Here is a 264,824-nt window from a genome sequence, read left to right on the forward strand (position 1 = left end):
TCAATCTGAATTATTTCATATGCGATATATATAGGCTAAATACCCCAAGTTCCTATTTTTTAACTGCTGACCAAATAGAAAAAAGCCATCCAACAGCACACGCCACCTACATGGTTAATCTTAACCGAATAGCAGGATGAAAGTCATTTTGTATAAAATGTCCCCAACCGAAAATACAAAGTTTGTTCAGCGCCATATCGTGGCCCCAGCTTTAGTTCTCTCGATTTACACCTCGGCGAGTTAACCAATAAACCACTATGGACCCTCTACAATAGGCCTGATACAATACAATACAATAAATCCAATACAGGTGAAATACTTTACTAAATATAGCATTAAAGAGAAACTACAACAGCCGTTGAGCTATAAATCATCTTAAATTTTCAAATTCAACATTTGATTGATAGGAAAAAAGACAAGAAGTTGGCCTTTTGTCCGTAAACTAACGTTAATCTTGATGTCATCACAACTTGAAATAAGATGAGAACGTTACATACATATGTAGTTATATATCACATTACAGTTATTGGTCAAGGTTGTCAGCTTATTGTCATAGCAGATGACGTCTGTGTCAACAGCACCCAAATGTGTTGGAGATATCTCATCTATCAAAATAAAATCCATATGCTGATGTCACACTAGTCAACTGTCATAGAAAATCTAATAAGGGGATGAAGTTCAGTGTAACATGCATAACGCCTCAGCTTCTTTTGTTCTTCACTATTAACTATTATGCTACCCTTAACTTTCTTAAAATAGAAATGAAACCACATTAATATTTTTATTAATTAAACTCCCTACTTCTGTTCTTACAAATGCTATTAAATAGAAGTATAAGAACTACAGTAGTTTATATAATATACGAGCAAATATAATTTGAATCAGATATTATTATCACCCCTCTAGTACAGCGGTATGTCTATGGATTTACAACGCTAAAATTAGGGGTTCGATTCCCCTCCGTGGGCTCAGTAGATAGCGCGTTGTGGCTTTCAAATAAGAAAACACACCCACATTATATCCTTACTTCCTCGGTATTAACATCTATTTTAACCATCGAGTTGTACAATAATTTTATGATTCTGTAATTTAACATTAAAGTTTATTTATATAAGCTCTTGTTTTTTGCATACGACTAATTTATAATGAAAACATATTCTCTTAACAATGTTTTCTAAACAAGGCAAGTAAGTTATTTACTATTATTTACGGTAAATGTAATGTTGATGATGTGGAATTAACACAGTTGGAAATCTTCTTTATCATTTTTATTCCATTTATAATAAAAATGTGTTCCATATCATAATAGAAATTTCGGAGGCTCCTGTGCAAGAGTCTGCTTTATGTTTTACCTCTGTAACAATAAATAGAACAGAATGAGTATACACATAAAAACTGCTACTTTGATTAAAAGAGTTAACAAAACTAATCTAAATATTAAGACGCTGGTAGTCTCTATTCAGTGAAACTATATCTGGCGACTACCTAAAAAAAAAAGCCACTGTTAGAAACGTAAACTCCTACGAATTTCTTAAACGGCAAACATTACAGTGCTAGCATGAGTTATCCTGGCATGGCCAGGTGGTTAGTGTGCTCGACTTGTAATCTGAAGGTCACAGGTTTGAATTCTCGTTATACCAAACATACTCACACTTTCGGCCATGGAGGCATTTTAATGTGACGAGCAATCCAATTATTCGTTGGTAAAAAAGTAGCCCAAGAGTTGGTGGTGGAGTGTTGATGTCTAGCTGCCTTCCCTCTAGTCTCACACTGCTAAATTAGGGATGGTTAGCACAGATAGCTTTTGCGCGAAATTCAAAAAACAAGCTAGCATGAGTCATAATTTTTACTTTGATTTTTGTATTGTTCTTTGAATGTCTTTGAATTAAATATAAATAAAATACAATTTTTGCCGTGAAACAAACAGGAAACTCGTTTATTATGAATCAAATACTTTTGTGAGAAACTATTTTTTCCCATTAGAGTTCTATTGCCAAAGTTTGTTTTTTTCGCAAACGTACACGATTGGTTAGCTACTTTACTTCATCATTGATTTTTAGTGTTATAAGCCATCAAAACTACCGCTGAACATTCACTGGGCAATGCTAGAGGTACAGTATGTATTTGTAGCTTATCTGCATGAAGAACAAGAATGCATTACAAAAATAAATAAATAAAAACTATCAAAATGAATGATTAGGGAGTACATGGAATGTCTTGCATTGCAAACATTTACCTTTTACTTGATATTACTAACACGGAACATTGAATGTGACATTTAGCACATAATATTGGCATTCTCGCTGAAAAAATGATTAGACTGGTAAATACAGATAGAGGTCTGGATAATTAAATACATTTTAATGAAAATGCAGATAACTTTAAAACTAAAAAGATATTTAGATACTGATAAACGAAACGCATGAAATCAGTTCAACAGAACTGTTTATAACCAAGTGGGTGGAGAGACATTACTGGATAAAGAGTTGTTATGTAGACTGACAGATGGAGAATACATGTTATGTAAGAAATACATTATCCGCGAAATTCTTCAGTGAGTTAGATTCCATGTTTTGCTCTAAGTGAGTTTCTTTCACTTTTAACAGGATTTGCTGAATACTTTCAGAAGTATTAAGGAAATTTAAATTAAATTCGACGAACAATTTCTTACATGAAGTATGCGCTCATCACCAGCTTCATTCAAAACCATTAACAAAATGATCATTGTAACATTTTTGTTTACTGCATGATCAATGCACACTGATTCAAGTATTTAATTATAAGGTTGAGTAAGGAACCTGAAGTAAACTTGTTGTTACTTGAAAATAACGTGTATGCTAACAACACACGTTCAAGAAGAGTTTTGAGATAAATACTTTTCAGATGATTGTTGCATTTCAGATGTGTTTTACTTTTAATATCAGTAATATAAAATCATAGAGAATTTGTGGTGTGCTTTTTCGGCAATTTTATTTTAATATATAAGCTTTAGTATATGATCTTATAGTAATTATTTGTTTTGATCTCAACTAACAGTTATGTTTTGCTGTGGATAGTGGTATAATGAAGTTTATTAATTTAAGCACTTTTAAATATGAATCTAAAAAAAGTATATAATTTCGAAAACGAGTTTTGTAAACCGAGGAAGGCTTTTGATTAACTGCCTTTTGGTGTTGTTGAAATATTGAATACAAATAGCTTTTAAGAGCTATTTTATTTTCAAAATTTGAAATAAAATAATGATTATATATATCACGTTAGGCTATCATGTTGTAGAAGTGAGCAGAAACCTGAATGTATTACTCTTTTTACAAGTGAACTTAATCTTACACTTTACAGGTAGTTTTAATTTTATACTTAGTTTTTTTTTAGATAAGCTGAATCAAATAAATAAAATTTTGCGTTAATTTTTTTGGTAAAAAAACAATAAAAATAACTACATATAATTAAAAACTAAATTTAATTCTAAATTTAATCAACAAAAATATTGAAACACACGCTAGAGTCAATCATTGAAAATTTAAACCACCTGTTTCTTATTGTTATTTTTACTTATGAGATTTCATTTACACCAAATAACATGTCGGTTCTCGAACATTTTCAGAATGTGACTGAAATTCATTCGTTCTTATCAAGAAGAAAGGTTGAAACAGTATTATTGCAATACGTTTCTTGATAATCCTTCATCAATGATATGTATAATCAATGTTCCAAGATTATCTTTTTAGGGTGAGTATTACTATTTTCGAGTTAGATGCTTCTTGCAATGTTTCACTTAAATTACGTTATTGTTATTTGTTGTCTAGACAATCACAAAATATCTCATTATCATTCATGTTTTAGATTATTCTTGTAGCCCGAAAAAAATAAGACCCAGCTATCATTTGTGTCCTAGACAAACTTTGAAAAGTAGTACATAACTATCAAACTTATAAGAGTCATATACAGTTTCTTTAAAAAGTTAGACAAAACGCAGCTCGCAGTTTTACAATTGTGATATACAACTTATCTAAACAGAAATTACAAGAGTGTTAGTTAACTTATCAAATAATATTTCCATAGTGTTACATAACTTATAAGATAATCTTTCAAGAGTGATACAAAATTATCTGACGATCTATCAAGAGTGATATAAAACTTATGTAGTGATATTTCAAGAATGATACAAAACATATCTAATAATATTTTAAGAATGATGCAAAACGTATCTAACAATATTTCAAGAGTGATACGTAACTAATCTACAATATTTCAAGAGTGATACGTAACTAATCTACAATATTTCAAGAGTAATATATGGCTTATCTAGCAATTTTCAAGAATGACACACGAATTATCTAACAATATTTAAAGAATAATACGTAACTTATCTAGCAGTAGTTCAAGAGTGATACATAACTTGTCTAATATTGTTTCAAAAGTGGTACACAATTTATTTGAAAATATTTTAAGAGTGATTTATAACTTATCTGAAGGTCTTTCAAGAAGGTTAAAAATTATTTAAGCATCATTTGTTTAACAGTAAAGGTTCGGGGATACAAATGTTTCTTCATTCTTTTAAGTTATTATGTAATAATGTTTTGCAATCTGAGAGTTTGTTAGAACATTCAAATCAAGACAATATAAGGCTATCGTGAGTAGAAAGCTTAGTAGCAGTAACATTGACATTTCTGTAACTATAGTGTGTACAAGTCTGAGTTTCTATCATTTTAAGAATAAGCAATATATTATAACGTTTCAAAATTCGAATTGTTAGTCTCAAGACGCATGAAATAACTTTACAATTTAGGTTTGTTAAAAGTCCTGCAAAAGTGCTATTTGTATACATATGTGTGTGTGTGTTTGTTAAGATTACTTTCGTTTTCATACAGAAATAGGAAAATTTTCAGCTGTGATACACAACTTATCTGAAAACTTTACAAAAGTGTATATTTTCTCATAGCAAAGCCACATCGGGCTATCTGTTGTGTCCAGCAAGTAGGATCGAACCCTTGATTTTAGAATTGTAAATCCATAGAGTTACCGCGGGGAGACATTACAAGAGTGATACTTAAATTATTCAATAATATTTCAAAGAGTGACACAAAACTTATCTGATGATTTTTGAAGCGCGATATGAAACCGTCATTTTTTAAGAGTGATATACAATTATCTGACGACCTTTCAAGAATGATACACAATTATCCGACGACTTTTTAAGAGCGAAACGACCACAACATCTGGATCCAATGTGTGGATGAGGATTATCCTGCCATCGGAGACGCATGTCAGAAATTACCTGTAATTGAACACAAATATAAAAAGCCATATTTTCCCATTACAATACAAACAATAATTTTTGTAGACAGAATATTATACTAATGTTTGTATGTCTGACTCTTTATTCACTCTATTAATGCTTCATTCTAAAAAAAACTGAAATTAAAGCGTATGTGCCTATCATAAACCAACAATGATTGTTGCAAACAAAAGTTTGAAAGTTCCTGGATGAACGAATAATTTATTTTTCGACTATATATATGAATAGGTAATGTTACTGCAATCATTCAGAGGTTTGAACAGCGTCTAAAAATTACCTCAATAAAGGGTACAAGTATGGGCTATAGTTACTTGATATTGAATCTAGGTAACCTGTCACGTTTTGTGTCATAGACATTGGTCTATGACTGCATGTTAGGAAAGTCTTTCATTTGTCATCATGTTTGTAATTCTTATTTTGATATCAGTTATTTAGTATTGTGTGTAAGATGTACTAGGCATCAAAGAGAGGGATTATATGTACTCACTTTAAAGTCTATTTATTTATATTTTGAAAGGGTGATACTATTGGATACATTTAATATCTCCATAACAACAACAAAAAATTTATTATCAAATTCAGACTTAAAGCAGTCTTTAAGTGGCTTATCTTTGAAGCAAAACCTAGAACTGATCTGTTCCTTTCTGTGTCTTATAAATCATTATGCTCTTATAACAGTTTAATTGATCTAGGCTACTGTGTTAATAGGCCTGGCATGGCCAAGCGCGTAAGGCGTGCGACTCCTAATCCGAGGGTCGCGGGTTCGCGCCCGCGTCGCGCCAAACATGCTTGCCCTCCCAGCCGTGGGGGCGTTATAATGTGAGGGTCAATCCCACTATTTGTTGATAAAAGAGTAGCCCAAGAGTTGGCGGTGGGTGGTGATGACTAGCTGCCTTCCCTCTAGTCTTACACTGCTAAATTAGGGACGGCTCGGTGCAGTGGGCTAACAACCTACTCACTTAAATACTTGCTGAAGAATCCGCAAGCGATTACGGCCCTATGTTCCTAGATGGAATCTAATGGTGATAACTAACTGTGTTAATAGACCAATTTGAACTTTATTCGTTATCGTATTAGAGCTTTGAATGCAGATGTTAGTTAGCTAGCAATATTAAACATAACAGCCTATTTAGCATTATACTTTCTTATATATGTCTACAATTCATAGAACCATATTATAGGCCCAGTCTATATTGCTAATATTAGGATAGGCCCATGTAAATTTATAGCCTAGTTTTGCATTATTTACCGAAAATAAATTTTCTTCATAATGTCAGATCTTTACAAACCATTGTTTCTTTCTATTAGTATCTGTAGGAAAAGTGTGGAATGGGAGAGATTTATTGTGTGGTATATCATTAGTGCACACCATAATAGAAATAACACTATGCCAATGTTTTATATTTGCATTAAGAGCCATATTCGAGATTTAAGGTGGCGAACACATGATATCAAACTGCCAAAGATCTTCTGGAATTTGTCCCCTGGTAAAACAGCATTAAGTTTGTGGAGTTATAATGGTAAAATCTGGGGTCGTTTCCATGCAATGGACACAATAAATAGTCAGTTGTGACTTTGCTCTAAAGTAACTAAACAACAAACTTATCGAGTTCTACAAACATACGGCGTATACTACAGACCTTAAATTGAACCCAACCATTTAACTCCCTAAATGTGAAAAATCTTCCATTTACTAAAATATATAACTTATATATTAAATAGGATATAACTTCCATCAAATACAAATCAGAATTCCATATGCTTTAGAGATGTATTAAATGCATATGTTTAAACAAAATAAAAGATTGGTAGATGTATTTTCAAATTAATAGTTTGAGGAAAATTTTAATAACCTCAAAGTTCTTGACATTAAAACATCATAACATTTAGTATAACCAATTATGAATAATATACAATCTTCGCATAAGCCAGAAAGCTAAAGCAAATTGGATAGTATACTTTAGGAGAGGCTAATTGGGGATTTTTATCCCATGCACATATAATTATCTGTCATATGATATTTCAAATTATAAGGGGGCAACATGCTTCACATGATATACTTAACAACTCTAGAAGTACTTAAAGAAAGCCTTCTCAAAGGAGTAACAGATCATTACTGTGTTCTTTCAATATCTAAAAATATCATAATGTCATTAGGCTGATATCGTACCAGTTTTTGAAAATTTTGAATTATTCTACTAGATTATATGAGGCAATGAGCATTCATTGCGTCTTAATCCTTCATTGCTAAGAAAGGGCTAGTTTACTGATGTACAGAAATAATACTTGATCATATTTAAAATAATAACAACCAATACTTTAAAATCATGACTGTGAGATGTTTCAGGGCTGATATAGCAACTGACAGTACTATGATATAACAAATATTGATGTGTTTAAGGGTTGAAACTGCAACAGGTAATATTGTAAGATCATAAATATCTCACATGTGAATTGATTGAAGAAATAACAATCAGTATTCGATATCACGAATATAAACAAATTTCAAGGTTAAAATAGCAACAGACAATATTGTGATAATATGGATACTGGCATATTTAAGGTTGAAATAGCAACACGCAGTACTGAGAGATTACCAATACTGGATATTGAACACGAGTACTGAATATACGAAAAGGTTAAAATAGTAAAAGATGATATTGTGAGTTTACATTTGCAATATTAAACACGATAAGATTGAAATATCAACAGACAGTTGTATAAAGTTACGGGTGCAACAACACAACAAATAAAGACTAAAATGATGGAAGTAATGAAAAGGATATCATAGATAAGGGACAGCTCTGAGAAAAGTTGTCGAATTGATTACAGTTTCGTCAATTATAATCTTCTATAGTTATCTATTTGTATTGGAGTTTTTTATGTCTGCAACTTATGCTTTAAAAAGTTTGTTTTCAGTTTAAACCATCTTGTTAAAAGCATTAAATTACGTAAAGTTAACGTCTAGTCAGATAAGTCTATCATGGAGATAAAAATTAAACAGTCAATCCAGTAATTAGTATAGCTAATTAAATACACTTTTTGTACATGTGCTTTATTATAAAGATTAGAAGGCATAGTTTCACCATCTGAATACTTGATACTAGTTTTTTCGATCTTTAAACACAACAATATTAAAACAGCTTAGAAAGCTTATATTTGCTAATACAACAAGGTCAAATAATGAAATTATGAAAATAAAGAATTCGTATAAAGAATAGACTAGATATATTAAATATCCTAGCAAATACTGTTATTCAAAGTAACATTGAAGAAATAATAGATTATAATTCACTTGTGGAACACTAGCTGTTAATTTCAAATACTGTCATAAGTTTAATATTAGTTGAACAATATACATCATTATGTTAACATAAATCTGCAATTGAAACACCTTGTATTTTTTTGGGAAGTATGTTTTTAATGTTCAACCTTATAGAATATTGGTGGAAATTTTCACTTGTGGCTTGTTAAGAGCAAAGTTGCATAGTAGGTGCAGGAAATGAGTTGTAAAATTGACCACTGAGGCATCTGGAGATGTGGGTAAGAGCACTCTTAGGATTTGTTAAATAAAATGAATAGTTTTATAGATATAATAATATAAATGTTCTGGTTTATTGAAATTCTTCCTCAAATATCTTCACACACTTTTTTTTTTTATAAACCATTTAGACTCCATGGTGTAAAAAATTTCTGAAATTATAGATTCTTGTGAGGGTCTGAGTGAAATTTCACTAAACAATCAAACTCATATAAAATAAATTATTTAAATAATTCGTCATTCCTCAAGCCAAATTAAGTGTATTTTAAACTGTTTCACATCTGGAACTAAATAGGTATTGAAGGTGATGATTTTTCTCAAAAGTCTAAAGACATCTGAAAAGCACAAAATTCTTGTACAAATTAAAATAACTGTTTTGTAATACAAGATGAATATTAGTGCATACCAATGATGTAGTGTAATCAAAGAGGTCAGGTCAAGAACTAATTTTTGATAATAGAAAAATCTAAACAAAAGGAAGTCTGCATTCACATCAGTGTTATCATTCAGAGCATAATTTGATATTTTAATGTAAAAAACAGAGGCATACATAATTTTTATAAACTAATTAAATAAGTTTACAAAGTGTATTTAATTAAATATCAGGAATCTGCAGTCAGTAGCAATAGTACACAAATCATTAACCGAAGGAAGCTTAACTGAAAGTAAGGAAAGCAGAGAATCAGGATTGTAGTGTAAGACATAAAATATGGATTCTTGTCACTTACAAATACGTCTTAAAATGTAGCATGAGATTAAATATAGATAGTTACTTAAGTGAGGCATATGGTTTAAAATATTAAATTTCCAAATGATAGTTGAAAACGTACTCAGAAGATGAAGTTTGTTAGATGTTCATGAATATATCAAGGCTGGACCTTTCAGAGGTTGATGCATGTACATGGCTCACTGTGTAGTGGACTGACTTTACTATATTTTTAATCTAACCTTTTATATGTTTTATTTTGTATGAAATAGATGAACTATTTAGCTACTCACAAATTTTTTTCACGATGATCAAAATACTTTTGTAAAAGTTGTAGAAAAATTTCTTCCAAGATCTGCAGCATTTGTAGGTCATTTGTATTTGTATCACACATATTATATTTATCATAACTAACCAAATGTTTACATTTCAAGATTCAGAAGCGGCACATGGTATGGTACAGTTAAAACCACATGCGTAAGTTATATGAGCCTTCAAAATTTTTATACTAATTACATGTTTCATTATATCGTTATTCCAAATAGTTAATATGTGTTATTTATTTTGCTTTTGTTGTCAACTGATTTCCTAACTCCCGCATCTACCATGGATATAGGGTATTGATCGATTGTACATGTTTCACATAGCTGAATTCAAAAATAAATTAAATACCTTTATTTTCAACGTTTTATTTCTGTGAGCGCAGGTATAGCTGAAATGTACGTTAAATTTTATTTCGATAATGAATTTAGAAAAAGAAAACTCTTGATCTAGAATAGTATGTGTTAGATAGAGTTCAGAATTACAAGTATTTAGAATATCGTTCTCGGTGACACAACTTACAATGCTAACGTACAGGCTCGATTCCCCCTGGGCCCGGCATGGCCAAGCGTGTTAAGGCGTGCGACTCGTAATCTGAGGGTCGCGGGTTCGCATCCCGATCGCGCCAAACATGCTCGCCCTTTCAGCCGTGGGGGCGTTATAATGTGACGGTTAATCCCACTATTCGTTGGTAAAAGAGTAGCTCAAGAGTTGGAGGTGGGTGGTGATGACTAGCTACTTTCCCTCTAGTCTTACACTGCTAAATTAGGGATGGCTAGTGCAGATAATCTCCGTGTAGCTTTATGCGAAAGTTAAAACAAACAAATAAAGAAAATAAAAATGTATTATTAATGTTATTTTACCATTATCTCTTTTCATTTCAATATACGTATATCTATGATTTGGTCACAATTAATGTTAGAATGGAGAAAATAAAATATAAAGATTTAAGACAAAAATAGGTTTTAGAGGTTACGCAAATTAAAACAAGACGAGTATTTCCATTCTCGGTATGAAAATGTTTAGTGTAACTACTTTATTAAAAATTCTAATTTTCTAATTAAATAGAATTGCACATCTTCCTAAGAACATGCAAAATTATGTAAAAATAAATCTAGTAAATTCAGATGTCAATTATATTTAAGTTTAACATTCTAGACTCGTGCAAATGGACAAACTTGAGAGTAAAGAATCAAGATATTTCAGTGTTTCTCAACAGAGTTCTTCAGTTTTTGGATTGTTTAAAATAAGCTTATTTCATCCTATCCAACTGTACAACATACTTCTGGATACAACGGCATTTTCCACGACTGTCATAAAATCACAATATATTAAAACAAAATCCCAAATCAATGAATAATGTGAATTCAAGTTAAAAGACAAACAGTTCTTTCTACATTTTATTGATTTACAATAATATTTTTAAACTTCGTATTTCAAAATCAGTTCATTACCCATAGAACTAAATCAGAATAAATACTCTTATTATTGTAATATTTATATATATATAAAATAAGCATTGCAGTGGAGTTAAGTAATTAATTGCCGTTGTCAGTCCTAGTTGTCAACTTGAAGTCATAACCAATAACGCCTGTGGTCATAGCATACAAATGCATTGGGATATTCCATCTATCAGATAGAATTCAAATGCCGATGTTAACCTAGCCAGCAGTCATGGAAGACCAATTAAGAGTACAGAGCTGAGTGCTTACACTCACAACATTTCAAATTCAACTGCATTTAGCTGTCTGCAGCCGGTTGTGAGAAGGCAAGTTACCCTTAAAATTCTTATACAACGTTAAAGTAGAAATAAAACCCCCTTAAAGTTTGTACAGTGTAAATTTTCTATTTGGAAATTTTCTGTCATCTTAGCTAACTATTTGCTAGCAATTTCAAGCTGATACTTTAATTTATGAAAAGTGTATTTGCAATAGTTCAAGATGTATAATTTGTCTGTCCACTGTAGATTTTCACCAAGTACAGCAAGATATACCACAATATGAAATAGAGAATGTAATTTATTTATTAACTTGTGGTTTATGTGTTTTTAAATATGTGTGAAAGACAACTGATTACTTACATTTAAGAATTAACCTACACACATCTCAAAGTAATAAGGGTTTTCTTCGTTCGATTATAATAGATAATTTCAACAAACGTCAAAATTGCTATAATGGAAAATATAGGTAAGATAATTCTATTAATAAAAAGAAAAAACTACTTTATCTTGCAAAAAAAACTTTTATCTTCATGGATTATATCATAATTTTTCAATAGATTCTTCATCATTCTATAAATAAAAATATATGCATCAGAAATTTATTACAGTTAAATATTTGGAACAATAAACAAGATAAACATACGGTGTAACAGATTTACTGTTATAAATTTATTTTGATACCTGCGTTTGTTTCAGTTTAATGCATGTAACGTATATTGTTAAATGTGTATTTTCCAAGTTACGCCTGTTCTCTAAATTTGTAGAAGATTCTCGAGAATAAGAATCAAGAATATATATTTTACAAAAGCATTATCGTATCTTTGAATAGTGTTGTTAAGTGAAATTTCAAGAATTTTGGCAAAAGACTATAAATCGATTTGGCAAAAGACAGTAATAGAATACTATTAATCAGCTACAGTCAGTATACCACAAGCCTCGGAAGCTATAATTATAATCTGAAAAATAAATAATTTTCCAGGAAAGTTTATAGATATTATAGATTTCTAATATTGAGATACGTTCAACTTCAGAGAATGAACTTCGAACAATAGTATTTTTATGAAGCCATGGCATAATTTGAGCAGAAAAACTCACATGTGAAGGATAGAGCTAGCTAGCATCCCAAACAAGTGAAGTGCATCTGTGTGTCAACATAAAAGTAACTTGCGCCTCGTGGAACTGGACTATCGATAAAATATTCAGTTCCATATCAGATAGAAAACTGAATATTATTTGTGAGTGTGTACAATTTTTGTATAAAAGTAATCATCTGTAATAACTATTTGTAATATGCGTTAGTATAGAATTATTACTTTGGATATTAAAATATATTTGTGTTAAAACAAATATCATATCATTGATACATATTGACATATAATTAATTTCTGAATAAATTTTGTTTGTTTTTGAATTTCGCGCAAAGCTACTCGAGGGGTATCTGTGCTAGCCGTCCCTAATTTAGCAGTGTAAGACTAGAGGGAAAGCAGCTAGTCATCACCACCCACCGCCGACTCTTGGGCTACTCTTTTACCAACGAATAGTGGGATTTACCGTCACATTATAACGCCCCCACGGCTGGGAGGGCGAGCATGTTTGATGCGACCGAACTGGAACCCGCGACCCTCGGATTACGAGTCGAATGCCCTAACACGATTGGCCATGCCGGGCCCAATGGAGAAGGAAGTCCAAAAGGTATGAAAAGTTAAAAAATTTTTCTCGTAAATATTAGTATTACTGTAACTATTAATTATCTTAATGTCTAAACATAAGTAATGTACTTCAGTATTTGATATTCAAGTATTCTCAATCTGTGTGATAAATGTGGGATAACTGCTACTAAAATAATTATCTACTCCTGGATTATTAAGGCAGTATATACCTGTAATAAACAGAAATGTATTAAGGATGTAAGCTTCAGAATATGTAGGATGTTGCATACCTTTTCCAATTAAACAACGGTTCTTTAAGTTACAATTTTGCGTTAAATTACCAAACATATAGTTTTTTAAATCTTTCAATTGATATTCTCATAACGTCAAATATATCGATACTATAGATTTCACAAGTGACATAGACCTGTATTATTAGTGTATGTTTAGTGTATACTAAGGTAAAGATGATAAGGGGTCTGGTGTTTATTAAATGACCATTAACGAGCCACTTTAACATATGTGCTACTTATTAATACTGTAAATTGAACTTGAATTAATTTTCATTTTTTTAGTTCATATTAATTATTCACGTCCCGTCAAATTCTAGGCACATTTTCAAGAACATTGCCATCTTCGTAAAAATGATAAGAAACATAGTTCTATTGTGTTTCTTTATTTTTATAATATGCAAAGTAGCCACATTGGAAATATTACACAACATGTGCCAGAATATGTCTTTATGCTTATTTTAATATATTTTCTTAGAATATGTATTTTTCTGAAAAAAAGCCAAGTTTGTGCTAATTTAATACCAATCAAATCATCAATATATTTATGTATCTATTTTTAGGAATGTAATTGTTTTAATTATTCAAGTTGTGTTACTAATTCATATTTTATTCCTACAAAAATAAATTTATAAATAATTTTCCAAATCTGGCATGTAACCTTTAGACTACTGTCAGACATAGATTCTTAGTTTTCTTTCTTTTCTTGGACATAAAAAACACTGCATCAACAATGTGTTCTGTGTTGTACATATATTTGCCACTAAAAGACTGTTTCTGATCAATAATCAGAAACTATATTAAAAGTGGATAATGTTCTTTCATCTCTGTTGCACAGTGTGTGTTCTTTAATGTAAGAACATAGGTAATTGTAACTTAAGGAAAATTATGTAAAAACCTGTTATGGTTTTAACTTATTTCTGTTACTACGGTGAACTTTACTATATTTTTAAAAATTTTATACCAACCTTGTTTACGAATAAAATATAAAAACTAAAACTGTGTTATACATAAACAAATATACACTGAAGAAGTTAGGTTACATATAGATATTAGTGAGCTTTGTTTGTAAAATTATATTTAAACGATAACTATGTGAGTTCTGGATTAAAAACACAAAGTAGCAATTGATAAAAAAGCGACGCAATTTCCTAATACATCATTAAATTAAGATTGTACAGTTAGCTTTCTGTATTTTGATGTAAGATGTATGACTAAATAAATTTGTTTTATTGACTGTTAAGTTGAGTAAAATACAAAGTTTGTTCTTTATTGTCGGATTTAAAGTACAATGAACATAAGCTTATTTAGGTTGTAAAGTATATTCTATAATTATAGAGAGTAAGCATGGTAGATTTATAAAATGGAAAAGAGAAGATATGTTGATAATTTGCGATTTTACTTTTTACTCACATGCATTTGTTTGAAATGAGAATCATCAGTTTATGAAGTATTTTGAATAAAAAAGTATATGAGAAGTATACACTAACTGAAATGTCTCATCAAATATTGAATTCATATTTAGTATCACTATGTTGACTGACTTTTAAATTCTCAGTACATTTCGAAATAGACTTTGTCATATCAGAACTGACATTTTTCATTTGGAAATATATCATCTGGATATGTAGCAATACTGATTTTTATGTTAGTTTTGAAACATTATAACAGAACTTCTGAGCAAATATTATCTGGACCGTTACCATTCGAATGCATAATGAAATCTCGAAAATTCACATATCTAAGTAGATATTAAATAAAATTAACCTAAGTTAATTGATACAATCTGAACTTTGACCAATTGTTTTAAGCACATGAATTGTACATTATCGTTTATAAACTGATTTTATTCGTGTTATGTAATAAGTTTATCACAGTAAATTAAATTGCTGATTTGTCAACAAATATATACATTTGAAAGTGTTATGACTATTGTTTCATTTCTGCTGTAAACTGCTATCTGTAAAGGTAAATGGTAAACGTGTTATAAAAATAATAGGATAGATGGCTGAAACTTCTACTATTTTAAATAATTTGAACAACTCTTTCAATATAATTTAAACATAGTTCCATGAGTTTTATTTATCGGCTGCTTTGAAGTTAGTTAAGCTGATTGGCTCTAGGCTAAACACATCATGGTGAGTCACAGTGAATTGTGTCCATGGTGTTAATGACTCAGAGATATAAAATAAAATAACATCTATATCCGTGTTTTAAAAAACAAAGTTTTATTAATTTTATTTGTATTATATGTTTTATACTCCAAGTGTATGTTCTATAGAAAATGGTAATGACAGCTAGTTTATATACTTTCTATAATATTGAGGTGAATAGTTAAACAGTAAGTCATTCGTTTATTATATATAGCTGTAGAAATAATTTATTACTGATAAGAAATTTAAATATATGGATAAAGTTTGGTTTAAATATCGCGCAAAGCTACATGACGGTTAGCCGTGAGGACGTTATAAAGTTTCGGTCAATCCCCCTATTCGTTGGTAAAAGTGTAGCGCAAGATATGGCGGTGGGTGGTGTGATAAGGATGCGAACCCCCATCTCGCAGATTAGGAGTCGAGTGCCTTAATCACTTGCTCATACCGGGCCTATATGAATCAACCTCTACATAAAGGGTTAACATACGAATGTCTTATGGTAGATAGACATAACTATTACAAAACTTGCTTGGAGTATAAACGTATGATACAAATAAAATTCATAAGCCTTTCTTGTTTTGAAATACAGGTATCACCAAACATTTCTCCATACATGAAAAACATTTAAAAATATGAAACGTGTTATATGTAAATATATACTTATAAAGTGAAACAGTAACTTTGAATGTTAAATTACTCGGGAAACTAAATAAGCATTCTTTTCAGGATGTTATATGTTAGATATAGAAAAAGTGAGATAGTGATAAGTATTTTACCAGCAAAATACCAATAAACGCAAAGAGATATAGAAGCAAGAAACAGTAATCAGTGCTTTAAATGATAATTGTCTATCTTATTAAATATTTATGAAACACTAGATATGATAAAAACATTTCAGCAGTACGTTAGTTACACTATCTGCCTACAGAATCACATGTAGATTAAAAATAAATTGAGATAATCCGCTTTCCTTCAGAAATATAAAAACACCTGTGGAAAAATAATGCCAATAAGATCTTTGTAAAATGCATGTAAAGGAAACCTACAGTAATTTGTTAAGAACACTTTAATTATGATAAATCTATAATATATTTACATACGATAGAGACATTGTCAGTTTCTGTCCAGCCTTTGGTGACACAATGAAATCAAACTGCTCTTAGTTTAATACAATTTATATTTAATCTATATAAAAATATATTATATTAATTATACCATAACTTTTGTAAGACACACACGATATATGTAGTACGACCATTTGCCTTTGTAAAACATATGAAATTAAATATATAAACAGAAGTTTAGATCTGTATGCAATTCTATTGGACCATCCACCTTTATAAAACATACATAATTCACCTAGAAACACCATCCGTCTATAGAAACCTGAGTAACAATACATGTCTATAGTAACAATATTCACATATAGAATCAACATATTAGCATCCGTCTATAAACCTCGATAACATTCTCCATTTATAGTAAAAGGTCCTCTGTGTAAAACCTTAGTAACACCATCCGCCTATAGAACCTTAGTATCACAATCCTTAATAATACTATTAATCTACAAAACTTGGATATACTTACGGAATCGTTAATAATACCGTCCACCTTTAGAACAGGTGTTTCATCCTCTGTTGATGGGATGCACAATAGGCTTTTGAATTCCTCGTCTGGCTCAGAGAAAAACACTATCATTACTCTCCTTATATGCACGAATAAATGAGAATAAAAGGTAGAGCATGACGCTAAGACACACCCATGCTTCACTTTATTAGTGAAGTCAAAGGCATAAGATTATTTGTTTTTACACACTACAGTTGCTTCCATTTCTTGGTATAATGAGAAAGTGAGGTTCTGTAGTCTGGGGGACATTTTATTCAGAACAACAGTAAAGGCCGAGTCTGTTAACTATATCAAAGGCTTTTATTAGAGCAACAAGGCTTTATATAGAGATATTCATTTTATCTACATTTCTATTGTGGTTGATGAACAGAAAATATCATATCAATGGTGGGGAATTCTGAGTGAAAAAAACACATTGACTTTCAACATTGATTCTTTCACCATAGATTATAGAATAGGTTACAACATTTCTAATTATTTGTTTTCTAAATTGTACAAATTGAGGATCTTTAAAATCTCGAATTACCCTTCTCTTTTCATAATCTAGCAGAATTATTTCATGTAACTGTAAAAGTCACTACTGTTATAAGTCCTCATATGTGTAATTTCTTTCAGATGGTTATGTTTGGTCAGTACTTGATCTTATTGGTGTCAATGTCGTGATCTTCATGTTTTCACAATGTACTTTTATATATTTTTTCCGGCAACGTATATTTTAATTATTCAGATATTTTCATTTCCACATATTTCTAACATTTGCTGGTCATTTTAATTCATATTGCTAATTCCATTTTTTTCTCAGAATACCAAATGTAGTTCTCAAATCTACATCGAATTATTACATTGAAAGCAATGAGTGATATATGCGTAGACAGAGAGAAACAGAGGGAGGTCACATAACAAAATTAAAACATATCTTGTACTGTTTAGTGAGGAATAGTGTATGAAATATCAAAACTTCTCACTTTTTAACATCTACATGTATGTTATGTATGTCAACAGCGAAATACATATTTCTGTTGCCAGACTTGGGTACTGTAATTGTTCATTAGACAGAACTTTCTGTTTGTTAAGCCAGAATTATGTCCAGCGATACATCATTAGACAGAAATACCAATATTCCAAAGAACAAGTTTTTTGAAGCTCCTACAAATATTTATTTGTTCACTTGCCAGAAACATTGAAGAAGCTCACTTGTTATAAAGGCTCGTGCGACACGCGCCTGAAAAACAACTAATTCTCGGGTGGACTTCCCAGGCTGCTGATAAAAAGTTTATGGCTTGAGAGAATCATTAGTGAACGAAAAGAACAAGATATAATTCATAGCTTAAGAAAACCGTGACAATATTTACAAATAAAAACTTTGAAGACCAAAAGTTTAGGTCGTTGTAAAGAAATCTTTCCAAATGATTTTATAAAATATCCATGTGACAGATTATCCTGAACCAACTGAAGTGAACATGATCTATTTAAATAATTTAATAATAATCCAAATAAAACGACCTATTTTGACTTAAGGCATTATTAAGCAAGTTATATCAAAGAACTTCATCCTTTGAGATAATTCACTTTTAGCACAGTTTTTAACATGGTGTCTAATGTAACATGTACACTACAAAAACAATATATCTGCTAAAGGAAACAAATTATATAACAGGAGTGGCCAAACCACGACTCGCGAGCCATATGCAGCTCTTTGACATATAATACGCGGTTTGTGGAAATATGTTCGCTGAGTTCCCTTCTGCATCACAATTAATATAAAAGGTAAATACAAAATTTTCAAGCTTTATAATTATTTACCGGGTATAAACTGAGAGTCCACTGGATTAAAACGAAAGTTAATGTTCATGGTGAGTAAGTATATTTAAGAATTTAAATCCAAATTTTAATTTTAGATTTGAGACAGGTATTAAAGAAATTCCGGATCAGCAAGGAATACAGAGGAATTGTGCTGGAGAATCAGTTATCGTACAAGCCGGTCCTGACAATGTTAGTTTTCAGTGAGCGAGACTTGTAGCAATAACAACGTGTGTGTAATATGTGTTTTTATCTTGCGGGCTCTCAAACATCTGAAGTTTATCGTATGTGGCTCTTACGTAAAGCAAGTTTGGCCACCCCTGCCATATAATATGACCAATTAAATAATTCAGCGTTGAGAAGTATCATATTTTCAGGGCTGTGGAAATCATTTAGGTATTTGTTTAATTTCTTTAAAAATTTGAAAATAATGTCCTTGAACTAGTTAGATAAATGGGAAATAATAATCCACCTGCAACCAATAAGTTTAAGGTGGGTGTCTAGTAAATGTGCACATGATCACAAAATCTATTAGTGCACAATAAGTTCAAATGATAAATAATATGTATAAAATATGTGATAATTTTTTTTAAGATTTCAGAACTAGTATGCTTAATTATAACACACCCAATATATCGTTATTACAATAATATATGGTCCTGTTGCTCAACCAAAAACATTTTAAATCGTATGGTATATCGCGCCCAAAACCACAAAGTATAATCCCTTTTGTGAAAGGCTTAATTCTAAAATAGTTTTTAATGCTTTAAAAAGTATTTCATAATAAAATTTAGGTTTCAAACCAATGTGGCCTAATGAACTTCTAGTTTTTCATTTCTTATTGTTTTTTATCTTATTTTGGCTATTTACCAAAATGGTCTAATTCCAGCCAGACATTACTTAATAAAAGTGCGGCTTTTGTGATATTCAGGCCACAATTGCCTACTTGTACTTTCATGACGTCTCCACAATTACCAGTGGAGACATCATTTTCGAGATTGTCGAGGCTTCCGTTTGACGTTAGACAGTGTCATTGATGATGATGACACTGTGCTGATTCATCATGATTTTTGGTTCATTGCAGATCAAAGGACATTTTACTTTCTTTGCTAGTTAACCTTATTTGCAAGCAAATATTTCAGACTATCTGTTATGTTTACCGCGAAGAATCAAATCCTTATATGTACAAGTGTTCCACTGACATGCAAACAAAGGGACCTTCACGTCATGTTTTTAATTTTTATTTTAAATATATTTTACATTTGTTTGTTTGTTTTGAATTTTGCACAAAGCTGCTTGAGGGCTATCTGCTCTTGCAGTCCCTAATTTAGCAGCGTAAGACTAGAGGGAAGGCAGCTAGTCATCACCACCCACCGCCAACTCTTGGGGTACTCTTTTACCAACAAATAGTGGGATGAACTGTAACGTTATAACGCCCCCCACGGCTGAAAGGGCGAGCATGTTTGGTGCGACCGGGATTCGAACCCGCGACCCTCGGATTACGAATCGAACGCCTTAATACGCTTGGCCATTTTACATTACATTCTTTAATCTGCTTTAAAAGAAATTAGTATTAAATGTTTAGTGGAAATGGTCCTACTGTTTTGTGCCATAATACTTCAACCCACTCCAGAATTAGATAGTCCACAATTACTGAATGATTGTTTGTTTGTTTGTTTTTTGAATTTCGCACAAAGCAATTCGAGGGCTATCTGTGCTAGCCGTCCCTAATTTAGTAGTGTAAGACTAGAGGGAAGGCAGCTAATCATCACCACCCACCGCCAACTCTTGGGCTACTCTTTTACCAACGAATAGTGGGATTGACCGTCACATTATAACGCCTCCAGGGCTGAAAGGGCGAGCATGTTTGGTGCGACGGGGATGCGAACCCGCGACCCTCAGATTACGAGTCGCACGCCTTAACATGCTTGGCCATGTCGGGCCATTACTAAATGAACTCTGACAACATATTTGGTTCAATATTTAAGTAATAAGTAACCTAGTTTACTTTTGCGATAGTTTGTTAAAGTGGAAAATTTCGCAGTGTGCAACAAGTTTCCTACTCTTATTCTGAACTGTTGTGTAAAACGTCTGATAATTTCATTAAAAAATATTAATAATATCTAAAAGACGTCGCTTTGAAGTAAAGTTCTATTCTTTAGAGCGTCTGCTTATTTCATTTTCAACAAGATTATGAGCTAACTTTGGAAGCATATGATTTGGTATCACGAGGTAAAGACTGACATTGGACACTTACTCACCATTTCTATGATTCCTTCAGAATAATATACAATCAGACTGTGAAAAACATTTATTCGTATAATTTTAGACAGATCTGTGAAAGGTTCTAGCAAAAGCAGTACAAAGCTGCGTTTCACTCAATGTAATAAAATATTTACATCCCTGTATATAAAGTCTTTCAGTGAATAGTTTCTTCACTTTAATAATTTTCTCACAAGGATTAAATACAAAGTAAACACAAATGACGAGTGAAATTTAATGTTGAAATGACTCAAGAATGTACTATTAAATTGTATATTGTGTGCTTAGATGTTTTAAAAACAATGTTTATGTCAAATAAGTGATTTAAATTAAATTTAACGTTCCAGAAAAGGGCACATTTTTTATTTCGAAACATATATTATAACTGTAGCTGCAGTGTGCATCATGTTACTGTGTGTGTGAATATATTACATCAGTCATGTGTATCATGTTACTGTGCATCATGTTATTGTGCATATTGTAGCAGTCTTGGGTATCATTTCTTTGCATATGTATTCTTTACATCAAACAAATCTATGTTTTTGTATCTGTGTAACAAAACACGTCGGTAGCAAGCTGTTGTTTTTGTTTTCTGGATGAGTATTACGTTTGACTGCGTGTATGCATCGTCTTGTAAGATTAAGCATAATAATAAATCAGTTGATATAATTATTAAAATCATTAAATGTTTTTATAGAAACTAAGACTTCGTTATGGGCCTGGCATGGCCAAGCGAGTAAGGCGTGCGACTCGTAATTCGCGGGTTCGTGCCCGCGTCGCGATAAACATGGTCGCCCTCCCAGCAGTGGGGCCGTTATAATGTAACGGTCAATCCCACTATTCGTTGGTACAAGAGTAGCCCAAGAGTTGGCGGTGGGTGGTGATGACTAGCTGCCTTCCCTCTAGTCTTACACTACTAAATTAGGGACGGCTCGGTGCAGCGGGTTAACAACCTACTCACTTAAATACCTGTTGAAGAATCCGCAAGCGATTGCGGCCTTATGTTCCTAGATGGAATCTAATGGTGATAACTAACTAACTAAGTTAAGTTAACTAACTAAGGCTTCTGATTCAACGTTGTTTTGTCAAATTTTCTGTATCCAATTTGCTTTTACGCTTGTCCGTGATATAAGTTGAGTGAGTGAATTTATCAGATCAGTTTTAAATTCTTCGTTTAAATTTGTTAACAAAAAATGTTTAAACCAATGTAAGTTTTGAATTATTATAAAAGAGCTATAACAAACTGTAAGACACGATAGGTGGCGCGAGAGGGCCCAGATAACATGTTTAAAGTATAGTCGTTAAGCCTACATTCGCTCGGCTGGACCTTCTGCGGCCAGGACGCCTCAGGAGACTGGAGCTTGCATCCACATCGAAGTTTTCACGCTGTGTATTTGGTTGACACGAAGAGCAAACCGCGATTGGCTTGTGGAATCAAAGTGATTGAACCAGTAGAGTGAGAAGTAAATCAAAGGGCTTCAGCAAGGTTGAAGATCTGCGGAAGAATCGTTATATTTTCGACCGAAGAAATTCTTTAACGTTGAGATGAGACGAAGATTTTCCGTTTCTACTTTTCTTGCGTGTTATATACTTTCAATATTCGGGACAACATTCCAGGAACGTATTCAAGGTATGAAATATATGTTATAGTTTAAAATATATAAGAAATCAATTTTAATACGTGTTTCTTGTAATCAGAGAAGGAAAGTTTTAACTTCTGTCAATATAACAGATAATGATTTAAAGTTGGAGTTTTGCAAACAAGGGAGAAATTAAAGCCTATTTAACTTTAGATCTCAAACAAATGATAAAAATCAATATTTAAGTCTTTCCTTAGGTCAAAATGACCCGTTTTTTTTTTTAATTTATCATCGAACATTTAATAGAATCAGGTTTAAGAAGTAGGAACGGTTTGTTGTTTTTATAGAGAAACTGGTTTTGAATATTAGTTTGAGCAAACTTGCTTAGATGATAAATTACAATTCTTTCAACTAAAACTAGAAAAGTAATTTTGTACTTACTGTTTATGTAACTAAATAGATGAAGATTTATGGTTTACTCGTGTTAAGAAAAAATATTAAACAAATCAATGTTCGAATTTTGTTTACCGAAATCAATGAACTATATTTTACAGAAGTAGTACTACAATATACTTCGTTCAATGTTTCGCGGATGAAAATAATTGAAGAGAAAATTAGTATAACGTTCTTTATTCTGTGGTATCAATTGTCTTCTACCTTGTTATAGAAGGTAATGCGCATTTCTCTAATTACGGCATAATGTTCATATAGTTATCGGCTTGTTCTTGTTTTTGAAGAACTTAATATTCAAATGTTTAATAAGATGCGTTATACCAATCTTTGCTTCAAATATTACTTGTTACCTCAGCCACCGAGGGTAATAGAGGTTATGTTTCCAGTCCTGTATATGTCAGTAGGATTTTTCAGAGATGTCTGAATGGATTTAGACGAAGGCTGGTATACATTCAGATTATAACTCGACTTAGAATGGATTAGTTTTTAGAAGGTCAAAGTCAAAGTCATAAGAAGGTCATAAACATACAAATACTCTTATCTATCAGGCCGGCATGGCCACGTGGTTAAGGCACTCGACTCGTAATCCGAGGGTCGCGGTTTCGAATCTCCGTCGCACTAAACATGCTCGCCCTTACAGTCGTGGGGACATTATAATGTAATGGTAAATCCCACTATTCGTTGGCAAAAGAATAGCCCAAAAGTTGGCGGTGGATGGTGATGACTAGTTGCCTTCCCTCTAGTGTTACACTGCTAAATTATGAACGGCTAGCGCAGATAGCCCTCGTGTAGCTTTGCGCGAAATTCAAAACAAACTAATAATCTACCATTTTTTACCCAACCAGATTTTTAATATCAGAAATCATTTTATTTCTATAGGGAATGTGTTTATCTGGATTATTAAAAATATTTTCACATTTGAATGGTGCCTGCAAGTTACTGAGTTGCAAAATTCACAACAGATAATTCTTGTCGCATGCTTTCAAAGTTTCTCTTTTGAAAACTGTGACCAAAATATCATTATTCCTGATTTCCATACGCAGCAAAACATCGAACTTAATAGAGCAATGATCACTTACACCCAAATGCTTCCTGGTTGCCCCCCAGTGGCTCAGCGGTATGTCTGTGGACTTACAACGCTAAAAACCGGGTTTCGATACCCGTGGTGGGCAGAGCACAGATAGCTCATTGTGTAGCTTTGTGCTTAATTCAAAACAACATCAACAACAGCTTCCTAGTTTCCACCATCTTATCAATTTCTATATTAGAAGTTAAAGATAAATCTAAAATAGTGTCTAGTATATTCCTTAACCGATCGATGAAAAAAATGATTCTGAAGAGTTTCCAAAGATCTTCCTTCCTCATAATTTGCCTCTAACATTTTCCAGTCTAAAATTAAAATTACCTATAAGTATGACTTCATTAACAGCTGAAATCTTAATTTTCGCTTTATAGTTTCGTCTGGTGGTCTGTAACAAATTTCCACTAATATGTCTGCTAATAAAAACATAGATGGATTAAAACTTCTTGCTATTATCTTTGATATCTTCAAGTTTAATAGGATGTAACTCACACTTCACATATAAAGCCACTTCTCTCCCTCTTTTAGTAGTCTATCCCTACCTACTATAACGATGTACTTCAAAGAAATTTCTGTCATCAAAATAATCTACATTTTACCATATTTTTAAGTAATTCCCATTTTTCAGAGCTTTCCTTTTCTAATAGTGCCTAAAATTCTGTATTTTATTTCTCGTACTTCTAGAGTTACAACAGTAGGAATTAAGCCTATCCTTAGAATCACTTCTATACTTCCTATAATAAACTTTTGTCTACATCTTATGTATTTTTGCTCATACTTTAGCTTGATCTTTATCACTGTTTACTCCTAGTTTAAATCCTCCATTGTCCTAGCATAGACAGGTGGTATGAGTTATCGATTCGTAATCTGAGGGTCGCAGGTTCTAATCGCCGTCACACCAAACATGCTCACCTTTTCAGCCGTGGGGGTGTTATAAAGTAACGATCAATCCCACTATTCGTTAGTAAAAAAGTGGCTCATGAGTTGGTGGTGGGTGATGATAACCAGCTGCATTTCTTTAGTCTTAAAGTGCTAAATTAGAGACGGCTAGCGCAGATAGCTCTCGTGTAGCTTTGCGCGAAATTCAAAACAAATCAAAACTTTTTCCTTATCTTGCAAATAATCCAGATCCTACCCTATTTAAATGTAAAACATTCATTCCTAAAAGCTTCATTCTCCCATTGAACTGATCTCACAAATATATGCTGCTTATCCGCGCATCCTGAATCTGGGTAATAAGTACAAGGGTAAAAAGTAACAACGAATAAAAAGACAGTGGAAAAAAAACAAAGATTCAATAGAACAAAGAAAATTGCACGAACAGGTAAAAAGTAAAAAAGTATTTTGGAAAACAGGATCAATAACAGTTAAGTCAATTACTGAAACCATGTATACCACCTGAGTTAATAATTAAACTGTTACCAACATAGTTCTCTAATTAGTTGCTTCCCGCTATGTGTCCTTTGTTAACTTTGGATTAGTATGGAAGACCGCACAACTCATATCTTTATTTCATGGTTGTGATACTGTTTGCCTGTATTGTTTTATTGTAATTATATTTACTGATTTCCCAACTCAGAAGATTGATCTTGAAGGTTTGATGTCTTGTTTGGAGGTGTGCTTGAGGAAACACTTTGGCCAGTCAATTGGGCCACTTAATAACCAGCCATCTTTCAGGATGCGACCATTAGACATTTTTGAAAATGAGCTAGTCATCGAAGACTTTTTTTTTGAGAAGTGCAGTTTTGCTTGGTAAATGCGTCTACTCAAAACTTCTTCATTTGTCATTTCTTCTTTCAATGTTATACCAAAGATTTTACACAAACGCTGCACATTCAAAACACTCAGTTTCTTTTCTTAAGCAGTGTATAGTACCCTAATGTATGGTAGTGAGACTGCTCACTACCATACATTGTGAAACTAAGTACATATGTTTGATAAATAGACATTATAGTTCTTATCATCATTTGAAATTATTCCAGGTTCACTTTAAAAGACGTGGAAATGTTGTAACAGTGTCCTGAATATAAATATTTCATGAGTATTTTCAGGAATATTCTTTTTAACTCAGTGTATATTCAAGGTGGTAGAATTTGTTTACTACCTAGAATACGGAATTGTCTAGAGTGATGTTTGGCTCTTGAAGGGCATAGTGGCATAGTAACACAGTCTTCTTTATATTGATATTAAGAGAAAACATGTTTCAAGCGTGAACAAGACGATAAATAAACCTGAGTAGCTGACTCTTCATAAGCTTGAAGTGCACCATCACCAGCAGCAAAAAGAAAATCCGTGATAGCTATGGTTTTCACTTAGGTTGATATCTTAAGGTGAGACAAACTGAAGAAGTTTACAATTGATCTTGTACTTAAATCGATGCCGTTGTCCGCAAGGGTAAAAGCAAAACTTGAGAGCACACTGAAGTAGTAGCCAAACAATGACGGTGCTAACACAGCAAAACTTGAGAGCACACTGAAGTAGTAGCCAAACAATGACGGTGCTAACACAGCAAAACTTGAGAGCACACTGAAGTAGTAGCCAAACAATGACGGTGCTAACACAGCAAAACTTGAGAGCACACTGAAGTAGTAGCCAAACAATGACGGTGCTAACACAGCAAAACTTGAGAGCACACTGAAGTAGTAGCCAAACAATGACGGTGCTAACACAGCAAAACTTGAGAGCACACTGAAGTAGTAGCCAAACAATGACGGTGCTAACACACATTCCTGCTTAATGCCCCTTTTTACATCAAACTGAATTGTTGCATGCATGTCTTCATGAAAAGATGAAATGAGTATACACAACATGGGAGGACATCCTATTTTCTCGTGTACAGTTCTGATTTAGTGAAACTATCGAATGCCTTCTTATAGTCTTGAAAAGCGATTTATTGTGAAAGACTTTTTTATCTGTTACTTTTGAAGTTTTTAAGGAGCAAATGTCGTATCTGAAGTAATCTTCCACAACTGAAATCGCACTCTGATCAGGATACGCAGTGGTTGCTAGCAAATGTAATATTTTCAGAAGAACTTTAGCAAACGCCGTTCCAACAACGCTAAGTAGGATGATGCCTAATACCACACTTATCTTTGTTTTTGTATATGGTTTCGATGTTTACATCGCAGATATCCTACAGAATGTGTCTCTCTCTCGAGCAGTGAAGTATCCCTATTTTGTTTTAGTAACTGCAGACAGTCTTTCAGGCAATGTTGCAACATATTTATTCAAAGTGTTGTTTGGTGCTTCACCCAAATGCCTCTAATACATTACTATGAAGTTTCTTTAAAAGTAATTTTCGATTTGTCAAGTTTCTAATCTATCATCTCTCAGATCTGCGAAATTGGGTTGAGGCCATTGCATCATTTGAATGACTCCAGCAGTTTCTTAGCTACGTAATTTATGCATAAATTAAATGGGTGTTTGTGGTCATTATCTACTTTGTACTGGAATACTTTACCAATAACATGCAAACTACTGGGTATACCATAACAGGAAAATATATCAGATGGTACCTGTGCTAGTTTATTCTATCTATTTTGCAAATATCTCCTGCCACCTCGGCAGAGACAAACCCAAATCATAACACTTGCTCTCACATGCTTCATGGAAGTATCTTCCATGTTTCTTTCGCTGAACATACAACTTACGCTTTGAATCAAATGTTTGAAACTTGGATTCATCCGTCCATAAAAACCTTTCTCAATCATCAACAATTCATTTTTGTACACTTTAGTTAAGTTACATCTCCATGATTAATTTCCATGATTTATGTTTTCTTTTCTATCGACAAATATTTGGTCTGTGTCACAGTTTGTGCTAGTGTATTTCCGAGTGTATAAAACCCTGCAAATGATTTATTTTTCATGATAATAAGGAATAAGTGATGGTAGCGGTTAAGTCTCAGATGTGTCTATCGCAATTCGTCTCTGTTGCTTAATACGTAGTACTTGTTAGCCACATTTTGTGCAGAAAGTTGAGGAAGATTTTAGCCATTCTTATTTAACCTGCTAATTGTATTTACATAGGCAGTCAGGTCATTATTCATAGTTCAATCCCACTCTTGCATTAAAGAGTCCCATATTATTTGGTTCTCACTAAATGGTATGTCACTAATGATTTGCGACAGATAATCATGAAACGTGTCTTTATCACTTAGGCTGCAGCCTAGGGTTAAAAGGTAAGCACAAATGATGTTCATCATTGCAGCTAATGAGTGCAAGGGAAATGAGATGATGCTGTCCTATATTCCCTTAATGAGATTATTTTTTACTGCAAATCAAACACTGTGTAAGTAAGCCTTGTCTGCACTGTTGAAGATATAGTTTTCTTCATAGATAGATTCAGTATCTGCTAGTCTATTCTGTTATCGATATTATATTTGTGAAACTCGTGACCAATCAGCGCTGTCTTGCCACTTTGTGAAGTGAAAATAATTTTGTGTCATTTCAAATCACATAGTCCTCGCATTCTAGATTCCCAGCCGAAAGATTTTTTTTCTGTTTATTACTTGGTTCTTATTTAAATCTATTTTTCAACCTTTGACTCTGTAAACTTGCCCCCCGCTAGTACAGCGGTATGTCTTCGGATTTACAATGCAAAATCAGGGGTTCGATTCCCCTCGGTGGGCCCAGCAGATAGCCCGACGTGGCTTTGCTATAAGAAAACACACACACTGTAAACTGTTACTTCTCGTCTTGTATCAATGACATAACATGTAAGAAGTGTTCTCTTCATTTTAAAAACACTAATGTTGTAGTAAGCTTGGATGAAGAAGAGAAAACACTAAGTTACTCCTCATTCTGTGATATTCTCGTCGATCTTTTCAACTTGATCCAAAGGAAAGGCTAAACCAATAATTGGGGCTGACTTGGCTGCAGAAACTTGCATCGTAGAAGAGTTCTTTTATCTATTAGAGATCCGCTTTAGAGTGGCTACTGAAGAGCAAAAAGTATTGTCACATTTCAATACCATTAAACACATGCATAGGTGATTGTTTATCGTAGAGCCAAGGCTTGCCCATACATCGATGGGCTACGCACTCTACCCCTCTGTGGCACAATGCTGCTTTGTGATCACTTGCAGTTTAGTCTGGATCCGCAAGGTGCTCAGTTACCATGTTCTGTCACGTGGAAGCACTGCAAGAGTCTTTATGGTGAAGAGGATCTATTCTGACAGTATAGGTTTACGCGCTCGCAAAATACAAATAGGCAATGTAGACAAAGATAATCAAAACTTTGACTGATTACTTTCTTACAGTATCATATGTTATTAGTAATTTCAATTCTTATGTGATATTTACAGACTACTGTTTTCTTTATCAGAAACTAATTTTTCTTGTATGAAATTAATGCCACTCTTGAAGTTTGAAGTCTAGAGTGTTCGAAGTAAATAATTTATTAAAGACTTGTAGTGAAATAACTATTCAAAATATTAAACAATAAATTTCGTCAGCAAATGTAAAATTATGTTAGATTTAAATATGAAAGAAAATTAAATTAAATCTTAGAGGGTTTGTCATGTGTAATCAATAAAAGGCTTCATACATGCTAGGGCAAGTTACTGACAACACAAGCTAAAGCCTCATTTAAAAGAATTTTCCAAAGAGGGAAGAAAGGCAATCCAATACTCAGAGAACAACTTTTATTAAAAATGATAAACACATGATTTCAGTGGAAAACTTTTGTCTGACAACGTGTTTCGTAAATTTTGAAAAACGCATATTTTAGTATATACAAAATTGCATGCTTTCTGTTCAAAGTGCTTATTTTGTCACGCACCTGCTCCTCTGTCAACGCATCTATTATATTAGAAAAGTTGAACGTGTACGACTTAGGAGAGAGAGATGTGATTGTTCATTCGGTTATTTTATATCTTAACTAAGAGTAAAGATAAACGCAGTATCCATATCAAAATAAATTGCTTGTTCCCACATTGTAGCTACAATTCAATTATGTAAGCTCAACTGTTATTTGTTACATAAATGTTGGTATATTGTAATAGCAGAAGATTAAATTTATTGGGATCTGAAACATTTTTAATGTTACGTTTGCTTTCGTGAGTGAAAACTCTCCGATTTCTAGCATGATATGTCCACCAGTGGGCCAGTCGTAAGTTGACAGATTTAGAACGATAAATCCGGTCTTTCAGTTCTCTACAGAGGGCAATGTACATAGCCCGTTATGTGTAGATTTCGATGCAAAAGTGAGTATTTTACTTGGAATGTTGGAAAGAATTATCTAAAATACATTTTCTTTTTACATGGGTTCTGAAGGTATTTTCACTACTGCAAAGAAAACCCTACTCATAAGTCAACATATGTTTATACGCCATAATGTTTTCAGTAAATATTGACAGATTAACTTCGTGGTATTATCAGGAAAAAATTATAAGGTGAAATAAAAGGTGTATTCTGCAAAGAAATGAAATTAAATTGACGTAATTAGAGCAAGTTAAGTAAAAAGACAAATATCAGGAAAAATTATAAGGTGAAATAAAAGGTGTATTCTACAAAGAAATGAAATTAAATTGACGTAATTAGAGCAAGTTAAGTAAAAAGACAAATATCAGGAAAAATTATAAGGTGAAATAAAAGGTGTATTCTACAAAGAAATGAAATTAAATTGACGTAATTAGAGCAAGTTAAGTAAAAAGAAAAATAACCAACACTTGAATTTTAGTAGAAATGTTATTATATAGTGGGTCGGACATGGCTTAGTGATCACCATACATGAACTGTGAATCCGAGGGTTTATGGTTTACTGCCTACTGCATCTTAAAACCTTGTATGTGCTGTATGAGTGACGGTCAAATTCAAATATTTTTAAGACAAGAGCAACTCAGGAGGTAATATCTAATCTATCAGTTCAGAATTACAGAAAGTTATGCACAGGTAGATAGCCTTGTATAAATTTGATCGAAATTTGGAAACACAGAATTAAAATAGAGAAAAATCTGTATACACAACATAACCAAAAGAAGTAGAATAATGAACAAAATACAAAGAGATAAAAACTTCTATAAAGGCAGAAAAATCGGACACGACTGTTAAAGATTTAAGGATCAGAATATAGAGATATCAGAAAACACGTAGTACACAATTTTTCAAAGAAAAGAATTACGAAAAGACAACTGAATATAATATAGTGTTGTAAGAGGAAGCCATCTGAATGAGAAGAAGAAACGTGTGAAAGATTTAGAGGGAAACAGTGTATGAAAAGTTACAAGGTTAAAACTGAACTAGTCATGGTGCTTCCTGCTTTCTCAAGTTTTCGTTATAAAGAATAATCGATCCCCGGACACTATTTCACAATAACGACATTTAAACAGCTTTTGTACTGCTTAAATAGCTTTTAAAATAAAGTTTGGCACAAAATTGTCATGGAAACAAACATAAAAAGATTGAAACCATTCAAAATAAGTAGAGATGTTGTCTCTGTAATAAATTCTCTGTAAAATTATAAAGTTAATTCGAAAATACTATATTTAATGCTGACAGCGAACACAATAAACACCAGAAACTTTTAAAAGCATGATAACTTTGATTGTAATTGACTTTCATATAAAGGTAGCAGGCAAGTATTTTTGTCTCGACCACCATTCTGTTTCGACGCCAGGTTAAGAAAGAAAAAAGGTAAGTAGTTCAGTTAATTTAATGTTTTGTGTTTCTGTATTTTATTTCTAAAGGTTTTACTTACAGCAGAAAGTGTAATTTTTTTACATATTCTCAAAACCAAAAATAATATTTTTCAAAAACTGCTCGCATCATTTATATTACAATCATTTTCATTTATTATAATTATAATTAATAGTTCTGAAATCTTATTAAATACTTAACCAATCTCGAGAAGCCAAAAACTCCTGATGTTATAAAGGTACCAGAAATATATTTATGTTATTTTAGAATGTTATAAAGTCTCATACCAAGGTCACTAATGTTATTACCCATCACTAAGCAATGTGTATTAGTTTAATCGTTTTGTTGTTGGACATTATAATTGCGTGAATAGTTCAACTTGTAGGGAGTCTAGCATTTTAATGATCCATCTTTTCGAATATGAACTTACATTAGAACATGCGTGTAAGACACAAAGTCATTAACTTTAGAAGACAGTAGAATGTATTAACTGTCAAGTGCTATAAATCATTAACTTCACAAGGTAGAATAATGTATTAAATAGTCAGGTACTTTAAACCAATATATACGAATCATATTATCACACAAACAAAACTTACACCAGCTTCCAACAACTAAAATACATTATTATATAAAATATTTAGAGCAGTTAAGACAACTACTCGGAACATACAATATTTTTATACAAACAGATAACTTGTAATGGGAAAAACAATTTATCATTTCATTAACACGAAAATTAAATATGAAGCATCCCATACTACATTAAGAGGTCTCTCGTTAGGTGAAAGAAGAGTTCCCAGATTTACAATCCAGTGTTCCATTTTGAGCGGTAAACCGAATTCAGACAACATTTATGAAACTTTGAGCGAAAACAAAGAGATATTATATAAATTGAACAACAAATTGTCTAATGGAGGACATTTTATCATAAATATAGAAAATGTTAATATGAAACAGACATTATTGTAGTGTAAACTATGAACGAAAATGATCTTTATGAACTTTGTATCAAACAGAAGCACCTATAAATAAAGGTAATTGGCACTCTTCCTTGAGCAAGTGTTCAACAGAAACATGCACAAGTAATCATTACTGTTTTCCATATGAACACCCTTGGTTTTTTTTCAAGTTCTTTTATGTGGTGCATGTGCAAATCATTAGAAGAAAATATGTCGTTAGATGTTAATTACTTTAAAACATTTAGACCAACATTAGTATTTTCACCATTTGTAATTATAATATTACAAACGTACATTCTATCTAAAACATACAGATTTTGACAATTTGTCTAATTCGTTATGAATATAGTACTATATACGCTTATAATATTTGAATATCAATACAATACAGGAACGTATCATATCCACAGTTATTAAAAATTGGATTACCTTTATTGATTTTAAACTGTTAATGATCGAAATGTCTAAACTTAATTTTCATCTGTTGATGATGTGTGTGTTTGTGTGTTTTTCTTTTAGCAAAGCCACAAAGGCTATCTGCTCAGCCCACCGAGGGGAATCGAACCCCTGATTTTAGCGTTGTAAATCCGGAGACATACCGCTGTACTAGCGGGGTGCTGTTGATGATAAACGCACTTCTTTCTCCCGTAATTAATTAATCTGGTGTGGTAGTCTCTTAGTAATTATAAGCCAGTGCTTTTGGGTGGGCAGAAATATATTAAAATTAAATTAAGAAATAAAACTTATAAGTGGTATTTGCTGTTGAAACTCCAAACTACATCGACCCAGCCGCATGGCCCGGTATGGCCAGGTGGGTTAAGGCGTTCGACTTAAAAGTCGAACCAAACATGCTCGCCCTTTCAACCGTGGGGGTGTTATAATGTTCGGTCAATCTTATTATTCGTTGGTGAAAGAGTAACACAAGAGTTAGCAGTGAATGGTGATGACTAGCTGCCTTCCCTCTAGTTTTAGAGTGCTAAATCAGGGACGGCTACCGCAGATAGCCCTTGTGTAGCTTTGCGCGAAATTCAAAACAAAACAAAAAACAAACCCAGCCGCATATTGTCGTGGTCAGGTTTTCTCGGTAGAATCATTTGTGAAAATTGAGAATAACCTTATGTTAATCGTAAAATCTAAATGTTTCACATTATTTATGGTTTAATTGCAATTTTAGGTGAAACGAACGGACAACTAAACAGGTAGTTTTTACTACCTTACTAAACATTTACTAACTTGGTACTACCTTATTTTTAAGTTTCATTGAAATAAAGAAATATATTCTGTAACCAGAGCAAACTTTACTAATTTACAAGTTTCCGGGCAGGTACTGACATTTTTGGTATAAGCCTTGGTAAGGCCCCAATAGCGTCTGCGTAATTTTTTATTTGTTTAAATTTGTTTAGTTTTTAGTGTATATTGATTATTTTATTTTAGAAGTACTGCCATGTTTTATATATGCGTGTAGTCTTTTCATTTATATAAATGTGGTTTTCTATTTTAACAAGAAAAATAGATTCGTTTGAATACGAAAGGGAAATTTCATCCTTGAGCAATGAATTCAAGCAGAGAAAGATAAAAATCATAACAATAAATGAAAATATCTTGATTCACAGACAAACGTGTTTATATATATATAAAACCTAAATAACCTGATTCATAGTATAACCAACACTATTACCAAATACATACAAAAAATTTTAAACACCAAATATCATGAACCTGCCATTTGTTTTCGTCAGGAGGTGATTAGCAAGCCATGTTCCAAGATGCATACTTTGTTAAGGGTATCATATCTAGTGGTTTATGATATATATGAAGATAATAATATAACTTTATGTTACACTTGAGGTTCCAAGACCTGTAGTTATAGTATGGTTACTATGAGGGTATATACAATACTGCTATAGGGTACACTTCACCTTAAAATTTGTTCAAATAAATATTTTTATGCATTATCAAAATTATTACATGCCTTACAACGAAAGCTACCCTTAGATGCCTTCAGTTTTTGAAATTATGACTTAAATTACTTTAAAATCGAAATGTTATCCAATTCTTAAAATTATGTACTAATCTGAAATAGTTTGACTCATTCTTGTAAGAATATATATGAACTTTTTCCGAATGTTCTGGGCTTACAGGGTTGTAGTTTTTGTCATCACTGTGACTTTAATTTAAATTTGTGTTTCTTTACTCAACTTAGAGAAAGTTTTTGGAAACATACGTTAAGAGACACGATTACCATTAAAAATTTTAATTTATAATGAACAAAACTACCAATACATATATTCCCAAATTCTCTATCTTAAAAATTAAATAATCTAAACTAAGTTATATGTTTGCTTTACATAAGTTATTACTGCTAAATTTATAACAAAATAATAAAATAATAAATTTTAAAAGTAGATATACTCTTTGGAAGATTTTAAGATTTATATCGTATATTTTCTTATTCAGCTCTGTTTTCAAGTTTTCTTACTTTGATCTCTTTGTAGTATAGAGGTAGGTATCAGGCTTATAAAGTTAAAACCGGGATTTTTATACTTGTAGTAGGTACAGCACAGACAGTACATTGTGTAGATGTGTGTTTAATTATAAGCAGACAAAATTCAAATTTTAAGAGTTAAATATATGTATATTTTATTTTATTTTAAATATATGTATATTTTATTTTATTTTAAATATATGTATATTTTATTTTATTTTAAATATATGTATATTTTATTTTATTTTAAATATATGTATATTTTATTTTATTTTAAATATATGTATATTTTATTTTGGAGTCTGAAAGAAAACATTAAAAGTTGTTCTTAAATCGTTTTTCTGATGGAGTTCTAGAATAGGTTTATTTTCTTCTACTTTCTCAAGTATTATAAAACGATTTCTAGGTGGAGTTGTGTAGAAGGGTTATTTTATTTTCTGAAAACTTGGTATATATTATAAAACTATTTCTTGACTTAGTAATTTTGTTGGTCGTTACATGTACGTTTAGTAGAAAAATGTTAACATAATCTACTATCACTGGTCATCATACGTAAAGCTAGTAAAAATTTGAAAATGTTTCGGGTAAGAACATCTAAACAAATCATACGTACCTCACAATATAAGCAGTGTATATGAAATCAGTATCTTCTTCACAATGAAATCTCCGTAGAATATATTATTAGTAGGTGGGTTATAATCATAACAATGTCTTATAAAGTGTGACTTTATATCTACATCTCAGAAAGGATGTTATCTGTTTCCTTCTCAAATTTTTTGTTTCTTTATTCTGTACGTGTTCTCTATTTCTTGTATTACACTTTGTTGAAATACGAGTTGGTTACATTTTTCTTTTGTGTTTCATAACAACCATAAGACATCCAAGGTGTATAAAATCGATTTGCCTGAGGCCAACAAACTTCACTTGACAACTCTGATAAAAGACTCAACAGGATCTATGCCTCATTAGTGTTTCACCTGTTTGACCAATCAGAGCTGAACACGCATATAAAAGATAAAAGCTACTGACATAGTATTAGTTTTATACTTACTTTATTGTATTTTCTTGTTTATTTCCGAAAACTGAAACCAATAACAAATTAGCTGTAGGAATAGAACAAGTTTGTATAAAAAAAATACTTCATTGATAAATAATATGATAAGCCTTTTAATAAGATCAATAATATTTTTATCGCATGCTGTTTTGCTCGAAACATATAGGTTATTAATAAGACGTATCTATAGTAACATCACAACTACTTTTTTTTAATATTTTATACACTGTTGTCAAAGAGACCTCTCCCCAAAACTAGAAATTATCAGACCAAACTGGTATAACATGCAAAGTACAACTTAAAAATACTGCATATTGCAGTCGTTTATAAAATAAAATATAAGCTTAAACTAGCGAAGCATTATTACATCAGAGGAAAACTAATCAGAGGCGTAGCCAACGAGAGGCCTAAGTAGGCCTACCCCCGCTCCCTGAAAAAAAAATCAAAGCATACTGATCACATATTATTTAAGTTCTTATGTATAATAAACTCGTTTTGTATCATTTAATACAAAATAAACCTTATATAAATATTATTACATTTCATTTGATCTGTTTTAATGACCTGTTTATTAACAGTTTAGATCAATTTCAGCTTTCAAATGCTCAACACCAACGTTAAATTGTGTTAATTCCTCGTCTTTTATACATACGTAGAATCAGCTACTTTTTATACCACCGATTTTGTTGGAAACTTAAAAAATGCTGGTTCCATAGGAGAAAAAACATGTAGTGTATTATACCAACAACGTAATGAAAGCCTCCTACTACGAGGAACTGTGTTAACAACTCTACTGTCATATCTTCTTAATGTAATGTTTCAAAATATCTTCCCAAAATAGACGGTGTAATTTTACGTAGCTAATTTGCAATATAGCAATCACCAGTGGCTCTCATTAGATGGAAGTAGAAGAGTTACAGCTCTTTTATTCTATACGCTTTGATGATGCTTTACATAATAACAAAACTCGTCTCGGAAGTGAATACCCATCCTTATACTTTTCGGGCGTTCCACAGTCGGTCATTATCAGTATAAAATTTAAATTTCGAGGCACTACTGGATGTACGTTTTCGTGGTACGTTTTATATAAGCGTCACGCGAATCAGTAATTTGTCATCCAAAAAGCCATCCAATATAAATATCACTGGGTAATATACTTTCATATTCTCTTTGTTCTGTACATATCTTATTCACAAAATTGAATCTCATACATATTATTTTACCTATCAGACACACGTTAGAAGTTAGTATTGTAGGCAGGTATTTACTTTATAAGTATTTCTACAGCGCTGTGTCACATTCAACTGAGTCTCCAACATAATATTCTTCAAAAAAAGATGAAATTGGCAAATATAATTAACTATAAATACGCATTCACTTTTCTTAATCAGTTGTTTTAAAACATATCCAGATCTTTAAAACGTAAACACATTCAAACAAAAATAGTGGAAACAGCAATAATCACTTCCACCCACACATGCTAAGTAGAAACACTAAACACCTCAGACATACGTAGTAGAATAAACATAATAAACACAACATTGAAATATACAATGTGAAAATACTAAATAACACTCAAACGTACACTGCGAAAATAGTAAACAAAACACTGACGCTCAGGTATGTAATGAAAACAATTAAAACTGTGTATAACCACAGATACATTGTGATAAAATTAAACAACACACTCATTAAATCCTTTGATCGAACATACTCGCCTTTTCAGTGTGAGGGCGTTATAATGTGATAATCATGCATTCTAAAGACGGCTAGTGTGGGTTTTAAAACTTTTACTAATAAAGTGGAAAACAACGTTTAGACCTTGTTTGGTCATCTTCAGGTTAACAAAGAGAGTTTGCAACTTAATATCTGGGTGTTTTCTATGGTTATATTACGTCTTTTTGAGTTACAGTGTTCAAAAACGTGTAAAGGCTGATTTTTGAAACTAGTTTCCATTTTTCTGTCTGTTTCTCTAATATAGAAGTTTTGGTATTTGTTGCATTATATTCTATAAATAATGTTGGTATTATGTTTGTAAGTATAGTTTTTACCTAGTATGGACTTTAGTTTTTATGTTTTTTTTAATAAATTTGGTGCTTACCAGAATGTTCTGTTTTGTTATAAGTTTTTCCAAATTTTTGTTATTATTTTGGATGATATCGGGAATATATGGTATGCAGTAGTGCAAGGTTTTATAGTTTGTTGTATCTTGGGATTTATTGTTGTTTCTTTGTTGTCGACCGTGTTCTTGATCTAGGTGTGATGTGTGTATATAATTTTTCATCGGTTTTTGGAGGAAATTTGTTGACGAAGTGCTGTTTTATTTTGTTGATTTCATCCTTAAATTTATCAGGTGAATATAGTATTGTGGCTCTGTTTATTTGGTTTCTTAATATATTGAGTTTTTGTTTTGTTTCATGTACTGAGGAATGTATAGTCCAGTGTGGGTAATTTTTCTGTGGATTTCTGTTTTGAATTATGTATCGGCTCTTGTGATCTTATGGTTAAAAATTCTGTTTGGTTAATTTTTTTTTCTTTTTCACAAGTGATCTTAATGTTGGGATATGTGGAGTTAACGTGGCTTAAGAACTAATTTTGTGTTATATGGATGTGAACCTAGTAATTATATCGCCAACATATCTGTACCAGTATAGTGGTTGGTGTAAGGTTGATATGATCGCTTTAGATTCAATCTGTATCATGAAAATGTTGGTTAAAATTGATGACACTGGATTGCCCATACGTTACCATTTATTTGAAGGTAGTTTGGTTCATTTTGGTGGTCGTGAATTCTGTAAAGGTTGTAACTGGTTGCTAGGGATGTGTATAAATGGGTTTGGGTCTTAGATATGAAGTTCTAAAGCTCTCTTGCAGGCTTCAGTTGTTGGGACTTCTGTGAAGAAAGGGATTGCATCAAAACTACTCATTAAGGCTTTATGATTTAGATGATTAAGAATATATTTAAGGTTAAAAGAGTTTTTGTAAAAGACAAACGTAACACTAAATTATTTATAAAATACAATGCAATAACTACCACATGTTCTATGTTAGAGAAACAAGCAGAAAAATGGAAACCAGTTTCAAAGAACAAAAAGCAACAACAACAACAACACATTCACACGTTTTTAAACGCTGCAGATCAAATAAATACAACATTACCATAGAAAACACCCAGATACTAGGAAGGGAAACAAATATAAACAAACGCATTAGACCAACATTAAACCAATATAAAGGAACACCTTTATACCTGTACTAATTAATAACCTAACATCTAACTACAACGCCCCCTAAAATCCCGTACCCGTTTACTCTCTTGTACCTAAGACAATTACAAACTCATTATTTGTTTACCTGAAGATAGCCTAAAAAGGTCGAAACGTTGTTCTCCATTTTCTTTTAATAAAAGTTTTAGCACCCATACCAGCCTTTTGTATAATACATTTTTACTTCAGTCAGTTTCAAATTATTCTCTCCCTTATCATGTCTAAGTGTTTAACGACTGGCTGGTCCTGTTAACTCGCTGCCTTCCCTATAATCGATCACTGCAAAATTAGAGACGGTTAGCGCGGATAGCTCTTCTGTAGCTTTACGCAAATATTTTCTACTTCTTTGCTTGTTTTTAGTGAAGTTTGTTAGTAGAGATAGTAAGGTTGTATATATAAATAAGTTCTAAACAGAATGAGGTTCCCATTGTAATATATATGTTTATCTATTATTGACTGTACTTAGCGTCTTGAAAGAATACCAAACTTCTAACAGAGAGCTAACTTCAAGAGCTGATGATAACATCGTTTATACTAGAATCATGACTTTTTTACTGCTGCTAGTTATTAATACTACTTATAAAAGCGGATACTCTTTTAAAACTGTGTCACTTCAGTAAAATAGGTTGACACTGTTGTTTGGTTTTATGTTATTATGTCATAGAAAAGAAGCAGAAGAAAGAAACATAAGAATAAATAAATTTTTGATATTTACAAACATTCCCAAAACTTGTGACTCAGTAATTACATAGATATTGTTATAAAAAGAAACACTATATAGCATTGTTTAGTTCTGATGACCTATTCAGGAGATATTTAAAATATCATTTCATTAAATAATCCGAGCAGTCCCTACTTAGACAGTGCTTCCTTTTGCCAGATAGTGTACGTATATAAAAATTAGCTGTTGTTACTGTTTTAAATCTATTATCAATTTAATAATTTTAATACAGCACAACACATCACCTAATTCTTAACTCGTATTATTATAAACGTATTTTGTGGGTATATACTGTAATTACTGAAAGTTGTTGAGGGTTATGAAAGTACTGATCAAAAGTTAGAAAACAAAAATAAAAAAATTGAAGTGTTCAACTTGTTCTTTAAAGATTCTCCCTTATTTTACACTAACAGACTTGAAACATATTTGAGTTATATTTTATGAAATTTATACAGCACACTGGATATTAAATAAACTCAGCTGAGTTGATTGGTTACAGGCAGATTAATTTTATCATTTTGTTTAATGGGGAATAAAAAAGATAATATTCTGTAACATCAAGTCCAACCACCAGTATGCACTATATTTCATATCTGGCAATAATTTTTCGTGAATTCTCCGATACGTTTTTACGTTCTACAAAACATTATATAAAGGATACGATTAATCAACAAATCCATGTACAGGAATTTTGATGAAATAAAAGGATGTTTCTTTCAGAACCTGCTTCTCATTATTTGGGTAAACTTAGCAATGCTTTGAATTATGAATGATGTTTTATAAAGCGTATAACGGAAAAAAAAATTATAAACTATGATGTGGATTTCTACTCAAAAACATTTGTTTGTTTATTGTTAAGCACATAAATACATAATGGACTATCTGTTCTGTGCCAAGCTCAAATTTCGGAACAGGGATTTTAGCTTTATAAGTCCTCAAACTTACCTCTGATTCATTGAGGGACAACTTGAAGACGAGAATGTGATAACTGAAATGTCATGTTGTGCCAAAACAAATGAAGACCAGATAAAATTAAAGGCAAGAACAACTGAAAACTACTGCGATAAAAGTACAGAGTTAAAATATATATATTTCATTTATTGAGACCGAAATGATCAGACAGAATACGCAGTCCAAAATTACAATGAAGAGGCATCTAGTTGTAATGTCAAGTTTTTGTACAAAGTAAGTGGATGTGCTAGAAATATTTTATATGTGAGAGCCAATGATGCATTTACTTAATTCAGCAAAGGTACATGTACATGACAGTGTGTGTGTGTGCATTATTATCTGATTCAGAAGCAAGTGAGAAAATTTTGAATCGATGAAAAATTGATAAAGTGAATAGACTAAGATGTTTTAGAATATATCCTGGTCATTCCTCGAAAATTTCATGGTGATCGGAAGTTTTAAAGCTACAAAATGTTTGTCACAGACAAACAGATATACAGACACAAGCTGTTTTGTTATATATACTACATGGGCAATATTTATACACCATACTGTCTGTGTAGAATTCGTGAAGGTTAACAACGATTGCTGTATTGGTATTTTTATAAACATCGAACTATATATGTACAGGTTGTACAGGGATCGTTAACGTGTAGTTTCAACAGTGTGTGTGTGTGTTTCGTATAGCAAAGCCACAAAGGGTTATCTGCTCAGCCCACCGAGGAGAATTGAGCCCCTGATTTTAGCCTTGTAAATCCGGAGACATGCCGCTGTACTAGCGGGGGGCAGTTTCAACAGATGGAATATTAAATTTAAATATATTTACGAAGATTGTTAGTATAAACATTTACAGAGTTATACATGTATTGCAATACAAATACTATAAATACTAAATGACTCTAAAATATTAAACATTTATAAAAATATTCGAACGAGAATTACAATAGTTTCAAACTTTTCTGAGCTTGAATTGAGGAACGTACGAAACAAAAAATAATGAAATCAACAACTGAATAAACCAGGACAGAAGGATTCAAACGAATGTCCTTGTATATATAGGTTAGTCCTCTTGTTAATGGAGAAACCAATGGGACTAAAACATATAGTTACGACAGAAAGTGTTCGTACCCCTACGTCCCGAGTAGTTTTTTGCTCAAAACTTAAGAAGTATCACGATTAGGCTAATAGAGGTATAACATATTATAAATATTGTACTAACACACATCTACATAAATTTTTATGTAAATTAAACGACAAATAAACTGTTTATAAATAAATAACCAAAAATAGGAGGAGCAGAAAGTGTTCGTACAGTTCAGAACGTGTGAAAAAAACTGATATTCCCGTAAAAATTTTGTTTAGTTTGGTGAATAAACTACATTATACCATTCCAGAACTAGACACTGGGTTCATAATTATTGGAATTTAGCCAGCAAAAAATGTACTTCCAGGAATTTAGCGCCGTCTCCGTCATTATCTCCTTGGTCATCATGACGAACAGGAAACAACTGTCCAGTGATTTAAAAAAACCGAATTATTGTAAAATACAAGTCTCGTGTGTCTCTTTCCGGTATTGCTACACAACTTAATGTGCCAAAATCTACTGTTCAAAGCATAATTTCCAAGTTTAAGTTTACAGGATCAACTGCTAACCTACTTCGTTCCGAACGTCCCACCAAAATTCCAGAGAGAACCAAGAGGAAGTTTCTCAGAGAAGTTAGTAGGAACCCTCGTTTAACACGTAACGACATACAGAGACTGGTAAGGGAAACTGGGGTTGAAGTAAGCACCTCTACAGTTACGAACATGTTACGCTCTTCTGGGTTCAAAGCATGCCGTCCTCGTAGAACACCATATTTAAAGTCTGTTCATTTAGAAGCACAGTTGGGGTATGCAAGAAAGCATGTAGATAAACCCTTTACCTATTGGAAAAGTATTCTTTGGCCAAACGAGACTAAAATCGAGCTATTCGGCCACAATGATGTTTGCAAAATTTTCCGTACGAAGGGGGAACGAAATCTTCCAAAGAACACCGTCTCTACAGTTAAACACGGAGGTGGCTCGATCATGCTATGGAGTTTCTTCAGCTCTTCTGGTGTAGGCCAGCCTTCACCGCGTCAACGGAATCATGAAAAAAGAAGAGTACGTTGATATATTAGGCACATATATCAAGAATGATGCTCGGAACTTGCGGTTTGAACGTCATTGGATCTTCCAGCACGACAATGACCCAAGGTACACATCGAAATATGTGCAATCCTGGTTGCAGAGGAACCATATAAGTGTCCTGGAGTGGCCATCGCAGTCACCCGATCTCAACCCAATTGAAAACGTTTGGCATGAGTTCAAGACTAGGGTTCATCAGCGTCATCTGAAAATCTTGCAAGAGTTGGAGTTCTTCTGTAAAGAACAATGGAAGAAAATACCAGTCTGGTACTGTCAAACGATCATGGAGGGCTATGAGGAGAGATTGCGCCAAGTAATTCACCTGAAAGGCTACACAACTGACCATTAAAGTAGACGCACGAACACTTTCTGCCCCTCCTGTGTTTGGTTATTTGTTTATAAACAATTTATTTATCTTTTAATGTACATAAAAAATTATGTAGATGTGTGTTAGTATAGTATTTATAATATACCACACTTTAATTATCCCAATCGTGATACTTTTTAAGTTATGAGGAAAAAACGACTCACGACGCTGGTGTACGAACACTTTCTGTCCCAACTGTACTCGGGAGATCACCCACGCATGTTCAGAGTCGCTGAACTTAATATGACATTGATCTTGAGTTTCGTGCTCCTGTAGACCCAACTCAACTGAAAAGCTAGTATGTGACGAGTACCACTACATATAACACTGTAAAAAAAGAGCATCCTGAACCTAAATGCTGCAACTGTGGCAAAAAACACACAGCAAACTATAAGGGATTCCAAAAGCATAAAACCATTAAATCATAAATATATGAAATAAAAAAACAAACCAGAAAAAAATCGTTACTATGAACATCATAACTTCAAAGAAACAACCACCTGCGCAACAGTTGTCAAAAACACAACATTTCAAAAGAACTAACATACATAGAAAAACCAGAAAAACTGGAATATCCCACAACAACTATAGAAACGCCAAAAATAAACATGCAACCTAATGAACGAAAACTGAAAACACACTAATGGAAGTTCTAACAAATATAATTACAGAATTCATTACAGAATACTCAAAATCTAGTAAAACAAACAACAACATATAAATAATTATAGAAATGGTAATAATAAAGATACAAACACGTCTCCCACTCATCATTTCATGAAGTATACGAGGGCTGTTCAAAAAATACGCGGACTGACGTCATAAAACAAAATGTACTTTATTTAGAAGTTACAGGTCTGGGACCCCTTCAAAGTACTCTCTTCCCAACGCACACACTTATCCCAACGGTGTTTCCACTTGTTGAAACAGTCCTGGTACGCTTCTTTTGTAATGTCCTTCAGCTCCTTCGTCGCATTTGCCTTAATCTCGGGAATCGTCTCAAATCTTCTTCCTTTCAAGGGTCTTTTGAGTTTGGGGAACAAGAAAATATCTCAAGGAGCAAGGTCAGGTGAGTAGGGGGGTGGGGAAGAACAGTGATCGAGTGTTTGGCCAAAAACTCACGAGTTCTGAGGCACAAATTTCGCAGCAACGCGGTGCATCTTCAATTTTTCGGTCAAAATCTCGTAACAAGATCCAACTGATATCCCACACTCTTCAGCAAGCTCCCTGACAGTCAGACGTCGATTTGCCCGCACCAGGGTGTTGATTTTGTCGACGTGTGGGTCGTCAGTTGACGTGGAACGACGCTCATCATCTTCAATGGACTGTCGACCATCCTTAAAACGTTCATGCCACTTGAAACATGCCGTACGCTTCATAGCAACTTCACCGTAAGCCGTGTTAAGCATAGCAAAAGTTTCAGTTGCAGATTTTCCAAGTTTAACACAAAATTTCACAGTGAGTCGTTGCTCCTTCAGGTCATTCATTCTGAAATCCACCAAACGAAACAATCGCACTTCACTTAAAACCGCGTAGCTAATACACAAATGAAGATATCTGCAATCGGGAAATGGCGTCGTAATCAGCTGATCTGTGCAAAGTTAGCGACACCAAGCGGATTTCCCTGGAACCGACTGGAGCCGCGCAATTCAAACAGTCCGCGTATTTTTTGAACAGCCCTCGTAGGCTTATTTACGAAGTAAATTCACACGTCTATATCCATGGTGTAATGGCTTCCAAGAAACACAAGATTAAAGATATAACCAAAAGCATTAAATCAAACATATTTGTAAATAGTGGAACATGTCTATATGTAACACATAGATTTAAAATGAAAAGCTACTTAACTATTAGAAAAGGCTGAACAGATAATAATGACCTTAACAAATGTGTACTTATGTTTCAAAAATTTGAATTGGTTGCAAAGGAAGGATGAAAACTCCCTCCAATGAATGTATTATTATTCTTGATGTACAAACTGAAGATACAGATAATGTTAAAGTAGTAGGAATATACAGGTCACCAAATAAAAAAGTTAAATACCGACCTTTTCAGTTATGTAAATAATCAAAACCCAAATACTAAAATAATCAGAGAACTTAATAGTAAGCATTTTATTTTGAACTGTAAATCAACAAATATAGAATTTTATATAATACCTATAAGGTACAAACACTGTATTACTTCTCGATGCTACTCCGACACATTTCATAGGCATATGGTATCAGTGATATACAGTACTGGATACACGACTGTGTCTGTATGAGTTAAAACTTTTCAAGCAGGTTAAGATATTGACACCTTTCATTTACTTAAATCTCACCCACACACAAGTTAGTCAATAAATAAAAGAAATTCAGCTACAAGAAAGCGACTTGGACTAAATATCAAACAATCCTAGACAATATTCTACAGAAAGAAAAGTAAATAATATCGCGATCTCATCCGAAATAGATGCTTATTGTCCCATAATTACTGATTGCCTAAAACATTTCAGCAAACCATATCATACCTAAATTTAAACAACCAATAACAACACATGGCAACCAGAAGTAATAGAAATGTTAAACGACAGAAGAAAGCTACGAAGACAATTCATACAAAGCAGAGATATAGCATTAAAAACACAAACGCACAAAGTCCGTCAACTAAAACAAGACAGCTGGAACAATTTTGTTTTTCATAACTTAATAATAAAACTGATTAAAAACAATTCCAGAGACACATAAAATATTCAACAACATACGAAACTCAAACAATAATTACCCGCTATAAAACAAACATACAAAATAGCATATGCTACTACTGAAAAGGTAAAGGTATTTAAAGAAGAGGTATATAATCAGATATGACCACTCATTTTTACAATAAAGTTAATGACTTCGTAACACTTAAAAAAACACGTACACACCAAAATTTCCAGTCATCACACAGAATATAATAACGAATATTGATGAAACAGAAACTATCACGCATGAACTAATTAAACCAATCACAGAAAAGGAAGCAAAACTAACAATAAAAGCTACAAAAAGCCAGGAGAAGATGGCGTATAAGCTATCCTCAAGGTCCTCAGGGACTGTATGAACACATGACAGCAATATTTAACACTCACTTATGGATACACCCCGGTTTCTTGGAAGCAAGCAATAATATTCATGTTCCATAAAGAAGAAAAGCCAGCAAATAAACCAAACGACTACCGCCCAATCAGCCTGACCAGCTGTATAGGAAAAATTCTAGAAAGAATAATTAGCCAAAAGCTTTCAAATTACCTAGAAAAAGCTTCAGGCTTACCAGAAGTTCAAAATGGATTTAGAAAAGTTAGACAAACTACACACTACCTAGTGAGATTAACAGAAACAATTATAGAATTTTCCAATAAAATCGAATGCTTTCGACACAGTGTGGTACAATGGATGAAACTACAGGAATAAAACTACCCTCGGCTATCTAACTTCCATGAAAATAGAAGTTGCAAAATAAATGTCAAGGGAACCCTTTCTGAACCATTTACTCCAGAGCCTGGTATCCTCCAAAGAGTGGTAGTTCGTCCTATTCATCATGTATGTGAGCAACATGCTCTCAAAAGACTCAAAATTAGGGTATATGTCATAATTCGCAGACGATGTTGCGGTCTGTAAAAGTGCCCCCACCCCATCCATAGCAGTACAAATCTACAACTGTTATTAAATAATATGGAAGAATACTGCGTAAAAATAAAATGTTCCACAAATCAATTATTGATATTCACAAGACAAACACCCCATACAAAATTAAATTTATACAAGAATGAAACACTTCTTCAGACCACGACTTCGACAAAATTCCAAGATTTAACCTTCGACACGGAGCTAACGTGGATTAAATACACAAATAACATGTTAACAAAAACATGGAAATGCACGAATTATGCAAGAAGTCTAACCGAGAAAAATCAGGGTACCTCACCAGACAATGAGGTATTATATATTTGTATATAATAAAAATATACAAAACAAAACAACTTCTCATAGAATACGCATGTCCAGCGTGGTTAAACATAGCACCCAAACACATAAATAAATTACGGTCAATACAAAACCCAATAATAACTGCAGCATAGAAAGTCCTTCATGGTACCTCGTCAAAATGTATATAAAAATATGCAAATATACGAACCATAACCGGTAGACTTTGGGTAATTCTTTAAATTTCTTTAAAAAAAAGTGGCAACAAAACGATATACTTTGTGAATTTGAACACTACTAGATACCTGATGAGAGTAGGCCTAAGTATCTATCTCTTCTTAATATATATTTCAGAAATATTTATCTAATACACCTGCTCCCAGTGGTACAGTGGAATATCTGCTGATTCACACTGCTAAAAACCAGGTTTTAATACCTGGGGTGGACAAATCACAGATAGCCTACTGTGTAACTTTGTGCTTACTTCCAAACAAAGCTATTACTAGATTATAAAATCCACACAAGTTTTTATACTAACATAATAAAATAAAATAAAAACTGGTTTTATGCGTAAAATGTTCTTGTATTAGTTGAGAATTAGTGAAATGTGTTGTCTGTATATACCCAACTGTTTGTTTAAGTGTAAAACTTTTAGATACTGAACAGTTCGACGTCGTCATCTACAACAGGCAGTTGCCGTCCATTCTACAAATTTCGGTAGCGACGTTATACACAAGGATGTTAATGCGGATACCTACATGAATATTTGCTTTGGATGTTCGGTTTACTCTGACCCTCATGTAGTATTAACATAAACATTCACCAGTAAGTAAACTACAGTACAGACAGAAGGAAGAGGTCCAAGTGAACCTGACTAGGTCAATAACGACAAGAAGCTGGTAGGACCAAACGTGGTATACGTATTAAGGTACTGCAGGCGGGTGCCCTAACGGAGCTTATATTCAGGTAAGGACTCTCCTTGATAGAAGATACAAAAGTAATAGGGGGTAATGGAGTAGCGTGATCGGTGCATTGGAACCTATGTAAATCATGTTAGGTTTTTCGTTCAGAAACAAAGATTGAAAAGTGTTGATATTAAAGCTTAGTGATAAGTTCAATTAGATTCATATACGTATATATATCTAAAACACTAAGTACACACAAACACACCGATGTCGACTTCTCGGGCATTACACAATATATAAATATATTCAAAGAACCACCAGATATGAATTATTGTTTTAGTTGTTTAGTCGCGTTTCGTAGTCTTAAGACTGTTCTTCATTTAACCTAACTAGAAAATAATTCATAAGTTTTATTTGATTTTTAACCACAAAGATATACAATTAGATATCTGTGCTTTTCCCATCTCGTGTATTTTTTTATCTTTATAAGCTCTGAGACATAGCGTTGAATTACGGGGGACGTAATAGGTAATACATAAAAGACACATAATCTTTAATGTAGGATTTCTATAAGTCTGACGTTCTTTACAATTGTAATGAAGAATATGATATTCGACTCCTTATTAAAGTGATTTTATGATATTATGTAGACAATAATTAATACTGTATGACTCCCGATACTGGTAAGCAAGTACAAAAAGTACAAATTAGTATAGATTATGTTAATTCAAAGTTTTAGCTAGGGGATATAACTGTTAAAAATTGAGGGTTGTATACCATTATCAACCTAGGCATTATGTCCACCAAATGTGTCAAAAACGAAGAAATTGTATAAGTAGTTGATTTTACAAAATGATTCCTTAGCAGTTAGTAATTCTAATTTTAATAATATAACAATTCCTTGCACTGGGTTTGAAATATTCATTATTCAACTGTTTCAATATATAAAAAAAAAAAAAAACATGTAGAAGGTCTACTTTACAAATGCATATTTTTCGTCAAATTATATGGCCCAAAAGCTGAAAATCGAAATGAGACGTAAGTGTTGTCAGTTCTTATTATGTATACCTCAGGGTTATAAGTTAATGTTAATATTAAAGGGCGCAAGACTTTAAGTGTCTCCTTTTTTATTTAACATTAAGAAGAAATGTAAGCAATGACAATGCTATTGTAGCTTATAAACACGTTAAAGAATTGAACCGTTTACTTTATTAGAAGCGAAATATTAAAGAAAAAAAGGATGGTATTACCCAATGGGTAACTTAACAACTGCATCATGCAACCATATCTTATTATATTATTCTAACTAACTAAAATAGGAGAAAAAGCATACATTTCATAGAAGAATGAATTATCTAAAATTGTTTAAGTAGGAGAAAAATAACACAAGTTTCATGTTAAATTTTGTTTATTATAATAAAACAAAAATATTTAACTATGCAAAGTTGTATAACGTAAATACACTAGAACTGTAATTCATAATCTAATCCTCTCAGAAAGTCCAACAAATTGCAGTTTTGTATAGGGAAATGTTTTAAATATTGCCTTGTAAAATTAAGAACTTAAAACTTATATACTATTAAAATACGGATTGCTAGCTACTATTTTATGTAAAAAATTTGGTATAACGTAAATAAAAAATATATTAATTAACATTTAAATGTAAGTTACCAAAAAACCCCATGAGAAGTGCAATAAAGGATTCAGAAAGCGTTCAGATTGTTACAGCGATTCAATTGTTACCCAGCAAATATCTAAAAGATAATTAAACGAGTGATCCTAGAGTTTCGAGTGGGTCATTGGGCTTACCAATTTACCACAATAATGAATAATTTGCTATTATTTTTACGTCACAGTATTTCAACAACTGTGAAATACGGAACATTTTATTGAGCCTATTGCATAACTACTTGGTGATTTAGTGTGACGCCTTGCACTATTCTGTTAACATTTGGTATTCATCATCAAGGACCTCAGCTCTGCACTGGGGATTTCTGCACTTCCCCAGTTCAGAGTTATACATAGAGTCTCATGAACCTTCTTTGCACCTCCGCCGTTTGCAACTGTCTTTACTATATGCTTCGAAACTTCATTCCTTGCCAAAGCATCCCACTTGGGGTTGTGCTTTCCTTTCTCGATGGGCCATGATATTTCAGACCAGACGGTTTTCCATTGCTCCTTTTGGCCTTCGTATCCAGGCGCAGTTGGATGAATTGGGTCTGTCCTTGGATAACATTTCTGTATCTACTGGTCAGCCCATCCCACCATGGCTTCTTACTGTCTCCATTTGTGACCTATCTTTAAGTCATCTGAGAAAAGTAGACACTCCTGATTGAAAATACTGTCTGCTATTTGCTGAACATCTTTCGAACTATCATTCCATTCTTATTTATACAGATGATGGTTCGAAATCAGGTGACTGTGTGGGCTCTGCCATGATTTGTTGTAGTTCGGTGGTTGCGTGCAGAATCCCCTCTACAGCTTCTGTGTTCACTGCTGAACTGTATGCCTTTTCTTTTGCCCTGGTTCACATAGAAGCTAAGCAGTACTCAAATTGCAGTATTTATACTGACTCGTTTATAAACTGCTCATGCATGAATTAAACTGTCATATACAGTTACAGAAATAACTACTTACACTTACAGTCATAACATAACACCAAACCCGATATATAACTGTGATATCTACAGCTTGTGATACAGTCTACTCCAATAATAAGGACTTGATATGAAGCAGATAATATGTTAATAAAGTGTCGTTTAAGCTAAATATAAAAAGAAAAACAAAACAATACAGCTTGAATGGTTTACTTTACCATGCATGATCATTGATTGTATTTTAATTACTTTAAAATAAGTTTGATAATTAGAAAAATCATCTGAAAATTATATTTTCATGCATTATAAAAGAAATATCTTTATACGGTATATGCTGCCGGTAAGCTTACAGCCGCGATTTTGTGTAGCATTGTTTTACATACTCTAAAATTTAGTGGAATATATTCATGTGTTGCGAGTTTACTTGATCAATGCAAAGTACTGCTGAATAATTATTTTTTCACGAAAAAACATGCGAATTCTTGGTCGATTTGAACCTTGTAATTATTAAGTAATTTTGTTCTCTCAGAGTTCAAAATTATCCCCTTTTCTTAGCACAGTGTTTCCTGGAAGAACGCGCCAGTGGATTAGTTGTAAGCATGAAAGCTTGCATAAAAAAAACTGGGGTTCGATACCATACGTGGACACTACTAAGATAACATATTGTGCAGCTTTACAATTTAAAATACAAACAAATAAATCCTGGGACAATTTTAATTTGATAACTCCAGATCAATTATGTTAACTAGAGTGATCTATCCATGAGGAAAAGTTTGCCAAATCGAAGGATAAAATGTTTTTGCCTAGCGGATGAACACTTAAAGAATTAAAATTATTAAAATTAAAATTATTTGACTTATTAATTATTAGTTTTAAAAAAGGTAAAACTTCCAAAAATAATATTGTTTTTCGCTAAAGTGTAGAAAACTCCCAGATAATATAATCTATTTTTTCTAAGTAATTTAACTAATCAGAAATACGCTTCCAGCAAAAATTAAATTCAAATTGAAAGTTAAAACCTTTAATTTTTCACGTTCAGTTAGGTTGTCTCTCAAAATCTTCTTTCCATTAGAGACAAAAGTTAGCTAATCTTTGTTTGTTTGTTTTGTTATTCAGCCCAAAGGTACACAATGGGCTATGTGTGCTATGTCCACCAAGGATATGGAAACCAGGTTTTTAGCATTATAAGTTATCAGATTTTCTACTGAGCTACTGGAGAAGGGGACGCTCCATTTCTGCCATTCAAAAATTATCCTCTCTTTTGTTTAAGGATTTGTATCTCGCTGGTTATTGGATTTACTTGTTAAGAAGCGTTCATAATAAATATAGACAAAGTTTAGCCTCAACCCGAGATATTATTAATTTTTCCATTGTAGGTCGGACTTTTGTAGGAGTTTAATTTCACAACCAGATAACAATTTGAGTTGTTCTAAAACTTTAAAATTAACCTTTTTCGCTAGTGGGTGAACAAATAACATATTATTAATCGTCACGATATTAAAAGTTGCCTAAGGAATAATCAAGCGGATCCTTGAAAGGTTTTATGTTGTTAATTCCCAAATATTCTACTTAATAAAAATAAATAATTAATAAAGTAATAATTAAGTCCAAAGACAAAATACTTCCAATTACAATTCCACATTACTAGAACGTCTATAGATTAGGCAATCATACTTCTATAAAGAGTATTACTTTTAATAGAAAAAATCTATGTCTATATATATTGTTAATTTTTATGTAGACTGTGAAGTAAGTTTAAAATATTTATTCAATAAAGGAATTATTGGTAAATTTGATATTCGTAATTAATATTTTTGTAGTTATTGAATTGTTAGAGACAGTACGATTCACTGAAAAGTAACAATTGGCAGAAAGAAAAACACGTTCAAATTTTAAAATTGAATTTTTACTACTAAACAGTCAGCGAGTATTGGTTTTATAATCGTCACATAATTTTACTTGTCACTAGCTAAAAACATATTAATGTTGCTTCTCAGAGTTTTTCTTTGATTATTATTACAACATCATATGAACCTAACACACAATAAACTCAAGATATGTAATATGAGTAAAGAGGGTTATTATTTTGTTTCAAAATGGTCGAAACTGGCGGCACTTAGTGACAGCTAATCAATTATTATATCGAAAGTCAACCAAAAACCAATCTGTGATGACGAGAAAACCCGCATGTAGAGAAAATTATATATTTAGAAATGGGTGGTATGGGTAGAGAAAGCACTAGTTTTTCGCTCCTCTACTCGTGCTTTCTCTACCCATACCAGCCGTTTTTAAACGTGTGACAAAAACCAATGTCTTTTTTTTCTGTTGCTGCTATATTTCATCATTAGATACGTTCTATTTGTAATATTTGGCAGACACATATCGATCGATTTCATGAACACCATCCGTACCATAACTATCTCTCTTTCTGAAACACGTCGAAGTATTAAAGTGATTGAAATGAAAACTATATACATATTACAGTGTCCTTACGTGGAGAGTAGCCGATTTATTAGTCGAAAATTAAAAGCTATTATCAGACAAAAATCAGAAAAAAATATTCTAATTGTGAAGTAGTTTCAATTCAACCATGAGTCCTTTTGTTGTTATTTGCATGTCAACGCAATTTCAAATGCATATTCTTAATTAACAAACTATATGTTAGAACTGCTGGTGAAAAGACCGAAAGTAACTCACAGTTGATTTCAAAAAGGGACTCGGCATGGTCAGGTGGATTAAGGCGTTCGACTTGTAATCTGAGGGTCGCGAGTTCGAATCCACGTTACACCAAACATGCTCGCCCTTTCAACTGTGGGGGCGTTATAATGTGACGGTTAATCCCACTATTCGTTGGTAAAAGAGTAGCTCAAGAGTTGGCGGTGGATGGTAATGACTAGCTGCTTTCCCTCTAGTCTTACACTGCTAAATTAGGAACGTCTAGCACAGATAGCCCTCGTGCAGCTTTGCGCGAAATTTCAAAACAAACAATTGAGAAATTAGAAAAATAGGGAATTGTAAATGAAAAAATTCTAATGATGAGAAGTTTTTAAAACGAAGACAGGTAAAATAAAAAAAAAATGAGAAGAAAAAGTATACAAATTAAAGGAAGTTAAAAAAGAAAAAATATTATTTGTTTGTTAAGCGCACAACTATAGAGTCGGTTATTGGTATTATGCCCATCGCGGTTACTGAGCATCAGTGTTTAGTGTTATAAGTTCTCAACCTTACTGCTTATCTACTGTTAGACAAAATGTATCACGAGCCACGTTAAAATACAGGAAAAAGAAGAAACTAAGGAAAAAGTAAACGTCTAATTAAAATCTGAAACAGATTTAATGTTATACATTTATTTTAGTGCCTATGCCTCTTTCTACATAGTTTTCCTTTTTGCATGTGACGTATATTCTTTGCTGTGTATTGCGCAAATCCGCCTGTTTTCTCAATTTGTAGAACGTTCTTGTGCGTAAGAGTCAATAACGTACAAGGCGCGTATATAATACTAGTGATTAACAATATTGTTGGAAGTGAACTTTGGTAAATGTTTTAGAGTCACGCGTGTTTGATATATAAAAACCGACGCGCCGAGAGACAAGAAATTATTATTGGACAGCTACAGTCAGTCTGCTATGGGCCTAGTAAGCAAGCTATAATTCTGATGAATTAACGCGTATTAAATAGAAAACTACAGAATCTCATTAGAACGTTATAGATTTTGAACATTACAAGCCATTCAACTTCAATGAATTACTTCGGACGTTATTATTTCTATAAAAACATTAAATATCTTCTTTGGTAAGAAGTGAGCTTCTTGCTTGTGTTAGGCTGCCTGTGAGGTGTAAAGAAATTAACACAGAATTAATTTGCTCGTCGTGGTTCTGGATCGTCTATAAAATATTCATTTCTAGACCGGGTATAAGAATCAGTACTGTTTATAAGTTTGTAAAAGTATTGTATGCAAACTAGTATTTGCAATAACTATTAGTATTAACAGTTGTTATAAATTGTACTCTTTTATTGCACATTAAAATATATATTTGCGTTAAAAAAAGAAAATTGTGTGTATCAATCTTGTTGGCAAATATTATAAATTTAATACAAATTAACGATTAATTAGTTTCTAAATTGAAATTCAGATTCATGGTTATTTGAAATAGTAATACGTGACTACATAATATAATAAATCGGAGACTCGTCCGGAATAAAGTATAGTACATAACGATTAAAAAGTTGGAAAGTCAAACAGAGTACTAAAGTATGATAACAAAAAGTGTAAGGAGTTTGAATTATCTTTCTAAAAATTTGTTTGAGTGAAATTACAGCGAGAAGAGAATTACTAAATTATTTTCAATATCCGAAAGTTTTAAGGTATTTATGTGATCATATTGACGAGTTGAGACAATTTTGGAATTTTTAACTTATCTTGGGAGCCCCAACTGCCAGTACTAAAGAGCTGAAGAAGTAATTGATAGTTGTGGAGAAAGAAGGTGTACAATCTGTTGATATATGTTCTTTAACAAATATCTTTTATGTTCTAACTTTTTACATAATATATGCGCGAACTTGTCGATAACGTAAAATATATATTCACCAACTTCTGGTATATCGTAGCGAAGCTGTCTAATTGAACTTTTTCTTAAAATTTGGTATTATAAACTTACTTTGAAGCATAGACACTATCAACAATGCTTATCAAACTTTCATATTTGAAAGGATTTTTTTATTCTATTTGTATTTTGTATTTATAGCAAAACTATTAACGCTATTCGATTGTGTTTTGAACTAGTGACCAGAGGAAGGTAGCACTCCACCACCCACCATCCACCCCAGGGGATTAACTGCCACTCTTGTAGTGCAACCATAATTCAAAGTGTAGAGGAATATTTTGTGATAACACAGGTATTTGAACGAGATTTGACAGCTCCGAAATCCAGAGCTGTATCGGTTTCAAATATGATTTTATAATAGAAAAAAAAATCAATTATTGGTATCTTAAACATTTTCTCATTGGGTGATATATCAGTTTGTGAAGTACGTTTATTAAGCATTTAATTACCACATAAATATTACGTTAAATATTGAGGTAAAAACAAAAAAATAAATTTATGATGTTGAACATGACCTTAATGGTTAATACAATTTATTCACCTAAGAGAAAAGAGCTGTATGGAAAATAGTAATACACAAAATGTTATAGGTTTAAGATTTTTGTTAGAGGTTGTACTTTTGAAAAAATAATCGGGCAAAACTTTTCACGATTAAAAAACGCTTTGATTAATAGGTTAATTTATATCGAATATCATTAAATGTGATTCAACATGCGAAATCAGATAGTTTTTAACATTTAGCCGTAATACTAAAATACTTTGTCTGTTATAACATACAGTGTTCGTATGTCTCTCTCTTCATATAGCTTAGATAAAAATAAAGAAAATCCACAAACTGTTTGAGATAGTTTCTTAAACTTCGGAAATAACCAGAATGCGTTTGAACAATGTAACCATATTCGAAGTCTGTATAGTTATCCATCTGCATGATGATAAACCTATAACTCTTCTTGGGACTCGACCTGTTTGGAACAAAATGATCTATTGAAAAACGTTCGCCAGGTCTGAGCAGTGATGCTCTTCCGTCTGTGAAAGATTGGCGGAAAACCGCAATGCACGAAGTATATGGTTTTTATTCTCGGCTGCTTTATTTCTTGCTTTTCCTTCTCATGGTGTGAGCTCCAGCTACTGGAAGAAACTGTATATTGTAGCAGAACGTAAGATTTTGAAAGCGTTTAAAGAGGAAAGTTGCAGTAAATTGGAAATATGGCTATAAACCAAACGAGCATTTGCAGCTGCGATTCTTATGGAATATACAATATACTAAAACAAAAAACCAAAAGCGAGTAGCTATCTATCTGTAATTGATCTAGTAACCTAGTTACGATTTTCCACTTTCCAGGTTCATAAACAGTGCAATTTAAAAAAAAAAGGTTGTCTTACGGAATATTATTCTTAAATAAGAAGAACCGGTTTTTTTTTAATTACTTTTGTGTGATGTCATTATACGTCGCTTGTAATTCAAAATTACTTAGTTGTATAATTTGGAAGTATGCATTTATTATTTAACTAAATCTCCTGATGAACATGCAACTAATCCTTTGAAGAATTTACTTAAAATACAGAAAATTTTTTTATGACATCAGAGCCTATTCCAAGATTGGTTATTTTGTTCTGTCACATTAAGTATTCAAAACACTTGTATGGCAACTAACATCGCAAAAAACACAAATTTCCTATTTTTTTACATATTTTTAAAAAACTTAATTCCTGTTTAAGTTTAAGAATGATGCTATTTTTTGTGTAGTTTTTTTCATTCTCAGGCCTTTTAGGAATGAGGAAATGTTTCATTTCATTAGGTATTCTTCATGCATATAACATCAGACATGTGTTTTGTCGTTTTGTTTCTTCCAGTCCTTTTCTAAATACGGTCATTTTGTAGGGTGATACTTCCGACATTGATTTGCAGGAGTCAGCTAAACAAAAAATGAAAAATTCATCTTGAGTAGTGTGCCTTTTAATGTGAACAAACATTTAAGGCTTAAATTATTTTAAAACATAGTTAATAGGTGGACTTGATATTCATTGGTCATTGATGAATTAAAACATGAAAAAGTAGCTTGATTGTTACATAACAACTTTTACATTTGGAACTAAATCTTGTTATTTAGGAGAAACAATACAACTTTTGTCACTGAAATGAACAGGATGAGTAATGCTTACTGATATTTCATTGTTCTTCCAACAAGCGTTTGCTAGCTTATGAGCATTGGATGTGTGAATAGAAACAAAAGTAATCAGGAATAAAGCTTAAAATATAAAATACAGTGAAGATTTACTGTTAGAGTACTCAACAAAATATTGAATTTGATTAACATGTAAAGGAATAAAGTATCCAGCCATTTTCAAAGTCAGTAATTGCCTGAACAACAAAAAAAAAGAACAAAATATTCAACTGTGAAATTGAAAACGACTGAATAATTCCTTTCCTTTGTACTTGATTATAAACATTATAAACACTATTACTCACTAATCTTGTTGGCATAGTGTACTTAATGGAACATCACAAACAGTATTCTTTGTTCATGTTCTAAAAAGAGATGTAATTAGCAGAAAAAATTAATATTATACTCGCTGGTCCTGTAGGAATGGTGTAATTAATAGAATGTTAATTCCTCGCTGATCTTGTTGGCATAGCGTTGTTAACGGAATATCATAAACATTCTTCTTATTTGATCTTTTAGAAAATGTAAATTAACATAATGTTGGTAACATTATTCCTTGCTGAACTTGTTGGAATGATGTTGCTAATAGAATATTACAATATTAATTTTTTGGGATGGTATAATTATGTATATGAACCCAACAAGACAATGGAAGAATGATGTTCATAACATTTTGTTAATTACACCATCTGACAAAGCAAAGGAGACTAATATAACCCCAAAGGAATATTATAAAAAAAATTCATTCATTTTGTTTTAATGGTGTATTTAGCAGTATATTACGAACATAATTTTCCGTTCATATTCTTGAAGAGATGTATTTAACGGAATGTCATATACATTGTTCGCCGTTTATTTTGATAGGATGGTGTAATTGATAAAATATTATAAGTATTAATTACTCGTTGATCAAAGGTTTTGCTTAAAGAATAAAACATAAGCTAGTCCTAGCTAAGTTTCTTGGAATGATGTAATTAGCGGAATGTGAAGCACTGGATGTGAGAAAAGAAACAAAAGTAATAGATAGTTAGCATAACGTAATATTATAAACACTAGTTTTCGTTTATCTTGTTGGGATGATGTAATGAACTGGAAATTGTAGACACTATTTCTCGGTGATCTTGTTTGGATGATCTTACTATCGAAACGTTACAAACATTAGTTTCTCCTATTTTTTATTAAAATGGTAAAATTTTATGAACATTATAAACATTCCTCATGGCTGATCTTGTTAGGATAATGTAATTATCAACCTCATTTTTCAGTGATCTCATTAGGATGACATGATCCATGGAATAATAAAAACATTAGGCATTGTTATTCTTGGTTGGATGTAGTAAATAACAGAACTTCATGAACATCATTCTATGTTAGGATTGTGTAATAAACGAAATATCGTAAAATATTTATACTTCATAACGTTTGGATAGTAAAATTAATAAATTGTCAGAAATATTATTTCTCGTTTATTATTTTGAAAATATGTAATGAACGAAATGTTATAAACATTATTTCAAACTGATTTTGTTAGGTTAAGCGAATGTTAAGCATTATTCTTCGGTCATCTTGTTGTGATATGTAACTAAATAATGGTTCTCATTTGTCTTCTTGGAATGATATAATTAAGAGAATATTATGCACTTTCTTTATTGTATTTCTTGTCACTATACTACAGTGTACAGTGTATTATAAACATTATTCCTCCTCTTTTTGGTTTTATTGTGTAATTATTTAAACATTAAAATAATTATTCTGTTATTTCAAATATCATTATTTTTTTATCTTACCGACATAGTTAGGATAGCGCAGTTACTGGAATATCATAAGCATTATTCCTCGTTTATCTTACTTGAATAGCGCTATAAACAGAACATTATAAACATTATTCCTAATTTATAAAGACAGTACTTTCTTCATACTGTTGTACTTGTATCTTAAAAGAATACTGTATATATAATTCCTCGGTTATATTGATGGATTTGTATTAATAATGGAATATTATACAGATTATTACCTTATTTATTTTGTAAGGAAGTATTAAATGATAGAGTATCATGAATATTAGTTATTTGTATATCTCGTTGGTATGGAGTGATAAACACACGATAAGTATTAGTTATTGCTGGTTTTAAGAGATGGTGTGATTACGGAAAATTATAAACTCTGTAACCCTTTGGACTTGTTAGGATTGTGTAAATAGCAAAAACATTTGAGCATGCATCCTTATTTATCTTATTTAAATGGTGTAATTAATGGAATTTTACAAACATTATTCCTTGTTTTTATTTTTGGGGTGGAGTGATTTACAGAATGTTAAAAACTTTATTCCTTGTCTATCTTTTTGTAATACTTTGTTTAAAATGTCTTAATATCATACATTTTTAAAGAAGTTTTAGAATTTATTGCAAAAGTTCCCGTAATTGAATCCCTTGTAACGTTGCTTGTTTATTTTAGAGACACGAGGGTTTTAACAGCATATTATAAACATTAGATCTTGTTTACTTTATTAGGATGGTTTAATTTACGGAATATTCTAAACAGCATTTCTCGACGATTTTGGAGAACTACATTATTACTTTCATGATGGAGTAATTAATCTTATATTAGAGTAATTTGTTCTTGGTGGTTTTGTTGATATGGTGGAATAAATTGAATATTATAAGTATTATTTCATCACCGACATTGTTTGGATGAAGAGAATATTTATAAATATTAGTTCTCGCTGATTCAGAGTAAATTACAGAATATAAACATTTTAGTTCTTCGTTCATGCTGTTCAGATGGAGTTATTAACAAAATATTACAATAATAATTTCTTGCTGATCTTGTTGGAATGGCAGACTTAACAGAATATTATGAACGGTAGTCCTCGATGATCTTATTGAGACGACGTAATTAAATATTACCAATATTAATATTATGAATATTACAAAAAAAATAAACGTAGTTTTTGCAATTCATACATATTTTTTCGGCTAATTTATTTTTAATGACCACTTTACGTCATGGCCACGTAAACCACATGTGAAATGGAAGTGATTAAGGTTAGTTAGAAACGCATTTGTATTGTTTTTTGCTCTTCACAATTGTTTGCTGGATTTCTGCCAAATTACCAAAAATAAATCTTATTATCGGCATAATAAGCACTCTAATAGAATTGAATACAATCAAGGAAACCCTTTCTTATGTTGCTTCTTATGAAAAAAAATCTAGACAATCAATTGGTTTGCAATTTAAGGTTAAACCTTATTTATTAGGTGTAGTTTGTTTGTTTTTTAATTTCGTGCAAAGCTACATGAGGGCTATCTGCGCTAGCCGTCTTTAGTTTAGCAGTGTAAGACTAGAGAGAAGTCGTTAGCACTCACCGCCAACTCTTGGGGCACTTTTTAACCAACAAATAGTGGGATTGACCGTCACATATAATACCTTCATGGCTGAAAGTGCGAGCATATTTGGTGCGACGGGGATTCAAGCCCGTGACCTTCGGATTACGATTCGAGCGCCATAACCACCTGGTTATGCCGGGTCTATTAGGTGTAGTACTGATATAGGTAATTATTATTTGAGAAATTTGAAAGATACCTGATATAGGAAGCTTTTTTTTTTTTTTTACAAATCTAATAATTAAAATTCTTTAATTGCTATTTTGAAAATTATACAGAGCTCTTTGGAAACAAGATGCGTATTAATAATGAGATTTGTGTATTTTATGATGAAAGTGTAACTTAACTAATAATAATAATAAATTGTATGGACAAAAACTAAATAAAATGTATAAAACATTAAATGAATACCTGAAATGTGTGTTCGGTTTTCTATAATATAGAAAATATCAAGAATAATATTTTATTTTTGCTCATGTGTTTTTGTTTATGGCAGATGTACTGAACCTATATGTTGCCATTTCTAATTTCTAACTGCCGGCCAGAGGTAAGACAACCGAACAGCAATATCCCTTTCCAAAAAATTTGCTACTCTTGACTGTCACATTATAACATTTTCAAGAGGAAAGGGCGAATGTTTTCAGTGCAGGGTTTTTATCACTAGATCTGCAAGCTGCGAGTCTAGCAGCCTGTCTACCAGGTCGTGCCAGATCTATATTTTCTATATTATTAGAATAATCATACGCTTGAGAGTATTTTCATTTGTGATTTATTTACACGATCTTTTTTTAAATTTCTTGCTGTGTTTTATCATCAGTGTAAAATGGATAATATTCGTCACAGAGCATTGAATCTTGATGTATATATCAAGGAAACCATGAGAATCACAAATCTTGGTCATTGAAAATAGGCAGCAGAGGACGGGCACTATCTTCTCATTGTGCTGTCAGATGATCCATTTGATATTGTCTAATAGACTACCTAAAGTCATTTGTGATTTGTAAAGAACGTAGTACATTAACAAAGTTAGCAGATGATACCCATCAGCACATAGCTACATTGATTATTGAACATTTTCTTTGAACTATATTTCAAGTCATCCTGATCATGCAGTGTACTGTTGATATGAAGAGGCACTACATAGAGCAGAAAGCATCCTGTGTTGATCATGTCGATTACCACATATTTGCATTTCTCATGGTATCCTTGCTTTATCCACCAAGATTTATTGCTATTTGATGAATACTATTCATTGTGTATTGATGTTTGAACAAAGCAAAAAATGGTTATAATAATTCTATAAATACACTCCTAGTCTGTGGCATTCTCTTGTGCACTTTTTCTTTATTTGAGTTTTGTGACTCATACAACAAACCGTGTATGAAATTCTACTTTTTGACAACCAACATCTATAACATTGCATTATATTTCAAACGATTTAGAAAACCTGAAAATTCTAGTGTTATTCAATTTCCCCATAACTGATTATTTGAACTCACTAGATGAATATGTAAAGAAAAATACCTTGTGTAATTGAGCGTTTGAATTATGGCGCTAAAGTTAAGCGTTCTGTCTCTGCATTTGAAACACTACAGATAACTGAAACAGAAAACAATATTTTTGAGAAAAGTCATTTTAACAAGAACCACTTTTAAGGTGCTTTTCATTTTGTCTTCTAGTTAATCTTCCTTGTTGTATACCACTCTCTAGCACAACGGTATGTCTGCAGACTTACAACGCTAAAATCCGGGTTTCGATACCCGTGATGGGCAGAGTACAGATAGCCCATTGTGTAGCTTTGTGCTTAACTTAAAAAACAAAACAAATAAACCGGGTTTCGATACCCGTGATGGGCTGAACACAGATAGTCTATTGTGTAGCTTTGCATTTAACAAGAAGTTTCTAGCTATTAGTTTGTTATTGGTGTACTGTGTTATATATTTCACTTAAATGTAGAGCTATATATATTCATTAGATTTAACACAAACGATTGATTAGTGAATATCAATAATGGTTTAAAACCGCTAAATTTTTGTCCATTTTCTGTGTATGTTTTACTTATTTGTAAGTGTAACATAAACAGAATGGAACAGAGTCCTGAAAAATACATTGTAACGTGTTTTCAGTGCTATTTTTGAATTTTCACTGCTACTATATATATGTGTATGTATGAATATATATACACATACACACGCACATATACACACACATACAGGTACATAAACACCATTCTACAATACTTATTTGGACACAAATCATTGAAAGGGTCTTGTTTGGACACTGCGGGACTATTTTGATAAGAAGTAGGCTCATCTTATTATTAATAACCCGGATTCTAATACTAACACTTTTATGCAGCTGTTGGTAAATTTGTTTAACACACTGCGACTAAGATGTTAATACAACAATCTATAAATTACATTTCTTCAAAGTTACATTTGTTCTGAATAATTTAACAATGTGGTAATTTGTTTGTTTTGAATTTCGCACAAAGCTACTCGAGAGCTATCTGTGCTAGCCGTCCCTAATTTAGCAGTGTAAGACTAGAGGGAAGGCAGCTAGTCATCACCACCTACCGCCAACTCTTGGGCTACTCTTTTACCAACGAATAGTGGGATTAACCGTCACATTATAACGCCCCCACGGCTGAAAGGGCGAGCATGTTTGACGCGACGGGCATGCGAACCCGCGACCCTCAGATTACGAATCGCACGCCTTAACACGCTTGGCCATGCCGTGCCAGGTAATTTGAATGTTTAAAAAAATGTCATGTTAAGAGTTTATAGCTCTTTATATTAGTTGGTGTATATTTTAATAATTATTTATTTATTTCCACAATTCAGATTCTAGATCACAGTTTTATTAGTGGTAATTTTTAATCTTATTATTTTCTCGAGAGGGATTTGAGACTTCTCACACAGTAATTACTCTACCAATCAAACTACAACAGTGTAGAAGCCAAATGTTGCCTTCTTTTTCTTTCACTGGCAGTTGCAGTCCATTAAAAGTACATAAACCTACTATATCTAATCTGTCTAAAGTTCCACTGGAGCAATATCACATCTTCCCTATCACAAACAATACCTGTGTTTGGGCTTTATCTCAGTGTCACGGAACGGTTACAAGTTAGGCGAGACCAAGGAAATAACAAAATTACCACAACCGTCACAACATTTGTCTTCGTTGACCGAAAGTCATCAGACCTCACTGTGGGCGAGCATTTCGGGACGAACTTGAATGTAAAAATCGGAAACTAGTTGTTTCGTGTTATCTAGGAATCAACTGCAGATGATACAACAAATTATGAGACCTTCCGACATGCTGCGAAGATAATTCTACTCTCGAGCCAGACATTATTGTTGCAAAAACTAAAACTAGGTGAGTATATATGGGCAGTGAGAATACAGAAATCAAAAACGAGACAAACAGCTGTTTAAGATATATGTGCGTACATAACAGTGAGAATGTTATTCAACGTGACAATTAATCCCAATCAAAACCGAGTGGACAAACAGCTGTTTAAGTAACTAAATGACAATGCTTACTGTCATGTTAGATAACTCACACACATACTTTCAGAATACATAATTTTATAGTTACTTACACTAGTTGTTCTCTATAAACTAAAATCACGAACCTTTGACTGCTGAATTAGAATAGAAAGAAATAGAGAAATATAATAAGAAATGAAAATATGTTGATGAGACACGATATATTTTTCACGGTTTTCTTTAAGCTAAAGATTTTAAACATTTATACGCCAGTTTTAGTAGTTTTGAGCAGCAGATTTTGAAATATGTATAAAAATATTATTCACACAACGAATAGAATTTCAGAAACTTATTATCTTTAATTATTAGGTTATCCGATAAGTAATGTTGTTTGTAACACTAAGATATAATAGGTAGAAAAAAGAACTCAGGTAACAACTTTAATGAATTATGTATTTTCCACCATTTTCAACAACCGTCTGCCAACGTCTCAAAAGATTTTCCATACCCCACTTATAAAAAATTTGATAGTTTTGAGACAAAAGAGGCACATAAGCTATTTTTCAACTCATCCATAGAAGTACATTTTGTTTTAATTCAGATGACCTTGCAAGCTTTTGCAAACATGGTAATCTGAAGGAGTAAGATCAAGAGAATGAGAGGATGGGGAAGTTTCTTCCAGCCAAGCTTGTAACTTTTCCTGGGAGTGATCCTGTGAGGACGTGCATTGTCACGGTGGAAAACAACTTCTTTCCCTTTTTATTTTTTGAGTGCAGTGTTCAGTTGATCCAATTGCTGGCAGTATCTCTCAGCAGTGATTGTCTGGTTTGGTCGTAACAACGAAAAGTGTATTTCACCACCTTTATTCCAACAAATATTAAGCAAAACCATTCTGGGGTGCAGGTTCTCTTTCGGCTGTGGTGTAGCTGATTCTTGTGCACTAACCCTTGTCAGCGGTGCTTAACACTTTAACGGAGTACTCATTTTTCATCTCCAGTCACTAGACGGTTTAGAAACGAAGCTTGAAGTTCACGAGAGTGAAGAGATGTGTAGGTGTGTACTTGTTCTCTCAGGTTATCAGCTGACAACTCATGTGGTACTCATTTTCCCAACTTTAGAACTCTAGCAAGTTGTTGCAAATGTCAGTAGAGAGTAAAGGGAGCTGAATTGAGTTTCTGGGCTAATTCTTCAACAGTTACAGCATAATCCTCCTCAAGTATTGCTAGAAGCAGATCATTATCAAACTCAACAGGGGGCCCAGTGCGAGCTGCATCTGTCAAACGGCAGTTACTACTTCTAAACTTGTTGAATTATCTTTTACACTTCCTTACATTTAGAATTTTATTGTCATAGTCCTCTTGAACGCTTCGCGTAGCTTCTGTAGCACGTTTCTCTTTTTTGAACTCGTAAAATATTAAATGTCTCACGTGTTCCTTCTTGACTCCTCCATGATAATTATAAAATAAATAAAACAAAACTAGTAAAGAAACAAACTGAAAAAAGCACACTTGATGCTATCAAGTTATCCCATACAACTTACATGACTTTTAGAATAACTTCATCTAGCATAGAAATATGTATTTAAACTTATCCTCTTTCAAAAACATTACTTATGGGATTACCTGATAAATCCTTTGAAGGACTTAACGATTTTTTCTTCAGAGGTTCGATTGTGTCTTACAGTCAAATCTATTTATTATTTTTTTTATGTAACGGATTAACTTTATGCTATTAATTTTTTTCTTGGTAAATTAATTCTAGCACACATTAATTCAAGCGTATAGGAATTTGTATATTTTACTTATATTTGAAAAAAATATTATTTATTAGAAACTAAAAGTTAATCAGTGAAAGAGAAAAAAATTCAGGTAGAAATATTTAATGAAATGTGCATTACTTTTGTATTAAGTTATAATAATAATTTAGTCAAAATCGATTTAAAAACAATATATTGATGAAGTTATGCAGTTTTTTTATTAAGGGAAAAATAATTTCAGTTCGAGTTTGAAAATTTAACACTGCTAACAAAAATATTAACCATAAATAAATATTCATTTTCACAATTAAACACACATGAGTGAGATACAATCTATATAACGTGACTGTGTAATTGCCCTATATTCCAACAAAATTGCGCAGATAGCCCTCGAGTAGCTTTGCGCGAAATTCACAAACAAACCAACAAAATTATTACAGATAGAAAACGAATTATTATGAATTACAATTTTGTGTTATCATGTGGTATAAATGAAAATTATTTTTCTTAGAGGTTTTAATTAATATAACTTGAAAAGTAAGGCCTGTTTAATAAAGAAAATTAATAATAGTGAAGTCAAACCTGTTAACAACGTTACACAGTTCTTTTAAAAATTTTGTTGGAGGTTTGTCAAAGTTTGTATCCGTTATCCCTTAAGTAATGTCCGATTTTATGTTCAGAAAAGAGAAAGGTTTCAAAGGCTTTTAATGTTATTTAATCAATAATGTATATTCCATTATTATTAATTACTTCCTGCCAATGATTCACAAGCTTCTGAATGCCACTTCTTTAAAATTCTTGGGGTTTGGAAAAAAAAAGAATGTAGAGAGGGTAGTTTTGACACCTTCATATGTTCCAAGATCCTTTCCATCAAGATAGTTCTGCAAACTTCGGAATAGGTGATAATCAGATGGGACAAGGTCTGGAGAATAAGGAGGATGCGGAACTTTTCTCAGTCTAGCTCTTCAGTCTTTGCAAATGTGATCCCTGCTGTATGGAGCCGTGCATTATTTTGGTGTAACACAACACCTTTACGATTGATCAAAGCAGGTATCTTTTCTTTCAATACAACACTCAAGCGCTCCAACTGTTGATAATAGAAGCCTGATGTAATCATTACGTTGAGTGGCAGCAACTCAAAAGTATATCAAACCAACAATATCCAACCAAACGTTTAACAAGACCTTTCTAGGGTGGAGGTTCATTTTGGGCTTGATTTAGCCAGTCTACCTGCACTGAGCCATTGTCTGAGGCGCTTAAAATTTTTATAAAATGTACATTTTTTATCTCCAGTTACTAACCTGTCCAAAAAAGGTGAGTTACATTCACGAGAGTGCAGAGAATTGCAAATGTCCACTCTTGCTTTAAGGTTGACTTCTGTCAAATCATTTTCCAAGTTGTTGCAAATGACGGTGAACTGTTGAATGGGTTGAATTAAGCTTCTGTGCTAGTTTTCCAACTGTTACAGCACAATCTTTGTCAAATGCAGCCAGCAACAAGTAATCATTAAACTCAACAGGACGACCTGAACGTGGCGCATCACTTAACCTGTAGTCACCTGATCTGAACTTCTGATATTACCTTCGGCATTTCCTTTCACTGAGAGACTCCACACCATAAACACCTTGAATATTTTGTGTAGTTTCTGCTACACTATTGGCTTTTTTAAACTCATAAAGCATTATATGTCTAATGTGCTCCTCAGACACATCTGTCTTCATACGGGTTTGTTTGATTTATGATCTGAAAAAGTGGAGTTGGGTAGTTTCTTTTATCTGTCTGAACACTTCCAACTACATATTTTAGTCATTAAAGCCTTCTACAAAGACAGAGATGATGATGCACTTTCTGTACTAAATTTTCGGACATTATTTATGGGATGACCTGATTTTATTTCTATTATTAAAAAGTGTATCAAAGTTACTCACAATGATATTTATTAGAATCTTTTAAAGTAAAATCAATATTTAAATACCTTCACGTGATATATAACAAGTAAACAGAACTGTGTGTATGTTTTTTCTTATAGCAAAGCCGCATTTAGCTATCTTCTGAATCCACCTGGGGAATCGAGCTCCTTATTTTAAAATATAATTTTACTGACGCTATAAAATAACAAGGCTTTGTTTGTTTTGAATTTTGCGCAAACCTACATGAGAGTTATCTGCCTAGCCGTCCCCAGTTTAACAGTTTAAGACGAGAGGAAAGGCAGCTAGTCATCATCACCCACCGCCAACTGTTGGGCGAATCTTTTACCAACAAATAGTGGGATTGACCGTCGCATTATAACGCCCCCACGGCTGAAAGGGCGAGCATATATGATGTGACAGGGATTCGAAACCACGACCCTCGGATTACTAGTCGAGTACCCTAACCACCTGGCCATGTAAAATAACAAGGACACGAGATATATTTGTTCCGAAAGAGAAAAATAAATAAAATAAAAACATTTGGTCAGTTAATTCAGAAAAGACAAATATAAAAAGGGGAAAGAATTAAATGCTAAGTACAATATTTTCGATACATTATTTTTATTTATCCTTTTTTTTTGGTTTGTTTTAAATTTCGCGTAAGGATACACGCGGGTTATCTGCGCTTTCCGCCCCTAATTTGGCACTGTAAGACTAGAGGGAAGGTAGTTACTCATTATTGCTCACTTCCAACTCTTGGACTACTGTTTTACCAACGAATAGTGAGATTGATCGTTACGTTATAACGCCCTCATGGCTGAAATGGCGAACATGATTGGTATGACCGGGATTCGAACATGCAACCCTCGGATTACAAGTCGAGTACCTTACCCACCTGGCCCTGCCGGGCCTGTGCCATTAGGAAAAGTGTAGTGTATAAAGAGTTAATGGACAGCAAGTTTGCATTCCAATACGTATTCTAGAATGTTTAGTTACTTCTTTTATTTATATCGGGTGTGTGTGTGTTTTGTTATAGCAAAGCCACAGGGGGCTATCTACTGAGCCCACTGAGGGGAATCAAATTCTGATTTTAGCGTTGTAAACCCATAGACTTACCGCTGTACTAGCGGGGGGCTTTTAAGTCGGAAAAATACTTTAAGAAAGAGAGCAGGATTGTACTTGTATATAAGTGCAGTACCTGTCTTTTTTATCAAAGGCACTTTATATGAGTTTTTCTTTTCTGAGATACTGAATACTTTACTGTATTTGCTTCTTACTGTATTACACATTTACAAGTAAGTGATTCTAAAAATATTTTTTTAAATCAAACAACACAAAGTACGAAATATACTATTTTTAACTAAAATGTTTCTCAGAGTACGCATCATATTTGACTAAATACTCATCAATCTGCAATTTAAAATATAGAAAATAAATCTCAAGTAAATAAAAATAAATAAAATTGTATATTAAGATCTACATCGAGATTTAGATAGAGAACATCGAACTACAACTTAACATTAAACCCTTAAAGTTCACCTTAGGATTTGTATTTAAGATATAAACTTTAAACCATGATTTAAGATTCAAAGATCAAACAATAACTCAAAATTAGAGAGAGCAGATCAAACTAAACACCAAGATGTTGAACGTACACCTTCCTTTTGAATATCGTGTTGTTACTGTTAGAGCAGATCAAACTAAACACCAAGATGTAGAACGTACACCTTCCTTTTGAATATCGTGTTGTTACTGTTAGAGCAGATCAAACTAAACACCAAGATGTTGAAGGTACACCTTCCTTTTGAATATCGTGTTGTTACTGTTAGAGCAGATCAAACTAAACACCAAGATGTAGAACGTACACCTTCCTTTTGAATATCGTGTTATTTACTCATTACCGTACAAATCTACACAAGTGATATTTGTGCTAGCCATCCGTAATTATTAAGTAATTAGTGAAAGCAGCTAGTTTACGCCATCCAGCGTCAGCTCGTGTGCTGTTCTAATCAAATAATTGTGTTTGAACGTCACTCTTATAATGCACCTACAGTTCCAAAGTACACAACCAGATTTTCTTTTTGGCAGTAACGGGGCGCAAACCGCAGAACTTTGGATCCGAAGCCCAGAATGCTAATCATTAATTTGCTCTTGGCCATGCTTGTCGTGAATATAAATAAATAGTTAGAATTGGGTAATGTATATGTAAATAGGAATTCCTCTTTAGAATCATGAATGTTATGTTACTTTCTTTGTCGAAAAGGTGTTGCTTCTTGAACGACAAGATGGCGACATATGGTGCATATTTAATTACAAAAGTCAACACGACTTTCCGTGTTCACTAGAAATTCTTTGAATTCTTTATCTCAGGTAACAGCAGTTTCTATCTTGTCATTTTCCAGATATACATTAGTAAGTTTAATGTCTCTTCTTCTAAGGAAGAGTGGCTCAACATTTCTAAGTGTTGGGTAAACTTAATTGTCTTATTGTTATTTTTTTGTGATTTTATTTCAAATATTTTTTTCAAACAAATGCAGTAGTTTAATTTGACGTCTAATCAGGTTTGATATGGATAAAAAATTTCCTCTCAATATCATTAAACTTTCTTAAAATTTTGAGTTTGCAGAAAAAAACATTTGTGTGTGTTTTCTTATAGCAAAGCCACAACGGACCATTTGCTGTATCCACCGAGAGGAATTGAACGCTGATTTTTGCGTTGTAAATCTGAAGACCTACTGCTGTCCCAGCGACGAACAAAAAAACTATCAAAATGTTTATAACTTATTACAGTTTTACAGAAATTCTTGTGATACATTTTTATAATGCAGCAGAATTTTCCATTTTTGTTTTGAATAAGAGAGAAAAACAAAGCCATGGGCATTTATTAATACTTAAAATATTAACAAAGCTTTTTACACAATAATGTCTCAGCAATCTTGAATACTTTTTGACATAAACTTTAAAATTGCTACAAAATATCCCTAACCTTATCACTCATTATATACTAAAGCACAGAGATAAAAACAACATAACCTGCCTTTTGTATGAGGCTGTTTCTTCTACAGAAAATGTAAATAATATTTTACTTAGAATTACCTACTAACAACTAACTAATATTACCATAACAAAAGCACTCTACCTTAAGTATTAAAAATGCTACTTACCTTAACGTGATTCACAAATTAAACGTAAGAGTTCTTAAAACTCAAACAGGAAGGTTTGGACAAACGAAAAGTCAAATTTCCTGTTTCTTCTACAGTGACTTTAAATTAGAATTGTCATAGATGTCGTTTTGAGAAAATTCAAATATAAAAAGACGGAAAAAATTCAAAAACTGATATCTAAGTGGCTAACAGTCTTGGAGTTGAGATAATTCTGTTTTATTGCTTAGTATAGGAACAAATAATTACATCCCTAACAGTTAGAATACTGTTTAACAACACACAATAATAAAGTGACGTATACAGCTTTAATATCTACTTGGGGTATGATGAAGACTCTACGTACAAAATTTTAACTGATGACATGTAATTCGTGCAGACATTGATTCATGGTGCAAGTTACTTCCAATAATATGGTGTGTCAGTGAATGGTATAAATATGATAACGAACATCGTTTTCTTTCTTGTCACTTACACTAATAAATCAGTCTAAAAAATCTAACAAAATAAAGGAACGTAATTTTATTTCATAAGCGCGATAATATTCAATGTTTTGAGGTGATAAGCTCTCAGGTATATAAAAATGTCCGAAACAAACTGATGACGGAAGTATGAATAAATTACAAGTTTAATTAGTAGGGGATTATGTATAGCCTGTCTTTAAAACTTAGAAACACGCCAAATGAAAATAATATCTTTAGTTAACAAGCAATCTCTGACTCAACGGAAAAAAACGTATGACTATTTTGGTACGTAGTGAGGTATCCCATCAGATCAACAAATTCAGAAGCCTAAGAATTAGATATGTGGCGCTTTAGAGCATGATCCTTAGATCATTTTGTCGTGCCGATTTTTTTTTTATGTGAGTAGTTTTTAAGGTGTCTCTTTCCTACCAAATTGGACCACCTGCAGGCCATGATGATAATATTTTGTCATCATTTTAGTATTTTTTCTCTTCTTAACAGTGCAATATTCTTTCCTTTAGTTTTGTGTGTTTTGTTTTACCTCATACTGAATCGTTATTCTCATCTTATTTTCACCCCCATTTTAAGACAAGTCGTCAGATAGACTCGATAGTTTACGGTTCTACACAGACGTCCTTTTCTATGAGCACTTGACAGCACCTCCTTCCCGAAGTTTTTTTTTTAATCTATCTCACGCTTATATTTTTGAGAAACTGGTGTGCCATAGTGATCTTATCCAGATATTTTTCTCTTGTATGTACTTCGGACATTTTGAAATTTCACTTCTGCGGGCTACCTTTGAATCCAAACTCATTTTCATCACGTCAAGAACAAACACACAGACATTCCAATTCGTCTTAGCAGTTCCCTAGAGGTTTGACAAAAAGCTCGAAAACGTCGAATATTTCATAGATAACGTATTACAACAATTCCATAACCATTTTCTGAATCAGGGTAATTGGACTATATGTTATCTACCACGAAGTTTTATCAAATTGCTTATGACTAAATTAAAATATTATGTTGTGTATAAGCCTGAGCTTAATAACTTACTTGAATAATGTATGTTGTTGCTCAGAGAATCACTAAAAATTGTAGATTATAAGAAAACAATATATTCATTGTGTTCTTTGATAGATTGTTTAGGCGGAGTATTCATGATGAAACTTTGGAAAATGGACAGCAACTGCCTGTTGTAAAGACACAAGTTTAGAAGACTTTCGAAACATCGTCCCCTACACTTGTTTCTCCACAACAGGCAGTTGCCGTCCATTCTACAAAGTTTCGTCAATATATTAAATGGTTTCTTACATGCTTAGTATGAAAATGTCACACATAAAGTAACTTTTGTGAAAGTAGTGCCGAGTCTTCATCATTGGATCGACATCACTGACACTCTTCAAATTGTGTGTGTGTTGTTATAGCAAAGGTACATTTAGCTATCTGAAACTTGTGAATTACTTTTACTAACGAAGCTTGATTATAACAAATTATACTTGAAAGTATTAGTAGTCTTATCATTTCTGTAATGAAAATATAAAAGTTAACACTATTAAAACAAGTTTGTTGAAGGTTTTTTTTTCTGAAGAAAAACGGAGTAAATATTAACATTTTCGTTTTGAGTTTACCTGCTGATGATAAGTACTCAGGAACTAAAATAAGAATGTAGAGTTTAAAAATATAATAGGCCTAAAGCTAATATCTTATGACAAGTAGGCCCGGCATCGCCAAGCGTGTTAAGGCTTAAAACAAACAAACAAGCTTATGACAAGTATAGTTGTAATTCATTCTTTGCCGGCATACAAAAGGCGTCAACTCCGTAATATTAATTATGATTGAAAACTTACTGTGTTTATACAGTGTATGTCCAGGCACTCTTAAAGGATATTCATAAAATATTCGTTGAGAAGTTCGAAACATCTGGGAGGTTCGCAGGGACATTGTCGCAAAGTCTCATTTCTGATATCTTACACTGACAGATAGCAATGTTAGATATGTTATACAAGAGTTGTTGAAATATTTCACATTAGGGTGTTTTGTGTGTGTTTTTTTTTATAGCAAAGCCACAAAGGGCTATCTGCTCAGCCCACCGAGGGGAATTGAACCCCTGATTTTAGCGTTGTAAATCCGGAGGCATACCGCTGTACTAGCGGGGGGTTTCACATTAGGGATGGAAAGTTAGCGCTGCTACATTAGATTTGCTGAGGTGCTGAGGTGAAGTAAAAGTTAATAATACCAACAAGACAATAAGTTGCAGAAAAATATCATTTCTATATATAATTAGTTATCATACTTATTGTTGATGATGGGAAAGTTACCAATGTTCAAAGATTCTGTGACGATGATCCTTGTAATGTAAAATGTTTAGGTTTATACAAAGATTTTAGAGACTGCAAAAGATTAATGTGGTTTTCCTGAAGATCGTGGTAAAATGATTGTTATTTATATTGTACAAATGCTTTCTAAGAAGGTAATAAAAATGAAGAAGGAACTTTCATGTTATTGATTATTCTAAAAGTTTTGATTAGAGTTAACCATTTAAATTTAATGAAAATGCTGGAAGGACTGAACATTGATGGTAAATATTTAAGAATTTTAAGAAACCTCTAATGGGAACACTCTGCGGCACTGAAGGTAGAAAACACAAAGGCTGGTTCAATTACTTTAATACAGAATTGATAACATTAATTATTATTATCTGCTTTGTTATTACAATACTTTCTGTCATAATGTCTCTTTGAAAATGATCAAAAAGCTCTTTATCCTTAAAATCACAATTATATAGAATAGATCTAAATAATAATCTATCGAAGTGTATTTAGTCTCCGACAAGAAGTCTAGAACATTCCACACAATGCTAGATATTCTGATGTAATAATTCTAAATTAAAACAGTGAGAAAAGTTCAGAATGTTTTAGTAACCTGACGCACAATGTAACAATTACGTAACCAAACTTGCCATAAGCTCTCGTTTTTAAAGAAAAAAATGACTACATATGACAACCAAGCTATATAAATTACCTAAATTCTAAATCGTTACACTCGTATTTAACTTGAACTGAAACTGCTGTGTATATATCTAAAAGTCACATGTAGTTTTGAGTGCAAACATTTTCGTAGTGCCACGGACATAGAACAGTAAAGTGATTGTGGGTTTGAAGTTTAAGCATTTTTGGAGGTTTTTATTTTCGTATGATGAAGAAGCTGAGATTTACACTAATTTTGAATCCATTTGAAAAATAACCCGCTTTACGAGTATTATTCCCGCGAGACTACAGAATTACTATACGATGTATAAGCTATATCTTCAACACTTCTTACTGAACAGAAAGAAGCATCTACGTGAATCTGAGTGCAGCAATATACGAATGTTTCTTTTCAGCAAATGAAAAGGATTGGCATATGACAACTAAGGTACCGTACTACGTAGCTTTGCTGGTTTAGTAGCTAATATAACCATTGTCATGCAGTTATAATAGCTATATGGTGTTATGCACATTTCTGGTGTTTTAAATTACAAAAATTGTGTTTAATCCATAAATATCTAAACATCATTTGACAATTCGTCTCTCTCTATATATATATATGTATGAGTAAAATAACAATATTTAGTATAAAGTTGATACATTATATAAACTACAAAGTTATGTTAAAATTATATATTGCTATATATTTTTGTTTTCAGACTCTGATAATAACACAATCCAGTCGCCATCTCAGTCTTTCTCTGGTGCTGGTGATGAATATGAATCTTGTGAGGTTAACACTACAGAACATTATACTTGTGTTGATGATAGTAATGATATGCAAACTACTTTACATGAGCCTCAAACTGCTTCAAGCACTGAGAACTCTGTTTTTTCCTGGACCATCGCAATGCAATACAAAAGTCGTGGATTCATCACAAATATGTCATGGTGATTCTCTAGTCATTAGGCCATGGCACTGACACCAAAAAAATCGTTCAATGAAAAATATCAAGGTATTAGCAATCTATTAAATGCTGAAAAATATTCCAATCTTTATAAGCAAGTGACAAAAGGTTTCTCCTATCACCTTTTCTCAAGGATGTAACAGGAAGATTAAAATAGCTTGGCTTCATAAATAACAATGTTTGTTATACAGCTCAAAATTAGATGTATCTTTTGTGATCCTTGAGCTACCCTTCTTCCAATGTATGGTCGATGTGATAAAGCAATACTTGCTAAGAAATCATTTAACATCTGGGTAAAAAGTTGTAATATTTGAAGAAGTTATTCTAAATTTGTTTATCGTCGTCATTCTATGCAGGCTGCTGGTACTTTGAAGGTTTCTATTTAACATTCATCATCCACTAGAACTAATATTGCTAGCAACAGTGCCTTTCAATCACGTATAACTCAGAATAACCATATGTTATTGTTCGTGCGAATTTGTTTTAGGAAAACAAGGCTTGATATTTAGAGGTGATAAGAACTCTTAAGTTCTTTCGAAAATCCTGCCCATTTTCTGGTTTTGCTGAAACATTTTATGCTGAAAATGATGAAATACTGAGAACTAACTTGTAATATCCCGATAAAAAATTCAAACTATTTAGTTCCCTTCTCGTAAAATTGCATAATCATTGTCTGGGGATATGATGCCGTTTAAGTAAAAAATAGTGATGAAGTAAAAATGGTTGATTCTTGCTGGTCTTCTTACAACGTTGAACATTTATCAATATGCTTCCCTTTTGTAGAAGACAACTATGTAATTAGTGAATAATTTATTGGCGTTGTTAAGCTACAGAGAGTCAGACCAACAGGTATTGTATACGCAATTATGGAGATATTGACTGATGTTGGATTACCTATAAATTACGTACCTGATCTAGTAATGATGAGGCATCCACCATAGCTGGTGAAAGATTTGGTGTCGAAAAGCAAATTCAAGGTATGCAAAGCACGGTCTTGTTTACTCATTACCAATAATAAATTATATCGATTATGATAAAGTAATAACTATTAACTCACAAACTTATACCATCAAATCTCGCACAAGAGTTTTCTATCCCTGATATTAGATAGGCTATAGATTTTTGCAAATAAAATTTGCCAAATCCTGATATTTTTTTTATGAAAAACTTCATCGCTGGAAGACAAGATGACTTTCTATACTTTTCAGGACAAGCTAAGTGCTTAAATCCATGATTGAGTGTACCAAATATCTATGCTACACTGAAATTCTTTGTCAACTTCCACTAAATTGATGTTCATCTGAACGTTTGGCATCTGCTCTCAGCTGGTCGAGATGTACTGAAACCGAAGAAAAACGGAGTGTTTTACCTTTAATACGTAATCATTATGAAATTGCTATAAATATTGAAATTGTATGTAAGTTATTTATGGAAAAGCAACAAAGAATAATGGAGCATGCTAACACGTTATTTCAGTAGTGCATACATGTACGTATATAACAACAAATGATTAAAACAGCTACTATGCTATTGTTGTACAGAGTTGTTTAAATTACTAATATAACTTAACAATTAATAATTACTCTCCATGTAGTTTGTTTGTTTTTAAATTTCGCGCAAAGCTACATGAGAGCTATCTGCGCTACCCGTCCCTAATTTAGCAGTGTAAGACAGTCATCACCACCCACCGCCAACTCTTGGGCTACACTTTTACCGACGAATAGTTAGATTGACCGTCACATTATAACGCCTCCACGGCTGAAAGAGCGAGCATGTTTGGTGTAACGGGGGTTCGAACCCGCGACTCTCAGATTACGAGTCGAACGCCTTAACCCGCCTGGCCATACCGGGTCGTCTCTGGATGTAGATAGTGCAGTTCTTTATTATAATAGAACATACATAATAACGTTAATTTACGTATAGCTGTCTATGCAGTGTTACAACAGAATGGTGATTTTTCAATGCTTACTTAGAGGTTTGTGGATTTTATGTGAACAGCAATGCAATTATTTAGGTTATAGTTCATGCAAAATTACTTAATGCATCTATATTTTACATGTTTTTAAGGGGCACGCATCAGCATGCTTTGTACAGTGATTGTCCTTTGCACAATATGTGTTTACATTTGATCTCACAAATTAGAAAGCTCCTTTTCAAACATTCTATGTATGAGCCTGGTATGTATAAAATATCGCACTACAATAACACTATTAATAATTTCAATTGTAACGATTATAATTTAAGCTTGCAAAATCAGTATTAATTCTATGGTGGTGCGATATCACACGTACTGATACTCAGACAGCAGCGTTGATGATTATTATATTCTATGGTGGTGCGATATCACACGTACTGATACTCAGACAGCAGCGTTGATGATTATTATATTCTATGGTGGTGCGATATCACACGTACTGATACTCAGACAGCAGCGTTGATGATTATTATAACAATTTCGATCCTTTTATAGCAAAATTTTAGCTTTATATTTAGCTGGAAGTAATAACATAACTTATTACCTTTTTATCTTGTGTTGGGCTGGGCGTGGCCCGTGGTTTATTGTGTCTAACTGCGGACGATAGCTCCAAGGATGGAGTAGACATATACTGTTGGACGTGCTCCGCACATTCAGACGTGTTGAAGAATAGTCAATTGTGGTATTAACATAACAGAAACCACGTAGATAGCACAAGCTGTTGACTGATTGTCTTATCTTACTCCAGCAGTTCTAAATTATGAAAGCTGTGCCCAAAAGGTGAGATCCCTGACCTGGCCGTTTAGCTCATGAATCATGTAGGATGCCGGATTGGAAATGCCAAATAAAGTGTTCTTTTGAATGTAATACTTAGGTTGTTAACATCTAACTTTCACTATCACAAATAAGAACTCTCACATCCATAGATAGCTATTCTTTTGATACATTACGAGGCATAAACATCTTTGGAAGACCGCAAACGTTAATAAATAGATTTGAAAACTGATAACGGATTGTTTATAGCTAAAATAAAGTTTGATTTTAATAACAGTGTCTATGTTTATCTTATTTGCAATCAATAAAAATATCTTCATCATTCTTTGTGTAATTGTTATCTAATTGTTATATATATATATATATATAGCTGTTCAGACATTCCCTAAGTGAATTGATATTTGCGGAAAATGCAGTAATTGTAATGTGAGTTTTTGGTGTGTTTTTGTTTCTAATGAGCTGTTTTTCGATTTAGCTTAATGTTAAAGAAATATATTTTCCTTAAAAGAAGTCTTTAAATTTAACTTATACCATTAGCAACAGAGAAAGTACTACATTAAATAGCACCAAGACATGCTGACGTGCATCAAGTTAAACGAATTCTTGCGTAAAAGAAATCAATTGTGTTTCGTCATGAGTGTTTGGTAGATTTTATATGTCCATCAAAATTACAAATATACAGAAAGCGCTGCATTATCTGCTCTGTAATACAATATTTACCTGTTTATAAAAGTATAGATATGGCTTTACCCACTTTTTTTTAAAGAGAAATTTCGGTTTACCCCATTTGGTGAAGTATTTATAATGGAAGCTCACAGAAAATGGTATTAAAACGTCGTAATAGGACAATTTTAGCCCATACTAAAGGTTATTACGCAGAATTGCAACAGGTTTATTTTATAAATTCAAAAACACGGTTTGTGTTACCAAGAAATTTCTTTACTCAAGGGCATTAAATCTGTTTAATTGATAACCTAGTTCTAATGCTAGAAATAACAGACCTTGTAACACAGAATTGTTTTCATTTAATTAAATACTCAAAATTTATCTACACATCTTCTTTACATGAGTTCCATTAAACGTAAACTGTAACTGACAGTACAAAGCTTCAAATGATTTAAATAATAAATTGTAATCGATTCTATAGTATATATTTCTGCAGCGAGCATTTGTTGAAAAATTATTTTTGATGTAGTTAGCTGTTACCTGTAATTAAAACAAGTTCTATCAAAATTACAGATCAAAATAACAAAAAGATAGGACAAAATATAGTATTACTATTGTTGTTCCATGAGAAGTGATTCTAAGAATGTCCTGTAAGTGCACTTGGTGGCTTTGGTGAGGATTTGTACAGACAATGTTGATTTCAAGTCAGGTGTTACTTGTCCATGATCAATTAAAAATGATATTCAACTGTGCTTCTTTCATGTTGTTTATAAAATGCATTAATACATTCTCTTATCCTTGTGTGTAGGGTTCTTCTGGTTTCCACTATATGATAGCAGATGATACATGCAAGTTGGTAAACAACATCAAAAACAATACACTCATCTTTAGATTTCAAACTTACTGCTCACCTACAGGGAAACAATTATGTGTTTGTAAATTATCAATAATTTCTAACATTACGAAAAGTGATTGTTTATAAATAATCTCGCATAAATTGAATTTTATAGTATATTCTCTTTTTTTTAAACAAAAATGTTCATAGATTTTAATGGTGTAGCTGTATCTATTTCATTGTCAACGTTTGTTTAAGTTCAGTTTATATTTAGAAATTTACATAATTTATTCTGTTAAATCTGTGTTGAGAAATTTCTGCCAATTTACTAACACTGTAAAGAGTCCTCGTGTATTAGAATCAACAATATATGAGTGTATGGTCTATATAGTTGAGCAAGCTGATTGACGAGAAACTCTCCTCACATCCATACAACCAACGCGACACGCCAAGGGGTAGTTTATATTATTAGTTTGCTATAGCTGGTATACTATCATCCTCGAAAGCTATAACTATGATTGATATAACGCTTATTAATCGATAACCTTAGATATTTGACCAGGAACATTTATAGATTTTTAACATTATAAACCTTTTAATTTTAGCGGATTCACTTTGGACATTAGTATTTAGCGAAGATAGCCAACCCAGTTGCTTTACGTCACTAAACGCTAAACAACCAACCATTAGTATATTTACGAAAACATTATATAACTTCAGCGGTAGAAAACTCGGTTGTGTAGCAGGCGAAAATAGAACACAGAGCTGGGTAGTTTCGTGTTAAGTGAATTGTATCTACATCAACTCAGAATTAATTCCCTTATTGTGAACATTTGATAAGAAAACAAGAAAGTTCCAAACTAAATAGAGGACTTAATGTTGTTTGTGAGTTTTTAAAACTTTTGTACATAGACGATTATTTGTAATAACCGTTGTTGTAAATTGTGTTATTATTTGTATATTAAAATATATTTGAGCAGTATTTGTAAATTTTACCTTTTACTGCCATAATTAAATCTATATTAACTTTTGTTGTGATGTATAGTTTTTAACTACATTTTGAAAATCAGATGTCGAAGATGAACAGAATCACACTAACCAATTAGTATAAATTTATCAAGTTTCATCTTTCTATTAGTTTTCATTCCGTAGTTGTAAATAATTTTCAAACTTTTTTTCTGAAACACACCCACTTTAATTAATCTTCGGAAACGTTTAATCACAGTTAGCTCCAAAATGCTGTGTAATTCCATGTCTTTAATTTGTTATATACTCACATATTTTATAAACAGAAGGGTAAGTTTTAAGTAATAATAAGATGGAAAATGTTGAATGCATTGCATATTAAGTACTTGTTTAATGAGTACTTAAGAGTGTAGAAAATTCATTAAAAACATGCATAGATTAAAATGGTTATGCAACTTTTTCTTTTCAATTAAAAAAACATGCATAGATTAAAATGGTTATGCAACTTTTTCTTTTCAATTAAAAAACATGCATAGATTAAAATGGTTATGCAACTTTTTCTTTTCAATGTTGATCATTATTTAATACACAAACTGATGGTCCCAGTTTCACCAGTCACAGATAAAAACATCATATATTCACTTATTGCAATTATACTTATATTTAACACCATAATAATTGTGATGTGACATCAGTATTAATTATTCCGGCCATAACTAGGTGTATTGAATCTCACTTAACCTAGCCAGGTGGTTAGGGCGCTCCACTCGTAATCTAAGAGTCGGGGGTTCGAATACCCGTGGCAGCAAACATGTTCGCCCTTTCAACCGTGGAGGCGTTATAATATTACAGTCAATCTCACTATTGGTTGGTAAAATAGTAGCCCAAGAGTTGGTGGTGGGTGGTAATGATTAGCAGCCTTCCCTCTAGTCTTACACTGCTAAATTAGGAACGGCTAGCGCAGACAGCCCTCGTGTAACTTTGCGCGAAATTCAAAAACAAACCAACTTACCTTAAGCTGTGGATTGAGCGAAACGCATCGTAGGTAATAGATTTGGGAAAGAAAATGTGGTTGAAATATTATTATATATTATTTTAATTCTTGAAAGTTTTTGATGGACAAGAAAGAGAATGTAGCGTTTCATTACAGTCTTAATATAATGTCGAAAGAAAGGAGTAATTCTGCACACTGTGTTATGAAACCACATCTTTGCAGACGTACCGGGACAATGGTAAGTGGGGTCTTGTAATAGAATAACATTTAGCCATGAAAAGAAGATGGTCAGTTATCTGACGATTAACTTGGTTTTCAAATATTTCAATTTACCAACAAGTTGAAATTTAGTCGAGTTTGGTTAAACTGTGGCCTCTGTCTATTCGTCGTCAATAACCTTATAGTACAACATGTTAAAGTATAATGAACATCAAAGTGTCACTCTTCTAAGACACATTTCAATATACTTTGTTTTTTCTTTCACATGTATGCATTTTCTCATTTGAATTTGGAGTTATATTGTAGTCAAACTAAGTAATCTGAAAGGTACACTTGTGCCCAGAGAATGCCATCTCACTAGGTGTCGCCAAGTGAAGGGAGATAAAAAATGCCGCTTAAGGGTAACATAACAGTTATATAATACGCAAATGATGCTGTCACGAAATATGTTTGTTTGTTTTTAATTTCGCGCAAAGCTACATGAGAGTATCTGCGCTAGACGTACCTAATTTAGTAGGGTAAGACTAGAGGGAAGTGAGCTAGTCATCACCACCCACCGCCAACTCTTGGGCTACTTTTTTATCAAAGAATAATGGTATTAACCAAAACATTATAACATTCTCATAGCTGAAAGAGTGAGTATGTTTGGTGTGATGGAGGTTAAAGCCAGCAACCCTCATATTACGAGTATAGCGCCCTAACCACCTAGCTATGCCAGGCCCTGTTATGGAATATAAAAAGGAAAGTTATATAACTATCACTTAATGTGTAAAAGACTCGTGTGCAAGTTGCTAGAGTTGACATCACAGTTTGGTTGTAACTCCCCAAATAGCGTGTTGTTAGGAAGAGGTGACATAATAGTTCAAGAAGTGGCACCAGAGGAAGAGTTGTTAGGGTTGCATTGATAAAGGGGATGATAGGTAGTTCACAACTAAACCACCAGATGGTGTAGATCAGCAATTATGAATGTATTTAATCAGGTGATTATTCCATCGGTTTTATAGTTTTTATTCAGTAACAATTAAATTCTTAAAATTAACATTTTATCTAATTTATATAATGTTGTTTTTAATCTCTGTCATAATTATGGTTGTGGTTTATAAGCAAAATTCACATTACCTTTACTATTTTAATATCAAGTTATCATTATTGCCAACGCTATAATTTTTATTATATATTTGATTGTATTACATAGATTTTACAAAGACAGATCTTGGTAGTATAGGTTGTTAGTGTTACTAAGTGTAGTGCTATTATAGTCCTATAAAATTACATACAGATTCCAACTTGTTTCAACTTACGTTTATAATTTTAATTTATATATTTAACTTTATTATATGTGTTTTACAAAGGCTGATATGTAATTATAAGCAGATAGCGTTTCTAACACATATAATGCATTATATCACAGTGTATGATTAGAATTTTTGCTTTTACACTGAATTTGTTTACATTTCTGTAATTAATGTATGATGCAACATACGTTTACATAAATTTGCCATAAAAAGGACTTTTATTTAAACTTCTAAATATTATTTAAATTACATGTTTAGATTTGTAATTTATTGCATACGTTTGTTCTAGTAAAGTTAATTCCAAAGGATTTACATAAATAGTTATTTTTAACCATTGCTTTTACAGAAGTTTATATTTTTAATGCTACGAAAACTATTTGCATATAGGCGTTCTTTCCGTTTCTATCTGACGTCATTATCTTTGAACTAAACAATAGAAGCAATCTCCAAATAATGTGGACACTTCACAATATTTTGCTGAATTTAAAAGTCAAAAAGTAATTTATTGATTATTTTTCTTTTATTTGATAAAAACCAACACTAAATCTGTTTTCATGATATACAATTTATCAAGTTTTGTCCAATACGTGCATTTGAGTTAACGTACAATTCTTGGATGGTTCATACTCAATTAGAGTCCATGAACTGATTATTCAAGTTTCTATATAGATATGCTATCATCAATATATGTAAGTAAACTCTCAAACTCTAAACATACTGAAACAAGTGTTAGGTAGGGGATTCTAACCTTAAATAAGTTGGTTAAATCTATGATGCATCATTGACAGTGAACTTGTAAGTTATTAAAGACAGAAATCATATGAACACTTTTATGGCTAATGGTGCATAGATCAACAGTGAAGGGATAAACTATTCTAACTTCAGTTTATTTATATGGAAACACGTCTATTACTAGATGAGAATATCACACGATACGCTGAGAGAAAGTATATGACATATTCTGTATATATTAAAAAGTTATTTTCTGTTACTTAATAAGACACGTATCACACACGCTGAAACAATTATTAACAAAATTTCAATTATTAAATATACTAACGTACTGTTTACGAAAGATACAAACATATAGCAGTAAAGTATTTGATTTTACATATCTTGTTTTCTTATTTAAGTAAAATAGTATCACTCATTTTCAGATTGTATATTACAAATATCTTTACCGTTTTTCTGTAGAACATTTATTTTAAATTTACTTTTTAACATTCCAAAAACTGAAATTTGTAAAAACTGTATAACCTTTAAATGTTTTGTTGTTCTCAGCACGCAACATACGCAGTGAAAACGTAGGTACACTATGTATCATTATAGAATATAACAACAACAAAAACAAAACAAATCTGTGTTCAGTATACTTTAATTTAATTATTAATATTAATTGAAGATCAGTTGTGCATGTCACTGAATTTAAGAGTTAGTAAATATAGTTCACTGATTCTTTCACTTTAGATTCTGGTACAAAACACTAAATCTGTGTTCACGATATTCTGTTTCTCAGAATTTGACGAGACATATTCAATATGTACATTTCAGTTAAGATTTATCGTAACTTTCTACTAATTAAGAATCCATGAAATGATTATCAACGTTTAAACAATTACGTTTAACCAACTATTACAAGATTCCACATAGATTTTTGTATTGAAAAATAGGCTTTTTTTTATTACTGAATATAACAGTTAATAAAAATGAATATATTTATTATTATAAATCTATTGTTTTAAACGCGAAATGTACATTCATAATATTTTCTTTCTCGAGATCTTATGGTCGTGAAAAAATTCTTTTAATTTTATTTATCCTAGCTGTCAGTAAAACATATTTATTGATTCATTTGCTTTACATAATGATAAGAAACTGTAAATTTACATTCGCAGCATTCTATTTCTTAAGCTTCAGCAGTCTCGACGAATGAGATAATACGAATTTACATAAACAAAACATACAGGACACTCAATAATGTGATTAGATCTATGATGTGCACCGATTTCCTCTTCATATAGAAATTCACCAGAATTTCACCATAGCATAACATAAGGAAAATCTAACACATTTGATGTATTTATGTAGAAGAATAACGTATACAGGAGATTGAAGTTGATTCATTATAGTTGATGGCTGTTTATTTGTACGCTGATACTAATTTACCATTAAGTTCATGTTTAATGACAAACAGAGCGGCCCGGCATGGCTAGATGGTTAAACTACTCGACACGTAATCGGAGGGTTGCGCGTTCGAATCCCCGTCACACATGTTCCACCTTTCAGTCGTGGGGACGTTATAATGTGACTGTCAGTCCCACTATTCGTTGGTAAAAGAGTAGCTCAAGAGTAGGAGGGGGGTGGTGATGAGTGTCTTCCTTCCCTCTAGTCTTACAGAGCTAAATTAGGGACGGCTAGTGCAGATGGTCCTCGTGTAACTTTGCGCGAAATCCAAACCACGAAACTATCTATTTTAAAGACGTAATATAAAAAGCTAATAAACTTTGTTTGTAAGCTATGTTTTGACCAATCGCAGAGATTCTTTATATCCTAATCACTTTTGTTCATTTGTAATATTACTCTAAACGATCTATAACCACAGTTTGAGAAACAATATTTTTCAATTGTCACGTAATATTTGAATATAATGAAAAACGAGAACTAATATATTTCAGATTCGTCTGATATATAATAACAAAGAAAAACGTTTGTAACTGTAAAAATTACACTCTTCTCACGTAGATATTTACCGAAATTAGAGATATTGAATGTAGTTCATCAATATGTTGCTTTTTCGCTCATTATATTTGATAAAAGATCATAATTTTTAGTTGATTTTGTGCTGAGAAAGTAATGTATTGTCGTTTTTCACGATTTGTATGAAGACAGAGTAATAGACTCTTGTAAGATATGTGTTAAATATTGTGAACAATAAGTACCGTGAATGCCATCCTCTAGCAATATCTAAATATTATGCAAGAGTTATGTAACTCTCCTTTGTATATTACGTAACAATTATGTAACCTACAAGTATCGTTATCTCCAAAAGTCACCCTTTGATCTCCACTCACTTGTCTTCCACTACTAAGGTTCCCCGATACTTACTGACCTCTATAACCCAGTGAATACTTCTGCTGTATATAAAATGATAAATAACATTTATTTAAACTGCATTCGAGTTTCCAAAATACTTTACATAAGGATTAATCCTGTGAACAAGCTTAAGAGGTTCTTTTACAACACACGCACAGTCTGTTTACCATTGTAAGATAGTACTAATCATAAGGACAGTTTTAAACATTTCATTTTAGTTTCTGTATCGAAACTTGGTAATACTGGATGTTTAATATATTTAAGAGATTTCTAGGTACTTGTATTTATTTGTAACTTATAAAGCTAACGTATAACTATTATAATTAATTGTTTAAATACTACATGTACGAAAACCTTTAAAATATAATTTCGTAAAAAAAGTCATGATGATTTGTTGACATGTACGACAGTGTTTCTAGAAACACTACTTGATAATCATGTTGATGTTATATTCTACTGTATCTGTTTCACTATTATATTTGCTGTGGAGATAATTAAGAATGTAGGACGCGTGCTTAGAATTACTAAAGGTGGCAACATTATTCCTATGTCTGCGATTTTATAATACGAAAATGTTATGACAAAACAAAACAGACCTAGTTTTGATCACTTATTTAGCCACTCCACTTATTTGCTTGTAATAAAGGCTGTTGAGCGAAAAATGTATTATTCTTTTTTTTTCCTAATGGTATAATTCACTAGTCTTTACTGCATATGCATCATAAAGTTTTTTACAGAACCTTTCTCAGCTGAGTGTTCTATCCAATAGGTGCATTATAATTCAAAATAAATGTCAACAATAAAACTGAACTGGAAGTTTTCGATATTGAACTCGTTTCGGGCTTTAGCTGAAGGATTGTTGACGTACATTTTGTTGTGTTAAATTTTAATTAAAGAAGTCAGAATTGAGACTGGTGTGATTTTAACTCCAGTAAGATGCTTTGACCAACTTAGATACTGCGTTAGAACAAGACTTGATGAAGATCGTTATTTACTTAGTTTATTGACTAACGTTACAAGTGTTGTTTAGTCTGACGTTATAATCTCAGTTTAGATTCTTTTCGTCTCTACTAACTTTACGTGTTCGCAGTAGTCTTTTTCTTTGTGAACGAGGTGGTCAGAAGTTTATAGGTTTTTCAATATCAGGTTTCATCTTTCTGGTTTCTTTTTTATTGTTCTTGAAGCCTTATACTAATAGTTTGCTCTCTTTCACCTGTGCATTTTTGTTCAGAAAACATAACTTTTGGACGATAACTTTGCTTTTGTTTATTGGTTGGTTGATTACAGAAAGCTTAAATCGCTACAAGAGTATTTTCGTAGTTGTGAAATAGAAGAGTAATAGTTATGAGCTGTTTAACAATACAGGTTTTGTTGCTATAAGAGCAATAAAATAACCGCGGCTAAGTTCTAATCATATCAAGAGATTATTAGATATGTCAAAATAAATGTATACAATATTATAGTTTAACTAATGGCATTATTTAGTGTTTTTTTAAAATTAATATCGTTACCAAAGTAAAGTACATCTGTTCTCATTAACGTTGCTATAGTCATAATAGATACAATATATTTTGAAAACTACTTTATCTATTTGTTTGTTTTCTTGCTACTGTTGTACAAAATAAACTTTGTACATTCAACTGCTTATGTTTTTAGTTGTGTCTCCGTAGCAGTATATTCACAAATTTAAAAAAAAATATAATTTCGTATTATATTTACCTATCTCAAAAATTAAAGTTTTATAATTTGAAAATACTAAGTACTGTGTTATTACTAAATTTTATAATAGTGTGTGTGAAGTATCAAAATGACCTACATTTAAATTCATTGCTTTGATAGTTTGAGAAATCTGACTACTTTGATAGTTTGAGAAATCTGACTACTTTGTGCACCTAAATCATTGAATAAATTACGTAAACTAAACATCTTGACAATATCTGTCTTTAATGTTTTGTCAGACATAACTCGTTAAAGCGATCGTAACATGCTTTAATGATGAAGTTGTACATTACGGACTTCATTGGCAGATTTAAGAATTGTGTGCATAGCAAAATTAAATTCTGAAGAGAAAAGATCCGAAATCAATGAATTTCTAAACGTGTCGGTAAAAAAAAATTCAAATATGTTAACCTGCATTTGTATTTAAGGTTAACTTATTATTGAACACAAACGAACACCTCCAAGGAAATCAGTTATCAAAGATAGACTTACTATACGAACAGCATATCTTAAGCTTGACCTTTTAAATTTTTAATGAAATCGGCATCGACTTTTATTTGCTTCGGAATGTTTTGAAAACACATTAGCTCCCGCACCATTCTCATAGGAAAACTAAAATTGTCCTCTTTTCGTGTATTTTGCTACTACAGACATTAAGAAACTAAGTAGAAGCTGGTAGTTACTAAACATGGATTTTACGATTGAAAACTCTCAGACATGGATTTCTTGTTCTGTAAAGTCTGTTCACCGATAGTTCAAGTAAGAAAATATCTTAAGCTCAGCTCTATCGGTCCCAAAATGATAATGAAAAATATGTATTTCTAAGTATTATAAAGATTTTTAGTAAGAAGATACGTATTTTTCGTATTTACCATTAAGTTCTTTGTACATTTAGGATAAAAAATTAAGATTAGTAGTAAGTTTTGTCTTAGTAAGTAATATGGATCCCTTAAAACCTTGCTCGCTAAATATGCTAATGTTAAAGATTGTTAACTTAGATACAGAGGAAAAACACATAACAAAACACATCGTTTATTCTGTTCATAAGTGGATACACACATTTATATCTGAATAACCTAAACGAATGTATAATGAAATCAAACTTTACAGACTCTCCATACTGAGTCGTAGCTCAACCACTTGCTCATTATGTAGCTGTAACGCGGTAAAATTTAACATACGTAATTTAATATTGCTGGAATGGAATATAAGCCTGAGTAATGAAGTTTCTGTCGTAATTAGTTGAAGCTGCGGTATGTTTGTATGGCATACACATTTGCTACTTTCTATTTCAATATAAAAAATTTTCGTTTATTCTAAGTCTACCTAATTTTTGCCTAAAACGTGGTCCAGGAAACAGTTAAGTTAATTTAATTTTACTACTTGTTCTTTGTTGTTGTTATTTTCTACAGCTAATACATGTCTTCCCAATGGTTGGGTGGTAGTTTAATGTAATGTAATTTAAAAGAATGTAGAAGACTAGGCCAGATGATATTTTGATATTTCGGCCTTTCCTGTGTCAAATGAGGGTGAAAAGTAAGAAAAACTAGATTTACAGAATGCAATATATAATCTCAAGTGAGCTGGTTGACACAAACACATTTCAAGAAAAGTAAATCAGACAATCTATCCTCACGTTTAGTGAAAGGTAACTGTCCTGTGAGCAACGTAAGTATGATCTCTGTGTTATATGTCTTTGCATTAGCACATTGTGTTCAGTCTGTACATATCTTTGCTCAAATCCTATATGTTTAATTAAATTCAGAATTACCTTTCTGATGATCCTCCCATTATGAAAAACACTCTTATCTAAAACTATTTACGAAAAGCAGTTTAACCTAAGAATACTACAAACTCAAACTGTTAGCTTTAACACAGTTGTAACAAAATGAATTGCAGCTTACTTGCCTTACCCTGATGTACTCGTAATGCATAAGGCTCAGGTAGCTTGGACTTATGTAGTGATGCAATGAATAAAACTTTAAAATGAAAGTAAAGCATTGAAGCTTTAGAAACTAACGTCCCATAGTCATAATGAGATGAAAATCAACTGATAGTCATAATGGAGCCAAAAAGTTGCTATAATGTATTGAGGATCAGCTTAAATGCTACAACATAACTAGAACCAGATGGAATTCAACCAATTTACTATCACACAGAAGAAATGTAGTATGACTAAACTGGTTCCTATATGATGTAACTAGAGCATTGTGAAGTTTGGCCATCTTACTCTAACGAAATTGAAATGTAGTGAAACTCGACTGCCTTGTTTGAGTGTAGGTATTTTATTACAGTATGATAAAAAACAAAACAAAAAATAAGTGTCCTACGAAGTTCATATCAAATGCTTATTAAAGCACAAATATAACTGTTTTAAAATAAATTAATAAAAACAAAGTTTTATGGAAAGTTTGATAGTATTTATTAGTACGTCTCTTATATCTATCCAAACTCCAATGTTTCTCTTCCATAAAATGTAAGTTATTCATAAGTTGTAACCTAAAAGGCTATTATACTGTTGCTGAATATTTAATATACCACATCTCTACTTTTATTACTTATGTATGTATGTGTGTATATATATGTAAATATATATATATATATAAGTGAAAATTACATTTTAATGAAGTTAAATGGTAAAACCATAATGAAGAGCTGAGTGAAAAACATCGAATCCAGATCTCTGACTGATTATATAATTTATTTTAACTTAAAAAGAAGCCGAAACAGAAACAAATTAAACAAAAAAACTCCGCATCAACTGAAAAGATCCCAGGGCACAAGCTGCAATGTGGGATTATAAAATGTACCCTAGAATTTGTAGGTGACTGAAGAAGTAAAATCCACATAGCGATGGAGATACACAGTCTATCAGTATTAACCTCCATTCGCCAGTCTCAGATTAGAAATAGAAATTAGGAGAGTGAGATGTGGGTGCTAAGGCCCACAACGTCCCACATCAATATCACCCTTCGTTGCCTGCAGGCAGTTGTGGGAAGGCGACTGCTCTCCCAAGTAAAGATTTAATTGAAATAAAAAAAAATAAGGTACTAAATAGTACTAAAAATAAAATAGAGAAATAAGGTACTAAATTGTTATTGCTTTATCATATTTTTATTTCAATTAGTTCTTTACTTGGGAAAGCAGTCACCTTCCCATAATTGTTTGCAGCCAGTGAAGGGTGATATAGATGTTGGACGTTGTAGGCTTGAGCACCCATATCTCGCTCTCCTAATTTCTATTTCTATATATATATTACTGTTCTTTATTTCTTATGTGAGAATGGCGAATGGAGGTTAGGACTGATAGACAGTGTATTCCCATGGCTATGTGGGTCTTAATAGAAGTCACCTCCAAAACCTAGGGTACATTTTATAATTCCACATTGTAGCTTGTACCCTGGGATCAATTCAGTTGATGCAGCGTTTTTTGTTTAATTTGTTTTTGTTTCGGCTTGTTGAAGAGTTAAAATAACAAATTATGTATATATATATTGTAAGAACTATATATATATATACTTGTAAGTGTTTTTTAAGCTTGCTCTTACAATATAACCTTTATTACACACCACAGCAAGATTATGATCTACTAAAGTTAAGATGTGCTATTAATCATTCCAACAATATCAACGAGGAATTATTGTTTATAATAAACTGTTAATTATACAGACTGGTAATGAAAAGTATTTACTACTAAATATATTAAAGATTTTCTTTCACAAAAGCTCAGTATAAAAATGGGATAATTTACAATGTGTAAAAACCCTGGTGTAAGAGTCAAGAAAGTGAATTATAAGAATGTTTCATTTATTCACTGTTGAAAACACATCAGAGGTTCTTTAAAAAAATTGTGATCGATGAGAGACAAGGAGTTTAAATTTTAATACTAAAGTTCAAATCCACGATCAATTCTATCCTGTAAATTGCAAAAATCTGCTACTGAAAATTATTTGGCATCTCCAACATTAAGCTTCAAGAATGGAGCGTTATGAAAGAGTTAAAGTCAAAGATTTTCGTAAGAGGCATTAAGGGAAATATATCGACTCTATTTGTACAACAAAAGTAAATCTTTCCTCATAGACATATGAAACTGTGAATCTACATCTTCTAATATGCGAGATAATTTCAAGATTTCATTATTAAAGGAATTTCGAAAATCCCATCAAATATCACAATAAAATGTGAAACCGCTGTGCTTAAATTTTGTTTCGATTTTTTAAATTTTTGTTCTATTTTGAGGATATGAAAATCCAGTTCAATACTTTACTTTGTTAATATTTCTTATTCTCATTAATACCTATATATGTAACGTGATGCATATGCCCATAATATTATTAAGATAATACTTTATATAATTTTGTCGCTATGTATAAACTAAGCGCAAAATTCCATTTTTCTCTTGCGTCGGCCATGTTATAATGATTATATGTGCAGACTATGAATTCTAGGGTTTTTTGACCTTCTACTCATTCGCGCAAAGATATGCTCCGAAATTTGAGGCTGTTGATGCATTGTAAGGGTGGTGGTCTAATTTCACTGTAAGATCATACGAAACTGTTAGATGAGAGAAAGCTGCTAGACAACAGCATTTATCGCCCAAGTTCATCAGTTAAAAATTAGGAACGACTTTGCGCAAATACTTTTTGATAGGTTTGCGCAAAATTTTGAAAGAAATAAACAAACATTTACATTCTATTTTTTTTCTGAGAAAGAATGTTGATACTGGCAAGATAAATGATAACTTCAAGAATTTTGACTTCCACTAGAAAATTAGAACGGTAGTATGTTTGATCATTTTAAATTATTAATTAGGTTGTATACAGCTATTTTTAAATTCATTTAATAACGTAATTTTAAGTATATTTAATATCGAATTTTTAGGCTGGAAAATACCATAGTAAACCTTATATTTCAATAACGATTTACATAAAAATATCGCTACCCTCTGGTCAAAACGTGAAACTATTTTTACCTACCTGTGTTTCAGTCCTCTCTGATGTTGCACAAGGAAATAGATTTATTGTTAAGCACCAAGGTTTGTTTTATCTAACACTCATGATTATTTTAAAAAATACGGACACGTATTAAAAGTCTTCAAGTTAAGTTCAATGCATTCAACAAAAGAAAATAATAGTTATGAATATGTTTATAAGCCCTTATTTTGTTTTTTGTGTGTTATTTCATTTCGTCAAATAATACAAATTAATACCATTTTGAGTATAACATAGAACAATATGTTACTTCTTTACATATAGTCTCCGTTTTGTTATTTTTTGTTGCAGTTTGTATTATTTGACGCAGTGAAACATTATTTTAAGTATAACGTGAAACAATGTGTACCTTCTTTACATATAGTCTCCGTTTTGTTATTTTGTGTTTTGTAGTTTATATTATTTGAGGAAGTGAAACATTATTTTGAGTATAACGTAAAGCAACATGCACCACGTCTACATCTTGTTTCGATTTTGTTTCTTATGTGTTTTTGCTTTTCAAAAATATTATTATTTTAAGTAAAATGTAAAACGCTACATACTGTCTTTGAATCTTGTTACTGAGTTCTATAAATAAATGCAAAGTTTCGAGACAGATTCATGTTCTTGATCTAGAGTATTATTTTCTCAATTAAAGATTTTATGTTAATTACCGTATTTGTATAGAAAAGGATAATAATCATTGTTAGAGTAAAGACCTGAAACTCTTGAAGAAAATGTCAATGAAGAATTTTTTTCTTTTTTATGTCACCTTGGATCATTATAACTCAACTTTTCCACATGGAATAGCGATAAAACCAAGGAATTTTTTGGGGATTTGTTATCAGAAATTCGCGTTTCAATAAGTCCTGCGTGAGTTTCACTGTTTAAGGAATATATAGTTGAGGCTGGTTTCTCAAATAGTGAAGATAAGAAAATGCCTTATCTGGTTTCACGAGAGCTTCACTTGTGTGTTTGACTTTTTGAAAGAAACCCCATACTTCAAATCAGCCGAGAGCATATCAGTTTTAAATGAACATTGGTGGCTGACAAAGTTTATTGAAGCATGAGTATTGATGAAATAAGGGTAGTATAGAATTTTTTGACAGGAAAAATGTTTATTTAGTATTATCATCTGCTGATGGAACTACATGGTGATTAGTTTACAATCATAACCAATATTCAAAACAGAGGTATGTTTTAGTAAGAAGAACAAACAACAACAAATAACTTTATGAACTTGTTTTTTTGTGAAAAACTGTGGGAAAGATGTTACACTGGAGAACATAATGTATCAATGAAAAGATATACAATGTAGTTCAAAATTACCTTAATAGTTTGAAGTCTTTTGCAAATCTAAGTTAATATCGAAAACGTAGAGTGTGAAACTTTATCTCTACCGAAATTATTATAGAACATTAACGGAAAAGCTAAGGTGGTAATTGGCTGTGTAATGACTTGATCAACAAGTGTATGTGGTGAGCATTGTCGTTAAGAATGTTGATAAAGTTATCTTTAGTGGGAACGTACAAAAACAAAAAACTAGAATTTGCTTGCCAAGGACTAAAGGACAAAAATTTATAGATCGTGTTAGCAGTTTAGTTGTTGATAGTTTTGTTGTGAATGTACAAGTTGGAAATTGTAAATCAGAACTGCTTAAACAAGTATAAAGAAGTCATCTAGAGGCTTAACAATATAAATATAATTTGACATGTTGAAGGTACTCCTCATGGACTAGCTACAGGAATAAGTTAAGTAGGAGACACAGTTTAAATACAAGATTATCAGAGATATGTGTAGGACGACGTATGAGTTATTTGGACCTGTGAAATAGTTTTTTAAAGCAATGGTGAAATGGTGAAAGCAAATGAAATTAATATATATTTATTCTTTGGATGGGCTGCTCTTAAACAGGGTATATAACATGATATGTGGAGAAGCTCTAAACATATCAATTAAAAATAATTGAAACTAAACATAATCATAATAGTAAGTGGGCTAGGAAAATTGGGAATAACAAATTGATATGACAGTTAATAAAACAAAGAGTTTGGAAACAGCTGATTTACAACATTATAATTTGAATAGTAATTTTAAAAGTAGGGTTATTAGGTTTAAAGAATAAGCTTAAATAATATAGGGCTAATATTAGAAATGGGCCTGGCATGGCCAAGCGCGTAAGGCGTGCGACTCGTAATCCAGGTTCGCGCCCGCGTCGCGCCAAACATGCTCGCCCTCCCAGCCGTGGGGGCGTTATAATGTGACGGTCAATCCCACTATTCGTTGGTAAATGAGTAGCCAAAGAGTTAGCGGTGGGTGGTGATGACTAGCTGCCTTCCCTCTAGTCTTACACTACTAAATTAGGGACGGCTCGGTGCAGTGGGCTAACAACCTACTCACTTAAATACCTGTTGAAGAATATGGGGTTTGTTAGTTTGTTAGCATTGTATCAGGGGGTTTTACGCCCCACCGTTAGTACAGCAGTAAGTCTACGAATTTACAGCGCTAAAATCAGGGGTTAGATTCCACTCGGTGGGCTCTGCAGGTAGCCCGATGTGGCTTTGCTATAAGAAAAACACAAACACTGGGGTTTCAGAGGTAGAAAACTTTTAAGCATTTTCTATAGGCTGCTTAATTAAACTGAGAAGGTCAATGAAGTATTATATAATGGAGCCATGGTTGTACTACCAGTAATAATGGTACTGTGGGCATTGGATACATTAATTTAAGTCTTAATGATTGGTATTGACGAGAAAGATTTCTAAAAGTGGTTCAGCAGAGTTTTCTTTATCAAATGGTCAAGGAACAAAAAGTCACTGATGAGGATGTAGTTTCAAAAGCTGAAATGAGGAAACATTTGCAGGAGTATCATTATTGTATAACCAAGTTTGATGTTCTGCTGCATAATCAAATAAAGGGAAATTAAGTTTTAGTTCCTCATTTTCAAAAAGCTAGTTTTTAGGACATGAGGCATTAGTAATAGAGAATTGGAGTAACGAGTTAAAATAGCATGTGAGATTGAATTGTTAAATGTCTAAACTTAAATTGCATACTGAAGACATAAGCAAGAAAATTAAAGACAAACGCCATAAACTTCAGAAAGTTATATTCGCATATTCATTGAATGGTTTAACAAACTATAGGAAAGCCTACGGATCTAATAAAAATAGATTAGAATTCTAGAATGGCTGATGCTGTCAAAACTAACAAAAAGGAATGTTTAAGTTTCTAAATGTGAGTAAACTTTTAAAATGTTTGCGTGTCCTTAAAAAATATTGATGCCAACGTCTTTGTTAAAGATTATGAAATGGTTGAAGTTGTAAATAATTTTTATTTTTCTGCTTTTATAAGGGAAGATACTAGTAATATTCCTGATCTAAGCATTGTACTGAAAATATTGGTATTGACCTGAATTAGGTGAATATTAAAATCTTGAGGTTAAGTATTTTTAAAAGAGTAAGAGATCAAAAGTCGATTAAGAAACAGGAGTAGGTTTTTAAAGGAGGCCAAAGACTACATAAGCAAGCATCTTTTTCAGTAAATCCATAGATAATGGAGTATTATGGAGTTGATCATTTTACTCATATTTTCTAAACGAATGACATAAGATGCTGTGGAAATTATAGTCCCTTTGGTATTACCTTTGTAGTGGGAGATAATTTACTGAAATATATTCTAATCGAAAGCCGATATGAATTTACCAAAAGGAAATATTTTAATGTTAATACATTACCTTTCTATTTGAGGATGGTACTTGCTATCTGGACAAGTTATAGTGTGTGTACACGTGACAATGACATTTTCAAAAAGGTGTCATATAAAATATTAGTTAAGAAAATGATAATTGTACGTACTGGAGAATGATTGATTAATGTGATTGAAAGGCGTTTGAATAGGATGAAAGTAAAAGGCTATTATTAATATTATCCAGTCAAATTGTACCTTTGTACTAGTGGAGTGCCTCAGTGGTAAGTGCTCACTTAAGTCTTTGCGTTTTATTTATTAATTTATTACATTAGAAATTTATAGAAGCATAATTAAATAAATTAGTAATATTTCTAATGAAATTAAACTCATGGGCATTTCAAGCTGTATTGAGTGTATTGAAGTATAATAATCAAGTTGGATGAATATTTTGTAAATGTCCATTAACTATAGAAAACGTAAGTATATTAATTTGGGTTATCATATTTTTATAATTTGGGTAACACTTTCATTGTACATGGAAACTGATTCAATAGTGAGTCCGAATACAAGTATTTTAACATTATGGTCGATAAGTTAGACAAGCTATTGAAACAGAGTTGTTTTGTTAGAAGTAAAAAAATAATTAAATTTTATTGTGTATATATTGACATGTTAAGTACAAGTCAAAAGAGGTAAGTTTGACTTCACTTGAGATACTTTGTACAGTTTTGATATCCTTTTCTAAGAAATAACAGTGAATTATTAAAAAGTTTAAAAGAAAATTAGTAGGATGATTCTGGGGTTGTGTAGGTTATCTTATGGAATAAGATCTTTCAGCTTATTTTCACTTGTGTAAGACATGGTAACAGGTAATATTGTTGCGCTTTATGAATGTTACGAGTAATTGAGAGGATAAATATTTCTGAATTCTTTGTGAATATAATTGGACAAGAACACACAATTTTGAGTTTGAAGATAAATATAGCCTATATTTATCTTCAAACCTGAAAATTGTGTATTCTTGTTATTATGACAAATATTTTCAAACTATCACAATATACGCAAAATATTCTGAAATAACTTATTGGTGCCTAATATAATCTGTGCGCAATAAAGTACTATTTGGTCTTTCAAAAGTATTTTTGAACACTACCGACGAGAAAATTAAAAATGTGAATGATTTATAGAATGCATTATCACCGGTTGTAGTGCAGGCCAGTTTTTTGCATCAGCTTAAGAGGTAATTATTGATTTCTTGAAAAATAGAGGAGGGTTTTGGGCACATTTCTAATTTTCTCTATGGTAGTGTTCAAGGATACCTTTGAAAGACCAAATATTACTTTGTTGCGCACAGATTATGTTAGGCATCAATAAATTATTTCAGAAAAGTTAGGGTATATTGTGATAGTTTGAAAATGCTTGTCATTATAACGATAATAAGAGAGAATTAAATCTTGTTGTCTTATAGCCAAGTCTCATTGAAATAAATAAACATTCATCAGTTGTGTTAAAGATGTATGCTGTCCACAACAAGCTGAATGTGGCCAAATGGATAGCATGCCGTAACAGGGACTGGATAGTGAATCATTCGCGTCAAGTTACTGTAGAAGAAAAATAAATAGAGAAACCTCCCCTCGAACTATGGGGCCATAAATACATTATAAAGTTGAGGATTCAAATCTCACTATTCGGTCAGTTGTTGTTGCTTAGCTGCATACGTTTGTGATATCAGTTCATGATCTAGCGCTGCAGATAGCTTTTAAGTAGTTTTGTATGAATATATGAAAACAAATAAAGAACATGCGAATGAAAGTGAAATCACCAAACCTACTTTAATGTTATTGTTGATAGCATAGGTTAATCATATAATACTGCAGTCAACAAACGTACAGTGAAAGTGATGAGTATATAGGGTAAAATATATGCATTGTACTCTACATATACACGCTAAACATGTGAAAATGTAGACTAAACTATGTACTGTAATCAATATACATTAGTATGTTCTAACCAAAAACAAACCGAAACAGAAAAAAAAAATTAAAAGGACAAAAAACACTGCACTATTTAAGAAAGAAAGTGCAGCATGTTTGTTCTTTATTTTTGTTCCGACTTGTTATTGGTTACAACAAACTAATATAATTAGTCAGAGGTTTGAATTTGCTGTTTTCAATACAGTCCTTCCTTTTAATTTTACTTAATTCTATCAGTATTATTATTTTTTAATATATATATAGAATATTAATACTGATAGAGGTAAGTAAATTAAAACAAAATAAAAATGATGTGTTTACATATAAGAAAACCATATCGGGTTATCTGTTGAGTCCACCGAGGAGAATCGAATTCCTAATTTTAGCGTTGTAAATCCGTAGACTTACCGCTGTACCAGCGTGGGACAAATAAAAAAGAAGGACTGTGTTAAAAACAGCAAATCCAAACCTCTGACTAACTACATTAATTTCTTATAACCGAAAAACAAGCCTAAACAAAAAATGATAAAAAATAAAAACGCTGCATTAACTGAAAGGATCCCAGGGATATAAAAATGTACCCTAGATTTAGGAGGTGACTGCGGAAGTAGGACCCATATCAGTCTATCAGTCTTAACCTCCATACGCCAGACTCACATAAAGAAATAAAATAAAGTAAATTATTGGCAAAAAAAATAAGAATAAAAGATATAGAAGAGCGAAATGTGGGTGCTGAGGCCCACAACGTCGTAAAGAAAAAAAAATTAATTGAAAAAAATGAATAAGAAAAATAATGTAATTAAGGTACTACCTTTTGTGGGTACATAAGTTAAACAAAGTTACCTCTTGAAATTAGCATTTCAGCTCCCATTATAGTAGAAAGGCACTTATTGGTACCCCAGTAAACGAATTATACAAGTATGAAGGGTCCCATCCAGTTATATAAATTAACTAGTATAACTCCAAACCATCACCTATTAAGTCTACTGTAACTATCATGCTCTAAATAAGCCCCCGTCGCACCAAACATGCTAGCCATTTCAGCCGTGGGGACGTTATAATGTTACGGTCAATTCCATTATTGGTTGGTAAAAGAGTAGCCCAAGAGTTGGCGGTGGATGATGATGACTAGTTGCCTTCCCTCTAGTCTTACACTGCAAAATTAGGGACGGCTAGCGCAGATAGCCCTCGAGTAGCTTTGCGCGAAATTTCCAAATAAACATATCTAAACAAGGCTTTATATGCATCCGCAAAAAGTAGCACCAAGTTGTTAGATGACCTTATTCACAACTAAAAAAGGTTATTAGAAATTTATAGTAAACTTTTTAATTTTTATTTTTGATATTTATTTAATACTTTTTATATTTGTTACAGAATGGTTTACTAAATTTATTTAAAGTTTCTTTATTAATTTCATTAACTATCAATTTTTGTGTCAGTATTTCAACATTACTGATAAAATATTGTAATTTATTACAATATTTGAATAATTGCCAAGTTATAATACTTATATACTTTTTGTACTTTACTATTAAAAGAGGGTAAGCTATAAATTGGAAAGTCAAATATTTTCTTTAACCAAAAATATATACATTGATATGCTTATCAATTATTTTAATTTCTAAATCTAAATAATGTATTAAATATTAAATTAGATATTAGATAATCTGTATTAGATATTAAATTATTTTTAATTTCTGATTCTACTGAATAAATAGTGTTAATAACGTAATTTGTTTCAGAATTTTTTTATTTTATAATACATATTTAAAATCGTTTTCAGAATGTAAACTAAACCATATATTACAAAACTGAAGAAAAATTACAAGTTTATTACAATGAATCTGCTCTATTATGATGTTCATCGTGAATTGTTACGATCCAATTACAAATAACTGCTTTACGAATATTGATTTTCTGGAAATGTTGTCAGAATAGTAAGTGTGAGAAAGAGAAAGACATTTTCCTGTTTGATATGCTTGATTACTTTCGTTAATCAATGGGTAATAAAAGTCCGGGTATTATTATGTTGCAGAAGAGAATCCAGTAGTACAACCATTCATTATCCTTTTATCCAGAGTGTCACAAATAAAATTTCGTTTCTCCTTGAACGCTCCTAATATTTAAACAAATCAATATAAACTCCTTAACATATTAAACTAACTTAAGAAGAACCAAGACATTTCCAAGAACGTCTCGTTGGTTTCTCAATCCAGTAACTCACATTACAAATACACACTTTCAACAAGCAATAAAATTTTCTCATTTAATTTACTCTAAAAACAACGGAGGATCTTCAACCATGAAAAAGACATGTAATGTTCTCAGGTTTGTAGTACAAAATCTCAACTAAATGAATAATGTACAGATGTATAACTTGGCAAAACTTCATCACAATAAATTTCCTATAATACATATCATTTTATGTTATAAAGCAAGTACGAGAATTAATATAGTTTAGTTTACAATATATGAAATATAATAACGTAAATCTAACTATAATTCTTAAAGTTTTGGACCTGTCTCTCGACCCATCAGTCTATTTGACAGTGCAATACGTTATTCATTTTGCTTCAAGTTTTAGTATTCCATTGACGTATTTTGTAACTGGTTTATATTGGTTTTTATCTAGAAATACCTTCAGAAAATAAATAATTATACCATATAAAACGCGTAATTTTAAATACGTTACGATTTAAAATCTTCATAAATAAACATAACATTTTCATCAAGAAGTGTTGTTTGTCACGCAATGTCACACAATCCGAACCTCAGATTATATGTGGACCTTCTAGGATTGAAAAAAAATATACCAGTTGTAGATAAAGCGATTTGGTAACATTTTTAAAAGTATAACACCTAAAAATCCTGAAAAGTTAAAAGGAAACAGTTCTTATATGCGTACTGAACTGAAAGAGAATATCTAAAATGGAAGTTTAATGTAAAGTGTAAAATCTAAATGTCTGAAATTAAATATTAGTCTTTTCATTTGGAATTACAGGAATACTTAAATTCAAGAACAGGTAGATATATCTAGAGGACGCACAGTTGCTCCTCACTTAATTCTTGCTCCTCAGTGCTTCAACTGTAAGCGAGATAACATATAACTCTAAGATTTAGGGATTGATTCCTTCGGTAGAAACAATGCATGGTAGGCAAAACAATTGAAGTTATTTATCCTATTTGAGCATATCACAACTAACCCTTTTCTTCTCGATCAGGAATGGTAGAATGTTGAATAACAAATTAACCGTGTCAATTAAGAAAAGTAGTTGATAAAGTACTGTTAATGACCAATTATCAAAATCATAAATTTACTTTCGCATCACTCCTAAAACATTCTTTTTAATTAAAGTTTGTGTCAGTGATCGTATACTCAAAGGCGATTTTACAAGTATTAGAAGATTCTGAATTTGAAATTATTTAACAAACTAAAATTGCACTTTAAGTTCTTTACTGAATATTTTCGCTGTTTCAGTAGTGGATGCGTTATAGTGGTACGGTCAATTCCAATTTTAGTTCGTAAGGAGTAAACCAAGGGCAGGCGCTGGGTAACGCCTGCTAGCTGCTTTCGTTGTAGTCTATCAATTCAAAATCAAGTAGAACTAGCGGAGGCAGTCCTTGAGTTGCTTTTATGCAATATTAATTATTCGGGAAATGAAAGACATTTTTGTATTTCACACAAAGGTAACTATCTCATTAAAATCGCTATGTAAATATTGCCAATAATGTATATTTCAACTCAAATGGTGGCAGAAACACTTACGATAAGAACAGTATAAGATTTTTATGCACCATATACGATTTCTAAAGAAACTTTACTTTCATATGGTATACTATCAAATAAAAGAATATACAGTATCGTTATTTAGACACCTACATTTCGTATCACATACTTTCGCGAACTGAATCCCAATCTTGTTCAAGAATCATATCAAGTACACGCTGTTCATGCGGTATTAGAAAGGGCAGGAACGTATCTTGGTGATGATAGAAGTGTCAGTTTTATACAAAAAGCAACCTTAGGTAATGCTTCACAGAGACTTAAGGTTTGATGGCTCCAAATGTGTTCTGTTTGTTTGTTTTTTGTATGAACAACCATTTGGCAAATATCAGTGGATCCTGTTTGAATTACATGGCTAAAGATGTGACCGCTACTCTGATACTTAACATCAGGGAACGTTTTTTGGATTTAAGTGACGTTACTGAGCTATTTGTCGAGGAATTAGTGCAATTCTGGCAATAGAAATAAATCTGATATCGCGAATCTTTAACAGTACCTTTTCAATTTCACACGTGTTTTTCACCATCACTTGTTTAATCTGATTTACGTCTCCAAAAATGTTTGTTCGTGAAGATTAATTAAATATATAATGCCTAAACCAATACTATGTTCATCGTATCTCATCCAGTCTCATCAGATTTTATACTGGGGGAAAGACCTTTAATTCACTGGATATGGTAGTTACAGCGTGGTTAATATAGAACATAATAAATAAACTTAATATTCCGAAAATTATTTAATTTAAGTCTATGTTCAAGGAAGGCACAATTCAGTCTACATGCCTCCTAGTGGCACAGCGGTATGTCTACGGAGTTATACTGCTAGAAACCGGTTTTCAATACCCGTAGTGAGCAGAACATAGATAACCCTTTATATGGTATTGGGCTTAATAACATACAACAACAACAAAACAATTCAATTTACACTTTGATCAACGTATGTTATTGAGTTATACTAATTTACACTAATGGAATGTTAACATAGAATACATTCCCCTGTGTCTTTACTCATTTGATATTAAAATTACTGTTGTAGTTTACCCGCTGATATTGTGTATAACCCACTCCAAGAAGATGAACACTTTCTTGCTGTTTTGCTAAGTTTTTGAATGATAATAAAGTTAATTCAGAACAGTTTTAGTGAAAATCAAAGTTAAAAATGAAATAAATAGTGCTTAATTTTCAAATCTTACTTTATAAATCTGATTGGTAAATGAATTAAGTAAAAATTATAATTATTATATTTAATTGGTTAAGAAGGCCTAGAACCTATCGTTTTTGTAGTAACTCAGCCGAACAGAGAATCTTTGGTTGAAAGAAAAATTATCGTCGATGCTGTTATTTGTAGATGTAGTGCGGTTTACATATATTAAAGTATTCTCCTTTGCTTTCAGTAACGAGATATTTGAAACGTAATTCCTTTATAATGAGTGGTTTTGGTAATATGCTTTACCATACATCAACAACTTATTTTATCGCCACTGGCATGACTGCAATGTACGCCAATATCCAAGTCCTGGATAATGTGTAACTTGTGAAGACACACAGCCTTCCTTTATCTATTCCGGAATAATTCGAATCATCAGTAATGTAATTTAAATGCAGTTAAGAAATGCATCACTTATTTGTTGTACTTATGAGTTAGTAGGTATAATTTTAATTCATCTTGGAGTTTGTTTTATCAAAGAGTTAGATAAAACGGCTCCAAACCACAAAAAATGTATTTATTAACATATAAATAATCTAATATTTGGTTTAACGAGAAATGACATTTATAATATACGTTGTTTGGTTACAAATTTCGCTTTAATATATACTTTCATCTTCGTTGGAGAAAATCTCTTTTTAAGGTTAATATGATCATTCTTTCCCACATTTCCTACAAACGATTTTTTCTTTTGCGCTATAGTTATGCCTTTTTAGGATTTATTAGTCATTTCTAATGTTATATATTAGCAAGTAATACAAGTACTAGAATTCGTGTTTTTTATGGGTAAAAATAATATAAAGAACTTCTAATTTTTACAAGTTACCCAATGGGGCAGTGGTACGTTTAGGGACTTGAATTCCGCGTAATGGTTACAGCAGATAGCTCAATGCAGCTATGTTAAAAAAGAAACATAATATTTATATAAAAGTTAGTAATAAAAGCGTTAGATTCTCGTTTTAAGATTAAAATTATTTTTTTATTATTATTAATTATTGGATGCATGAATTTAACTTAGGTGAAGATTGTAAGAAAGGCACATAACTGGAAGTTGCATCGATATTTTCACTTACATGGTACTTTTTTAAGAATAAGCAACATTTAAATACAAGATTTAAGTAAGACTAGTGATGTGTAAAATACATTTCCTATTATGTAAGAAGCACAACTATAGTGCTGAAATATATTCGTAACTGAATGTTTTATCTCCATGAGACGTTTGTGGGAATACCAGTGAATAGGTATATAGATTTATTTGTGTACGTATATTATTTTTGATTTTAGTGGCATTTTGCTGAGAATGATTCAATAATTTAGAAGAAATTGAAAATAAGTGTTTTGTAATACACAAATTTTTCACAATAATCTCCCACAATAAGAAATTGTTGAAGAATTGTCTGTTTCTGAATTTCGCGTAAAGATACACGAGGGCTATCTGCACTAGCTGTCCCGGAAGGCAGCTAGTCAGCACCGCCCACCGCCAACTCTTGGGCTACTCTTTTACCAACCAATAATAGGATTTACCGTACATTATACTGCCTCCACGGCTGAAAGGGCGAGCATGTTTGGTGTGACGAGGATTCTAGCACTTTAACTACCTCGCCATGTTGTTGAAGAAATGAACGGTCTTCTTACCTCAATATACAATGATATGATGCGTGTATTTAGTTGTATGAAAGTATCTACGAGTTTTAAAAAATATAAGTCATATAATGTTTCTTTTGAGACAAGTGAAATGTATTAAATTTGTCTGTTTTGAGATAAAATGGAGCTTATTTATTGAATTTGTTTTTTGTATCTGTTATAACGTACCCGAGCGAAGTGATGGTTCTTACTCTGTTGTTTTGATGTATGATACATCCTAATCTATAACTTCAAGTTTAATAAATGAGTTAACTTCCAACATAACTTTTTTTTTGACGATGTATTTAACTCGATTACATAAATATACACTTACCTTACTTCAAATATGGAGTAGCTCATAATTACTTCCTTGTTCGTAATATTTCAGCATACATAAACAAAGACTATCTGTACATAAGTTAGAGGGAAGGCAGCTATTTAACAGCCCACAACACCAACTCTTGGGCTATATTTATTTGAATGAATAGTGGGATTTGACTGCCAATCTTGCAGTTTTAAATCACGGTTTTTGTGAAAATGGGACATGAACCAGGAATTCTCTGAATCTCAACCTGCTAAAGACTATGCCACATTTGGCATGCGGGTTTCTGAATCAAGAGAAAGATAAAACTGATCTAATAGTGTTATTTATAATATTTGGCAGGTAATATATGATGAGATGTAATCCTAATGGTATTTAACACTTTTCTCCATTCAAGATATTAAAGAAACCAATCCAGAGGTAAAAGAAGATCCATTGTACGCTCATCACTTGTGTGACAAACGTCGAAGTGTTTCTTTGGCCTCACTAGTAGTGGCGGCAGTTCGTTCGCTTCAACGATTTATGATTCTTGAATCTTTTCGATAACACTTCAACAGCCGCTGAACGTGAAATTATTTAGGCAGGATTAAAGTAAATTTATTTATGAGACCTTGGGCTTGATCAAATACATCAATTGAAAGTGTTTGACCTTCGGAGTCCTAAAGTGTAATTAGATCTCAAATCACTCAAGAGATAACGGAGCTATGAGCTAAAGGTTTGTACTTGAAAAAACAAACTCAGAGCTGTTCTATGAACTGGTATGCCGCGGCTATTAAATAGTTTGACTTATATTACTTTGATTTTTCATTTTCTTATAATTTTCGAAAAACTGGTGACGTTATGTATATATTTCTATCTTTAAATATCCTATTACTGTAACGTAATATCAATAAATAAAAGGAGTCAAATGTTTGCTTGACGGCTTAAAACAAGTTATATTGAAGAGTAGCACTTCTTTTTATTGATGCTGCAGACGTAAGAAAAACAATTACTCAATGTACCAGTTTAAACAAAATGCACGTTTTAAATTTGGTGACGAGACTGTTCACCAACTGTAAGATATCGAAGTTATTTTGTCTTCTTAAAAATTTGTGAAAAACATAAATATATAAATAGTACACTTAAAAACAATAACTTCTTTTTTGCTTACACCATAAACAATTGTTTGGGACTGACCTACCTGATGTACACTCATTTGTGATATTTCAAGCCAAACTGTAAATTACATAGATGTGGTTGTATTGATATGATTCGTCATAAGAATTGCATTTATTTTAGATATCAAAGACCAAACGTCATACTTTGGGGTATACTGCAGAACCAACAGCATGACACATTGTCAGAAATATAACGCTCTATAGTTCAAGGTTTTATTAAAAGGCAAACTGAGACTCCACGCTGATATTCTCCATAGTTTTTTAACATGATATACGTGCTCGTAATTTCAGGGTACTAATAATAGAACTTTGTACGAATATGAATTAGTAACTTTTTTCTAAAAGACTAGCCTAGAAACACTGATATAAATTAATTTGCTTACTTGGCTAAATAGCTCACTTTGCAACAGAACATCCCATCATACTTGAGGTGCACGTGTGAGGGATTTTGTTCTATCGATAAGACATTTCGTTATTTCTACTGACTAATTTTGAGAGTGACTTTGGAAATTAGCTCATCATGTTCTAGAGTTTAATAATCTGAGGTAAATCAGTTTAGCTTATTGATATTATTTAAAACGTGATCGAAATGCATTTCTGAATTGATATTTCTGTATACTATAAAAGTTAGTAGTCTATATTTTTTACAATCACATCACATATAATTTGAACATATTATTTTCCAATTAATGAGCATTAGGAAAACGCCGAATTTTCTCATTATCGGAAAGTGAAGAACTTAGAAAGATTCTTCAGAGCGAAAAAAACGAAGGTGCTAGAGTTAGTTTTAAATCTTTCCCATAACATAATCAGTACTGTATTCACTACTATTGTCCAGGTTTTAGTAAAATGTTTAATCAGTACTGTATTCACTAATATTGTCCAGGGTTTAGTAAAATGTTCGCAGCTGTTTCTTCTGTAGCGGCTTGTAAAACAACAATCTATAAAAATAAAGTTCGAGACACTTTGATATGTTTGTTTACTTTGTTTACTCTCATGAAAAAATAAATTTCCATCTAGCATAACTGTACTTAAATAACTTGTACATTTCTACGGTGCTTGAATGGCTTCAAACAGCTTGTTTAGTAGCTATGCATAAATTTTGGTGCCGTACACTTAACCTTTTGTTGTTGTAGGCTTCAGTATTGATAAAAAACTAATAAAATAACTTTTATTTCAAGAATCAAAGTAAAAATAGTCCCATTACTTGTACAAGAGCTTCTTAGTAGTTTGTGTAGGTTCAAATAAAATATTCATAGCTGATTTTTGTAGGCTTGTGAAAGAAGAATAATATATATTTTGAATTTTGTCCAACAATTGGAAAATCAGATATTTTATTATCATTAATATTTTAGCAGTCTTACCTATGAAGGAAAAAAATGAGTATTATTTCAAGAACAAGACTGCTTTTTAAGATGTTTTTTCTCCAGAATGTTCTATTATAATTTCTTTTATATTAGCTTTAAACTTGTTACTTCTTACGATTTATCTCAGACGAGCCTCCGACTTATTATGTTACATATGTGACTTATAATGATCTCAAATAGCCGGGGAATTTTAATTTTGAATTGGAAGTTAACTGAATTTCGATGTGTATCAAATTTATAACATTTGTCAATAAGATTAACACATACAATTTTCTTTCTTCAAACAAATATATTTTAATATACTAACAACAATACAGTTTATAATAACGGTTATTACTAATATTTATTACAAATGGTGGTTTTTATACAAGCGTTTTACAAACTTACAAACAATTGTCTTACATATTGGAATAAGAATATCTAAGAATCTATAGAAGATGCACAATACTTTTTATGAGAAAAAGTAACTGAAATCGTGAAAAGTTCAGGTATTTCAAAAGCCATTTTAAAGTTAGGAATTGAGATTATATTTGAACTGATCTCTTTGAGTGCATTCTAAAAGCTTACAGGTTTACATAAATAAATTGAAAAAAAGATTAACAAATCAACAATATATTCAAGGGAGGCAGTTTTATTTGTCCACCCCTTGTGCGTAATATACTTTTTCTTTAATTAGAATTTTACTTTATCACTTTAAAAACTCGTGTAATTTAGAAGTTTCCTTTGTCACTTGAGAAACGCATTAGTTTTGTTTTATTTTCACTTGCGGGACATGTGTAAGACATCAATTTCCTCTGTCACTTGAGAGACGTATTAGCTAGCAGTTTTTGGTTTTTTTGTCACATGAGGAGCAAGTGTAATATAACAATTTCCCGTATCACTTAAGAGACATATCAGTTAGCAGTTTCCTTTGTTACTTGAGAGTATTGTGTCATTTAAAAATTTTCTTGTCACTTGATATGCTTGTAGAAATTAGTCTGTTTTGGAGACATACATTTGAGGTAGCCGCCTCTGAATGAATATCTAAGAAATTTGTACGAGTTGTCAGTCAACCATGTGGCAGGTTTCCCTCGTCCTTTTAAAGATTCGCGTAAGTTGGTAGTTTCCATTTTCACTCGACATGTGGTCTTGTAAGTAGTGGATTTGAATTTTGATACTTAAAAGATTAATGTGTTAAGGATTCTTCTTTTGTCATTTGAGCAACTTGTTTGAATATATATTTCTCCATGCCATTTGAGTTTAACAGTTTCTCTTGTCAGTTGAATAACGTGTTTGATTTAGCAGTTCCCATTGCAAGTTGAGTGGCTTATTTGAGTTAAAAGTTTTTCTTGTCACAGATATGATGTTGCTATACTCAATCCATATTCTGAGCTGTATGCGAGTCATAAAAGTAATATATTCTCATTACATTCAGTTCAAAAAGCCAGACAAAGTGCAATGGTTGCGAGTGCAACTGGCTGATTACCTCCTCTGTTGTTTGGAGTTTACAATTTGGGATATCTAGAGACCTCTGTCTTGGTCACTTGTCCTACATTCTCATAATATTTTTCATTTCCCCCTTAGTGGCTCAGTTGAAAGTTTGAAGACTTATAATGCTAAACACTGGATTACCATTCCAGTAGTGAGCACACCATAAATAGTCCACTGTTTACATTTGTGCTTAAGAACAAACACACATATAAGTCCTTATATTTGGGCCTGGCATGGCCAAATTGTTTAAGGCGTTTGACTCGTAATCTGAGGGTTCAAATCTCCGTCGCACCAAACATGCTCGCTCTTTCAGCCGTTGGACCATTATAATGTGATGGTCAATCCCACTATTCATTGGTAGAAGAGTAGCCCAAGAGTTAGCGATGGATGGTTGATGACTGGCTGCCTTCCCTCTAGTCTTACAATGTTAAATTAGGGACAGGTAGCGCAGATAGCCCTCGAATAGTTTTGCGCGAAATTAAAAAAAAAACAAAGAAAAACCTTATATTTGAGAAATCCACTTTCAGTGATAAAAGTTACCATTTCGTGGACTGTCAATTAGAAAATGTCTAAACGCTCAACCGGTTGTGAAATTTTATATTTAGACTTTGATTGAATTGCAAATGGTAGATTTCAAAAATATTCTTAATACACAAATCTCATTTAAAACAGGATTGATCTTGGTATTTAATCCAAATAAATAAGAATTTTTTGTCAAAGAAAGAATGTTGATTATTTGTAAGTTTAAAAATTTATTAATAACTCAAAAACACTCAGCATTTGCTATCTTTAATATTTAGAGGTTAATCTAAGCGGCATATCACAAAATGTATATCTTTTACAATAATAATTTTGGATTTAGAAAATATGTATGTAGTATTATACAAGTTTTCAATATGTATATGGTATTACATAAGTTGTCGATATTCAAATAGGGAAAATTTAACGATCGTGTTTAATCTTTTTTGCATAAAGTTTACTCACTGTAATAAAAGTCGTTACATATTATAAGACTACAGTTTCTCGAACATCAAATAATGGAAATGTTCGAACACTTATTCATAATCTTCTTTTTAGCTTTTAAATCTGCTGTATTATTGGCGGTAAACTTTGTCACAAAAATCCCGCTTGATGTGTTCAGTGGTTGAAAATATTTGTTATTTTTGAAAGATACGAAGGGTTGGAACAGGGAATGAAAAGGAGCAAACAAACAAAAACGCGATCAATCATTATGACTTATATCTTCTGACCTACATAGAGAAGTATCAGGTTATTTTTATTGTTTTTTTTCTTATTCACGTATGAATTGTTTTTCACTTTTGTCACTTGAATAATAGGTGTTACTAAAGAGAATACTAAAACTGGTAACTTCATTTTTACGTACTCTACAATGTGCTTTTGATTCTACCCCCAATTGAAAATGTCAAATCGTAAATTTAAACTATACAAGTATATGACAAATATCAAGTATGGTGTAAAATCCTGTGACGGAGTAACAGATAACATAAACTGAAAGAAAAATGTTTTGAAATGTCACCTCTTCTGGTGGGAAAGTTTACAGACTAACAACGTTAAAATATGGTTTTTCCCTCACCTTAGACACAGCAGATATTCCAATGTGGCTATGTTCCAAACAAGTAAAATGCCACAGTTTTGAGTGAGTCGAGAGTCTGATCTGCGCTTAAGCTTGCTATCTGTGTGAGGTGAAAGGAAACACAATACTTAAGTGCGATTGAAATGTTGAGTTAAGGCATATGATATAAGTTATCGATAAATAATAGCTTGTTTCACAAAGTGAAGTCTTGAAATAAAGCATCGACGAAAACGTTTCTATTTTAATTGGAATAAAATAGCTAAAAATTTACAACAATGTTTTGTTAGTAATGCTGTACAACATCATTGTTTAACTTGTTTATGTTTTGTAAATGCTGTCTTCAGGCTTACTGGGCTAATTTGGTCAGTGCAAAGCAATCAAAATTTTCTATACTTATTTCACGCATAGATTTTCTGAGCTCAATTAAATTTAAAACAATCATAGAGTGAAATTTATAGTTTATGTGAACTTGTGTAGTTACTCTTTAGAAGATGGTACTATTAATTGTAGAACACTTTCAAATAGTGTCAAGTGATGAAAGAGATAAAAGCTTTGTATACGATGGTTTATTTTCGCTAGTTGATGCATAATAGTAAACCTTTCACCTAATATTCAGAAACACCAATATTTCCAAAAAAATTATGACTTGACAGAATCGAAGTAAGTGAAGAAAATGATTAATTTTTTTACATTTTTTCTTAAAGAACCGCCTTTATTATCTTACGCTCTCTGACCAATCATATATGGTATACGTTCGGAAAGTTCTATCCAGCTTCCACTCAGGTTTAATCCACTCATGTCGTTAGGTTTTGTGTTGTACCTTATTTATTACTTTAAGGTGATGTTGTAGCAACTCTGACATTCAGTGCACACCATAATTATACGTAAAATATAAAGTTTGTAAGAATTATTTGATTCATAATGACAGACACAGAACCTACCATTCAGCACTTTCTGATAAAAAAGAGGTTAGAAGAACATATTGTGTTTCATGGATTACAGCTGACAGTTTTCATAAAGAAGCTTTACAATGTAAACAATATATAACACGTATTTAGTGGGATAAAGCTTTCTGCGTTTTTTGACCAAAGAAAATAAGCTATATACTATTTTTAATGAGAAACGAAGACCGTTAATATTATTTTCTTAAAGTCAAATTAACCCGGAGATTTACTTCAAACATTTATCTGACATTGCTTATCAATTTCATAGCTGAATGATTTTTCCATTTAATATAACCGATACTTAACCTTTGTCCTTGGATAATACTGATATTATAGTAACATAAAAATAATTCACGACTCAGTGCTGTTTATATGTAAAAAATAGTCGTGATCTTTTCTTGATATCTTTCAGACTTTGATCCGGAACCTGAATTTACGGAGCCAATTCCGAATGTTACAGTAACCGTAGGACGTGATGCAGCCATTCCATGCGTGGTAGAGAAGTTGGGATCTTACAGGGTAAAGTAATTAATTACGTATGTCAGTCTCCTAAAGCATCAGATGAGGAACAGGACTACAACATCTTAGCAGAAGCACTATCTTAGAAAAGTACAACTACTTGTCGATCAGATGTTACCTCACTTTGCTTCTTCTATTCTTTATTCACTGTATGTCTCTTCCCCGTCTAAAGAGCAACAATCAACATTTCTTTTCTCCACTGTTCATAACAAAGTGTTTCTTTTTTGTAATCCAGGAAAATTTCTTTCTTTTTTTCTTGTTTCAGTTTATGTATTTTGTTTCCTTTGCTCTCTTTTCTCTTTTCTCTGACACCTAAAAAACAAATCAAACACAAGTATTACTTTATTTGTTGTGTGGTTTAGGCGCTTACGTTAACTTGCTATCGAATGATTTAATAAAAGAGAAGTGGATTTATAAAGATCCTAAGAAACCATGCCAGCACTATTGTTTATCTCATAGCACAACATTTGTTTACAAATGCTGGACAATATTACACACTATGACTTATATTATACAAAATGGTCAAATATCGTGTCTTCTTAAAAATCTAAACACCATTTCTTACTAACCATACAGCGCTGTAATGTATTATGACTTAACACATGGTTGACTGTTTTGCTGAACAAAAGTGGAAAAGTCGATTGTGACTATGGATTAGCGTGTTCAGACTGTGAACCTTTGGAATATGCTAGAAAAGTGATAATCAAATCACAATGCTCAGTCATGTAGCCCTTTGCCTACCTTGTAAAAACGTATTTAAAAATTACGGTAAAATACTGGCAACTAAAATTTTTTAAATGTAATTTGTGGAATACTCAGACCTGATAGAACAAAAAGTAAGCCATTTCCAAATTCAGGTCTTAAAACTAAATCAGCAGGAAAAAAAGTTTCCCGATGCAGGCTAGTGTTATTCATATTAAATTTTCACTAATGTAGTTTTGTTTTGAATTTAGCGCAAAGCTACACGAGGGCTACAGTATCTGCGCTAGCCGTCCCTGATTTAGCAGCGTAAGACAAGAGGGAAGGCAGCTAGTCATCACTACCCACCGCCAACTCTTGGGCTACTTTTTTACCAACGAATAGTGGAATTGACCGTTACTTTATAACGCTCTCGCGGCTGAATGTGCGAGCATGTTTGGTGTGACGAGGATTCGAACCTGCAACCTTCGGATTACGAGCCGAGTGCCTTAACCACCTGGTTATGCCGGACCACTAATATAGAAACACCAGTTTGCCACAAAAAATTGTCAGTTTATACATATAATATTTCTTTTCTTAAACAACACTATTAAATCATACCTAAAATCTTCTTAATTCAATATAAGAAAGTACTGAAAAACACAGGTACTAAACCTCTAATGACTGTATTTCTTTTTTTAAGAACAATACAAATGTACATGATAATGTAACATATATCATTATTAGATATAAAAAATTGCAATAAACTAGTACCATTGTACAAATTCCACTATTACAAAACATTTTGTGCGATATTCCAAGTTAAAGATGTAATACATAGCATATAAGCATACATATGTAGTTCAATAGTTATGATTGGCGATTCTTATATTATTGCGTCATGCTACTAGAACGTTTTGAGTTTTTCTTGTTATTTTAATTTACCATTATTGCTTAATAATACCTAGTAGTCTGTATAATGTTTTTGACCTCTGTGTGGGTATAAACACACGTCGAAACTGTTGTTGAATAAGTTTGATCTATATTCCTTGGTTGTGAGTTTGGCCAGAAAGGGTGTATAGTAATGATTTTAAAAGTGAAATTATCGCATATTGTATTGCAATAACAGAGCAGAAAAGAAATAATTTGTTTTGTTAGCTGTATTCTAATGTAATTGAACCAATCTATCTATACTTGGACGAGAAAGATATATAGTTACTTAAAGCTCTTGATACGACTATGGTAACTGACATTGTGAAAAACATTAATATATATACATTTAATTTTTTTTCTATATTATTTTCAAACAAGTGAACTTGTTTTGATTGTTTATTATTGAAATATATTGCCCATAAATCATAGACACCTATTGTAAGTCCCTAGTGACACAGTGATATGTCTGCGTACTTACAATGCCAGAAACTGGATTTCGATACTCATATTGAGCAGAGTACAGATACTCCATTGTTTAGTTTTGTGCTTAACCACAAACAAAGCTGCTGTAAAAAATCCTGCACATGCATAAAATTGGATACAAGTCGAATAAAATTTAGTCTTAAAACTTATATCACGCTATTATCCAAATATATTAAATCTCATTGCCTCATTGCCTTGCTTAGTTGCATTCGATGGTATGCATGCGTTGGTATAAAGAGGTTATACGTTTTTAACAGTAATAAGAGACAATGATATCTATACCAAGAATATTATGTCGAAGAATTGCCTTTTAAATAAACTGAATTGGTTTATACTATAGATTTGCACAAAACTTCTAGTTCTCCTGTGAGTCAAAAGGTAAGTTAATGAGCTTATAACACTGTATTCCGAGGTTCGATTTTCAGAGTGCAGACAACCCATTCTCTAGCTTTACGTTAAAAATAAACAAATAAAAATGTTAAAACAAGTAGACAAAAATTGTAAAACAAATTTACAAATAAAATTAAAACACAATTTATAATAAGAACATACTAGGATAAGAAAAGACATGATAAATAGAAATAAGATAGACATATAATTTATATTCATCTCTTTAAAGGTCTTATATAATTATTAGGGATTTTATTTTGGCTTACCTTAATGTGAAAGATCACGAATTAGCAGAGTTGTTTTCTGAAAGTGTGTCAAAAACTTTTAAATTATATCCGTCACTTTGTACATTTTTTTGGACAGGAATTTCATTAATATTTATAATAAAATCTTCCTTAAGTGATAAAATAAGCTTTTTAATGCCCAATTCAACGTATTGAACACAGTAATATCGTCACAGGTAAAAGGATAACTAAGTCAGAGCCTAGGAAGTTTAGGTAGTTTAAATGTTAATTAAATATTAGTTTTCAAACTCAGTTCTTAAATACAAGTTGTTGGTTCTCAGTTCCATCAATATAATGTGATTGATCATTTTATTTTTGGTTTGATTTAACAGTGAAAAGCTCGATCTAGCACATTTTCATATAATAATTACTTATTGGTAATATTATTGCACTCTACATGAAATTGTATTTGTTTATTTGTTTTTGTTAAGTGCAAGGTTACTTAATGTTCTATCTGGAAGGCATGTCAACCTGCGTTGTAGCTTTATAAGACCGCAGGTTTACCACTGAGTCATCTAGAACCCGTAGAAATGTTAAAATTTGTTTTTACAATCCTTTCTAATTTGTAGACATTCACTTACAGATTTAAAATAATTATTTACATTTATGGTAGTTAATCGTAAAGAAGAAGTTAGTCAGGGAGATAGAAGGAATGATATATTACTAAATGTATTTTATGGGAAACATCAATAACCTAAAAATCCGCATTCCAAGCTCCAAACAATAACTGGTTTGTTTGGAAAGAAAGTTAAAGATATTATCTCATAATGTGGTGTAGAAACAGGGTTAGGTACGTTGTTTGAATTAGATTTTGACTATCAAATGAGCAAATAAAGTGATAATCACAGACGATACAAAGTTGTGGTGGGTCTGCATGTATCAGGACTACATTTTGACATCGTTTAGAATTTCATGGGTAGTGTGATGCTATCAACAATTGGTCACTTTCAGGAAAGATATGTAACTACTTTTTCGACTTAAACAAGTCAATACACTCACATGACAAGTATGTATTCAAGTCGAAGTTAGAGAATTTTACAAACGCGAATTTTCTTTGTACATAATGGTATTAGAAGACAAATGAATAATGCTCTATTCAGAGTATCAGTATTATACAGATGTGATAACAAAGTTCTCATCTTGTAGCAAGTGAAATCTACGAACACAAATGTCCGTGTGCTACGTAACAATAATAACAAATTTGCGTCTGGAAAAGCGATAGATGTCATATGTAAACAAGCTATTTCTATAACATATTTGTTTAACCGTCGCCAACAGCTGAAGAATTAAGCCTAATATTTATACTAAATCAGGAAAGAGCGTACTTTAGACATGATAGTTTTATAACGGAGCCTTTATCAAGAGTACGGTTGTCAGATATAGTAACAACGGACGTCGTGACATATATTGTAATGACATGGTGAAGCTCCAAAATTGTTTTAATATAACGTGCTGAATCTAAAAGCAAAAAAAAAAGCGGAGTAAGTGTTGTTCAACCCATAACTTTTTCTAAGCATTAAATGTTATGAAAACATTTTCAATGAAAGAAGTTCTGTGTCAGAGTGTCAGAGAATTTTTGAAAGCATTATGGAATATATGTTTAGGATTTATTTTAAAACTTATTTCATTACTTCGTAATGTACCATGAAAATTGAAAAAAATCAATATATATGTTTACACCTTAGATTATTTAATTTGAAACGACCAGTAGAAGATTCCTATAATGGGTAATTTATTGATGCAGAAGGCTTTACCAAAGTATTTACTTACAAATATATCTAAAATAATACAGCCAAGAATCGTGTAATCAGATTTACTGTTAATATTTGTTTTTCATACAACTGTCGAAATATATCAGTCAGTTAAGGCTATATGTCGATTTGCCAGTTGCCGATCCTCATTCAAAGATAACTGGAGCATTATTCCGTAAATTATTATGGAAAGATCATGCCTTAAAAAGATTTGAAGGGAAACATGTAAGACACCTTTTGCGTGATTCACTCTTTAAAATTCTCATATTTTGCGCGGGAAGTGTGACACGTGTTACATGTGGCAGTTGTCACGGGATGTTTAGTTTAAAATATTATAGTAAAATTTCTTGTAACGGAAATTGTCGCTACTTTTCATTTTTTTGAGAGTTATGTCATTAGTTAATCTGAATATGTATAATCTGGAAGGAAAGAGCTGATCTGATATAATAATATTGAATTAGGATCTGACAAGACAAAACGTTTTGATTGTATTTTTTATTTTCGTGATTGTATGATTTATTTTTGGAGGACGTAGCTGAGTTTGGATCAATTACAAAATAACATACAGATATCCATCAGAATGGTTTTATTTGCTTTACTTCTCAATTGTTTTATGTGTCTAAAGGAAGATTAAATACGAAAAGTAATTCTGTTACAAGGAATTTGAGGTGAACTGGATTAAAGTCCTAGCCCCTCGAGATAGTCCAAATACTGTTGACGTTCATTGAAGCTTTCCCGTCTGTGAAACGTTCATGCTATTTATCACCTTTGGTACTTTGCTCGATACTTCCCCTACCCTTTGCTCTACCAATTTTTTTTTCTATCCTGTTTCATTTGTGAGAAACCAAATCTTCTATTACGTTCACGAAGGAAGAGGAACCAGTTTCTCACTTAAACTCCTTGTACTGGATGTTAACCTTACATAAGATAGTGCAACGTTCCAAAGATTCATCAGATTCGAAAAAAATCATAGATCATTTTAATAATGATCAGGTACAAAAATCATCCAAGAAATATGTAATATTAGGATTATTTTGCTATCAAACGTTTACATTTTTTTATTAAAATTTAATTAGTTTTTTGAGCGTTGTTTAGAGTACGAAAGTAAATATGATTTTCCTCACATTTCTATTCAACAAAGATCCCCTTACGTGTGTACTTAAAACTACTTAGGTAATGCTTTTGTTTGTGAATAATTATCAAACTTTTAATTATAAGCATCGCTATTTCAGGTGGAGAATATTAAAAACCCTTGTTTTATCGAGTGACATTTAAGCTGTTTTATAAAGTATTCCAATGATTTAACTAAAATTTCTTTATTTTTCTCAAGAGTCAAGTAAAAATTATGTATTTATGCGCGAGGTGAGCTCGTTAAGTGTATTGCAATTTATAATACAGGCTCCATTACTTGGGCAGACTTTATTTCCAGGAATGTAATACATGACGTCCAGAAATAGAAAGCTTTCTTTCCTGTAAGTGAATCTGATAAAGGTCAGGCGCAGCCATACCCTAAAGTTCAATTTTTAGTGGACACATTCCTTAACAATTAGGTGCACCTCATGTACAGACGTGGATTTGTTTACGTATTTTATTTTGGTATACCAAGCCAGGTTTAATTCTCTAAGATAAGTAAATAGATAACTCACGAGGATAACTTACCTTTTCTTTTTGAAGAATTATTTTTATTGAACTAAATGTTCTATTTAAATTTTACATTTAACTTCAACTATAATTTAACAGGTAGATTAGAGTAATTCAAAATAAACTTTTCTTAGAAGAAAATGACTTGTTCGATCAAAGCCATATTAAGTTATCTGGTGCGTCCACCGAGGGGAATCGAACTTCAAATTTTAGCATTGTAATTCCGTTAACGTGCCACTATCCCACTGAGAGATGTTCTAGCTTGGATTTCACATTTATACTTTTCCAATTATAACTTGAAGTTGTATTTTCATGTGATAATTTAACTTAACTTACAAGAAGAACACACAGAACTGATAACATGTTTTAAATAAAATCCTCATAGTTAATCATATCAGATCAACATATACCACTGAACAATTGGACTTTATTGTTTTTCGAACTGTATTTTATTGTGTTAGTATCGTTTTTGCGCGAACAAACATTTTTGTGTCTACCAAACAATGGGTTTTGAGTTTTTACCTATACGGTTCCAGTTTTCGATCGGAGAAGTCATTATATTCCATATTTTAGTATTCTCTGAACCTTCAGTTAGCAGGCCTAACTGGATGTTCTGTGAAAAAAAACACACACACAAAATAACGTTTCACAGTCAATACAACTTTAAACTGCAAACGTGCGTCATTCAGCGGAGATATAAATTTTGTACCGATCGAAAATTTAAATTTCGTTCTTTTTCCTGTTTCTTTTTTTTTATATTCTGAATATTTTGTTCTACTTGAAACAAAATAAAGGAATCCACTTCCAGAGAAATGGTGCTGTTCTTTTCACTGGCCTTAAGAGTTCATTCCTTATCACTTCATAAATAACCTTATTTTGTGTCTCCTTGAAATACTTTAACAAAATTGTTCAAGTTATAAAACTCTTTACGACGAAGTTACATTTTTAACATAATGTTTCGAAATATGACCCTTGAGCAAGCTTGACCAACAAACTTTTCATATGTCTTACCAGCTTTTTCATCTTATATTTCAGAGAAAAAACAACAACTAAAATATTATCCGTGTGTTCATTTTTGGACAATTTTTCACTATAAAAGCTTACTTGTGTTCCAAGGAATACTATCAAAAACCACGTGACCACGTATAACAAAGATACTACATCACTGCCAGCTCTTTTCAGTTTAAACATTTTAACTTGTCTAACATATCTTTAATCTGTGTTATACTGTTGGTCGTTGAAGTTGTTTTACTTTTCCTGCAATAAGGTAGACTATTTATTTCTATATCTTATAACTGCTGTCTATAATATTCTATGCACAACATAACTGATTTTGTCTTTTGTGATATTTCCATAGCAGCGATTGTATGATTTCTATATCTAATTAATAAGTATTAATTAATTAATAAGTATCTATTAAAAAACAAACTATTGTTTACTCCTCTATCATCTTTATTAGATTTAATTTTATAGCAACGAAATTATTTATTTTTTAAACAACTTATTTATAAGCAATTTTTTTAACGAATCCGACTTTTCAAATGGTTTTCGATAGATTGCATGGTTGAGGGTTGAAAGCAAAACCATCCTAACAATTCATCAAAATGTCATCACGAGAAACTATAGAGTTGATCTTAATCATAACGACAAAAAAAGATGGATCCTTCAAATAAGAAACGTCCAAGAATCAGACCGAGGTTTCTACATGTGCCAGATAAACACTGTTCCCATGAAAAGTCAGATAGGATACTTGGATGTAGTTGGTGAGTAAACTCTTAGTTGCTGTTAATAGTCAGTAATAAAACTAGAACGTGAACTGCATATAGACTATTAATATTCTGGAATATTTATAATAATAATAATACTCAGTTTTTATCTGTCCTAAAAATTTCATGCGTACACGCACGCACTTATTTCAACAGGTGTAACTACACTTTAGTAGACGTTTGTACAACTATATATTAAAAGCTTATCAAAGTTTTTAAATTAGTTTAATATTAGGCTGTATAATAACATTAGAAGTGTATGTGTTGATAATATTAAGTACTGTCAAGTTTAGCCCCAACTGAACTAAATGAAAAAAAGGTACACAAGTTACAGTATTAACTTTTCTTTTTATCAAATATAGGCCGTATTTAATAAAGGCTTAACTAACGGTAGACCGAAGACAAGTGGACATATAAATTTCAGTGCTTAATCTAACAGACCAGCTTGCAACCACTTTATCAAGCAACATATATAAATGAGAGATTTCTATAGGTATATATATGTAGTTCAGCGGAGCGTACATCGAAGTGCTATAAGAGTGAGAACCAAACACCATTATTCGGACAATCAAATGATGCATAGAAGATTGTATTAAAATATTCAACACGACGCATCAGGAAAACAAATCAAATTTACGCATAGATAAAACTGTGTTTTTAACTGTTCAAAAATTCTTTAAAGTGATTTTCCGTGGCTGTAGATAACGGATAAAGCCACTGCTTCTGTCTTTTGATTGTATCAGGTCATCCCATAAGTAATGTCCGAAAATTTAATACAGAAAGTGCGTCATCATTTCTGTCTTTGCAGAAGGCTTTAATGACTAAAATACGCAGTAAGACGTGTATAAAAATGTTTATACAAATAAAAGAAACTACCCAACTCCCTTTTTTCCAGATAATTAATCAAACAAACCCGTATGAAGATAGATGTGTCTGAGGAGCACATTAGACATATAATGCTTTATGAGTTTAAAAAGACCAATAGTGTAGCAGAAACTACACAAAACATTTAAGCTGTTTATGGTGCGGTGTCTCTCAGTAAAAGGAAATGTTGAAGGTAATTTCAGAAGTTCAGATCAGGTGACTACAAGTTAAGTGATGCGCCACGTTCAGGTCGTCCTGTTGAGTTTAATGATTACTTGTTGCTGGCTGCATTTGATAAAGATTGTGCTGTAACAGTTGGAAAACTAGCACAGAAACTTAATTCAACCCATTCAACAGTTCACCGTCATTTGCAACAACTTGGAAAATGATTTGACAGAAGTTAACCTTAAAGCAAGAGTGGACATTTGCAATTCTCTGCACTCTCGTGAATGTAACTCACCTTTTTTGGACAGGTTAGTAAATGGAGATAAATATGTACATTTTATAAAAATGTTAAGCGCCTCAGACAATGGCTCAGTGCAGGTAGACTGGCTAAAGCACAGCCCAAAATGAACCTCCACCCAAGGAAGGTCTTGTTAAACGTTTGGTGGGATATTGTTGGTTTGATATACTTTTGAGTTGCTGCCACTCAACGTAATGATTACATCAGGCTTCTATTATCAACAGTTAAAGCGCTTGAATGTTGTATTGAAAGAAAAGATACCTGCTTTGATCAATCGTAAAGGTGTTGTGTTACACCAAAATAATGCACGGCTCCATACAGCAGGGATCACATCTGCAAAGATTGAAGAGCTAGGCTGGGAAAAGTTCCGCATCCTCCTTATTCTCCAGACCTTGTCCCATCTGATTATCATCTATTCCGAAGTTTGCAGAATGAAATCTTGATGGAAAGGATCTTGGATCACATGAAGGTGTCAAAACTACCCTCTCTACATTCTTTTCCTCCAACCCCCAAGGATTTTATAGAAGTGGCATTCAGAAGCTTGTGGATCTTTGGCAGAAAGTAATTAATAATAATGGAATATACATTACTGATTAAGTAACATTAAAAGTGTTTGAAATCCTTTCTATTTTTCTGAACCTGAAATCTGACATTATTTAAGGGATGACCTGATAAATAAAATTAACTAAAATTCAGTTATTTGCATTCGTAGATTACTTCATCCCGTGAAAAACTCTTAACTCCAAGTTGATAAATTAACCTTACATAGAAAGGAAGTAATTGTATTAACACAAGAACAAATCCTTCTTCAAATGTGTCAAAACCTTTAGATGTAACGTACGATCGATAAAAGTACAAAGTTTACATTTTGAATTATTTAGAGTTCATAATAGAAAGAAAAATAAAATTTAATTCTTAATTGCATATCTGTTCTGTCAAGGCAATTTCGTTTCACATAATGGTTTTTGGTTTGTTTTGAATTTCGTGTAAAGCTACACGAGGGCTATCTGCGCTAGCCATCCCTAATTTATCAGTTTGATACCTAAGAGAAGGCAGCTAGTCATCACCACCGCCAACTTTTGGGCTATTCTTTTACCAACGAATAGTAGGATTGATCGTCACTTTATACCGCTCCCACGGCTGATAGGACGAGAATGTTTAGAGTTACAGAGATTTGAACCCGCAATCCTCAAATTATGAGTCGAGTGCCTTAACTACCTGGTCATGCCGGGCCTTCTCATAACGATATCATTTGATTATTAAAAATAACAATATTTAGGTCATTTTAACTCTTTAGAACTTAACGTCGTTGAATCAAATTAACGCGTTCAATAACGTACACATTGTTTGTTTGTACAGTTTATGTTTTTTGTCATAGTTTCTATTGTTGGCCAAATTCTTCTGGATTATTCAGTCCAAAGAATAATGGAAACTATATTTCGATGATGGTAAATACTGCATTGTACATAACACAACAAGCTCAACATAACATGTATTTCTCAGTTTGACAGCATTAAGTGTATCTGATTTCATCTTCATAATAATAGTCATATCTGTTACAAATCCTTATGATTCTATCTATGCTTTTCATATGGGAAAGTTGTTTTGAGTATTGAGCTTTGTAGATGTGGAGACACAGCGCTGTCCCCCCAGGTATTGATTTGTTTTGAATTTCGCGCAAAGCTAAACGAGGGCTATCAGCGGTAGCCGTCTCTAATTTATCAGTGTAAGACTAGAGTACTTTGTACTCGATAACATCCGAAAAGAAAAAGAGTATAGATAAACGTATGACACTAGCCCCATCCCAGCCGAACTAAGCAAAGTGCAGCGTCTTGTAACAAGTCGGTGGCAGGAGCCGTTCGCATGTTACAAGCAAAAATATGCAAAATAATCAAGGATCACTGTCTGAAAACAAGGCCTACAGGATAAGGGTTCGTCCAGACATACCTTAAGCTCAATCGTCACATACTTTAAATGAGGTGTGAATGAAATAGGTAATCATATTATTACATAGATGATATGTGATCAAGTCGCCGTGTACAGTCTTGGCTAAAATGTTTGCACACTGTTCTATACTGATGTAATCGCCTACATGCATGGAGTAGTTATTAAGATAAATGAATAGCAGCGGGGATGGTTGCGTATAATCAAACAAACATGTACCAGTTATTATTATTATTGTCTGTATAAGTTTTTTTGAGGATTTGTACGTAAACACACACATATACAACTATTTTGTATAAAAGTGTGTAATTCTGGTATTATAATTTTCGATATAGATCAGTGCTTGTTCTGACAATATCTCTATACTTGGTATTGATTTATACTTCGTGATCCACGGAAGTTATAAAGCTTCATACTGTTCAACTGTCCAGAAATGGTATGAAGCAAAAGGACATTACTAGAACAGTAGGGTATTCCAGAGTACTGTATCCAGAATCCTGAAACATTATCAGACTATAGGAAACGTTGTTCCAGAAAGTTTACTGGTAGCCACTGACAACCTATTAGCCGAATTTATCAGGTTCACAAGTCAAGATCGAATGAATGAAGTATTGCAACACGTTACAAAAGAAATGTCATGATCACATTCATTCTAGGGTATCCAGAAGAACAGTGACTAAGAGACTGATCAAACAATACTATTTTACAAGAAAGAGTATTTGCAAGCCGATACTAACCAGAATTCACCCCGACCATAATGTTACTTGGGCCAGACATTATGCTAACTTGCAGTTAGAATACTCACAATAAATCCTCTTTTCATATTATTCTCTTTTTTCTAGCTTGTTGAACCTGATGGTAGGATTTGTGTTCATTGTTTGCTTAGAGAACAGACAGGGAAGACTGCCTCTTCCACATGGAAAACACAGGAGGTAATGCAGTGCATATTTGGTCAGCTATTCATCATGGTGAGAAACCTGCTCTTCACATAATCTAGGAGAGTGTTAGTGGCGCTGCTTGTAGGCATCATATGAATACGATATTTCTGCCATATGCTTGGAAAAGATTTGGCGATAACGTTTTGTTCCAGGATAACAATACTAATGCGCACAATGCGTGTATTGTACAGAATTATCTCGACCAGGAAGCCGTTACAAGATTTTTATGGCTAACAAAGTCTCCTGATTGTAATTCTATCAAGAACTATTGGGTAGAACCGAGCCAGAAAATTGCTAACCGTGGCCCTCGAACAGCTACCGTAGCTAAGTTATAGCTTGTGACAAGTTGGCATAAAATAGCATTAGATTATTAGGAATAATCTCATCGACAATATGCCACATCGTCTTCCAGAGGTTATTAGGGTACAAGGAAAACCAACCATGTCCTGAATGTTTAATATGAAGTTATATAATGTTACAAACGCTGTTTATAGTAATTTGATGTGTTTTGGTAAGGTTTTGTTGTGATAAGTAAAACGCTGAATTGCACATCTTTCTGTAGATGTCTGATAAAATTGTTTGTTGTTCTAATTCACAGTGGTCGTAGAATCTGCCTCGTTATATAAATTACGTATGTAGACATTTAACATATCATGCATTTCGCAGTTTGACAGCACTAAGTGTATTTGATTCCATTTTTATAATAATTATCATATCTGTTACACAATATGTAAATATTTTGTCCATGGCTGTAGTCCTACGGATTGCTGTACGATCTGACTGTCGTTCTCGCACATCAGATGGTTTGTGGAAAACATGTAGAAAGAAGTTGTTTAAAATTGAAACCGTGCGTCAAGGATATGGCCAAGATGAACGATCATTAGATAAAAAATGATCGGACATGATAACATGGACTAGAATGACATGATGAGACTACAAAGTATTTTAATATAATAATGAACACAACTTGTGTGTCTGTGTGTTTTAAAGAAAAGGAAAGGTTCTCCATACAAGTGATTAATAAAGAATTCCAGACAAACCAAACATAATTGGGAGAGTAAAAAACATAAAATGTTTATAGTTTATAACATGATGCATTAAACGTTTCATTTATTTGTTTTATATGCTTTTATGTTAATCAGAAACAGTGCCTGCTTGTTGACTCTTCCTTTTTTGTTTTCTATCTTTATAATAAGTGTGACATTGAGAACGCATTCTTAGATAGCTTAGGTACTTTTAAAACATTTTCCAATGAGATAAGTGGTATTCTTAGCTACGAACATTGTAAAGAAAGAAAATGTCTCATTATATTAGACATTTGTTATTAAAAATTGAAAACTGAAACGAGGCTGAAATTGAACTTATAACTGTATTTTCTGGACAGATAGTTAACTAATTAAGATTTCTCTAAGTATCAATTTTTACTTATTACTTTTTGATAAATTAATTTGTTTAAATATATCAGCTACCCCTATTCTTTTGTAGAGTTTAACTTATTGTCCATTTAATTGGATACCAGTCAATTTATAGATTAGATACGCTATATTCAAAGTATGGTAGCTTGGTTGGGTAGTAAAGTAATTGCATAGTAAACAGTTACGAGCTTGAATCTTTTCCTGGTATCATAGCTATACACTATCTAAGAACTACGTTTTGATGTTTTATTTCTAATAAATTGGCATTTAATTTAAAACATATCATTAATCATTATTACTAAATTATCAGTATTAGCTTTGCTAATATGTACTTCGTTTGGTTCATTTTATTAGTTAGGTTATACCTCTGTCTACGTATGGGTCATTGGATGGTTTAATTAAGGATACACATGGTGTTTCTCATATTGTAGATTGTATTTTAAAAGTCGGAATTTTGATAATTGGATTATAGTTTCTGTGACCAAATTTATAGAATTGCCATAAATAATAGCACGTGTGCTTCAGTTGATATAACAGTCCTTTTCCGTCTATAAACTCCCACAGAAAAGTCAGAATTCACTAAGGTAACAACCTATACATAAAAGGACACGAGAAACGATAAAAAAATTGAGTAGACTTCACCATTCGGTACATGGAACGTCTGTGAGGTCCATCTTTGAATATGGTGACAATCGCTCTTTTGTAACTGGTAGTTCCGTTTCTAAGCAGAGTACACAGATGATTTTCTTGTTTAAGCTAGCGCTTCCAAGGTCAAACAATTCAGTACATGTGTTATCAATGTCATTGTGACATAAGAAAGTACGGTTAGCAAATCTCACAAGATAAAGTCTTTCAACATTGCTTTATTTATGAACATTTTTATTAGATACTTGTCGAAATCTAAATGTTGTATATACAACTGGAATATTAATATGGAATTAATAAAAAGTGTTATAACATAGAACACAATACTAAATAAATTAATGCAACTGAAATACATTTTCTTTTAATGTTTTGGAGCGATCCTCACTAAGTCTTTTGATTTGCATTATATACTTTCAACTCATTCGCAGTATTCAGTTCAAGAAATGTAACTTACATTTTACAGTTTTTCCATCTTTCATAGTTCATACATGTCAGCAATAATTTATTAAGAACCAAACAGAGAAATACAACCGAAAAAGAGCTCCATTAGGATCTTTGTGCAACCATTAATACCAAGACTAAAGAATTCATTTACTAACAAAGAAGCATCTCTTGAGATGTTCATTTAAAATAGAGAAAGAAGCAGGGGAAACTATATGTACTGCTTACTTTTATTCAGTGCAAAACAAAGCTCACCAGTTGTTTTAAAATAAAGTAATGGCTGTGTGGCCTTAATAAGGTGTTATTCAATTCTAATACCTGTGTTCTCAGAAATGTTAAGCATTTTTTCTGGTGATGCATTGAATACTGACATTGTTGTTCCTACTTTATTTGTGACATCCTTTGAGAATGTTAACCTTAATAAGAACACTGCACCAAATTAGTCCTAGTTTCTGTGTGAAGAAATCTAACTTTATCATCAAAGCCTGGTTTAATCCAAAATTTTCTCGTTAACCTTTTTTAATGACTTCTTTACATAACTGTCAAACACGATAGTTGCCCACAGAACCCGTTAAAATTGGGTAGTTTTCCTTAATCGAATGTCGAAAATGTTTCATTTTTCTACTTTAGACGTAGTGTACCTAAGAAATAAAGCCTATAGTTGCCGAGTTTGTCTTTGTTTTTTGCCGTTGTGATGGTAGTTGTTATCAGACTTGGTTGATTTAGTATGATGGTCATAATAATCAAATCACGTGCTGGATTGCAGAGACAGTACTTCAGAATGTTCTTAACAGTCTCTCCATTGTTATGTGTAGGATTTTGTCAGCTGCAAATTAGGATTTTCTTCTGATGCTGTAATTGTTTTATGTTTTTCCACTTGGGTTATTTCCATCAGAAACAAATATTGGGCATATTACATTCGTAATGGTATTCGAAAACGTCTTTGTCTTCTTATTGAAACGTTCGTCTCTAAACTACATATAAGCCTCCTTTGAATGTTATCTAGATAAAAGCAGTATTTCAGCTACCTCTCTTGGGACACATTGCTTGCTTATGAAATTGTGTAGTTCCATTTGACTGGATGTAATATATGGGCTCCACTTACCTTTCATTAATAGGAACACAGAGGAAACATGCGATGCAATAGCATGTGCCAAACTCCCAGATAACTTATGGTAAATGGATGTCTCATGATATCCAGTTCTGTCAGACTCTGTTAATTATCGGAATATATTACTGATTGTAAGAATTCCACGATAAGCAAGTTTCCGATCATTAACATCTTTTTGTTTTCCAGCTTGTCCACCTATACTTCGAACCAAAACTTTTTTTTAGATGTCTGAATAGCTTCTCTCAGCTTCATATCAGTATAAACTGCATAAAATGATTTGTTTTACTGTCAGACAACAAAATTGTTACTTAAAAATTTTGATATACATCTACATGTCGTGCAAGTGGGTTTTTCATGTTTTCAAGATACGAAGGTGCATAGTGAAAATATGTAATGTTGTCAAATTCTTTTAATTAACGTAGGGATGAGGTTCTGTTACCCTTTCAATCAGCAGCTACTAAATTTTTGAGTTTCTGAAATAACTTAATGAATCAATCTGTACTTTCAGAATTTGTCTGACAGGGTATTCTAATAATCTTGTAATTTTCAAAGAGGTCATTAATCACAAGTAAAATGTTATTTTTTCATGTCTTCAAATATCTTATATCCTTATCTGTGGGAGATACTTGAGCTTTTGTGCATTTAAAAGTACTACGTAATATTTGTCAGTAGAGGTGATTTTCCAGAAAGCATCACGTTTCATTTTTGTGTGACTTTTGACAAGAGGATAAATTTTTTGAATGACCTCGCACAGTGACCACCTTTCACAATTGATTTTACAGCTACAACATTAAATGTACGGCATTCCACCAAAGTATTTTGAGCACAATTCCCATACAGGTATTTTCCAATAAGGTATATGAAATCTTCAGTGCAAGTAAAAATTTCCAACGTTGGAACAATATGTGTAAGTTCTGATGGGTTACATATTATTATATTTCCGATTAGCTGGAACCTTTACTCACAAAATACAGTTAGCATTCTCTGGTTCAGTTGAGAGAAAACAATTTAAATGTTATTAAAAGTTTTAGAAACCAATGCATGATATTTAACAGGTTTTGAAACCAAACTACTGGCAGGTAGTATCAGTGGCGTTTTTGATCTTGATAATAAAGTACAACATCCAGGTAAGAGTGGGTGTGGCTGATGAGCTTTGATCTGTGATTCCATTATTCAAACTCTGAATTTCATTGTAGCGAAACATTGTGCCCAAACTTATAATGGAGACATCAACTCAGAACTTTACAAGTAGAGAAAATTTAGTAGGTATTCATTCGTAATTTCGACTTTTCTGGACTGCAGCTCAATCATTAAATATGCTCTACTTCTGGAAACATCATTTTCAAAACTGCTTGGCTTTGCTGAAACTTCACTTGAAATAGAACACTCACTGCGTCAGGTGAAACTGATTACTGAACAGTTTTATGGTCTATAGTGTAAAGTTTACTTTTCTGAAGAGAGCAGTTAAAGGAGTTTCCCCATAAGTACTGCTGTGGACAGTGTATACTGTCTGTTTTCTTCTGAAATATAAATTATAAACACTAATAACTTGTTCATTATAGTAATCAATTCTTTGGTTATGGGTTTACTGTATATTGTAAGGCCACTCATGGTATGAAGTAATTTTCTTCCGGCTATTATGAAATGAATAATGTATGATCTGAAATAATATTCGAACATTTACGGTTAAGTTGATTTCATAAAAAAAAAGGTTTTAGATGTCCCCCTTTGAAATTCTTCACTTTCGTTCTCTGACACATCTTCTGGTTGATCATGCTAGTGTTCCTCGTACATTACACTTACACAGAGTAGCAATTGGGTTCTTGACCACGCTGACCTCAATTCTTCAGAATTACAAAAAAATTTATTCTAGTCCAACATCTACTTTCTTAAAGAAATACCCTCATTCTTGACTACTGTTTTAGTAGCACCTACTTTTCTGATGTGCTTAATGATTTTATTCTATGTTAGCTCAGCAGAAGTCACATTTTTGTACTCCGAATAATTTAAACGTATCCCACTTTTGTAAATGTATCTTATCTTTCTTATTATGTCACTGCTCGTCAAATCATGTATGAGATCTTTTACATCTGAAAGTGAAAACTGTCACCGTCTTCCAGTGTATGTTCCACAATTTATTTTGCTTTCTGAAAAGATGCATCCTTAAGACAGGGTGGTTTTCGTTATTTTTTGTAAAATCCATTTAAGAGTGTTGTCATATTTCTTTACGTACTTTTAGACGCATACTGTGTGACAAAATACATTTACTCCAAAAACTTCATATTTTGATTCCAGGTCCAAAACTCGTGAGAAAACATAATTCTAGAGATAAATATCAGATACCAAATATTTTAAAACACTTTGTGTTTTACAGATTCGGATCTGATCACTTATTTTCTTATGCATGAGTTTGCTAGTCGTAAATAACACAAGGGAGATATGCCAAAGATTTACAGTCATGTGAAAAAGTTAGGACACCCTATAAAGCCCTGAGTATTTTTGTAACATTTTTTGATATATATATATTTAATTTCAATTTCAACAAAACTGAGAGATTATAGAAATATAACTAAACAATTAAAACCGAAGAAAAGACTTTTCAAGATCTTCTGTAGATGTAATTCTACAAAAACGCATATTCTAAATGAGGAAAAAGTTAAGACACCCCCACATTTATTCCCACTTAAAATGGCTCAACTCACACACATGATTAGAAGATCGTTACTGAGCATTTTGAATGAGGTTTGCCCTATTTAAACCTTTGACATTTAGTTTGGTGTGTTCCTGACTGTTGAAGTGAGAGTGAGCACCATAGTGAGAGCAAAAGAGCTGTCTGAGGCCTTTAGAAAGAAAATTGTAGCGGCATATGAGTCTGGTAAGAGATTTAAAAAGATCCCAAAAGATTTTGAAATCAGCCATTCCACTGTCCGGAAAATAGTCAACATGTGGAGGGCTTTTAAAACAACTGCCAACATGCCCAGGTCTGGTTGTCCAAGCAAGTTCACCCCGAGAGCAGACCGCAAGATGCTATAAGAGGTCTCCAAATACCCTAACATGTCATCACGGGACCGACACCAGGCTCTGGCTACTGTTGATGTGAAAGTGCATTCCTCTACAATCAGAAAAAGAGTGCACAAATTTAACTTGCATGGGAGGTGTGCAAGGAAAAAACCTTTGCTCTCTAAGAGAAACATCAATATTGGTTAAATATTTCTCAGGTGCGGAAGAGATCTAAAAAATAACTAGGGGCGGTCAGCAACTTTTGCTTCTCTTTTAATTTCTGTTTCTTTCAAGGTCATTGGCTACCCATTATACAAGCAAGCGTAAATAGCTGTACGATATGGGAAGGGGAAGTACTTAAAATAGTTATTAATTGTTCAATCATTAGAGCAGGCTTACACTCGAGTATAAAAATATCAACGTATACAATAGAGAATAAATCACATTAAGCATTAACAAGAAAAACAGTGTACCAACGTGAAAAGACTTACAACAATCTAATTCGTATAGTCTAAACAATAAAAAAGTGCCAGGGAATGAGATAAGAAACAAAACGGAGGTTTCTTCCAGTACTTGAGTTTTTTCGTGTTTTTTTCTTTAGAACTAGAAACTCTTGGTGCTAAGTTGAACATTCTCTTGTTTGTTGTCCAATGAGGTTGGGGTAGAAAGAGGATTACATGCCAACAAGATTGGTTATTTGAACATGACGCGTGCCGAACTAGTAGATTAAAGCCCAGTCACTATGTTCCTTAAAGATCTATACTACGTTCTATATAATTGATTATTGTAAGCTGTTCTATTTCTGGGATGTGGTTTCTTAGTATACATTTACTTAATCACATGCTTACAACGTACATGTCTTATGTTTTTTACTTTCTCGTGAGAAAACGTCGAAAATGAATTTATTGATGTTTAACTTTTAACTCTTATGTATATTTTATGTATATTACTCCCAAGTGAGTAACAACTTGGAGCGAATGTATGATGTAGAAAAAAAAGTGTTTATTTGGTTCAGAACTTATTTCTTAACATTATCGTTTTGCATTAACAAATAAATTCTTACCTCGGCTTACCTAGAAAAAAGTTTAGTCGTACAATTCACGAGTGAATGTATAAGGAAAGTTTTTTAGGTTTACAACTGTTACAAAAATTAAGTTTGGGCTTGCTAGTAAAATAAAAAAATGTAACAACGACACATTAGTTAAGTTTGGACTACTCGCAATGTCAAAAAAGATATTGTTCAAGATTTTACTGGAAGAGAATAAACGTCTGGTGCACGTTTCAGTAACTACTGGCGTGTATTCACAAGATTTAGCGACTCGTGCAATGAATCTTCAGGAGACGGAAGTTAATCACGGTTGGATATCTGTCTGTTGTCCATAGTTCAAAATTAAAATAATGTAAAGTGTGTAACAATGCTACTCTGTAATTCATCAAGAATTCTCTAAACATTTTAGTCCCCGAAACCATTCGTAAATCCACTTCAAATCTTTCTCTTTAATGAAACTTCAAAAATTCACTAAATATTTAGAGTTGCTCTTTTTTTTTCCATTTTGTAAATTATGTTAGTAGAAATAAATATATTTTTTAGTTTAAAACTAAAAACGTTTGACTCGAAAACTAAAATCAATTCTAAAATAAGACCAGATTAAACATATTACGGGTTTATATCATTTGAAGTCCTATGTAGTTTTTAACAAGTATGTTTCAGAGTTATGAAATATCGTATTCAAAATCTTGAAATACATTTGATCCGTTACTGCGAAAAAGAGCTCTCTCACTTTGAGACCAAGGATGTGTTATAAAAGTAACGATCTAATCACATTATTCAATCAGTCAAGAGTTGGTGGTGTTTGGTTTTAACTATCTGAGTTTCCTTTAGTTTTTCAATACAAAATTGGAGACGGCTTGCGTAGATAGTTTTTTCTACCTTTGAGTGGAATTCTGAAATAACAAAGAAGAAATGAAACAGACATAAACACAAGGCATTTAGAAACGAGGATAAAGTGGCATTGAAAAACAGTTCATTCAGCATAAAACTGCAGAGAATAAACAAACAACAGTTCATTTCTCAATGTAGACAAACATCTGACAGAATTCAGTCACTAAACAGAGACTAACCATTAACCTGTCAATAGCTCAACTTACTATTAGCAGGATTGATTGCACAGGTTCATTTGGTTTATAAATGCAAGCCACTCAGAAACTAGCATATGATAGTGGAAAAATAATTTTGTTCAGTGCAAATCAACAGAGTTTAACATTAAAGCTAACCGTAACTAAGATATAAAACATAATCATAATAAAACAATACTACAAATCAAATAAAACAATATTAACTGATACGAGTAAAACGATCAAACTGAAACATTACAGTGTTTGAGAACCAAATGGGTAACGTAAAATTAAGCTTGAAAAGTAAATAACATGGTGATATGAAAACTAAAAAAAATTATATCTAAGAAAATATATGCATATTTTTACTCTTCTAATGTATGCCTGAAAGCTTTGCATGAAATGACAGTTGATGTATTGCCGGAAAGTTTCACTATGCTAATCTCCACGAATATCTTGTTAGGTATTATTCAGCATCAGAGAGAAACAAAGGTAGTTACACCACGACATTGAGAATTTTGAGAATAATGATATCCAATTATCTTTCTTTTTTAAATGGTTTTAGGAATCTGATGAAGTTGTTTGTGTTATAATGAAAATATTGTTTCCAGGAATAAATAAGGGGGCTTCTCAACATATGTTAAAAATACTTTCTTACGGTAGTTGCTAGATATAAGAGAGAATTTAAAATAAACAGAAATGGAATAGGTAGATATCGTTGAAAAAATAATTTTTAGTCAACTTCAAGTCCAAGAGTTTCTTCTTAAGTTAAGAAAAGTGTTATATGAAAGATATGAATCTATAAATTAGTTTTGGCCTAACCAGTAAACAAGACAAATCTACTAAAGAATATACTCAACAGGCTGAACGAAGTGGACTTTTGTTAATGTGCAACATCTTTTGCATGGCGAGTGCGTCTGTTCAAATTGGTAACTTAAACGATTTAGTGCAACATAAACAAGGACCGATATGTCACCTAACTTAGTCTAACTAAAACAAATACAATACGTAACAAAAGCTGATCTACCAAGCCTAGCATGGCCAAATAGTAGAGCATTTGATTAGCAATCTGATGTTCGTGGGTTCAAATCCCCATCCAACTAGATATGATCGCCCATTCAGGCGTAGATGTGTTGCTCGTTGGTAAAAAAGTAGCCCAACAGTTGGCGGTGGGTAATGATAACAAGCTGCCTTACTTGTAATCTTTCACTGCTAAATAAAGGACGGTTAGTGCAGATAGCTCATTTAGCTCTGTGCAAAATTAAAAAAAATTGCAAAAAGAACCTTCAAAGGAATGGAACATAAACAAATTAAAATATTTAAGCTTTGTTTTATCTGAAACTGGATAGACAATAATAGATGGAAACTCGAGCAAATTCTCTAAAACCTACACATCATGTAAATACTGCACAAATGGCCAAGAAAATATAGAAACACTAAAGACTAGCGCAGTACAAGCACTGGGGTGAGCAAAAGTGAAACATCGTAAGCGACGAATTTATGGGGTTCCGTAAGGAATAGATATAATTTGTTTGTTTTGAATTTCGCACAAAGCTACTCGAGGGCTATCTGTGCTAGCCGTCCCTAATTTTGAAGTATGAGACTAGAGGGAAGGCAGCTTGTCATCACCATCCACCGCCAACTCTTGGGCTACTCTTTTAGCAAAAAATAGTAGGAATGACCATCACATTATAACGCCCCGACGGCTGAAAGAACGAGCATGTTTGGCGCGACGGGGATGCGAACACGCGACCCTCAGATTACGTGTCGCACGCTTGGCCATGCCGGGCCAAGATATATATATATATATAGCTATCAGATGGGTTAATAATGGTTCAGAAGAACGTTGACGTCACAGTATCCATGTGGTGTCAAGAATGACACTAGATGAAAACCTCGGGATGGCCGATTGCTCTATAGAATAACATTGATGTGTAATAACGTGAAAACTAAATTTTTCCGACCGCAAAAATCGTTCCAGCTGGCATATAGTAATGTAATAGAAACACGAGGTGTTGTTAATTCAAGATAAGGACGAATGCTGTGTGTTAGAATAGTTCGATCACAGAGAAATTCACAGTGCAGTAGCACACATCACACCTAACTATGAGCAACTAATGTAGTCTTGAATCTTTTGAGGGAAGTCAAAGATGGGTTATGCCCGCTTCCTTTTAAGACAGCTTTTCCATCAGAAAGGCAAATATGTTTATAGGTACCACAAATTCAATAATGACCATGAACTGCTAAAACAAAACACAAAATGAGGCATCAGTAACAGTTTGTTTTGTGTTTTTTTAGCAAAGCCACATCGGGCTATCTGCTGAGTCCACCGAGGGGAATCAAACCTTAATTTTAGCGTTGTAAATCCGTAGACTTACCGCTGTACTAGCGGGAGGCATCATCAGTAACAGAACTAGTAGAGAAAGATAAATTTGGAATTTACGATACCATCACTTGAGAATATTAATATGCCTTTTTAATCTTATTTAAAAGGCGTGACGTGGCCAAATGGTTAGGGTGGTCGATTCGTAATCTGAGATTCAGGGGTTAGAATCTCCGTCACAACAAATATGCTCGCCCTTTCAGCTGTGGGAACGTTGTAGTGTGACGGTCAATCCCACCATTCTTTGGTAAAAGAGTAGCTCAAGAGTTAGCGGTTAGTGGTAATGATTAGACTAGCTTCCTTCCCTCTAGTCTTACACTGCTAAATTAGGGACGGCTAGCACAGATAGCCCTCGAGTTGCTTTGTGCGAAATTCCAAAACAAACAAACAAACAAGCAAACCCTCTAGTCTTACACTGCTAAATTAGGGACGGCTAGCGCAGACAGCCCTCGCGTAGCTTTGCACGGAATTCATAAAACAAACAAACAATCTCATATAAACATTTGTTATGTCATTAACCACTTTACATACAGACCTTTACATTTATTCTTATTGTGTGTGAAATGCAATTGACAAAGTGACTAGAACCAGCATATGGTTTATTAGATTTATCGTCATGATTATTAAAGGAGTTTAAAAATAAGTTTTTATGGTTTCTGGTCAACTTTGTAGCTAATCTTACGGATATATTAAACATAATGGAGACATTGTTTTTCATAAAAGGTACCAAACAAAAGAAAATTGTTTAGGTGTTTGATTCGTTTTTAAGCTCAAAACTATAAAATGGGTTATCCGTGGTTTGCTCACAACAAGTAATGAAACCCTGTTTTACCGTTGTAAGCATTCAGACTAATTATTTAGGTATTAACCTCTTGAAAATTACGAATTTTTACGTAGTAAGCAACAATTTGAAAGAGTACAAAAAATCAAAGTCGTATTTCTAAAGTCAAAATAAACACAATGATCAACTAAGTACTGATCCAGAAAACACACATAAAACCTTGCTATGACTATGATAGATGAACACATTTATTTCTTTACGCTTACAATAGTTTATAAGAAAGAAAGTATTATTGAAAAAAAAGATTAATTAGTAATAATATCCCTAATGCGATAGATTAATACCTATGTTGACTAACCCTATTTGCTAACGGTTGAATAGTGTGTTTTGTCTGTGCTATTTCTTGCATGGATTAAGTATTTATTCATAGCATTCATTTATTCATTCATTGTTGATACAGTTAATATAATTAGAACAATCTTGCATAGGGATTAAGTAGTCTGCATTTCTTTAACCGAGCAGAATGAAATCTTTGTCTGCATTATGCTGGTTTTGTATCTTTTCTCTCTGAATAATAAAGTGAAGGTAAGAAGTCTAAGAAACTAGAGGATCAGCTTGATGTCCCAACCTTATAAATATGAGAGGTAGAGGCATTCGTGTCTTATTCCCATCTTTGTTTCACATCAGAACTAATGGTTTAGTCATTAAATTATTATATTTTAGGTTTAAAACTCGAAGCATCTAGGTTTAAGGGAATGAGTTAATTAAAAAAGGAAAGTTATGTGTCTCGTGCAATTTTCTTCCTTGAAAGTAAACTAATATTAAATGTATTAAGGTCTTGTGCTTTAGTAATATAATTTCTAAGTTAGAACATAAATCATAATCTAATTGCAGTATCGCTATATGGCTGACTTAACCGATAAATGTATTGTAACTGATATACGCTTGGCAATTTTATAGGGGATCCTAGTTTGAAAGGACAGACACAAATTTTAAACACTTTCAGTTACCAGTTCATTATACTTGATGTTAATCGGTTATTTTCATGAAGTAGGTTCACTAATTTATATAGTCTTGATGAGTCAACAGAAGTTGGTTTACCTGCAAGTCCCAACAGATGGTTTGTGGTTCTCTAATTTCATTGGTTGAGACAGCATTGACATAGAAAGCCGATTAAATTACGAGTAACGAAAAGACTTTTCTAATAGAGAAAGTTAATGAAGGGATGGCTAATATCAATCCTTCAAAAATAATGCATACAAAGTAGTAGTTACGGCATTTGCATCATTTCCACAGTTACATAGTGTAGTAGAATGTTAATAAAAATAAAGATAAGTTATTTAACCGCGATATATATATATCGGTACATGTTAATATGTTAATTCTTACCTGTGCTATTATGTAGGGACGATGCAAATTGTACTAATATAGTTCCATGTCAGTTTTGATTGACGAACTTATTTCTATTTACAGAATATTATACATATAAAATTAATAGTAAGTTTTTAATATTTAGCTTGTTTCTAAGTAATAACTATTTTTCTTCTACGGATTTACAACGCTAAAATCAGGGGCTCGATTCTCCTCGGTGATCACAGCAGATAGCCTGATGTGGCTTTGCTATACGAGGATAATGCACGCACACTTTTGAAATGCTTACTCTATAGTCTTTCCATAACTTGAGTTGCAGGGCAGAAAGAAAGTGTTCAAAATTTTGGAAAACACACGTTATATGCTCTATTCAAAAGTTTAGTAATATATTATGTTGTTTTAATTCGACCCCCGGTAAATGCACAAACCTCATAGGATTATCGAAACTGCATTAACCGTTAGGTTTGTTTAAAGTAACATTTAATTATCATTATAAAGAAATTAATTAATTGGTAGCTTTTGAATCAAAAGCTGTAAAAACGGTGTTTTCTTCAAAATTGATCATAAAAATTACATTTGAATTTTAATATACCATAGTCTTATTATTTGTTTGACATTAAGCATAAAGCTAGACAAGGGACTACGTGTGTTCTAAGTACCACGGTTATATAACTCCAGTTCATAGCTTTATAAATCCGCAGACAAACCGCTGTGTCACTGAGAGGAGGGGCTCACTGTATGGTATTATATTATGATGTTGTTGTTACATACATCGTCGAGTTTATGGATGGAAAAGTCTATCACAAATAAAGCATAATCATAATAAATCGGTGTTATCATGATTAGTAGAAAAAGGCAGCCAACTAAAATGAAGATTTAGGTACAAATACAAATTTTCATTACCCCGAAGGTAAAAGGATAACCATTTAGCATTAGTTTGTTGTTAGACCTTGCATACTGCGTGTGATACATTCACTAGTACAATCTCAAATAACATTCTGTACTAGAATAATTAGATTTCAATATAAAGTTTATGTAAAATATTAGAAAAGTTCATTGTGAAACATTGAAATCGTTTTAACCAAACTGTACTGTACACAGATAGACCCATAATATTTATAATTTTTGTTCCTAGCTCTTGTTAGTAAAACTATAATTGTTTATTTAAAGTTTTATGGTTCTAGACTATTGATGGCCAGTGAGAACCTCTATAATACCAGTACACTTGTTTGAATCTCGAAGATACGAAGCTCAGTAACGCATATTAAGACATTAACTAAAGGGCAGTTTGTAGATTGACTGTTTAGTAAGAATGAAACTTAAAAGCTTATCCTGTGCAACTGGATCTCATAAGAACTTTGTGGAGAAAGATTTTGTTTGAAATATGCTATAACAAATGGTCTTAGAGCAGATCCTAGATACCATTTCCTACTTAATATGATTATTAAAATAGATATTGATATCTGATGTTCATATTCCAGTACTTATTCCATTTCAATTTTTAACAACTTCATAAAAAATAGTAAATTCGAAGAATGTTTAACTTGCAAAATTATTATGTTTAATCATACAAACTAACTAACAGTGTTTTAATTCATGGTCTATAAAATGAGGCTTGGAATGGCCAAGAGTGTTAAGGCGCGCGACTCCTAATCTGAGGGTCGCGGGTTCGCATCCCCGTCGCGCCAAACATGCTCGTCCTTTCAGCCGTGGGGGCGTTATAATGTGACGGTCAATCCCACTATTCGTTGGTAAAAGAGTAGCCCAAAAGTTGGCGGTGGGTGGTGATGACTAGCTACCTTCCCTCTAGTCTTACACTGCTAAATTAGGGACGGCTAGCACAGATAGCCCTCGAGTAGCTTTGTGCGAAATTCAAAACACAAACAAACAAACTATAAAATGATCTACGGTATTGGACATTCAATCGGGGTTTTTAATGTATTGTTTGAGAGGAACTATTTTTTTCGCTACACGTATGTTTAACTGCTTTAACTTCAGCTTCTAGTTAAATCATTAATCACGTCAAATCTTTTTGAGGTCACGAAACATGCAAAATTTTACTAGTTCCGGTTACTTTTAACAAAAACTACTTTTCAGATTTATAGCATTCCTGTCAACCTATATTTCGCAGTTTATAAAAGCAATTCAATAGAACTGTACAAGCAGTAAAGATAGAATAAATTATTTTATTCAATTATGAGAAACGACGTGAAAGTCGCGCAGTTCTTTCATTCCTTTTGGAAAAAAATTACTGTGCATAACGTATTTCATTATGTTCCTTTATTTGATTTCATAGCCGTCTTTTATCATATGAATTTGAAATATTCACGTGAGTGCGTCAGTCGTTCAAGAAAGTGTGTTCATTTAATTATATTACTTCACAAGAGGAAATTCGGTAATGAATGTCAAATCATTTAAAGGCTTATAGTATCGTTGCTTTAATAATAAATGCTAGAGCAGATAGACCTTATATTTACTTTTGTACAAATGCTAACAATGCAAAATACGATGACCAGAATCCTAGATAGTTGTGTATCAAGTCAAAATACTATTATAGTGAAATACTTAATGTAGAGGTCTCGGCTAGCCTATTAGTTTTTGTGTACATGTTGCGCATGAAACGTTCCCGACTTTTGACTATGGGCGTATTATAAAAATGAAAATGAATCCCGTTATTTGTTTACAGAACCGGACAAAACCCTTGTAGTGGAGGGGGGCTTGCTAATTGTCTACCCTTCCCCTGTGTTTATAAGATGTTGAAAATTTCACAAATGGTATAAATATTAACAAATCTTCAATGACTCTTACTTAAGCTTTGTTTAAAACTGTTGGTTTGATATATATGCGACCCAATTTCAACTTTGCATGAAGGTCAGACTTATGCGTTGAAAACAAAAACAAAACAAGAAACAAACGGAAGTAGAACCTGTGTTTGATTCAGAGCCTTATTACTTGTTTGTTTCTCTGTTTTCTCATTAGTGAATAGTCGTCTTTACTTCTTAAGCTGAATCCTATTGCTGATTATCTGGAAGTGGCAGATTCATGTTAGCGAATCGCATGAAATTCAATCCTTGCATGATCTTACCAGACGAAGTTCTAATGGTCGAACTAACTTAAATGATTCGATTAGATTGTACCACCATAAAGGACTGAGTTAACTCGATTTTTCTATTATAAGAAATGAAGATAAGAGTCGTTGAGTTCTTGGTACTGGTTGATTAAAGACTTTTTCCAAAACTGTAGGCTTGCAAGCCGTGAAAGCCAGAAGAAGAGTGGGCATGAAGTTGTGATAAGAGTAAATCTTTTTACCCGGCCAGTCTGGCTTAAACACATTTAGTATGCTATATCTGATATCAAAATATAATTCAAAAGTTAATATTGTAATTACTGTAATAATAACTTTCTGTAAATGAAAAACTGTTAAATTATTCAACTGAAACAAATTTCTTATTTTACATTACACCAAATCTCTTTAAACCTAACATTTTTTTACCTGAACTATTTTTAGAAATATGTTTGAGACATACCTTTACAGGCCTAAAACAATAAACTGTACGGTTCCGTTAATTAAACCTGACCAGTTAAAAGGCCCTAATCCCATTTTTTATTAAAAAACAAACAAAAAAAAAGAAACATGTTCTAGCTTCCGTTTAATATACTAAGTCCTACTTTGCATTTAATACACTTTTCATGAAAGTTTCATCGAGTTGGCGCTTTTGACTTCAACGTGACATAGTTTCCAAAGAAGTTTCAGTGTTATGCTGATTAAGATTTGAAATTTAAAGCAGATCGTTCATAAATTACTTCCTCACATGTGTGAGCGATAAGTTTACAGATTCGCAACATTAACAACCAAGTTTAAATTTTTATGTTGAACCGATCACTGCGTAGCTTTGCTCTGAAACAAATATTGTCCCTCTAAAAATAAAAACCACATGTAAAAAAACGTAGATAGTACGTAGGCTATTTTTACATGAATTTTACTATGCCGTTAATAATGTACAGTGAGCAGGTACCGCATTACCAAACTTTCACTTCTCTTTAAACATGAAATTAACATCTTGTATGTCACTTTCTGAACAAAACTCTTCGAGAAAAAAACGTTTTAGGTTGAGCCACATTTACGGGACAGAAAATGGTAAAAAATATCTCTTCCCTGATATACAACAAATAGACACGTGTAAATACAAAAGCTACACAATTAGCTATCTGTGTTATACACATCGTGGGTACAGAAATTCGCTTTTTACTGTTATACACCTTCAGACTTACGCTGAAAAACCGAAGGTATAATAGTTGGATATATTCTTGTCAAAAGATGATTAATAAAATAATAAAACGCACCTACCTTAACTTTGAAATTTTACATTTCCATCTCGATGTAATTTCAGATTATCAGCATTTTGTTAAAAGATAAGCTTTTTTCAATTTTCCAGTTGAAATATTTTTATTTTTCATGAGTAAATGACAATAAAGTTTGAATGGGTTTGTATTTTATGTTTATGGTAAAGATACTAAGGTAATCTGTCACTGTTCCTAATTCTGAGCTACTTACGAAGATTAAGAGAGCCAGCCAGCATTATCATACTACTCACGCCACGAGATTGTCTGTTACTCCTATATAGCACCAACAACCTGACTTTTGTGGTATGGCACTTATACTGTAAATTCTGATCAGCCTTTTGGGAGTAAGAAATAACTTTAAAAATTCAGAAATACTTTTATAAAAGAAGTTACTATTTAGAAGAACATGGCAATATTCACACACACAGTAATGTCAGATAAGGTGTAAAAGATATATATTTGAAATAAGAATACACACTCCTTTTCACACATATATTTCACATGGTGTGAAAACCCTAATTTTTTTCCACGTAAACAAAACTAATTGCGTCACTTCAAGCTGTTAATCAGAAGTTAAAGTAAGATCCTGATCAAGATAAAGAAAGATAAATTAAATATAAGAATCTTGGATAATTTATTGTGCAGCCGGAAGCAGCAGCTCAAACTGATAGGAAACTAAGCAGTTTGTTCGTGGTTAAAAGAGGCATACGATTAGGATGTGTGTGATTACCGCCGTTATTTAATATTTTTGCATAGTTGGTAATAATACAAGTAAATACTGATACATAAGGAGTATAAGTTAACGGAAACACAATCTGTAGTGATATATATTATGGTGATATAATCCGTATGTTTTAATCTGGGGATAATTTTCAATGGTTCATTTGTTTGTAAATAAAGCGAAAGGCTATGGATTCTAAACAGATAGCAACATAACTAAGACAAATTTCACCATATGAGGAATCTCTCAACATTTGCGTCCAAACAGAAAGTAAATAGTCGGAAGAAATAGATAAATTCACTTATTTATGGACGAATACCAGTTGTGATGGGACGTGTGGAGATAAAGTGAAAGATTAGAATGACAAGAAAAACATTTTAAAGAAAAGATGAAAATCTGGACTTTATCTTTTGAAGCAAACGACAACTGAAAACATTTAAAATGTTGTGTTATAGCTAAATGATGGAAATCAGCTATATAGAAGGAAAAACTAACAAGGAAGTAATGGAGATGTAAGGACAAGAAGACAGCTGCTATTTGTGTGTATCGGGCCGAAAATGTGTAACTTTGGGCATATAACTAGATTTGAAGGAAGAGTAACAAAGATTCAGACGGGTAAAATCACATGAAACAAAGATAAAGAGAAATTTAGACTTAATCTAATGACATTATGAGATGGTTGGATTAAGAGACTTGTTGAAAGTGTAGGTGAAAGAGAGCAACTGAAATCCTCAATGTTACCATGGATAATTTACTGATGTAAAGACGGATGTGGAGCTGAGAAGCTATTAATTATGAATTTTAGAACGAGTGTAATTTACTGATCGCAGCTGATTTCTTTCGTGAACTGACCAGGAAACAAGAATGTGTCATTTGTTGAAGGCAAGCAATCCACATGAGCAGCAACAAAAAATGTAAGCGTTAATATTACTGATAAAGAACATAATTTTATATATGTTACTAAGCTTAAAATAAACTGTTTGAAAGCACAAGACCTTAATACATTTAATATTAGTTTACTTTCAAGGAAGAAAATTGCACGAGACACATAACTTTCTTTTTTTCTATATTTAATATGCGAAACACTTGGAAGTGGCTTTAATAGGTGTGTGGTTGGATCCTCATTACCTCTAGTATAATGGCATGTTGTAGTAGTTTTATGTGCTTTAAGTAAAAAATACTAAAACTGTTTCTTTAAAGAAATTTTGACTAGAAAATCAGATAAAAAGTGATGCATCATTCTCTGTTTTAAATTTTCCTTTTGCCAGAGGAAGAAAGCTTTATTTTTGTTTCAAAGTTTTACACACGCAGCTCCACGATTGTTATCTATGCAATGTCTTCAATTTTTGACTGATAGATAAGAAAAAAGCAGTTAATTAATCAACAGCTTTAATTATTGGACTACTCTTATGTATTCGAATGATAGCATACCCATAGCCACAAAGTACGGAGGGCGATTTGGTAGCAATAGGTCCCAAAACACGAATCATCATCTCGGTAAATCAAACATTAGGATAACAACTCATACATTTTGCAGCAAAAATATAACAAAATTCGTTTGTACGACATTAATATGTGTATTTCTTTCTCACTTCCCTCTGCTACTTATTGGATCCTGCATGGTCTAGTGGTTAATTAGTACGCTAAATTTGCAATCTGCGCGTCATGAGTTCGAATCCCTGTCACCAAATACGCTCGCGTCTCAGATCAAGGGACGTTTTAAGTACGGTCAATATCACTATTCGTTGGTAAAGTAGTGCCCAAGAGTTGGCGGTGGGTTGTGATGACTAGCTGCCTTCCCTCTAGTCTTAAACTTCTACATTAGATAACTACTCGAGGGTTATCTGCAATAGTCGTCCCTAATTTTGCAGCGTAAAACTAGAGGGAAGGCAACTCTTGGGCTACTCTTTTACCAACAAATAGTAGGATTGACCGTAACATTATAACGCCCCCACGGCTGAAAAGGCGAGCATGTTTGGTGCGAAGGGGATGAGAACCCGGGCTCCTCACAAAGAAGAAGCGAAGCGCTTTACGACTACTTACGGAAACAACGAGATGTTATTCTAATCTCCACAATGAAATTAATTAAAAGTAACATAATCCGTGTATATCAAAATAATAACTTCCATTTTCGATATGCATACACTACAGTCGTTACTTAATTAAAAAAGAATAATTTTCAAAGCTTTAGAGTTCATTGTAAGTTAGTTTGGCATAATTAATGAGAAAGAATTAAAAAAAATATTCCGCATTTTAGTTTGGGCTCAGATGTTTGCAACGATTCTCAAACTGTCTCTGCGATCGCTGTGAGAAATGATTTGAGTCGCAGAATATCACACTAATTTCCAGGAAGATTACTTTCTTGTATGGAGGTTAACAATTTACTGTGACACTAACCGTTCACTCTTCGCTATTAAACGCAAGATAGAAACATTAGTATCCAGAATACACATCTACAAGTCACATATTTTAGTGTTAAATTTCTTGTATTAATGTAATATTCATTTGTGCTCAATTTGTTCATTGCAAATATTACTTCTATAATTATTTAACTATTCTGAATGTACAAAGATGTCAAATTATAAAACAGTCCATACACCAAGGCAAAAAACACCACATGTACTCAACGTAGTAAAGTTTCAACAAATATATTTCTACTTGAAAAATGTTTTTAGAAATTAATTGTTTTTTTTACTCATGATGTCTGGGATATACGCATTGCACTTAATATACAAACAATGCTCAGCTAAACCATTAAAGCGTTTTTAAAACTGTTTTGTGCCTGTGTTTTTGTAGCATAAAATACATGTTATGTATTGGGCTCACACTTCGTTTTCAGCGGTACATTATACTTAATATACCATTTGTCTCTGTAAATTAAGTATTATTAATAAGAACAAGATATTTCCAGTAAGAACCGTGTTTTTCTAATAACTGTTTTCTCTATGTTTATTAGTTAATCTATATTACCAAATTAAAGTGAGTTTGATGTTTATTAACCTTACTTTTTATGTTCGTTTTAACAAGGATAATAAAATCTTTTTAATAGTTTTATTGGATTAGTATTGTGTTTGTATACCATTATTTTTTAAGTAACTTGCTCAAATTTAGCAACTTGTATGTCATAAATAATTACAAAGTTATTAAAATGATTTTACTATAACAAAGGGTTTGTTTGTTTCGAGTCAAGTGCAAAGCTACACAACGGACAGTCTGTGCTTTACCTATCACGGGTATTGAAACCTGGTTTCTAGCGTTGTAAGTCCGCAAACATAATAAGCGAAGCGATTTTCTTTATAGTAAATACGTGTAAGATTAATTTTATTCTTCATAACCAAGTCAAAAACCTTCATTTGGTATGGGCTTCCCCACCGAATGCCGCCATTTTAGCTGCTCTTCGGCATTTGTAGATGTTGACATTAATTTTGATTCACCTAAAAAAAAAAGTAATGGACTACAGTTTCTAGAATCTTTGTCTTTAAAATTTTCTTTGTTTTGTCTTTATAAAAAAAATATAATAGTAGAAAGAGATTTAGTAAGTAGATATTCAGAACACGCGTAATATCCCAGACTGTCTTTCTCTTAACTGTTGTCTGGGTTTGCCACCTAGCATGCTGTCTATATCTGTTTCTCAGAGTCAAGGTGCGTTGTTCTTGACATAAATCCGCGAGACTCAGCAGATTACTACGCAGGGTCACTACATACTCACATAGACAGACAAATTTCCCGTTTTTCAAAATCAAATTGTGAACGTTTTGGGTTATATATTTTAGAACAATAAGTGCTTCTCACAGTTTTTAAACTCTTTTATGATACTGGACCACGCAGCTGAAATGTTATCACAATTACTGATGAAGGAATAAAATGAAAGGTTCAATAACTAACGTAACTAAAGCGATATTTACTGTATTTAGCTGATGTCTGACCTTAGGTGAGATACACTTCAATATACATGTAGATATGGCTAGAGTGAAAGAAGACTTTCCGCAGTGAGTGGTCAGATTTATACATATTTTAAAACCAGTTAGCTTTTTCTCAAATGTCTTTCTGGTTACGAAAAAACAATAAAAAATCTAAACTTAACTTCTATGCAAATCTAATAATTTCTATTTAACATAGCAAAGGCCCGAGCTTGCGTGAGCAGCAGTACTTCTAAATAATTCTAAATCTAAATAGACTCTAAAATGGGCATTATATTGATTGTGAAGAAATCTATGATATTAATGTTATAAATTTTGAAATAAAATCATTTTTTCCAAGCTAAGCATTTGTTAACATACCATCTTGTACATTTTAAAGCTTTCTGGTAAAAAAAGCCGAGCATAGAGAAGCTTGATATGATATCCATCACCATAACTGAACTACTTTCAAACATTCTTGGGTTTTGACAACACATTCGTTCTAATTTTGATGACGCTGTTAGTAACTTCAAATTTGATACTATAAGGATTCGATAACGTGAATTATTATTCTAAATTATTTCCAAGGTAGAAATTTGTGATTTACATCATTATTGTTGTTGATTATTTTAGAGTTTCAACGTTGGTTTGTTGATTAAGTTGCCAGTTGATTTGTCGATTAAGCTGATGAGATGGCTGAAACCATGTTAGTTTTTACTTAATCTGCACGAGATTACCATTATTTAGTGCAGTGTATGGTTTATAAATAAATTTTAACCAAATCGAGTTAAGATGTCATAAGGAAAGGAGCTCACAAACCTTCGATGTGGAAAGGTTGTTGGAAACGGCATGAATACCTTACCAATTCTTTTATTTTCTTTCGTTGTGAGAATACAAAACAAATGAAAGTAGTATTATTGAATACTGGTCAGTTTATTTATAATTAACCATTACTTGGTCATTATGACCATTGTAACATGTTGTGATGGAACAACACGGCTTCAATGACAGTCCAGAAACATAAATGGATCATCTTGGGGTTACAAGCTTCTGTACATTAAATTGCATAACAAAAGATACTGTAGTTGTTGTTTTTTTTCCTTTTGTTATAAGAATAGCCAAAATTGCAAATTTGTCACGCTGACAGAGAGGATAGCCATCTGATTGCCTTCCTTGTGGTCAACAGATCAAAATTAAGGACGGCGGCAGATTGCTTTAAAAAACTTTTCTATAATATATATATATATACAAAACTCTAAAATCAGATAAAGACCTGAACTTCAGGAGGTATGTTCACAGGAGAGCATGCCTTCTAAAACTTCGCATACTTGAATAAATTGTACAAGATGAAAGACTGTATATTCCACAAGACGCTTAGTGACAGTTGGTAACATGAATAACAACACGGCTACACTATCATTAAGACTAAAGGAGGGCATTTTAAACTGAAGTATTAAAGATAAGAAGGTGTATGTATGTGTATGAACAATTCAATACTTAAGTACAGCAATCATTAACCTGAACATTTTAAACGTTAATACAAATTCATATTTTTATTGAAACATTTTGTTAAATATATAATAATAAAGAGATAGCTCGTTTCATAATTTCTCACAAGATCAGAAAGAAACTGTGAGGCCACCAGTTCTTTAGTAAATAACACTTGTAGAATTTTGAAAATATTAAAACCCACAATAAAAGTATCAGTTTATTTTGCATAATATTCTTATTGTATTACATGGAAGACTAGAAATATTGTCATTAATCATTTGGACCTATCACCTTTTTAAAACGGAGCTATGAATATAAAAGCTGAAATCCATTTGGAAATACTTGAACTTCTGTAGATACCAGTGTAGTAATGAAAAGTACTCAACGGCCCAATAAATGTTTGTTTCTTTATAAATAATGCCCCCCCCCCCGCTTGTACAGCGGTAAGTCTATGGATTTACAACTCTAAAATCAGGGATTCGATTCAGCTCAGCAGATAGTCTCATGTAGCTTTGCTATAAGAAAACACAGAGAATTTATAAATAACGATTATTCTCCACATTAAGTGATTTTCATCAGTTAAATACCACTTGTAATGCTTACAACTCCACATTTTGTGTTACAGTTCCACCAGCGATTATTGATGGTGAGAGTAGTTCTGATGAGCTGGTAAGAGAAGGGTTTAACATCACTTTGTCGTGTAGAGCTAAAGGCTACCCCACCCCGACAGTTACATGGAGAAGAGAGGACGGGCAACTAATTGCTGCCGGTAATTGGCAGAACAGAAACAACCAAGGTAAATTTGAAAACATATATATCCTAAAACTTAGACAGTTGACACTAAAAACAAAATTATACCTGTACAACGGAAAAGTATCACTGTTAGATAGCAATTTGTGCAAATAGTAAACTAATATTTAAGTTGTAAGAGTAAGTGTGTTTTATTGTCCACCTATTTTGTCATGTGTTTTATTATCTCTGTCACGAATACAGGCGTTAAAGACATTCGGATCAATCTTAAAGCTTCCACCATTGTTAAAAGGATAACCTGGGGCAATTATAGAATTTTATAACTTCAAACGACGTATACATGTCTTAAATACCAGTATATTGAATTATATTAGGCCTAAAAAGATTTCTGATACACATTTGTAACGTGTGCGTGTTTGTGGAATATTTAACATTAATCTTCTAATATATTTTTAAGCAGGAGATTTTGTTGTAGAATTAGGTGGAACCTATTACGCCTGTTGTATTAATTTAGTCATGTAATAACTGGTATTAAACAACAATTGCTTGTAAACTCATTTGAATTATACAAGAAGACAAAAGTCAGTTATGTTATAGCTAGTTAAGTAGCAATAGTTTAAAAACATAATGTCCAACTCAATGAAAAGACACACGTTTCAATAATTGCTATATTTTATACTTTTTAGGTTTTCTAAAAGTAAAGAACTCTGTGCTTGCCTTGTTTTAACTAAAGTGTAAAGTTACCCTGGTTGACTCAAAAAGGATATTTATGTGCAGATTAACTATAAACATTAGCTACTCTCACACAAATACCGAAACACAACTGAAAAAATAAGTGCCTTAACAGTAATAACAGTCTTTAAGTATTTTCTTAAGAAACAGATATCCAATGTATTATAATACGAACGTGTACACGCAAAGGCTTTGTATATTTTGAAGGCACTGTTCTCATATGTTTTGTACAAATTTCGCATGGTGTAGATATACACGTTTAGTCATTGAAAGTCAATGTAAAGCTACACCAGGGCTATCAACGCTAGCTGTCCCTAATTTAGTAGCGTATGACTAGAGGAAAGGTAATTAGTCATCACCATCCACCGTCAACTTTTGGACTATTCTTTTACAAAGGAATAGTGGGATTGACCGTCACCTAATATTACCCACATGGCTGAAAGGGTGAGCATGTTTGGTGTGACGGAGATGAAGTTAATATTTCGCACAATCATGTGATTTATATACACTACTTTCCGGAGCTACGTTAGATTGACGAATATCACCACCATCTTTTAACAGCTTTCATTCATTTTTCACAGTAACATTCCTGATTTCACATAAGGGTATTAGTTTCATTTTAGTTTAGGAGCGTTTCACATTTTTTATTTTCAAAAAAGCATGAAATAAAAATTTTCATATTTTATTGTTTCTATTTATTTCTTTAATATTTGTATAGTCATCGAATTAACCTTTACTTTTCATAAATTTCGAAACAAGCTCACCAATACTTGACTGTATTCAGCTCCAAAGTATCTCTGCTGGGTAAAAAAGTCATTGTTCCGTAGTCCCAGTGATCTTAAACTGTTTCACTGTTATCGAAAGATTACTGTAATCTCTCATATGCTTAAGAATATTCCAAAGTTTCATATAAGACAATTTTCTTGTTGTGCATCATATATATACTCTAGGATACTTAAAGAATTTATACATATAGATAACCCTCAAGTGATTTTATTTACCTATACTGTCTTTAACCACAAAATAATTATAGAATTGAGGAAAAACATGCGAACCGCACTTTTCGCGAATACATCCTTTATTATGACCATGATTTCGCCAATACCTGATGATGCGTTTACTAACGAAACTTTTTGCGTCCCACCACGCATCATCAGGCAGAGTATTTAGTACAATACACACTTTCTGTTTAGGAGCTTCCGGAAGCTTTACTGATGTTGTCATTTATAATTCTGGTTACAATTATCTTTGAAAAATCATTTTTGCTTCACACATTTTACTTAATATAATTATCTTCATATAAGTAAATCAATTTCAAGAAATTACGATGATGTCATCATAACTTTATCAAATTGTATTTTAAATGATTTAAAAAAGAAAGCATTATTTCGGAGATTAAGATTTTTACTTACCCTTTAAATTATTAAAGTTTCATTTTTATCTACTTGCGTGTGAGCCTTCGTTAGAAGCCCTTAAAGATTATACAATTAATCTATCAGCACAGATTAACTTTAAAAATGTATGTAAATAAATATCTAGTATAGGTTGGAGTGGATTACATGGGTATACGTTTAACCGTAAATCATGGAATATTAATTTCCAAAAAGCAAGTATTAAGGAAGTAAAGTACAAATACGGATATTGTAGCCACTAAGCTTGAGAAAAGTTAAGAAGCTCTGATCTTAACAAATACTGCAACAGTAAGGTTTTTGAAATTGTGAACGTTAGCACCAAATTTTAGATCCTAGAAAGTGATATAACGAAATATAGAGACAGGAAAGTAAGTGGAAATTTACCTAATTAAAGTTTGGCTTGTTTTGCGCAAAGCTACACGAGGGCTATCTGCGCCAGCCGTCTCAACCACCCACCGCCAATTCTTGGGCTACTCTTTTACCAATAAATAAAGAGATTTACCGTCACGTTATAACGCCCCCTCGAAAGGGCGAGCATGTTTATTGTGTGACTTTAGTTAAACATAAAGAAAGTATTATAAATAAGAAATTATAAAAAAAGAACTGGGGAAAAAAGTTGTATGTTTCACAAATACTTCATTAATTAACGGCTATGGTTTATCCAGTAAAGGCATCAGGTGAAAATATGGTCGTTAATAAATGACGTATTTGTGAAACACGCAGTTGTCTTTATTTTCATCAGTTTTGTAATTATACACTATCACCAAGAAGCGACAGTTTGAAGTATCACTTATACAGAAAAATTAATAACAAGACTAACTCGTTCATCGTTATTCCTTATGGATATACCAAAATACACAAAATAGACTATACAATGAGACCTACTATATCAAATATTAGTTGTTATGGCTAAAAACTAACAAACAATTTGAGCAATAGCTTAAAAGATATTTATGTCTAATAGGTATATTTTGAAGAAAGCTTTAAGGTTATTAATAACATCAAAGGTATAGTAATTGCCTGTTTTGATATAAAATCTCTCTTTACTAACATACCATAGTCACCATTAAATTATGTTTGTTTGTTTTGAATTTCGTACAAATCTACAAGAGGGATATCTGGCTAGTCGTTCATAAGTTAACAGTGAAAGACTAGAGAGAATACAGCTAGTCATCAGCATCCACCTCCAGCTCTTACGCTACTCTTTTTACTAACGAATAGTGGTATTGAAAGTAACATTATAACACTTCCATGGCTGATTTACAATAACTAAATTTGTGGATAAACCAAAAGAAGCATTTTGAAAACTGTGAAATAGCAACAAAATAATCCCATTTTATATTCATTGAAAAGAAATATGAAACAATAGATGGAGTCAGTTTAGTTTGACCCCAACATTAGCAAATGTTTATGTATTATCATGCTAAGTTGTAATTACAAGGATTTCCTAAATATTTTAAATCATTAGCGTGTAGAAGGTACGTAGATTATTGTAATTGAGAATAAAGAACAGATGAACAAGCTTATTGATTACTTAAATAAGCAACATAGAAATAATATATAAAATCACAGTGGGCAAAAGAAAATTTTGTATATCATTTATGGACTTCCTACTCGTTAAAAAGAGATTGGAAAGTTTGAAACTGAAGTCCACCGTAAACCTATGTTTTGAGGGTTGATATCTTATTACGATTTTTTTTATATTACCAGTAATATAGAACTGTTGAGTTAAGAAGTAACATCGTCAAATGTTATCTACCGAAGAATTATTTTTTCAATGAAAACGATAAGTTGTAAAGCTATCATGTCTAGAAAGAAAAAAAAAATGCAGTGACTTAGAAACGTCCTCCAATCCAAGGTATGTGAGAGCGTTGGCTTTCAAGCATATTTTAGCTTGTAGTGATACTATGATAAAAATTTAAGACCATTGGAAGGTAGAAAATTTTATGTTTTAAGATTCAAAGATACTTATTATTATAAACTTTAATCTAGAATTGAATAAACATAGAAGTACTGGCGGACTCATTTTGAAAGTATAATGGAAAAATTAAACAACTTAACAACTAATAATTATTTCCTAAAACGTTTAAACACAAATTTCACACCCAAAATTTGCTGCAATATTATCAAAATAATGCAACATTATTTGAACTTTTGGAATTACATCGTGACCCCACTTACAGCGTAGTGATCATGCTTAGTAGAAACAACTGTTTCGAGGCCTTACTTCTTAAAGTTGCGAGTTTACAGCTATGGCCAAAACGTTTGCATCATCCTATAATAATTTGATTTTGGTTCATAAAGTCTAAAATACTTGGTTTCAGTTGTTTTTCACTAAATTTGGCTATTAATCCATATGGCCGAAAAGTCTTTTTCTAGCCTATAGAAAATAACTACACATCTAATCGTATTATTAGTAATGCTTGTTTTTGTAATGATTCGAAAGAAATCTGCTTTTCGTCATCTTTCATTTATACTAATTCCGTTTCAAGGCATAACGTAAAATGCATTTGCAGTGAGTCTTAGTTCAAAAAAAGTGACAATCTTAGTAGTTTCACGAGTGAGATCCATGTCGATTTGCACAACACAGGGATGTTGTGCAAAATATTTGACATACAAGATTAATTTCTGCACGTATTGTGGTAAAAAAGCCTGGAGATACATAAATATTTAAAGAGTTAAATCCACATGTAGTCAAACTACCTTGTATTTGTAGCTTCACAAAAAAAGATATATGTTTACTCACATTTTACAAGAAAAAGTATTTAAGGTTATTGAGTGAAAACATCCATAGGTTATTGAGTTAAACCATTCACACTTACACGCATTGTACAAGTAAATGATATATCCAGTTGCTTTTCACTTTATGCACATAAAACTGGTGAACTATAATAGAAATTCCATTCTGTTACTTTAAACGTGAGAGCCATCTAATGGCATAATACTGTATAGAAGTTCATGTCTGGCTATTTAACCAGGTTTTAGCTTGTGAGAGCAAAACTCTAGAAACATGTACGAAGTACAATGAACATGCAGAACATTCTAATATTACGGACGTCTGGGGACATGCCCCTAGAAAATTTGTTAAATAAAAAGGAGGATAATAAATGTGTATATTTTATCATAGTAAAGTACTGTACTATCCACATGCAGAGTAGTTATTAAATGCTAAATTAAATTTTTATATTATAATTTTTATAAAATAATTTTTATATGGTTATATTAGCTACTAAAGCAGCATAGCTACATAGTATTGTACCTTAGTCGTCATGTGCCAATCCTGTTGATTTGCTGATAAGAAAACATTCATACAGCGTTGCAATCAGTTTCACGTCGACCCTTCATTCTGTTCAGTTAGAAGCGTCGAAGGTCGAGCTAATATATTTTATACTCTGTTTGTAGTCTCTTAGGTCCCTGCTGATACAGCGGTAAGTCTATTAATTTACAACGTTAAAGTCAGTTGCTCGATAGTCCGATATGGCTTTACTATAAGAAAACACGCACCTTACTCTTATAGCGAGTAATTTTCAAATAGGGTTCAATATTAGTATAATTCTCAGCTTCTTCCTTGCTAAAATAAAAACCTACGAAAATACTTAAATTTCAATCATTTTTATAGCGCATTAAGGCGTGCGCTTCGTAATCTGAGGGTCGCGGGTTCGCGCCCGAGCCGCGCCAAACATGCTCGCCCTCCCAGCCGTGGGGGCGTTATAATGTGACGGTCAATCCCACTATTCGTTGGTAAAAGAGTAGCCCAAGAGTTGGAGGTGGGTGGTGATGACTAGCTGCCTTCCCTTTAGTCTTACACTGCTAAATTAGGGACGGCTAGCACAGATAGCCCTCGAGTAGCTTTGTGCGAAATTCCAAAAAAACAAACAAACAAAACAAACAAATCATTTTTATAGTTCTATTTCCGTGAGCCCGGCATGGCCACGTGGTGAGTACGACCGACTCTTTAATCTCAGGGGTCGGGTTTGAATCCCTGTAGCACTAAATATGCTCGCCCTTTCAGGCGTGTGGACGTTAAAATTGTACGGTTAATCCTACTACTCATTGGTAAAAGAGTAGCCCATAGTGATAATTTCGTTCTTGTTTATCACTTCTAAATTATGGATGGCTTTCGCAGGTATCCTTCTTGTAGCTTTGCTCAAAATTCCAAACAAACCAAACCACGTTACCACAGAAAATACCAAGAAAATACCATTTTATTGCAATGCACTCTTAGTAGTCACATTACTGAAGAAAATTCTATGTCTAGTTATTTCACAGCAATGCATGGTTAGACAGTTCATTGCTACGGAAAATTCCGTGTGTAGTTATTTTACACTAATGCATGCTTAGTTAGCCATATTACTCTAGAAGATTCCTTGGTTATTTAACTATTTATACAAGGTTTTCTACTTGTAATCTACTAAATAACCATACTTCAGCAAAAATTGGACTATCCAATTAAGATATTATTTTGTCAAAAGTATAGTTTATATTTTCAAGTGGAATTTTATGGTCAGTTACAATTAAGCTGATTATCATTGCTTTATGTGTATTCATTCGTACCTTAGGACTATTTCAGTATTCGGAATTTTGTTTTCCATCCGTATTATATATATTTTTCTATTATGAACTTAATATAATTTACGTGAAATTATAATCTGCTGTTGACATTTTAGAATCCTTACATAATTAGCAATCATGAAAAATATGGACTGGATATAACGTAGCTTCTATATCTTAGGTGAAATAGTTGCAAAGCTGTAATAACAGATCTTTATCTATGCATTACTAGAAATGTAACTTTATTTATCAATGGATGTTTTTTACGTTACTTGAATTATTATTTCTTCAGAGAAAATGCGATAGATTCTCTAAAAAAGTATATATTTCCTAAATAACTGTTTGGCATCGAAATGAAGTACAAAACAACAATAAAATATATATATAGTAGAAACAATTCTATTCAGAGCAGCCATTATACTTTACGTATTTCAGGAAAGACATATGAAGGAATGGAATTGAGCATTACTAAAGTAAGCCGACTGCACATGGGAGCTTTCTTATGTGTTGCTTCCAATGGTGTGCAGCCGTCAATAAGCAAGCGCATTCTTCTCCAAGTACATTGTAAGAAAATTATTTCTTTTATTTCTAGTTTTCTACACCAACTTTTAACATCATGGCGTTAAAACTATTTGTTTCATTTCTGTTCTTGAAAGGTACACACGTTTGAAAAGAAATGTATAAAAATGAACCATAATGATATTACTAAAAAAATGAGCGGATTGTTATGTATAACTGTTCTGTTTTCTTCACAGTGGTAGAGGTTCATATGTGTATAAAACGTATTAAAAGAACAAATGGATATCTGTGTAACTCACATTTGATAAAAAAAACATTTTAAGCCAATACATTTATTCTCCTTTAACATAAAATACCAATAAATAAACAACATGAATACAAAACAATGTAATTTATTTTACAAGTCTGATTAATATCTTTTCTAGTAAAATTATTTTTCTATAATTTAATGCTTATTTTGTGCTAAATATGTACATTAGTTTTTCCGTTTTAACTTTAATTTTATTTTATAATGGAGTATTAGCCTTCCTGAAAATTATGTACCGCTTTTGTTGAATAGTTCCTCCGATGATATGGATTCCCAACCAGTTAGTTGGATCACCGCTAGGGGGAAGAGTTAAGATGGAGTGTCATACCGAGGCGTTTCCAGCTTCTATCAACTATTGGACTAAGCAAAAGGGCGAGATGATAGTGAATGGTAGGAAGTACACAGTTATGAAAGAAGAAGAAACCTACAAAATTCATATGATTTTGATCATAAATAATGTAGAACCAGAAGATTTTGGAAGTTTTCGATGCTTTGCAAAGAACTCCTTAGGCTCGACAGAAGGATCTATCCAGCTGTATGGTACTGACTATAATTGACTTTTGTAATTCTTGATTTAAGTTTCTTTTTATGATTGTTACTATTACGATAAGTACTTGTGAGCTTGTGAAAAGCAAATTTTGTATGATATAGATTAGAGTTTAATAATTTCATTTGAAACAAATTTTTGTCTTCTTAATATTTATGAAAAAGAGAACCGGGTTGTAGTGAAACATTGAAGTTAGTTTGTAAGTTAATGAACCTCTAGCTGGAAAGTAATGCTCCTACAACTTAGTTGAAGATAATACGGTTAGGTAATATCAGCTATCATGATCTTGGTTACTGTACGTACTAAAATTATATATTGATATGGATAATTTTATTTTTTTTTGGATAGCGATGCTTGAAAATAAAAAGTATAAATATAAAGTAAACATCACTTGTTCTAACCGAAAGAAAATTTTGATTCTGTTCTTAATTAATCATTCTTGTTTTATGCTTTATTACATCGAAAATAAAAGTAACCATAGGACAATCCAAGTAAAAGATACGTTCTAATTTTAAGGAATTTAAAATAATGATTACTCGGTATTCGCTCTGCTTATTATTCAAATAATAAGTACGTTTTAAACAAAGCTACTCGAGGGCTATCTGTAATAGCCGTCCCTAATTTAGCAGTGTAAGACTAGAGGGAAGGCAACTAGTCACCACCACCCACCGCCAACTCTTGGGCTACTCTTTTACCAACGAATAGTGGGATTGACCGTCACATAGTCGTATAGTACAATCTCACAGAATCTTCAAAAGCAAAACCCAAGTGTTGACAACACATGAAATTATAGCATCATTAACTTGATTTTATAAAATGTTTTAATTAAAGCGTCAAATAATTAAAAGAAATTAACTTGTTTTCATTTTTTTTCTTTTCATCTTTCATACATTAGTAAATTGCAGAATAAGAATTTCTGATTATGTTTAAACTTAATTTTTTGTATCATCGGAATAATCTCAATTACTAATTTCAATGCAATCCACGTTACCCAAGTTTCACAATAATTTATATACTGTACTAGAGATTTAACAATCACGTTTGCATTTAAAATCAAGAACTTTACATTATTACCACATTTCTCAGAATTCAGAGACAATTTTCAACATTTATAGTTTAATCCTAATTTATGTTAATATTAATTCTTTTACAAACATTTGTTCCTGTTTAAAGATAGAATTTATTGTGCAAAATATATGTCATTATATAAATCCTTTAGCACATTTCTTTCAAACCTACGTGAATTAGTACACTTCAACTATTAGCTTAAGGAAAATCTCCTAAGTGTATCTATTGTTATTGTTTGTTTGTTTGTTTGTTTTTGAATTTCGCACAAAGCTGCTCGAGGGCTATCTGTCTAGCCGTCCCTAATTTAGCAGTGTAAGACTAGAGGGAAGGCAGCCAGTCATCACCACCCAACGCCAACTCTTGGGCTACTCTTTTACCAACGAATAGTGGGATTGACCGTAACATTATAATGCCCCCACGGCTGAAAGGGCGAGCATGTTTGGCGCGACGGGGATGCGAACTTGCGACCCTCATATTACGAGTCGCACGCCTTAACACACTTGGCCATGCCGGGCCCTATTGTTATTCAGATCCAAACGTATTCGCGCTAGCTCTTCATACATGTAATAGTTAAAAAAATAAAGTTCTAAATTATGCTCTATATCATTATGTTTAGTTATTTTGAAGTTCCTCTAGTTTTACTTCAGTTTTGTGGGATTTTTCAAATATTAAATAAGCTTATTAAGAAACAGATAAAGTGACAGAAACATGTTACAAAAACTTTTAGCAATAACTACCTCAAATATTGTGTATTATATACTTTACTTAATCAATATACAGTAAATTTTCCCTAATGTTATAAACTAATGATAAGTTAAAACACATGAAAGATTCTAAGTGGTTTGAGATTTTTAGCAGTTCGTTTGCATGGATTGGTTTGTGTAAACTTACGTTAGAATATCGTTGTTAATTAGAATACTCTATGATGACTTGGGTTACATAAATGATGAACAACGTATGTATATATTTATTACACAAAAGTGTTACAGTGTTGTATGCTTAAATATTTTTTTCTGTTGTACAGAAATTCATATGCCACCATCTCATCATGCATCATCCTCTAGAATACAACGTATTAGAGGTAAGCCTTATCTCATGATTCTTTTTAATATTTCCCATCGAGGATATGACGCTATAAGTTACTTTTGAAATTGTTACTGTGTAGAGTACCAGAAGTTTTTCATTATACATCAAATCCATATGTATTAAATACCATGTATTTAAATTGTGAAAGAAGCTGAGAAAAAGTATAGATTTCAATAGACTTTTGTTAGACGCTTATTTCGCTCTGAAGTGTGGGTTATTACTTACATATTCAGTTGATTTATACTTTTATATAGCAATATTTGTTTGTGTCCTTACCAGAAAAAGGCATTCACTGCGAACTTTCTTTACAAGCACTTTAAAAAGTGTTAATGACATCATGTATTAAAACTAATCAAATATTCTGATTATGTTTTTTTTTATAACAAATAGAGTGATCAGTTTTTATATCAGTTTCTCTCACAGTTCCCTACTTGAGCAGTGATCGGTATAATTACGTAAGAAGCATTATTTCATTAGCTACACCTTATTCAAAATAAATGAGTGCTTTTTAAATATGCTGCGTTCACTACAGTTACACTTATGAAAATAGCACAACGGTAACTCACTGTTTTATATTTTCAATAAAGTTTTTAATGTTCGTAGTCTTTATTTTGACAGTTCAATAATATTAAATATCGCTATTGTTAACAGAATATGTCCGAAATTTAAAACATTCATATCACTCCTCGCACTTCCTACTACAAGTAATTAAATTGAAAGTCATTATCTAATAAAACTTTATTATTGAAGTGACAATATAAGTAAAAGAAACAAGTTAAAATATTAAAAGTCAGCATAACAAAAGAAAGACTATGTGGTTTTACTATGTTTTACGTAATTGATAAATATCTTTCATTCTATTTGAAAAAAAGAAGTTGGTAATTATTAAATTTAACTCTAATATTTTAACATCGTAGCATATCTGGAGTAAATTTTATTTGTGAAAACACCTTTCTAAAGAATAATTCTGTGACATTTTCAAGCATTGATTAGTAGTTGGCTTGAAAATCCTAATCCAGTTCTCAGCTTAGATCCTCAGCTGGTCATGGTATGGGTTTTCGTATGTGCTCTCAATCAACTTTTTGTGATTCACTTTATAATAAGAAATGTTTACTGAAGCTTGTTGTCTGTTACAGAGAAAAATTCGAAAATATTGAAAGAAAGATGATTTAATTTTGATCAGTTTCAACTGAGGTCTTTCGCTCAAATGAGTGTAAACCGGCCCCCCGCTAGTACAGCGGTATGTCTCCGGATTTACAACGCTAAAATCAGGGGTTCGATTCCCCTCGGTGGGCTGAGCAAATAGCCCTTTGTGGCCTTGCTATAAGAAAAACACAAACACACATAGACTGTGAACTGAAACAAAAATCATTGCAGAAGTTCCAGGTTTATATAATTTTATTATTCCCATAAAACACGGAAAACAACAATAAATATAATATAAAATAAATTGCATTTTTCTACTTCCCAGTGTCTTTCGTTTAGTGAATCACGAAGTGTTCCATTAGATATTTTTATGATAAAAACAAGGCACTATGAATTGCATAACATAAATAGAGAGAGAGAAAAAAATAAGAAAAATATCTCAAGGTGGAAACTAATGTGAATAGTCTCGAACATGAGTATTATCGACTTTTTACCAGCGAGAACTAGCTCTTATCCTTTAAAATATCTTCTTAATTTGTTACAACGATTTTAACGATATTTTTCGATAACCTTGTTATGCAAATTTCTTCAGGTCAAAATAGGGAGGTAGAAATCAAGATTTTTTAGTCTTTTATAGATTTCTCCCCTATACCAGTGATAAAAATAAACATAAGGAATTTATAGAAAAATAAATTTTTGGGTTTAATGATATTGTCTTTTTTTTTTTAATCTATACTCGTTCAGGAAAGCTATTGTTAAAATACACGTAATAACTAAAGACGTAAATATTCATCAGATAGAGAAATTGTATAACAAAATTTATTTTTATGTTGTTTATACAGGTGCGAATTTGGAGACTCTCATTTTCATAAAATCATAAGCTAGGTGGTTAGGGCGCTCGAAACGTAATCTGAGGGTCGTTTGTTCGAATCCGCGTCATACCAAAGATACTTGTCTTTTTAGCCGTGGGGTCGTTATAAAATGTGACGGTTACTCCCACTATCCGTTGGTAAAATGAGTAGCCCAAGAGTTGGTGGTGTTTGGTGACGACTGGTTGTCTATCCTCTGGTCTTATACTGCTAAATTAAAAACGGCTAGTGCAGATAGTTCTCATGTAGCTATCCGCGAGATTCAAAACAAATTTCATAAAGTTGTTATGCAACCGTCAAAAAGAATAACTCATTTTATAATAAGTCGGCTTTCTTTATTTCTGTAATTTTTGGCTTGTTCTGCAATATTTGTAAGTTAATAAGTTATATTTTCTGAATGTTTTACTAAAGCACTGAATTACAAGTGTTACATGAATACAAACAGTTGCGATTATAAACTATTCTGAATGCGTGATTTTATTGTGTAATCCATTTGTAATATTCATTATAATGAAAAAAGTAGATTTTTAAGCTGATAAACTTAAAAGTGACCTTTGCAAACTTTAACAGTGACTGTTTTGATATATGTAAACGGTATACATTGTATATGTAGGTTTTATAACACATTAACTAGTTAATGTACGTATTTATTAGAGCTACAAAAATGACTTAATAGCTTAACAAAAACTCTGTTATATTAGGTAATGAAATAGGTCGAAGGATAAACTCGGACATCAACACCCAAGAAGCAGCAAAGCGAATGCAAGGTAAGAATATAGGTTATCTAAAAAAAACGCAAAATGTTTCATTTACATGTAACAAAGTCGTTGTAGGGAAGAAAGTCTTTCTTTATAAAGACTAGTACACTGTTATTACGTTTTCATTTTATTTTTGTTACACAGAGAATCTTAAGCAAGCAAAGTTGAATATTTATTTTAAAACTTTGCGTTGTAATATATTCTTGTTAACATATTCTATAACTTTAAAACGTTTCCTTATAAATCAATAATACAAAAAAGATCAAATTAGATATATGATTGAGAAAAAATGTGGAATACATAAGAAGCAAGATCAGTCCGGTATAATATTTACGTAGTATAAAAAATAAATACGAAAAGTGTGTGTGTGTGTGTGTGTGTGTTTTCTTAGAGCAAAGCGACATCGGGCTATCTGATGAACCCATCGAGGGGAATGGAATTCCTGATTTTAGCGTTGTAAATCCGTAGAATTACCGCTATATTAGCGGGATGCAAATTCGGAAGGAATTGTTGAACAACAAATTATTTGGAATGTAAGTAACACAAATCCTGGTTAAGAACATGAGGTGTAAAATATTATTCATGATATAAATTTAAAGAATTTGTGACATTTATTTTGATCTTCACGGGTTTCGCTCAATTTTAGTTGAATTTGTTTTACAGATTTTTCTTTAATTGTTTCACAGCCCACTTTCCTTTCTACTTACAATTTATTTTTGCCAATTAAAACCCATATCACCACTGGTTTAGTGGGACACATGCACTTTTGTATTCTCATTACAAATTTTTCCCTTTTTAGGAGGGACTACGTTCAGCTAGATATAAAACACTAATCCGTCTCATACAGTTATTTTGTTTTATTTTAAGGTTTTATAAGGCCCTAGCTTACTTAATAGTTTGAATTGGAATATTCAACGAAGTTTTTAACCATTTTTCTTTAAACACTACTTAACATCACGTGTAGAAACGAACAAACAGTATCAACTTTTCATTTTTTTAAACTTAAAGCGTGATTGATTGTGTGAAGTACTAATTTAATTAGTCCGGCATAGCCAGGTGGTTAAAGCACTCGACTGGTCATCCAAGGGTTGCGGGTTCGAGTCCTTGTTAGACCAGACATGCTCGACCTTTCAGTCGTGGGGGCATTATATGTGACGGTCACTTCCACTATTTGTTGGTAAAAGAGTAGTCCAAGAGTCGGCGGTGGTTGGTGGTGACTACCTTCCCTCTAGTCTTACACTGTAAAATTATAGACTGCTATCGCAAATTGCCCTTGTGTAGCTTTGCGCGGAATTCAAAAACAAACAAACAAATTTAGTTAAGCAATCCATACAAAACACTAAGATAAAGTGAAAATTACTTGGCTGTTTTAATGTCAATATTTAAATTTATGTCACGCGTCTTTCTTCTCAATTCTCAATAAACTGAGTACTTTTATTAAGACTATAAGGACGCACACTGCTGCGAAACCAACGATGAGATGTATTTTTAAAACACGTTTTTTGTCCCTTATCAAATGATATAATGACAAAATGATACCTTCTTGCAAATTTGCAAGGCACCATGGATGAAGATGTCACATAAATCTATGGATTCAGTTTATTTACGAGAAAAAACTATGAATCATACGATTTTATGACTTACAAAAGACAAATATGTTCTTGTAAGGTTTTCTAGTGACCAGAAACAAGTTATTCACTGAGTTTCAGATATTGTACATTCTAATATAAAGACTAACCATGAGTATAAAGTTAGATATTCATTGTTTTTTCGTGTTTGTAAGTAACATCTAGCTTTACTCTTTTTCTTAAATATTAATTAGACTTTTTGTTGATTTTTCCCTTAAAATATACATTATATAACACCTTGTTATTAAGCTATCGTGCTACGCCACTGATATTTCATTTTAACAAGGTATGTGCCTGTTTTAAACGGTAATCATAGCCTAAACGTTATTATTAATGCTTGCCACAGTATTTGAAACGGATCTGGTTAAGTAAGCCACCACTTTTCTTGCAAAGCAGTTTTGAATTTAGTGAAGAGTTAATTTGGAGAATGACTGTTTCAATGAGGTGCGAAGGAATTAATCTGGGTTAGAACTGTATGAAATGGAGTTCCGCCTCAGTGTTCCTAATGTTCTGACTGGAATATCAAAGTTGATCATAAAAGTGACTTTTCACCTCTTTCAAGATCCCAGCGTTAACCACTAATAGTGCGATTTCAGAGTTGTTTTTTCTTCAAGATTAGTTCTGAAAACTTTCTACAGCAGTTCTAATAGAATCTGGTCAGGACTCTGAGCTGGCCAAGGCATATTGAAGACATTACTGAACCAATGATGGACACGAAGTTTGATATGGCACGGTAGTATTATGATATCCTTGCATGTTGTTTATAACTGTGCAAATTCGAGAAAATATACAATTTGCATAAATGAAAATACAACTGTAAAAGGATAAATCGTATTGACAATCAATCGATTTTCTTGATTCCTACAATGTTTCACATTTTGTTGAACATTTATGACTCAGCCAATTATATTTTATTTAACTAAACATTGTACTAAAGCACTGAATTCTAGCTGTTAAATTAATATAAACTATACTGAAAATGTGCTTTCATCCCATAATTCATTTGTAATATTTATTATAATAAGAAAAGTAAACTGAAACAGTGAAAAGTAACAATTGTAAATTTAATATGGACTATTTTGATTTAGGTAAAGGGCATACAATTTTGAATTCCATCGGTATAGAAAGTGAGAACAATAATGCCCAAAATGCAACAATGCATCAAAGTACTATTATCTTCTTAACAGTTGTTAATGAACCAAAGAAACTAAACAGACCTACGCATGATTCAATCCTTACAAGTCTCAACGATCGTGATTAGATTCAAAAAAATAATTTTATTGTTAAACCCAAACTTGTAAATCAGAAGCAAAAACTGTGTAATTTTTTTTACCATCTCATATAATAGTTTCCATTGTTTTCTCCCCAATGTTAATGTTTAAAAAACCTTAACATTTGATGCTCTGCACTCACAGCTATAAAGAACCTCTTGAGATCTACATTTCGTTCATAAAATCTGGCACCGTGGATCTTACTTGTACATTGGAATGCACCTGACTAGAAGCTTTGAATTTTCGTTAAGTTCTCAAAGAGAACTTCGTTTCGCAATACATTTCAGTTTGTGTGGACCAATGAATGGATACTTTTGGTTTACTTGGACGATATTCCGAAACGGATACATATTGTAGCCTTCAATTTCCTCCTCCTGCAGCAAATAATTTGGGTATTTACCACGGCTGACTAAAACATCTTGTGTTCTTATCTTACAGTGATGAAGAAACTTAAGCCCATTTTCTCGTCGCATTTCGATTCTAACTGGTTGGCTTTAGTAGTTGTATCATATGATTTGCATATCTCAAGTAGGTGGTGTGTTGGCCTAATAGTTTTGATTATTATAAAATGTATTGCAACAATATGTTGAAAATTAGACTATAAATATATTTTATTTTCTAGATTTGTTGCAACAGTTGTTATCGAAAGTCTATAAATGTGGTTACGTTGCAAGTTTATGTATTTCTTAATGCTGGTAGAAGACTCGAAAATAGTGCTTTTTTCAACATCTTGTAAAAATGAACGTATTTTATATTAATCAATTTTACTAATCTCCCAAGAATGTTAATGACGAGTGATCTAAACCCAGTTTAGCAGTTAAAGCTGTATTCTCAATAAACATCTCAAACCTTTACTCGTCTTAAATCTTCTTAAAATGTTCGTGTAGCATTTCCTGTTTAAAATACACTACATGTCGTAATATACAGAAAAATAGTGGGAAGTTGTTATGTTTAAAGCTTTGTATATTTTCCAGCCAGTTATTTTTGTACTAACCCTGTCGAATTGTGTTGTGGTTACAGGTACATAAAAAGAAGTCATGTAATAACAAATAAATTAAGTGTCATTTTTGACGTAAGTTTCAGACAGTGCACGTGATTTGCAACTTAATTTATTTCGAAACATTTAAGAAGGTATTACATGATGAACAACGAAAGCTTCACGGTTTCAGAAGGTCTCACATAAGATTGTTGAAACGAATACACAATTTTTAATCGATTTATGTTAACATATTTAAAATGGTTTAAAAATTAAAGTAAAACAAAGGCAATCTAACTGATTAAGAACCACGTGTACACTTTTCTTTTTTTCTCGGAGCTAGGCATGACCAGGTGGTTAGGGCTCTCAACTACCAGTCTACGAGCCACGTGTTCGAATTGGTCACATCAAACACGATCGCCCGTTAGCTCAATTCCATTATTCGTTTATAAAATAGTGTCCTAAGAGTTGGCGATGGTGGTAATGATACCTTCACCCTAGTCTTACACTACTAAATTAGGGATGACAAGCGCAGATCGTCGGGCCCAGCATGGCCTAGCGTGTTAATGCGTGCGCTTCGTAATCTGAGGGTCGCGGGTTCCCGCCCGAGTCGCGCCAAACATGCTCGCCCTCCCAGCCGTGAGGGCGTTATAATGTGACGATCAATCCCACTATCGTTGGTAAAAGAGTAGCCCACGAGCCCCTAAATTAGGGACGGCTAGCACAGATAGCCCTCGAGTAGCTTTGTGCGAAATTCCAAAACAAACAAAAAAAACTTCGATTTGTATTGGATAGTTTTTGTTCAATTTTATTTATAGTATTTATTTGGTTCACTCTAAATAACATATATTTTACAACAATATAAAAACATTTATTACCGAAAAATTTAGTGTACTTTTTGTTGTAGTATTAGGGTTAGTTTCTTTACTATTACGCGACGATCTTAAACAAAGGAGACAGCTGCGATTTTTGCTTTTAAGTTTTATTCTGTGAAATCCTATGAAAACCATTTCGATCATAAGAAAATGCTTTTTACTCTGGCGTAAGTTTTGGACTGCGTGAATGTAAAATGTAGTTGTTCAAATATCCAGTATGTATTCGGATTATTAAAAGCCATATTAAAAGACCGACAAAGAAGACATATGATATAATTAATTATGGACGTATTTCATTTTTTTAAAAGAACTGATAGTTATTCAGATGTTACCTTCTACAGAGGGTAGATCCCTTTCCAAACCGATTCCCTTGGAAGTTTTCGCAGATCCGCGGCTCTGGTGCTTTAGGAAATCTGTAAGAAGTAAAATTGTATTGTTTCCATTAACTGAAATTCAACTTTCTTTGTCATGAAGCAGGGTAAGCATTTGATAACGAACTCTGTAAAATAAAATAATAAAAATTCGAGAAGTGTAGAAATTCCGTTTGAAATATTGAATTTGTGTTTCTTTGAACTAATTAATAATCTGGAATTATACAAACGCAGATCGTCCTTGTGCAGCTTTGCACGAAATTCAAAACAATCATATTTTTCTCGTAAATCTGAGACTACTGTTTTGGCGTTCCAATGCGTTACAACGCTGAAATAAGTATATTTGTCATAAACTATTATTTAAATACTTTATTCTTTATCTAGTCTCTCAGAAATTTTCAAGAATTAGAAGAATAAATTATAATACTGTAGTAATAATATTTCAATCACATTGTATTCGTCATATATATTGCCAACGACTCGTTTCACTCAATCCAGAACACTTGGGATACAATATACATACAACTAGTCAGAACATTATTTGTTACTACTGTTATGATATAAACGCTTATCATAAGCGGTAAAACTCAAAAACAAGGACCAGATAAAGAATGCAGTATTTAAAAATATAATATGCATAATATTAATGTATAATGACAATATGCTTCACCGGTCTGCAAAAGGCATTTACACCATAACGAAGCCGAAGTAAACAAGTTTGATTGTAAAGATAGCTGGCGTTTTCTCTGCTTACAATATGTGTAATAATATTAATACGAAATTGAAGCAGACTGCACATTTTTCTTTAGGTTATACACAATGTGTGATTCCTTAAAGAAATCATTGTATAAGTTTTGTTTGAACGTGGAAGTGGATGTTGCAGAACTGTTAACTGTTTTACGTAGTTTCATTTGTATTGCTTGTGTAACTATGTCATATACAGAACACGGAAGTATGAAACGTTCTGATTTTCAGGTGGGAAGTTTAATTCGCCGAATGAATCTGAGACAAAAGAACAATGGATCGTTGTTACCCCTTCTCAACAAATATTTCCTGGTAAGTTAAAGAAAACAATATGTTTTGTGAAAATGACAGTTGATGTTTTATTAATAGAAAATAGTTTCAACTTTGAAACGTGTTGTAGAGATCAGCCCCGTTACGATATGAATATAATGTTATAATTCTCTCAACATTGGCCGCTAGATCAGAATAGATATATATGTGACATCGTTTGTGTCATTAAGGGAAATATTTATCTCCTCACTCTCCTTTTGCTTTTGTTTGATAATTGTGATAGTCGGATATTAAAATTACTTGCACAATGTTTTTCTCGTAAACACGTAAAAGTTGCAAGGATAAAACGGAGAAAATATGCAAGTACCACTTTATTATCTTGTTAAATCGAAGAATTTGTGTTTTACAAAGGACAGAATATATTGCTTCCTTTTACCATAAACCAGGATTGTGATTGGATGATCACTGTCAAAGAATAAATAACAAGTAAAGACATTATTACTAACGATATTTTTAAACATTGATAAACACTTTAAGATTATCGTCGAAAACAGTTTTAAGTAATTCACTGTTGCCGAGAGTACTTTGTCACATAATTGAAAGGTTACCAAATATTTTTTGTGTGTGTGTCTAGAATTATATCCCACTCACTTTAATTGATATAGATAGGTGAAAAATACATATTTAACGACCAAGTAACATTTTCCTAATGATGGGTTAACATTAAGACACTTAAATAATTTTACAGCTCGTGAGTAAAATTCTGAAAGGAATTAATTTTTAATTAATACTCTGCTTGTTTTTGTTGTTTCGCCACATGTGGCAGATTTACAATTGCGCAATTTTGTTATTTTATTTATTTTCGTTATCTGCAAATGCACTAAAGAATTATTTTTTTCTTTGATGGATACGGAATTTGATTATTACGATTTAAATTAAAAGTATAAACAGTGATAATTTAACAAGTACAATAAGTTTTTTATGGGTATTTCTATCAGATCATGTAATATTTGGACGTATTTCTCTATGCTAATACGAAACACTTTATTTCTATGTTGCAGTCAAGCAAAGCAGTTCTTCAATACTCAAGATAGACTTGACACACCACCTTTTTCTTGGGCTTCTGACCGTCGTAATTTTATTTACATCAGAGAATTTAGTACTATTCCTGATCAACAGATGACGAGTGGATTTTTCAGGTAATCATGTCTTTCAGACATGGTAAAGCCCCTGTGATCTCAAAGCTATGCTTTGTGGTAGGGAAGACACGTGTATCCGAGCCAAATGTCATATTTGTAGTTGTTTCTTGTTGTGGATATGTGTGGTTGCTAAACCTCTGCATATGTCATTTCAACAACGTTAACCGATAGAAACAATTTTATCGGTAACAATGTTAAACTGCTTGCAAAGATCGAAGGTACGTTTAACACTTATTCTTCGGCGTTGATGTGGTCTTTATTTCAATATCATACTGTAGTGATTAAATTTAAAATTAAATTCGCTGCGCGACGCAGAATGCTGTTTTTGGACTCAGATATTGAAAAAACTGTCATTTCAAAAAAAGGGCTAGAGTTTGTTACAAATGTTAGCAATATTCTATCAAAATGCAGCTAAATTTCCGGAGGCTGGTTTTTGTGTTGGTGATGTTAAAAAAAATCTAATCTTTATCATTAGGCTAGAAGTGTAGGATAGAGATCAAGATAGGTCTATTATTCGGAGTTCCATCCGAAAGTTCATTGATAATATGAAATGCTAATGACCTTCTAAGATAGGACTGAAAATTGCATATCGTACGTATTAGTAAATAATGTGTAAATCTTCAGTTGTTTAACGCTAAGAGAAATGTACATTTTTGTGAGAGAAGAATAAAATAAATTATTCGTTTGATGGTTCTGCAGTTAGATTTTTATATAACTCGCTCCCATAGTTTATGCAAATATATAAAAAATAATAATCGATGTTTGTGGAGCCTGATTGCTTTATGTTGTTTATTAACTGAAGATGAAGTTTCACTGTCTACAATGGTCGATATATCTACTTTAAAATATTACCTGTTCCGGAAATATTTATTTTATTTTCTCTTTCTTACAAAGAAGACAATAATACGTACGTCATTAAATAAAATATCACCCACACTGAAAACCACAAGTTTGACGAAAATAGTGACAATATTCTTCTAGAATTGTTTGTTTGTTTGTTTTTGAATTTTGCGCAAAGATACACGAGGGCTATCTGCGCTAGCCGTCCCTAATTATCCAGTGTAAGACTAGAAGGAAGCAGCTAGTCATCACCACCTACCGCCAACTCTTGAGCTACTCTTGTATCAAAGAATAAGGGGGATTGACCGTCACTTTATAACACCTCCACGACTGAAAGGGAGAGCATATTTTGTGTGACGGGATTCAAACCCGCGACCCTCAGATTACGAGTCGAGTGCCTTCTTCCAAGATAATCAACAAACTTAAAAATTACTTCCAAATATAGAGTCGTTGATAATACAGTTGAAAGCAATTTGTGCTTTAAATAGGTTATAAAACAATATTAATACTTTCCTTTCTTTGTTACCCTGACGTAACCTGGTGATTAATGTGCACAGACTGTGAATCCGTTGAGGTTAAAGAGTGACTGTCAAATCATATTAAATGGTCACACAAGAATAGCTAGAGTTAGCAATTAGTATGAGTGCCTAACTGCCATCTCTCTAGTCTATCAGTTCGAAATTATGGCTTTGCGCAGCTAGTCTCTTTGTACAGTTTTGCGCAAAAATTCTACAAAGAACAAACAATATCTACCGGCAAAGAGACACAGAACGTCGCCTACATTGTAGGCAGGGATACTTAATGAAGTATCAAAAGTGATGTAATTAGTCAGAACGTAGTTAAAGCTATGTTGTAATTAATCACGTTACTTTTGTTTTAAACAGCAAAGAAAATAAAAAACAACAAATAAACTGTTCAGCGCTTGAATTTGTAACAAATATTTTTCTTTTTCCTAATGAAACAATCTTAATAAAAAAATTAACACTAAATGTTTCCTAATTTATTTACGAACAAAAGATATGTTTAATGTAATATAAAAACTATATTTTATTTGCTTAATAAACCATTAACGTTCATGAAGATTATTACAATTTTTATAATTTTCGATTGCATTAATCGTTTCACAATTCGTGTTTTATAAAGCTAGATATATATTTTTTAAAATTCATCTTACGCAGTTCAAACAAAATAGGGCAAATCACAAGACTAAATACTCTCCTTCCGTGCATGAAACAGTTTCTGCAGAGATTTATTTGAAAAAAAAATAGTTTAAAAAATAGCATTCGCTGTTTCTGAGCGGTTGTAGGAAATCATATTGTCTAAGGAGTAGCTACGTGTAAGCATGCTAAGCCAACAATATTTGTTGGAAAACGCTTATGTTGTTTTTAAATGTAAAGAGTGCAGATGGACACGTATATGTCAACAAACACACAATCTAGGAACAAGGAAAGAGTGTTGTTTTCCATAATTTCTCTCTTAACCTCATAGATACTTCATATCCGTTGGGCATGGCATAGCTTAATGGTTAAGCACTTGATTCATAATGTGCAGGTCGTGAGATCAAAGCCCATCTAAACATGCTTGCCCTTTTATAGTGTTGTAATATAAGAGTGAATCCTAATATTCGTTGGTAAAGAGTAGCCCAAGAGTTGAAGGTGAGGGGTGTTCACTAGTTACCTTCAATTAGGGACAGCGAGCGCTGATGGTTCCGTAGTTGCTCAAAAAACATAGAATCAGAGCTGTCCATACACAGAACTAATAAGACAAGAGGGAACTCAGTACAGCTCCTAAGCTCTATTGGTTCTAAGCAAGCGTTACTTGTTGATTTTGCTTTGTAATTCTGTAAGTGTATATTTCAATAGTAGGAAAAAATTATAAGGACTTTATTCCTGAATGATGGGGCCTGACATGGCCTAGCGCGTTAAGGCGTGCGTTTCGTAATCTGAGGGTCGCGGGTTCGCGCCCAAGTCGCGCCAAACATGCTCGCCCTCCCAGCTGTGGGGGCGTTATAATGTGACGGTCAATCCCACTTTTCGTTGGTAAAAGAGTAGCCCAAGAGTTGGCGGTGGATGGTGATGACTAGCTGCCTTCCCTCTAGTCTTACACTGCTAAATTAGGGACGGCTAGCACAGATAACCCTCGAGTAGCTTTGTGCGAAATTCCAAAAACAAACAAACAAACAAACCTGAATGATGAGTTCTCCGTAAAAAAAAAAAAAATGGGGGGAGAGAGGTTTTTCCATAATAGTTCCACCAGCCTGCTAATCATATTGACATTTTGTAAATATGCAGTTTGTATTTATGATAAAGATACTGAAACTATCTGCCACTATTTCTAATTTTGTAGCGAAACTACAGTTTAAAATACGTAGAATATTTTGTAATATTACATTTTGCTAGCTCTGAAGTCTTGGGTTCTATCGCAGATTGGTGTGGTTTGTTTTGAATTTTGCGTAAAGCTACACGAGAGCTATTTGCGCTAATGGTCTCCAATTTAGCAGTGTAAGACTAGAGGGAAGGCAGCTAGTCATCACCACTCAGCGCCAACTGTTGGACTACTATTTTACCAACGAATAATGGGATTGATCGTCACATTATAACGCCCCCATGGCTAAAAGAGCGAGTATTTTCGGTGTGACGGCTCTATCGCAGAAACAATTCACTTCTTGTTATACACACTAATGTCTTGAGACTTTTAAGTACATGTCTAGTATTTCCTTAGAAAATTCTTTGTTTTTTTCATAACCTAATTTTAAAAAATAACTTTTTAAAAACTTTAAAACAGTTTTAAAAATTATAAAAAGGACCATTTTAATCTTTATTTTTCAGAAAAAGAATTTCTATTAAATTTTCAAGTGTTCAAGAGACAAAAAATCTGTAAATTTGCTAATATAAGTAAAATATAGTTCATTTGTTGTTTACTGTTTTCACTCTGTTACTGTTACAAGTGTGACCAGAAAGTGATGTAAATTACAGACATATTTATCAATTATAGAAATCGTTTTGCTGGCAGGTTTATAACTATCCGAGGACATTATAATGCACTGACAACATATCTTTATAAAGTTTAGATAAAATATTTTTCTGACAAAGTACAGTCGATATTTCTTATAAATGAATAATGTTTGCCATATTGAAGCCAAGGATAACAAAATAAACTGTTAATCGATACAACAGTACAAATGTCTGTTCATCGCAAAAACACGAGCGTTTTAACAAAAACTTATGCAATCAAAATCTACTAAAATGTTACGTTTTATGTCGAAATAAAACGACAAATGGAAACATTTGAAATGTATTTTTAGATGAAAAATGAATATTAGTTCTCTTAAAAGAAACTAATAAAGAGTTGTTGGAGTGTTCAAGAACAATTGCTGGACATTTGTAGGAAACGAAAGATACGCAATTAGATCCGCGGTAAGGCTGCAGAGTTGCTGATGGGTAAGTTCGAAGGAAGAAGAAAAAGATATCAAAACTGAGATTATAGTGAAAATGGATTGGAGTGAGAAGCTTGAATGAGGAAACTTGAAGCAGGCAGCGTGTAATAGCAAAAAATGGAGATACTTATGGGGAAATTTGGTGCAGGCAGCGTGGAAGAGAAAGTTTAATTTCAGTACTTTATTCGTTTCTTCTTACGAATACTTTACCTAAAGCAATAATTAACTGTACTTAATTAACCTTTTCATATTCTTACTAAGTAGCTCATATTGCGATAAGTATCATGAGCTTCTTAGGTTAATACAGGTTTTCCAATAACAAATTATTAATTTTATTGCAATAAAAGATTTTATACAAAACAAATAATTCTTTTCTGTTAGTGTCAGATATATTCTTTTCAAAACGAACTATATTTATAATATAAAACATATAAAAATGTTTCTCTCCAACTAACTTATAGAGTTTGAATAATACAAGGCGATGTATCATAACACATAGCTTATACAATACTTTTTTATCTTTACGGGATTATGACTTACCAGTTTCTTATCAACATTATTGTTATCAAGCTATTGTACTTGTTCAAAGTATAGGAAATCGTACTGCTTCCAAGAGGCGACGTGACAGGTTTGGTGACAAGTGGTTCAGGTTTTGCAAGTTATAAGTGAGCATAAAACGCAGGAAAACATAGGGGTCGCCCCGTGAATAGCATACGAATGTCCTATCTGAACTTCAAACCATACGTTACTTTTTGGGGTTTAAGGGTACATTACATATTCGGTGACAATTGCTTTACACATTTTCATAATAACTAAGAGTTGGTTTCAGTTTCGCTTGATATATGGAAACTTTACTTTCAAAATATGACTAAGCATAATATCATAAGTAACATACAACGTTAAAATAGATATACAAATAAAAACATTTTAATTAAGGCCAATCAATAACCACTAAAAAGTTGATTCTACGTGTTTTGATGTTGGAACGTTATTAAAAACAATCAAACACTTGTTTCACAATTTGTATGTTTACTTTTCAACCCCGTCAACGAAACAAGGATATAACTCTTGTTTCACAATACTTATATTACACTTAAAGGAAGGAAACATGATCAAGCCTTTACACTTATAGTATTAGATAATAATTTGTTTCACAAAGTCATGATTAAGTTTCTTTTCTCCCTTTCCCCACAGTGGCACAGCGGTATGTTTGCAGACTTACAAAGCTGGAATCTGGGTTTCGATATCTGTAATGTACAGAGCCAAGTAGTTCATTGTGTAGCTTTGTGATTAATTTATAAACAAACAAATATTTTCTCATAATGTTACATGAGAATTTTGTAACACCACCTACCAAAATGTAACAAAATGTCTTTTTTTTCATTCTGGTTGGTATTTCTACGTTAGGGATAGTTGTGTTTGAACCTTTGGGTCTCTTGGCCTGACTGTTGCATGAGGTGTTGTGCAGGTAGAAAATACAAATATAAAAATCATTAAACCTATACAGGTTTTATTGTACTTACCTATCTTTTCTCCTAAAATACAAACAAACCCAATAGCACAGTGGTATGTCTGCGGACTCACATCGCTAGAAACCGGGTTTTAATATCCGTGGTGAGTAGAGAGAGCACAGATAGTTTATTGTGTAGCATTGCGCTTAATTACAAACAACCACAAGCTAACCGTTAAAATATTCTTCTGGTTTTTGCAATAGCAGAAAATGTACTCATTATGAAAATTAACTTTCTTCTTTCTATGTTCTCAAACTACAATAACTATTATAATAACCTTTGTCACAGTTACCAACAATACTAGGATTATTAAAACAACAACGTTTTGTTAACACAGTTAAAAATACTATGACAATAAACACACACTTTACTGTTAATTAAAAGCCTCATAAGGTTTTTCAAGATGTTTTGTTATACGAGTAAAAACTGAACCATTTTACTTTTTATATTGAGCGGATAACATAGTCGTGACCAGACTGTCTATAAAAGATTCATGGATCTTTTGGAGTCATGGGTGCGCTATAAGAGTGACGCTTAAATCTTGGTAATCAATCAGAAAAGAGTGTCCCAAGAATGACAGAGGATACTGTGGAATAGCTGTATTATTCCTATAGTCTATCAGTTCAAAATCAGAGACAACTATGCACAGGCGACTCTTGTAGACTTGGGCGAAAATCTGAAACCATTTTTTATATATTTTCAAACAGTTTAAGAAAAACATTTTTTTCTAAGGGAAGGGTAACCAATGAGCTTTATTGAAATAATGATAAAAGGTATGAAAACCTCAACGTAGATAACATAAACAATGAAGGCATTATACAGGCTTAGGGAATAGCAACTTTACATTCATCAAGAAACTCAAATTCGTAGCAGAAAGCGATATTCAGTAAGAGTTATAAAAACAAGTATTGCAAACAATAATAATCAGAGGATAGGCAAATAATATGAAATCTGCCTAGAAAGAAACAAATTAATGTTTGGATCTCTCATCCTCTAAGAAATTGTAAAAGGTATGAACTTTGATATTTTAATAATAAAATAATGACGGTCGAGAAGAGCATATGAAAAGAAACGCATTATGAATATATTCATTACTTCCTAATAAAAACATATACTCTTCAAAAAAAGAAACGCACAAGGGATATTTTTGTTATTTTAAAGAAAAATATATGTAATAACGTTACAAGCTCAGAGTATGTGATGTTACACGTGTTAAGGCACTGATTGTCAGACCAAAATGACAATAAAAGTTGTGCACTTTGAAAACGGAGGAAAACATCGGATTTTTCGCCAAAACGCATTCGTGTCCAATAAATTTGTTTGAGAAATCTGCATGTTCTGCAAGGGCAACATGTGCAAAATCCCTATAAAAGTGACGGGTTCTCGGTTTCCATAGCTCAGTGATAAGCCACCGACACGCAATACAGTTACGCCAAGACTGACTGAAGCACAATGCAACAACGCCATTGGTCGCTAGGAAGCAGGCGAATCTCGATCAGATGTTGCTAGAGCTGTGAATGTCCACCCAAGCACCATCACAAGGCTATGGAATCGTCACCAACAACATGGATAAACTTGTAACCGTCCACGATCTGGCAGATCTCGTGTAACCACGCCCGCCAAGAAGTTATTGATGCTCACGGGGGGCATACTCCTTATTGACGTTGAGTGACGTTAAACTTCAACTAGTGTGCGTGGACTTCGCCGTTGCAGACTTTGGATGTTCAGCAGTGAATGTGCAAAGTTTCACACATGCCACACAGAACTACTCGAAATAAACTTGTTAACAATTTGTCTCATATTTTGCCTTTTGCGTTTCTTTTTTTGAAGAGTATATTATTGTTACTTAAGTATGCAGACAATGTCTCCGGGCAGGTTCGTACTGAAAGTGGCACTAATAGAAGTATAGAAATTGACTTTTTTCTTACCCTTGAAACAAGGAGTTAAAGTATAAATCAGCTAACGAACACTCCACTTTCAGGAGGTTTGTGTGAGCCAAAATATTTAAATATCGATCGAGTTCGTTTGGAGTCAGGGTATAAAAAATAAGAGATAAGATATGAAGTTTTACTGAAAAAAGTCTGATATTTATATAGGAGATCTTAGCAGTTACACAAAAGAAATTTAAAAATATTCAAATGAAGGAAAGAATTGTTAATCTTAATATGAAAATCACTTTGCACTCAGAGCAATTGACACTATGACTCCATATATTCGTAGATAAATACTTAACGAAGACAGTCGATTGTAAAAAAAAAATGTGTTTATAACAGACTTTTAAAGTTTAGTAAAAGCTTACCAAATTTTGTAAAGATATATCAATTACTTTTAAAGTTGTAGTATATATACCTTGATCGCTTCATGGTGGTTAAAAGGTCGTATGAAATATACAACCCTGTATGAATAGAGCTAAGCATTCTTCTTTACAAGTTTAAGCTACGGCTCATTATAAAAACAGATATGAATATTCACTTATTAACTGAGAACCAAATTATCTACCGAAGTTTTCATAAAATGAGTATAATTTGAAAAAGTTAAAAAGTAGTAAAAGTTGGAAATATACAGAAGGACTGGTAAAAAATAGTCTACAAAAATAATGGTAAAAATAGTCTACAAAAAATAATGGTAAAAATAGTCTTCAAAAAATAATGGTAAAAATAGTCTACAAAAATAATGGTAAAAAATAGTCCACAAAAATAATGGTAAAAAATAGTCTACAAAAAAAGACGTTTTTGTGTGTGTGTTTAAAATAACTTAGTCACAGGCACATGTAGTGTATCATTCTCCCGTGTTAGAAGAACGTGACAAGGGAGAACTTATAAGATATTTCTTTCTATGGAACAATACTCACTATGGGAATACTATTTTTCATTTTTGTATGTGTATGTGACGATAAAGAGTTGTCTTTGTAGAACCAGAAACTCCAATTAAATCTCCAAACTGATAACTATCTCTAATATTAACATATAAAACCCTTACAGTTCGACATTCAAAATTCTCCAATTGTCATAAAATAAACACGAAAATTAAGATGCAGTCCACAAACATTTTTAATCACTTATTCAGATTAGTGAATCAAAGTAATAAGAAAAAACGATCAAGAAACATACTTACACTATTATGTATTTTTTTATCATAATATCCTCTCTTGCGATGGCTCAGAGATAAATCTGAATGCTTTTGATGCTAAACATCGAGTTTCGATAGCCACTGCGCAGAACACAAAGACTCGAATGTGTAGTTTTGTACTTAAAAAGGTTTTATTATTGTAATAGAAAATGATTATGAATACATTTTTGGTAATTTTAGACACTATATTTATGTTAGATTGACTTATAATGGCTGCTATTAGATACAGTAGTTTTATTTGTAATGATCCCCAACCCATTGGCGCGGCAGTAATTCCAAGGCTTATAACACTAAAAGTAGGCTCTTAACACTCATGATGGACAGAGCACACACAACACATTTTGTAGATTTGTGCTTAACAGCAACCTAAAGAAAACTATATGTTAATGGCTACCTATAAGATTTCATTTGTAATAGTTAAATCGATATACTAATTTCATTTATAACAGCTACATTTGGATATAATTTAATTTTTCATTGTTATGTTTGGTTATAACAGTTTTTTGTAATAACTATATTTGGTTATAATAGCTTCATTCATAATAAGTATCTTTGAATATAATAGTTTCGTTTAATAGCTATATTTGGATGTAATATTTTACTCTGTAAGGGCTACCTTTGAAAATAGTAGTCTAATATCAATGGTTATGAGTAGACATGATAGATTCAATACAATTTTAATGGTTACACTTGAAAAATACTTGACTGAAAATGTTTAAAATTGAACATTGTAGTTTCATTTGTATTAGTGTTTCCAATGGTAATTGCAGTTTTACTCCTAATTTATAAACATGGATACTTGATTGACAAGAACAGTAGTTAAATTTTCAGGTGCTTATTTCTTTAGTAATAGTATTGTTTAGGTATTTCATTTAAACTATAATAGTTATAATTGAAGCTCTATTTGCCATTTGTTAATTTTAGTTTTAATGTATAAGCTTTAAAAGTACTGTTTCTTTTAAAAGTTGTACTTGGATTTAATATTTATATTTCTAACTGATCTTTTGAGGTTACAGTTTCATGTTTAATAATCATGTTTGGAAATAATATTTTAATTAGCCACGATTGTATTTAAACATCGCTACTTGATTCGTAATAGTTTTGGTGGTTCTTGTTTCACACAAAACTACATAATGGTTATTTGTACTCTGTTTACGGCAGAGAATCAAATACTATATTTTATCACTGTAAGACCGGAAACTTACTGCTAACACACCATGGAACTCATAATACCTAGATTTGCACATGATCATTCTATTGGTTATGGGATGGAAATGAGACTTTCATTTTCAATGACTGTTTAGATATGAAAATTATATTTATTCTACCTCAGAGGTGTATAATATTAAAAAATGTATTAGGTATGTTTAATACTTCCACTGACACAGGATTGTATATAATTCTGTGCTCTATTAGTTATCATATTTGTAAATATATGATATGAAAAAGTGTATTAGATGTGTTTCGACTTCCACTGACACAATGTTCTAGTTAGTTCTGTTAGTTATATATATACGTTAGGATATGATAATAACTTGTGTAATATTTAATGTGATGATGCCATTTTAATGGCGATTGATTTATGCAATATACATTTATAATAACTGTGTTTGAAAATAACAGTTTCATATGTAATATATACTTTTGACCTGATAGTTTTCGTTGTAATATTACATACTGTCAGAGTAATTTAATTTTTGTGGTTATGCTCTTTTCTGTAGTCAAACTAGTTAAGTAGTTATTATTGGACATAGGCCTGGCATGGCCAAGCGCGTTAAGGCGTGCGACTCGTAATCCGAGGGTCGCGGGTTCGAATCCCCGTCGCGCCAAACATGCTCGCCCTTTCAGCCGTGGGGGCGTTATAATGTTACGATCAATTTCATTATTCGTTGGTAAAAGAGTAGCCTAAGAGTTGGCGGTGGGTGGTGATGACTAGCTGCTTTCCCTCTAGTCTTACATTGCAAAATTAGGGACAGCTAGCATAGATAGCTCTCGAGTAGCTTTGCGCGAAATTCAAAAACGAACAAACAAATTACTGGACATTACAGTTTTATTTGTAATGTTACTTCTTAGTCAAGATCGTTCAATTTAGGACGGTTATTACTGAACATGATAGATTTGTTTTTATTAAAAACGTTTTTTTATAGTTTTGCTGTTGTTATTATGACAATATTTTCCATAAAAGTTCTTGACCAGGACTTACAAAATGTGGTTTAATGTGTACTGATTCTGCTTGTAAAACTCATTTTAATTTGTGTGGGCTATGTTTCAGTATGATTTACAACAGTTACTGTTTTTCATATGATATTTTTTTTAATTGTTAATTTGTAATGATTAAGGGGGGTATGTTTTGTTATAAGATTACGTTTATGTATTTTAAGTATAATAGTTTTAGTCGTAAAAGTAGTGATTGTTTTATTTTAAATATTAATGTTTGTACTTTAGATTATTCTTAGTATTTTATTTCGTTGGTAGTAGATACAATTGGATTTCGTAGTTTTATGTTTAGATGCGATAGCTAATTTTGTAGTAGTTTAGCTTGAACGTAACAATTATATGTAATACTTTTTTCGGATAATATTGTATCGCATATGACAATAAGTAAAGGATACAAGCTCACTCCTCATAAGTTTATTGGTTAAGTTAGCAATCTATCTAAAGTCTTATATCGAATTCTAGGTTTCTCGAGCTATGGTGTCGACTGAATTACGACTTTCTTTTTTTTTTAACGATATACTAAACTTTATGAATATAATGTCAGCTGAATACCACAGACAAACTATTGATTTGATATCAATAGCTATTATTGTACCAGTACGCAAAGTTCCCCAGCCAGTAGCACAGCGATATGTCTGTTGACTTATAACGCTAAAAGTTGGGTTTCGATACACGCGATGTGCAGAGTACAGATAATCCTTTGTGTACCTTTGCGCTTAACAAAACTAAACTGATTTTTCTCAATTTCAAAATGTTTATTCTCATTTCTAATGGTACCAGTATTTCATTTTTCATGAAATAGAAAAACCAATTGAAGTAAATGTCAGAAAAAACTAACTTAATGGACATGATATTTAATAAAAAACAAAGAAAGGCCGTTAATAACTGTTACACTTTTCGTATTTTGTTATTCTAATTAATTAATGATTGTATAATCAGAACAGTTGATTCTAGAAAATATTAATCTCAAATGTTGAAATTTCAATGCATTTCATTGCGCTTGAGACACTATTATGTCGTTTGTTTTGCAGAAGTTGGAACTGTTTCTGAACTATGTTAGATTTAATCTTGCAGATATGAGTTAATCGTCCAGAACTTAGTCTATGTTACATGTAAGAAAAGCAATATGCCCCAGATGATCTTCTCAATAACGCACATCTTCTGGTTGAACAGCATTATCCCTTAAGATGACCATTCAGAAACTGAGAAAACCACAAACAAACATAAATCAGAAAACGCTTGGCTTGCCTTTGTCTGTAGTTACCACAAAATCTGACTCGCTATTCAAGCAGAAGCTATTTCAGAAAACATTATTTTATATATATAACGTAAGCATTCTTTTGTTGCCACGTTTTTTGGAGTATGTAACTTGTCCAACCAGATAAATTCTTTTCCTGAGAACAGCCCTACTTTGTAGTATTGGTTTCTGCACACACTGTTAGCAATGTTTTCATTTTAAGCATTAAGAAAAAAGACAAATGACACATGCTGCTGAACGAAGGACAAAACAAAGAAAAAAAAAGAGATAAAACTATGCCTGAAAGCGATATGTTTAATAAACAATTTTTAATGTGCCTATTTGATATCCTTGTAGACCCATCAACATTATATGACGAAAAGGCCCGGCATGGCCAAGCGTAATCTGAGGGTCGCGGGTTCGCATCCCCATCGCACCAAACATGCTCGCCCTTTCAGCCGTGGGGGCGTTATAATGTGACGGTCAATCCCACTATTCTTGGTATTCCAAGAGTTCGAAGTGGGCAGTAATGACTAACTGCCTTCCCTCTAGTCTTACACTGCTAAATTAGGGACGGCTAGCGCAGATAGCCCTCGAGTAGCTTCGCGCGAAATTCAAAATTCAATTCAATTCAAATTCAATATGCCGAAAGCACGTATATGCAATTTGCTTATGATTTTTAGTGGTCTAGTCCCATTAAATTTGTCGAAAAATAAAATAAAAACGGATTTCGAAATAGACAAAAGAAGAAAGATTTGTACGATTTCATACCTATTGGTATGGTCTATGGTCACATATATCCTTTAAAGCAAGTTTTAGTTTAATGAAACTTGAAGTTGAAAGCTCAGGAATATAATTCACTGGTGTGTGACTTTTGGGTATACCATATAAAGCAAGTTGTTTCTTTTTTAACATGTTTTCACATTATGCTGTTGGATTAATTGAAAATGTGCATAAATATGTTTTAATATTGGTAAGGATCCATTATCTATATCAGAATAAATCTTCTGTAAAACAAAGTATGAACTCACAAAAGTTTTCTCCTTAAAATAGAGTGAACTAAATTATGGAAATACCTTTCACTCAACATTAAGAAATATGTATTTCATGGAAAACATTATATAAAATTATAGCTAGCAGATGAGTTTTCGCTCGACAGAACTATCGTAATTACACAATGATACTTAGTCTACTAGATAATAAGCGTAATATATAGAAGAGTTATTTTGAATATTATATTACAATATGTAATATATATCAGAACAAATGACGGTGATAGTTATTTATTTTTTTTAGTTCTTAGAATGTGGTAATTTCAGAAGGTAAGACCTTATTTGGAAACGCACTAACACCGTAACTTGAACAAAAGTGTGTCATATACATCATCAAATACAGCGATGACAAACAATCTAAAACAAGGCTTAAGTTAACAGACTATTCCTGAAGCATTATTCATAGCACATTCAGTAATACACTTCTATTCTTTTCTCTCAAATACTAAAAACTAAAGATAGTTTATCTATAAATAGTCTGGAAGGTTTTATGGCCGTCATTGGTTCTGAGAACGGACACTAACTAGAAAACGGAATCAGCTAAATGTGGTATTTGATAGGCCGCAGTCGAGACCTGTTTTTTGAAGGGAAAAGAATCACTACGGGTGTGGATTAAGGGTCCATTAAAGGCCATGTTCTGGGGCTTTCTGAAGAAGATGTGCTCTTAAGGCTCATTTTTTCCTCACAAGAACTTCGAACAAAATATAGTATTTGACGTATTTTATTACACTAGAAAACCAGGAAATAAAGATGCGATGAGAGATGGGATCAGCGAGATGAGCTATTCTAACCATCATGTTGGTTTTGTGTTTGTGCAACGAAACAAGTGCATTTCTATTCAGTTAGCAGAGCAATATTCTAGTTATTCTGCCCATGCTAATTTACCGGTAGTGCTGATATAGAAATGTAGACAGTATGCTAATTCAACTTACAACTCCTACACGAAGTACTGGAATGTACAGAAACTCTCAAACTATTTTCTGAAGTGTTTAAAGTTCAATTTTTTAAAGTTGTATTCATTAATTAAATTAAAAACCTGAAACTAATATCTATTTTCTTTACTAAAAAAACCAAACGATCTATGCATCAAATTATTTTGAATTTTCCTCGTAGAGAATTATAGGCTGTCTAAGAACCATGAAATATAAAACGATTCCATATTATTCTTTCCAGCTCTGAAAAGCTGTAATCAGATAATATAACCTCGTTGTTGAATCTAGTAACTTAATTTACCCAATATTCAGACCAGTTCCTGCTAGTTTAGCATATTTTCAGGAAATTTAGATGGCGGTATTGTAGAAATTTCTTTTACATTAAAGCCGATATATGAAACAGTCATTTCACGATTTACTGTACACTGCTATTGAAGCTGTACAGTTTACCTATGAAAATATTTCTCGTTATGATTTTCGCTAGTATTAATTATCTAATGTTAAGAAAATACATATTTTATTCTCTTTATTTAAAGTTGTATACAAAATTGAAATTACTATTTTCTTTGTAAAACTTTCATAGTAGTTAATTGATTAATTAGCGAAATGTATTAACGTATAGTACGCATGGTAAATAATAATAATAAGATATAAATAGAATATCTTCATAAGCCATTTAATTTAAAGCCCAAAATTCCTCTTTGATTACTTCGTTAGTAAATTTACATGTACAAATGTTAATAAGTAAGTGAAATAGATGCATAGTGTTATTTAGATGTCTGGTGCTAAAATCATGGTGAAATGTTGGGCTTAAGTAAAACAGATTCTAGAGTTAATAGATATAGCATTTTATCGTTTAACATTGATTGACCAGATTTCAGTAAAATGGTGTCTGGTAATCAAGGCTAACCTGCAAATGTAAGGTGACAAAATGTTCAAAGCGTTGTAAGTGTAGCAGGTGTTTATACAATCACAATGGCAAATCAGTTGTTTAAATAAAGCTAGCAGTAAGAGCAGTCAGGAAAGCTTTGACGAAACACAAAAAAAAAGTACGTCTGCGTGGCAAAGCGGTACGTCTGCGGACTTACGACGTTAAAAACCGAGTTTCGATATTTTAACAATTACTTGTATCAAAGAAAACAGCACGTGAAAATTTCCATGGATCATATTCCATATAGTCATGTACCTCATTATTAAGCCTTCGAATTTCCGCATCTAATGAGATATCAACTACCTACAAAAAATAGTCGTATTTTCTGCCGCTGAATCTGATTGCTTCTTATATAGAGACAATAATTAACTGTAATCACTCTTTTCATCCGGAAAAAGCAGTTATCAATCGAAATATACTTTACACGCAACGTAGATAATAACAAAATATACATTTACTCCTTTGATAAAGCTAAAATTTAAAATTTAATTCATCTTTATATAGTCAACTGCCAGCTTTGGGCTCAAATAAACAAACTTCTTTGTCTACTGAAAACAGTTATCAAATGTGATTTACTATTTATAAAATTGATTTAATAATCAAACATTTATTATTTTATTCAAACGTTACAAATGTGAAGGCAAGAAGTGTGTAAAATAAGAATTTTATTTACAAACGATGAAGAGAAAGATAAATATTTGTGTGGAAGTGCTTTCACTACAACGCAGATAATCCATTGTGTAACTCTGTACTAAACAACAAACAAACAAAGCATCCGTACCACTTTTAATACGTTTTACTAATATCAGCTGCGATAAATGTTAAAAGTGGAAGTTGTTTAAAGATGACGTTCTTTCTTTTGTCGTAAAAACTATTTTATGTTAAAGTGATTAAATCCGTCTTTTGCCATATTTTTACATTTTTAAACCTTAATTTAATTCATTTTGAAAAAAAAAAAAACAAGCCTATAATGTGCAAAACATATCTGTATAGACGCAATCATATGACGTGGCTGTTGTGGATAGAAAATTTATGGATGTATAAGATATTCTTCTCGAATTGGGAATTAAAATGGCGATTACTTGCTTTATCCAATATTAGCATCTCATAGAGAAAAGCAGCATTTCAAGAAAGTGCTTTGGGTGAGAGAAGTAACAATAAGTCGCATAAAAATCAGTGAATGTCACTGGATATGGTATTTAGCAATTTTCATATTCATTTTGTAGTTTATTATGCTCTTTGTAAATAATATATCCCTGCTCTAATACAAGACTCAGAATTTAATACTACTGTTGCGGAACGAATGTCTAAGCTAGTTAAACAACCTAACACACTTCAATAGATCCTAGAGTCTTAAAGCTTAGCGTGAGTTTGGTTTGGTTTGTTTTGAATTTCGTGCAAAGCTACTCGAGGGCTATCTGCGCTAGTCGTCCCTAATTTAGCAATGCAAGACTAGAGGGAAGGAAACTAGTCACCTTCACCAACCACCAACTCTTGGGCTACTCTTTTACTCAAGAATAGTGAGACTAATGGTCACATTATAGCGCCCACAACGCTGAAAGGACAAGCATACTTAATGTGACGGGGATTCGAACCCGTGACCCTCAGATTACAAGTCCAGTGCCTTAATCATCTGGCCATGCTGGGCCACTTATTGTAAGAAATTCGAACTTTTCATATTTGTTTTTGAATAGGGTAAGTAGTTATTGACGTTAGGAAGATATGACAAGTAAAGCAGTTAGCATTATTCATACAGTAACATTTATCTAAGGATGGACTGTATGGCGTATGAGTGAATACTAAAAGAAATGATCTTGCCATATTTGAAGTAAGATGTACTTTTTCTCTCTCTGGATTCAACATGAGATCAAAGTGACCCACCGATATTATTCTGATATTGTACGTGTTGTGTAGCGAGGGTACTATACACCTATAGCATCAGTGACGTACTTATTGGGCTCAAATGTCACAAGAAATACAGGCTCAGGAAACCAACTTGCATACCTGAAGGTACTCATATGTTACAAAATTCACCTACAAAATATCCAACGTATTAAATAATGATGAAGAATAGAATGTAAACAATAAGTTACAGTAAGTAAAATATGACACTCATAAGAGTAAGCAGTTTCTGTCCACTGGAATTTTTGTCTTTCTTTTTTAATGAAAGATATCTTACCTTTAAATAAATTAACTGTTTGAACATAATTTTACCTCTTCATAAAAACAAACATTCAATATGAAATAAAATATACATTAAACGTAAATTTACTTCTTCATTTAATCGTCATCATCTACTCTTTGACTTTTTTTTCAAAAATACAACAATTATGAACAAAGTAATTACATTTTTTATAAAGGACACAGTCATTAAATGTGATGTAATATTATTTTCACGAAAAACAATAAAATATTGTCCAAAGAAGAAATAAATTAAATGGTTAATAAATTCTACCATCTTCTAAATAGTTCCTTGAATATTTTGACATAACAATCTTGAAAATAATACAAGTAACACCCTTGTTGTATCTACCATGGTTGAAGCAAGCGTTTATCCAACCAAAATTTATTTTGTGTAATTACACTGTCATTAGAATAAAAAATCAAATACGGTCTGGTTAACTAAAGTCTATTGTAAAAGTCTTATCAGTGCTATAAGTGTAGCTACCAGTATGACTGCCAATTTCGATTTCATTCCTTTAAGCTGCAAGCTTAGTTCATTTTCGGCCCGCCTTTTTTCATATTTTGAGTGTTTTCGATCTTTTGCCAATATACACTAATAAACAACAACAAATAAGAAAGTGACAATAGATAGTAACTCACAATTGCTTTAGAATCGCAAACTTAATATTTAGAATAGACTCTTATCTTAAAGAACCAATAAGATTCTTTAAAATATATAGTGGTAGTTTTTCTCTCTAAAATTCTATTAATAGCTTCCTTTACAGTAACACCATGGAATTTATATTACAAGTTTCTTCTCATCATTCCCATGTAATTGGTACAACCGTATCAAGAATCATTAGTTATGTTAACTACTTAAGCTCATGTGATGTGAAGGTAAACACTCTTTAATTAGAAGAATTTCACAAAATTGAGCAAATATTTGATGAAAAGTTGATAATGAATAAGTAGAGCTTTGAAACTAGTAATCTAGTTTGCTTGGCCTAAGCAATACTTGTGTGTATGTGTTTTCTTATAGCAAAGCCACATCGGGCTATCTGCTGAGTCGACCGAGAGAAATCTAACCCTTGATTTTAGAGTTGTAAATCTGTAAACTTACCGTTGTTCCAGGGGGAGACACAATACTTGTGTATCTGCATGTCCTTTCACCTTATAATTTTGCTGCTCTAAATCAGTCGAATAGCAAAAAAACAACTAAAAATCATCCAGTTTTGTTCTTAGGTGATGCTGTAGTACAAAATGTTAAATAGATAGCTCACGTGACTTTTTGCAAACATTTTTGTTAAATGTGAGCGGTTCTTGTTAAATGAGATTCCTAACTGCAGGTTGAAGAGATATATGAGTGTACCAAATTTGAAAAAAAAAAATCCACAGAAGTTGAGTATGTTTTTATATTAAATAAAAACTCAATATTTTAGGTAGGAAGAGAAAAAATAAACAAAATGAAAATTACAGAAATTTGGTATGTGATGTAAGAATTTAATAGAGACCATCCACTGAAAATATGTGATAGTTTGGATTGGTACAGTCCCAGACACAGAAGGTGAAAAACTGCTAAACTATCACTCATATTAACAACACACAGCTTGTTGTGCAGCAGATTGGTTTGACTGCACGACACATCATCGTCTGTCTTGATTGCACATATGCAAACTAAGCGCTTAGTTCTCAGAAGTGTTCCTTTCAGAAACTAAAGCAGCGGTAGCCTTCAAAAAATTCCTGATTTATACATTTATTTAAATGCTTGAAATGAAGTTGAAAGTAGATATTAATTTTAATGTTTACACAAGTTATAATGTTACTGGTATGAATAACAAAAGAAAAACTGGCACAATTTGTAATATATGAGTTGTATGAACTTTTAATTCTTACTGGTAACATTTTAACAATTCTCCCCTACATATATTACATACAAAGCCATGTTGTCAAAAATCATCTTAAAAATTTTTATACAAATTATTACTTTTGCCCTCCTCATATTTCTCGACATGTCTGATGTGTGTTTTACGACATTATGGTAGGTCAGTGATGACAAACAATCGTTCTGTTGTAATATCTTGTAAGTCCTAAGTTTGGGGAGTTTGTTATCAAGTGAGTTGTTGAATTCAGTCCGCGTGATTCTACTGTAATATGGAATTAATTTTTCCGTGTCCGTATTCCAGTGGGTTAAACTATTGTTATGTTTGAACTGAAAGGAAATGAAGTAATGATTACGACCGATATTTTTGTATGAAGTTACTACGTGTAGCTGTCACAGGATTAAGGTTTAGCACTTTATCTCCTGTTCTGCTGTTGTCCACTTTCCACGAATGAGGACGCAAAAGTTTGAATTTAGGAAACTAAATAAATTAATTAATGTGTCGATATATAAAATGGTGCTAAAGTATCCCTCGTTTCCAGAATATCAATATTTAAACATACGACTTAATACTAAGGTTGCTGGTGAGATCCATATGGATTACGTCATATTTATCAACACGTTTTTTAATAAAACATACCTGTGGGACCATGATGTTTTTGGTCCTTAATAAAACATACCTGTGGGACCATGATGTTTCTGGTTTTTAATAAAACATACCTGTGAGACCATGATGTTTTTGGTCCTTAATAAAACATACTTGTGGGACCATGATGTTTTTGGTCCTTAATAACACATGATCAATATAAGCTATATAACAGAAATAAAAAATGCAACATAGTTATAAATCCCAGTATTTACTTCTGTAAGTTTTTTACGCATTTTAGACAGACATTTTATTTACATTACTATGTTTTCGTCAAATAAAATAAATTTACTACATCTATATATAGACTCAGCAAGATAAATTGAACATAAACGTCTTTGACTGAAGTGTGCAAATGACTTTCAGAAACAACGTCCCCTGGGGTGTAAGCGTTAAGTTTGTGAACATATAAGGTTAAAACTTCGGGTTAGATATCTGCAATAGACACAATACATTGAGCCCACTTTGTTGTTTTTGTGTTTCCAAAAGAAAACCAGAAATATATTTTGTAGTCGAACTCCGCTAAGAACAGTTTTTTTGCCACGTCTCAGAGTTTGTATTTCTATTTTTCTTTTAGTAAAGTCACGTCGGGCTATCTGCTGTGTCAACCGAGGGGAATCGAATCTCTGATTTTAGTGTTTCAACTCCGTAGACTTCCGCTGTACCAGCGGAATTCTCTCAAATTATGTGAAACGAATTAAATAATAATTATAGAAACAGTTTGACAATTAGGTGTGTGAGCTTCACAGGATATCTAGTTGATGTAAAGTCAGTAATGTCAACAAGTAATAAAGAGAAATTCATAATTATTTGTGGGTAGCTTTAATCTATTGTTTGGTTGTTTCTCTAGCCTACTCATTTTCCCCTTAATTATAATTCCTACTCCTTTTTACTTTTGTAAAAACAACATCATTATTCGATCTTCTATTACAAAGAGAACGAAAGGGAAAAAGTATATAAAGTTTGTTCTAGGCTAGAAGCAGAAGACAAAAACAGCTCTAACAAACAAAACAACTCAAGGGTGCAATAAAACCCTCAGACGTTTTTATTTTTCTCAAAACAACAATGGTGTTTTGTAAAAGAAAACGTAATATTATTAAACAAAATGGTATTTTAGTTTTCGGATGCCCTTATAGGGAGAGAAATATATGATATATATATCAAATAATTTACTTTGATAAAATACCATTTTGTAATAAAAAAAACAGTATTCACTATCTTTTTTTCTTTTGAAATTATTCCAAATAAAGTATCTTCCCATGTTATCAATACAAAACAGACTTTCAATAATAAAATTAATATTCAAAAAGGTGACCAATTATTTTCTAACCTTCTCAACAAATCGATTAACATCAAGAATAACGTAGAAACTTGAAAATAAAAATTAATAAAATGATTTTTAGGAATAATCATTCTCTATTTCACAGTTTTGATTTTCAAATATAACTGAAAAGTGGAAAGTTGACCGTCACTTTTATGGCACACTCATGCCACCAAGGTGCCGAAATAGATTTTGTGATAGTGGAAGTAAACTACGGAAAACACTTAGTTTTCCTGATTTACTAAACTGTATGCATTAGGTCGTACACGAACCTGATGAAGGAATGTTCCAGTTTAAATTTCCTGATAAAATTGTAATTTTGTTTTTATTTTTAGTTTTACAACCTGGCATTAAAAAGGTACTTTATTTACAAACATGGCAGAAGATTTAAAAATTCAATTTTCAATGATAACAAGTAAAAACATTGCCAGTGTTAGTTATATCTTTTTAAATTATTGTCATAAAAGTGTAATAGAAATAATATAACTTAAATTAAAATGTTATGTAATAAAAGCCTATAATATCTAACATCCTTGTCGTATGTAGCAATTAAACAGATGAACCAGATCTTTAAACACAAAATATAAGTAATTGAATGCTTATTTTATTTTATCCTCAGTTGCTTTTTGGACAACGACCCTTTGCCGGGTAAAGACATGGTTACGTCTTTAGAGCGTTCGACTCACAGTCAAATGGTCGCGGGTTCGAATCCCTATCTCATGAAACATGCTCAACCTTTCATTCCTGGGGGCATTATTTGATGATTAAAGAGTAGCCCAACAATTGTCAGTGGGTTGTGATGACTAACTGCCTTCGATCTAGTCAGATCCGGAATGGCCACATTGTTAGGGCGCTCAACTCGCAACCTGAGGATCACAGGTTTGAATTCCTGTCCCACAAGACATGTTAGCCCTTTCAGTCATGGAGGCGTTATAATATGAAAGTTAATCTCATTATTTGCTGATAAAAGAGTAACCCAGGAGTTGGTAATGGATGGTAATGACTAGTTGCCTTCCCTCTAGTTTTACGCTGCTGATTTAGGGACGGCTAGCGCAGATAGCCTTCGTGAAGCTTTGCATGAAGTTTAAAACAAACACTTTGTCAGGCTTTGCAGTATACATATTGTAAATTTAATTACGACTCAGAGTGGACATGCAACTGTTGATCATGGTAAAAATTAACTATCTTGTCTCTGAAACGTCAAAAATATGTTATAAAATGTTCTCATAAGCTGATGAATTCTTACGTTTCGATTTTGTTCATCCTTTTATCCTGATTTCATTTGTAGGGAAATAACTTACAAAGGCGATTACTTATATATATAAATTTGGTTTCTTTAGCTCTCCTAGTAAACAAACTTAAGTAGCACATGATTTGTTCCATTTAATTTCTTTAATTTTCTTAGTATCAAAACATAAGTACCAACTACATTGTTGCATTTGATTACATTAACTTCCTCAGCAACAGATCCAAGTAACCTCTGAACTGTTGAATTTAAGAAGTTGAAGAAGTATAGCTAAATTATTTTCACTACTACGTGTAGATTAGGAAATTTATTGTCACGAATAAGACATATGTTGTCTGAATGGAATTCTGGGTCATTGAAATTGTGTTGAATTTTCGAATAATATTTACTAAAATAAGGAACACAATATCGCCATTTATTCCGTTATGTTTATGTTTATTTTGCTGTAATAGAAAAATAAAAAGAATATTCAGTTTAAGACTGTAAAACTATTATTACATGGGATGATCTAAAAGTTAATTCATGCTCTTATTGAACACCAAAATACTATGAACTTGACACTGTGCGATTGTTTATTATTTGGCCGCCAGTGGGTTAGTGTTAATATAACGGACTTAAAATCCGTGGTTTCAATTTCCATTGTAGAAACAGCGTTTATTACTTGTTTTCTACACAGATGAGTACTTGCCGTTAATTACTAATATATACAATGCTTTATTTGTTTTTGTAAAAGGCTCTTGTTGGCTTAGCTAATAATTTGAGAGTTAATAACGCTCAAAATCGAAGTTCGATCCCTATAGTAACAATGGATAGGTAAACTACTTCATAGCTTCATGCTTAACAACAAACTAACAAACTTTGGCTCATCCTGTACCCTTTTGCTATATTTCATTTATTATAAAATCAGAATTTCAGAAATTATTACCACATAAAAGAAGGAAACTAAACTTTAATAATGGTTAAAATACATAATGTAAATAAAATGTATATTTTAAGTTTCACAAAGGTTTGGTTTGAATTTCGCGCAAAGCTACACCATGGTTATCTGCGCTAGCCGTCTCTAATGTAGCAGTGTAATACTAGAGGCAAGGCAAATAGTCATCACCACCCACCGCCAACTCTTGGGCTACTCTTTTACCAACGAATAGCGGGATTGATCACGACATTATAACGCCTCTACGAGTGGTGTGACGGGGATTCGAAATCGCGAACCTTGGATTACGAGACGAGTGCCTTAACCACCTGGCCGTGGCAGACCATTTCATAAAGGAATAACCCTTATGGGAAACCTGTAACATTTTCTTTCTACATGGCAAGACACGTTATAAAAGTTACAGTCAGTTTCTTGATTCATTTGAAAGAGATGGACAAAGCTCTAGTGGCATCTGGCTGTCTTCCCTATCGCTATACATCAAGGGTTTCTGTGACATGATTATTTAGCTTACTTTCGTATCAAGTGTAGTTCATTTTAAAATTGCCATTTTTATAGTGCTAAAAGAAAGGAAGAAATAGATTTAAAAAAGAAATAAAAGATTAGTAGAATTTCAGTCAGAAAATCAAATAGAATACGAAAAATACGACAAAAATAACTTATTTATTATTGATTTAATAGTCTTCTTTAGACATTGTCCTTTCTGAATTAGCCGTTCTGGCGTATCTATTCTGCTTTTCATTCTTATTCTTACAGTAAAAAATATAATAAAGAAAGTATTGTTTCTTTCTCACGTGAGCTTCAGAATGGAAGTGATTAGTATAGTTATTTAGATTATGGCTCAATTTTGTAAAACCATCTCAATAGTTCGGAACAAGGTCTTGCTAAAGACTAAATTCATTGCTTCATTTGCAAGTCAATTTACGACTTGGAAAACAAACTTTACCATAATGAAAAAGATAAAAGATTAAAGCATCGGTTAAAAGCAGACTGAGGAATTACGTAAAGGGAAGCGGGATTTACAGGTCGGGATTTAGCAACCTTTAGAAGTTTGACTGCCACTTTTGAATAAAACTACTTTCAGCCTCTGTATAAACTAAATCAACTTAGTATGAGGTTTAAGCTATTTTTAGTTGTAGAAAAAGTAAGATGTGCTTTATTATTCAGAGACTGGAGAAATTCCTGTCACTTTTAACACTTTCGTGCTTTTCTTTAAACTATACGAATACTATTTAAGAGGGAACACATTTTTTACACTAAATCGAGAAGGCTTTAACATATCATTTTGTGTTTTTTTTTCATTTTAGAATCACAAATGGAAAACTTTAAATTCCTTCTCGAAGTATCATACATTTGATTGGTGCAATCATTTTACATACATCAGGACGGTATTACTTAAATCACCTAGTGATAGTTTATTGCATTATACTTTCTTCAAACTGCCAGGCTTTTTATTTGTTTTAATATTTGCAGTAATGTGTGATTCGGTTATCTACATTTCCAGGCGCTACACACTTTACTCTTTCTATGTGTTAGAGAAAGATGTTTCACTAGAATAAAAAAAAAACATTTAAGTTTTTCAAATCCATAAAGAACATAACTTGTTAAAATTGAATTTAGTTTATAGGTAACCGGACATTTACGATTAACGCTTTTCATACATTACCCATCCCAGTCTGTTTGTAAATAAATTTTAGCGAAAATTTATTAAAGAAAAACAATTTAAAATAAAATCTTCCCTTACGATGTGCAGTAATTGAGGCTATATAAAGACTTGTAATATTTTAACTTTAAAACAATTCATCGATTCAAAGTATTTCAAAACAACAGCTAAATGTAGGGAAAATACCACTTTGTTGTGACTCACAAACTTAATAAATGTGAAAAACTCAAAAATAATAATAATAGTAATATAATATAATAGTAATAGTAATAGCAATAATAGTAATAATCTGCTAAATTTATGGAAACATGGCTTGACTTTTTTGTGATGAAGTATTGTTTACTGCATTTCTTCTGATTGTGGTTTTGTTTCGATTTTCAATTCAGCGTGAGCTTTTGTTATGTTTTATAAAATACCAGGATATAAATTGTTATTCAAAAACTCAAGAGAGCCCTTTCTTGATGTGGTAGCCATCTACATTAAATCAATTTATTATTTGACCGATCTACAAAAATTGAATGATTAAAACTTTTCAAAATACATACAATGTTTTTCATCTTGTTTAGAAGAAAATTTAGATAAAGGAGATTGTACTTGATTGCAGACTTGTGAGGAATGCTCGTTTCATTGAGGGTTTGGACGACTTGACGAAGACCTACGCCAGCTGTTCAAAACGTCATTCAAAAACTTTAAATCAGACTCTGTTTGTACAAGTCTCCAATAAAATGCGCTTCTTTTACGTATACTTACATTTTAATCATAAAGCGAGTACTTATTTTGAATAAAAATTGAAAAAACTTGTCTACAGATCATTCAAACGTAGTGGATCCCGACGTCAAAAGATTCCTTAGCTGGGTGGTTGATTATTTGAAATCACACATTAAATCAATAAAGTAGTTGATCAAACTACTAGTTTTGTAACACGGTAGAAAATGAAAATCTTGATAATAGAACTTTCATGCTAAGCCTTTTAGATGTTTAAAATTAGCCCCTGGTAGCTCAGAGGCAGTTCTGAGGGCTTATCACGATGAAAAGTCAAGGTTAGATACTCGCAATTGGCACAGCACAGAGAGTAAATTTGGGCATTTTGATGTTCAACAGCAAATGAAAAAAAAAAATTAGGTTTTCGTTATATTGATGTAGAATCTTGCTTTTCTTTCAGCATTTATTCAAAGTCAGCAGTAAAATAATATAAATTTTTTAAACTTAAAGCCGAAACGTTAAGCATAAAGAAAAAAAAAAAGCTTGTGAGATTCTTTGAAGTTAATGGTCGAGTTTGTTATTTCTAATTATGTGTACTATGCTCCAATCAGCATTACTTAAATATATATTTTTGTCATAGCTCCAGCGGAAAAAGATTAATAAAAATAAGACACTTTCCAAATTTAAGTAGTGTTACAAGTAATTCAAGATTCATACAACAATCGAACCCAATTATTTAGGAACAATAATTTAAATATTGCCTTATTGATTGCTATGCTAATGAATATTAGGTAGAATCTTAATCAAATCGCCTTTATGAAACAGGATTATATAGGTAAACTATTCAATTCCTGAATATATTACATAACGAGCTGGCAATATTTTATAGGGTCCCAATCTGAACATTAAATATTTTACTGCTTCTTTGCCACCTTCTTACAAATGCATGTCTATAGTTACTCTCTCATTTCGAAGGTCAATATAGTTAAACAAACTTAAAGGACGTCATACTGAACTGGAAAGTTTGAAATGTGGGCTCTTCCTGGAATAATTATATATTTTACCTATTCAGTCACCAATGCAGGAAATTATGGATGATGTAATCAATCAGAGTAGGTTTGCCATGAGAAAAAAAGTGAATATTTTTTTTATGTTTAACATTGGAAAAAAGTATTCAAGATGTTCCTAACAGGAGGATATTTGAAGTATTTCGATTTTTATCTCTTATGCTATAATTTTACGCATTACATATTATTGCAGGATGAATCATATTTCTGAAAAGGTTTCAGAAATTGGTCTGAAAGAAATAAAAATAAAAAAGACGGAATTTAGCTCTTAAACTGCGTTCTTCGGTAGTTAAAATCAGGGGACATTTTAAAATTTAAATAAAGATTTTTAAAAGTAATGTTGTACGTAATATTTAAAATTACAAATATGTTTTAACAGTAACTCTAAGTAGCTTTTAAAAAAACATTTATAAGAAACATGTCTACTTTATAGATTTGTTTTGCAAGTTAAACTGATAAAATGAAAATTGTCAAACGATTCTATAAAATATGGTCTTTAATTTAAACAGTTTCACCCAAAGAAGATTAAATGATAATTAAACGCAGCGAAATATCGTGAACTTAATCATTTTCGCTCAGAAATTCACATATCAAAATTAGTATACAAATGTATATACTTTCATTAGAGTTACTGATTGGTTCGGTTTCTTTTGAATTTCGCGCAAAACTATATACGATGACTATCTGCGCTAGCCGTCCCTAATTTAGCAGTGTTAGACTAGAGGAAAGGCAGTTAGTCATTACCACCTACCGCCAATTCTTGCGCTACTCTTTTACCAACGAGAAACGTCACATTATAACGCACCAGCAGCTGAAAGGACGAGTATGTCTGGTGTGACGGGGATTTGAACCCGCGACCCTCTGTCGAGTGCCCTAACTATCTGCCCATGCTGGGCAAAGTTACCTATCATCTTGTTTTATTATAAATCAATCAATAAACAAATATAAATACCTGTACTTTTTATGCTTCGTCAGTGCTCTCTATAAATAAATATTTACATTAAACTATTCTGAATTCCCTCAATGATGTCAAAAATAGTTTAAAAAGTATCATATCTGTATTTTTATTTAGATATCAAACGGTTGTATATCCTGAGACCGAGTTAAGGAACATAATTAGTAAAACACAGTTAAATTACAAACATACTACATTTGCTTTGTAGCTTCTAGATCAGAAATTACAAGATTTGAATCACAGTAAGCTGATGCACTCACTCCATACTCCATACTACCACTATTCAGTTAAGAGTTCAGTGTTGTTATCTGGTTGCCTTTTCTGTAATCATCAGTTCTAAATCAGGGTAAGCTATCCTATTTAGGAGTTTTTGACCTGCTTGTTAAGTCAATATCATTTTTAAATTAAAACATTCACTTTTTAAAAGAAGTTTTATCTTTCTCATATTTTATGTTCTTCACCATCAGAGTGAGTCTGTCAATGGCCTGGCATGGCCAAGCGCGTAAGGCGTGCGACCCGTAATCCAAGACTCGCGGGTTCGCGCCCGCGTCGCGCTAAACATGCTCGCCCTCCCAGCCGTGGGGGCGTATAATGTGACGGTCAATCCCACTTTTCGTTGGTAAAAGAGTAGCCCAAGAGTTGGCGGTGGGTGGTGATGACTAGCTGCCTTCCCTCTAGTCTTACACTGCTAAATTAGGGACGGCTAGCACAGATAGCCCTCGAGTAGCTATGTGCGAAATTACAAAAAAAAAAAGTCTGTCAAAGAACTATGTTAACAAATAATAATATTTTCATACTTTGTTAAATAAACTAAATTGTAACTTCTCCTCTCACCATAGTTCAAGAAACCTAACCGATTACCTGACTAAATCTTATTTGCTAAATAGCCATAAATACTTCGGGATTAAATTATATTTTATTCATCAATTGCCGAATAACATGGAAAAGACAAACTCTCTCTTTCTTACAAAACTTGAATAGAAGTTATGCCGCCCAGTGGTAAAACGAAATTCAGTTTGTAGCTGAAAACGTCTGGTATTTAAAAACTGATCAACGATATGTGAAAAATTAAGTATGATAATGATGTTAAGTCAAGTTTGTCAAATCTATTTATTTTTGTTCCTTTGAATTTTCTGCATTTCTAAATATATCAATCATCTTCAACATGTGGCTTTTCTACATTTAATTGTTCAAGTTTTCGTCAATTCTAGTTGAAGAAACATTTCTTTACAGTCCATGATGACGAGAAACCCACTTGAAGTAAGAATGCGTTCTCAAGCCGGTTCTCTTGAACGTTACTCTGTATTTAGAATAACATAACGCTTCTTTCAACTTTAATATTTTTTCATTCTTCTCATTAGCTTCAATTATTAGTCTTAGAGAAAGAAGAATATTGACTTAAGCATTTTTTGCATAACAGTTTAATTATCCTGTCTTAACGACAAACAAATGAGAGTTTGTCTGTTTTGTATTTTTTCTTATAGCAAAGCCACATCGGACTATTTGCTGTGCGCACCGAGGGTAATCTAACCCCTGATTTTAGCATTCTAAATCCGTAGATTTATCGCTGTACTAGCGGGGGGCACAAATGAGAGAATTACATGAATACGCTGGTGTGAAATACTGATCGATATTTCAGGTTTAAAAGTGTCTATCATGAGCGGATGCAACAAACCGCCAACCCATTTTATTTATATACTGATGTTGCATATATAACGTAACTAAACTTTTTCCTTTTTTCTACTGCACAACGCTATACAGCATATGTTTTCATTACTTGAAAAAATCAATAATTTTTTTTCACATAAAGATTACGTTCAATGTCCTTTCTATTTAAACAGTGTCCAGTTTCTCTATTTATCTAATTCTTTGCGCTCTAGGGTTCAGATTACAAAACAAATTACTAGAATTGTAGATTTGAACCAATTTCTTCCCAGAGGTATTCTAAACTTTTCATTAAGAGGCAGTGTTGTCTACTTTGTTTGTTTTTAGTTAAGCATGAATCTAGACAATGGGTTATTTTTGCTGTGTCCACCATGGGTATCAAAACCAGCTTTCGTGCCTTAGAAGTCCGCATACATGCCATTGTACCAATAGAGGATATGTTGTCTGTTTTAACTCACCATGTGAAAATTTAATCTTTAACTTCTGAAAGTTAAAGTGTAATAATCTTAGATATGGGGACACCGCAATTTCAAGTAATAAAGTAGGACAGACAAAACACGTTTTCTTTAAAAAACTGTAAGTTCGTCGTATGTTTCTGTTCAATTGGCAAATGTTACGTTTTACAAATGCACAGCCCCCGCTAGTACAGCGGTAAGTCTACGGATTTACAACGTTAAAATCACGGGTTCAATTCCCCTCGGTGGGCTCAGCAGATAGGCCGATGTGGCTTTGCTATAAGAAAACATACATACAGATGCACATGTGATTCACAAGGTGAATTTAATTTCCCAGAACAGAAACGAATGTCAAAATGAAACGCAGTTAGTGGAGACCTGCACTTTAAACCAGATTCATATAAGCCTTCCTGTTGAGTTCCTTAAAAACGTATACTGTTGAAATAGTTATTCATACCTCTTTAAAGAAGTAAAATAATTCGGTTGGTTATATTCAACTATGAATTTCAAATGGATGAATTAATGTCCTAGTGTTAAATCGCCCACTTGAAGTTAGCGGTTTTATTTATATGCTTCAAATTTGCGTAAATTCATCACTGCTATTAAAAATCGTAACAGATGGATGGTTGCTTGAAGTTGCAATTTCTACGACTTGCTTTTTTTTGAGAGAGTAGCGAAAGTGCTGCTATCTACTGCTTAGTTTAGTAATTTATCTTTTAAATACATTAACTGGTTATAAGTAATAGAAATACCAGTGCCAACAGTAATTTCAGAATTTAAGTATATCATCAAAAGTCAATAATAAAGAAAATAAAGGTATTTTTATTGCTGAATTTTTTATTTAAATTATCATTAACAAATTATTATCTTTAACATAATTATAATTCCAGTATTAAAAATTATTATTAATAACGAATATATATTAGCTGGAAACTAAACAGAATTTGATAAAACTTTTATTATATCTATGCCATTTACTGCATTGTAATTAAATATTGACCAAATCTGTAAAATTATACAGAAAATAGTTTACTTAGTTTAGCGCAAAGATATTCAACGAATAACTTACGTTCTAAACACCGTAGAGACACAAATCCCAGGTTTTAGCGTTAAAGTCCATAAACTTACCGCTGATTCGATGGATGATGACTACAGAATCATAAATTCGTTATCAATTTAACTCTATGTCAGAGACAAAATACATAAATTTAAATGTAATTTTTAAACGGCTGTTTTTTTTAAGACTTTTGTTGTGAAACTTGTTTGTTTTAAAATTTCGTGCAAAGCTACACGAGGGCTATCTGCGATAGCCATCCTTAATTTAGTAGTGTAAGACTGGAGGAAGGCAGCTAGTTATCATCACCCACCGCCAACTCTTGGGTTACTCTCTTACCAATGAATAGTGAAATTGACCGTCACATTATAACGCTTTTACGGTTGAAAGAGCGAGCATGTTTGGTGTAGCGCGGATTCGAACTCATGACCCTCAGATTACAAGTCGAGCGCCTTAACCACCTGGCTATGCTGAGTCATGTAGTGACAACTTTGACAGTTATTCTTTTTGACATGTCCCCCACTGGTACAGCGGTAAGTCTACGGATTTACAACGTTAAAATCAGGGATTCCTTCCCCTCGGTGGACTCAACAGATTGCTCAATGTGGCTTTGCTATAAGAAATCACAGACACACTCCTTTAACATTAATTTAAGGCTTATTGTCGTTTCACGTATAACTTCGAAGGCTTACCGTCATGCAAGAAAATTACTCAAAGAAGGAAGAAAACAATAGAAGAAATAAAAGGAATTATCAGTGCATTGTAATCATAATTAACCTTCTTGAGTTGCTAAAATATAATTTTAAACACGGTAGTTCAAAAAAATTGATAATATGAAAATATATACGTCTAAATCATATTTGCTTGGAAAAAAATTCTGTTTTCATGTTGCAGGTAACTTCCCCGAAAGGAAGCTAGAAGGCTGCTTAGAGGGGTCACCTCTTTTAACTTCTTATACTATTATACAGTAATGTGTAGTCTGTCAGTACAGACTAATGTAGCTTAATGTTGCAATTATCGGATAATGTCACATGTTTATGTAAATTAACTCACTTTACTTCTAACTCTTTAAGTTCACATTAACAAGGAATATTTTTTTTACTAAGCATACTTTCTCTTTTCTTTCTTGTGGCAGGACAGTCTAATAAACTCTTCTATTTAACATCTATATGAGAACACTTGTGGAAATCAACAACATTTTTAATGCTCTGTATATTTATGCCTATTTGGTGTTCTTCTGTATTTCTTCTCTGTCGCACGATAATCTTTTAACATTACTTTATTTTCCTAGTTGTGTATTATATCTATGCTTTGTAATTTTTTATATCAAACCCAAATAAACTAATACTTTGTCAGTGCTTATCATTGCTACAAATAATATTTATAGCAATATATTGTAAATTCTTGATATATTTCTGATAAGATAAAATATATTTTTCTCAAAATATAGTTTATTCAAATTATTACCAATTTTGCATAATTTACATTTTACACAGTGCTTCAATTTGATACTTTATTGCTTTTCTTTTACGGTTATTCTACTGTATTAGTTAAGGATTAACTTTGTGAGTGAAAAAGAAACAGAAAAACTTTTACTATATTCATTCAGAGATGAAAACTGAGGCTATCATTTACATGCAAATGCACTTATGTTTAAAATGCCAATAACTATTCTTGTGAAACAGTGGTATATCAAGTTCTGCTTTCCCAACGATATATGTGATATTAAACTCCAATTAAGGAGAAACTACTTGATGTTCAGCAAGGTAAGAAAAACTTTCTCTTAAAGGCTGATGGAAAATCGATAGCTCGCTTTGCAATATAGCTTTTAAAGAAAAAAAAATGTCGTCAAGTTATTCAAACTTGAAGCTTCAAATGCCAAAACGTGATCTTAATTCAAAATGAAATAGCCAGTTTATTCATTGCAAAAGATTTACAAACACTCATTAGAATGGTTATATAAGATAAGATGTATATTTGGTACGTATACTATAATTCATTAAAATACTTATTTTTGGGTAGAGTGAAATGAACGGAAGAGAAAAGCACATAATTATGTAAAAAACTTTTGTGTAAAAAATAATTTTTACGCGTAAAAATAAAAGTGCTTTTTAATACAGTTATTAATGTAAGTAGAACTTCTATAACTAAAGAAACTCGTTTAGACATACTCTACCTCTCTGTAATGTACATTTCATGTTCAAATTTAATTATTTATATTTCACATGTTTACAGGAAATTGATGAATAACCTAAGAAATAAGAAAAAACTGTATAATGAATATTATAAATGTATTCAAGTGTTCTGTTTCATATTATACAGAGGTTCATTGTATTATATTAAAGCGATTTTGGAATTTAATACATCGTTTAAGAACATATTACTACTTTGCTTTAAATCATCAGTTGGGTGTCTTCGCTATTAACGGTGTTTTTGGTCCTCATCCCAAGAACACTTGACAAGATTGAGGCTACTTAGTAAAGTACCGAAACAAAATTGTCACACGCAAAGTTTCAAGTACTGTGCTTATCACGTTTGGCTTACGTACCTTTTATTTATGCAAGAGTTTAATGCTATACAATTACTTTATCTAATACTAAGGCACGGCATGGCCAGATGGTTAAGGCACTCAACTCGTAATCCGAGGGTGCGGGTTCGAATCCCCGTCACACCAACATGCTCACCTGTGAGGTCGTTATAATGTGACGGTCAATTCCACTATTCGTTGGTAACAGTTGGTAGCTACCTTCTCTCTAGTCTTACACTGCTAAATTAGGGACGGCTAGCGCAGACAGCCCTTGTGTAGTTTTTCGCGAAATCCAAAAACAAACAAACAAACCTAGTAGTAAAAATAGCTAAAATAGGTATTGAATTAGTTACATTTAAGGTGTTAACTTAAATAAGCACAAAGAAGGTTACATCATCTTCAGTATGTGGAACGTTTTAGGTAGATGCCTCACAGAACCAAAGCGCAGTAAGTACACAGATAAACTCTAGTGTTTTTGGTCAAGTTCTATTTTTAATTTACTAGCGTATTTAGGGTAACCTTGCTAAAGTAAGTCCTACCAACAGCCAAGTTTAAAAAAGGGACTTATGAAGACACAAAACTAGACGTAACTACTTCTCTAATTTGGAAAAAAATATTTTATGACAAACTTGCACAGAATTTGAGAAAAGTTAGAAATTACATATATTGTTTTCAATTCTTATAGTGTGATAGATACTTCAAATTGTGTTGGAGTACATAAGCTTACGATGGAGAAGTTATTTGTACCCTACAGTGAATACGTACAGGGAGTGGAAAGAAAGTTCTCTCCCCTTGAAAATGCTATTAATTTATTATATCATTTAATAAGCAACAGAAATATATGTAAAACTATATGTTTTTAGAACGTACTCGACAAAATATGTTAAGATATGGTCTAAAATCCTAATTTTATCACTGGTTTTTACAAATACCAGAAATGTTCAGGGATTTTAGTTACATATTATAATAAAATGTGTTGTGCACCTGCTTTAGTTGCTTAGATCTTCTTACTCCAGTTAGCCAATAATATTTTTTTCTGTTATCCAACAAAAGATATAACAAATTAACAACATTTTTATAGGGGCCATTTTTTGTCCCATCCTTGTATATTATGTGATGTATACAGAATTAATGCCCATACCATTGGTCCAGCATAACTTTTAGTGTACTTGAATAAAATTATAGGTGTAAAAAGTTATATACTTAGACTTGTGTTTGAATATATACATTTATGAGGATACAACTGAGAGGTTAAATGTTTAGGTTTGTGTTATGCAATTTAAGGTCATGATAAAGAAGGCCATGATAACTGTTATGTTAATTTATAAGATTTTTGTAATACCTTCTGAATGAAATGTGGCAAAATTGTTAATGTTATACATCGCAGTTTAAAAAAATTGTGCTTTAAGAAATGTAGTGTACAATTTATTGAAAGAAAACTTTTATCAAAAGTTTATTTATTAGTGTTCTATTTCTCTCAATAAGATCTTACAAATTGCAATAAATTCTAGCATATATAATAAGTTGTGATAGGTATTAATAATAACATATTTTATCTGGAACGTTTGTGTCGGAAAATTTAGAACTTGAAGAATAAAACATTTTGTTATTGTAAACCTTTAAGGCAAACATTTCATTAATGACATTTTATTTTAGGAAAGTTTGGTTTTCTGTTGGAAAGCTTATGTCATCACTGGAACAGTTATTTTTACCTGTATAAAAAAGTTTTAACGATCCTGAGTTTCAGTCGAGGAATGCCAATTGATATATAAACCCGCTTTGGTGTCTTTGAACAGAAAAAGTCGAACAACTTTAAATTTTCATTTCATCAGCGATGATGACAAACATCAAGAAAAACAATATGGCTTACAGTTCATTTGTTTTTTCCGGGATGAGCTTAACATCGTGATGAATAAATAAACCGAATTCAAGAAAAACAAAATTATCCACACAGTTTGAATTTTTGAACGACATAAAAATATAATTTAATTTACACAGGATTCCAAACCAATGGAACATCGGGAAATTGCAAATTGTGTAATCCTGAACATTCGTAAAAATTAGATATTCCTTTATAAGCATATAAAATATATAACAATAAACATGATACATATCTAACTTAGATAGGTATCTTCATATTAATTGTGTTGCTTATGCCATAGACATATATGTGAATGTTTTATTGAAATTTAGTCTCATTCGTCTTTCTCGAATGTTGTTGAACACAGATTTAAAGTTTTCTCTAAACCTGCAGACAACAATAGTTCAACGGTAAGTCAGTGGGCTGAAAACAGTATTTTAACACTCATGGTGGGCAGAGCACAGATATTGCATAACTTTGTATTTAACTAGAAACAAACTAAACTTTTATAAGTTTATTCACGAACTTAATTATTTTATCAATTATTTTAACTAAAATAAATAGGAGAAAAGTTATAGATGTGTTTTTACTAAGTATCTTTTTCTGTCAATATTATTTATTAGTAAGGGTTTTTTTATTGTACGTTTATAAAAATTATCAGTATGAAATAGGCCTTGATTTACATCAGAGCACGTAAATTAGTAAGCCTACTGACTGCCGTTCGTAACTTGGTTAAAGAAACTAAATTTACATTATAACAGTAGTGATTGTTAAACTGGCAGTAGGATGTAGTACCTCAACTATTAATTTTGCATTATAGCGGCCCTGTAAATGTGGCCATAAGCCAATGTTTTCGAGGTTTGTACAGAGGTAAAACCTTTCACCTCGATATTTTGAGAACCATTTTTACGTAGATTCCTCAAAAGTGGACCCCAAATTTGACATTTACTTACATTAGAGCACGTAAATAAGAAGGTACACTAATTACCTTTCGTAATTTGGTTTAAAAATTAAGTTTGCAATTACTAGTAAACTGAAAAAGTGCAAACCAATAGTTAAAGTATTAAATTTACATTATACCAGTTCTGTAAATGTGGGTCCCGATTTCACTAATATTTTTATTATTATTTAGAAATGTATTGATTAATCGTTCCTACAAAAAAAGAAGGATGGTGTCCCAGAGACCAACTTTAATATTTCCGATTAAGCAGACTTTACACGCAATGTTTTGTATAAGTACAAACTTACACAGTGGGCTATTTGTATTGTGCCCACCGCAGGTATCGAAACCCAATATTTAGCATTATGAGGCCTCAGGATTATCACTGAGTCAACAAAGGGGGCTCTGAACCTGGTTTAACAACTACATAATATAACAGGTACAATGCCTTTATTTAGTTGCAGTCAGAAGCTCAAAATACAGATATTGTTAAAATATGTTATGATAAACATCAAACACTCAAAATATGATATAAAAACATTATAATTTGTTACTCGGAGTTTTTTACTTAAAAATCATGTATCACTTAAATAACAGTTTAACTTGGATATGTGTGTCGCACAAAGAAGATAACTTAAAACTGACAGTAGTAAAAGGGAGGAAAGGAAATGTGTTATTTAGCAGTACACTTAATGTTATTTTTACATACAAAAAATGTTCTGTTTATTCACAACTACATCATAGTGTGAAAAGATGTACTAAAATGTGATTTCTACATAATGCAAGGTTAAAAAATAGTATTTTAGTCTTAGTTTGTAAAATAAGAACATTTAGAAAAAATGTTGCTTGTTTTAGAGCAAAGTCACACTCAGCTATCTACAGTGTCCATAACGAATACTGAAGTCCCGGATTTAACGATATACATTCATTAATTTAATGATGTCCCAGTGGGGGAGAGATAGAAGACATTATATTATCTAATACTATCACAATTATAAAACATTTTACAGAGAAACGTATATGTTGTGTACATATGTATATATATGTTACCCGTGAGTGTTCACAAACATTAATACTTGTTATTTCTCAACATAGCACGAGCATTGAAATTAAATCAATAGGATAATATCTTATTTCTTCACTTTTTTAAAGAAAATAATGAAAAAAAAGCTTTAAATAATTCTTTTTAACTCTCAATAATGTGTGAACAAAATTTAATAAAATCGTCTCTCGGCAGTAATCACAGGTTAGTATAAATAAAATCTACAGTTCTTAAAAAGTGATGTTTTAATCAATTTTTACTATCTTTAGCTGTTAATATGCAAGAAATACTGGGAATAAGCTTCTCACTCTTGAATAAAAGAGAATGTTTGGTCTCATTTAGAGCATTTTCTAGTGAAAGAATAGGCTTTTAAAAGCTTAACCAATAAACTCTGTGTTAATTTGGATATAGGAAATTTATATCGAACTTTTGTAAACACTATTAACCATTTACAGTTGTGTTGTTATATTGAAACGCGACTCCAAAAGTGCTACAATAAATAAAAAAAGAATCTTTACTCTACAGAAATGTTCTGTATTTCGAAAACGTATAATAGTGATTTTGAGAGGTACGTTACTTTGTTTTAAGAAACAACTCATATATTGCTTCTAGATGTCTATCTGGTGAACCAAACTTCAATTAAAAAGTATATATATATATTTTTTTTAAACGAAAATTTTTTTACTAAAATTGGAATTTTTTATTGATGATGTCATTGTTTTATGTTTTATCTTTTATATAAACAACAATATATGACCGTAGAATAAGTATTTAATGTTTAATTCTAATGTTATAATTTAACTATAAAATTATTAAAAACTGAAAAAGCATGACCCATTGATTAGAGCACTCAGCTTGCAATCTGGAAAACATCCGCGCCTTTCCCGCCATCTAAGAATTACAATGTGACAATCAATCTCACTGTTAATTGGTAAAGAGTAGTCTAAGAATTGGCTGTGGGTAACATTGACTACATACTATTCTATCACTTAAAAATTAGGGCTGCTTCAGAAGATAGCTTTCGAATAGCTTTGTGCGAAATTCAAACAGCAAGTTCTTCTTAGGCTTAGCAGCTTTTTTTAAATCATTTTTAGAGTTTTACGAAATATCTTACGTAATTGATTTTATATTTAATATATGTTAAATTGTATTGCATTTATTTATTATTCTTATTACTTTATCTAAATGATTATGTATATTATTGCCTATTACTGAAGAACATATTAATATTATCTTACTCATTTAGAAAATATACATACGTACCAACTATTTTGCAACAACGATGAATTAAAATGAAATTAAAGTATAAACGTCTGACTATATTCTTCGGATACATTTCACATTCAAACCTACCATTTTCACTATGTACTAGTTTACCAGGGAAGCAAGTTGATCTTATTTATGTTATATAGTAAATCTTATATTATTAAGTTGATCGTCAATGTATTTTAAAATTGTTGAGACTCACTGAAGATGACAAAGTATCATTAGCGTGTATTCAGTAGTATATAGGTTCAAAACTCATGGCTAGAAACCGGACTTCGATACCCCTGGAGGGCAGAGAACAGATAGTCCATTGTGTTGCTTTGTACTTAACTACAAACAAGATTCAAAGTTCAGTGGACAATTTTACAACTATTATTTTCATCATGGCAAAGAAACAAATCGGTAAACGCAAGTACTAACCTTGATCTCATCACAATTGCGTCAGTTTGATCAGATATTTATTGGTATCTAATGTTAACATAGATTTCTTGGAAGCAATTCCTAAGTATGTCTGATAATCACGCTCAGTAAGTCTAAGAGTATCTACGTTTTTTACATAATGTAGGTAAAATGTAATTTGTATGATTTATTCTGAAAGGAATATGGCTTTGCACGATAAATATTCTCATAAATTTGTAAGTTTTTTAATTTCAATAGAAAATTCAAAGTTAGTTTAAATTGTATAAAAACAAAAAAACTGAAAATTATTTATTTTAAAAGAATTTTTTTTTTTTTGCTTTTGAATTTTGCGCAAAGGTACAAGAGGGCTATCTGCGCTAGCCGTCCGTGATTTAGCAGTGTAAGACAAGAGGGAAGACAGCTAGTCATCACCACCTAACACCGACTCTTGGGCTACTCTTTTACTAAAGAATAGTGGGACTGATGGTCACATTATAACGCCCACAACGCTGAAAGGACCAGCACGTTTGATGTGATTGGGATTCGAGCCTACGACCCTCGGATTACGAGTCGAGTGCCTTAACCACCTGGCCATGCCGGACCAAAATAAATTCCTGATTTTGAAACTGATATGAAAATGTTAACAAGTTCAATTTTATATTTTATTATGCTACTCGGGAGTGAAAAGTAATCATTAATAGACTTAAAATGAGTACAATATATATCATCTTTCAAGCAGTGACGATTGTCAACAAAAATCTGTAAATTGCAGTTTTCTATGAATAGTATATATATTATGACATAAGTTTTTACGAGAACCTAAATGCTTGCCGTAACAATATAAGTGGTAGAATAAATATCATGAAATAAATAATGTTGATTATGGAACTAAATTTATGAGACGTACATTATATATAATACAGTATGAATAGAAAACATGTCAAATATGAAACTTTGAATGATTATAAATATTATATTATGTGTAGTTGATTTGTCTCATCAATATCGTTAAAAAATTTTGGAAGTAGTTCGACTGTTAAGATAATATAGTTCTTATATCGTTAACTGAACGCAGAAAACTTTAAGCTTGCGTTTTTCCCCATTTGAAAATGTCTATCAAACAATAACATTTCGAAAAACTTTGGTTAAGCACCCGCAATTTTCGATTGTTCTGAAGATAAAGGCTAAGCTTGGAAGCATTGAATCTAAAGCAAAGTGATAAGCAATGTTTTGGTTTGTTTTTTATGGTACCAGCCTATTTTAACAATTCATGTGGTGTATATTATGTTTATTTCCGTTCTTCAGATCCACACATCACAGCCATTAACAGTTTTATTTTACAATAATCGAGACATCCTGAAGTCTACCTTATTTCAGTTCTTCACTTTCTTCATTAAATGGTGTGTTTGAAACATTAAATTTATCAAAGTTGCTAACGTTGAAAATTTGCACCATAAATTGCTGATGTTGATGCTTTTTAAGGCAATTCTTTTTGTCTGGGTGGTCGAGTGGAACTATGTACTAGAGAAGGTGGGGTCACATACAAGTCTACACTGCATATCATGTAAGCCATGGATCATTACTCATTTTGTAATATCCCATTATCCTACGAGAGACCGCTGTCTTTTCATGCAAGAAAGTTGTTTAGTATTAACTTCACGTCTTTAACTTAAGGGTTGTTGTCTGTATAAAACCTGATCGGGTAGTATATGTCGACTTATTAAACATACGAAACAAAACAATATCATGAGGACGTGTAAATGGTTAAATAGTACTGATAAATACGTCTAATATTAGAGAAATAGGAAACAACAGGTTGCATGTGGCGACAATCTATTACTAACTGCAAACTCTTTTTCTAAACTCAGAAAGTGCCTGAAATGACGGCTGTTGCTGTCGTTAAATGTTTAAAGACGGGTGTTAACAACTAATTTATGTATGGTCTGCATGGTTGGGATTTCAGCACGTTTCCTTGTTTTATAAGGACTAATTATAGAATGTACAGTATTGTAATATAATATTTTCTATTTGAAGATAGTTTAAACATTTTCAAATAATACATAACGATAGGTGTTGACTTATGTATACCATTGCCATGTGCTTGATGCTTCTCTTAAACGGGGACATTTTTCTTTCTTCCTAAACCGACCTTTTAAAATAAAGAAATTCATAAAAGTGGTAAAGTTTTGGTACAACATTCAGTGTAAACTGAACATACAGTTAGAGTTGGAAAACAAGATTACGATTGAAGTAGATTTATGTACTATATATACATACACTTTAATGATTGTGATATTAAAATGTATTTATTTACACTACACGTTTTCCTGGAATTTGACAGTTTAACAACACTTTCAAAATAAGACATTGTTCACTAAATTTCTTCATAACAATAATTATTACTATCTTAACTAACAATTAGACGTGAGCAAGTAAATAGTTAGTTTACTCGGGTTGTAAATCCAAAGGTTCACTGTTCACGATCCGTTCACATACAAATATTCCGTGTTAAAACTTCTGGTTGTGATGTGAACTGCGATTCAAATTCCACTCTCCGAGGGTCGCGGGTTCGCGCCCGCGTCGCGCTAAACATGCCCGCCCTCCCAGCCGTGGGGGTGTATATTGTGACGGTCAATCCCACTATTCGTTGGTAAAAGAGTAGCACAAGAGTTGGCGGTGGGTGGTGATGACTAGCTGCCTTCCCTCTAGTCTTACACTGCTAAATTAGGGACGGCTAGCACAGATAGCCCTCGAGTAACTTTGTGCGAAATTCCAAAACAAAATCAAATTCCACTCTTCGATTAGAGTAACTCAAGAACTGATGGTACGTAGTGATGAGTAGTGTAAAAATATGAAAATAGCGCTTACGTAGCTTACTGTGAGTACGCAAAACAAACGATGAAAATATAACTATATACTGTTGTAATTCTGTAAGTCTCATTGACTTCACTATCGTTGATATATTATTATTTTTCTAGACATTCACTCACTACAGGGTTATATTTATATTTGTTCTTTTTACATGCTAGTTAGTCTAAAGATGACTCTAAAAGAAGAGTTGGAAGCTTGAAGATGGATATAAGAACCAGACTGAATTACTAATTACTTATTTTCTATTAATGCCAAATATTATTTCACTGTTTTTTTTTTTTTCATTATTTGTATTTCTTTACCTAGTATGTGAAACGTGTAACTTCCACTGTTCTTTTTCAGGCCGGCCCGGCATGACCAAGCGTGTTAAGGCGTGCGACTCGTAATCTGAGGGTTGCGGCTTCGCATCCCCGTCGCGCCAAACATGCTCACCCTTTCAGCCGTGGAGGCGTTATAATGTGACGGTCAATCCCACTATTCGTTGGTAAAAGAGTAGCCCAATAGTTGGCAGTGGGTGATGATGACTAGCTGCCTTTCCTCTAGTCCTACACTGCTAAATTATGGACGGTTAGCACAGATAGCCCTCGAGTAGCTTTGTGCGAAATTCAAAACAAACAAACAAACTTTTGAGGCCTGCGTACACTTTGGTCCTGGAGTAATTGCCCCATCTATTTTTACAGCACTGGTAAACGATCCATATGATAAATAATTCATCTGTTGGATTTCATGGTTCCACAGAAGAACACAAAACATTTTGGACAAAGTCTATGAAGTTCTTGGGCACTTATGTAATATCGTAAAAGTATCTATGCATACTAAAAGAAGTTTTACTTCTTACCTCTATATAGCAATGTGTAATTGAGTACTTGATGGGATAAATATTTCAGTCCTATTTAGAGTTGGGTTTTCAACTGTTTCTGTGTTAAGTTGACCAGTCGTCAAGTTCAACCCAGAAGGTTAAACACTTCTGCTAAATTGTTGTTTTTTCTAATTGTGAAAGATGGCAGCGCTGTGTATTACTATTTTATTTTGGAATGAAGTTTAGTATCACATATATGTAAAAACGGCTCGTTTGGGTTGTGAAAATTTTTTTACGTAGAGGAGCGAACAACGTTTCGACCTTCTTCGGTCATCGTCAGGTTCACAAAGAAAGAAAGAGTTAACTGACCGGAGGCTGACCACATGTTTGAAAGGGGTTTCATAACTGAGTGTCGGAATGTAGAGAGCGGGCTTAGATGTTTGAATATATAATTTTATATTATTTATTTTATTATTATTATTTATTATATTATTTTTAATATAGGTATAAAGGTGTTCTTTTGTATTGGTTTATTTTTGGCTTGAGTTGTTGTATAAGTAAGGCTTTTTTAATTTTGCGTTTGTTTATGTTTGTTTCTTTATTTAGTATTTGAGTGTTTTCTATGGTTATGTTGTGTTTATTTGACTTGCAGTGTTCGAAAACGTGTGAAGGTGACTTTTTATGTTCTTTGAATCTGGTTTCCATTTCTCTACTTGTTTCTCCAATAGAGAAGTCGTGGCAGTTATCACATTGTATTTTCTAAATAATGTTGGCGTTGTGTTTGTCAGTGTAGTTTTTGCATAGTATAGACCTCAGTTTTGTGCCTGGTTTTTGAATAAATTTAGTATTAACTGGAATGTCATATTTTGTTACTAGTTTTTGCCAAATGTTGGTTATTTTTTCCTGATGTCGGGAATATATGGTATGCAGTATGGTTGCCCTTTCAGCCGTGGGGTCATTATAAGTGACGGTCAATCTCTCTTTTTTGTTGGTAAAAGAGTAGCTCAAGAATTGGCGGTGGGTGATGATGACTAGCTGCATTCCCTCTAGTCTTACATTGCTAAAGTGGAGACAACCAGCCCTCAAGTAACTTTGCGCGAATTTGAAAAACAAAATTCCAAACAATTAATCAAATTCTCGAGTACATTTTCTACTGAAACATATAGTCTTTTGGCGTGACGTTTCACATGGGGCATTTATTTCTATATGTTAATGGTACAACATTTTGGTATTTCGATATGTGACTGGATTCCCACTTGAGATAGTATGACTGCCTCTACCTTTACATATTTGAACATCTCTGATTAGTTCGATCACAAACATTCACAGCGTAAACAACAAGGGCTATTTTCCCTGGTGAACTTCATTCTCACACGATAAAGTGATTGGCATTTCTGTAGTGTTTGTATTTGATAACCTTTTCAATATATTTTCCAATGCTTCATAAATATAAATAAACATAAATGAAAAAAATATTTAGGTGGATAGATAGCTTAGTAGAATGCCGGAAAAACCAAACGTTTGTGATAATCAATGAGAGAAAAAGATCATTTGGCTAAATTACAATTAACATTAAATAATGTGTGAGAGAAACTTCATTAAATACCTAACTAACAATATTTTAATAATATCTCTGTTCTACCTTGAGCGCATTTATTATTTATTAAATTATACAGGATATTCGGAAAGTCACTGTGCACTTACATATTTATTAACAGACATGTTTTAATATAGAATACAGGAGGTGACAATTATAAACAATGTTGAAAGTGAACCCCGTTGGCATCAATACAGGCCTGGATCCTTCTTATTTTGTTTCTAAACACCGCTATCAGTTGCTGGCTTGAAAGAGACTGAATAAAATATGATCACAAAACTGCACAGCGACTTTCCGAACATCCTGTAACACTACAATAACAGGAAGTAAAATTTTGGTTTACAAATATAAACGTACTTGGCTAAGCGTGACCGAATTGCGTATTGTTCTCAATCTTTTTATAAACTTGTATCTTTGTTGCTGTTATGTGCTGCAATAGTGGTCAATTTTTACTAACTGGTCAGACGAAAGTAGTTCAGGAGTTGTCGGTAGGTTCTGTTGATAATTATCAACAGCTTATAAGCTGTTGTAACGGATTTAATGCTATACGTTTATTTTAATATATACGCTTGTTTCATTATAGTTTTCGGTTTTGCATGTGACGTGTATTGTATTGTTTATTGCGCAAGTCCCGCATGTTCTCGAAATTTGTAAAATATTCTTGAATTAAGATTCAACAATACTCGTTTTACAAAAACGCTTTGGTGAATGTTCTAGAGTCTTGCGTGATTCGTATAAAAGCCGAGAGACAATGACAATGACAGGTCCTTCGCTGGTACAGCGGTGAGTCTACAGATTTACAATGCTAAAATCAGGAGCTCAATTCCCCTCGGTAAACTCAGCAGATAGCCCGATGTTGCTTTGCTATAAGAAAGCACAGACACAGACAGTAATAGAAGGATAATATTTCTGCTCAGCTACAGTCAGCGTGCTATAGGCTTCGGAAGCTATAATAACCTAGAATTTGACCAGCAACGTTTGCAGATTTCAAACATTACAAACCGTTTACCCTCAGTGAATTATTTCTGATGTTATTATTTCTACAGATTCAGATGTGACCTTTAACCAGTGCGAGGTCAATCAAGCTAGGGAGCTTTTGCAAGCTGTGACAATATCAGTTCAGAATTAATATGCTCGTCGTGGGCTTAGGTCGTCGATAAAACATTCACTTCTAGACCAAATATAAGATTTAGTATTGTTTGTAAGTTTGTAGAACTGTTGTATATAAACCATCATTAGCAATAAGTATTAATAATAACCGTTATTATAAATTGTATTGTTGTTTTGTATATTAGAATATATTTGTGTTTAAAAAAAAAGAAAATTATGTGTATCATTCTTGTTGGCAAATACTATAAAGTTGCTACATGTTAGTATTTAATTAATTTCTAAGTTAAGATTTCCGGTTATTTGAAATAGTAATACGTTAACAGATGTCGTCCGATTGGGTTGTGTTGAATTTCGCACAAGGAGATACGAGGGCTATCTGCGCTAGCCGTCCTTAATTTAGCAGTGGGGATTAATCTTCACATTATAACGTAACGCCCCCACAGCTGAAAGGGCAGGCATGTTGGGTGTGCCGGGGATTCGAACCCACGACCCTCGGATCACGAAACGAGTGCTTTAATCAACTGGCCATGCTGGGCCCCATGTTATCCGAAGTAAATTATGATACATAACACTGTTTTCAATTTAATTCGTATCCTTGCCGTATGTCTTTGGATTTACAACGGATTTACTAAAATTAGGTATTCGACTCCTTTTGATAAACACAGCAGATAGCTTGATGTGGCTTTGCTATAAAAGAAAAAAATATTTATTACTTCAAGTATAATGACACCCATGCGCAGAGAGCTATTGTGCAGTTTTGCGTGAAAATTTTGGAGCAACTCTGATCAGACCGAAGAGTAAGATTTGACTGTCACTCTTATATCGCTCGCATGTTTACGGTAACGGAACGTGAACCACTGAACCTCAGTTTCACAGCCCAACATTTTAACCATTGAGACATGCTCCACTCTGAGAAATATGAAAATAAACAAATATATTTCTTTCATTGTTATTATTATTATTTCAAACTTAATAGAAATTTGTTATGCAGAAATGAAAGTTTTTATGTTGTAAAATATTTGCATTAGTTTAATCATGTTTTTCACTTGTGTTTGTTCTTTAGCACAAAGCACAGTGACACAATGCTTAACTCCTAACAAACAAACAACGCCAAGCTACACAATAGGTTATCTGTATTGCGCCCACCATGATAATTGAAACTCGATTACTAGGGTTGTAAATCCTTAGGTTTACCGCTGACCCATGGGAGGAGGGGTAGTCATGTTTGTATTTAGCTTTGGAACTGAAATTTCGATAGCTATGATCAACTGTTGTTTTCTAGCATTTGTTAAATATGTTGAAATTAAGACAATAAAAACAGAAACTTTGTGATAAAAGATATCCTAAATGTTGTAACAAGGCTGTCTTTAACGTTCGTTTGTTGTTGTTGTTTTCTTTAATTTTGCGGAAAGCTACACGAAGGATATCTGCTCTAGCCGTTCCTAATTTAGCTGTGAAAGACTAGAGAGAAGGCAGGTAGTCATCACCATCCACCGCCAACTCTTGGGTTACTCTCATACCAAAGAATAGTGGAATTGACCTTCACATTATAACGTCCCCTACGGCTGAAAGTGCGAGCATGTTTGATTAAACGAGGATTCGATCTCGTGATCCTCAGATGGTGATACAAGCTCCCTAACAACTCTGCCGTACCAGCCGCCTTTTTAACGCGGACAGAGTTAGTCTTGCACTAGTTTCATTCAAAATTAATTTCTGGGTTTCCCATATGCTTTTGAATTCGTTAAAAAATGTACGTGTTCTTCAAAATTACATATGTTTATTGTAGTTTATTCACTTACTTAAAAATGAAAATTTTAAAATCAATGCAAATATAACGTGCATTAGATAATTTAAATTTCTGTTTCGTTCGCCTAAGTTACAGTAAAGTCGCAGCAGTTTCAAGTATCCACGTATGTACGTAACAAATGAATAGCCCGAGGGCGTTGTTGGTGCAAAAATACATTCCGCACTTTTGAGTTGTGCGTTCATTATATAGTTGATGGCACAAACTCACCATTCGTTCAAACATATGTCGTTCAAGATTTTGTACTGCATGGTGTTGACTAGCTGATTTCCCTTAGTATATCAGTTAAAAATTGAGGAGGGATCTGTACAGATAACCATTGTGCAGATTTGTACGCAGGTTTGAAACTAAAATCATATACATATATAAAGATTTCTAGGTTAAAGATGAGTGTACATAGCTTTTCGTGATCACACTGACCACCATGGATCGTGGTGCACTAGGTATATCTCAAATGATTTGCTCATTGAACTAAAAGATGTTTATTTTCTTATACAAATGAGTTCAATTCAATCATTTAAGTAAAGACGAGGAAATACAGTGCAAAAACCAACACAGCCGATGCTGTTATTTATAACGTGAAACTTTGACCGCTAAACCTGATTTTACGGTATTTAGCCAGACACAATAACAGTTTGAAGAAATATATAAGAAAAGCTCTATTAAAATATTATTCACATTCAAACATGAGTTTTAATTTTCAAACTAATAAAACAGAAGTTTAGATGTTATCGAGCTCATAATTTAGAACTTTTGAAACGGTATATAAAACGCAACTACAACAAAGGAAATAAATAAATTTGCTAACTTCATAACCTAATATGTGGGACGCCAGTTGATAATCAACAGTTTAAGACAATAGGATATAATTAAAATAGGGAAACACTTCGGTTAAAACAAAGCATCTGGTTTCTCTATCAAATAAATAAACTACAATATTTTATAGTGAGATCAGAAATAAAGTCAAGCACCCATCCAGAGTTACATAACAATCTGAGGAAGACAGTACTGACACATCCTGATCAATATAAGCTCAGTTTAAAGAAGCAGAAATTGGTTCTGGGACAAAAATATGGTGTAGTACACTGAAAAAATTAAACATTCCTTACAAACATGAATTATTAGATGACAACACAAAGAAGCTTCCATCAAGAAATTCTGATCAAAGTATTTCCATATTCTCAGGAAGAATTAATTCACTCTTTTATGAAGATCGCACTTTAAGTTTTAGATTTGAGCAAATTCAGTTAAGATGTTCAATTTTGATTAACCATCTGCTACAGATTGTATCAAAAACTAGACAAATCAGTTCTGATGAAAGACTAAAAACGTATTTTAGTTTCCGTATTTTGGATTTTATGGGGATCTATAGACTATCCATTCCTTCATTTATTAGAACACAGTAAAATCAGCTTCTGTACATTAGATATATTAAAATTTTGGACAAGTAAGTGTTTTGCAGACTTTCTCGTCTTTTAACAAACACGTGCATGTATATATATATATGTATTATAAGCATATCACAAACGTTTTTCTATTATTAAACTAAAGTTCGTTTCAAATCTATAATTGGCAGCAAAGAAAAAAAAGTTAAGTTTCAACTGAAACTCGTGCAATATTGAAAAAGCTTGAAAAATGTAGATTTGATTTGAAGCAGCGTTACACATATTCTAATAATACCTTGAATATTTACAACATCTGACCTAAGTTTGTTTGATGAACATTTTGAAAGTTTTTTTTTATTTTCATTTTAAATCTCTGAGCACGCATTAGATACTAATGAGGTGTGTCCGTGATAACGAAAAACCCACCTGAAGTAAAAATGTATCTCAAGACAGCTGACATGGGAATTATAACTTTTATTAAACTAAAATAGAAAATAAAGTTGTTCCTTATTTTAATACAAGTTTTAAGCTCCCTATTGGCTCAACGGTATGTCTGCGGACTTACAACGTTAAAATCCGGATTTCAATAACCGTGGTGGGAAGAGCACAGATAGCCCATTGTGTAGCTTTGTGCTTAATTTAAAACAACAAGTTTTAACACCCATACCAGCCTTCTTGAGGTGCAAATGATGCGTGTTTTGCATGAAGCTAAAAAAAAGGAAAATCAGAAGTGTTTTGTAAAATTACCTCAAAGAAGTGTTTGTATGTTTTTCTTATAGCAAAACTATATCGAACTATCTGCTGAGCCTACCAAGAAGAATCTGACCCCTGATTTTAGGGTTGTAAATTCGTAGACTTACCGCGGTACCAACAAGGATAACCTCAAAGGTTAGGATCCGACAAGGAAAATGATTGAAAAGCTCGAAGAAAGTTTTTATTTTTAATATTTATTTTACTTTTGTGTAAGGTTTGCATACACACTTCTGGCCAAAATCTTAAAGCCAATGAACATAAAAAAAAATATGCATTTTGCGTTGTTAGACTCAACCACTTATTTGAGTAGAGCTTTGAAAGACGAAAGTAAGAAAAGGAAAAATTAAAATAAAAATTTTTTAGCATTTAATAGGGAAAATGTGAACACTATGAAATTAGCCTAAATACTAGCTGGTCAAAAGTTTAAGACCATACCAAAAAGAAGTCCTAAACAGGGTAGGAAATGCCAACAAGAGGTCTCAGTAGTGAGTTGCACGACCGTCATTGCGAATAACTTTAAACATTCGCTTTGGCATGATCGATATAAGCGTTTGCAGAAGGCTGGTTGGAATGTTATTCCAAGTGGTGAATATGGCTTCACGAAGATCATGCACTGTTTGGAACTGACCTCTATTTCTATAGACTTTCCTTGCCATCCACCCCGAAACATTTTCAACGGGGTTCAGTTCGGGCGAACATGCTGGATGGTCTAAAAGAATCACGTTATTCGCCATGAAAAAGTCCTTTGTCCTGCGGGCATTGTAGATTGCAGCGTTGTCCTGCTGAAAGATCCAGTCAGTTCCACACAAGCGAGGGCCTTCAGTCAATAAGGATCTTCTCTCCAACATGTGAATATAGCCAGCTGCTCTTTGACGCCCCTGTATAACCTGAAGCTCCATTGTTCCATGGAAGGAGAAAGCGTCCCAAACCATGATAGAAACTCTTCCACTGTGTCTGGTAGAAAATGTCGCCGGTGGGATATTTTTATCGTGCCAGTAACGTTGAAAGACATCTGGACCATCCAGGTTAAAATTTTCTCATCAGAGAACAAAACCTTTTTTTCTACTTTTCTACATCCCATGTTTGGTGCTTCTCAGCAAAGTTTAACCGAGCTGTTTCGTGGTGTGGAAGGAGGTGTGGCCTTTGATGACGTTTACGGTTTTTAAAGCCTTTCTCTCATAAATGCCGTCTTATTGTTCTTGAGCTGCATTCTGCGTCCTTAAGAGCCTTAATCTGGTTCGACGATAGGCTGGTGTCTTGCCGGACAACTTGTCGAATCCTTCTGCTCAACGCCGGCGAAAGTTTCTTGGGCCGACTACTTTAAATTCTAGTTCCGTATCCCTCAGGGTCTTTTAAGAAATTTGCAACAATAGTTTTACTACGCCCAATCTCACCAGCGATGGAACGTTGAGAGAGACATTGCTTTCGCAGCTCGACAATTCTGCCACGTTCAAATTCTGTCAACTTTTTAGCCTTTTCTATGCTTTTACCTAATGGAACACAGGAGATGTTAGTGGGAAATGTTGACAACGCTAATACATGAACACAAATGACTAAATTTCGTTACGTGTTTACCGATTAACGCTTCGTTTCAGTATGTTCTTATACTTTTGACCAGCTAGTATTTAGGCTAATTTCATAGTGTTCACATTTTCCCTATGAAATGCTAAAAAAGTTTTTTTATTTTCATCTTTCGAAGCTCTACTCAAATAAGTGGTTGAGTCTAACAACGCAAAAAAAGTGTATTTTTCTTTATGTTCATTGGCCTTATAATTTTGGCCAGCAGTGTATACATATGTATATGTTTATTTTTTACTGTGGCAGCGCTTAATAAAGCGTATGTCCACGCTTTATAAAAGCGTTTACAAGTTGTTTGAACAAATAATTCATATAATAAATAATATTTTAATATTCAGGAACGTATATCCCAGTAGCTCCCACTCAGTAGGCACATCATGAATTTCTCCATTATTTAAATACTACTTGAATCACGAACATAACTTACCTGTACAATATACACTTGATAACCAATTTCTATTCAAGAAAATAATGATATCTTCTTTCTTTGCCCGGTGTTATTAACACATTTTGGAAGTGGTGATTAAGTTCAGCATGCTAGTATTTGTCTTACTCCTAGCGGTCTTGCTCTGCACATTTCTATTGTTTCTCTAACAACAACTCTACAGTGATCAGTTTCTTTATAAACCAGCCATGCCAATGCCTTCTCTCTTCTTTTTCAAAACACCCCTGTGGTTTAATGGAAAATTTTGGGTTAGGTCGTAAGTACGATTACAATCTTCAGTTGTACATCTAATGAAATTACTGTGAATCGAGATTTTCGGCCTTTTTTTTTGGACGTGATTTGTTGTTATGAATGTTCTTGAATCATCCTGTCATTACAAGGAAACAGTAGTTAATTGGGATGATGTGTTTCTATAATTTGAAAATGTATAGCAGTTTTGGTAAGAAAGATTTTATTACGTGGCATTTAATAGACAGTAATGTAAACGAAAGACCTATGCTCATTGCACTTAAAATATATTTAAGTAATCATTGTAATGATACAATATAGATACAGACGTTCTCAAATATTTGTTTGTTTTGGAATTTCGCACAAAGCTACTCGAGGGCTATCTGTACTAGCTGTCCCTAATTTAGCAGTGTAAGACTAGAGGAAAGGCAGCTAGTCATCACCACCCACCGCCAACTCTTGGGCTACTCTTTTACCAACGAATAGTGGGATTGACCGTCACATTATACGCCCCCACGGCTGGGAGGGCGAGCATGTTTAGCGCGACGCGGGCGCGAACCCGCGACCTTCGGATTACGAGTCGCACGCCTTACGCGCTTAGCCATGCCAGGCCTCGTTCTCAAATAACTCTCACTACTGCGAGATGCTGATTTCTTAGTGCACAGCTTCATAATGGATATATACATTTTGTCCATTGCGGTGAATTGCAACTTGGATTTTAGCGTTTAAAGTCCTTAAACTTACCGCTGACACACCGATGGATGATTGAAAAACCAAATGAAAAGAAATTCAAGGTTTTATCTTGATATTTACATAGCGAACGTTAGATAACGGATAACTAATCTAAGGAAACAAACAGTTCAATGTTTAGTCTAAGATGACAACTAGAAAAAACACGTGCATATCAGTTTTTTATCAATTTAATTGTCAGTTTTGAAACTGGCAATTTTTAATCATATTTCGAAACATTTTCAATACTTATGTAATTATTTTTAACTTTCTATTCATTTTCATTTCTACGTTTAACTTTTGCCAAGAAAAGAAGTTCATAATTATTTCGTGGAAATAAGATTCTCAAAAATGTATTTATCCTCTTTTAATTACCCTTTTTCTAAAACAGTTGTATTTGTTACTAAAGTTACCCTGGTATGTCGTGAAATGACATAAAAATGTATATTTAACTGAGGCATGGGGTATTCCAGAATAATCATATTTTCTGTAGATGATAACCTTTCGTTTTTCCCTGGATGCAATTCGTTGTTTTTAGATTACTTTACAAAGGAAGACATTATAAATAAGTGATGTGCTATCAAAACTAGTCAAAGATAAAAGTGTACACCACTTGTGTGTGTATGTGAGAAAAAGAAATCATTTCATTTGTTGTCACGAGTGTGTGTGAATTTAATTCTGGATTAAGTTTCTAATGGCGAAGTAATTAGACTGTATTCCTTAGCTTCGTGTAATTAACACTCATTATGACCTTTATTACACAATGGGTTTTCTTCATTTGTTGTCATCAGTGTATGAGTTATGCCACAAAAAGAGTGTCCTTGATTCATTTATAACAACAGATTACCCTACATAGCAAGTGTAATCCTCTCATTTGTTGTTACCACTCTTTGTGATTTATAAAAGGTTAATCTGTCCACTTATAACAAGGTAATTTTTGAGTTTTTTAATTAAAATAAAAATACACACAAAAAATAAAAATTTTTATTAAAATATTTTACTAAACTTTTGTTATTATAATATACAATTGTATAACTCAGTAAATATTCAAAAAAATTAAAATATTTTTACTTTCAGTAAGTTCAAATTTAAAGTCTTTATTTATAAACTTCTGCGAAACTGAAACTCATTTACATAACCAATGATTTTTACTAATAATACAGGCCCGGCATGGCCATGCGCGTTAATGTGTTCGACTCGTCATCGGAGAGTCGCGGGTTCGAATCCCGCTCGTGGGGCGTTATAATGTGACGGTTAATCCCATTATTCATTGGTAACAGAATAGCCCAAGAGTTGGGGGTGAGTGGTGATGACTTCCTTCCTTCCCTCTAGTCTTACACAGTTAAATTAGGGACGACTAGCACAGGTAACCCTAGAGGAGCTTTGTGCGAAATTCAAAACAAAAAACTAATAATATATATGTGAATGCGGTTATTCATACGACGAAACAAATAAATATATTTATTCTTGATCCCGTATACAATGAAACTATAAGCAAATTTTTTCATAAGAAATATATTTTATAATACACACCAACAAACTGAAATATTTGCGAATGCCTATCGCTAAGATGTAGCATATTAAAACGTTTGTCTTAGCAACGTTTTGTCATACTAGGTTTCTATTCACATATAAGTTTTAGACATTATCTTTACATAATCAGCTCTAAAGAGGTTACAAGGCCCCAAAACGATAGTGGAAGTTGAAACAATTATTTCACTCAAACAGAAATGGTTTGTTTTTGAATTTTTTGCATAGCTACGCGGGGGCTATCTGCGTTAGCCGTCCCTAATTTAGCAATGTAAGACTAGAGGGAAGGCAGCTAGCCATCACCATCCACAGCCAACTCTTGGACTACTCTTTTCCCAACGAATAGTTGGATTGAGTGTGAAATTATAACGCTCTCACGGCAAAAAGGGTGAGCATATCTGGTGTGATGGGGATTCGACGATTACGAGTCAAATGCTTAACCACATGGCCACGCTAGACCAGGAACAGTTTAAAAATACGAATACTATTTTCATTGTTTGCCTACAGATGGCGAATCTATAGAAATTTCAAAGAGACATAAGTTCGAAAGAAAACCTGGCAATAAATATAAATGTAGTTTGAATTCTGAGAGCGCAAGGCTACACTATTTGCTAATTATGCTCTGCCTACTTGGGGAATCGAAATTCGAATTTTAGCGTTGTAAACCTGCAATGAAAAGGTGAATGTATCAATTGAGATCATTACGTGAATTCACGGATACGTTTATTAAGCCGTAAGCACATTAATATGCTAATTTTGTAGACAGAAAAAAAAAGAATACACATGTATTTGGCTTACGTTTAAAAGGACAGGTCCGGCATGGCCAGGTGAGCTGAGACGTTCAAGTCGTTATATGACGGTCGTCGGTTCGAATACCAGTCGCACCAAACATGCTCGCCCTTTCAGCCGTGGGGGCGTTATAAGTGACGGTCAATCCCCACTATTCGTTGGGAAAAGAGTACCCCATAGTTGGCGGTAGATGGTAATGACTAGCTATCTTACACTGCTAAATTAGAGACGGCTAACGCAGATGGCCCTCAAGTAGCTTTGCGCAAAATTAAACAAACAAACAAACAAACAAATTAGAAGAATAACGTCTGTATCATCAAACATAAATCGTAATATATATATATAGTTAATAATTTACTCATTAGGATCTGCCTTTGTTAATAATTTTAGTGTGTTAAACATTATTGTACAAATGGTGTTATTTGAACAAAATCACTCCATATGGGGCTTGACCTGCTGCTAAGACTTTTTCTAAGCGTTACCTCTATAAGTAGTCCCAAAATAAATTCGTGCCAAGATAACTATACTTATTAATATTCTTTTTAAATTGATTCTACACACATTTAAAAATTGTACATTAGCAACACATATCTATCTCTTTAAAGGATTCTTAGGTGTTCAACTTGCAGGCATTTCTTTAAGTGGTGATCTAACGTTACGGGGACTGATTTCAGATTATGATATTGGAAACCAAAACAAATAATTTTATTTTCAATAATTAAATAAGGTTACATATAAAATCTTAGTATAAGAGACATGTTTATATCACCTGAATTTTACTATTTTATAGTCTTCTGATGCTCATTGTGTTAAGAGGACTTTCAATGGCACAACTACAGAAGTCACTTATCTGATTACAAACATTTAATTCATTAACTGAGCTGTAAGGCAATAAATCATTGAAAAAACAATGAGTAACATACTGCATAGTAATTTTGTTGTATTCCTAAGCTTACACTCTTCGGACAATAAAACAGTTCGTACGTAACGTCAACAAATGATATTTTGGAGGAGAATATATTTCTTGACTATTCATCGATGACTTCTTCAACAACCTTGCGTTTGAAAAAATATGCCGTCAAGTATAAACCATTTTGTTTAAATGAAGTACATTGGATATTTTCCAGAATGTCTTGCAGTTCCTAAATTATTTTTGAAAGTTTTAAACTGCAAAGAAGAAACTATAAAACACAAAAAAGAGAACGATAAAGCGAAAAGTAAATATGTTGAGGATAAGAATATGATATTAATAAAACACATTCTCTGTGTGTGTCTTTAACATTCTTAGGTACAAGAGAGAGATAGTAATTATGTGAAACAAATATCAGTTGTCCAAGTCCACCTTAATTATACGTATTTTCGTATTTATGTTGTGTATTTTTAGTACAAAAAGTTAAACGATTTACAAGACATGTATTTAACACAATTTACTCCATTCATATGTGAAACGAGATTGTAATTCATTATCTGCGTGAAAGCATTGATTAGCAGTTGAAGTTGTTTTCATTAAATGATTAAATTTAAAAAGAGAAAAACATTCATTAGACGAATTAAACAAATATTAGAGACTTAATCCGTATTACTAGCAGTGCATCTGCCTAACGTTTTTAACGTATATTAAAATTTAAAAGTAAATTTATTTTAAGTAATTAACTATCTAGCTGTGTTATATAGTTATGGGCCTGGCATGTCCAAGCGCGTAAGACGTGCGACTCGTAATCCGAGGGTCGCGGGTTCGCGCCCGCGTCGCGCCAAACATGCTTGCCCTCCCAGCCGTGGGGGTGTTATAATGTGACGGTCAATCCCACTATTCGTTGGTAAAAGAGTAGCCCAAGAGTTGGCGGTGGGTGGTGATGACTAGCTGCCTTCCCTCTAGTCATACACTGCTAAATTAGGGACGGCTAGCACAGATAGCCCTCGAGTAGCTTTGTGCGAAATTCCAAAAACCAAACTCTTTTAGATGGTGCTGACACTGGTTTCTACTTTCAAACAATCTTGTCAACTTTTTGTTAGATGATACTATAAAATAAAACTGGAGCAAAAAATTAAGCTAAATGAACCTTTTACTTGAAGCGAATCAAGGTAATTTTAAATAATCTAATGTTCCTTTTTTTCTGAAAAGTATCGCAGAACGTTGACTTTGTTTAGTAGCTTGTGATTACAGTATATTTTTGGTTATAAAGCAAGTTGAATTCTACTGCTAAGTTATAGAGCAAATAATCGAAAAATGTTATTGTCGGTTACGTCTTGGGTTTTCTTTATTTGATTGAAGTTAAGAATAGAGCTACACAAAGGCCTATTTGTGCTCTGCTCAACATGGGTATCGAAACCAGGTTTCTAGCGTTGTGATTCTTTAAACATGCTGTTATGCCACTGGTGGGGTGTCACGTCCTACTGATTAACGTGGTGTTTAGACTGTTAATCTGATGATTCGTTTTTTCGCGTTCTCTTTCCATGAAAAGGCACTGCGCACTTTGAGATTATGGATACATTATAAGAATGACGATAAAATTTCACTATTATATGAAACAAGAGTATCAAAGAATTGGGTGGGTGTTGCTGAACGCTCTTCTTAATGTGGTCTATCAGTTCATAACTAGGTACGATTATACGCTAATAATATTTTGTGAATCTTTGCGCATATATTTTGAGATAAAATATCATAAGCTCTTATTTGGTTTTCTGTCAAACTGTGAGAAACACGTTTGATTTAATATCCTACGAGAATCAACACTTACGTTTCTGTTGAGTTATCTTAAGCAACCAGTGTAACCTACAAAACCTTATTTGTGTCAAAAACACATAACTTCTTTATATTCTTTGTCACATAAAATTAATTACTTCCTATTCCTAAGAATCAGGGACGTAATTTTCACGAATTTTTCTGAAATAACCGAGAATACGTCGCTAAAAAGAAGTGCTATTGTATACACCAAAAAACAAAACAAAATGAGTCAACGACGTCTTTAATACAACATTTAGAGAGAGGAATACTTGATTCCATAACTTAGATAATATAAAATTCACTTCAGCATTTCAATAATGTATAGGTTATAGTTAGTTTTTATAAAACCACAGAACAGTATTTGTTGTGCAGATGTTTTTATTTCACTACTGTGGTAAAGCAAAAAATCGATCCCGAATTCCACATTCACAGAAATATGTCAACCATGTTAGTTCTACTCATTTTCTTCTATTGATTTAGTCGTTCACCAGATAATTAGTGTCATATATAGCAATATATGCTTGAAGGATATCTAACAATTAATATGGATGATGAGGACTTATCTCTCGATGGTAAAAACATAGAGGCTTGAATGATGAGGTATTTCAATCATTTCATATAAATGTTTGTTTCAGGGCAATTAACATAAACCTACTCATACATTTATATTAAAATTCAGGTGCAATTAGTAGTTGGTAATCTTAATTAGAGTCCAGAGTCTAGTTAAATTCATGAATCTAGACTACTAGGAACGATACATTTACTTTTATTATTCCTCATCTTTAGAATAATTCGATACATTTTGTAACTTAAAGTTCTTTCTGCTCACCTGCAGCTTCCATACGTATTTCAGAAAGTTATTGCACCTATTTGTTTATTAAATATTGTATTGTTTATTGCATGTAATTTATCTAGCGGTAATTACGTTTGTTTATTTTGAATTTTCAAAACTACTCGAAGGCTATCTGCGCTAACCGTCCTTAATTTAGCAGTGTAAGACTAGAGAGAAGGCAGCTAGTCATCGCCACTCACCATCAATCCTTTTAAAGTGAGCTTTAATCCCACTATTCGTTAGTAAAAGAGTAGTCCAAGAGTTGACGGTGGGTGGTGATGACTAGCTGTTTTCCCTCTAGTCTTACACTGCTAAACTAAGGACGGTTAGCGCAGATAGCCTTCGTGTAGCTTTGCGTGAAAATTCAAAACAAACAAACAGACGTCTGTGTCCATCCAGTCATGAACGCTCATGTATATGCTCAGTAAAACAGTTTGTTTGTTTCTTACATCGTAGCGGGTCCTTGTAACTCAACGGTAAGTCTACAGTTTTCTCCTCAAGAAATTGGGTTTTGATGCCCGTGACAGGCTGAGAGCAAGTAACCCATTACGAAACTTTGCGCTTAAGAACTGCAAAAATTTCATACCAATTCCTAACACTGTTTATACATTGTTATTCTTTATATTATAGATTATATAATATTACTGGTATAATTACTATTAAGTTTTTACCTCTAGTTTGCTGAAGATGGAATTCTGAAGATTCCGAAGAGTTTAATAAATACTTCACGTAATTATATTAAGTTTGCCAGCTTTTTTATTGGTTAAAAGGCACGTGACTGATGAATAAAAATATCTTTTTATGGATAAAGAACGTTTCACTTTCACAATACCGAATATTTAAGCTGTTTTTACATTTAGCAACGCTAAATTAGACAACCACTGATGTCTATCTCTTGCAAGACTGGATATCTAAACTGTAGTATTAATGATGTTAGTTTAGATGAGATAGCTAAGAACACGGCTAATTGAAAATTAGTTTCGAACTATACGTTAAAGTAGCTAAGATAAATCGATATTTTAAGAAGTTTATATACAGACATCATCTAAGGAAGGTGACTCTATGTATTTTTATCTCTTTATTCTTTTGTTGTGAAAAAGAAATTGTTCGAGTATAATTTCTATATTTTAATCTTTGTGAACAGATTAATTCAGAAAATTTACCTGAAGGATTAAAAAGGTAAAGTAACAAGCTGACCTTTAGAGCAGGCGATACCTAAACAACTGAACCGTATTTTAAGTTCTCATCCCAGTAGACTAATAAGTTATAACTTTAGTTTTAATTTTCTTTAAAAATCGATATACTGACTTTTATAAGTATTTTGTCTTGACTTTCAGATGGTGTTTAAACTCTAAGAAATCACCATGGACCCAGAACATTGTCTCAAAATTCAAGAAAAAAAACTCAGCAAGTATCCATAGATAACTCAGTTTGAATCTAATTCGAACTAATAAGCAGCATTTTAGTTCTAGCTTTGAAAAAAATCATTAGTTAGAAAAGAACTCTTTGCCCTCTGGCCTTTGCTTATATTTCAAAACCCACAAGTGGTATTCGTAAAAGCAGTATGACATACACCTTGTTTAGATAATTCTTTTGCTTTCCTGTTGTTGGAAAGTTAAGAAACTAGCTTTCAGGTTTGCACAATTAGTACTGATATTATCCGTTTGATCTATATTCTGAAGATAAGGCTATTGAATATTAAAACAATTTGAATATTTGTAGCAGGAAATAAAAAAAAAATTGAGCTTCTGTGTTGACTGAACTATTAGGCCAATAAGAATGGCTTGCAGACTGAAAGTTACTTAGTCATTCAACTCGTATATATTTCCAAAACGAAACCAAAGAAATATCAATCTGATAGTATTCTTCTGCTATTCAATCCAGTCACGTAGCATTCTTCTGGATCTAGTGTAAGTTGAACACAATGTCCTAAAATTGTAAATAAAGAATAAAGTAAACAGTTTTCTGGTTGTGTAAATCCAATCTTCCTTTTTCTATTGAAGAGCATACTAACACGTAAACACACTAACAATACGTTGAAGAATGTTGAAATAGGCTTATAATTTTGAAAAAGAAGCTAGAAAATGAAATATTTTCCATAAAACTAGAACTATATATGTCATGCCAGCATACGGTATAATACAGTCTTGTAGCTACGAATGACAAAAATGTATTTTTCTACAATTACAACTTGCTGGGTTTTTTAAATGACTTATCTACACATGGAATAATTTCCTGTGTCACACCGTTAAAAGATTGGAGACTACCTTTCTCAACTTGTAGATTCCAAACGTACATATACAATGAGCTACAACCTTTCCTTTGCTCTTCCTATAAGAGATTATATTTCACACGTGATACACAGAAGGCTATAACTTTTTAAACAGACTTGTAGAATGGGACTTGTGCAAAATAAAACAGTTTATTTTTTGTCTTACTCCCCAAAACATTAGTCTTCATCTAAGAAGCAGTAGGTTACAAACTCTTCAATGTAGAACATGAAACAAGCTGTATTGTTTTACACTGTAAGTTTAAATATTTCTGTGATTTTAAAAACATGTTTTACTTCAAAACATGTATTTAAGGTTGCAACACTTAAAACGTTTAGACTGAAACATATTTAGTTACTCAAATCAAAACAAGTAAACGTTTTAGTTTGAGGCATCAGTGTTTTACAATTACATGAGTTAAAGTTTTCCTTCAATATATTTTGCAGTAAACAAGTTTTATAAGGTTTTTTCTCACTGTTGAGAGAATCCAAGTGGTAAGTCTGTGGAATTATAGAGCTAAAAATCGCGTTTAAACAACTATGGTGGGCATAGCACAAATAGCAGATGGTATAGTTGTTGTTGTTGTTTTTCCTTGACTACAAACTTGTAAAAGATAAAATAGTATTTTCTTTTTTTGAAAATCGAAATTTATTGTGGAGTTTTCATCTCTTTCCTGGTTTATGTAGTTGTTAAAACTATGATTTTTGTATTTTTAATTTCGCTAAGTGGATCAAGCGTGTGGAAAGGCCGGGATAAAGACCGGAAATACGCTATCAAACTGAAATATCCTGTAACAGGTTTATGTTTTTAAACAAAGAATCGAAAGAGACCTTGGCATTCACCTAGAGAGAAGTTGGGTAAGAAGTCGGTAGAAACGTAAAGTGATTTAGTTGCTTAGAGCTTTTTCTGGGTATGTTTTTGTACTTTATTGATTTCTAAAACTCCAAACTATATAGGTTTTACATTTTTTTTCACAGATATTTAAAATTTAGCAGTTTTGTTTTCCGGATCAAATAGATTTTTAGCTTCATTAAGATTCAAAGGTTGAATTCATTTCCATTTATTTCCAACTTTCATAATCTTCTTTAATTCTCGTTTCTATGGAAGTCCTGTTTGACTTATGAATACACTATTGCAGCCTTAAGACATTAATTAGCAGACATCACTGTTGCGGTACTTTTCGATTCTCTCGTTGTTGTTGCAAAATGTACATAATGTTGTGCATAGTAAAATAACAAACGCAGTTCAAAATAATAAGGAAGAACAGCATTATTAGTATATAATAAAGTCACAATAACTTTACTTTTGTATTTTAAGCCTTTATTGAAGTAAAGCACAACTGAAAAAGTAAGAATTTCCTGTTTGATTTATCAATATTTTGAAATCGAGTCTTGTTTCACATAAAAGAAGTGAATCTTTTTCGCGAATGATTATATCAATTCACTCAATTTTAAAGGCGATTTTATGAACCAAAAATTAAGCATATGATATAACATATAAATAGTTAATATTCTAATTAGCAAGTAGGAGGCGATGTGAGGTACTATTTTATATAATAAAATATTTAAAATGTGGAACTGGGTTAATGGAATATGGATAATTAATGTCAAGATTAACTCTAATAAACATAGGGTGGAATTAATAAATCAACTTTAACCATTTATTCAAGTCAACACACACTATACCTAATCTGGAATTAGTATTTTCTTTCTAGAATAGTCACAGAGACATTGATTTATTGCATGCTAAATCATAATGCCTGTACCCATACGGAAAATAAATCTCGCCATCGTAATTATTAGTAGAATGAATCTTAAACTAGTTTTTCTTTTTAACTAAAGACTATGAATATTTATAGTAATAAATCTTTTTACAACGTTTTCTATTCAAAAAATGTAAATGAGAAATGTTTGGCAAATTAAAGAATGTTAGTTTGTTTTGAATTTCGCGCAAATCTACACGAGGGCTATCTGTGCTAGTCGTCCCTAATTTAGCAGTGTAAGACTAGAGGGAAGGCAGCTAGTCATCACCACCCACCGCCAACTCTTGAGTTACTCTTTTACCGACGAATAGTGGAATTGATCGACACATTATAACGCCCCAACGGTTAAAAGAAGCGAGCATGTTTGTTGCGACGGGATTTGAAGCCGCGATCCTCAGATTACAAGTCAAACGTTACAACCCACATGGCCATCCCAGGCCTATATTCAAAGAAATAAAATGTATAATAACTAAATAAAGCATTGTTTGATGTCATTACTATAAGGGAATTATATTTATAAATGTTGTGTTATGTTAGAGTTCTTTGGTCTCTCGCAAAAAAAGGGCAGAAACCGGCAAAACAATGACAATTGTGCAGCAAACGCATAGGGCATACATACATGGTTTGAGCCAATTTACTATTCTTATTTTATTTGATAAAACATTTATCCTGATTTTCGATTTTATAGCAATTGTTGTATGAAAAGTTGATATGATATTAATTACAATATAACGATAATGCTCGAAGAAATGCATTGTACCATTAAATCAAATACGAACATATACAGCAATGTCACTGGAAAAATTATGGTTATGATGCAACTTTTTTGGATATCTCTGTGTTTATACGATCTGATTCAAACTGTTTCTTAGAAAATCCTCACAGAAATACTTATCTCTTACTCTACTGTGCAGAAATGTCAACCAGCATACTTAATAGCTTCTAAGACTATGCAGAAAAAAATAAACTAATAAAATATGAATCAAACAAGACCATTCGGCAGTAGTAGCTAATCAGGTATATTATGATAAGTATACGGTACTCAGTAGTTTCTAATGGCGTAATGTTGAGAAATATAAAAGAAATATTTAATTCATTACGTAAAATTTAAACCAATTCGCGACTTGTGCTAGTTGGTGGTATTGAATTATTAGCTGAATAGGGTCGTTCGAGCAGCCACGGAGTAATCTCTGCCTTCGCTCAAGAAGTTTGTGTATTAGATATACAAGATTGTTTAACTAAGTGTTATTATTAAACTTACTAAGTTTTTTTTAACATTTAGTTATTAATCAATTTTAGTAAGAAGAGAATTATGAGTAATTCTTTGAAGGCAATAGTTATGACAAGTTTGCGCAACTCGGTAAGTGTTGTACTTTGTACGGGTGGCTAATTGTTGTGGTTTTGTTGATGCCAAGTTATTGGAATCTTCGATATTGTTAGTTTATGTGACTATTGTCATATTATACTGTCGCTTGCGTAGTTTATGGAACGTTAGAGGCCTCAATGAATCATATATGTGTGTGTGTGTATGTGATTGAAAAGCGTAAGTAAGAAGAAAAGCACGGTTCAGAAAAGTATAACATTAGTCAAAAAAATGTCATAGAATGTGAAGTAAGTCAGTGTGTGAATGATTAACCGCAAAGGGAATTATTTTAAAGTGCGTTTGACAAGATAATAATACAATTATTTAAGGTTCAGGATACAAATGTCGTAACCCACTGGGTAATGGAAATGAATTATTTACTGATACTATTGAAATAAGAGCAGATAAAACTAATTAGGCTTGTCAATTGGATTCTAAAGTAATTTAGTCGGCATGTGTAGTCTTCTGACAAGAAAATATAATTATTTCGAGTTTAAAATAATACTGTGACATCCTATAATGTAAAGAATTTTTGTACATACTTTTACTCATTTTGAATATGTTATTTTATAACAAGTGGAATGTATGTTGTCGTTTTATTTTTGACGTTTATCGTCAACAAGTCACAAACACTGATTGTAAATGAATCCTCTGTCCAACCTACATGAATTATAATGGGAAAAAGCAGGTTTCGAAAACAGTATAGAGATTCCAATCATGCTATACAACCATGTCAGCTGATTTTGATAAATGGGCTGAAAGAGGTAAGAGTCTTAGGTTAAAAAATAGTGAATTTTCTAGATTTTTTTTTAAACAACAAAAAGAACTGGCGAAAAAAGAGTGTAGTCAGAGAAGAGTGAAAGAAAGACTGGAGGAAAAAAGTAAAAGAGAAAGACTAAAAGAAGAAAAGAAAATACAGAGAGTAATAATACGAACACAAATTAAGATTGCAGAGCTTCAGATTAAAAACCCTGGAACAGAAATGGAGTCAGAGCCAGCCGACCCAAGCTGCCAAAGTACGATCAACAGAAAGATGACATGGATGCTTTCCTGGAGAGGTATGAAAGCTTTACCCAAGGTCAGAACAGTGACATAGGCGACTGGGCAGATTGGCTCATCCCACTTCTCACAAGAAAAGGCCTTCAAGTATATGCAGGAATAATGTCAAAAGATGCCATGGAAAAATTAAAAATGAAATGATAAAAGCTTACAGAAGGAGGTTTTCGTAAGAAGCCAGGGAAAGTAAAATCTGACATTGGAGAAGCTGTTTGTGGCACGTCTTGATTGATACTTTAAAAGAGGAATAGACATGACCAAATGTGACAATTATTTTGAGAGACTAGCAGATCTACTAATACGTGAACACTTTATGATAACGTGCTCAACTGACATGTCACTGTTCCTATGAGACAAATAAGAGAAGAGGTGCTATATTTGTTATAAAATAGGGAACATTAGAAATAAGTGCAAGTCCAACAAAGAACAGTAGAACTTTCAACGTAAAGCAGCTGAAGCCACATAGAGAGATAGTGCCAGTAAGAAACAAGAAAAGAATAACTGTCACCATGAATGCTGCTGCAAAAAGAAACAGGATCATTAAAACACATGAGATTCATCACGAAAAAGAAGTCTCATTTCCATTATAATCAATGCATGACTAACGGTTGGCTCAAGTTAGCAAATGGATCAACAGTGTTAGTAGTGATTAGAGATTGTTACAGACATGAAGAGGTGCCAAAACTTATGAGATTTCAGTATGTGAAGCTTATTTTGTGAACAAGAAAGTGAACTTCCTATGAGTTACTGGATTTAGCAGTGAGAACCAGTCTATCGTCTTTTAATTAGATGAAGGCAAGGTGCGCCTGTGTGTTAATTGAAGGAACCATGAGAAAGTTTCCCGTTGCAAAAATAAAGGTAGATACTCCGTAATAAGCAGGAGATCTTGAGGTCATGTATATGAAGGCAGCAATACATGACTCGGTTATTGGAAACATATCAGGTAGTACGAATTTGGAGAAATTAGACAAAACTGAAAGTACTAAAGCAACTGCAGTCACCCCAATAGTTCAAGGGGAAAAGAAGAAGATATCAAGTCTCTTAAAGTATCAAAAAGTGAATTCCAAATGCACATTCACGGAAGTTGAAAGAAGTGAAGAAGAAATACTCTTCTCTGCAGAAACTTCGAGACACGCCTAAGAGATCGTCAAGCACTATACAAAATGGAAAGAGATTTTCAATAAAAAAAAGAGCATAAAAGAGTATTGAACCAGATCTATAAAGCAGTTTTACTGGTGAAACTAAACACATGAAAGGCAGCAGGAAGTAGTTATATAACAAGCAGGTCAAGGATCGACGCTTTGATGTCGGATAGAAAGTCCTAGCATTGCTACTCAAAACCAAAACAAATTTCATCTGGCAGTGTAAAGGACTTTTTAGTACCTTTTGTGGTCAACAGAATGCACTATAAAGTGAAAGTGGATGGGACAACCAAGTTTGACTATGCTAATATGTTGCAGAGGTACTTCGAAGGGAAGAAAACCATAAGTGTGCAACTATTGTGGTACAAATAGACATTGCAGGTGTGACGGCCATAGAAACAGAATATAAAGACAGTGACTTCGTTATAGAAGATAAGAACATACTAGGCCTAACATTACTGGGTGGAAACGAGACATAAAAGGACATCGACACAGGTGAAAAAGTAACTGGCAAGAAGAAGAAAGAGGTACAAGATATTTAGTACTGATACAGAGACAGATCAGGAAATACAGACCCAAAACAACACAAGATCAAGAAGAAGAAAGAGGTACAAGATATTTAGTACTAATACAGAGACAGATCAGGAAATACAGACCCAAAACAACACAAGATCAAGAAGAAGAAAGAGGTACAAGATATTTAGTACTAATACAGAGACAGATCAGGAAATACAGACCCAAAACAACACAAGATCAAGAAGAAGAAAGAGGTACAAGATATTTAGTACTGATACAGAGACAGATCAGGAAATACAGACCCAAAACAACACAAGATCAAGAAGAAGAAAGAGGTACAAGATATTTAGTACTAATACAGAGACAGATCAGGAAATACAGACCCAAAACAACACAAGATCAAGAAGAAGAAAGAGGTACAAGATATTTAGTACTAATACAGAGACAGATCAGGAAATACAGACCCAAAACAACACAAGATCAAGATGAAGAAAGAGGTACAAGATATTTAGTACTAATACAGAGACAGATCAGGGAAATACAGACAGATCAGGAAAACAACACAAGATCAAGAAGAAGAAAGAGGTACAAGATATTTAGTACTAATACAGAGACAGATCAGGAAATACAGACCCAAAACAACACAAGATCAAGAAGAAGAAAGAGGTACAAGATATTTAGTACTAATACAGAGACAGATCAGGAAATACAGACCCAAACAACACAAGATCAAGATGAAGAAAGAGGTACAAGATATTTAGTACTAATACAGAGACAGATCAGGAAATACAGACCCAAAACAACACAAGATCAAGATGAAGAAAGAGGTACAAGATATTTAGTACTAATACAGAGACAGATCAGGAAATACAGACCCAAAACAACACAAGATCAAGATGAAGAAAGAGGTACAAGATATTTAGTACTAATACAGAGACAGATCAGGAAATACAGACCCAAAACAACACAAGATCAAGATGAAGAAAGAGGTACAAGATATTTAGTACTAATACAGAGACAGATCAGGAAATACAGACCCAAAACAACACAAGATCAAGATGAAGAAAGAGGTACAAGATATTTAGTACTAATACAGAGACAGATCAGGAAATACAGACCCAAAACAACACAAGATCAAGATGAAGAAAGAGGTACAAGATATTTAGTACTAATACAGAGACAGATCAGGAAATACAGACCCAAAACAACACAAGATCAAGATGAAGAAAGAGGTACAAGATATTTAGTACTAATACAGAGACAGATCAGGAAATACAGACCCAAAACAACACAAGATCAAGATGAAGAAAGAGGTACAAGATATTTAGTACTAATACAGAGACAGATCAGGAAATACAGACCCAAAACAACACAAGATCAAGATGAAGAAAGAGGTACAAGATATTTAGTACTAATACAGAGACAGATCAGGAAATACAGACCCAAAACAACACAAGATCAAGATGAAGAAAGAGGTACAAGATATTTAGTACTAATACAGAGACAGATCAGGAAATACAGACCCAAAACAACACAAGATCAAGAAGAAGAAAGAGGTACAAGATATTTAGTACTAATACAGAGACAGATCAGGAAATACAGACCCAAAACAACACAAGATCAAGATGAAGAAAGAGGTACAAGATATTTAGTACTAATACAGAGACAGATCAGGAAATACAGACCCAAAACAACACAAGATCAAGATGAAGAAAGAGGTACAAGATATTTAGTACTAATACAGAGACAGATCAGGAAATAGAGACCCAAAACAACACAAGATCAAGAAGAAGAAAGAGGTACAAGATATTTAGTACTAATACAGAGACAGATCAGGAAATACAGACAGATCAGGAAATACAAGATATTTAGTACTAATACAGAGACAGATCAGGAAATACAGACCCAAAACAACACAAGATCAAGATGAAGAAAGAGGTACAAGATATTTAGTACTAATACAGATCAGGAAATACAGACCCAAAACAACACAAGATCAAGAAGAAGAAAGAGGTACAAGATATTTAGTACTGATACAGAGACAGATCAGGAAATACAGACCCAAAACAACACAAGATCAAGAAGAAGAAGAAAAGAGGTACAAGATATTTAGTACTAATACAGAGACAGATCAGGAAATACAGACCCAAAACAACACAAGATCAAGATGAAGAAAGAGGTACAAGATATTTAGTACTAATACAGAGACAGATCAGGAAATACAGACCCAAAACAACACAAGATCAAGAAGAAGAAAGAGGTACAAGATATTTAGTACTAATACAGAGACAGATCAGGAAATACAGACCCAAAACAACACAAGATCAAGATGAAGAAAGAGGTACAAGATATTTAGTACTAATACAGAGACAGATCAGGAAATACAGACCCAAAACAACACAAGATCAAGATGAAGAAAGAGGTACAAGATATTTAGTACTAATACAGAGACAGATCAGGAAATACAGACCCAAAACAACACAAGATCAAGATGAAGAAAAGGAATCTTATCAACGTAAAGCTCTACTAGAGGCTTTATTAGAAGAGAGACCAACAAGGAAACAGCTAATGTTGGTGTAGACTACATGAGAAGAGAATATATGAACTAAGAGCAGTCATTGTATATAATGTAAAAATATTATAAATATTTTTCTTCAAGAGGGCTTATTGCTGTATATACAAGACTGTTTAGTGTAAACGTCACTATTGAATTTATCAGGTAAGATAATATTTCATGATTATTTATTCATTTTTCGTATATAAAGAGTCAAAGTGATTATCTTAAAGGCGATAGTTATGACAAGTTTAGTTGCACAACTTGGTAAGAGTCTTATATGATTCAAGTGTTGTAGTGTTGTTAAGGCCAAGTTACTCGAATCTTTGGTAATTTTCTCGTTACCCTAAGAGATTATTGCTGCATTATTGCGTCTCTAGCTCAGTGTATAGAATGTTTGAGAACTCATTGAATAAGATATGTATATAGGATGCAGATAACTAGCGAGCGTTAGTAAGTAAATATAAAAGTTCATAAAAGTTAAAAAACATAAAGTTAGTCAGAGTGTGAGTGATTAACTACAACGGGCATTATGTTACAATATGTTTCACTATATTTTGTCATGTTAAAGCAATTGAACCAGTCTGTGTGGATTTTTGACAAAAAGCAGAGAATTATTTAACGTTTTACATAAAACTGATATCCTATAGAGTAAAAATTATTGTACATACGTTTGACTTGTTTTTAATATATTATTTTAAAACAAGTGAATTTGTGTTGGCCATTTATTGTTGTCGTTTATCGCGAACAAGTCACAGACACCTATTCTAAAAGTACTCTCAGCCCACTTTACATACTTAAAACTATAATGTCGTGAAAATTAGATTTGGAGCAAGCGAATGACAACTTCTCTGTCATAAAAACATCGAAAATTTGACCACTCAAAACTTGTGTTACTTAAGTAGTTTGCTTAACTCAAAATATTATATCTTAATGCAGTGGCTGTTATAGTTCGAAAACCTTTCACAGGTTTAAAACGAATAAATAAACAGCTTAAAAATGTTATAGCAGCTATGTATTTTCGAAAGAAAAATAATTTCAGAGATCATTGTTTTTAAAATATCAGAAATTGTATTTATTAACCTACAGCTGTTCCTGGGTAAGCATACTGCAGAATAATTGAATACACTTGATTCGACAGAAGACACAAAATATACACTTCTACTAATCAAGTTATTTTAATATAATGACACGAATTATTAGGTTAGCATATTTAACAATGATTATAAAGCTGGCATCTGATCCTTCAATCTGAAGACTATGGGCTCGAGAGTTACTCTATTATTATCCAAGATATTTTTATGTTTAACTGTTTAAAACTGTTTAAACGTCTTTATTATCGTAGATATGATGATACCTTGACTATCTCTAAGAACTCTGATCAAGCTTCCAGTATCTTAACTACATAACAACATAAAATTAACTGTAGAAAATAAGCGGAACTCAAAACTCCCGTTTTTTTGGACACCTTGATTGGTAACAATAATGGAAGATTCCAATGTGAAATTCATAATAAGAATATATTCATAAGTTTATATGTCAGTTTTGAAAGATATATTCCGAAAGCATTTAATGAAAATTTTGGTACAATATTATTTCTCTATGTCTAGCACGTACGAAAAGTTCACTAACATCAGATACGTTTATGCAAAAATATGTTTCCATGTGATATTATTAAAAACATCTTTTGTACGTACTTGAATAAGTAAAGTTTTGATACTGTAAAGTCCAACTGAAGTATCTAAATACGCTTTAATCATAAGTTTATCATTTATAAGTAAATATTTTTTGGTTTCTAAAAATCACATAAAACATGTTATTGGTAAGGTAAATTCACAGATAATATTAAGGTGAATATTTAAATGTAATTGTCCTCTACTTTTTCATTAAATTCAAGGAACATTACAGTTATCGTTACTGTTTTATAAATTTACTTGTCAGTGTTGTCATGAAGGATGTATTAGTTCTTCGCACAGGAAACTGTTAACATGAATAAAAGAACACGCCAACTTAAATTCGCCCAAATATATTACAATATGTCCTATAACAACGTGTCATTGTCGTCCATCCTAATTTACTTGAGACCTTTCTAGAACCAATAATTTAAGAGGAATCTGTATAAAAGAAACGCTTCTGAGTTATAAACTAAGGTCTAAATAATGTAGTGAGTATTTGCAGTTAAAGTTTGGTTAAGACTATAAAAATGCTAGACAATACAGAAGCGTCTAGGACCAGATATAATTAAAAAAGTATATAGGTATTTGAATTAAATAATATAAAAATGTTTAAGAACAGCCATAAGAAAACCACAACAGGAAAATGTCGTGTTATAATTACATAAGTGTTTTTGATCATAGATAATAAAATCACATCATTTGCTTGTCTTAACTACATAATGCAAAAGTGTTTTTGACCAGAGATGAAACCAATTATTTATCCGACTTAATAATATAAGTCATAAGTGTTTTTTGAAGTTTCCGATAACATGTGAATAGTATAAAGATTTTCTCTCATTCCGTGGGTTTAGAGAGCTTATTTGATTGGCTGCTGTGAGGTTTAGCATTTAAATATTTCGGTTGTATTCTTGAAGATAAAGTTATTTAATAATTATTATTAAGAAACGTGTGATTCGGAATATTCTTGTCATTACTGAATGATGTAGTATTTCTTGTTAATGTTGGAAATTCAGAAAAATTAATTCTGGCAAGTGTAACTTTCACAATGAGAAATGTGTACAGCACAGCTTTACTTAATCGATCTTACATTACACATATTTTATCGTGTCGCCTTATACAGTCGTACAAACGAGTATTCTTGGAAAAATACTCATAAGAATGTAAGGCCATAAAAACATCGTTTAGAAACACGACATTTAAGCTTAGAACTCTTTTTACCAGTATTTATACTAATAAGAGTGTCTCATGGTACGGTCTTGGCTCAGTTTAACATATTTTTTTTTCAAAGTGTTAATCTACTGTTACAAAATTTTGAACTCAAATTATAATTTCATTTCTATCTCAATCTGCTTGTTAATAATTTAATTTATTTGTTTATAATTAAAGACTAGTTATCAAAAAATAACCTTTTATAGAGTTGTACGTGGCGTAGTGGCTTTTGTAAGACAAAATTCATATTTTCGAAGACACTAGATTCTTAACAGTAAAAAAATACTAAGTTTTTCTGTCCGTGAGACAGCGGTAAATTATGGATTTGCAACATTAAAATTCCTTTGCTGGACCAACAGACAGCCTGATGGTGACTTTGTTCTAAAAATTACACCACGTTTTAGATAGAGATAGTGACAATTTAGAATATGATCATTTTAAAATTGAAAATAATTCATATAATTTATGCTCATTATAAACACGTAATTAGAACACAGGCTTTTTCTCTCATCTTATGGTTTTACTTGCATTCAAAACCTTTAGATGTCAATTGATTAATAGCGTACAGCGAAGTATTATTTTTAAGCGTTGTATATATAAATTGTTATAGACTAAATGTGTATGGGCATAAGTACTGATTATTCTTTTAAAAAGTATTCATGATTCAACACGTATAGAGTGAAGTGTATCGTAGGATAGTGCCTTCTATGTATATGTATGTATTATATGTATTATTTATATTCTACTTTTATAGGACAAAGAATGTTATTTTTCTTACGTTTACTAATTTATGAATGAATGATTGTACAAGATCCTTTATAACATTTTATATTTTTTTATCAAATGACTTTTAACTACCAAATTACTTGCTTAAGAGTTAGTTTATAATAGAAGATTTCAATACGAAGTTAATAGTTACTTGGGAACTTTTCAGGACTTACTATTTTCCATATTTTTATTCGCGTGAAAAAAAAAGATTGTTCTTAACAAAGACTTATTTTTCTTTTACGAATTAGTTACAGTTTTGTTTAAACAAAATGTCAATTACCATTTTTTGAAATATTCATTCTTCTTTCGAACTATATAGATAACTTTGCATATGAACTTTTTTCAGGCCGAAATTGGTGTATATTTTGACATTGTCATTAACTTAAAATCAAAGCAAACAACTTACCTAGATCAGAATTAAAAACTGAACCAGTAGTTAACTTGGCTAATCTTATATAATGGTCTACTTGAGAGTAGATGCATGCATTGTCATAAAACTAAAACTATAAATGATTAGAATGCCATTGATCATTATAAATACTCTCACTGTTAGTAATATTTTCGAACGTAATCACATTTATGTCGTATATATTTTGGATATCTTAAGATATTTTAGGGTAGTCCTAAGTTAATAATACAAAATAATCTTCATATATTTGTCAGATTTCGCACTTATGGCTACTGTTGTAAAATAAAGTTATACTTTAAAATTTTCAGAATATTTTACAGTACTAAGGTAAAAGCGTTAAGACAAAGTGTAAAGGATTTACTTTTATACATGAATTTTAATATCTACGTTAGTTTCAGTTTGATGCATATAACGTATATTGTTGGATATCTATTGCGCAAGTCCAACCTGTTCTTTCATTTCTTGATGAGATACCCACTTGAAATAAAAATGTATGTCAGAACGGCTGGTATGGGTATTAACACTTTTAGTAAAAAGCAGAGGATAACGTTTCGACCTTCCTAGTTCATCTTCAGGCATACTCTTTCAGTCTCCTTGAACGTCCATAAAAGACTCCATTCCAGATCAGATATAAGATATAGCATTGTTTTAAGTTTGTAAAACTCTTGTATATAAACCATTATTTGTAATAACTAAAATGTATTTGTGTTAAGAAAGAAAATTGTGTGCATCAATCTTGTTGGAAAGTATCATAAATTATGTAAATGTTAACATTTAATTAACTTCTAAATTTAAATTATTATGTAATTCAGTTTCAGGCTATTTCAAATTGTAATATGTAACACGATAAATTGGATGTTCTTTCGAGATAAATCGTAATACGTAAAATAGTTGCTTATCCTTCTTTGCAACTGTTTTTCTTTCTCCCATTCCTGATTTAATTTTGTTCCTGATGCATGTGTATATTTACACAATGATTGTCCTTATTATGATTGTAACGTTCCATTTTATATATATAAAACCTTATTATTTTGTTAAAAAGATTTACTAGATGAATGTAAAATAGAACTTGAAAACCATTCTCATGAATGTCCGTGAGGAGATTTTGTGATTTCATAAAAAAATAAATTATATAAAAAGAAATGGGAAATTAAAGTCGTTTTGAAAATGAAGACTCTTATTCTAAGACTAAAACATGATAAAGTTGTTTGCCTTTACTCCTTTTTTTTATGAAATAATTTTTAATATATCTGAGAAATATTTCGAACCTCGAATATATTATATGTTATGCCTTACATCCTCTTCGAAATTTATTTACATGTAATGTAACGTGAACTGTAAATTTAACTTACTGATAAAACTATGTGTTAAAATGTTTTAAGATGTGAGCTTTCATTGTTGAGAAACACATACTACAAAGACACAGCAATAAGTTAAAAAATTGTGCATCAAATACAAAATGATTTAGTGCATACATGTATAACAGAAAATCTTCGACTTATTTGTTGCATTTTGCAACGGTTCAGGAGATACAAGTCGTTAGATTTATTTGTAAGACGTTTGTTTGTTTTTTTGAATTCGCACAAAGCTACTCGAGGGCTATCTGTGCTAGCCGTCCCTAATTTTGCAGTGTAAGACTAGAGGGAAGGCAGCTAGTCATCACCACCCACCGCCAACTCTTGGGCTACTCTTTTACCAACGAATAGTGGGAGTGACCGTAACATTATAACGCCCCCACGGCTGGAAGGGCGAGCCCTGTTTTGGCGCGACTCGGGCGCGAACCCGCGACCCTCAGATTACGAATTGCACGCCTTAACGCGCTAGGCCATGCCAGGCCCTTGTAAGACGTAAATGCATACTTTTGATAATCTTGGATTATTTTTCATGTGAAAATAAACAAAAACACTTAAAATGAATGATCAATATACATAAAGGCCAAGTGCCAGTCTGTCTCTCTCGTGAGTTACACTAGTCTAATTCCCTTTTTTTCTTCTATAATATTTCCAGTTTTGATTACCCGTTCTCATTTTATCACGAAATAACTAACTTGTGATAAAATAACTTACAAGTTTCACAAAGGCAGTCGTTCACATTTTTTTAATCACTGTTATTAAGGTAAGAGTTTCAAAATATACTGTGACAGTAGAAGTTATTAACGTCCAGACTTAATTGTTAAAAATCATCATCTGTAATAAAAATAGTAAATGACTGACTTACTTCATCCATTTCCTATATAGCCATATATCACTGGTAAACGTACAGAAAACTTATGAACGTGTGTAATATATAACTTATTTGAATGTTCTGTAGAACACTTAATATTTCACAAACTATACTTAACCAGTAATCGCCCTTCAACTAAATGAGAGACTTACTGATTACTAATATTTAAAATGCCACAACTTTCAGATTGTCTATAACACAAAACAAACATACAAATTTCTACATATAGTTTCCAATATAAGTTCATATAACTAACAAACCAGATGTCAAGCTAAAATATGGATACAAAACTTTCTTCTACACCATCTTGGAGATAATAACGTCACCAACAGATACACAGGCTTATATTTAAAATACTAGAACTTTCAGACTGTTTAAAGTTGACACTAGTAGCAAACTACACGCATACATTTTGAAAACAGAAGTTTATGAATTACAAAGGTTAGACATAATCAATGTGGAAACTGATGTCATGACAAAATTAGTTGAAGGGTTTCTGGTGATAATACATACAGTGTAGGGCTGTAAGATATTTCAACTTGATCAGTCAATGACCTTTGCTCATTAGTCACATTAAAACAGAACAATACATATTCCTTCCTACCTGTTTCAAACTTTATGTACATTTAAACTTAGTTGTTTTTGAGATACACAAAAAACATCACCAGTATTATAATTAGTTTATTACTTCACTTTATAAATAAATAGCGAAACAGTATTCTGTGATTATATATAAATCTCACGTCGTGTCCGAAAAACATTCAGTGTTTCGTCCACTAAGAATAAAATGAAAGTTTTATTCTATTTAAACGTGCATCAATGATATTTATGGAAAATGTTATTAAAATAAAAGTTTATTATAACACGCTGCCACTATCTACATATGACTGCGGGAAAACTTTTATTAAAATATAACTAAATTATAATGTACTGTTGATATCTATGTATTTACAATATATTAATGTTTATGGGAAACTTTTATTAAATTAAAAGTCAATTACAACACACTGTCACTATTTACATATTTGCAATATAGTTAAAATATTGTGAATATGTAATGCTTCGTATGGTTACATACAATTTTTGAATTTAATTAAACTGTGCTTTTCTAATATCCAAATATAAATGATAAAATATTGTCAATATCTACGTAAGTTCATTACGTAGCCATACAAAATACTACCTGTGTATTCTCAGTATTTACAAGTTAGCATACAATTATAGCCTGTATCAGTTGACTTTGAATGAAACGAAAGATTGATTCTACTTAAACACGTAAGATTTCGTTACTATTTTAATAATCTCATGTTTAAAAACACTCTTGATATGCATATATTACAAAAATATTTCAAATCATTAACAATGGCTAGTTTTTATCTAACAGCAGTGATAACTTTTACCTATAACACTTTTAAATTAAAGACAGAACGAAAATGTTGTACGTATAAACATTTTCATCACGATTTATTACACACGAAAAATACTAATTGACAAACATATCTTGGAAAAACCAGTCACATTGTTAATTATACAAAAGCATAATCTTTCACTTTTATGTCACGTGTTCAGTATCTCAGTTTTGTTGTCACTAAAAATAATAAATAAATTGCTGATTATTCATATTTTTTGTTAAAATGTTGCGAAGCATTGAAACTAACTCATAAACGCGATTCAAACATGTGTCAATAGATGGTCACTAAAGCTAAAGGCCTAAGATTGTTATTTTAGAGATTGTTATAAACGTTTGTTAACAGCCACTTACTTTTATATATGACATGTCTTTTCGAGTATATCATTACCTTAACAGTGTCTAACATCATATCATACTTCTATTTAAAGCTGTTTAAGTAACGTTACGTATTACGATTTATCTCAAACGACCCTCCAACTTATTATGTTATGTATCACGATTTGAAACAAACTGAAACTCAATAACATGATACTTTAGATTTAGAAGTTAATTAAATATCCATATGTATCAAATTTATGATATTTGCTAACAAGATTGATACACAAAGTTTTCTTTCTTTTTAAATACAAATATATTTTAATATACAAACAATAATACAACTTACTATAATGGTCAGTACAAATAATAATATATACACAAAAATTTTATGAATTTATAAATTTCATTGAGTTTTTTATCTGATCCCGGTCTTCATTGATATCCTATCGAGGGTTCACAATAAGTATATTAATTTTAAGTTGCTATCGGTACATTTCACTTAAGGAGAGCTAGCTAGCTATTCGCTGACCCAAAACACGAATTTTTCACAGCTGAAGTTATATAAGGTTTTCGTAAAAATGCTGAAGTTTGATATTAATTGTTGAAGTTAAATGTTTGGTAATGTTCGAAATCTATAAATGTTTCTGGTCAATATCTGAAGATTCCGATTAATAAGCATTAATTACAGTTATAGCTTCCGAGATTTAAAGTATACCAACGAAAGCAAACCAATAATATATACTGTATCTTGACGTCGTGTTGATTTTTTTTGTAAGCGTAAGGCGTGTTTTTACAAATTTCAGCTTCCACAACAATATTGCAGATAGATTAGTATTTAAATACACACTTACACTAAAAAAATCTTCTATAACGTCAGTAAATAGGCAGGAATTTCGCAATACGTGTTTAACAACATAAGTTATTGCATTTCTAAATATATATTCAACTTACACATATGTCTATATTAAAATGCAGATATAACAGTACATCCGTCATACTAAGCAAACGTAACGTGATACTCAAGTAATGGTTGTTCTTTTGAAGTTTGGCACCATTTTATCATAAAGTGTCCAAAGCGTCATCAATGTTTAGATTTTATTATATTAAAAGCAAAGCTATTACTTTAAAGAAACAAATAATGTAACACTGTTACACCTGCCAAATTTCTATCACGTATCATTTAAACGAGGCTACTATCATAACCAACAATTTATTTTTACACACTTTTACTTTATGTAAAACTATTTTACATTTCACTAATTCATTAGTTTAGTTCTGAAGTTTTTGCTTCTATATATAATTATATATTTTTCCTATTTATAGAGCTGGATAATGTTACTATTACACTTAATATAGTGGTTATAGTTGTTACTACTATATATAATAATAACTTTTACTATTCCTGGAGTGGACATTTAATTAAGTCTCTAAATATCAAGTAGTGATTTAACGTACAATTTTACTGTTCCACTGTTTGACTTTTGGTATAGTATTTCTCTACCATATAACTATGAGTTTTATCGTTTTTGACAGAATATTACATTTCACACATGTTACTTTATAGTTTTTATGTACACATGATTTGACCAGCTAGTATTTAGGCTAATTTCATAGTGTTCACATTTTCCCTATTAAATGCTAAAAAAGTTTTTTATATTTATTTTCCTTTTTCTTATTTTTGTCTTTCAAAGCTCTACTCAAATAAGTGGTTGAGTCTAACAATGCAAAATGCATATTTTTTCTTTATGTTCATAAGAGTTTGGCCAGCTGTGTAACTGGTTTTAATTTTTCTTGACAGATTACTTCATTTTACACGTAACTTTGTAGAGGACGGTGTTGCTGGGGAGGTGATCGTACTATAATTCTGTAAATGCATTGTGTTACCAAGAGGAATTTTTCAATATATCGTTTGTGTCCACATTTAGGTATATGCCCTAAGTAAAACCATTATTTTGATGATAAAACTGTTATACCATATTATACGTACTTCCCTAATACATTAGTTTTCATTTCTATGTATGAAATACAATTTTACATTTCTTAATGTTTTTATTTCTATAGTTAATATATATTATTGTCCTGCTTAATTGTATAAGTTGATCACTGAAGTTTAACGGGTAACTATTATAGGAAGTCTTACCTTCTGTATGTTTCATCATTTTAAACATTAATTGAACTACTACTACATATGAATATTCTTTCCATTTTTGTCTGAAATTATTGAGCGGAAACACCAAGTGGTGTGGACACTTTACTCTTATTGACGCACAGCTGACTTTATTCCGACATTTGTCTAAGAAAAGAGGGGTTCATATAATCCAAAGTTTTATAGAAGAGAAACTTTCATAAGACTAAAGTTGGACAAGTCAATTATAATACATTGTCACTGTGTATATTATACTTAATATTGAAAATAAATTGTTCAAACTTTACACAATTACATATTTTCTACATAATTTCAATTTTAGTCATACTTCAACTTAAATGGAGATTATTAGCTTTCATTTTACATAGTTGTACAAGAGATTAAACGTCCATTCATGACATTAGATGGAAATTGTCAGTTAGAGTTCAGTTGTTATATACTTTATATTTAATTATATTCTCAAAACTGATTATTAACATTTCTAAATCAGTGTTGCTACTCATACTGAAACATGTATTCACAAAACTAAGTAAAATTTCAGACTTAACAATCATAGAGAATCATTTTCTTAAGCAATCACAAGACCGAAAATTATGTGGAATTAGTTGAGGCTCTGGTGAAGAACTACAGCAAAATGGACCGCAGAGCTGCCTGAAAGTCCTTATCCTTGATGCTTATCTTTAGTAAATTCAAGTAGAACATGGGAGCATACTCAGAGGACCAAGGCGAGCGCTTCCACCAAGATATACTGGACTTTAAACGCCGCTACCAAGGGGCGTATAATGAAAACATGGTGGATGAATATATTTGGGGGCTGACACGTGGAAGTGATTTACACTACAGTCGCAAAACTCGAAAAATTACTCACTTCTAAATGTTTTTATTCATTTTTGTAAAACTTTAGTACAAATATATGTAAATCTTGATTCACGTGTAGTTTTATTCAGTTTGTTTTTGAAATTCGCGCAAAGCTACACGAAGGCTATCTGCGCTACCCGTCCCTAATTTAGCAGTCTAAGACTAGAGAGAAAGCAGCTAGTCATCACCTCCCACCACAAACTCTTGGGCTACTCTTTTACCAACGAATAGTGGGATTGACCGTCACAGTATAAAGTCCAACAGCTGAAAGGGTGAGCATGTTTGGGGTGATGCGGATGCGAACCCGCGACCCTCAGATTACGAGTCGAATGTCTTGACCCACCTGTCCATGCCGGGCCGCATTTTATTCAAACCTTATGTAAATGAAAATGTGCAAATTTGTCAGTTTTTACATAAAAAATAAGTTAATTTCTAAATTTCATTATCGAGGTCAAAAAAGCAAAGTCTGAAGGGTATAATGGCCATTTTCTGTATTTTTACAACATAAGCAATTAAGAAATAACACATGCTATCCAGGAACAAAATTTGTGGTTCATAGTGTTATTTATTCACATACAAAAGCTTAGTCTCATCGTGTTTTAATACACATTTGATTCCCAGTTTCTGAAGATGTATAAGGTGGTGGGCAAAGCACAAATAGCTCATGTGTAGCTTTCTGCTTAACAACAGACAGATAAACGAACAAATCTTCAAAATATATACGTATATATTTAATTTTTAAAACATCTATATACAAAGTTTGAATGGCAGTAGCTTTAGAACTCGCTTTTTTATTCACCGGTATTCGTAGTCTTAGTATGGAACGTAATGTATAGAACAGGCGTTTTATTTAAAAAACAGCCATTTCAAACAAGCTTCTAACTTTTCAGTGTATGGAGCAAAAATTTGTTTCAAAAATGAAGATTATATATAGTTGTTAAGCACACAGCAAGAAAATACCCCATCTCTCAATACCTTTATTTGAATTATGAAAGAAGCAATCCCCGTTGATGAAAAAAAAGCTGGTCCCAGTGCAAATTATGCATATGCTTCGACAAGCTGTTTAAGCAACTCGAATAATTTATCATTTTTTTCTCCTCAATATTAAGAAACAGACTAGTTTCAACTTACATTATGGAATATTCCACCGTGAAAACAATCAGTCTGGTCATTTCAGTAATAATAATTACTTTTTGTGTATTTCTGAATATTATTGCAAATCTATAAAAAAACACTCCTGTGTATAAGTTGTCTCTAATTGTAAACTGAGAAACGACGGAGAAGGCAGGTAGTCAATAATGCTCACAGCAACCTTGATCTGATCGAATAGTGAGAATCACATTCGTAACTCAGGAGTACGAAGCGAGCAACCTTGATCTGATCGAATAGTGAGAATCACATTCGTAACTCAGGAGTACGAAGCGCATGTCGCACAAAATGGTAAAAATAATGATTATATACCATGTGACAGATTTACTAGTATACATTTATTTAATGCCATCTAAATTTGTAGAAGATTCTTGAAAGTAAGAATCAACAAGATTCGTTTTACGAAAACGCACTAGCGTTTTAGAACATTGTTGAAACTTTGAAAATTCTGGTGAATCGTATAAAAGAAGCTAACCAAGAGATAGTAATAGAAGATCATTATTGGTCAGTTACCATCAGTGTGCTTAAGGCATCGAAAGGTATGATTATGATTAACTTTTAATAAAAACTAAAAAATTGGATGAGGAACATTTATAGATTTCAAACATTACAAATTGTTCAAGTTCAATAAATGAACTTTGGACGTTAGTATTTCAATGAGTACATTAAATATCTCCGTCAGTAAAAGTCAGCTTATAAGCGGCGTTAGGCTAACCGAACCAGCTAGCTTAAGTGAGGTGTGACAATATCAACTTATAATTAATCTGCTCGTCGTGAAGCTGGATCTTCGCTAAAATATTCAGTTGTGGACTAGATATAAGACTCAGTATACTTTGTAAGTTTGTAAACTTCTACTATGTAAACCATCTATTTGTAATATCTGTTATTATAAATTGTATTGTTTTTTGTTTGTATATTAAAATATATTTTTTTAAGAATAAAAATTATGTGTATCAATCTTGTTGGCAAATATCATAAATTTGATACATTTAATTAACTTCTAAGTTTAAATTCAAATTTCTAAATAGTTGAGATATTAATAGGTAATGTAATAAATTGGAGACTTGTTTCAAATAAATTATAATATGTAAGAACCAAGTTTTAACAAAGATGCTTATTAAAACTATACTAGCCTATTTTATAAATAAGTAATATGAGGCTTGTCAATGATTGTATAGTACCACCATTTAAAGCTTAATGCAAATACAAATTATAAATGGTTAACTCAAGTTTGACTAAAACATGTGTAAATATTTTTTAGAATAAGTATATTGCTTAAGATATTTAAAGTACAAAGATAAAATCAGTAACAGAAAGCCATTTGGCTGATTGAAGTCATTTTTAAAGTAAAAAGATAAACAGACTTTATAACTGACCGAAAAACATTCTTATCAAAGTTTGAGACTCGATTGAGTTTCGATTGAGATTTCCAAAACTTGCATCCATATGCTTTTTATACATGTAAGCTTATATTTCTAACTTTTCCGTACCAACACTCAAAGAGACAACACATAGGAAAATATTTAAAACCCTACAATTTTTGACACATCAGTTCACTACACCCTCGTTTTTCAACAAATCTTAAACTCTAAGCCTTTTATAATAGCATATGTAACTTAAATTATACATCATTCTAGGAGCCTTTCTATATATTTTTAGCATGTTGATATCTTCTCTGTAACAAATAAACAAAACTTTGTTCTTGAAATCAAAATGCTGTTTATAACTTAGCGTTTTCGTAATTTTTAATAATAAAAGTAAATTTCCAAAGCGATAAACGAAGATGATAAAAACTAGAATTCTTAAGAGGATTTTCGGGTCCTCTAAATCTTTCTAAGTTCTTGTAGCAACCTTTCGAGAAGTTAATCTATTAGTAAAAATATCGAACCACCATAAGACCTGTCACAATGTCGCATTAAGCTATTCATTTAGTAATTCACCAACCGATGAGGGAATAGCTCCATTTTATATTCAATAATTATAAATTATTACTTTCCTTGAATTGAGTTTTTCGTGTGCATATCTCTGTTAAATGAATATATATATGCGCGGTTTGTAAATACACTAAAAGAAACTTCAGTGAAATGCTAACATACTTATTAGATCACTGAAAAAATCCTCATATAAGAAAAACAGTATCATAAAACTCAGAAGACACAAAGTTTACAGTTCAGACCACAAAAAAGTTGATTTTCCAAGTGTTATAAAAAAGTATTGCTCTTATAATACAATAACTCTTTAAAAGTCGTAAAAGTCATATCATATTCCATATTCGTACAGGTTGTAGTCTTAGTTTTTTTTTTCAAAAAAGTGAAATTGTAGTATTTAGGTATTCCTTGGCTCAGAATGTTTCTTGAGCAGTTTCTAGATGTTAGTAGTAGGAAAAAATATATTGTTCTATCTGTCATTAAAGGCTCCTTTTCTCTTGGTGGACACAGAAGATAGCCCGATGTGACTTTACTATAAGAAAACATACACAATCTATCTGTTATCAAAATTAAATGTCATAACTGATGGATCTTATTTTAGAATCGTTGGTTATGATGTTTACAAAAAAAAATATTTTTTGAAATGTGTGTGTGTTTTTCTTATAGCGAAGCCACATCTAGCTTTCTGCTGCGTCCATCGAGAGTAACCGAACCCCTGGTTTTAACGTTGTAAATCGGAAAACTTACCGCTCTTCCAGGAGGCAAAATTTTAAATAGGTTTAAGAAATTCAAGGTTATAGTGTATTCAACGGTGGACTTTTGAAATGAGAGAGTTAATAATGTAAGAAACAAAGTCACTGTTTGAGAGACTAGGAAACTTATATGATATGTAATTTGATTTTGTCAGGAGTGTTCAGGTAAGTTAACTGCGGGAAAACATTTGATTAGCTGGACAGAACTGAATATAAAAGTGAAAGTGTGCTATGTGAGGAACGTTAAGTAGGTGTAAATTTGGAATCAGTTAAATGGGGAAAGAAGCACTTTGGAATAAATGAGTACATTTGAATAGAATAGGAAATTATTTTTCCTACTGTCTATAAACATAGTTATACATATGGCTATAAACAAATATTATGTAGTGATAAGAATTTTAAAGTTGAAACAAGCAATAGTGACAATAAGTCAAACAGTAGATTGGAGAAGCTGTTGTGTGGAGATGATGGGTAGCGAGTGGTGGTAGGAGTCTAACTGGTGGGAATCCAGTGGGGCATAATAGTTTGAAAGAAACTGGCGATTATGTGATCTTAAGAAGGCAAAATTTTAAATAAGCTTAATAAATTTAAGGTTATAGTGTATTCAACAGTGGAAATATTATTAAGAAGAAATTAAATAATAGCTTTTTTATAGAAAAAATGCTTGTTCTTTTGTTTATTTGTAGTTAAGTAATAGATATACAACGGTCCACCTATGCGACACCAACCATGGTTATCGAAACCCGGTTTTAGCATTGTGTGTCATCATACTTATTATGGTACCACTGAGAAGCTAAAAGAAACGAGCTGCTGTTTTTTAATTGGAAGTTATCAAGCAGTAAAGCTCAATCTATATGGGTTTCAATTAGTGACCACAGGGGTGGGAATTGAAGGGTTGTTAAATGCTGTAGTCCATCAGGACAGACAGCAAAAATTCACTAACAGCTTCTCAGATACAAATAAATTTAAACTACTAGACAGAAATCCAAAAAACACATATGAAAAACAGTTAAACAAAATACTACTACCAATGAAAAATCCAACACAATCTCAGAAAAATTATTCTTACCTACGAAAAACCGATTCACGCACACCACAACTATACGGAATCCCCAAACCTTACAAACCTGATTGTTCACTACGACCCATAATGTCAATCTACGAATCGCTTAACTACAACCTCTGTAAATATATAGAATGGACATTTTCTAAATATGTAACATCAGCCAGCTCCTTTTTCAAAGACATTTTTAATTTTTAGTCTATTCTTAATCAACTTAATCATAAAGCCTTAATGGCCAGTTCTGATGTAATCTCCCTCTTCACAGAAGTCCCAACCACTGAACCCTGCAAAATAGTTTTAAAACTTTATAACTAAGACCCCACCCATTGATACACATTCCCAGCAACCAATTAATCACCCTTATAGAATTTACTACCACCAAAACTATCTTCATGTTCATTAACCAAAACTACCTACAAATAAATGGTCTAAGTTGTGGGTAATCCCGTGTCACCAGTTCTAGCCAACATTTTTATAACACAGATTGAATCACAAGCGATCAATTCAGCTTGAAATGAAATCAACAAATTAGAATAACAATAATTAGAATAAATTAGAATTAGATGTCTTCATCAACATCAACAAATTTCCTCAAAAACTGTGAAAAATTTATACATACACACCTGGACTAGCAACAAAATACAAAACCTTTTACTGCTGTATACCATATGTTCTCGACATCAGCGAAAAAATAAAGAACATTTGGAGAACTTATAAGAACACACAACATTCCAGTAAACACCAAATTTATTCAAAAACCAAGTACAAAACTAAAGTCCATACTATGTAAAAACTGCATTGAAAAAAATAACACTAACATTGTTTATAAAATATAATGCAACAACTGCCACGACTTCATTATTGGAGAAACAAGAAGAAAAATGGAAAGTAGATTCAAAGAAAAAAAAACACCTTCACACGTATTTGAACACTACAAATCAAATAAACACAACATAACCATAGATAAACACCCAGATATTAAGTTTGGAAACAAAGATAAACAATATCAAAATCAAAGAAATCCTACTTATTCAACAACTAAAACCTAAATTAAACCAATATAAGAAACACCTTTATACCTATACTAATTAATAACCTAATATCCACCTGCAACACCTCCTACAATACCGTAGCCGTTTATACTCTCCTCCCTAAGACATGTGTCCGTCAATGGTCACATTCAAACACTCCCTCTTTCTTAATCTGAAGATGACCTAGGAAGGTCGAAACGTTGTTCTCTCCTTATCAGTAAAAGTGTTAATATCCATACCAGCCGTTCTAAGATAAAGCTTCTCAGCAAGCCTAGAACTGCTTTTTACAAGGAGATAGTTATCATGAAAGGTGTTTAGTAACTTATTTACCAAATGGTTAATGAACCAAAATAATTTTGCTATATTGGATTTATTGTTAATTTCTTATGAGAATACGGTTATTGGAGTAAAATCATTTCAATTCAGATGATAACAATATAAAATTTTGCTGCATATCAAAATCGAGAATAACACAATATTAGCAGGAACAAGAAGTGATCTAATTAAAGTGTTAGAATTACGAAAAAACTGATTAATTATCTTTTCTGTGCTGAAAGAACTTGATAGTCAGAATTCCATTGATGGATCATAAGGTTTCTTAAAACCCATAATTTATAAAAATAAATGTAATAATGTACCTGACATGATATTAATTACTCATCTAGATGTACCCTTTTTTTTGAAAAATCAAGGAGTTTGTAAACTACTGATAAAAATATAAAAAATGGGAGATGATAAAAGGCACTCCTTCATACAGTGAGATGTATGTTAGTATGCCGTCGTTTTTATTTTGTTATTTGTTTGAATAATTTATTAGAGAATAGTATTTCATGTTCGCATTACTTACTAGTATTTTATGAAAATGACTTGATGTTATTAGTAAATGATCCAGTGCAGGATTTGAGTTTTAATAATAAGAAATTTGAAGTTTGTTCTGGGTATGAAATTACTTGATATATTTTAAAAAAAAATTATTATTAGATAATTGGAAAAGAGGCGGATTTTGGTATAACTAACAGTCCTTCTGTTGAGTGTTTAGTTGTAGTGAGAAGAGAAACTAATCATTGGTACTACGTTTAAGAGTTTATTTTGAAAATAACGAAGTTATCTTAATTCTGTACAAGACTGTTGAATTTTCGTTGAATGAGTTGCGTACAGTTTCGAATCTTTTACCAGAGAGATAATATCACCGTAGAAAGAGTACAAAGAAATGCTAGAAGAGAGACTCTTAAGTTAATTAACTTATGCTATGAGGAGAAGATTCTTATTTTTGAATTTGGACCGATATCTTTGGAGTGCAGAAAAGGTAATAGAGACTTGTTCAATCAAGTACTCAAATTTCATAGAAGGGTCAATCTCATTATAAACTGTACAAGTTCGAAAAACAGGCTTGAATATTAGGCTTACACTTTCAAAGTCAAGTTACAGACATATATTAAACAGAACGTTTTTGTTAAGCTATTTACGTATATAATGTAATTAGTTTCAACTGTTGTAATATGTTATTATGGTTTAGACTGTTTCATTTTTCTGACAGTGTATTTTTTGATTAGTCTTACTGTAACTAAACTCCAAGAAAACCTAAAACCCAATATTCAAAGTTTAAGAACCCAGTTGTAATTTATAATATTATCATTATTTTGTTACTTTTATCATGACTCTGCCTATGAAACAAAGAAAAAGTTTGATCACGATAGAAGACCGTTACTGAGTTACAGTGATCTTTTTCTTTAAAAACCACATGATAAGTCTTAGTGGTTAAGTTGCTCGGACTTTAAATTTGAGGATTAACGGCTAGCATTTCAGTAAGGCAAAAACACACTCAATTATTTCGAGCCACGGATGCAGTATAAAAATAACGCTGAAATATCACCATTCTGTTAAATAATAGGAGCAAAAAAATGTTTGTAAAATCGGTCCTATATTAACCAGACAGAAACTTTTTCCTTATTTTTGTGACCTTCCAAAAACTAATATTTATATAGTTTTGCTGCTCTAAATCAATCAAATAACAAAAAACTAAAACGGTTCACTTTTATTCTTAAATGAAGCTTTAGTAAAAATGTTAGACCGATAGTTCACGTGACTTTCTGCTTAGGAATGCGTAAATGTTTTTTGTCAAACTTGACCGGCTTTTGTTCAATAACTTTGTAAACGTGCCTTATATTTGCATCAAATGAGACCCCCAGTTGTAGGCTGAAAAGACCTATTAGTGTACCAAATTAAAAAAAAAATAATTCCTTAGATATATTTCTATCACATAAACTTTCAATACATTTTGTGCGAAGAAAACAACAAGAAACTCAATCACAACAGAAGATAATATATATTAGGTATTTCTTAGTAATTTGCACATCCACTCTAAATATGCGATAGTTTAGTATGTATGTTCGTGTTTTTCTTATACCAAAGCCACATCCGGCTATCTGCTGAGCCCACCGAGGGGAATGGAACCCCTGATTTTAGCGTTGTAAATCTGGAAACTTACCGCTGTGCTAGCGTGGGAGGGCAGTTTAGTATGAGTTACCACACAAGGTGGAAACATCGCCAAACTCTAAATCTTGTTAATAACACACAGTGTGTCCTGCAGCTGGTTGATTTGGTCGCACGACACATTACTACCTGTCTTGATGTCATCCAGATTATGATATTTGTTTTAGAAAAATGGAATCGATAATCAAAAAAAAAGTTTCAAAATGTCGAAAAATTTCTCATAATTTACTATGATAGCAATTCTACGGTTCTCATTTTTCGAATTAGTTTTCAACAAAAGCAATCTTCATATAGTTCTATATGACGTAAAATATCTAAGCATTATAAGCTTGAGGTTGGTTGAAATGCAGGTTTCAAAAACATAGTGACCTACGTGAGCTAAATGAACAAAATGATATAGTACTGTGAATATAATGTAAAAGTTTTCACATCTTTGACTTTATGTTTTCCATGCTCTCTAATATATAAAATAAATATCATTTCTGATATACCATACTTTTCTGACTATAAAGTTAACTTAGAATGATCACTATTACTATGATTTTACCAATCCTATTGCAGATTATTATTATTATTTTGAATGTTTTTTATTGTAAGTCACGTAAAAGAAAAGTAGTCACTGACTCCTTGTGTAAAAACATACGTTTATTATTATTAACCTTAAAAAAATAAAACTACATAAAGATCAATATGAAAAAAGGAAAAATAATTAAACTAAAATTAAACAAACACAAGCATATTAATAACGGAGTCGTTAATAGCGACATTTACGACTAAAAGGTACCAAAGACGACCTACAATTCTTAAGAATATTTGGCTAATCAACTGAATATTTGCCCATCTAGCTGAGAAGTAATTAGAAGAAGGAGATAAAGGTGGAATAAACGAGACAGGGTATATGCAAACTAGCCAAAACTTTCTGACAGCTTTCATAATAAATTAAGTCAATGAGTTAAGCTTACGCTGCTTTCACACGTTCTCGTTTACGTTTAACGTTAGTGAAAATTAAACAGTTTTGAAACTTACGTTTCCTACTCATTAGGACGACGTATTAACATACATACTAAAAGATATATATTTATGAGTGACTGTAATTGTTCAAATATTTTCATACAGTAATTGTAAAGTTAGATTTAGTTTGTAATGCACGTGAAGTATGATAAATAAGTATAACTTGAAGAACGTCAAAAATAAAGATTTCCTGTATTATTGAAGTTAGAGATAAATGCTTAAAACATTTGGCTGAACACTTGGCTTGGTTTCTTTTAGATTTCAAATTTAAGGATAAGAAGAAGATTATATTTTTATATTAGACTAATAAGGTTTAATTTAGGAAACTGGATACGATATAGTGTCCTTCTTACAAAAAAGAATTAAAATGTTTTAAGTGCAGTAGATTCGGGTTACTGAAATCAGCTGTTGTAAAAGAAACAAAAAATTGTATAGAGGACGAAGTTGATAATGTTCCCCTTATTTCACTCGTTATTAAATGCGTAATAATCTCATTAGATGTTATGACGGATTTAATATTACGTATCTATTTAATGTCGAGGTTTATATTTAGAAATGTGTATAACTTATATTGTTAAATCTGCATTGCGAAATTCCCTCTGTTCACTAAAGTCGTAGACGATTCGTGAAGAATCAGTAATATATATGTCTGGGTACGTAATCACCAGTGTTTTGTTTATATTCTTACGTAAGTTGAAGTTTCGTGAAACTGTCCTCATGCCTATAAATATAACCAACACGACACACCAAGAGGCAGTATATAATACTGGTTTACTATGATTGGTGTATTATAAACCTCGGAAGCTATAACTGTGATTAACACTTTTTAATTGAAAACTTCAGATATTTGATCATGTAAGTTTATAAATTTCGAATATTACAAACCATTTAACTTTAATGGATACACATTGGACATTACAATTTTTATGGAAATGTTATATCACTTTAGTGGTGAGAAACTCCACATGTGATCAACAAATAATTGAAGAACGTAGATCTATAGACCCCTATTAAATGAACTGCATCTACATTAATTCAAAATTAAATTGTTCATCGTGAACACAAGAAAGTTCCAGACAAAATAGAAGAATCAATATTGTTCGTAAGTTTTTAAAATATTTGTGTACAGATCACTATTTGTAAATTGTACATTAAAATATATTCATATTAAAGAAAATGAAACTGTTTGTATCAGCCTTGTTGGCAAGTATCAAATATTGAATACATATCGAAATTTATATAACTTCTATAAATTACCATTTAATTCAGTTTCAGTCTATTTGAAATAGCAATAGGTTATGTAATAATGCTAGCTGCTTACCCCCTTTTAAATAAAATAATAATTAACTCATTTAACTAGTGTAGTACTTGTGTTTTTCAATTCAAACGAAAATTTTATCAATAGGCAAATGCCTTCTATTTTAAGGTATTTTTCTCTTCCTTCTCGGGTAAAAGACCTAAACCAAAACAGCCCATTTACACCGTGGGACAGTTTCCATTACCACACAAAACTTATAGTAAGCGAGCCAACCATCTTTGTGAAGATGAATTCTAACTCACACACATAATGGATCATCCTTATAATGAAATAAATGGTCACTTGTAAGTTTGTAAGAAATATGCATTGATACACAAAAATGCCTTTTTTTCTTTATATAGGTGGCCAAGCGAGTAGGCTAATCTTTAGAGTTTCGACTTTACCACCAGTAACACCATTTTTATTTCAAGTCCAGGTATACAAGTGGAGTATACAAGTCACTAACTCGAGGTAGTTTATAATTAGAATAAAAGAAATCGAATGTGAGCCTAAGATTCCAAAAACACAGTCAATATTTAATATATAAATATTCAAAATCAAAATACAATGTTCACAGTAAATACAATTCTGAGCAATTTGCTTATGGTACTCAACAAACTTTCAATTTGAACACTAGTAGTATTGTATTCAGACATAATTAAGCCCCAAGTTTCTTTCGCCATAATACATTAATTACACTGGGGAACACTTTTTCAGTAACTTTGAGTTGCATTGGATATTTTAACTGATTCTAAAGGAGTTTTAGGCGCTTATTTCAAATCTGAATTTAGTTTTTCTCTACAAGCTCTAGTTTGTATGCAATTTGAGGTTAATAAAATTGTACAAATGTGAACTTGCGTAAACCATGTATAAGCATTTTCACGTCCATATATATAGATAGCTTCTAATATTTTGATCATTCTTCTTTTGGTTTAGATCAAACATGGCTTCCAAAAATAGATATCATTGCAGAAACAAGCCTGATGCCTTCTGCTACATATGTGGATGCTACACACTCAATCGTCAGAGACGTAACATATCCTCGTTCGTCAAGCGTGCCTACAAGGCATATTTTGAAGTTCATCTTGGTGATCAAGACAAGCAATGGGCTCCTCATGTTGTGTGCCACAACTGTGAGGAAATGCTTCGAGACTGGACCAAAGGAAAACGCAATGGTCTGCCTTTTGGTGTTCCAATGATTTGGCGCGAACCCACCAACCATGTAACTGACTGTTATTTCTGCATAGTAAACACAACGGGTGTTGGGAAGAAAAACCGACATAAGATTACGTATCCGAACATTCCCTCAGCTATTCGGCCTGCTCCGCACTCTGAAGAAGTTCCTGTTCCAGTTTTCAAAGGCTTGCCTTCATTGGACGATAAAGACATTGGACATGATACAAGCGAACAAGACAGTTGTGACAGTGAATTGTCAGAAAAGTGTACACAATCGGAGAACTGTTCTTCAGACACTGAACCTTTCCCCGTCCCCAAGCCTCTTCCCCAGGCTGAACTGAATGATTTAGTGCGGGATTTAGGTCTTTCAAAGAAAGCAGCAGAGCTTTTGGCATCAAGATTACAAGGCAGAAATCTTGTTGATCACTCTGTTAAAGTATCATATTTCAGAAAGCGTGACCAGCTTTTTGTGACCTTTTCAGAAGACAGACAGTTTGTTTACTGCCATGACATCCAAGGGTTTCTCAAAGAACTGGGTGTACCTTACTATAGTCCTGCTGAATGGAGACTCTTTTTTATACAGTTCAAAACGCAGTCTAAAGTGTGTTCTTTTACATAATGGGAATGTTTATGGAGCAGTACCTGTCGGTCACTCAGTGCATTTGCGGGAAGACTATGATGATATGAGAATGGTCATAAACTTATTAAAATATCATGAGCACAATTGGATCATTTGTGTAGACTTAAAGATGGTCAACTTTCTTCTTGGACAACAGAAAGGTTTCACCAAGTTTCCATGTTTCCTCTGTATGTGGGACAGCCGAGCACGAGACAGACATTGGGTCCAGAATGACTGGCCTATTCGTGACACCCTTGAAGCAGGCATGCCAAATATCATACAAGACCCAATTGTAAGCAGAGATAAGATCATCTTTCCTCCTCTTCACATCAAATTAGGTTTGATGAAGCAATTTGTCAAGGCACTGGAAACCGAAGGTGAATGTTTCCAACACATCATCACAGCTTTACCAGGGTTATCATTTGAGAAGATCAAAGCAGGCGTGTTTGATGGCCCACAAATTCGAACCCTAATTCGTGATGATCAGTTTGTTGCTAAGATGACCGCTTTAGAAAAGGCAGCATGGTTATCCTTTGTGGCAGTCGTTCAGAACTTCCTTGGAAACAATAAGGCGGAGAGCTACAGTGAACTTGTGAACAGAATGCTCCTCGCTTTTCGTGATCTCGGGTGCAACATGAGCATCAAGCTTCATTTTTTGAACAGCCACCTTGATAAGTTCCCTGACAACCTGGGGGCTGTGAGTGACGAACAAGGAGAACGATTCCACCAAGACCTAAAGGTCATGGAAGAACGCTACCAAGGGCGCTGGAACAAAAGTATGATGGCTGACTACTGCTGGAGCATTAAACGAGATTGTCCAGATGAAGTGTACAAACGCAAAAGTTACAAACGCAAATTCCTACCTGAATAAAATACATAAAAAATTGATAAGCTATTCCTATAATTTCCTATGATAACGAAAAATTAAAAAATAAATAAAAATGTCAAATTGCATAAAATCTGTAGCTTGCACACAAAAACCGACTTCAGATTTGACATCAACACACTCAAATTGACTATAGAAAGGTTTTTTTTTAAATGCAACAAAATGATCACGAGAAATAGCATTCATTACTTACATCAAAGTTGAGATGACATTTTGGTTTTGTTACAGGTTTTAGAGTTTTAACATCTGATTGACAGCATTTTTAGAATACTTTTCTTCGGTTTTAAAGAACAAATGCTTCAGCTCTAGACATGAGTTTTTAAATGAAGTCCTTTAATATTCTTGCAGGTGTGCAAATAATATTCACATCTTTCCTTAAGTGGGTTTAACGCTTCATTGGACAATTTCTGTATATTTCTGGGGCTATCCAGAACCAAAACCAGAACTCCTTCGCAATTTGTTTTAGCTGAAGTCGATGAACCAGTAGTCTATTCACTTGTACTGATTTACATTTTTCTGTAATCAATACTAGACCAAGTCTCGACTCCTTCACATTAACCACACTTTCTTGATGTAATCAATACTAGACCAAGTCTCGACTCCTTCACATTAACCACACTTTCTTGATAGCATTTGTCCTGCTGCAGAAGTATTTTTCTAAATTTTTTTCTAAGCGTCCAATTAATGGCTTTTTACCCAGTTCATGAACTTTGAATATGTAAATTTCTTAATATTCAGAAATGCTTCATATAGAAAAACAACTGAAACAAATGTTGTTGTTTGCACTAAGTTAATTAATATAACGTTTATAAATATCGGATGAAGTTGTTTGTAAGATGTATTTGTTTCAGTTTAATATATATTTAGAAACGCACGTAACTTATATCATTAAACGTGTATTGCGCCATCTTGCCTGTTCACTAAATTTGCAGAAGATTTATGAGTATAAGATTCAACGATATATGTTTCACGAAAGCACTAACGTATTGAAACAAAGTAAATAAT

General features: G+C 32.3%; 1 protein-coding gene across 1 annotated transcript; it reads left to right on the forward strand.

The window, feature by feature from the left end:
* The first annotated feature begins 22,706 nt into the window (after positions 1–22,706).
* LOC143252865 (lachesin-like) lies at positions 22,707–171,147 on the forward strand. The gene is made up of 10 exons (XM_076505698.1): positions 22,707–22,997; positions 113,454–113,560; positions 121,276–121,483; positions 150,038–150,208; positions 157,293–157,421; positions 157,936–158,223; positions 160,323–160,379; positions 163,101–163,166; positions 169,254–169,334; positions 170,354–171,147. The coding sequence occupies exons 1-10, from the start codon at positions 22,913–22,915 to the stop codon at positions 170,473–170,475; spliced, it is 1,314 nt and encodes a 437-aa protein (XP_076361813.1). The 5' UTR covers positions 22,707–22,912; the 3' UTR covers positions 170,476–171,147.
* Positions 171,148–264,824: the final 93,677 nt, after the last annotated feature.

This window comes from Tachypleus tridentatus, chromosome 1 (assembly GCF_004210375.1).
Source record: "Tachypleus tridentatus isolate NWPU-2018 chromosome 1, ASM421037v1, whole genome shotgun sequence".
Taxonomy (NCBI): domain Eukaryota; kingdom Metazoa; phylum Arthropoda; class Merostomata; order Xiphosura; family Limulidae; genus Tachypleus; species Tachypleus tridentatus.

What these genes read in the sequence shown, in the direction of transcription:
- LOC143252865 (XM_076505698.1), top strand. Translation starts at nt 22,913, where the DNA reads ATGAGACGAAGATTTTCCGTTTCTACTTTTCTTGCGTGTTATATACTT. An exon ending in ATTCCAGGAACGTATTCAAG is followed by an intron (nt 22,998 to 113,453) that starts GTATGAAATATA and finishes GATATCTTTCAG; the next exon opens with ACTTTGATCCGGAACCTGAA. An exon ending in TAGAATACAACGTATTAGAG is followed by an intron (nt 160,380 to 163,100) that starts GTAAGCCTTATC and finishes CTGTTATATTAG; the next exon opens with GTAATGAAATAGGTCGAAGG.